Source organism: Emys orbicularis, chromosome 12 (assembly GCF_028017835.1).
Source record: "Emys orbicularis isolate rEmyOrb1 chromosome 12, rEmyOrb1.hap1, whole genome shotgun sequence".
Classification (NCBI taxonomy): Eukaryota; Metazoa; Chordata; order Testudines; family Emydidae; genus Emys; species Emys orbicularis.
This window is the reverse complement of record NC_088694.1, coordinates 33,848,549-34,124,960: the sequence shown is the minus strand read 5'-3', so window position 1 is coordinate 34,124,960 and position 276,412 is coordinate 33,848,549. Positions and strand designations below refer to the sequence as shown.

The following is a 276,412-nucleotide window of genomic DNA, read 5'->3' as shown; positions in this document are numbered from 1 at the left end:
CAGGGTGCCAGATTTCGGTAGCATGTAGACAATGATCAGGGTCCCATAGAAAAGAGCTACCACCATGAGGTGGGAGGAGCAGGTGGAAAAGGCCTTCTGCCTCCCGGTGGTGGAGGGGATTCTCAGGATGGTGCTGATGATACACACGTAGGATGTCAGGGTTAATAGAAATGGGCAAAGTGAATCAAGGGACACGAGTATAAAACTAAACTGTGTGATCAGGCTGGTGTCGCTGCAGGAGAGTGGAGGAAAGGCTCTGCTGAAGAAAACTAGCAGCTACAGGGCTAGGAACATGCACAGAACTTCCACCTTATGGGAAAATCCAGAGGGACATTTTTGGAAACAACTGAGGAAAGGACTGAGAATCCCTGGGAAAGAAGTGAGTTGTCAGGGAGACAGAAAGGCACGCAAGCCATGTCTAAAGGGCAGGGGTGGGGAGATAAAGGCTATGGGAATCGCTCTGGTACTGTTATGCTAACAGCATGCAAACAGTGAAGGTTGCAACGTAACACAACTTTATTGCTTAAAATCCAAAACCCTAATGCACAAGAACCAAAACCAGAGAGAGAAAAAGCACGCTGCTCCCTAAGGCAGCGAGACACAACTCACCCCACTTTGCTCTAGGCTGACTCCTTCCATACTTACTGCTGAAAAACAATGACCTCATGCTTCCCTACCGAGCCTCCTGGTCTTCAGGCAGGACCAGGAGAACCCTTGAGAATTTCAAGTGATAGTGTATTATTTTAACACAGTTTTCAATGCACCATAGATGCCATAGAAAGAGAGAGAAAGATATAGGCAAAGAGAGAGACAGACAGACAGGCACTGAGAAACACATGCAGACAGACAGAGAGACATCAGACAGATAGAGGAAGATGTGTGAAACTCCTCTATTTAACATTAGATCTGACTGGGATTTTTCTTCTTCCCAGAAATTTTTGACTTTTTGTGAAAAAAATTGGCAAATCAAAATGTTGTGGCCAAAAACTAAAAATTTTCCATGAAAATTACAGAGCAGCTGATTTGGCTTGCCACAGTCAAAAATTGGCTACACAGGAAACAATTCTCTTCCAGTCACTACATCTCATTCATAGCATAAAATGGTGCTTGGAAAAGCAAGTGCAAAATTTCACAGAGGAATCAAATGCAGGCAATCAAAGAAACTCTGAAACACCATGCCTGGGACAGGGATAGAATGGGGAATGCTCAGAAACCGAGAGAGACAGACAGACCGACACCTAGTAGAACACTGGAAGGCCTGCATTTCTTCATCAGCCTTCACTCAATGGAAATTTCCATCCCCCCCAGAACAATGGAAGTGTGTTGGTTACAGACTGAGTAAAAAGTGAATAAAGCCCCCAGAATTTTCTTCAATAATGATTGTAACGGTGTGGACTCACCCCTGCAGCGCCTCCTGCTGGTCTCTGTAAGGAATTAGCTCATTTTCCAGCCAGGAGCACCCTCTGCAGGCCTGTGATCCACCTTACTGATGGCCCCGTGTCCCTCCCAGGACCCCAGTGCCCCTTTCTCTGGGGTGCTGCGCCCTTGGCAGTAACCTCTCAGTCTCAGGGTCTCCCCACCCAGGGGAACCCCCAACCCTCTATCCCCACTTCACCTCAGTGTTAAGCTACTGCCAGTCCCCATCTACCCCCCCCCCCGCTCACTGGGGCAGACTGCAGTGTAAGCCACTCATCATAGGCAAAGGGGTTCAGACCTGCTGCCTCTGCCTACCCATAGGCTGCCCCCTGCAACCCTGCACCTATTTGGCCTTTCCAGGCCAGAGCTCTCAGCTCCTCTGGCCCTTCCCCAACCCTGCTCCAATCTAGGTTCCTTGCTTGGCACCTTGCAGACAGGCCCTTCTCCCTCTACAGGCAGAGGGAGACTGACTGGGCCCTGGCTCACAGCCTCTTATAAAGGCCAGCTGGGCCTGATTGGGGCAAGGCCACAGCTGAGCCTACTTTCCCCAATCAGCCCAGGCTTCTTGCCCCAGCCACAGCCCTCCCCTGGGCTGTTTTTAACCCTGTCAGGGCTGGAGCGGGTAACCACCCCGCTACAATGATATTTACTAGATCTGGCTGGAAGTCTTCCCCCACGCCCACATGCGAACAGTCAACTTTCCATCAAAAACCGAAAACTGAAAAATGTGGACTGAAAGTTACTGAAAACCAGAAGGATTCCACCACAAACCAAAATATGTTATGGTTTTCGGAAGATTTTTTTTTTGAAAAATGTAGGGAAACAGACACTTTCCATGAAAAACTAAATAAAAAGAAAAGTTCAAGTTGGTGGAAAATGTCCACCCAGCCCTAACACTTAACTTCAGTGGTGCGTGTGAAGGAATGACTAATGTAGTGGGGTGCGAGGAGTGACCAGTGTATCAATGGTGACTGGTTTGGGGACTCATGATGCAGGTTCCACCATCATTCACTCTCCTCTCTTCATTTTCTTTATGCCCTTTCACTCTCTTTGTAAAGACCCATCCGTTTTCTTGATGGGATGGACTGGTCCTGCTACCCTGCTTATTCCATTGTGCAAAACCTTCATTACCCTTTCTCTGGTGACTGTGGGCTTTATAGAAGAAAGCTGCCTCTCCTGCGTGCTGCTAGCACAGGAATCACCCTGGAGACTGCTTGTGTTGATCATATCTAAATTAATGTGATGGGGCAATTGTTCATATTTTGCATTTCCAAACAGGGCACTTAACCAGACCAAAGCAAACAACATTCTAACACAACTGAGCATTGCACACAGTGATTATTGCATCAAGACCACATCTTCAGGTTGAACTCACTTACTGGACTCACCCAACTATTCGAGATAGCTGACTGGTGTGGAGAATGTAAATAAGGAAGTGTTATTTACTCCTTCTCATAACACAAGAACTAGGGGTCACCAAATGAAATTAATAGGCAGCAGATTTAAAATGAATAAAAGGAAGTATTTTTTCACACAACGCACAGTCAACCTTTGGAACTCCTTGCCAGAGGATGTTGTGAAGGCCAACACTATAACAGGGTTTAAAAAAGAACTAGATAGATTCATGGAGGATAGCTCCACCAATGGCTATTAGCCAGGATGGGCAGGGATAGTGTCCCTAGCCTTTGTTTGCCAGAAGTTGGGAATGAGCAACAGGGGATGGATCACTTGAAGATTACCTGTTCTGTTCATTCCCTCTGGGGCACATGGCGTTGGCCACTCTTGGAAGACAGGATACTGGGCTAGATGGACCTTTGGTCAGACCCAGTATGGATGCTCTTATGTTCTTATGAGATCTAAGCTGGGATTTTCCGTGCATTTCAGTGAGAGTCAGACCTATGTCAGCATTGTGACGGGTTGGGTCACAGAGACCCCCTTGGGATTGCCATCTGATGTGCTGAGACTACCTCTGAGCCCGTTTTCCCTGCCAGCTTTGGACTTCAGTACCCTGTCTTGTTGAGCCAGACACTCTTGCATGCTGCAAACAGAGACCCAGGTCTGAACCACGTCCCCCAAAAGCTGCAAACTTAACTGAAAACCACTTAGCAGTGACTCCTGTCTCCAGCACCCAAACACCCAGTTCCCAATGGGATCCAAATCCCAAACAAATCCATTTTAATCTGCCTAAAGCTTATACAGGGTAAACTCATAAATTGTTCACCCTCTATAACACTGATAGAGAGATATGCACAGCTGTTTGCTCTCCCATGTACTGATTACTTACTCTGGGTTAATTAATAAGGAAAAAGTGATTTTATTAAGTATAAAAATTAGGATTTAACTGGTTTCAAGTAATAACAGACAGAACAAAGTAAATTACCAAGCAAAATAAAACAAAAACACGCAACTCTAAGCTTAATACAGTAGGAAACTAAATGCAGGTAAATCTCACCCTCAGAGGTGTTCCAATAAGCTTCTTTCCTAGTTAAAAAGTCTCCCTGGCTAGGTAAAAGAAAGGGAGTGGGCACCTGACCAAAAGACCCAATGGGACGGCTAGAAATTTTTAAAATTGGAAAAAAAAGCTTTCCCTTTGTGTGCTGTTGTTGTTCTCATAGACTCATAGACTTTAAGGTCAGAAGGGACCATTATGATTATCTAGTCCGACCTGCACAACGCAGGCCACAGAATCTCACCCACCCACTGCTGTAACAAACCCCTAACCTATGTCTGAGTTATTGAAGTCCTCAAATTATTGTTTAAAGACCTCAAGGTGCAGAGAATCCTCCAGCAAGTGACCCGTGCCCCACGCTGCAGAGGAAGGCGAAAAACCTCCAGGGCCTCTGCCAATCTGCCCTGGAGGAAAATTCCTTCCTAACCCCAAATATGGCGATCAGTTAAACCCTGAGCATGTGGGCAAGACTCACCAGCCAGCACCCAGGAAAGAATTCTCTGTAGTAACTCAGATCCCACCCCATCTAACATCCCATCACATACCATTGGGCATATTTACCTGCTAATAATCAAAAATCAATTAATTGTCAAAATTAGGCTATCCCGTCATATCATCCCCTCCATAAACTTATCAAGCTTAGTCTTGAAGCCAGATATGTCTTTTGCCCCCACTACTTCCCTTGGAAGGCTGTTCCAAAACTTCATCCTCTAATGGTTAGAAACCTTCGTCTAATTTCAAGTCTAAACTTCCTAATGTCCAGTTTATATCCATTTGTTCTTGTGTCCACATTGGTACTAAGCTTAAATAATTCCTCTCCCTCCCTGATATTTATCCCTCTGATATATTTATAGAGAGCAATCATATCTCCCCTCAGCCTTCTTTTGGTTAGGCTAAACAAGCCAAGCTCTTTCAGTCTCCTTTCATAAGACAGGTTTTCCATTCCTCGGATCATCCTAGTAGCCCTTCTCTGTACCTGTTCCAGTTTGAATTCATCCTTCTTAAACATGGGAGACCAGAACTGCACACAGTATTCCAGATGAGGTCTCACCAGTGCCTTGTATAACGGCACTAACACCTCCTTATCTTTACTAGAAATACTCGCCTGATGCATCCCAAGACCGCATTAGCTTTTTTAACAGCCATATCACATTGGCGGCTCATAGTCATCCTGTGATCAACCAATACTCCGAGGTCCTTCTCCTCCTCTCCGGAGAGCGGAGACACAGAGCAGCAATGCTGTAAGCAGCTTTTAAACCAGGTATGAAAAAGCATCAATTCATACCTTGAACCACTTATTTAACAACCCAGATATGTAAATAGATCAGGAATGTTTACAAAGATGTAATTAGGTTTATTTCTGTTTATTTCTTATTGGCTTGTGGACTCCTCTGTGCTAACCCCAAATGCTTTTTGTTTTGCTTGTAACCTTTAAGCTGGACCTGAAGACGGTTGTTCTTGATATTTAATTTTTGTAAGTGGGTTTTTTAAATCTAGCAAAAGCCTACGTTCTGGGTGTATTTTCTTTCTTTTTGTTTTTAATAAAATTTACCTTTTTTAAGAACAGGATTGGATTTTTGGTGTTCTAAGAGGTTTGTGCATATGATGTTTAATTCACTGGGGGCAACAGCTAATTTTCTTTGTTTTCTTTCTCAGCTCTTCCCCGGTGGGGGGGGGGTGATGAAAGGGCTTGAGGGTACCCCACAGGAAGGAATTCCCAAGTGCGCCTTCCCAAGGAGTTTTTTTGCACTTAGTGGTGGCAGCATCTCCCCATCCAAGGTCAGAGAGAAACTGTGACCTTGGGAGTTTAATACCAGCCTGGACTGGCCAGTATTAATTTTTAGAATCCTTGTGGGCCCCCACCTTCTGCACTCGAAGTGCCAGAGTGGGGAATCAGCCTTGACATGGTGACAGAGAAGTGGGATCATTTTGAACCAGAAGCACAGACCTCAGGATTTTAAAAGGACACATTTTTCCTTTTGGCTGCTTGAAAGCAAGGGGGGGGGTTCTCTTTTCTTTTCTTTGCTGCCTAAGAGGGAACAGGCATGCAAAGGGTTCAACCTGCAAAGCCAGGGAGTCGAACAGGCAGGGTTTTTTTTCTAGCTTTGTGGCAACGGAATAGCTAGGCTAGAGTAGGGCAGCCCTGTGCATGAGGTTGAGGTCAGGCACCAAAACCCTAGATAATCCAGTCTTCCCAAAGTGGCGTGCGATGGAGAAAACAGACCCAGATCAAGCCCAGACATCCAGCTCCATGACAGAAATGCAGGGAGGGGGTGGGGGACCAGGAACTTCCCAGGAGGGAAGAGTCAGCCCTCCCCAACCCGAGATCCAGATGCCAGAATGAAGGGATGCCTTTAACTCAGGCAGAGTTCAAACTGAGGCAGAAAGGAATTTCTTCCTAGAGATGAAGTGCTTGGAAGTGGAGGACAAGCATTTGGAGGCAGAAGCGGAGGAGAAGAGAGAGGCGAAGCACTTGGAAATGAAGCGCTTGAAGGCGGAAGTAGAGGCAAAGCACTTGGAAGAGGAGTTTAAGTGCTTAGAGCTGGAAAGGGCTAAGCTGGATCGATCCGGTAGCCCTAGCAATCCTTCTCCAGGTACCGCTCCTGTCACGTTATTGATTTGAACTGGGACCATATAGAACATGGTTGCAACCAAAGTCATTTAGTGGCACCAAATCTTGTATAAAGGGGGTCAAATAGGGTGTCTAAGACAAGGTTATGGTTTGCTGGTTATGATTACGCTATCTGTATGCATATATCATTTTTATATTTAAAGTTATAAGTATTGGCTCTATACTGTCTGTATTTCAAAATTATGCTATGCTTCTGGGTGACACCCCAGACAAGTTGGTGTCAGCTCTGCCTAGCCTGCTTGATGGCCCATTAAGGACCATCAGCTATACAATTGACCCATTGAGAGAAGGCAAATACGCCTTGTAACTCAGCAAAGTATGCAGGAACTTGCCCATGTGACTCCAGACTCCATTTTGCTGTAATTTTCCACAGTAAGAACAAAGAGGTGTTCTTACACCTGGAAAAGGCTGATGCCTCATCTCCATCTTGTCTTCAATCCTGCTTCTTACCTCTGGAGGAACTTTGCTACAAACTGAAGCTCTGAACAAAGGACTGATGACCCATCCCAGCTGTGGATGTACTCCAGAGACTTGATTTGAACCTGCAGTTTATTCTATCACTGCTACAAGCTAAACCAAGACTTTGCCATTACTGTATGTAATTGATTCCATTTAACCAATTCTAGCTCTCATCTATATCTTTTTCCTTTTATGAATAAAACTTTACATTTAAGATTCTAAAGGATTGGCAACAGCGTGATTTGTGGGTAAGATCTGATTTGTATATTGACCTGGGTCTGGGGTTTGGTCCTTTGGGATCAGGAGAACCTTTTTTCTTTTACTGGGGTATTGGTTTTCATAACGATTTGTCCCCACAACGAGTAGCACTGGTTATGAAACTGGAGTGTCTAAGGGAATTACTTGTGTGACTTGTGGTTAGCCAGTGGGGTGAGACCAAAGTCCTCCTTGTCTGGCTGGTTTGGTCTGCCTTAGAGGTGGAAAAACCTGAGCCTTGGGCTGAAACTGCCCTGTTTTAAGCAATTTGTCCTGAATTAGCACTCTCAGTTGGGTCCTGCCAGAACCAGCATAGTTACAGCTCCCCATTCCAAAAAATTCCCATATACAAGGTAGGCAATGATACAGAGGTCTTCATAGAACATTTTAAAAGGGCCTGCCTTGGGTACAACATCCCTCCAGACCAGTATATGGTGGAGCTAAGGCCACAACTCAGTGGACCCTTAGCAGAGGCGGCAACTGAAATGCCTAAAGAACACATGAACAAGTATGAACTTTTTAAACACAAGGCCAGAATTAGGATGGGACTAACCCCTGAGCATGCCCGTCAGCTGTTCAGAGCCCTAAGGTGGAAACCAGATGTGGCATTTTCCCGACACGCCTATCACATTGTAAAAAATTGGGATACCTGGATATCAGGAGCAAATTTTAAATTTCTGGAAGATCTGTCTCTCCTAATACAAATGGAGCAGTTCTTAGAGGGTGTTCCTGAGGACATAGAAAGGTATATCCTAGATGGGAAGCCCAAAACTGTAATCAAGGTGGGGGAGATCAGAGCCAAATGGGTGAGGTGGCAGAGAAGAACAAAGCTAGTAGCAGTTGGTGCGGGTACCAGAAGGGGCAACCCGAGATGACACCCCACCATCAGGGTCAGGCCAAAGCCCCACCTCGCAAGGAGGAGCGCTCCACACAGCCAGGGAGAACCCAGATGCCCTCTCTTGCCACCACCCTACTCTCCAACCACCCACCTCGCCCTAGCCCACAGTCAGCTGGGCGATGCTTCAAATATGATGAGCTGGGGCATGTGAAGGCAACTGCCCTAAGAGCACCAGCTGACTGCAATTTATCACCCCTGAGTCCCACTGAGAGCCTTCAGGCCCAGATGTCTCGCAAATACCCCCAGGACAAAGGGAAACTGTAAGTGTGGGCGGAAGGAAGATTACTGCATGGAGGGACACTGGAACACACATGTCAGCTATCCACCAATCCCTGGCGAACCCCAAATTCATTGACGCAGAGGCCCAAGTGATGGTACAACCCTTTACGGCCAACTCTTTTAACTTGCCTACAGGCAGGTTGCCTGTCCAGTACAAGGGCTGGTCAGGAATATGGACTTTTGCAGTCTATGATGATTATCCCATTCCCATGCGGCTGGGAGAAGACTTAGCCAATCATGTGAGGCTAACAAAAAGGTTGGGGATGGTCACCTACAGCCAGGCTAAACAGGCCTCCACACTTAACTCCATTCCTGAGACTCCTACTGGGACCCAGCCAGAGTTGGTGGAACCAGTCCCCAAACCAGAGTCTATGGCACTACTTATAGATCCAGTTCCTGGGACCCAGCCAGAACCAGCCCAAGGATCAGAACTGGTGGAGCAGTCAGCACCAGAGCCCGTGCTTGTAACCCCACCGGAGTCAAGGGAGCCAGCCGCAAAGGGCGCCACAGAGCCTACACCTGCAGAAACAGCTAAACTGGAGCAAGAAGCTCAACTGGAGCTGGAAATACAACCTGGTGCACCAGCGGAGAGTGGTTCACAACTCAGCGAGGATCTAATGTCTCCAGCATCAAGGGAGTAGTTCCAGGCAGAGCAGGAAGCAGATGAAAGCCTCAAGGGACCTTGGATGGTGGAACGGAATGTTCCACTGCCTCTCAGCTCTTCCAATAGATCTAGGTTTGTTGTAAAAGGAGGACTCTTAAACAAGGAAACCCTGTCTGGTGGGCACAAGGAGGACTGGCATCCTCAAAAACAGTTGGTAGTTCCAACTACGTATAGGGAAAATATCTTGAGCTTAGCCCATGATCACCCTAGTGGCCATGCTGGGGGGAACAGGATTAAGGATCATTTGGGGAAGTCATTCCACTGGGAGGGGTTGGGCAAGGACGTTTCTACCTATGTACGGTCTTGTGAGGTGTGCCAGAGGGTGGGAAAGCCCCAAGACCAGATCAAGGCCCCTCGCCAGCCACTCCCCATCATTGAAGTTCCATTTCAGCATGTAGCTGTGGATATTCTGGGTCCTTTCCCTAAGACGACACCCAGCGGAAATTGTACATACTGACTTTCATGGATTTTGCCACCCAATGGCCGGAAGCAGTAGCTCTAAACAAAACCAGGCCTAAAAGCATAAACCAGGCATTGGCAGACATATTTGCCAATGTAGGTTAGCCCTCCAACATCCTTACAGATTCGGGAACTAACTTCCTGGCAGGGACCATGAAACATCTTTGGGAAGCTGTCAGGGTTCCCTCCCCACTCTGAACTCTGGGGTACCACATGAAAGACCCCCTAAGCTTATTTCTACCAGCTTAGGTTAAAACTTCCCCAAGGAACAAATCCTTTCCTTGTCCTTGGATGGTATTGCTGCCAGCACCCAGTGATTTAGACAAAGATTCAGGAAAAGGACCACTTGGAGTTCCTATTTTCCCAAATATCCCCCCAAAGCCCTTCACCCCCTTTCCTGGGGAGGCTTGAGAATAATATACCCACCAATTGCCTTTAATAAAAGTACAGACCGGACCCTTTATTTCTAGGACACTAAAGTCAATCAGGTTCTTAAAAGAAGAACTTTATTATAAAGAAAAAAGTAAAAGAAGCACCTCTGTAAAATCAGGATGGAAGGTAATTTTATGGGGTGATAAAAAGATTTAAAACACAGAGGATTCCCCTCTAGGCTCAACTTCAAAGTTACAAAAATAGGAATAAACCTCCCTTTTAGCATAGGGAAAATTCACAAGCTAAAACAAAAGATAATCTAATACAATTTCTGTAATTTTAGATGGATCATTTCAAGGTATCTTTTCAAGAGATGGGTTACCTGCTTGGTCTCTCTCTTTTTATCCAGAGGGAACAAAAAAAGAGAGCACAAACAAAACTTGCTCCCCTCCCCAGATTTGAAAGTATCTTCCTGTCCCATTGGTACTTCTGGTCAGGTGCCAACTAGGTTAATTGAAGTGATTAACCCCTTACAGGTAAAATGATTCTGTACCTCTTTTTGTACCTCTGGCCAGGAGGGATTTTATGTTGCTGCATACATAAAGGTTGTTACCCTCCCCTTTATATTTATGACAGAAGCTCATGGGGTATACCACTTGGTTGACACCCCTTACCATCATTAAAACGAATGACCCAGTGGAGAAATTTAATGGGACTTTGGGGGCCACGATACGTAAATTCATGAATGAGCTCTCCAATGATTGGGACCTAGTGTTGCAGCAGTTGCTTTTGGTCTACAGAGCTGTACCACATCCCAGTTTGGGATTTTCACCCTTTGAACTCATTTATGGCCACAAAGTTAAGGGGCCATTATAGTTGGTGAAGCAGCAATGGGAGGGGGTTACATCTTCTCCAGGAACTAACATTTTGGTTTTTGTAACCAACCTGCAAAACACCCTCAAGGACTCTCTAGCCCTTGCTCAAGAAAACCTACAGAATGTTCAACAGGAGCAAACGGCCTTGTATGATAAACATGACAAAGAGCGTTCCTTGAGAGTAGGTGACCAAGACCTGAAAGCGCTCCAGGCCAATAAGATGGAAGCATCATGGGAGGGGCCATTTATGGTCCGAGAGCGCCTGGGAGCTGTTAATTACCTCATAGCGTTCCCAGACCTTACCCTAAAACCTAAAGTATACAGTGTTAATTCTCTAAAGCTCTTTTATTCCCAAGAAATCAAGGTTCTCCAGTTTACAGTCCAGGAGAGAGACAATGCTGAGTGGCCTGAAGGAGTCTACTATGAAGGAAAAAGTAATGATAGCATAAAAGAGGTGAGCCTTTCCATCACCCTTGGGTGTTAACAGCAACAGAAAATCCAGGAGCTGTGCTCCAGCTTTGCGCCCATATTTTCAGCAACCCCAGGATGGACAGAATGGGCATACCACTCCATTGAAACAGGCAATGCTCGCCCACTTTGAGCCCAACCCTACTGGATGACTCCTCAAGCCAAATCCGCAATAGAAAGGGAGATCAAGGACATGTTACAGATGGATGTAATCCACCCCTCTGAGAGTGCATGGGCCTCTCCAGTGGTTCTGGTTCCCAACCACATGGGGAAATCCGCTTTTGTGTGGACTACTGTAGGCTAAATGCCGTAAATTGCCCAGAAAACTATCCAATGCCATGCACAGATGAGCGATTGTAGAAACTGGGACATGCCCAGTTCATCTCCACCTTAGACTTAACTAAGGGGTACTGGCAAGTGCCGCTAGATGACCCCGCCAAGGAGAGGTCAGCCTTCATCACCCATGTAGGGTTGTATGAATTTAATGCACTCCCTTTTGGAATGCGGAATGCACCCGCCACCTTCCAAAGACTGGTACATAACCTTCTGGTTGGATTTGGGGAATTTGCAGTCGCCTACCTTGATGATGTGGTCATATTCTCAGTTTCATGGGCAGAACACTTGGAACACCTCCAAGCTCTCTTCCAGGGCATAAGGGAGGCAGGATTAACCGTTAAGGCCAAAAAATGTCAAATAGGCCTAAATAGGGTAACGTACCTTGGACACCAGGTAGATTAAGAAACTATCAGCCCCCTACAGGCTAAAGTAAATGCTATCCAAAATTGACCTTTCCCTAAGTCAAAGAAGCAGGTCCAATCCTTCTTGGGCTTGGCCAGGTATTACCAATGATTTGTACCACGTTAAATGTAGGTTCGAGGTATGAATTTTGATGCTTTTTCATACCTGGTTTTCAAGCTGCTTACAGCATTGCTGCTCTGTGTCTTCACTCTCCGGAGAACAACAACTACAAAGGAGAAGTTTTTTCCAATTTTAAAAAGTTCTAGCCGTCCCATTGGCTCTTTTGGTCAGGTGCCCACTCCCTTTCTCTTACCTAGCCAGGGAGACTTTTTAACCCTTTACAGGTAAAGCAAGCAGAGAACAGCCATCAAGAGGGACTTAATAGTTAATTGTCTGGCTGGGTGTCCATAAAAGGGAGTTCCTCCCCCCCCCCCTTCATTTATCACAGGGTCACAGAGAATTAATTTGGACAGCAAATACATGGATGGTCTCCAAACTAGAAATCAATTTACCCAACATACAGCTGTGGGATTTCTCCACAGCTCCCACCCGTCCCTCCGACACCCCTTCCAATTCCCCAGAGAGGCCCAAATCGCCTCCTCCTATAGCTCCCACCTCCTTCCCCACAGCCTCCCACCCAACCCCACTGTGCCCCTATTTAATCCCATCTAACCCCTGCAGCCCCACCCCCAAATAAACACGTTCAACCCAGAGAAACCCAACCCCACAAATCTCCTCCTGCAAACACCCCCCATCCATCCCACCAACCCCGTCTCCCCACATAAACCCACCCCTGGGGCACAACCCACCAGATAAATGCCCCCAGGAAACATCGCCCTTCCAGTTGCCTCCCGCCCAAACCTCCGCACCCAGACCTTCCCCTGCCACCTGTCACCACCTCCCCAGCCCTATTCCCTAATAAACCCACCTATGGAAACTGCCCCTACACCCCTATTCCCCACCGCCCGCAAACCACTTCCCTCTGCACAGACTCCCTCTATCTTCATCCCAACCCCCTACCACTACCCCTTATTCCCCCGAGGGCCCTTCTGCAGCCCCCAATACGCAGGTCCATCTACCCTGGCTGCACCAAACCCCCTCCCTTCTTACATTGCTCCCATCCACTGGGGCTCACCCGGAACCACTCCACACACACACAGGGCCCCTCATCCCTTTACCCTGGCACCAACATCCTGCCTTCACTGTATGTGGGGCTGGGGACCTTTCCCCTCCTTAACCCTCCATGTCCTTGTCCCCTTGGGGTGGTCAGACAGCTCAGCCCCCACTCACTGAGAAGAGCCCCCACAGCAAATCTGTGAGTGAGGAGAGCCAATGTACCGAAGCGGGGAGCCAAGCCCAGCCCCACTGGAGAGGCCCCACTGCTGTGGAGTGAGTGCGGGGTGAACTTGCTCCCCAATCCCCTATTCTTCCCTGGATGGGGCCTCACAGCCACACCAGGCAGGGGTAGAGACAGCGAGAGTTGGGCCTCGCAGTTTTACCGAGCTCCCCCAAATCTTCACCAGCCCCCAGTGCGCTGGGGCTGAGTGACCAATCCCTGGCTGGCCTGATCTGGCCTCTACTGGGCAGCAGCTGTGACTAAAAGGATCAGAATGGACTTTTTTCACCTTAAAAGCTACGAATCTCCGAGTTTCTACACACACACCCCCGCGGCCCTCTGCGGCCCCTCCCTCGCCCCGCCCTGGAAGAGTGGGTTAATGTGGAAGTGTGACTCTTGCACGGTGGAGAGAAGGTGTCTGCATGGGGCGGGGCAGGGTTGGGAGTCCAGGGCCCCCTCTTTCTCCTGTCCCTGCACATCTGAGTAGAAAGGGGCACTGTGTAAACCACGTTGATCTCCTTGGGGCACAGACCAGTCCTTCTCCCAAGCTGGGAGGGGTTGCAAGTGCTTTGGAGGATAGGAATAAAATTCAAAATGATCTGGACAAATGAGAAATGGTCTGAAGTAAATAGGATGAAATTTAATAAGAACAAATGCAAAGTACTCCACTTAGGAAGGAACAATCAGTTGCACACATACAAAATGGGAAATGGCTGCCTAGGAAGGAGTACTGTGGAAAGGGATCTGGGGGTCATAGTGGATCACACAAACTAAATATGAGTCAAAAGTGTAACACTGTAGCAAAAAAAGCACACCTCATTCTGGGATGTATTAGCAGGAGTCTTGTAAGTAAGACATGAGAAGTAATTCTTCCGCTCTACTCCACGCTGATAAGGCCTCAGCTGGAGTATTATGCCAGTACTGGGTGTCACATTTCAGGAAAGATGGGGACGACTGGAGAAAGCCCAAAGAAGAGCAACACAAGTGATGAAAGGTCTAGAAAACATGACCTGTGAGGGAAGATTGAAGAAATTGGGTTTGTTTAGTCTGGAGAAGAGAAGACTGAGAGGGGACATGATAACAGTTTTCAAGTACATAAAAGGTTGTTACAAGAACTGAACAAAGGAAGCCAATTTGTAGTGTGAAACAATAATTTTTATCGGTCCTACAAAAACAATGATACATATTCTTGAGCACCATCGACCAGCTCCTCATCCATTCACTTACTGTTTACTAGAGCTGGTGAAAACTTTTTAGTCAAAGCTTATTTCAACAAAAATAGGGATTTGACTAAACAAACTTTTTCATGAAAAATGTCTGCTTCCCTCAGAGAAACTGACTTTATTTTTTGACAGAAAATGGAAAACAAACAACATAACCATTTTTTTCAACTTCCAGATGAAAGTTTTCGGATTTCACCTGCCAAAAAACAAAGCTTTTTTCATTTTCATGATTTTCGGTTCTTTGATTAAACATAAAAAGTTTCTGCCAAAAATAACCCCCAAAAACAATTTCCAACCGTCTCTATAATTTTCAAATATATTTATGCACACGCTCATCTTTCATACAGCACTACGGTATCAGGGGCCACATGGACCCTGCCACTTTGACAATCGAAACCTGATTGACTGATCCTCATTTTAGTCTACTAATCTGAATTCTTTGTAAGGGTCACAGATCCCCCGATAGCATTTCTCAGGGCCTCCTTGACCTCTCTGTTTCTCAGGCTGTAGATGAGCGGATTGGCCAGGGGCGTCAGGACTGTGTAACAGACAGAGAACACTTTGTTCAGGGCTCTCAGGGTGCTGGATTTCGGTACCATGTAGACAATCATTATGGTCCCATAGAAGATGGTCACCACGATGAGGTGAGAAGAGCAGGTGGAAAAGGCCTTTTGCCTCCCAGTGGTGGAAGGGATTCTCAGGATGGTGCTGATGACACAAACATAGGACGTCAAGGTTAATACAAATGGGAGAACTAAATTAAGAAAGGAAAATGTATAAATAACTGGTGTGATCTGGCTGGTGTCACTGCATGAGAGTTTTAGCATTGAGGTGAGATCACAGAAGAAGTGGTCCATTTCATTGGGGCCACAGAAAATTGACTCTAACATGAGACACGCTAATATTGTACAAGATAGAAATCCATTTATCCAAGACCCAGCTTCTAGCTGGAGGCACAGCCGGCCATTCATAAGGGTTCCATAGTGCAGAGGTTTGCATATAGCTAAATACCGATCGTGAGACATCACCGCCAAGAGATAACATTCGGTAGTTGCTAAAAAACCAAATACAGCCAATTGCGTGATGCAGCCCTCCACAGAAATAGTTCTGTCCCCAGTCAGGAGACTGGCCAGCAGCCTGGGCAGGATGGTGGAGGTGTAGCAGGTCTCCAAGCAGGACAAGTTCCCCAGAAAGAAGTACATTGGCGTGTGAAGGTGCGGATCAGCCACAACTAGCGCAGCATGGCTGAGGAGATTCCCAGCCATGGTCACAACGTAGAACACTAGAAACAGCAGGAAGAGAAGAATCTGCAGCCCAGGTTGACTCCCGAATCCCAGGAGGATGAATTCTGTGACGGGCATTTGATTTCCACCTTCTGCTTTCTCCATGAGTTGTACTAGTAGGGGAAAAAGCACCAAACAGTGGAATAATTTCCTCTGCTATTAAACAATAGAAAGTTTCCTCCATCCAATTACATGAAAGTTCAAATAGGAAAATGAGAAGTCACATATTGTCTTCTAGGGCCACGTACCTTGGACCTGTGAGACTCAGTCAGGAACACAGGTATTGACACACCCGAGAAGAGCAGTGATCCCTCTAATTTGGAGTCCTGTCTTAAAGAGTGGCCAATACCAGATGCTCTAGAAAAGTATTCAGCTCCGTTAAAGGCCTTTGCACAATCTCATAGATGTGGGGAATGTTTTCCCCAGACAGTGGTATTGTAGCCATGTTGACAGCCGGATATTACAGAGACAAGCTAGGTGGGGTAACATCTTTTATTATTCCAATAAAAAAGTGGTCACCCACCTTGTTTCCCCAGACAGTTAATTCTTGGCCTATGTCATGAAACCTTCTAAGTTTTATACTTTGTTGGTGTAGCGAGACATCTTCATTCATTGTTAGGTGATTAATACGTCCTAATTACCGTAGTGTCTGAGCACCTCACAGTCCTTAATGTATTTATACCCCCAACGCCGCAATGAGATTGGAAATCCTTTTTGTGCCCAATGAAAACATGGAGAACTGAGGCCCTAAGTGATTCCCCCAAATCGCCCCAGGCCCCAACCCTAACCCTGATGGAGCTTCTCTGTCCCATTCATCAGTCCTTAACCTCTCACACATCCCCTTTTTCTTCATCTCCTCCTTAATTTAAACACCCCCCTGAGTCTTTTCTGAGGTTGGAATATTCAAAGGGACCTAAAGAAATTAGACAATATTGACAATCAGAGGGATTTGGTCACCGGACTCCCTTGAAATTCCCAGCCCCATTAAACTCTGCCCATGCAGGCACCTGCTTCTCTGCTCCATTCCCAGCCCCATTCAGCAGGTGGGAAAAGAAGAGACGCTCTCACACACACTCCCGCCCGCTCTGAGACACCAGGCACAGCACAGGAGCCTGCAGGTCAGCGCCAGCATAACAGGGTGTGAGCATGCTCGCCTCATGCTAGTGCCTGAGACACTGAACAGCATCACAGCAGGGAAACTGCCTCTGCCCAGCACCCTGTCCCGTGCACAGGGGGAAACCCCAGCAGCCATGCACAGACTCCTATCCCTCACCTCCCCTTCTTGGCCACCAGAGTCATGCTCTACCCCAGCTGCACTCTGCAGCCCAGCTGATGAGTGAGTGTGTCTGGGCCTGGATTCAGTGCAGCATCATGCTCCCAGCCACGCTCTGCAGTGCCACTGGGCAGGGAGTAGGAAGTGAGACGGAGCAGGAAATGCACAGCTCCGGTGTGCTCCAGCTGGTCTCCTTCCCACTACGGCACCGTTTCTTCCTCTGTGAGATCCCCAGGGTCTGACTAAGGGCTTAGTCTAAATGAAAAGCTGGGGTGTGATTCTCCAGAGCACCAGCCTGCCACGTACTAATGCTGCATGGACCCTGCTGCAGTGCATTCAATGTTCCCTAGTGTTAGAACAAGAGGGACAATTATGTATTCACCCCCCTTACTACCCGCACGCATCCAAGCTGTATTGGAGAAAGTTAGCATGAGTGACTCCATTTTGGTTTGGGCCCGCCATTAGTTAAAAGCGAGCACATCACGTACTGGAAAATGGGAAGGGGAGAGGGAGGAACATCTGGAAGCAATAAGGGAAGGAATGCAGACAGTATGGCCTTGAGAAGGGGGAAAGAGAGGGGGGCTTGTGCATGAGCTCGGGGGCCTGTAATGCTAGCCGGCACGAGGAGGATGCTTGGTCAGGATAGGTAAGAGGCAAGTAAGTGGCTTATTCATTGGCCAAAAGTTACGATGCACGAGGGTAGCATGCACTGCTAAAAGGTATATAATCTTTGTGTAACCAACAGTCGGTGTGTCTTCCCCTGGCATGAGTCGGGGAAGAGCACCCATTCAGCTGACTGATAAATAAAGGATTTGATGTCTGTCTTCTCGCTTTCCGTGCCTCCTTGGGGTAATTGAGTAAAGCTCCAGGGGGAACGAGCCCGTTTGGCTAACAAATGGCGACTCCGCCGGGACTTCTCTCCCTGTAGAGGGCACTGACCGACGGCCGAGGGCGATTCCGAGGAGTGGCCACCTCGAGCTGTTGGTTTGCTCGGGCCTCAGATCGTCACAATCGGCCAGGGCGGCTGCGTCCTCTCTGAAGAGAACTCTGAAGGACACGGAAGCAAGACGGCTTCAGAAGGAGGGGAAGTCTGACTGCCGGACGCGGCCACTTCGGGCGGTAAGTGCGTTTACCTCCTGGGTTTGAGGAATAATGCCCCCGAGGTGTGGGTTGGATGGTGGAAATCCCCTAGGCAGCCTGTATACAGGAAGGTATATTAACAACATTGTAGCTTTGTAAATGTCTTGTTGTTGTGTTTTTGGTTAAAGGGTAAGCAAATAACGGCCAATAAGTAACGTAACTAACTCCACAAGTCCATGGGCCGTTCTTAACAAGCATTGGGACTTGGAGCAACCTCAGGGATTACTCTTGTTTATAGGAGGGGTAATCTTGTTTCTCCTCTTAATGGTGTGTTGGAAACCGAGATTGTCACTGATTAAGGGATCTGTGTGAAAGATGAGTGAGTGCCGCTGACTGGGTCTGGGATTTAAGCTGACTCCAGCCGCCCCAAGACTCCTGCAAGGGGAAACCCGATGACCAGGATAGCTTGATTGCAAGGGGGGTCAGCCGAACCTCATGACCCAGTGGATACCCGAGTGAATGGTACTCCTCCTCTCTTTCCCTCTCCTCGATAAATTGGGTCAAAATATAATGGGGTCCTCTCAAAGCACTTTCTCTGGGACCCCCTTGGGATGCATGCTGGATAATTGGAAGGCGTTTAGACGCTAGGCTGATTATGGAATTGTATTATGTAAAGATAACCTTGTAAAATTCTGTACGCTTGAATGGGCAACATTCGGGGTGGAATGGCCTGAGTGGGGGGCACTTAAACCAGAAATTGTACAGGCCGTACATAGCATTGTGACACGGGAGGGGCATTGGGACCAATATCCCTATATAGATATTTGGCAGGACCTCGTGGCCAATCCTCCCCCCTGACTGCAAAAGTGCAGATCACGAACTATTAAAACCTTAATCACGGCCCATAACCCTACCTGGGGTGACATGAGGGTCGCTCTTAATACCCTACTAACCGCGGAAGAAAGGGGCTCATGTTTTAGCCGTGGCCCCGAGGGAAAGATATGAAGAAAGGGGGGACAAAGTTAAGGGACGGCCGGGGACACCGGGAAAGGGACAGGACCCTCGCCTGGGTCGGAATCAGTGTGCTATCTGTAGGGAGGAGGGACACTGGAAGAATGAATGCCCCCGGCGGCAGGCTATAAGAAAGGAGCACAAAGATAGAACCTTGCCCCCTCCCATTTTCTACAACAGCATGGGACTTTCGGGGGAGGGATCTTCCCCGTAGGGAGGCCGGGGGACCCAGCGGCCCCTCCTGGAGGCACAAGCCGCCAGCCTGGATCCCACGGTAAAAATTAAAGTGGAGGGCCGCCCAATTGAAGCCCTGATTGATACCGGGGCCACCCTTAGTTTACTCCCCCTTAATCAGGCTCCCCGAGGTAGAGCTCGGGGACGTGCCATGGTCCAAGGGATTGAGGGACAGACCACAGCCTTAGAGAAAACTCTTCCTCTCCTAGTAAAAATAGGGGATCATCAGATTTCCCATCAGTTTGTTTGCAGCCCCTCTTGCCCTATAGCACTGCTTGGACGAGATATCCTTACTAAATTGCAGGCGGAAATCTCGTTCGAGAAGGGGAACATGGAAGTTAGGCTTCCTAAACAGCAAAACTCTAATTACCAGATGGCCCTTATAAGCGCTAGAAATCTCTCCACGGAATGCCAGGGGAGTGATGGAAACCAGCTGTCAGGGGTTAACCTTGAGGTCTGGTCGGAGGAGGGAGGCGTCGCTCGGGCTCGGAATGCTTCGCCAGTGCACATCTCTCTTAAGGAGGGAAGCAGGCCGGCCCGAATTCGACAATACCCCCTTAAGCTAACCACTCGGGTCGGGTTAAAGCCTCTGATTCAAAAGTTTCTGCAGTGTGGGTGGCTCAGGGAAGGCACATCCCCATACAATACTCCGATAATGGGAGTGCCTAAGCCTAATGGACAGTATCGATTGTTTTAGGACCTGAGACAAATTAACAAATTAATAGAGGCCCCCAATCCAGTTGTCCCAAACCCTCACACTATCCTGGGTCAGGTTCCCAAGAGCCACAGCTAGTTCTCTGTGATAGATTTAAAAGATGCCTTCTTTTCTATACCCCTTGATCAGGAGTCTCAAAGGCTGTTTGCCTTTGAATGGAAGGACCCAGATACCCATTACAAGGCTCAGTATCTCTGGAACGTTGTCCCCCAGGGACTTACCTGTGCACCCGAGATTTTTGGCAGCCAGCTAAAAAGAGATCTTGCCCCATTTCTGGCTAAACACCCCTCATGCAACATAGTTCAGTATTGTGATGATCTGCTCTTAAGTACTAAGACAGAGGAATCCTGCAGAGAGCAAACTATAGAGCTCCTTAATTACCTTGGGGCCCAGAGGTATAAGGTTTCAAAGGAAAAAGTTCAACTGGTTAAGCAGCAGGTCACCTTTTTGGGATATCACCTCTGCCAAGGGAGTCGCAGCTTGGGTAAAGAAAGAATCCAGGTTATACTTGATAGCCCTCAGCCCCGGAACCCCCGAGAGCTAAGGGCCTTTCTGGGACTGACGGGCTTTTGTCGGCTCTGGACCCCCGACAATGGGGGAAAAGCCAGACCATTATATAAGTCCCTAACTAAGGAAGGTTTGCTCCACTGGACGTGGACAAGAGCAATGGAAAAAGCATTTCGAGAGCTTAAAGAAGTCTTGGTTCAACCTCCCGCTCTAGCCCTCCCCGATCCTCGGAAGCCATTCACTCTATACATCCATGAGAGAGGAGGGGTGGCAGCTGGAGTCCTGTGCCAGAGGTCAGGACCAACCTGGCGACTCACTGGATACTATTCAAAGGTCTTGGACCCTGTCGCCAAGGGGTGGCCTGCCTGTTTACGGGCCGTCGCAGCCACCGCCCTCCTCGTTCAGGAAGCTGAAAAGTTAACCCTGGGTGGGGATACTGAAGTTGTGGTCCCCCACGGGGTGCCTCAGCTACTGGGAACAGGTGCCGGGGAAAAGCATCTAAATCCCAGTCAGCATACTAGATACGAAGTAGGGCTCTTGTTGGCCCCCAATCTAATCTTTAAGACAGTTAGTTCCCTGAACCCGGCCACCCTACTGCCTGACCCCCAGGTCTCCTCTGAGGCCGGTCCTACTCATGACTGTATTAAAGTCTTGCAAAAGGAGACCAAACCCCGACCTGATCTTTCAGACTTGCCCTGGCCCCACCCCGATGTTGAAGGGTATGTTGACGGGTCTAGTTATGTGGTAGACAAACGGTTAACTGGGGCGGCAGTAGTGATTAAGAATAAAGGGGTACACAAGTTTAAACTTAGCCCTAATTTATCTGCCCAAGCGGCGGAGCTGGTGGCCCTTATTGAGGTTCTCTGATTGGGAACTGAACTGGGAAAACCCTTAACCTATATACTGACAGTCGTTATGCCTACATGGTGGTACATGCACACGGGACCCTGTGGAAAGAAAGAGGATTCATTACGGCCTCAGGTCAAAAGATTGCACATGGGAGCCTCATTAAAGCGCTGCTCGAGGCCCTGATGCTTCCTCTCCGGGTCGCCGTGAGACATGTGCGTGCCCACGGGAGGGCCCCTGAAGTCGAACAGCGAAGGTATAATCAACTGGCTGATCAGGCTGCGAAAGAGGCCGCCCAGAATGGGGCCTCACGGCTTCTTATGGTTCAAGACACTGAAGCCAAAATCCCTCCTCCCCAATATACAACCAAGGAAATAGGTCATGCCCAGGCTGCAGGAGGCCGGCAGGTTTCCTCTGGATGGTGGAAACTGCCTGGGGGAGAGATTTTTGTCCCCAGGCCAGTACTCCAGGAAATTCTCCGGCTCTTGCATAAAGAGGGGCATCTAGGGTCTGGGGCAATGGTTGATTTGGCCACCCGATCCCTTAAGGGGCTGGGCATGCACATGAAAGCCCAGAGAATTGTTAGTAATTGCCCTGTTTGTCAACGAACCAACCAAAAGGGGTGTGGCCCTCCCGCCCCAATGGGAGGCTGGCCCTGGGCCACATTCCCTTTCCAAAAGTGGCAAGTTGACTTTGCAGAAATGCCCCCTTGCAGGGGCTATAAATACTTACTTGTATTTGTGGACCAGCTTACGGTATACCAGGCACTCGGTATACAATGGAAGTTGCATACACCCTGGAGGCCGCAAAGCTCGGGTCAGGTAGAAAGAATGAATAGAACTCTCAAGAATACCCTCACTAAACTATGCACAGAGTCTAGTTTAAAGTGGCTTGATGCGCTGCCGCTCGCCCTTACCCACATTCGAAGGGCCCCGCGTAAGGGTCTTAAACTTTCGCCCTTTGAACTGGTCTTTGGGTTTCCTCCCCGAATACTTATCCCAGGATTCCGGGAGGATGTAACCTGGGAAGTGGGAAATGACTCTCTATGGAAACAGGTTTCCGGGTTGCAATTTGTTTTGTTACAGCTGCATCGCTATGCGGTGCCTTTTCAGGCCCTTCCCTTGGACCAGCCCGTGCATCCGTTCCGGATCGGTGACCAGGTCCTTGTCAAGAAGTGGAAGCGCGACCCCCTCACGCCAAGGTGGGACGGTACACACTGTTTCGCTCATCAGCTAGGCCGCAGTTAAAATTCCCGGGAGCGACAAATGGACACACCACATGTGGATAAAGCGGTTCCTGAACCCTAACCTAAAGATCCAGTCAACGGAAAAAGACACCAGCCCTCTGTCCGCCCCGGCCCCGGAAGCCCGGGGTGGTACAGGCGAAGACTCCATCTGGGAATATCAAGGACTCGACGAACTAAAAGGACTGTTTAAGAAAAAGACGATAATGAACTTATTATTGATACTTTTGCTTATGTACTCCCATCAATATTATGGTTGGGAAAATAGGTTTTTACAACTAGGGGAAACAATAGCAAATTCCTTTAATCTTAGTAATTGTTGGGTGTGTGGAGATCCAGGAAATTAAAATAAGTGGCCTTGGGTAGCCCAGCCGGTACAAGCCAAATGGTGGATCAGTAATTTAAGCATAGACGATAATGGAAAAATGGTAAAACAGGTAACAAAAGAAATGAGAAAGCTAGCCCATGTCCCGCTCCAAACATGGGGTGGGTAAAACACGGACTGGTTTACTTCCTGGTTACCGCAATTAGGTTGACTCCGAAAAGGTTTCCTCTTCTTTGCATTTTTTTATTGCAATCCTATTAACCCTAGCTTGCTTCGCTCCCTGTGTAGTTGCCTTAGTCCGACGAATGGCTAATCAAGTTATACACCAACAAATGATGGCCCTATACCAGCCGGTAAAGGCTGAAAACTGGGGACCGTAAGGCTCTCAAAATGCTTTTAAGGGGGGAAACTTGTTAGAACAAGAGGGACAATTATGTATTCACCCCCCTTACTACCCGCACACATCCAAGCTGTATTGGGGAAAGTTAGCATGAGTGACTCCATTTTGGTTTGGGCCCGCCATTAGTTAAAAGCGAGCACATCACGTACTGGAAAATGGGAAGGGGAGAGGGAGGAACATCTGGAAGCAATAAGGGAAGGAATGCAGACAGTATGGCCTTGAGAAGGGGGAAAGAGAGGGGGGCTTGTGCATGAGCTCGGGGGCCTGTAATGCTAGCCGGCACGAGGAGGATGCTTGGTCAGGATAGGTAAGAGGCAAGTAAGTGGCTTATTCATTGGCCAAAAGTTACGATGCACGAGGGTAGCATGCACTGCTAAAAGGTATATAATCTTTGTGTAACCAATAGTCGGTGTGTCTTCCCCTGGCATGAGTCGGGGAAGAGCACCCATTCAGCTGACTGATAAATAAAGGATTTGATGTCTGTCTTCTCGCTTTCCGTGCCTCCTTGGGGTAATTGAGTAAAGCTCCAGGGGGAACGAGCCCGTTTGGCTAACACTAGTGCACTTTGACCTCCCCCCGTTTCAAACAGCACTAGGGCAAGGTCCACTAGGGGACTTTTAGTGCACGATAGCAGGGCCCATGCGGATAGAGCACTGCAGATTTCCACCCCAGCCTGCCACGTAGTAACTCCCTGTGGGGACAAACTCCAGGAAGGATCAGATTTAAATTGAATCCACTGCAGGAAACGGCAATGCTGAGTGGCTGTGGGGATTGGGACCAGGTTTCCACTTCCAGGCTGCTCCCCCCAGTGTCTCCTGCTCTCAGAGCTTGTCTGCAGGGTGGGCGAGTGCACTCAAGAGCAATGGGATTTCTAAAGGGCACCAGCAAGTTGCACATGAACTGGCTCATATAGACTCTTCCTGGCGCCCACTGAAATTTCCTTTGTGCACGACGTTTGGTGCACTGTAGAGATGACACCCTGCAGTTGTGCACCACCACCCCACATGGACAAGCCCGCATTCACTCGGCAAAGACACCTACCTTCTACTGCTGCACTGGGCTGGCGCTTGCTTTCTTGCTTGATGCTCACACCTGTGTATATTACGAGGGATCTTCATGCCTCCTGCTCTGGAGCTTCCAGGGTTTATAGAGGAAAGCTGCCTCGCGCTGGCTCAGGCGGCTGTTGGGATCTCCACTGAGGCTGCTCATAATGATCCCATTGAAAGCGCCCTCGGCAGGGAATTCAGTTCTATGTTGCTTGTTAAAACAGTGTAAACTTCGAGGCCACTACAACTGAGTCATAGAGTTGATTAGTGGTTGGTTAATGCCCAATTTTGTCTGCTAGATTGAAGAGTCTTTTATTATTTTATTTCTGTTCCCCATGTTCATACTTATAGACTGTGATCCAGTCAATACTTAACCGTCTCTCTTTTAAGCTAAATAACTGATCTCCAGGAGTCTATCACTATCAGATATGTTTTCCAATCCTTTAATCATTCTCGTGACTCTTCTCTGGACCCTGTCCAATTTTTCAGCATAATGCTTCCTTCTGGCCTTAAACTCTCTGAAGCTATTCAAAATCATTACATCCAAAAAATAGGGGTTTTTTTTCTCATTTTCCTTTTAGTTTTTGAGCCTTCATTTTTTAAAATAAAAGTAGAAATATGTCATCAATATTTAACAGTGAGGGCAATTAGCCATTGGAACAATTTAACAAAGTTTATGGCAGGTTCTCCATCACTGACAATTTTTAAATCAACTCAGGATTTGTTCTAAGCCCTGGTCTACACTACGAGTTTAGGTCGAATTTAGCAGCGTTAGATCGATTTAACCCTGCACCCGTCCACATGATGAAGCCATTTTTGTCGACTTAAAGGGCTCTTAAATCAATTTCTGTACTCTTCCCCGATGAGGGGATTAGCGCTGAAATCGACCCTGCTGGGTCGAATTTGGGGTAGTGTGGACGCAATTCGACAGTATTGGCCTCTGGGAGCTATCCCAGAGTGCTCCATTGTGACCGCTCTGGACAGCACTCTCAACTCAGATGCACTGGCCAGGTAGACAGGAAAATCCCCGCAAATTTTTGAATTTCATTTCCTGTTTGGCCAGCATGGCAAGCTGATCAGCACAGGTGACCATGCAGAGCTCATCAGCAGAGGTGACCATGGAGTCCCAGAATCGCAAAAGAGTCCAAACGGGAGATACTGGATCTGATCGCTGTATGGGGAGACGAATTCATGCTATCAGAACTCTGTTCCAAAAGACGAAATGCCGGAATATTTGAAAAAATCTCCAAGGGCATGAAGGACAGAGGCTATAACGGAACCCGCAGCAGTGCTGCGTGAAACTTAAGGAGCTCAGGCAAGCCTACCAAAGAACCAGAGAGGCAAACGGCCGCTCTGGGTCAGAGCCCCAGACATGCCGCTTCTATGATGAGCTGCATGCCATTCTAGGGGGTGCCCCTACAACTACCCCACCCCTGTGCGTGGACTCCATCAATGGATTCTCACACAATAGGGATGCAGATTTGGGGGACAAGGAAGATGATGAGGAGAAGGAGGTTGAAGATAGCGCACAGCAAGCAAGCGGAGAAACCGTTTTCCCCAACAGCCAGGAACTGTTTTTCACCCTGGATCTAGTACACTCCCAACCCACCCACGGTGGGCTCCCGGACCTTGAAGGCTGAAAAGGGACCTCTGGTGAGTGTACCTTTGTAAATATAATACATGGTTTAAAAGCAAGCATGTTTAATGATTAATTTGCCCTGAAGACTTGGGATGCATTGGCGGCCAGTACAGCTACTGGAAAAGTCTGTTAACGTGTATGAGGATGGAGCGGAAATCCTCCAGGGACATCTCAGTGAAGCTCTCCTGGATGTACTCCCAGGGTCACCTGGTTGAAATAGGGGAATTTTATTAAGGGGACATTCAGAGGTGGCCGTTCCTGCTGGGCTGTTTGCCTGTGGCTGAACAGAAATCATCCCCGCTGTTAGCCACGCGGTGGGGGGAGGGATGAAGCGATCATCCCAGAGAATTGTGTGGGGGGGAGGGGGGGTTAGTTGGGTTTATCCTGCACATTAACCCGAAAACCGCAGCCCCTCCTTTTAAATGGCCAACCCATTTTTAATGGCCAACCCAACGGCCACTTGGTATGGGAAATGAGGGAGGGTGCTGCTGTTTGAAACATTTCCACACTGTAGTGGGGCGGCTGCCCCACTCCCCTAGAATTTAGGCTGCAGCAGGCCAGTGGGCCTGCGCAGACAGGCAGCCAATAAGTGAAGGGCTTATTGGGAGCCAATCAGGGCCGGATTGGAGGCAGCCAATCAGGGCCAGGCTCAGCCCTATAAGAAGGCTGCTCAGAGAGCGGAGCAGTCAGTCTGTCCCAGACCTTCAGGGAGGAAGGTCTGTCTCCTGAGCAGGAGACCAGCACCCAGGACAGGGCAGTGCTGGGCAGGCTTAGGGAAGCACAGTGGAGCTTCAGCCTGATACCTGCCAGACTGCTGGCCCTGAGTAGAAGGGCCTAGAGGGTGCAATGGGGACAGAGGGGAAGTGACCCAGGGAAGGCTGAAGGCAAGGGGAGAGAAGGAGGGCTGAGAGGCTGCCATTAGAGGGTCCCTGGGTCAGGACCCAGAGTAGCGGGCGGGCCTGGGTCCCCCCCTTTCCCCCTTGTACTGCACCGGGCCGTGGAGCAGTGGCCGAGTCAGGCTGCAACCTGCCTCTGATGTAATAGGGGCTAGACTTGGGGGTTGTGGCAGGCCAGTGTAAAGACTCCTGTTAACCCCCCCCTCCCGGAAGGGGGTGTGGATGGAGTAAGGGGCACTGCCGGAGGGCAGTGGTCCTGAAGAGGACGCCATGAGCTGGTGAGCGACGTGGGCTCAGACGCCAACCGAGGGCGAGACAATGGACGGGACACCACCAGGAGGGGGCGCTCCACTGGACAGAGCTAATTCCCAGAGACAACCAGGAGGAGGCACCAGGTGGTGAGTCCCAACCCCATCACACACACGTTATGAAGGTTAAAGAATCCAAAAGATTGTGGCTTACCATGGCTTCCTGCAAGCTGAATTCTGTTGCCCGCCGGTCCTGCGTGTGTGATCTCTCACACCAAACTGGCAGGACCTCAATATAAGAGGCAAAATGTGACCTTGTAAAGAAAGCACAGCTGCTATGTAATGTTAACAGCTTGGTTCACCATGAAAGAGTCTACCATTGATCTCTAAAATGTGTCTTTTTAAATACTACTCTCCCTTTTTTTCCTCCCACAGCTGCAAATGTTTCAATGCTCCCCGTATCATCTCTGTCCCAGAGGCTAGCGAAGATTAGAAGGTGAAAAAAATGCACTCGTGATGAAATGTTCTCTGGGCTCATGCAGTCCTCCCACACTGAAAGAGCCCAGCAGAATGCCTGGAGGCAGACAATGTCAGAGTGCAGGAAAGCACAAAATGAACATGAGGACAAGTGGCGGGAGCAAGAGGAGAGATGGTGGGATCAAGATGATCGGTGGCGTCAGCATGATGAGAGGAGGCAGGAAGCAATGCTTAGGCTACTGGAGGATCAAACTGATATTCTCCGGCGTATTGTTGAGGTGCAGGAAAGGCATCAGGAGCACAGACCGCCGCTGCAGCCCCTGTGTAACCAACCGCCCTCCTCCCCAAGTTCCATAGCCTCCTCACCCAGATGCCTGGGCTCACACTGAACTATTGGCTCAGCCCCTGCCTAAGGGCCCGAGCTCCTGACTGTTTGTTTACTGGCCAGCCCTGACCCAGGGCTTGGGCCCATAGCAAACTGTTGCAAGGCGGTGGGATGAGCCTCAGCCAAGCCCTTCTACACATGGTACCACAAGTAGGGACTCTTGCCCAGGATGTGGGCGCGAGCCCTTGACCCTTATGAGAAAGGTTCTGGGGGGGAACGGTCCCCCACCGAAGACATGAATTTGTCCAAACTTTTTACGCTCCTGGCGGAGAATCAGGAGTGACAGCAGGCAGCCCAGCTCCAGCAGCAGCAGCAAGCCGCCCAGCTCCAGCAGCAACAGCAGCTTGTCCAGCAGCTGGGGGCACAGCAGCAGCAGCTGATTCGGGACCTGACCGTGCAGAACCAAGAGTTCCAGCAGCAATGCTTGCAGCAGCTGGCGACGGCACTGCCTCACCCCACAGAGCCCCAGCCGGGAGACAGGGCCGGGTCACCCCGCCCCACGCTGCCCATGTGGCTTACCAAGATGGGACTGCAGGATGACCCCAAAGCCTTTTTGGTGACTTTTGAAAGGGTGGCACACATTACCGGGTGGACACCTGACCAGTGGGCGACCCTTCTGGCCCCGTATTTGATGGGGACGGCCCAAACTGTGTACTGGGGGCTATCCACGGAGGACGCCCGGGACTATGCCCGGGTAAAGATGGCGATTCTAGACATCTTAGACATCAGCCCGGGAAACCTTCCGGCAGCGGTTCTGGAGTCTGTCCTACACCCTGGGTGCCCGACCCCGGTTGGTGGCCCAGGAGCTGAGAGACCTGTGCAAGCGGTGGCTGCAGCCCGACAGGCGGAACCCCGAGGAGCTCACTGAGCAAGTCATCCTGGAACAGTTCATCCATATCCTCCCATCGCAGGGTAGGGCTTGGGTCCTTCGTCATCAGCCTCCAATGGTAGCCAACGCCGACGCCCTCATGGAAGACTTCCTTGGGGCGGAAGTCCCGGTCAGACCGGCTACTCGGGGCCACCCTCCACGGCTTGAGCACCCTAACCTTGAGAGGAAGGCGAGCGCCCAGATCGAACTGCAAAATCCTCCACGGAGTCAGGAGCCCCGTTATAGACGTCCCGCGGGACCCGCTCGACAAGCCCCCATGGGCCCAGAGACCGGGAGTGGCTGGGTCCCGCAAAGTCCCCCCAGGGGCCAGGGGGAAGGCTCGGCCCGGCCCGGACAACCAGAACTCGGGCCCTGCTTCTCCTGTGGGAAACATGGACACCGGCAACGGGACTGCACCGAGATGGATTTCAGCTTTGGGCACGTTTGCACAGGGGAAAACCGTGCCTGACCGCCGCAGGCCACCAAGGTCACCATGCCCGTAGTTGTCAGGGAATGCCTGATGCGGGCCCTGGTTGACTCGGGCTGTGGCCAGACCCTAGTCCGCCAAAGCCTAGGACTCCAGGCGGACCGCCACCTGGGAACCATCCAGTTGCAGTGCATCCATGGCGACGTCCGGCCTTACGCCAGTGCCCGAGTCCGACTAACCGTGGATGGGGTCACGCAGACGATGGTGGTTGGCCTGGCCCCACGACTCGCCTACCCCGTGATCCTGGAACGGGATTGGCCAGAGTTCCCTGGAGTCCTTTGTTCAAATGCCGAGGAGAGCCCCGATGTCACCCCAGCATTTTCCCAAAGCCGTCCCGCTCCGGAGCATCACCGCCAGGACCATTGCTGATGAGCTCGTCAAGGTCTTTGCCCACGTGGGCTTGCCCCAGAAGATCCTCACTGACCAGGGCACCAACTTCACCTCCAGGCTACTGTGGCAGGTGTGCAACCTCCTGGGGATTAAGCAACTACGCACCTCCATTTACCACACACAAACCGACGGCCTGGTGGAACGGTTCAACTGGACCCTGAAAGACATGCTGCGCAAGTTTTCCCCAGAGGACCTGCGCTGATGGGATCAGTTGCTCCCGCCTTTGCTCCTGGCCGTCCGCGAGGTACCCCAATCCTCCAAGAAATTTTCCCCCTTTGAGCTGTTATACGGCCGTCGTCCGAGGGGGCTGCTGGACCTCATGAGGGAGATGTGGGAGCAAGCCCCGTTACCAGCCCAGGGCCTTCTGCAGTATGCCCTCCAGCTTCAGGGGGGTCTCACACAAGCAGGAGCTCTAGCTCGCGAGAATTTGAAGGCAGCTCAGGAAGCGCAGGCCCAAACGTATAACCAGGAGGCCCGCATCCGTGAGTTGAAACCCGGCGACCGGGTTCTGCTCCTCCTGCACTCCAGCAAGTCAAAACTACTGTCCCGGTGGCAGGGGCCATATGAGGTGGTTTGGAAGGTCGGGCCGGTCACCTATAAGATTAACCAGCCGAACCGGTGAAGAAAAGCCCAGCAGTACCATATTAATCTCTTGAAGCCCTGGCGAGAACGAGTAGGCCTTCTAATTAATCCCTGTCCCCCGGAGCCCGAGTTAGGACCCCGTGTAACCCTGACCGAGGACTCCACAACACCTCAGCTCAGAGAATCCCTGACCGAGGAGCAACGAAAACAGACCAGATGCCTCCTGCAGGCATTCCCCAGAACGTTCACCGCCCAGCCAGGCTACACGACCCTCGTTCACCATACCATCCAGACGGAGCCGTGGGGGTGATCCGGGAATCAAATAGGCCCTTGCCACATTGTATGTGGCAGGTTGTCGAGGAGGAAGTCCGGGCGATGCTAGAGCTGGGGGTTATTGAACCGTCACAAAGCGAATGGTGCAGCCCGGTAGTCCTGGTTCCCAAACCGGATGGCATGCAGTGCTTCTGTATTGATTTCAGAAGAGTCAATTCCATTTCAAAATTGGACTCTTCACCAAAACCAGCCCCCGACGTGTGGAGTGGACCCCAGCATGTGACCGCACCTTCCAGGCCCTCAAAGACAATCTCTGCCGTGAGCCCGTCCTATACAGCCCCGACTTTAACCAAGAGTTCATCCTCCAGACGGATGCCTCGGAGGTAGGCCTGGGAGTGGTCCTGTCTCAGGAGGTGGATGGAGAGGAACACCCGGTCATGTACCTCAGTCGGAAACTGTTTCCATGAGAGAAACTACACGGTGATAGAGAAGGAGGCCCTGGCAGTAAAATGGGCCTGTGACGCCTTGTGGTACTACATCCTGGGGGCCCCGTTCATACTGGTCACCGACCATGCCGCGCTACAGTGATTGGCCAGAATGAAAAATAACAATATGAGGCTAACGCGTTGGTACCTGGCACTACAGCCCTATGCTTATACTAGCCGCAATAGGGCCGGTAAGGACCACGCAAATGCTGACTTCTTGTCCCACCTGGGAGAGTTGGATGGGTCTGGCCCCGATGGACAGGAGTCAGCCTTGGGGGGGGTATAGCGAGGCGGTGGGATACCCCACAGCCCCGCGGAGGGACGAGCCTCCCCTAGCACCAACGTGGGTGGAGCCAGTGGGTCCTGCGCCTGCCCCCCAGAGGTCATGGCGCAGGACAGGAAGTAGAAAATCCCTGCTGCAGAGCTCACATGAAAGCCAGCCACCAGAGAGGCCAGATGCCTGTGGCCTAGCTCCGGGTTGGGAAACGCCGGCAGGCTGCGGCCGACCCAAGGACTGGCTGTGCCAGCCATGCCTACCCCTCGCCAGCTACCCCAAGGAGCAGCCAAGCCTACCCCTCGCCAGCTACCCTGAGGAGCAGCCAAGCCTACCCTTCGCTAGTTACCCGAAGGAACCGATGGTGCTGGAAACCGCCAAGGACACCGGCCAGACCCAGGTACCTTACGAGGGGAAGTCCAGAAGTAGCCCAGGGGCAACCAACCCTGGCCTGGCCACAGCAGGGCCAGAACCAATGTCAGTGTGTTGTGGTCAGGATCCCCACTGACACAGCAGCGAGTCTTCTGCCACTGTTAGGGCCCCGGGCTGGAGCAGGTGGGCCTGCCTCCCCCCTGCCACCCCCCTCACGGGTGGCAGTCTCCCCCTCGCACCAGACGCTCAGAAGCCTGAGCTCCTGACTGTTCGTTTGCTGCCCCGCCCTGACCTAGGGCCTGGGCTCACACTGAACTATTGGCTCAGCCCCTGCTCAAGGGCCTGAGCTCCTGACTGTTTGTTTACTGGCCAGCCCTGACCCAGGGCTTGGACCCATAGTGAACTATTGTAAAGCGGTGGGATACCCCACAGCCCCGCGGAGGGATGAGCCTCGGCCGAGCCCTTCTACAGGAGCTGATAATCACCTCACAATGAATGAAGATGTCTAGTTACACCAACAAAGTATAAAACATAGACCAATTCATGACATAGGCCAAGAATTAACTGTCTGGGGAAACAAGGTGGGTGACCAATTTTATTGGAACAATAAAAAATGTTACCTCACCTAGCTTGTCTCTGTAATATCCGGCTACCAACATGGCTACAACACCACTGTCTTGGGAAAACATTTCCCACATATATGATGTTGTACAAAGGCCTTTAAGGGAGCTGAATATTTTTCTAGAGCATCTGGTATTGGCTGCTCTTTAAGACAGGACTCTAGATTAGAGGAATCACTGCTTTTCTTGGGTGTGTCAATACCTGTGTTCCTGACCGAGACTCACAGGGCCAAGTTACGTGGCCCTAGAAGACTTTCATGTAATTAGAAAGTATCCTCCATTCATTGTTTAATAGCAGAGGAAACTATTCCACTGTTTGGTGCTTTTCTTCCTACTAGTACAGCTCATGGAGAAAGCAGAAGGGGGAAATCAAATGCCCGTCACAGAATTCATCCTTCTGGGATTCGGGAATCAACCTGGGCTGCAGATTCTTCTCTTCCTGCTGTTTCTAGTGATCTACATTGTGACCATGGCTGGGAACCTCCTCATCGTTGCACTAGTTGTGGCTGATCAGCACCTTCACACCCCCATGTACTTCTTCCTAGGGAACTTAACCTGCTTGGAGACCTGCTACACCTCTACCATCCTGCCCAGGCTGCGGGCCAGTCTCCTGACTGGGGACAGAACCATTTCTGTGGAGGGCTGCATCACACAATTGGCTTTATTTGGTTTTCTAGCAACTACAGAATGTTATCTCTTGGCGGCGATGTCTTATGATCGCTATTTGGCCATATGCAAACCTCTGCACTATGGAGCCCTTATGAACAGCCAGCTGTGCCTCCAGCTAGCAGCTGGGTCTTGGATAAGTGGATTTCTATCTTGTGTAAAATTAATGTGTCTCATGTCAGAGTTAATTTTCTGTGGCCCCAATGAAATGGACCACTTCTTCTGTGATCTCACCCCAATGGTAAAACTCTCATGCAGTGACACCAGCCAGATCACACCGGTTATTTATACATTTTCCTTCCTAAATGCAGTTCCCCCATTTCTATTAACCTTAATGTCCTATGTTTGTGTCATCAGCACCATCCTGAGAATCCCTTCCACCGCCGGGAGGCAAAAGGCCTTTTCCACCTGCTCCTCTCACCTCATCGTGGTGACAATCTTCTATGGGACCGTAATGATTGTCTATATGCTACCGAAATCCAGCACCCCGAGAGCCCTGAACAAAGTGTTCTCTGTCTGCTACACAGTCCTGACGCCCCTGGCCAATCCACTCATCTACAGCCTGAGAAACAGAGAGGTCAAGGAGGCCCTGAGAAATGCTGTCAGGAGATCTGTGACCCTTACAAGGAATTCAGATTAGTTGACTGAAATGAGGATCAGTCAATCAGGTTTCTCTTGTCAAAGCAGCAGGGTCCAAGTGGTCCCTGATACCGAAGCGCTGTATGAAAGACGTGTATGTGCATAAATATATTTGAAAATTATAGAGATGGTTGGAAAATGATTTTGGGGGTTATTTTTGGCAGAATCTTTTGACTTTTCATCAAAGAACTGAAAACCATGAAAATGAAAAAAGTTTTGTTTGTTTTTCTGTTTTCTGTCCAAAAAAAAAGTCAGTATCTCTGAGGGAAGCAGCCATTTTTCATGAAAAAGTTTGTTTAGTCAAATCCCTATTTTTGTTGAAATAAGCTTTGACTAAAAAGTTTTCACCAGCTCTAGTAAACAGTAAGTGAATGGATGAGGAGCTGGTCGATGGTGCTCAAGAATATGTATCATTGTTTTTGTAGGACCAAAAAAAATTATTGTTTCACACTGCAAATTGGCTTCCTTCGTTCAGTTCTTTATTTGGAGTTTTTAACAATCCCCATCTCAGTCCCATTGGAGACTCCTGGCCAATCTGCATGGTTTATGATTTATTTCTTATTCTTAGTCGCATTGCTCCGTGCTTGCTTCTTTCCAGACAGCAGAGAATCCTAGATTCCTAGAAGTGTAGGACTAGAAAAGACCTTGAGTGGTCATCTGCACTCATGGCAGGACTAAGTATTATCTAGACCGTCCCTGACAGGTGTTTGTCTAACCTGTTCTTAAAACCCCCAATGATGAAGATTCCATAACTGCCCTAGGCAATTTGTTCCAGTGCTTAACCACCCGGATAGGAAGTTTTTCCTAATGTTCAACCTAAATCTCCCTTGCTGCAATTTAAGCCCATTGCTTCTTGTCCTTCTTCGGCATTTAAGGAGAACAATTTTTCTCCCTCCTCCTTGTAACAAGCTTTTATGTACTTGCAAACTGTTATCGTGTCCCCTCTCAGTCTTCTCTTCTCCAGACTAAACAAACCCAATTTCTTCAATCTTCCTTCATAGGTCATGTTTTCTAGACCTTTCATCATTTTTGTTGCTCTTCTCTGGGCTTTCTCCAGTTTGTCTCCATCTTTCCTGCAATGTGGCACCCAGCACTGGCACAATACTCCAGCTGAGGCCTTTTCAGGGCGGCATAGAGCGGAAGAATTACTTCTCATATCTTCCTTACAACACTCTTGCTAATACATCCCAGAATGATGTTTGGTTTTTTTGCATAGTGATCCACTATGACCCCCAGATTCCCTTCCGCAGTACTCCTTCCTAGGCAGTCATTTCCTATTTTGTTTGTGTGCAATTGATTGTTCCCGCCTAAGTGGATACTTTGCATTTGTCCTTATTGAATTTCATCCTATTTACTTCAGACCATTTCTCATTTGTCCAGATCATTTTGAATTTTATTCCTATCCTCCAAAGCACTTGCAACCCCTCCCAGCTTGGGAGAAGGAATGGTCTGTGCCCCAAGGAGATCAACGTGGTTTACACGGTGCCCCTTTCTACTCAGATGTGCAGGGACAGGAGAAAGAAACCCTGAACTCCCAACCCTGCCCCCTCCCCATGCAGACACCTTCTCTCCACCCTGCAAGAGTCACACTTCCCCATTAATCCACTCTTCCGGGGGATGTGGGGTGGAAACTCAGGGATTCATAGCTTTTAAGGTGAAAAAAGTCCATTCTGATCCTTTTAGTCACAGCTGCTGCCCAGCAGAGGGCAGATCAGGCCAGCCAGGGATTCTTGACTCAGCGCCAGCGCACTGGGGGCTGGTGAGGGTCTCCTTTGTGGGAGCTCGGTAAAACTGCCAGGCCCCACTCTCGATGTCTCTACGCCAGCCTGGTGTGGCTGTGAAGCCCCAGCAAGGGAAGAATGGGGGATTGGGGAGCGAGTTCACCCCGCACTCACCCCACAGCAGTGGGTCCTCTCCTGTGGGGCTGGGCTCAGCTCCCCACTCCTGTACATTGGCTCTCCTCTCTCACAGATTTGCTGTGGGGCTCCTCTCAGTGAGTGCGGCCAAGCCGTCCGACCACCCGAAGGGGACGGGGAGGAGGTTTAAGGAGGGGAAGGTTCCCAGCACAACATACAGTGAAGGCGGGATGCTGATGCCAGGGTAAAAGGGTGAGGGGCCCTGTGTTTTTGGGGGGGTTTCTGGGTGAGCCCCAGGGGACGGGAGCAATGGAAGAAGGGAGAGGGGTTTGGTGCAGCCAGGAGTTGGGGGTATTTGGGCTGACGTGTAGGGTAGATGGACCTGGGTATTGGGGGCTGCAGAAGGGCCCTGGGGGGAGTAAGAGGTGGTAGGGGCTGGGGTGAAGATAGAGGGAGGCTGTGCAGTGGTGGGTTTATTGGGGAATGGGGCTGGGGAGGGGATGACCAGCAGCAGGGGAAGGTCTGGGTGCGGGGGTTTGCGGGGAGGCGACTGGCAGGGCGATGTTTCCTGTGGGCATTTATCTGGGTGGTTGTGCCACGGGGGTGGGTTTATGTGGGGAGAGGGGGGTTGGTGGAGTGGGAAGATAGGATGGGTGGGGAGTGTTGCAGGAGGAGGTTTTGTGGGCTTTGGGTTTCTCTGGGGGGGTTGGAAGTGTTTATTTGGGCTTGGGGCAGGAGGGGGTTGGATGGGATTAAACAGGAGCACAGTGGGGGTTGGGTGGGAGGCTGAGAGGAAAGAGGTGGGGGGCTATAGGAGGGGGTTATTTGGGGATCTCTGTGGGAGGGAGCTGTGGACAAATCTCACGGCTGTATGTTGGGTAAATTAATTTCTAGTTTGGAGACCATCCATGTATTTTCTGTCCCAATTAATTCTCTAAAAAAACAGGAGTTTTTGCGGATACAGACTAACACGGCTACTACTCTGAAACCAATTAATTCTCTGTGACCCTGTGATAAATGAAGGGGGAGGGGACTCCCTTTTATGGACACCCAGCCAGCCAGTTAGCTATAAAGTCCCTCTTGGTGGCTGTTCTCTGCTAGCTTTACCAGTAAAGGGTTAAACAGTCTCCCTGTTTAGGTAAAAGAAAGGGAGTGGGCACCTGACCAAAAGAGGCAATGGGACGGCTAGAACTTTTTAAAATTGGAAAAAAATTCTTCTTTGTTGTTGTTGTTGTTGTTCTCTGGAGAGCGGAGACACAGAGCAGTAATGCTGTAAGCAGCTTTAAAACCAGGTATGAAAAAGCATCAATTCATACCTTGAACCTACATATAGTGTGGTACAAATCATCGGTAATTCCCAGCCAAGCCCAGGAAGGATTGAACCTGCTTCTTTGACTTCGGGACAGGCCAATTTTGGACAGCATTTACTTTAGCCTGTAGGGGGTTGATAGTTCCTTGACCCACCTGGTGTCCAAGGTACGTTACCCTGTTTAGGCCTATCTGACATATTTTGGCCTTAACGGTTAATTCTGCCTCCCTTATGCGCTGGAAGACAGCTTGGAGGTGCTCCAGGTGTTCTGCCCATGAATCTGAGAATATGGCCACATCATCAAGGTAGGCGACTGCAAATTCCCTAAATCCAGCCAGAAGGTTATCGACCAGTCTTTGGAAGGTGGTGGGTGCATTTTGCAGTCTGAAAGGGAGCACATTAAATTCATACAGCCCTACATGGGTGATGAAGGCTGACCTTTCCTTGGTGGGGTCATCTAGCGGCACTTGCCAGTACCCCTTAGTTAAGTCTAAGGTGGAGATGAACTGGGCACCTCCCAGTTTCTCCAATGGTTCATCCAATGTGTGGCATTGGATAGTTTTCTGGGCAAATTAAGGCATTTAGCTTATGGTAGTCCACACAAAAGCCGATTTTGCCATCTGGTTTGGGAACCAGAACCATTGGAGAGGTCCATGCACTCTCAGAGGGGCAGATTACACCCATCTGTAACGTCTTTGATCTCCCTTTTTATTGCGGTTTTGGCTTGAGGAGCCATGCGGTAGGGTTGGGCTCTAATTGAGCGAGCATCACCTGTGTCAATGGAGTGCTACGCCCTTTCCATCTGTCCTGGTGTGGCTGAAAACATGGGCACGAAGCTGGTGCACAGCTCCTGGATTTACTGTTGCTGCTTACGGTCAAGCGTGATGGAGAGGCTCACCTCTTCTACGTCACCATTGCTTTTTCCTTCATAGTAGACTCCTTCAGGCCACTCAGTGTCGACTCTCTCCTGGGTTGTAAACTGGAGAAACTTGATTTCTTGGGAATAAAAGGGCTTTAGAGAATTAACATGGTATACTTTAGGTTTTAGGGTAGGGTCTGGGAACGCTATGAGGTAATTAACAGCTCCCAGGAGCTCTCGGACCATAAATAGGCCCTTCCACAACGCTTCCATCTTATTGGCCTGGAGCGCTTTCAGGACCATGACTTGGTCACCTACTCTGAAGGAACGCTCTCTGGCATGTTTATCATACCAGGCCTTTTGCTCCTGTTGAGCATCTTGTAGGTCTTTTCGAGCAAGGGCTAGAGAGTCTTTAAGAGTGTTTTACAGGTTGGGGTTACAAAGTCCAAAATGTTAGTTCCTGGAGAAGATGTAACCCCCTTCCATTGCTGCTTCACCAACTGTAATGGCCCCTAACTTCGTGGCCATAAATGAGTTCAAAGGAGCCAAAGAGGCCCATGAGCTCATCAAGTATTTCTCGGAAGGTCAGGACATACTCCACCACTGATTCTCTATCGGGAGTGGCCTTCCCCTCCCATTAGTATCTCATCAGGTCTAGGGGCCCCCTTACCCTCCAGCCATATAACAGTTCAAAAGGCGAAAACCCAGTTGACTCCTGGGGTACTTCCCTGTACGCGAACAGCGGGTGAGGTAAGTACTTGTCCCAATCCTGCAGGTGCTGATTCATAAAGGTTTTCAGCATCATCTTTAATGTTCCATTGAACCTTTCCACCAGCCCGTTAGACTGGGGGTGATATGCTGAGGCCCAGTTGTGCCGGACCCCACACTTCTGCCACAAGCACCGGAGCAGGGCCGACATGAAGTTGGACCCTTGATCTGTCAAGACTTCCTTGGGAACCCCACTCGGCTGAAAATGGTTAGCAGCGCATCTGCCACAGTGTCTGCTTCAATGGAAGATAAGGGTACTGCCTCGGGGTAGCAGGTGGCGAAATCTATCACCACCAGAATGTATTTCTTCCCCGACTGGGTCGTCTTGCTGAGAGGTCCCACTATGTCCATGGCCACCTTCTGGAAAGGCTCCTCTATGATGGGCAAAGGTCTCAAAGCCGCTTTCCCCTTGTCCCGGGCCTTCCCCACCCTCTGACAGGGGTTACAGGATCGGCAGTACTGTTGGACGGTAGTAAAGACTCCAGGCCAGTAAAAGTTCTGTAGCAGCCTTTGCCTGGTGCGCCGGATTCACTGGTGCCCTGCGAGAGGGATGTCATGGGCCAGGTACAGTAGCTTGTGGTGATTCTTCTGGGGGACCACCAGCTGCCTCCTGCTCCCCCACGACTCCACTTCCCCTGGGGGGAGCCCATTCTCAGTACAGGAACCCCTTCTCCCACAGGAACCTCTCCTTAGCTTCCGCAAGGAGGGATCTTTCTGCTACTTGGCCTGGAACTCAGCGGCTGGGGAAGGGATGGGGACCTGCTCCCTCTCACCAGCTGGGTCTGAGGCCGCAGCCCCTCTGAGCCGTGTCCCTGGGTGCTCCCTCCCCTTCGGGGTGGGGTCCTGCACCTCAGGTAAGGTACCCTTCCCGAGGTCAGGGCGTAGTGCCCCTCACCAGCTCTGGCTCTGGGTCACAACCAGGGCACCTTGGCCAGTCCTCTAGGTTCCCCCCCCTCCTCAACACCTCAGTGGCCAAATGGTGGTGCACCCCCACATCCTTGGGGCCCTCCTTGGCCCCCCATTTCAGATGGACCCTCACCACAGGCACCTTGAATGGGGTCCTGCCCACCCCCATCAGGGTCAGGTAGGTGTTGGGCACCACCCGATCTGGGGCCACCACCTCAGGCCGAGCCAGCATCACCTCCGCTCCTGTATCCCAGTATCCATTGACCTTCCTCCCATCCACCTTCAGGGGAACAAGGCACTCACTCACTCCACAGGGACAGCCCCGCACCCACCCTGTAAACGGAGAACCTTGAGTCCGGAGCATCCAGCCCCCAGATGAGCTGGTCTGGGGCCCTCCTCCCTCCTGAGCAGTTGGAAAGCTGTCAGCCCCCCTTGCCTGGGAAGCCTGCCCCTCATCCAGCTGGGTCCCTACCCAGTTAACCCGGTGTGGGTTCGGTCTGCTTAGTCTGTCCTTGAGCTTGGAGCACTGGGTCCATATGTGGCCTCTCTGGCCACAGTGATAGCAGCTCATGTCCCGTTGGTCCCCTCGAGCTGGTTGGTTGGTCCTGACACCGGATGTTCCCCTTGGGAGGGGGTTCTCCATATTCCCCCTTTGGAAGGTCCCATGGTGGCTCTCTCTCTCCATCATGGCAGGCCTGTTCCTTTGGGACTCCTCCCTGCCACCCCTTGACTGGCTCTTCACAAACTCATCAGCCAGCTCCCCTGTGCATCGTGGGTTCTCTGGCTTTTTGTCCTCCAACCATAGCCTCAGGTTGGATGGGCACTGCTCATACAGTTGCTCCAGTACAATCAGTTTAACCAGGTCCTCCTTCATCTGGGCCCCATCTGCCCACTTGTGGGCATATCCCTCTATGCGGGTGGCCAGTTGCAGATATGAGACCTCAGGGGTTTTTATACTGACTCCAGAACCTTTCCCGGTACATCTCGTGAGTCTTTTTTTTTTTTTTTTTAATGGAGATATCCTATCTCCTAGAGCTGGAAGGGACCTTGAAAGGTCATTGAGTCCAGCCCCCTGCATTCATTAGCAGGACCAAGTACTGATTTTGCCCAGATCCCTAAGTGGCCCCCTCAAGGATTGAACTCACAACCCTGGGTTTAGCAGGCCAATGCTCAAACCACTGAGCTATCCCTCCACCCTGAAATTGTGTAGCAGGGTCTTTTTGAATAGTTCATAGTCCCCTCTCTCCGCCCCTTCCATTCGGCTGTACATCGCCACGGCTTTGGGGTCCAGTAAGGAGGTGAGAAACTGGAGCCTGTCTGCTGGGTCAACCTGGTGCAGCTCGCAGGCCATCTCAAAGGCAATCAGGAATTCATCTATGTCCTCCCCTTCCTTATGCTGGACCAGGAAGCGCTTATCAAAGCTCCATGATGTCGTGGGTCCCCCCTCACTCACCACAGTGGGGGGGGCTCTCTGCTCCTCAGCCTCACCAGCTCCAGTTCATGCTGACGCTGTTTCTCCTTCTCCTCCAGTTCATGCTGACGCTGCTTTTCCCATTCTTCACAATCCTCCTGCAGTTCCTGCTGCCTCAGCTCCAACTCTCTCATTTTTAGCTCCCTTTCCCATTCCAGCCGCCTCAGCTCCAGGGATGGGGAGCTCCACTGGGAGGATCCCCTGCTGGCTACAGGGGTCACGGTGCCCTCGGTATTCACTGGGCTCCTCCCAGCCCCTCCCCTAGGTATAGGAAGGAGGGGTCTCGGGATGCCCTCAGCAGCTGGCTGACCACTCCCAGCTGGGACAGACCCTGGTGCCCACCTAGCATCTGCCAGGCTGATTCCCCCATAGACAGGGATCGGTTCCTCTGAGCGATCTCTCTCCTCCAGCTGGGCAATCAGCTGTTCTTTGGTGAGCTTCCTAATGCGCAGCCCCCTCTGCCTGCACAGCTCCACCAGGTCGCTCTTAAGGCGCTTATTATACATCCTCCTGCTGGCCACTCGCAGGCCTGTTTGCTGCTTTCCAGGAGGAACCCCTGGTGTGCCAGCCCTTCTCCAGGTCACCACCTGTGACATTATGAGTGTAATATAATATTTCATTGGAAGGTGACAGGGCCAGAAAGAGTTAATTAACTCACAGACTGACATGACCCATGGCTGAACTTCAGAGACTGGTTAGGAAGATATGTAAATGAATAGAGCTTTGAAATGCAGGCCTGTATTGTTAGAGGTAGAAGGGTAGATGTTTGCTTAGGTCTTGTGATGTAAGCAAACAAGTCTTGTCTATTGCTATAGCTTTGATTCAAAGATCAAAAAAGGAATATTAACATTTAGGAAGACACTTGAGTAAATTAGTATTATTGTCGCTAGGTCTCTTTGAAGGTTGTGGTAACCTGTATCTGAACTGTTTAATGGATAAATTACCCTGTGCAAATTGCCAGGATGTTTGGGAGAAGGAGAGTTAAGCCTATTGTTTTCTCAGGCCAAAAGACTGCTGGAAATGTATAAGAACCTTGGGACATGATCCTACTTCATCTCAGATCTGATTTGGGTTTCAAGAGGGGGAAACCTTAAGCCACAAGGATTGAGATCCACAGTCACTGACTGGAGTCACCCTGAATATGAACATTGGACTATAACCTATGAACTATTTCTAAAAGGACTTTTGGCAACTACAAGGTCATCTCTACTATGTATCTGAACCTCAAGAATTGAATTCAAGTCTGTATGTATATTGATCTTTTAACCAACACTCTCTCTCTTTTCTTTTTAAATAAGTTTTAGCTTAGTTAATAAGAATTGTCTATAAGTGTGTATTTTGGGTAAGATCTAAGTTATAATTGGACCTGGGTGTTTGGCTGATCCTTGGGATTGGAAGAACCTTTTCGTTTGTATGATGAGATAAGATTTTCAGTAATCATCATCATATCTGACAGGTGTGTCTGGACGGAGGCCTGAGGCTGGGTACTTTAAGGGAACTGCGTTGTTTGGACTTCTGAGTAACCAGCGAGGTAATATAGAAGTTGTTCTGTGCTGGCTTGGTAAACTAAGTATTGGAATATCCACCAGCTTTTGGGGTTTGTCTGCCCCGTTTTGTTTGCAGTTCACCCTAATTGAGTGACCTCAGCTGGCTCCCACGGGCAGCACCGTCACACCACTTCTCTCCCAGAGTCGAGCCGCAGACGACTCCGCCCCTGAGACTGATTCTCGCTGACTCTTCAGCACATCTGGTCCCTGTCAATCCCCCTTCATTTACTGCTCCCTAGTCACTTACTGCAGGAAGCGCCGTCCACGGGGTGCAGTAGATCCCACCAGTTGTCACGGAGTTTGGGGGAGACAAGGCCCTGTACCCCCAGCTTCCTGCAATTCACCGTGACTCTCAGCCAGACAGTAGAACAGAAGGTTTATTAGATGACAGGAACACAGTCCAAACCAGAGTTTGTAGGCATAAACAGGACCCCTTAGTCAGGTCCTTCTGGGGGGTAGGGAGCTTAGACCCCAACCTTGGGGTTCCCTCCGATTGCCCAGCCAGCCCAAAATTGAAAAAAACCCTCCAGCAGTCTCCCTCCCCCTCCCCCCGGCTCCTCCTCCAGCCTTTGTCTAGTTTCCTGGGCAAAGGTGCCTCCTGGCTCAGGTTACAGGCTCAGGTATCGTCCCTCAAGTAAAGTCACCCCCAGCTATCCCATACCCAATGCAGACAGTCCCAGTAAAACTAGACGACATTCCCAGGTCAATCCACCCTGCTCCCTACAGCATCACACCCCCTCTTTCTCCTGTCCTTGCACATCTGAGTAGAAAGGGGTACCGTATATGGGGCATGCTGATCTCCTTGGAGCACAGACAATTCCTTCTCCCAAGCTGGGAGGGGTTGCAAGTGCTTTGGAGGATAGGAATAAAATTCAAAATGATCTGGACAAATGAGAAATGGTCTGAAGTAAATAGGATGAAATTTAATAAGGACAAATGCAAAGTACTCTATTTAGGAAGGAACAATCAGTTGCACACATACAGAATGAGAAATGACTGCCTAGGAAGGAGTACTGCGGAAAGGGATCTGGTGGTCATAGTGGATCACAGAAGCTAAATATGAGTCAACAGTGTAACACCGTAGCAAAAAAAGCAAACATCATTCTGGGATTTATTAGCAGGAGTGTTGTAAGCAAAACAAGAGAAGTAATTCTTCTGCTCTACTCCGTGCTGATAAGGCCTCAGCTAGAGTATTGTGCCAGTCCTGGGCACCACATTTCAGAAAAGATAGGGACAAACTGTAGAAAGCCCAGAGAAGAGCAACAAAAATGATGAAACGTCTATGAGGGAAGATTGAAGAAATGGGGATTGTTTAGTCTGGAGAAGAGAAGACTGAGAGGGGACACGATAACAGTTTTCAAGTCCATAAAAGCTTGTTACAAGGAGGAGGGAGAAAAATTGTTCTCCTTAAATGCCGAAGAAGGACAAGAAGCAATGGGCTTAAATTGCAGCAAGGGCGATTTAGGTTGAACATTAGGAAAAACTTCCTATCCGGGTGGTTAAACACTGGAACAAATTGCCTAGGGCGGTTATGGAATGTCCATCCCTGGGGGTTTTAAGAACAGGTAGGACAAACACCTGTCAGGGATGGTCTAGATAATACTTAGTCCTGCCATGAATGCAGATGACCTCTCAAGGTCCTTTCTAGTCCTACACTTCTAGGATTCTAGGATGCTATCTGGAAAGAGGCAAACACAGAGCAATGCGACTACGAACAAGAAATAAATCATAAACCTTACAGATTGGCCGGGAGTCTCCAATGGGACTGAGATGGGGATTGTTAAGAACTTCACATAAAGAACTGAACAAAAGAAGCCAATTTGCAGTGTGCAACAATAATTTTTATTGGTCCTACAAAAACAACGATACATATTCTTGTGCACCATCTACCAGCTCCTCATCCATTCACTTACTGTTTACTAGAGCTGGTGAAAACTTTTTAGTCAAAGCTTATTTCAACAAAAATAGGGATTTGACTAAACAAACTTTTTCATGAAAAATATCTGCTTCCCTCAGAGATACTGACTTTTTTTTGACATAAAATGGAAAACAAACAACAAAACCATTTTTTTCAACTTCCAGCTGAAAGTTTTCGGATTTCACCTGCCAAAAACCAAAACTTTTTTCATTTTCATGGTTTTCAATTCTTTGATGAAAAGTCAAAAGTTTCTGCCAAAAATAACCCCCAAAATCATTTTCCAACCATCTCTATAATTTACAAATATATTTATGCACATACACGTCTTTCATACAGCATTTCAGCATCAGGGGCCACTTGGACCCTGCTGCTTTGACAAGAGAAACCTGATTGACTGATCCTCATTTCAGTCAACTAATCTGAATTCCTTGTAAGGGTCACAGATCTCCTGACAGCATTTCTCAGGGCCTCCTTGACCTCTCTGTTTCTCAGGCTGTAGATGAGTGGATTGGCCAGGGGCGTCAGGACTGTGTAGCAGACAGAGAACACTTTGTTCAGGGCTCTCAGGGTGCTGGATTTCGGTAGCATGTACACAATCATTATGGACCCATAGAAGATTGTCACCATGATGAGGTGAGAAGAGCAGGTGGAAAAGGCCTTTTGCCTCCCGGTGGTGGAAGGGATACTCAGGATGGTGCTGATGACACAAACATAGGACATCAAGGTTAATAGAAATGTGAGAACTATATTTAGGAAGGAAAATATATAAATAAACAGTGTGATCTGGCTGGTGTCACTGCATGAGAGTTTTACTATTGGGGTGAGATCACAGAAGAAGTGGTCCATTTCATTGGGGCCACAGAAAATTAACTCTGACATGAGACACACTAATATTATACAAGATAGAAATCCACTTATCCAAGACCCAGCTGCTAGCTGGAGGCACAGCTGGCTGTTCATAAGGGCTCCATAGTGCAGCGGTTTGCATATGGCTAAATACCGATCATAAGACATCGCTGACAAGAGATAACACTCTGTAGTTACTAGAAAACCAAATAAAGCCAATTGTGTGATGCAGCCCTCCACAGAAATGGTTCTGTCCCCACTCAGGAGACTGGCCAGCATTCTTGGCAGGATGGTAGAGGTGTAGCAGGTCTCCAAGCAGGACAAGTTCCCCAGGAAAAAGTACATGGGGGTGTGAAGGTGCTGATCAGTCACAACTAGCACAACGATGAGGAGGTTCCCCACCATGGTCGCAATGTAGATCACTAGAAACAGCAGGAAGAGAAGACTCTGCAGCCCAGACTGATTCCCGAATCCCAGGAGGATGAATTCTGTGACGGGCGTTTGATTTCCCCCTTCTCCTTTCTCCATGAACTGTACTAGTAGGAAGAAAAGCAATAAACAGTGGAATAATTTCCTCTGCTATTAAACAATAGAAAGTTTCCTCCGTTCAATTACATGAAAGTTCAAAGAGGAAAATGAGAAAGTCACATATTGTCTTCTAGGGCCACGTACCTTGGATCTGTGAGTCTTGGTCAGGAACACAGGTATTGACACACCTGAAAAGAGTCCTGTCTTAAAGAGTGACCAATACCAGATGCTCTAGAAAAGTATTCAGCTCCCTTAAAGATCTTTGCACAATCTCATAGATGTGGGGAATGTTTTCCCCAGACAGTGGTGTTGTAGTCCTGTTGGTAGCCAGATATTACAGAGACAAGCTAGGTGGGGTAACATCTTTTATTGTTCCAATAATATTGGTCACCCACCTTGTTTCCCCAGACAGTTAATTCTTGGCCTATGTCATGAAACCTTCTATGTTTTATACTATGTTGGTGTAACTAGACATCTTCATTCATTGTCAGGTGATTATCAGGCCCCAATTACCGTAGTGTCTGAGCACCTCAGAGTTCTTAATGTATTTATCCCCACAATGCCGCAATGAGATTGGAAAACCTTTTTGTGCCCATTATACACATGGAGAACTGAGGCCCTAAGTGATTCCCCCAAATGGCCCCAGACCCTCACCCTAACCCTGATGGAGCTTCTCTGTCCCATTCATCAGTCCTTAACCTCTCGCACATCCCCTTTTTCTTCATCTTCTCCTTCAATTAAACTCCCCCTGAGTCTTTCCTGAGGTAGGAAAATTCAAAGGAATCTAAAGAAATTTGACACTATTGAAAATCAGGGGGATTTGGTCACTGGACTCCCTTGAAATTCCCAGCCCCATTAAACTCTGCCCATCCAGGCACCTGCTTCTCTGCTCCATTCCCAGCCCCATTCAGCAGGTGGAAAAAGAAGAGACCCTCTCACCCCCCCGCTCTGAGACACCAGGCGCAGCACAGGAGCCTGCAGGTCAGCGCCAGCAGAACAGGGCGTGAGCATGCTCACCTCATGCTAGTGCCTGAGACACTGACCAGCAGCACAGCAGGGAAACTGCCTCTGCCCAGTGCCCTGCCCCGTGCACAGAGGGAAACCCCAGCAGCCATGCACAGAGCCCCCTCCCTCTCCCACTCCTCCCCTTCTTGGGCACCAGAGACACGCTCTACCCCAGCTGACAAGTGAGTGTATCTGGGCCTGGATTCAGTGCAGCGTCATGCTCCCAGCCACGCTCTGCAGTGCCACAGGGGCAGGGAGTAGGAAGTGAGATGGAGCAGGAAATGCACAGCTCTGGGAAGGATCAGATTTAAATTGAATCCGCAGCAGGAAACGGCAGTGCTGAGTGGGTGTGGGGATTGGGACCTGCTTTCCACTTCCAGACTGCTCTCCCCAGTGTCTCCTGCTCTCAGAGCTTGTCTGCAGGGTGGGCGAGTGCACTCAAGAGCAATGGGATTTCTAAAGGGCACCAGCAAGTTGTACGCGAACTGGCTCGTTTACACTCTTCCTGGTGCCCACTGAAGTTTCCTTTGTGCACAACGTTTGGTGCACTGTAGAACTGACACCCTGCAGTTGTGCACCACCACCACCCCACCCCCGTGGACAAGACTGCATTCACTCGGCAAAGACACCTACCTTCTACTGCTGCACTGGGCTGGCGCTTGCTTTCTTGCTTGATGCACACACCTGTGTGTATTACGAGAGACCTTCATGCCTCCTGCTCTGGAGCTTCCAGGGTTTATAGAGGAAAGCTGCCTCGCGCTGGCTCAGGCGGCTGTTGGGATCTCCACTGAGGCTGTTGATAATGATCCCATTGAAAGTGCCCTCGGGAGGGAATTCAGTGCTATGTTGTTGTTAAAACAGTGTAAACATCAAGGCTACTGACTACTGAGGCCTGGTCTACACTACAGAGTTAGGTTGACGCAAGGCAGCTTATGTCAACCTAACTGTGGGAGTCTCTACACTTAAATTTCACTCCTGCCGACGTAACTGCCCCACTACGCCGACTTAATAATGCCACGAGCGGCGTAGCATCAAGGTCCATGTAGTTAGATTGATGCAGTGTCAACGTAGACACTGCGTTACTTACATCGACTGTTACTGGCTTTCAGGAGCCTTCCTCACAACAGCCTGCACTGGCAGTACAATCGATACCAGCGCTCCTGGTGAGGCCGCACACCGCCGACACAAGGAGCAAAGTGTAGACACACACAAGCGATGTAATTACTGTGGCAGCTGTATGCCAACATATGTTAGGTTGACTTAATTTTATAGTGTAGACATGGCCTGAGTATAGCAGAATGAGTTCCTTAGGATTTGGCCCATAGAAGTTATTCTTTGCTGACTCTCTGGGCTAGATTGCCCATTCTTGGATGAATTAACAGGAGTGATATATGTAAGACATGGGAGGGAATTGTTCTGCTCTACTCAGCACCGGTGCGGCCTCAGCTGGAGTGCTGTGTCCAGTTCTGGGTGCCGCACTTTTAGAGGGCTGGGGACAAATTAGATACAGTCCAGGGGAAAGCAACAAAAATGATAAAGAGTTTTAGAAAACCTGACCTATAAGCAATGGTTGAAAGAATTGGGCATGTTTAGACTAGAGAAGAGAAGGGTGGGGGGGATATGATCCCAGTCTTCACAGATGTACCAGGTCATTAGAAAGAGGATGATGATCAATTGTTCTCCATGTGTACCTAGGGTAGGACAAGAAGGAATCTATAACAAAATATGTAGGAGGTGGGAGGCACTGCGGAATCACAGAGCAACCTTGACCAATGGAGAGACCATTGGACTGGGACTATTCCCAGCTATGCTCCTGGCCTGCTGGTTGACTGTGGGCAAGTCACATTGCCGCTCTGTGCCTCAGTTTCCCATCTGTAAAATGGGAGTATTGCTGTAAAGCTCTGGGGGATCTGCTGATGAAAAGGACGATAGCAGAGATAGGTCTTTTGATTATTAGCGAGCCCCTGTAGCACGTCAACTGCAAATTTTTAAATGAGAACTACAGCTGTCTAAAAGGCATTACAGTACCTTTTATCAACAAACATTTCTCCTTCTGTTTAAAAAACTAGGAAATAAAATGTCAAAAAACTTTGTCAACGTAGAGTTAAAGTGCCTGGTGATAGCTCAGGCCCTTCCAGAATGCTGAGTTCAGCTAAACTCAAACTTCTGAAAACCAGGAAACACAGAGAGAAAATAAATGCCTACACAACCTTAACTCTGCCCTACTTGAGTGATGCCCCAGAACTCCCATAATGCACACACTTTCATTCTGCTTTTTCACTAGAATAGACAGGCACTACCTGCACTTGCCCTGCACTCAAACACTCATCCCGCTCCCCAAAAAGAACACTACCCATGTAAAATTTAGAAGCCCCTTCACCCCTTTTCACAACCCCTTCACACAGGGTACCACCTAAACCTAGACTTCTCCCTATCCAGATTTAAATCCACAGATTGTTCTCATGTCCCACCTCACTACAGACAATGCCCATTCCAATACAGAATTGTATCCACTGTGGCAGCAGCAGGGAACTGGGGTTTTCTTGCCAGGGGTACTGTCAGTGGGGAGGTGGGTCTGTGCATTCACAAAGGGATGGGCATTGAGTGTCACAACTCCTAACTTTTTGGTGCCTAGAAAAATCACAGGGCTGCACAAAGCCTGCGTGGTGCCCCTACAACGAAGGAGGAGAGATCGGCACCTAAGAACGGGATCCATAGAAAGACCGCACACTCAGCTGAGAGACACCCGAGCTAGCCAATGGGAGATGACGAGGAGACGGGGAGTGTCCTCAGTGCCATCCCTCTCAAGAAGTTCAGCACCTAAATCTGGGCTGGAGGGGGAAGCCTCGCTCTGCTTGGGACTCTCAGCCCCTCTCTGAGTTAGACACGGAAACCTCCTAGCTTTGAGTCCAATGTTTAGGCTACGCCGGGGTCACACCCTGGGTTCAAGTCCTCCAGCCCCAGAGTGGAGAAAGGATTTGCCATCCCTCAGGTAAGTGCATTAACCACTGGGGTTACTGGCAATATTAGTGGGAGAAGGACTCCCGCAGTCTCTCCCATTGAAACTGTTCCTCTTGGCACAAATAATAAAAGAGGCCTTGGCCCAGAGACAGTAAATACGAAAAGGGCTCCATAGCCTGGAAGACGAGTGCTCCCCGGGATGTGGGAGACCTGGAATCCAAATGACTCTTTCATCATTTAAAATCTAGGAATCAATTAATTCAGATCCCGAGCTCCAAATAACCCCCTCTCCCAACCCATGCCACACACTTCCCCTCAACTGCCCACCCAGCCCCCCAGCTCCTGCTTAAACCCATCTAACCTCTTGCTGCCCCATCTCCAAATTACCCCCAACAGAACCTCTTGCCAGGGCCCCCCACCCATCCCACCTCCCTGGCACACCAACCCCCATCTCGCCAAAAAAAACACCCCCTGCCACAAAGCTCCCTAATAACCCCCCCCAGAAAACATTACCCTGCCCATACCCTCTGTGATGGGTTCCCCCAGGGTGCCACCTGGAACTGGGGTACCACTGAGCCCTGCTGACCCACCAGCCTGGGCTCCCTCTTACACTGTACTGCTGTGACAAGCTGCAAAGCCCTCCACGCTCCAACCTGCACCTTCACCAGCAAACATACCAGTAGAGATAAACCCAGATGCAGTTACATGCAGGCAGGCTCTCTGACCAGCCCCTGCACAGGAAGGCTACAGCTAGGGCAACTACCAGCTCCTCAGGCACACACCCCCTCTGGAGTATAAACCCAAAATTATACCATCTTGTGCTGCATAGGGAACTGTACAGTGTAAACTCATAAAATTTGACCACTCCCTTAATGTAGAGAGTAATATGCAAATGCCTTTTACCCCTGAGGTATGATTCCCACAGACTGGTTCAGAATAGAGCAAAAATAAGTTTATTAACTACAAAAGATAGATTTTAAGTGATTATAAGGGATAGCAAACAGCTCAAAGCAGATTACCTAGCAAATAAACAAAAAACACAATCTAAGCTTAATATACAAAATAGATTGGATATGAATAGCAGATCTTCACCCTAAGAGATGACACAAGCAGGCTGCAGATTCTTAAGGGGCAAGCTGCACTTGCTTACACCTCAGAACTCCCAGGTGTTCCATTCACAGGCTAAAAATCCCTTTAGCCTGGATCCAGCACTTCCCCCAGTTCAGTCTTTGTTCCTCAGGTGTTTCCAGGTGTGTTGTTGTAGGGATAGTGGGTCCCAGCATGATGTCATTTCCCCATTTTATATCTTCTTCCCACTTGCTGGAAAGCTCTTTTGCTGTGACCTGGGTCAAATAGTTCCCATAGTGTAGTGCTATCTCTGAGAGGTTTCTATTGTACACAGTTCCTGGGGTAATCCTTGTGCTTGTGTGCATTTCCTCAATAAGCCATTAACATTGTTTGTCCTTTGTACTGTTGTACCTGAAATGCAGCTTTTGGGTGCTTTCAATCTCACGTTTTAGTAACACATACATATCCAAACTTCATAACTTCACATACAACGATAGCACATACAATCCAACAAGATATTACTGTCTAGCAGATCAAGACTTTTAGAATGATACCTCACAAGGGACACTTTGTACTAAACATATCCTGGGGAATATTGGGGTGCCAGGATGTCACACCCTGCATACCCCAAACCCCTTCCTCCACCACTACTCACCATCCCCCAGCCCCATTCCTCAATAAAACCACTTCTTAAAACCTCCTACACCTCCATCCCCCAGCATCCTCAAATCATTTCCACACCCCAAACCTCCCTCTGTCTTCATCCCAGCCCCCCCTCCCACTGTCCCACCACCCTTACTCCCCCCTGGGCCCTTCTGCAGCCCCCAATACCCAGATCCATCTACCCTACACATCAGCCAGAATGCCCCCAACTCCTGGCTGCAACAACCCCCCTCTCCCTTCTTCAGCCGCTCCTGTCCCCTGGGGCTCACCCCAGAATGCCCCACAGGCCTCCTCACCCCTTTACCCTGGCATCAGCATCCCACCTTCACTGTGTGTGGGGCTGGGGACCTTTCCCCTCCTTAGCCCGACCCTTGCTTGTCCCCTTCAGGTCATCGGACGGCTCAGCCCCCACTCACTTAGAGCAGCCCCCACAGCAAATCTCTGTGTGATGAGAGCCAATGGGCCAGAGCGGGGAGCTGGGCCGAGCTCCACAGGATGCTGCTGTGGGGTGAGCGGGGGGCAGCCTGGCTCTCCAACCCCCCTTTCCCCTCGCTGGTGCATCATCTCTGCATCAGGCCAGGATAGAGATTTGAGAGCGGGCCTGGCAGTTTTACTGAGCTCCTGCAAAGGAGATCTTCACCACCCCCCAGGGCACTGGCTCTAAGGGAGCAATCCCCGGCTGGCCTGCTCTGGCCTTTGCTGAGCAGGAGATCAGACTAAAATGACCAGAATGGACTGATTGCACCTTAAAAGCTATGACTCTCCGAGCTCCCCTCCCCTCAGGAAGAATGGGTTAACAGGGAAGCATGACTCTTGCAGGGTGGAGAGAAGGTGGGTGGGGAGGATTTTGAGTCCAAGGACCCCTCTCTCTCCTGTCCCCTGCTCAGATGAGTAGAAAAGAGCACAGTGAAAACCACAGTGATCTCCTTGGGGCACAGACCATTCCTCTCCCCTCTCTGGAAACAGCCCAGGACTGAGCAGTGCACCTACACGCTAGTAATAAACCATAAACCTTAAACATCGGCAAGGAGTCTACAGTGAGACAGAGATAGGGCTTGTTAAGAACCCCACATACAGAGCTGAACAAAGGAAGGCAGCCTGCAGTGTGCAACAGCAACTCATATTGGTCCTATAAAGCCCATGAAGAATGATACAGATTCTTGAGTACCAGCCCCCGGCGCCCGGTCCGTTCACTTACTATTTATTAGATAGTGACAACTTTTCAGTAACAGCAAATTCCAAGAGAACATTGAATTTTGATTAAACAATTTTTTCATGGAAAATTTCTCCTTCCCTCACAGATGTTGATTTTCTTTTCTTTTCTTTTTTTTTTTTTTTTTGCCAGAAAACTGAAAACACCGCAGCCAATTATTTTTCCAGTTTCCAGCTGAAAGTTTTTAAATTCCGCCTGCCAAAAAACAAGATGTTTTCATTTTCCAGGTTTTCGTGTCTTTGTTAAAAGTCAAAATTTCCTGCCAACCCCCCAAATATATTTTCAAACATCTCTATTCTTTATAAATATGTATATGCACAAGCATGTCATTCATACAGCACTTTTGTATCGGGGCCACTTGGCCCTGCTGCTTTGACAACAGAAACCTAATGGATTGATCCTCATTTCATTCAACTAATCTGGATTCTTTCTAAGGGTCACAGATCTCCTCACAGCATTTATCAAAGCCTCTTGAACTCTCTGTTTCTCAGGCTGTAGATGAGCGGATTGGCCAGGGGCGTCAGGACTGTTCAGGGCTCTCACGGTGCCGGATTTCGGTACCATGTAGACAATCATTATGGTCCCATAGAAAAGTGCCACCACAATGAAGTGAGAAGAGAAGGTGGAAAAGGCCTTTTGCCTCCCGCTGGTGGACGGGATTCGCAGGATGGTCACAATGATACACACGTAGGATGTCAGGGTTAATAGAAAAGGGGAAACTGCATCTAGGAAGGAAAATATATAAAAAACTGGTGTGATCTGGCTGGTGTCGCTGCAGGAGAGTTGAATCAGTAGGGTGAAATCACAAAAGAAATGGTCAATTTCATTAGGGCCGCAGAAAATTAACTGTGGCATAAGACACATGAATATTGTACAAGCTAGAAATCCACTTATCCAAGACCCAGCTGCTAGCTGGAGGCACAGCCGGCCATTCATAAGGGCTCCATAGTGCAGCGGTTTGCATATGGCTAAATACTGATTGTAAGACATCACTGTCAGGAGATAACACTCTGTAGTTACCAGAGAACCAAATAAAACCAATTGTGTGATGCAGCCCTCCACAGAAATGGTTCTGTCCCCAGTCAGGAGACTGACCAGCAGCCTGGGCAGGATGGTGGAGGTGTAGCAGGTCTCCAAGCAGGACAAGTTCCCCAGGAAGAAGTACATGGGGGTGTGAAGGTGCTGATCAGCCACAACTAGCACCATGATGAGGAGGTTCCCCACCATGGTCGCAATGTAGATCACTAGGAAAACCAGGAAGAGAAGGATCTGCAGCTCGGGGAGATCCCCAAACCCCAAGAGGATGAATTCCGTGACGAACGTTTGATTTTCCCCTTCTCCTTTCTCCATGAGATGCATCCTGTGACAGTGAAAAAGTAATTAGCATCAAAAGCTTTGCCTATACTAGGAAATTGGGTCGATTTCCATCATTTGATCCCCTAAGAGCTCCCACTGCAAATGGAGAGCTGGGTTTATATTCTCTCACACCAGAGCAACTGCTTCAGGAGCTGGAGACTCCACCACTTCCCTTGGTGGTTTGTTCCAATGGATAATCACCCACACTGGCAACAGACTGCGCCTTAATTCCCATTGACGTGTGTCTGGGTCTAGCACCCAGCCCTTGGCTCTAACTGTGCCTGTCCATGGGCGATGAAAGAGCCCTTTGGTAACCAGTTGTTTCTCCTCACGAAGGTGCTGAGACCTCTACTCAAGTCACTTCTCCTTGACACACCGAACAGACCCAGCTCTTTAAGTCTCCCACTGGAAGGTATTTCCTCCAGCCTGCAGATTGGTTTTGTGGCTCTATTCTGCACCCTCCCCAATCTCTCCACGTCCCTTTTATACCGTACTCCCAGCCCTGCACACGGTATTCCAGTATTGGTGTCACCAGGGATCTGTGCAGAGGTAAAATCCCCTCCCTGCTCCTGTTCTCTGCTCCCCTGTTTATACAGCCACGGACGGTGTCAGCCCGTGTCCCACCCCACCACACGGGGAGCTGATGTTGGGTTTCTCGCCCTCTGTAGCCCCTACCCGTGCTGTGATGGGGGCCAGGGTCACACACACGAGCTACTTCCCGGGAAGGGCAGTAGGGAGGTGGCGCCATGGCAGTGCCTGCAATGAGGGAGTGACGCTGACCCACAGCACAGATGGGAAAGTGACTCTGCCCCCGGCCATGACCAGAGTACAAATCAAACCACCCTCAGGGCAGGAACAGCGCCAGGGTTTTTGCCGCCCTAGGCGGGGGGGTCCTTACGCGCTTCCGGTTTTCGGCGGCAATTCTGCGGCGGGGCGTCCTTCCGCGCTCTCGGTCTTCGGGGCACTTCAGCGGTGGGTTCCAGAGCACGGAAGGACCCCCTGCTGCAGAATTGCTGCCAAGGGCGGCAAATACCGCCCCCCAAATCCTGGCACCCTAGGCGACCACCTAAGTCGCCTAAATGGAAGCGCCGGCCCTGCCCTTGGGGCAGACTCCTCTCATTCATAGCACCGTAGTGACTGGTCCAGACACACTGAAACTGCTGATAATGAATTTCCAGCTCTTACTGTTAACTATGAATTACTGGCTATCAATCACTGATTGTTGTGTTGTGGCAGTGCCGGGGAATCGGGTCCTTACTGCACTGTGTGCTGTGAAACCACCCAACAATTAGTAACAATTCCCACCGGCTATACGGCCCGAGGGTGCTGGGTGGAACTGCAGGCAGAGTCTGTGCTGTATCCCAGATGCCACAGGGACCCCCTAACTCAGCCCTACCCAATACTCTCTCACTGCAGTGGTACCAGGGCCTGGGGTGGGAGATACGGGGGGAGAATGGAAAGTCTGCCTGTGCCCAGAAAACAGCCACCCCCTTGGGCCTTGCCACTGCTGTTGGGATCTCCCTTGGGACTGCTGCCGGCGATGCTCTGGGTTCCCTGCAGAGCGGAATAGATGCTTTGGGGGTGAGGGATAGCTCAGTGGTTTGCACATTGGCCTGCTAAACCCAGGGTTGTGAGTTCAACCCTTCAGGGGCTCACTTAGGGATCTGGGCAAAATCAGTACTTGGTCTTGCTAGTGAAGGCAGGGGGCTGGACTCGTATGACCTTTCAAGGTTCCTTCCAGTTCTAGGAGATAGGATATCTCCATTAATTTAAAATGAGGGAAAGCCGACTGCTGCAGAGGAGCATGTGGATCAGACAGAGACCCCTCTTAGGGGAAAGTCTAATGATAGAGAATCTCCAGGTTATAGTCAGGAGGAGAGGATGGAAGAGGATAAAGTAGGGGCCAGATGAGATGAGAAACATTCACATAAAAAAGAATCTGACACATCAGAAAAGGGCAGACAAATAAACAGTGACAAGTTTTTAAAGTGCTTGTACACAAATGCTAGAAGTCTAAATAATAAGATGGGTGAACTAGAGTGCCTTGTGATAAAGGAGGATATTGATATAATAGGCATCACAAAAACCTGGTGGACTGAGAGCAATCAATGGGACACAATCATTCCGGGGTACAAAATATATCGGAAGGACAGAACAGGTCGTGCGGGAGGGGAGTGGCACTATATGTGAAAGAAAATGTACAATCAAATGAAGTAAAAAACTTAAGTGAATCCACATGTTCCATAGAATCTCTATGGATAGAAATTTCATGCTCTAATAAGAATATAACATTAGGGATCTATTATCGACCACCTGACCAGGACGGTGATAGTGATGATGAAATGCTAAGGGAAATTAGAGAGGCTATCAAAATTAAAAACTCAATAATAGTGGGGGATTTCAATTATCCCCATATTGACTGGGAACATTTCACTTCAGGACGAAATGCAGAGATAAAATTTCTCGATACTTTAAATGACTGCTTCATGGAGCAGCTGGTACGGGAACCCACAAGGAGAGAGGCAACTCTAGATTTAGTCCTGAGTGGAGTGCAGGAGCTGGTCCAAGAGGTAGCTATAACAGGACCACTTGGAAATAGTGACCATAATACAATAGCATTCAACATCCCTGTGGTGGGAAGAACATCTCAACAGCCCAACACTGTGGCATTTAATTTCAAAAGGGGGAACTATGCAAAAATGAGGGGGTTAGTTAAACAGAAGTTAAAAGGTACAGTGACTAAAGTGAAATCCCTGCAAGCTGCATGGGCGCTTTTTAAAGACACCATAATAGAGGCCCAACTTCAATGTATACCCCAAATTAAGAAACACAGTAAAAGAACTAAAAAAGAGCCACCGTGGCTTAACAACCATATAAAAGAAGCAGTGAGAGATAAAAAGACTTCCTTTAAAAAGTGGAAGTCAAATCCTAGTGAGGCAAATAGAAAGGAGCATAAACACTGCCAAATTAAGTGCAAGAATGTAATAAGAAAAGCCAAAGAGGAGTTTGAAGAACGGCTAGCCAAAAACTCCAAAGGTAATAACAAAATGTTTTTTAAGTACATCAGAAGCAGGAAGCCTGCTAAACAACCAGTGGGGCCCCTTGATGATCGAGATACAAAAGGAGCGCTTAAAAACGATAAAGTCATTGTGGAGAAACTAAATGGATTCTTTGCTTCAGTCTTCACGGCTGAGGATGTTAGGGAGATTCCCAAACCTGAGCCGGCTTTTGTAGGTGACAAATCTGAGGAACTGTCACAGATTGAAGTGTCACTAGAGGAGGTTTTGGAATTAATTGATAAACTTAACATTAACAAGTCACCAGGACCAGATGGCATTCACCCAAGAGTTCTGAAAGAACTCAAATGTGAAGTTGCAGAACTATTAACTAAGGTTTGTAACCTGTCCTTTAAATCGGCTTCTGTACCCAATGACTGGAAGTTAGCTAATGTAACACCAATATTTAAAAAGGGCTCTAGAGGTGATCCTGGCAATTACAGACTTAAAATAAGTCTAATGTCACTACTGGGCAAATTAGTCGAAACAATAATTAAGAATAAAATTGTCAGGAGGGCCGGCTCTGGCTTTTTGGCCACCCCAAGCAAACAAAAACAAACAAACAAAAAAAACCTGAAGCGCGGCCGGAGCGCGGGTGCAGGGGGACCGGCTGGGGGCGGGGGGAAGGGGAGGGAGCGGGCGGGAGAGAGAGAGAAGGGGGCGGCCAGGGCTACAGCGGGGGCGCTGCCACGTGGCCCCTCCTGCTGCGCCGCCTCCTGCTGCTAGGGCTCCGCTCCGGTCGGCGGGGAGGGAAGGAAGAGGACTGCCCTGCAGGGCGCTCCGGTCCTCCGCGCCCCCGCCCCATACAGGGCGGCCGGAGCGGAACAAAAAAAAACGTCTGAATGCCGCCTCGAACAATCTGCCGCCCCAAGCACCAGCTTGCTCAGCTGGTGCCTGGAGCCGGCCCTGATTGTCAGACACATAGACTCATACACTTTAAGGTCAGAAGGGACCATTACAATCATCTAGTCTGACCTCCTGCACAATGCAGGCCACAGAATCTCACCCACCCACTCCTGTAACAAACCCCTAACCTATGCCTGAGTTATTGAAGTCCTCAAATCGTGGTTTAAAGACCTCAAGGTGCAGAGAATCCTCCAGCAAGTGACCCGTGCCCCACTATGCAGAGGAACGCAAAAAACCTCCAGGGCCTCTGCCAATCTGCCCTGGAGGAAAATTCATTCCCGACCCAAATATGGTGATCAGTTAAACCCTGAGCATGTGGGCAAGACTCACCAGCCAGCACCCAGGAAAGAATTCTCTGTAGTAACTCAGATCCCATCCCATCTAACTAACATCCCATCACAGACCATTGGACATATTTACCTGCTAATAATCAAAGATCAATTAATTGCCAAAATTAGGCTATCCCATCATACAATCCCCTCCATAAACTTATCAAGCTTAGTCTTGAAGCCAGATATGTCTTTTGCCCCCACTACTCCCCTTGGAAGGCTGTTCCAGAATTTCACTCCTCTAATGGTTAGAAACCTTCGTCTAATTTCAAGTCTAAACTTCCTAATGTCCAGTTTATATCCATTTGTTCTTGTGTCCACATTGGTACTAAGCTTAAATAATTCCTCTCCCTCCCTGATATTTATCCCTCTGATATATTTATAAAGAGCAATCATATCTCCCCTCAGCCTTCTTTTGGTTAGGCTAAACAAGCCAAGCTCTTTGAGTCTCCTTTCATAAGACAGGTTTTCCATTCCTCGGATCATCCTAGTAGCCCTTCTCTGTACCTGTTCCAGTTTGAATTCATCCTTCTTAAACATGGGAGACCAGAACTGCACACAATATTCCAGATGAGGTCTCACCAGTGCCTTGTATAACGGTACTAACACCTCCTTTTCTTTACTGGAAATACCTCACCTGATGCATCCCAAGACCGCATTAGGTTTTTTAATGGCCATATCACATTGGCTGCTCATAGTCATCCTGTGATCAACCAATACTCTGAGGTCCTTCTCCTCCTCTGCTACTTCCAACTGATGTGTCCCCAATTTATAACCAAAACTCTTGTTATTAATCCCTAAATGCATGACCTTGCACTTTTCTCTATTAAATTTCATCCTATTACTATTACTCCAGTTTACAAGGTCATCCAGATCTTCCTGTATGATATCTCGATCCTTCTCTGTATTAGCAATACCTCCCAGCTTTGTGTCATCCACAAACTTTATTAGCACATTCCCACTTTTTGTGCCAAGGTCAGTAATAAAAAGATTAAATGAGATTGGTCCCAAAACCGATCCCTGAGGAACTCCACTAGTAACCTCCATCCAGCCTGACAGTTCACCTTTCAGTATGACCCGTTGTAGTCTCCCCTTTAACCAGTTCCTTATCCACCTTTCAATTTTCATATTGATCCCCATCTTTTCCAGTTTAGCTAATAATTCCCCATGTGGAACCGTATCAAATGCCTTACTGAAATCGAGGTAAATTAGATCCACTGCATTTCCTTTGTCTAAAAAATCTGTTACCTTCTCAAAGAAGGAGATCGGGTTGGTTTGGCACGATCTACCTTTTGTAAAACCATGTTGTATTTTGTCCCAATTACCATTGACCTCAATGTCCTTAACTACTTTCTCTTTCAAAAAATTTTCCAAGACCTTGCATACTACAGATGTCAAACTAACAGGCCTATAGTTACTCGGATCACTTTTTCCCCCTTTCTTAAAAATAGGAACTATGTTAGCAATTCTCCAGTCGTATGGTACAACCCCTGAGTTTACTGATTCATTAAAAATTCTTGCTAATGGGCTTGCAATTTCATGTGCCAGTTCCTTTAATATTCTTGGATGAAGATTATCTGGGCCCCCCGATTTAGTCCCATTAAGCTGTTCGAGTTTGGCTTCTACCTCGGATGTGGTAATATCTACCTCCATATCCTCATTTGTCATCCTACCATTATCCCTAAGCTCCTCATTAGCCTCATTAAAGACTGAGGCAAAGTATTTGTTTAGATATTGGGTCATGCCTAGATTATCCTTAACCTCCACTCCATCCTCAGTGTTTAGTGGTCCCACTTCTTCTTTCTTTGTTTTCTTCTTATTTATATGGCTATAGAACCTTTTCCTATTAGTTTTAATTCCCTTTGCAAGGTCCAACTCTACATGGCTTTTGGCCTTTCTCACTTTATCCCTACATGTTCTAACCTCAATCAGGTAGCTTTCCTTGCTAATCCCTCCCATCTTCCACTCCTTGTAGGCTTTCTGCTTTTTCTTAATCACCTCTCTGAGATGCTTGCTCATCCAGCTTGGTCTACAACTCCTGCCTATGAATTTTTTCCCCTTTCTTGGGATGCAGGCTTCTGATAGTTTCTGCAACTTTGACTTGAAGTAATTCCAGGCCTCCTCCGCCTTTAGATCCACAACTTCTTCAGTCCAATCCACTTCCCTAACTAATTTCCTTAATTCTTTAAAGTTAGCCCTTTTAAAATAAAAAACCCTAGTCCCAGATCTATTTTTGTTTATCCTTCCATCTAGTTTGAACTCAGTTAGCTCATGATCACTCGAACCAAGGTTGTCCCCTACAACCATTTCTTCTATGAGGTCCTCACTACTCACCAAAACCAAATCTAAAATGGCATCCCCTCTTGTTGGTTCTTCAACTACTTGGTGACGGAATCCATCAGCTATCGCATCCAGGAAAATCTGAGCCCTATTATTATTACTAGCACTTGTCCTCCAGTCTATATCTGGGAAGTTAAAGTCTCCCATGATCACACAATTCCCATTAGTGTTTACTTCATTAAAAAGATTAAAGAGGTCTCCATCCATATCCAAATCGGATCCCGGCGGTCTATAGCACACCCCAAGCAGTATCTCAGGGAAGGCTCTAGTAGCTTTCTTCCCCAATGTGATTTTTGCCCAGACAGACTCCGTCTTATCCATTCCATCACTTCTTATTTCTTTACAGTCTACCTCATCATTGATATACAATGCTACATAGAAAAATATAAACTGTTGAGCAATAGTCAACATGGTTTCTGTAAAGGGAAATCGTGTCTTACTAATCTATTAGAGTTCTTTGAAGGGGTCAACAAACATGTGGACAAGGGGGATCCAGTGGACATAGTGTACTTAGATTTCCAGAAAGCCTTTGACAAGGTCCCTCACCATAGGCTCTTACGTAAATTAAATTGTCATGGGATAAAAGGGAAGGTCCTTTCATGGATTGAGAACTGGTTAAAAGACAGGGAACAAAGGGTAGGAATTAATGGTAAATTCTCAGAATGGAGAGGGGTAACTAGTGGTGTTCCCCAAGGGTCAGTCCTCGGACCAATCCTATTCAACTTATTCATAAATGATCTGGAGAAAGGGGTAAACAGTGAGGTGGCAAAGTTTGCAGATGACACTAAACTGCTCAAGATAGTTAAGACCAAAGCAGACTGTGACGAACTTCAAAAAGATCTCACAAAACTAAGTCATTGGGCAACAAAATGGCAAATGAAATTTAATGTGGATAAATGTAAAGTAATGCACATTGGAAAAAATAACCCCAACTATACATACAATATGATGGGGGCTAATTTAGCTACAACAAATCAGGAAAAAGATCTTGGAGTCATCATGGATAGTTCTCTGAAGATGTCCACGCAGTGTGCAGAGGCAGTCAAAAAAGCAAACAGGATGTTAGGAATCATTAAAAAGGGGATAGAGAATAAGACTGAGAATATATTATTGCCCTTATATAAATCGATGGTACGCCCACATCTCGAATACTGCGGTCTCCTCATCTCAAAAAAGATATACTGGCACTAGAAAAGGTTCAGAAAAGGGCAACTAAAATGATTAGGGGTTTGGAACGGGTCCCATATGAGGAAAGAGGCAAGAGGCTAGGACTCTTCAGCTTGGAAAAGAGGAGACTAAGGGGGGATATGATAGAGGTATATAAAATCATGAGTGATGTGAAGAAAGTGGATAAGGAAAAGTTATTTACTTATTCCCATAATACAAGAACTACGGGTCACCAAATGAAATTAGTAGGCAGCAGGTTTAAAACAAATACAAGGAAGTTCTTCTTCACGCAGTGCACAGTCAACTTGTGGAACTCCTTACCTGAGGAGGTTGTGAAGGTTAGGACTATAACAGCGTTTAAAAGAGAATTGGATAAATTCATGGTGGTTAAGTCCATTAATGGCTATTAGCCAGGATGGGTAAGGAATGGTGTCCCTAGCCTCTGTTTGTGAGAGGATGGAGATGGATGGCAGGAGAGAGATCACTTGATCATTGCCTGTTAGGTTCACTCCCTCTGGGGCACCTGGCATTGGCCACTGTCGGTAGACAGGATACTGGGCTAGATGGACCTTTGGTCTGACCCGGTACGGCTGTTCTTATGTTATGTTACATGTTTTAACAGTGTAACATCATAAGAACAGCCATATGGGGTCAGACCAAAGCTCCATCTAGCTCAGTGTCCTGTCATCCAACAGTGGCTGGTGCCAGGTGCTTCAGAGGGAATGAATAGAACAGGGCAGTTGTTCCGTGAATCATCCCCTGTCATCCAGTCCCAGCTCCTGGCAGTCAGAAGTTCAGGGACACCCACAGCATGGGGTTGTGTCCCTGACCCTCTTGGCTAATAGCCATTAATGAATCTATCCTCCATGAACTTATCTAGTCCTTATTTCAACCCTGCTTTACTTTTGGCCTTCACAACATCCCCTGGCAACAAGTTCCACAGGTTGACTGTGAGTTGTTTGTCTGCCTGGGATCAGACTCTGGCTGGTCTCTGCAGTGTTACCCCAAGGGGGTAAAGTTCATGGGACCTGAAGGTTACAGGGGCTGCTCCTTCCTGGTTACCCAGAGGGGGGAGAACCACCACTCGCTCCATGGTTTTGTGGCTTTCTCTGCACCAGCGCACAGGCCAGGTGAGCTACAGAGGGTCCGATGCCGCAGTCTAGCCACAGTTCGGCAGCATCACATTGTCCCCAACATGGGCCCAGCTTGGCACCATCTGGCTGGGCCAGAATGAACTGAACAGGGCCCTGTCCCCTCTGAAACTGGCGCTGGGAAGTCAGATTAACAATTGTTCTAGTGACAATTTTCCAAGCAACTCTGCTTGCTGTACAGTCACTGGGGCCGGCCATCCGCCCCCAGTGTCCTTCTGAGGTCACCCCCATCACTTAGATTGACACTCGCTTTGGCTGGAGGGAGCTGGCCAGAGGAGGGTGGGGGGTGAGAGGCCCAGGCTGGAGGGAGCTGGCCAGTGTATATGTAACCCTTCTGCCCATCTAAGTTGGCAGCAACAAGGGCCGGGTTCTGTATCTAGGGGTTCTGTTTCAATAACACAATGCAAAACCGGCTCGAGCCCCCACCCAGTGACCTGGGACAATTACATGCCACCCCCCTGGGTACCTCTAAGAGGCAATACTTCCCCTCTCGCAAGCACGGAGTCTGAGTGTAGCAGAAAATGTTTAATAACATGAGGTAAACGACATCAGCATAAGATTGGAAAAAACACCACAAACAGGATTCATAACACAAACCATGAGCAAAACCCACCCCAGCAAATTGGGCTGTGTCCTTTCCCTTTGTCTCTTGAATCCAACAACCCCAAAAATCACCCAGAGTCCCCAAAGTCCAACACCCCCAAAGTCTCTTGGGTCCAGCAACCACCCAAAGTCCCAAAAGTCCAACAACCCCCAGTCTCTGTCCCTGGTCAGTGCAGCCCCAGAGCAAAAGGGGGGGGCACGCAGGGTGTTAAGGGGCACCTTACATGATCTGAGGCTGGCCTGGCCAGCCGTCTGTTTCTCCGTGGGGGTTCCGCCGCAGCCTTCACCACAAGCCAGTCCACTTTCCTGCCATCCCACGAACTGCTCCGCTCTACAAGCTGCTCCGCTCCACTCCGCTCACCGACCTGTGAGCCGTTCCAGCCGTCTCCGCAAACAGCTCCGCTTGCCGTTCCTTGGGCCACTCCAACCGGCCCCACAAGGCTCCACGCCGCTCGCTGCTCCTCCAGTCGTCCCCACAAATTGCTCCGCCAGCTGCTGAGCAATATAGCTTCAGGCTCCCCCACTTGTTAACACTTCACTCAGTGATCTCAGCTCTTAATAACTTTAGCTCTTTAGTAGGGGAGCCCTAGTGCTGGTGCACCATTGGCCCAAAGTGAATTCAGCTCAGCAGCCTGTAACTAGACTCCTAATGGAATCAAAGTTAGCTCTGACATTCAACAGTGGAGAGAGGAGGTGGTGCAATTGGTGTGTCAAACCCTCAGAGGGGGCCCATACCATCAGGTACAAATACCTGTCCCCATCCTCTCTCAATTCACTGGGTTTTGTAACCCATGCCCCTTGTCAAGCAAGTGCTACTTAGGTAATGGTGAAGGACTCACTCAGTCCTTCTGTCATACAACAGTTCCACTGGCCTTGATTCACAGAATCAGGGTAACAAAACTTTATTCTTCCTGCCCCAATAATAGAGAAACTGGGGATCCCACACCAGCCAAAGTAACCACTTTCAGTTGCTGTTGTTCCATGCCAGGCGAGTGGGTGTGCCTATGCAAACAAGATCAGCCCCTGGAGTTCTTTTCCACACTCGCCATAATTCACCACCAGATGTCAGGGTAGAGCTCATCCTGACACTGCTTACATATAAAATAAACATGAATTAAAAATCAATTAAAAGACTATAAAACAACATTTAAAAGCATAAAATAAAAAAAAACATAATGATATTTTTAAATTTAAAAAAACCTCAGAAACTGAACCCAAACATGCTGGGTGAGAGACAATGGGACATGTGCAGCTCTCATCACACTTCAGGGGTGTCTGAGCACCCCATGCCCAGCCCCTCAAGGTCAGGTATAGACAGCAGTCTCACCCAGGCCCTGCGGCCACCGCAGCCTGCATTATCAATGATCTGTGAGACCCTCCAGGCTAAGGGAGTTAGACACCCAAACCCCATTAAAATCCCAGCCCTATTGAAAGTTAATGGGAGACGTGGGGTCTCAAGGTATCTTGCGACCCCCTCCCATACAACCTTATTGTCTACACGTGGGTCTGTCCAGACAGGCTGGATTGGTTGGGCTGTGTTGAAATTTGACTTTAACGAAAGTGATGAGAGTGTCAATCCAAGTGATGACGGGGTGTCTGCAGAATGACACGGGAGTGGCTGGGTAGCTGTGCTCAGAATCTGGCCCCACTGTCTTCTACAGCAGAGCAGCTCAGATAATTGCTAGTGGAACCGTTTTCCATCTGACTTCATAGCACCAGTTTCAGAGGGGCTGAGGTTCTGCTTTGGGCTTTTAGTTCAGGCCATTCTGAGCCAGCCAGAGGGTGCCAATAAGGCCCATACCAGGGACAGGGTGGAGCTGCCGCAGGGTGGCTGGATAAAATTAAACTCCATCACTGTTACCATTAAGCATCCTCCAGCTCCAGATCACAAGCAGCTCATTATTAACCTGTGTGGACCGGACATTGAGCAGGGAGCAGCTGTCATCAGAGATGGGGCGGGAGGATGCTCGAAAGATGTGGACGCTCTCTCATACATCAGCAGCTGTTGCCATGTTCCAGGCGTCTCAGTGACATCCATGGGGACGTTATGACATCCAGCTTCTGGCGTAGCTCCAGATCTATAGAGCTGCGGTTACACCAACTCTGCTGTATGACCGTGAAACCTGGGCTCTGGGGCAGGCTGAAGGGTGGTGGAGTGATGGTTTTTGATTCTCGTTGTCTCCGTCAGCTGTTCCATATCAAGTGGCAGGACAAAATCAGCAATGAGGATGTTTGTAGCCAAACCCAGCAACTGCCTCCATCAGCAACGGTCCAGTTCTGGCAGCTTTCTTGGTACAGGCATATTGTTAGGATGGACAACCAACAAATGCCAAAGGGGGTTTACCAAGCAATGCCGCTGTATGGTCGGCAGTCACGTGGTCACCGAAAGCTTCGGTGGCATGATAAGCTCTCCAGTGATGGACATAGACTGAACCTCCAGCCAGATGTCAGAGCCTAGCTAGGGATGGATCCGGGCCACCAGAACACGTCAGGGCCTAGTTAGAGATGCATGCGGGCGGCCAGAGCACATCACGGCCTATCTAGAGATGCATCCAGGTGGACAGAGCACGTCAGGGCCTAGCTACAGATGGATTTGGGTGACCAGAGAACATCAGGGCCTAGCTAGAGATGCATCCAGGCGGCCAGAGCACGTCAGGGCCTATCTAGAGATGCATCCAGGCGGACAGAGCAAGTCAGGGCCTAGCTAGGGATGGATCCGGGCGACCAGAGAACATCAGGGCCTATCTAGAGATGCATCCGGGCGTCCAGAGCACGTCAGGGCCTAGCTAGGGTTGGATCCAGGCGGCCAGAGCACGTCAGGGCCTATCTAGAGATGCATCCGGGCGGCCAGAGCACGTCAGGGCCTAGCTAGGGATGGAGCCGGGTGGCACTCAATGCGCAAGGAATCTACATCCCCCCTATGGGATTGTTGCCCTGATGCTCAAGTTGGTGGCTGGCTGACAGTATTTCTAGCTATACCAAGGCTGGGTTACCTTTGGGAATTGCCTCCCTTCTCGGTGCCTCAGTTGTCTCGCCTGTGAAATGGGGATGAGGACACTTGCCACCCTTTGCCACGTGCTTTGAGATCCACAGCTGGAAAGTGGTATGTAGGAGTTCAATCTGATCATTAAAGGGATTGAAGCTAATTTCCCATTTGCTTGGGCTCTTCACACGCATACGGCACGTGGGAACACAGGAGCTTTCCGTGGGGATTAGGATGCCAACTGCACCCGCTTTGCTGTAACACTGTTTTAACAAATAACTCAGCATCAGCTCCCCTCTGCAGGGAACCCAGAGCATCGCCGGCAGCAATCCCAAGCGACATCCCACCGGCAGCGGCAAGGCCCAAGGGGGCGGCTGCTTTCACTGATAAACCCGGCAAGAAGCCAGAGCAGGAGGCACTAAGGGTCTGTGTGATGCCAGCAATCACCCTGGCCAGCGAGAGGCACCTGTCCCAGCAGCCACAGACAGGTGCCTGCCCAGGAACTGAGACATGAAGGCTGACTGACACCAGCCCCAGTGCCTGGCCATGGAGAGCACGCTGCTGCATGCTGAGGATTGGAGGTGAGTGTCACTAGCCTCGGGGCAGATCTTCAGGTCCTTACGCCTAAGCAGACCTTGGCCTGAGACACCCCCTCAGGCAGTGTCCTCACACGCTGGGAGCTCTGCCAGAGGAAGGACTTCAGAGTCGGTTGCTTTGCGGTTTGCAGCTAGAGACACTGATGGATCAGAAAGGAGACCCAGCTCTCTTCTCAGCCCTTACACATTCCTCTGTCTGTGCTCCCCACACCTTCTTGCCCTCTGGCTAGCTGTCCCACTCTGTCTCCCTGGCAGCTCATTATTTGCTCAGGGACCCTGCCCCACAGGTTCTCAGCTGCCCCTCCACCCTTTCCTGGGGTGTGGATTCCGATGCACCTTCCCAGCCCAGTGCTGAGATGTTTCGTGTCTGCTGCTGAGCGTCTCCTCCATGGTTTTCCGTGGGAGCAGAGAGGGTATCAGCATTTTGTGTGTGCTTATTGATCTCCCTCCAGGAAAGGGGTGTACGTTAGAAATGCACAGAATGGAGACTGGAATCCTTAGAGATCAGGAAGCAGCGACCCATGTCTGTGTCACAACCTTTGCCCGAGCACTGACAGCTCTACCTTCATTTTCTCCAGAGCGTGGGGCCCATGGCGGTTAGGGCCCCAGCCTGTGACAGGAGATCTGGAGTCTCTTCTCTGCTCAGCCACAGCCTTGCTGGGGGACTTTGGATAAGTCACTTTGGATCATATTTTGAAAGGTATTTAGGCACCTAATGGGATTTTCAAAAGCACCCAAGCTCCCAATGTTATGTCACAGGTTATGTGTGAAGATGAACAGATTAGAGATTGCGAGGAGCTTGGACACTGCAGTAACGGGGGCGGGTGAGTACCGGGCACAGGCAGACTTTCCATTCTCCCCTGTAACTCCCACCCCAGGCCCTGGTACCGCTCCAGTGACAGAGCGGCTGGCAGGGCTGAGTTAGGGGTCCCTGTGGCAGCTGGGATATGGCACGAACTCTGCCTGCAGTTCTACCCAGCGCCCTCGGGCCGTCTAGCCGGTAGGAATTGTTACTAATTCTTGCGTGTTTACACAGCACCCAGCGCAGTAAGGACCCGATCCCCCGGCACTACCACAACACAATCACTGATTGACAGCCAGTAATTTATAGTTAACAGTAAGAGCTGGTAATTCATTATCAGCAGTTTCAGTGTGTCTGCGCTATGAATGAGAGAAGTCTGCATGTGCGTCTTCCCCAAGGGTGGCTTGATTTGTGCCCTGGTCATGGCCGTGGGCAGAGTCACTTTCCCATCTGTGCTGTGGGTCAGCGTCCCTCCCTCATCGCAGGCACTGCCATGGTGCCACCTCCCTCCTGCCCTTCCCGGGGGGCAGTCCGTGTGTGTGACCCTGACCCCCATCACAGCACGGGTAGGGGCTACAGAGGGCAAGAAACCCAACATCAGCTCCCCGTGTGGTGGGGTGGGGCACGGGCTGACGCCGTCCTTGGCTGTATAAACAGGGGAGCAGAGAACGGGAGCAGGGAGGGGGTTTCACTTCTGCAGACAGCCCTGGTGACTCCGATGCTGGAATACCATGTGCAGGACTGGGGGCACGGTGTAAAACAGACATTGAAAGGTTTTGGAGGGTGCAGAAAAAAGCCACACAAATGATGTGAGGGCTGGAGGAAATACCTTCCGATGAGACACTTAACGAGCTGCGTCTGTTCAGTGTATGAAGGAGAAGTGACTTGATTACAGCATCTCAGTATCTTCATGGGAAGGAAACCCTGGTTACCAAAGGCTCTTTCATCACCCAAGCACAGGCCTAGCCAGAGCCAAGAGCTGGAAGCTAAAGGCAGGCACATTTCAATGGGAAATAAGGCACAGGTTTTGTTTATTTTCCCAGTGAAGGTGTCATAAACATAAAGGGAAGGGTAACAACCCTTATGTATGCAGTAATATAAAATCCCTCCTGGCCAGAGGTACAGAATCCCCTTACCTGTAAGGGGTTAATCAGTTCAATTAACCTAGTTGGCACCTGACCAGAAGGACCAATGGGAAAAGAAGATAGAAGGAGATACAGAACAAGGAGTAATGGTCTCAAGTTGCATTGGGGGAGGTTTAGGTTGGATATTAGGGGAAACTTTTTCACTAGGAGGGTGGTGAAGCACTGGAATGGGTTACCTAGGGAGGTGGTGGAATCTCCTTCCTTAGAGGTTTTTAAGGTCAGCCTTGACAAAGCCCTGGCTGGGATGATTTAGTTGGGGATTGGTCCTGCTTTGAGCAGGGGGTTGGACTAGATGACCTCCTGAGGACCCTTCCAACCCTGATATTCTATGATTCTATACTTTCAAATCTGGATGGGGAGAGGTTTTGTTTGTGCTCTCTTTGTTTGTTCCCTCTCGGAGAAAGAGAGAGACCAGGGCAGGAAAAAACATATCCTAAAAACATACCTGAAATGAGCATCTAAGATTACAAAAATTGTAAGTAAAGCAAGGAAATGCGTTAGATTATCTTTTGTTTTAGCTTGTGAATTTTCCCTATGCTAAGAGGTTATTTTATTCCTGTTTTGTAACTGGGAAGCAAAGTCAGAGGGGAATCCTCTGTGTTTTAAATCTTTTTATTTACCCTGTTAAAGTTATGTTCCATCCTGATTTTGTAGGTGTGATTCTTTTACCTTTTTTTTTTTAATAAAATTCTTCTTTTAAGAACCTGATCAATTTTCAGAGTCCTAAAAACCAGGGATTTGGTTTGTGCTCGCATTGTAACCAATTGGTTAGTATATTATTCTCAAGCCCCCCCAGGAAAGGGGGTGAAGGGACTTGGGGGGATATTTTGGGGGGATAGGGCTCCAAGTGACACCTCCCTGAATGTCTGTTTAAATCACTTGGTGGTGGCAGCAATACAGTCCAAGGACAAGGAAAGGAATTTGTGCCTTGGGGAAGTTTTTAACCTAAGCTGATGGAATATAAGCTTAGGGGGTCTTTCATGCCCACATCTGTAACCCAGAGTTCAGAGTGGGGAGGAAACCCTGACAGGGGGTGATATCCATTGGAAAAAAATAGCAAGAGAAGAGGGGGATTTTCATCTCCTGATATCTCCAGATCAGGACTGGCTGCCTTTCTGGAAGGCCTGTCTCAGCCAAACACAAGTTATTGAGCTCAGCGCAGGGTAAGTGAGGAAATTCTGTGGCTTTTGTTACATAGGGGCGCAGCCTGGATGATCCAATGGTCCCTTTTGGTCTTAAATCTAAGAATCTGTGAATGAAAAACATTGGGGTGTGAAGCAGAACAGTGGCAAATTAACTGGGTGGCAGCTCCTTGGGGTGGAAGTGAAGCAGTTGTTCTGGTGTGAGAGAATATAAACCCAGCTCTCCATTTGCAGTGGGAGCTCTTAGGGGATCAAATGATGGAAATCGACCCAATTTCCTGGTACAGGCAAATCTTTCGATGCTCATTACACTTTCACTATCACAGGATGCAGCTCATGGAGAAAGGAGAAGGGGAAAATCAAACGTCTGTCACGGAATTCATCCTCTTGGGGTTCGGGGATCTCCCTGAACTGCAGACCCTTCTCTTCCTGGTTTTCCTAGTGATCTACATTGCTACCATGGCTGGGAACATCCTCATCGTTGTGTTAGTTGTGACTGATCAGCACCTTCACAGCCCCATGTATTTCTTCCTGGGGAACTTGTCCTGCTTGGAGACCTGCTACACCTCCACCATCCTGCCCAGGGTGCTGGCCAGTCTCCTGACTGGGGACGGAACCATTTCTGTTCCCAGCTGCATCACACAGTTTCATTTCTTTGGTTCTCTGGTAACAACAGAGTGTTATCTCCTGGCAGCCATGTCTTATGATCGGTATTTAGCCATATGCAAACCGCTGCACTATGGAACCTGTATGAATGTCAGGCTGTGCATTCAGCTAGCAGCTGGGTCTTGGATTAGTGGATTTCTAATTTGTACAATAGTCACGTGTCTTATGTCACAGTTAATTTTCTGTGGTCCCAATGAAATTGACCATTTCTTTTGTGATTTTACCCCACTGATTCAACTCTCCTGCAATGACACAAGCCAGATCACACTGATTATTCATATATTTACCTTCCTAGATGCAGTTTCCCCTTTTCTACTAACCCTGACATCCTACATTTGTATCATTGTGACCATCCTGCGAATCCCATCCACCAGGAGGCAAAAGGCCTTTTCCACCTGCTCCTCTCACCTCATTGTGGTGGCACTTTTCTATGGGACCATAATGATTGTCTACATGCTACCGAAATCCGGCACCATGAGAGCTCTGAACAAAGTGTTCTCCCTCTTTTACACAGTCCTGAATCCCCTGGCCAATCCGCTCATCTACAGCCTGAGAAACAGAGAGGTCAAGGAGGCCCTGAGAAACGCTGTGAGGAGAGTTGTGACTCTTACAAAGAATCCAGACTAGTTGAATGAAATGAGGATCAGTCAGTCTGGGTTCTATTGTGAAAGAAGGAGGGTCTAAGTGAGCCCGGATACAGCAATGCAGTATACCAGAGATGTTTGTGCACACGCACACACACCCCTTTATCTCACACACCCACAAACACAAAAAAAGAGAGAGACAGATGGTTGGAATTTTGAAGTGGGGGGCAGAAGATTTTGACTTTTCATCAAAACAACTGAAACCTGAAAAATGGAAACGTTTTGCTTTTTGGCAACTGACATTTGAAAACCTTCAGATGGAAACTGTCAAAAAAATGCCATGCACTGTTGTTGTGATTGTGTTTATCCCCAGATGTTACAGAGACAAAATAGGTAAGGTAATATCTTTTAATGGACCATCTTCTACTGGTGAAAGACACAAACTTTCAAGCTTACTCAGAAGAGCTCTTCTTTAGGTCTGGGGAACATACTCAGAATGTCACAGCTAAATACAAGGTGGAACAGATTGTTTAGCATAAGTAGTTAGTACATATTGAAAGGGACTGATATCAAGTGAACACTTTATGAAAAACGTGTTCACATCAGGTGATTGGGTGTTTTTGTCTTTTATCATTTTTCAGTGAGTTCATTTGAGAGCGCAGTGATTGTCTGGTTTCACCCACATTATTGTTATTGGAACATTTAGTGCACGGGATGAAGTACACCATGTTATGATAGGCTTGTGTAGGATCCATAGATCTTGACAGGTGTGTTGTGGTGGGTGTTGATCACTGTAGCAGTGGAGAAATGGCTACTGCTTTTGCAGCTGTTGCTCTGGCCGAGTCTGGCGTTGCTTTGAGTTGGTGGGTTCCGGTCTGTGGAGAGCTGGCTCTGCTGATGAGGTTGGAGAAATGAGGGGGTTGCTTGAAAGCCAGAAGTGCGGATTCAGGAAATATTTCTTTCAGGTTGTGATCCCCATCGAGTGTAGATTGCAATTTTTTAAATGGCACTTGTCACAAAATGATTGCTCTACATCTGATTTCTCAGTCCTCAGCCGGAAAGGAAACTGTAGCAGGGTGGTCACCCCGCTCATGCCCTGACGGGCTTAAAACAGACCTGGGAGAGGGCAGGGGTGGGGGAAAAGCTAGGCTGATTGGGAGAAGCAACATCAGGTGGGGCCATGCCCCAATCAGGCCACGGATGGCCCTATAAGAGGGCTGAGGGCCAGAGACTGAAAACACACTCTCTCTCTAGTTTCTGAGAGAGGAGGGCCTGGCTGCCTGGGAGCTGAGCAGCGTACCTGAGGTGGAGCAGTGCTGGGGAAGGGCAGAGGAAGCTGAGGAGCTCCAGCCTAGCAAAACCTCAGGCTGCAGGCCTAGTTAAGGGCCCACAAAGGGCACTAGCAGGGTACCTGAAGTGGAGCAGTGCTGGGGAAGGGCAGAGGGAGCTGGGAAGCTCCAGCCTAGCAAAGCCCCAGGCTCAAGCCTTACTAAAGGCCAGGAAAGGTACTGGGGCTACAGAAGTGTAGCCTGGGAATAGGCAGCGGCAGCTGGTCCAACACCCCTTGCTGATGATGAGTGATTTACAGCCTGCAGTTTGCCCTAGTGAGCAGGGGCTAGATGATGACTGGCAGTAGCCACTGAGGCAAGATGGGGATAGAGGGTTGGGGGTTCCCCTGGGTGGGGAGACCCAAATTGTGGGGTATTGCTGGGGCGGAACCCCAGGATAAAGGGCACTGGGGTCCGGGAGGGACACGGGGCCAGCGGCAGGTGAGACACTGGCCTGCAGAGGGCGCTCCGGGCTGGAAAGAGTTAATTCCCTAGACAACCATCAGGAGGCACCGCAGCGGTGAGTCGTCACCCCGCCACAAGTGGTGGAGAATGCGGGCATAGGCAGTCCACCCCGATACAAGGGGCAGGGCAAGGACTGTGGGACTATTGCCCAAATCCAAGCGTTGAGGAACGGAAGGTGGAGATAATGACGGTGGACTTTTATTGGACGACCTGGATGGCCCAGCTTGCTGAGCAGCAGAGGGGGTTGTTCCAGCTGCTGCTGGGATGGACACCCGGACCATATGGGAGACCAGGCACCAAGGGTGGGAGGCCAGGGCCTGGATCTCAGAACTGTTTCACCTGTGGGCAACCGGGACACTACAAGAAGGAGTATCTCTACTGGGATGGAGCAAGGAGGCCCCACGCAGAAAATGCACCCCTGTGAGGGTAACAGGGGGGCCACTAACTTGTTGGGCCTGTAAGGATCCCAGGCACATAAGGAGGGAGTGCCCTCAGGGGACTTGCAGGGCCCTGACTAGCCCTGAAGTAAGGACTAAGCCACAAACAGACTGTGGGAGGGCCGTGGCAAAAGGAAGTCACAGGAGGTGCTTCCACTGCCACACCAAGGGCCATTTAAAAAGGAACTGCTCCCTTAGAAAAAGGGGGAGTGCCGACCAAGGGGCCCAGTCTGAGCCTGACCAGGCTGGAGGGACAGGGAAGGCTGGAGCCCCAAACAAGGACCGGTCAGGGGCAAAGAGGCCCCTGACAAACCAGGGAACCCACATGGGAGCCAGGAAGGCTACGGTGGGAACCCAAGTAGGGAGGGAAACGCACGTGGGAGTCAGCAGGCTACAGTGGGCACCCAAACCCTTCAAGAGGGAAGCAGGTTGCTCCAGACAGTGGAGAGCCTGTGACAGGAGAGGGATTCCCTGCGGGCCCAGCTGCAAGGGAAGCTGGGGTAATAGGGAGTCGTCCCCCACCCCCGTTAGCTTTCTTAAGGGGGAGGGTGTGTAGCGGGGTGATCATTCCACTCATGCCCTAAAGGGCTACAAACAGCCCTGGGAGAGGGCTGTGGAGGAGAAATGCTAGGCTGATTGGGGGAAGCAACCTCAAGTGGGGCCATGCTCCAATCAGGCCACGGAAGGCCCTATAAGAGGGCTGAGGGCCAGAAACTGAAACAGACACTCTCTCTCCAGCTTCTGAGAGAGGAGGACCTGGCTGCCTGGGTGCTGAGCAGGGTACCTGAGGTGGAGCAGTGCTGGGGAAGGGCAGAGGGAGCTGGGGAGCTCCAGCCTAGCAAAATCCCAGGCTCAGGCCTTGCTAAAGGCCAGGAAAGGTACTGGTGCTACAAAAGTGTAGCCTGGGAATAGGCAGCAGCAGCTGGTCCAACCCCCCTAGTGAGCAGGGGCTAGATGATGACTGGCAGTAGCCACTGAGGCAAGATGGGGATAGAGGGTTGGGGGTTCCCCTGGGTGGGAAGACCCAGATTGTGGGGTACTGCTGGGGCGGAACCCCAGGGTAAAGGGCACTGGGGTCCGGGAGGGACACGGGGCCAGCGGCAGGTGAGACACCGGCCTGCAGAGGGCACTCCGGGCTGGAAAGAACTAATTCCTGAGACAACCAGCAGGTGGTGCCGCAGCGGTTAGTTGTCGCCCCGCCACAGAAACCTGCACAACCCTGTCCAAAGGTGAGCCTGGGAACGTAAATTCATAACTCTGCTAGACACTAAAAGGCATGGACTGAACAGAGACACTAGCTTTATGGCTTATTACTACAAACTATAGCCAACAAACACACCCAAAAAACACAATCTAAGCTTAATATACTAAATAGATTGGATATGAATAGCAGATTCTCACCCTTAGGCCCTGTCTACACTGGAAAGTTTCTGTTCAGTAATGCAGCTTTCTGCGGTGTAACTCCCGAGGTGTACACACTGACAAGCCACTTAGTGCACAGAAACTGCGCAGTTGTAGCACTTTAAAAAAAACACCCCGATGAGAGGCGTAGAGCTTTCTGCACCGGGGCTACGGTGCTGTGGTGCCAGTGTAGACACCGTGACGATTACAGTGCTGTGATTGGCCTCCGGTAGGTGTCCCACAATACCAGTTCTCACCTCTCTGGTCATCCATTTGAACTCTACTGACCTGCCCTCAGGTGACCAACAGTCAGCCCCACCCCATAAATTCCTTTGGAAATTTGAAAGTTCCCTTCCTGTTTGCTCGGTGATCCGTTCAGTGGTCTCAGTGCATCTTTCCAGGTGACCATGCCTGCTCCAAGCACCAGGTGATCCTCCACTTGGAGCAATGCCAAGCTACTGGACCTCATCGGCATTTGGGGAGAGGAGGCTGTGCAGTCCCAGCTGCTCTCCAGCTGTAGGAATTATGATACCTACGGACAGATTTCTAGATGCATGATAGAAAAGGGCCATGACCGGGACACATTGCAATGCAGGGTCAAAGTGAAGGAGCTGCAGTATGCCTGCCACAAGGTGCGGGAGGCAAACCACCACTCTGGTGCTGCACCCACGAGCTGCTGGTTCTACCAAGAGCTAGATGTGATACTCGGTGGTGACCCCACCTCCACTGTGAAGGCCCCTGTGGATCCTTCATTGGCTCGTGTGCCAGTCAAGAGTGGACCAAGCCAGGAGGAGGAAATCTTGGACGAGGATGTGGAGGAGGAGGGGCAGGGGAACCCAGAGGCAGAGGATGAGTCGGAGGCCAGAGAAACATGCAGCCAGGAGCTCTTTTCTACCCCAGAGGAGCCTAGCCAGTCACAACTGTCGGAGCTTGGCGAAGCGCAAACAGGAGAGGAGGCCCCGGTAAGTGGATCTGATTTTGGGAATCGCTGAAGCGAGTTGTTGGGGGTAGGAGGGCAGTAGGGTTGCAGAAAGCAGGCTTGTCTCCCACCGCAAGCCTAGTCTGAGCCGCGGAACAGGCTGTTGATTGACTCCCTCACTTCACAGGAATCTCCCTCAGAGATCTCCAGGAAACTCTCGTGGAGATATTGGGCTATCCACTGCCACAGGTTCTTCGGCAGAGCTGCTTTGTTTCTTGCCCCATTAATGGTAACTTTCCCGCACCACTGTGCCATCATGGGGATGACCATTGCTGCACACAGGCGAGTCGCATAGGGGCCAGGGAGGAAGCCACAGGCTTGGAGAAGACCCTTCCTTGATTCCCTGCTCACCCTCAGCAGCGAGATATCTTCCATAATGATCACCTCCTGTGGAAAGTGTGGGGACAGGAATGATTATCAAGCCCCACCTACAGTGCTGGCTCTCGCCAAGAGCCACATACCCAGTGTAGAGCAGGGTCCAGGAAGAGTGATTTAACCTGTCCCTGCAGCTCACCATTTTGGGGGTCTTGTGGCTCATGTGTGCTTGCCTAGGGTCAGCCAGTTAGTGACAGGTGTGTGAGCACTGGCTATGTTTTAAAGCACTGAATCAGTCGGGGCGGGGGGGTGAGAGACCCTCCGGGCTCTGCCTGTGCGCCGGAGCGGAGGGCAAAATTACTTTTTTGTGCAGTGGGTAGTGGGACTCCACAGTGCTGGACTGTGAGGAGGGAGGAGTGTAGGGTGACCAGACGTCCCAAACAAGCAAATATCGGGACAGTCCCGATAAAATCGGGACGTCTGGTCACCCTACACTCCTCCCTCCTCACAGTCCAGCACTGTGGAGTCCCACTACCCACTGCACTCAACACCCATCCCTCTGCAGTTTGGTCCTGCTGAAGTACAGTACCCATTGCATTGTACTCCAAAGGAAAATGTTGGATGTGATCCCTGAACATACACAAATCTTTAGCCATCCTGGGACCCTTCCTCCTCCTGGGACCTTCCCTTACCCCCTCCCCCTCCCTGCTGATGTATTTTTTCGTTTGACTCTCTCCTCTGGTTGTTGTCTTTTAATAAAAGAATTGTGCTGGTTTTAAAGCAATCTTTATTCTAATAATTGAAAGCAAAAAGAGCACTGCAAAGCAACATACATTTATGTTAAACCCCCTTATTGCATCATGTGCACCAATCACCTCCTAGCATTACAAGCACTGCAATCCCGAGCATAGCAACAAATATTAGTGGCTTTCAGCTTTAAATTGCTGCCCAAAAGCATCCCTGATTCTTATGGCCCCACACTATGCCCCTCTAATAGCCCTGGTTTCTGGCTGTTCAAATTCAGCCTCCAGGTGCTGAGCCTCTGTGGTCCAGCCCTGAGTGAAGCTTTCACCCTTCCTTTACAAATATTATGAAGCATAGAGCACGCAGCTATAAGCATAGGAATGTTTCATTGAACGGGTCCAGCTTCCCATAGAGGCATCGCCAGTGGGCTTTTAAACGGCCAAAAGTACACTCAACAGTCATTCTGCACTTGCTCAGCCTGTTGTTGAGCTGCTCCTTGCTGCTGCCAAGTTGCCCCATGTATGGCTTCATAAGCCACGGCATTAAGGGGTAGGCGGGGTCTCCCAGGATCACAATGAGCATTTTGACCTCACCTACGGTGGTCTTCCGGTCCGGGAAGAAAGACCCAGCTTGCAGCTTCCTGAACAGGTCAGTGTTCCAAAAGATGCGTATGTCATGCACTTTTCCAGACCAACCTGCATTAATGTCTGTGAAATGCCCACAGTTATCCACAAGCACCTGGAGAACCATTGAGAATACCCCTTGTGATTAATGTACTCGGTGGCTAGGTGGTCTGGTGTCAGAATTGGAATATGTGTGCCATCTATTACCCCTCCGCAGTTAGGGAAGCCCATTTGTGCAAAGCCATCCACAATGTCACGCACGTTGCCCAGAGTCACGGTCTTTTGGAGCAGGATGCGATTAATGGCCCTGCACACTTCCATCAACACGAGACCCATGGTCGACTTTCCCACTCCAAACTGGTTAGCAACCAATCAGTAGCAGTTTGGAGTAGCCAGCTTCCACAGTGCAATCACCACCTGCTTCTCCAATGACAGAGCAGCTCTCATTCTCATGTCCTTGTGCAGGGCGAGCTCATCACACAGTCCCATGAATGCGGCTTTCCTCATCCAAAAGTTCTGCAGCCACTGCTCGTCATCCCATATGTGCACGACGATGTGATCCCACCACTCAGTGCTTGTTTCCCGAACCTAAAAGTGGCGTTCCACGGTGGTCAGCACCTCCGTGAATGCCACAAGCAATCATGTGTCGTAGCTACTACGTGTGGCGGGATCAATATTGCGCACCTTGTCATAAACATATAGCTAAGGGTAGCATAAAATCTCTCCTTTACCTGTAAAGGGTTAAGAAGCTCAGATAACCTAGTTGGCACCTGACCAAAAGGACCAATAAGGGGAGAAGATACTTTCAAATCTGTGGGGGAAGGTTGTTTTTTTGTCTCTTTGTGTGTTCTCTCCGGGTCAGCGAGGAACCAGGGCAGGGAAAATACATCTCCCTAAGCCATATCTGAACTAAGCATCCAATATTACAGAAATAGTAAGTAATAGCAAGGAAATGTGTTAGATTATCTTTTGTTTTAGCTTGTGGATTTTTCCTGTGCTAAGAGGGAGGTTTATCCCTGTTTTTGTAACTTTAAAGTTTTGCCTAGAAGGGAATGCTCTGTGTTTTGAATCTGATTACCCTGTAAATTACCTTCCATCCTGATTTTACAGAGCTGCTTCTTTTACTTTTTCTTTATAATAAAGTTCTGTTTTTTAAGAATCTGATTGGTTTTTAGTGTCCTAAAAACCCAAGGGTCTGGTCTGTGCTCACCTTAGTTACTCTCAAGCCTCCCCAGGAAAGGGGGTGAAGGGGCTTTGGGGGATATTTTGAGGAAACAGGAACTCCAAGTGGTTCTTTTCCTGAATCTTTGTCTAACTCACTTGATGGTGGCAGCAGTACTCATCCAAGAACAAGGAAGGACTTGTTCCTTGGGAAAGTTTTTAACCTAAGCTGGTAGAAATAAGCTTCAGGGGTCTTTCATGCGGGTCCCCATATCTGTTCCCTAGAGTTCAGAGTGGGGAGGGAACCCTGACGCACCTTTTGCCTTTGTAGTTTAAGGAATAATTCCACTGCCACTCGAGACGTGTTGGTCAGAGTGAGGAGCATACTGACCATACTGGTCAACAGTTCGGGATCCATCCAGGGATTTCTGGGATGCAAAGCAATGCATCAAAGGGCAATGGGACTGGACCCAGGATGCCCCACGACCCTCTCTGCCTTCCCACAAGTCTTAGCGGCAGAAGAGAAAGAGGTGTTCTGGGAGATAGCTGCCCAGAGTGCACCACTCCAAATACTGCTGCAAATGCCGCAAGTGTGAACACGCTATTGCGCAGGCAGTTGACAGTGTGAACACACAACTGTGGTTTCCCTTCAGTGCCAGTGTAGACGGGCCCTAAGAGATGATACAAGCAGGCTGCAGATTCTTAAGGGGCAAGCTGCACTTGCTTACAGTTTGGAATCCCTGGGTGTTCCATTCACAAGCTAAAAATCCCTTTTGCCTGGGTCCAGCACTTCCCCCAGTTCAGTCTTTGTTCCTCAGGTGTTTCCAGGTGTGTTGTTGTAGGGAGAGTGAGTCCCAGCATGATGTCATTTCCCCCATTTTATATCTTCTTCCCACTTGCTGGAAAGCTCTTTTGCTGTGACCTGGGTCAAACAGTTCCCATTGTGTAGTGATATTTATGAGAGGTTTCAATTGTACACAGTTCCTGGGGTAAGCCTTGTGCTTGTGTGCATTTCCTCAGTAAGCCATTAACACTGTTTGTCCTTTGTACTGTTGTACCTGAAATGCAGCTTTTGGGTGCTTTCAATCTCACGTTTTAGTAACACATACATAGCCAAACTTCATAACTTCACATACAACGATAGCACATACAATCCAACAAGATATTACTGTCTAGCAGATCAAGACTTTTAGAATGATACCTCACAAGGCACACTTTGTACAAAACATATCCTGGGGAATATTGGGGTGCCAGGATGTCACACCCTGCATACCCCAAACCCCTTCCTCCACAACTACTCACCATCCCCCAGGCCCATTCCTCAATAAAACCACTTCTTAAAACCTCCTACACCTCCATCCCCCAGCGTCCTCAAATCATTTCCGCCCCCCAAACCTCCCTCTGTCTTCACCCCAGCCCCCCCCCAATATCCCATCACCCTTACTCCCCCCTGGGCCCTTCTGCAGCCCCCAATACCCAGGTCCATCTACCCTACACATCAGCTAGAATGCCCCCAACTCCTGGCTGCAACAACCCCCCTCTCCCTTCTTCAGCTGCTCCTGTCCCCTGGGGCTCACCCCGGAATGCCACACAGGCCTCCTCACCCCTTTACCCTGGCACCAGCATCCCACCTTCACTGTGTGGGGGGCTGGGAACCTTTCCCCTCCTTAGCCCTACCATTGCTTGTCCCCTTGGGGTGGTCGGACGGCTCAGCCCCCACTCACTCAGAAGAGCCCCACAGCAAATCTATGGGTGATGAGAGCCAATGGGCCAGAGTGGGGAGCTGGGCCGAGCCCCACAGGACGCTGCTGTGGTGTGAGCCGGGGGCAGGCTGGCTCTCCAACCCCCCTTTTCCCTCGCTGGCGCATCATCTCTGCACCAGGCCGGGGTAGAGACTGCGAGAGCGGGGCCTGGCAGTTTTACTGAGCTCCCCCAAAGGAGATCTTCACCACCCCCCAGGGCACTGGCTCTAAGGGAGCAATCCCCGGCTGGCCTGCTCTGGCCTCTGCTGAGAAGGAGATCAGTCTAAAATGACCAGAATGGACTGATTGCACCTTAAAAGCTATGACTCTCCGAGCTCCCCTCCCCTCAGGAAGAATGGGTTAACAGGGAAGCATGACTCTTGCAGGGTGGAGAGAAGGTGGGTGGGGGGAATTGTGAGTCCAAGGATCCCTCTCTCTCCTGTCCCCTGCTCAGATGAGTAGAAAAGAGCACAGTGAAAACCACAGTGATCTCCTTGGGGCACAGACCATTCCTCTCCCCTCTCTGGAAACAGCCCAGGACTGAGCAGTACACCTACACGCTAGTAATAAACCATAAACCTTAAACATCGGCAAGAAGTCTACAGTGAGACAGAGATGGGGCTTGTTAAGAACCCCACATACAGAGCTGAACAAAGGAAGGCAGCCTGCAGTGTGCAACAGCAACTCGTATTGGTCCTACAAAGCCCATGAACAACGATACAGATTCTTGAGCACCAGCCCCCAGCTTCCGGTCCGTTCACTTACTATTTATCAGAGCTGGTGACAACTTTTCAGTAACAGCAAATTCCAAGAGAACATTGAATTTTGATTAAAGAATTTTTTCATGGAAAATGTCTCCTTCCCTCACAGATGTTGATTTTTTTTGCCAGAAAACTGAAAACACCGCAGCCAATTATTTTTCCAGTTTCCAGCTGAAAGTTTTTATATTCCGCCTGCCAAAAAACAAGACATTTTCATTTTCCAGGTTTTCGTGTCTTTCATAATAACTCAAAATTTAGTGCCAGACCCTACCCACCCAACATATTTTCAAACATTTCTATTCTTTATAAATATGTATATGCACAAGCATGTCGTTCATACAGCACTTTTGTATCGGGGCCACTTGGCCCTGCTGCTTTGACAACAGAAACCTAATGGATTGAGCATCATTTAATTCAACTAATCTGGATTCTTTGTAAGGGCCATATATCTCCTCACAGCATTTATCAAAGCCTCTTTGAACTCTCTGTTTCTCAGGCTGTAGATGAGTGGATTGGCCAGGGGAGTCAGGACTGTGTAGCAGACAGAGAACACTTTGTTCAGGGCTCTCAGGGTGCCGGATTTCGGTACCATGTAGACAATCATTATGGTCCCATAGAAAAGTGCCACCACAATGAGGTGAGAGGAGCAGGTGGAAAAGGCTTTTTGCCTCCCCCTGGTGGACGGGATTCGCAGGATGGTCACAATGATACACACGTAGGATGTCAGGGTTAATAGAAAAGGGGAAACTACATCTAGAAAGGAAAATATATAAATAACTGGTATGATCTGGCTGGTGTCGCTGCAGGAGAGTTGAATCAGTACGGTGAAATCACAAAAGAAATGGTCAATTTCATTAGGGCCGCAGAAAATTAACTGTGGCATAAGAGACATGAATAGTGTACAAGCTAGAAATCCACTTATCCAAGACCCAGCTGCTAGCTGGAGGCACAGCCGGCCATTCATAAGGGCTCCATAGTGCAGCGGTTTGCATATGGCTAAATACCGATCGTAGGACATCACTGTCAGGAGATAACACTCTGTAGTTGCCAGAGAACCAAATAAAACCAATTGTGTGATGCAGCCCTCCACAGAAATGGTTCTGTCCCCAGTCAGGAGACTGACCAGCAGCCTGGGCAGGATGGTGGAGGTGTAGCAGGTCTCCAAGCAGGACAAGTTCCCCAGGAAGAAGTACATGGGGGTGTGAAGGTGCTGATCAGTCACAACTAGCGCAACGATGAGGATGTTCCCAGCCATGGTCGCAATGTAGATCACTAGGAAAACCAGGAAGAGAAGCATCTGCAGCTCAGGGAGATCCCCAAACCCCAGGAGGATGAATTCCGTGATGAACGTTTGATTTTCCCCTTCTCCTTTCTCCATGAGCTGCATCCTGTGACAGTGAAAAAGTAATTAGCATCAAAAGCTTTGCCTGTACCAGGAAATTGGGTCGATGAAAGAGCCCTTTGGTAACCAGTTGTTTCTCCTCACGAAGGTGCTGAGACCTCTACTCAAGTCACTTCTCCCTGACACACCGAACAGACCCAGCTCTTTAAGCCTCCCACTGGAAGGTATTTCCTCCAGCCTGCAGATCGGTTTTGTGGCTTTTTTCTGCACCATCCAAAATCTTTCAATGTCTGTTTTACACCGTGTCCCCAGCCCTGCACATGGTATTCCAGTGTCGGAGTCACCAGGGCTGTCTGCAGAGGTCAAATCCCCTCCCTGCTCCCGTTCTCTGCTCCCCTGTTTATACAGCCAAGGACGGCGTCAGTCCGTGCCCCACCCCACCGCACTGGGAGCTGATGTTGGGTTTCTCGCCCTCTGTAGCCCCTACCCGTGCTGTGATGGGGGCCAGGGTCACAAACACGAGTTGACCCCCGGGAAGGGCAGGAGGGAGGTGGCGCCATGGCAGTGCCTGCTGACCCACAGCACAGACGGGAGTGGGGAGTGACGCTGACCCACAGCACAGACGGGAAAGTGACTCTGCCCCCGGCCGTGACCAGGGCACAAATCAAACCACCCTCAGGGCAGACGCACATGCAGACTCCTCTCGTTCATAGAGCAGTAGTGACTGGTCCAGACACACTGAAACTGCTGATAACGAATGACCAGCTCTTACTGTTAACTATGAATTACTGGCAGTCAATCACTGATTGTTGTGTTGTGGCAGTGCCAGGGGATCGGGTCCTTACTGCGCTGGGTGCTGTGTAAACACCCAACAATTCCCACCGGCTAGACGGCTCGAGGGCACTGGGTGGAACTGCAGGCAGAGTCTGTGCCATATCCCAGCTGCCACAGGGACCCCCTATCTCAGCCCTGCCCAATGCTCTCTCACTGCAGCGGTACCAGGGCCTGGGGTGGGAGATACAGGGGGAGAATGGAAAGTCTGCCTCTGCCCGGTACTCACCCGCCCCCGTTACTGCAGTGTCCAAGCTCCTCACAATCTTTAATGTGATCATCTTCACACCACTCCTGTGACATAACATTAGGAGCCTCGATGCTTCGGAAAATCCCACTAGGTGCCTAAATACCTTTCAAAATATGATCCAAAGTGACTTACCGAAGGTTGCCCAGAAAGGCTGCGGCTGAACAGAGAAGAGACCCCAGGTCTCCTGTCACAGCCTGGAGCCCTAATCGCCATGGGACCCGCGCTCTGGAGAAAATGAAGATAGAGCTGTCAGTGCTCGGGCAAAGGCTGTGACACAGACATGGGTTGCTGCTTCCTGATCTCTAAGGATTCCAGTCTCCATTCTGTGCATTTCTAACATACACCCCTTTCCTGGGGGGAGATCAGTAACACCCACAAAATGCTGACAGCCTCTCTGCTCCCACGGAAAGCCACGGAGGAGACACTCAGCAGGAGACACAAAACATCTCAGCACTGGGCTGGGAACGTGCATCAGAATCTGCCCCTCAGGAAAGGGTGGAGGGGCAGCTGAGAGGCATCTAAGAGAACCTGAGGAGCAGGGTCCCTGAGCAAACAGTGAGCTGTTGGGGTGGCAGAGGGGGACAGCCAGCCAGAGAGCAGGAGGGTGCGGGGAGCACAGACAGAGGGATGTGTAAGGGCAGAGATGAGAGCTGGGTTTCCTTTCTGATCCATCAGTTTCTCTAACTGCAAACCACAAAGCAACCAACTCTGAAGTCCTTCCTCCGGCAGAGCTCCCAGCATGTGAGGACACTGCCCGAGGGGGTGTCTCAGACCAAGGGCTGCATAGGCGTAAGGACCTGAAGATCTGTCCCAAGGCTAGTGACACTCACCTCCAATCCTCAGCATGCAGCAGCGTGCTCTCCATGGCCAGGGACTGGGGCTGGTGTCAGTCAGCCTTCGTGTCTCAGTTCCTGGGCAGGCCGCTGCCTGTGGTTGCTGAGACGGGCGCCTCCCGCTGCCCAGGGTGATTGCTGGCATCACACACACAGACCCTTAGCGCCTCCTGGTCTGGCTTCTTGCTGGGTTTATGAGCGAAAACAGCAACCCCCTTGGGCCTTCCCAGTGCTATTGGGATCTCGCTTGGGACTGCTGCCGGCGATGCTCTGGGTTCCCTCCAGAGGGGAGTTGTTGCTTTGTTACTTGTTTAAAAAGTGCAACATCATAAAAACGGCCATATGGGATCAGACCAAAGCTCCATCTAGCTCAGTGTCCTGTCATCCAACAGTGGCTGGTGCCAAGTGCTTCAGAGGGAATGAACAGAACAGGGCAGTTGTTCCGTGATCCATCACCTGTCATCCAGTCCCAGCTCCTGGCAGTCAGAAGTTCAGGGACACCCACAGCATGAAATAGGGGTCACCAAATGAAATTAATAGGCAGCAGGTTTAAAACAAATACAAGGAAGTTCTTCTTCACGCAGTGCACAGTCAACTTGTGGAACTCCTTACCTGAGGAGGTTGTGAAGGTTAGGACTATAACAGCGTTTAAAAGAGAATTGGATAAATTCATGGTGGTTAAGTCCATTAATGGCTATTAGCCAGGATGGGTAAGGAATGGTGTCCCTAGCCTCTGTTTGTGAGAGGATGGAGATGGATGGCAGGAGAGAGATCACTGGATCATTGCCTGTTAGGTTCTCTCCCTCTGGGGCACCTGGCATTGGCCACTCTTGGAAGACAGGATACTGGGCTAGATGGACCTTTGGTCTGACCTGGTATGGCCGTTCTTATGTTCTTATGTTATGTTACATATTTTAACAGTGTAACATCATAAGAACAGCCATATGGGGTCAGACCAAAGCTCCATCTAGCTCAGTGTCCTGTCATCCAACAGTGGCTGGTGCCAGGTGCTTCAGAGGGAATGAATAGAACAGGGCAGTTGTTCCGTGAATCATCCCCTGTCATCCAGTCCCAGCTCCTGGCAGTCAGAAGTTCAGGGACACCCACAGCATGGGGTTGTGTCCCTGACCCTCTTGGCTAATAGCCATTAATGAATCTATCCTCCATGAACTTATCTAGTCCTTATTTCAACCCTGCTTTACTTTTGGCCTTCACAACATCCCCTGGCAGGTTGACTGTGCGTTGTTTGTCTGCCTGGGGTCAGATGCCGGCTGGTCTCTGCAGCGTTACCCCAAGGAGGTAAAGTTCATGGGACCTGAAGGTTACAGGGGCTGCTCCTTGCTGGTTGCCCAGAGTGGGGAGAACCACCACTAGCTCCATGGTTTTGTGGCTTCCTCTGCACCAGCGGGTGGGCCAGGTGAGCTGTGGGATCCAATGCCGCAGTCTAGCCACAGTTCGGCAGCTTCACATTGTCCCCAATATGGGCCCTGCCTGGCTGGCCTAGAATGGACTGAACAGGGCCCCGTCCCCTCTGAAACTGGGGCTGGGAAGTCAGATGAACAATTGTTCTAGTGACAATTTTCCGAGCAACTCTGCTTGCTGTACAGTCACTGGGGCCAGCCAGCCGCCCCTGGTGTCCTTCTGAGGTCACCCCCATCACTTAGATTGACACTCGCTTCGGCTGGAGGGAGCTGGCCAGAGGAGGGTGGGGGGTGAGAGGCCCGGGCTGGAGGCAGCTGCCAGCGTATAAAATAAATATAAATTAAAAATCAATTAAAAGACTATAAAACAACATTTAAAAGCATAAAATAAAATAAAATAAAAACATAATGATATTTTTAAATTTTAAAAACCTCAGAAATTGAACACAAACAAAGGGACATGTGCAGCTCTCATCACACTTTAGGGGTGTCTGAGCACCCCATGCCCTGCCCCTCAAGGACACGTCTAGACAGCAGTCTCACCCAGGCCCTGCGGCCACCGCAGCCCGTATTATCAATGAACTGTGAGACCCTCCAGGCTAAGGGAGTTAGACACCGACATCCCATTAAAATCCCAGCCCTATTGAAAGTTAATGGAATACAGCCTTATTGTTTACGAGACAGGCTGGAAAGGTTGGGCTGTGTTGAAATTTGACTGGCTGATAGGATTTTTACCGGGGTTAACGAACGTGATGAGAGTGTCAATCCAAGTGATGACGGAGTGTCCGCAGAATGACACGGGGGAGGCTGGGTAGCTGAACTCAGAATCTCGCCCCACTGTCTTCTACAGCAGAATGGCTCAGATAATTGCCAGTGGAACCGTTTTCCATCTGACTTCATAGCACCAGTTTCAGAGGGGCTGAGGTTCTGCTTTGGGCTTTTAGTTCATTCTGAGCCAGCCAGAGGGTGCCAATAAGGCCCATACCAGGGACAGGGTGGAGCTGCCGCAGGGTGGCTGGATAAAAGTAAACTCCGAATCTCGCCCCACTGTCTTCTACAGCAGAATGGCTCAGATAATTGCCAGTGGAACCGTTTTCCATCTGACTTCATAGCACCAGTTTCAGAGGGGCTGAGGTTCTGCTTTGGGCTTTTAGTTCATTCTGAGCCAGCCAGAGGGTGCCAATAAGGCCCATACCAGGGACAGGGTGGAGCTGCCGCAGGGTGGCTGGATAAAAGTAAACTCCATCACTGTTACCATCTAGCAGCCTCCAGCTCCAGATCACAAGCAGCTCACTATTAACCTGTGTGGACCGGACATTAAGCAGGGAGCAGCTGTCATCAGAGATGGGGTGGGAGGATGCTCGATAGATGTGGACGCTCTCTCATACATCAGCAGCTGTTGCCATGTTCCGGGCGTCTCAGTGACATCTGTGGGGACGTTATGACATCCAGCTTCTGATGTAGCTCCAGATCTATAGAGCCGCGGTTACACCAACTCTGCTGTATGACCGTGAAACCTGGGCTCTGGGGCAGGCTGAGGAGTGACGGAGTGATGGTCTTTGATTCTCGTTGTCTCCGTCAGCTGCTCCATATCAAGTGGCAGGACAAAATCAGCAATGAGGATGTTTGTAGCCAAACCCAGCAACTGCCTCCATCAGCATCGGTTCAGTTCTGGCGGTTTTCTTGGTACAGACATATTGTAAGGATGGACGAACAACAAATGCCAAAGATCGGCAGTCACATGGTCACCGAAAGCTTCGGTGGCATGATAAACTCTCCAGTGGTGGACATAGGCTTGGTCTACACTTACCCCCCAAGTCGAAGTAAGGTACGCAAATTCAGCTACGTGAATAACGTAGCTGAATTCGACATACCTTACTTCGAACTTACCGCGGTTCAGACGCGGTCCACACGCGGCAGGCAGGCTCCCCGTCGACTCCGCGGTACTCTTCTCGTCTAGCTGGAGTACCGCAGTTGACGGCGAGCACTTCCTGGTTCGATTTATCGCGTCCACACCAGACGCGATAAATCGAACCCGGAACTTCGATCCCCAGCCGCCGAACTAGCGCGGCAGTGTAGACATACCCATAGACTAAACCTCCAGCCAGATGTCAGGGCCTAGCTAGGGATGGATCCGGGCCACCAGAACACGTCAGGGCCTAGCTAGGGATGGATCTAGACGGCCAGAGCACGTCAGGGCCTAGCTAGAGATGGATCTAGGCGGCCAGAGCACGTCAGGGCCTAGCTAGAGATGCATCTGGTTGGCCAGAGCACGTCAGGGCCTAGCTAAGGATGGAGCTAGGTGGCGCTCAATGCGCAAGGAATCTACATCCCCCCCTATGGGATTGTTGCCCTGATGCTCAAGTTGGTGGCTGGCTGACACTATTTCTAGCCACACCAAGGCTGGGTTACCTTGGGGAATTGCCTCCCTTCTCGGTGCCCAGTTGTCTCGCCTGTGAAATGGGGATGAGGACACTTGCCACCCTTTGCCACGTGCTTTGAGATCCACGGCTGGAAAGTGGTATGTAGGAGTTCAATCTGATCATTAAAGGGATTGAAGCTAATTTCCCATTTGCTTGGGCTCTTCACACGCATACGGCACGTGGGAACACAGGAGCTTTCCGTGGGGATTAGGATGCCAACTGCAACCGCTTTGCTGTAACACTGTTTTAACAAATAACTCAGCATCAGCTCCCCTCTGCAGGGAACCCAGAGCATCGCCGGCAGCAGTCCCCAGCGAGATCCCACCGGCAGCGGCAAGGCCCAAGGGGGTGGCTGCTTTCACTGATAAACCCGGCAAGAAGCCAGAGCAGGAGGCACTAAGGGTCTGTGTGATGCCAGCAATCACCCTGGCCAGCGAGAGGCGCCCGTCCCAGCTAGGGTGACCAGATGTCCCAATTTTATAGGGACAGTCTCGATTTTGGGGTCTTTTTCTTATATAGGCTCCTATTACCCCCCACCCCGTCCGGATTTTTCACATTTGCTGTCTGGACACTCTAGTCCCAGCAGCCACAGACATGGGCCTGCCCAGGAACTGAGACACGAAGGCTGACTGACACCAGCCCCATTGCCTGGCCATGGAGAGGACGCTGCTGCATGCTGAGGATTAGAGGTGAGTGTCACTAGCCTCGGGGCAGATCTTCAGGTCCTTACGCCTAACAGCCCTTGGTCTGAGACACCCCCTCGGCCAGTATCCTCATACCCTGGGAGCTCTGCCGGCGGAAGGACTTCAGAGTGGGTTGCTTTGAGGTTTGCAGCTAGAGACACTGATGGATCAGAAAGGAGACCCAGCTCTCATCTCAGCCCTTACACATCCCTCTGTCTGTGCTTCCCACTCCCTCCTGCTCTCTGGCTGGCTGTCCCCCTCTGTCTCCCTGACAGCTCATTGTTTGCTCAGGGACTCTGTCCCTCATGTTCTCAGCTGCCCCTCAACCTTTTCCTGGGGGGCAGATTCTGATACACCTTCCTGGCCCAGTGCTGAGATGCTTCATGAGCACCTCCTCCATGGCTTTCTGTGGGAGCGGAGAGACTATCAGCATTTCGTGGGTGGTACTGGGCTCCCCCCAGGAAAGGGGTGTATGTTAGAAATGCACTGCATGGAGACAAGAATCCTTACAGATCAGGAAGCAGCACTCCCTGTGTCTGTGTCACAACTTTTGCCTGAGCACTGACTGCTCTACCTTCATTTTCTCCAGAGCGTGGGGCTGATGCTGGTTAGGGCCCCAGCCTGTGACAGGAGACCTGGGGTTTCTTCTCTGCTCAGCTGCAGCCTTGCTGAGCGACCTTCGGTAAGTGACTTTGGATCATATTTTGAAAGGTATTTAGGCACCTAGTGGGATTTTCCGAAGCATCGAGGCTCCCAATATTAAGTCACAGGAGTGGTATGAAGAGCAACACATTAGAGATTGCGAGGAGCTTGGACACTGCAGTAACGGGGGCGGGTGAGTACCAGGCACAGGCAGACTTTCCATTCTCCCCCTGTATCTCCCACCCCAGGCCCTGATACCGCTGCAGTGAGAGAGCATCGGGCAGGGCTGAGATAGGGGGTCCCTGTGGCAGCTGGGATACAGCACAGACTCTGCCTGCAGTTCCACCCAGTGCCCTCGGGCCGTATAGCTGGTGGGAATTGTTACTAATTGTTGGGTGTTTACACAGCACCCAAAGCAGTAAGGACCCGATCCCCTGGCACTGCCACAACACAACAATCAGTGATTGACTGCCAGTAATTCATAGTTAACAGTAAGAGCTGGAAATTCATTATCAGCAGTTTCTGTGTGTCTGGACCAGTCACTACTGCACTATGAACGAGAGGAGTCTGCATGTGCGTCTGCCCTGAGGGTGGTTTGATTTGTGCCCTGGTCACGGCCGGGGGCAGAGTCACTTTCCCGTCTGTGCTGTGGGTCAGCGTCACTCCCTCATTGCAGGCATTGCCATGGCGCCACCTCCATCCTGCCCTGCCCGGGAGGCAGCTCGTGTGTGTGACCCTGGCCCCCATCACAGCACGGGTAGGGGCTACAGAGGGCGAGAAACCCAACATCAGCTCCCAGTGCGGTGGGCTGACGCCGTCCTTGGCTGTATAAACAGGGGAGCAGAGAACGGGAGCAGGGAGGGGATTTCACCTCTGCAGACAGCCCTGGCGACACCGACGCTGGAATACCATGTGCAGGGCTGGGGGCACGGTGTAAAACGGACATTGAAAGATTTTGGAGGGTGCAGAAAAAAGCCACACAAATGATGTGAGGGCTGGAGGAAATACCTTCCGGTGAGACACTTAAAGAGCTGAGTCTGTTCAGTGTATGAAGGAGAAGTGACTTAATTACAGCATCTCAGTATCTTCATGGGGAGAAAACCCTGGTTACCAAAGGGCTCTTTCATCACCCAGAGACAGGCCTAGCCAGAGCCAAGGGCTGGAAGCTGAAGCCAGGCACGTTTCATTGGGAAATAAAGTGCAGGTTTTGTTTATTTTTCCCAGTGAGGGTGATTATCCATTGGAAAAAACTGGCAAGAGAAGAGGGGGATTTGCATCTCCTGCTATCTCCAGATCAGGACTGGCTGCCTTTCTGGGAGGACTGTCTCAGCCAAACACAAGTTATTGAGCTCAGCACAGGGTAAGTGGGGAAATTCTGTGGCTTTTGTTACGTAGGGGCTCAGCCTGGATGATCCAATGGTCCCTTTTGGTCTTCAATCTAAGAATCTGTGAGTGAAAAACATTGGGGTGTGGGGCAGAGGAGTGGCAAATTAACTGGGTGGCAGTGCCCTGGAGTACAGCCAAATCTTTCGATGATCATTACACTTTCACTATCACAGGATGCAGCTCATGGAGAGAGGAAAAGAGGAAAATCAAACGGCCGTCATGGAATTCATCCTCTTGGCGTTTGGGGATCTCCCTGAACTGCAGACCCTTCTCTTCCTGGTTTTCCTAGTGATCTACATTGTGACCATGGCTGGGAACATCCTCATCGTTGTGCTAGTTGTGACTGATCAGCACCTTCACAGCCCCATGTATTTCTTCCTGGGGAACTTGTCCTGCTTGGAGACCTGCTACATCTCCACCATCCTGCCCAGGGTGCTCGCCAGTCTCCTGACTGGGGACAAGACCATTTCTGTTCCCAGCTGCATCACACAGTTTCATTTCTTTGGTTCTCTGGTAACAACAGAGTGTTATCTCCTGGCAGCCATGTCTTATGATCGGTATTTAGCCATATGCAAACCGCTGCACTATGGAACCTGTATGAATGTCAGGCTGTGCATTCAGCTAGCAGCTGGGTCTTGGATTAGTGGATTTCTAATTTGTACAATAGTTACATGTGTTATGTCACAGCTAATTTTCTGTGGCCCCAATGAAATTGACCATTTCTTTTGTGATTTTATCCCACTGATTCAACTCTCCTGCAGCAACACCAGCCAGATCACACCAGTTATTTATATATTTTCCTTCCTAGATGCAGTTTCCCCTTTTCTATTAACCCTGACATCCTACATTTGTATCATTGCGACCATCCTGCAAATCTCGTCCACCACCGGGAGGCAAAAGGCCTTTTCCACCTGCTCCTCTCACCTCATTGTGGTGGCACTTTTCTATGGGACCATAATGATTGTCTACATGGTACCGAAATCCGGCACCCTGAGAGCCCTGAACAAAGTGTTCTCCCTCTTTTACACAGTCCTGACGCCCCTGGCCAATCCGCTCATCTACAGCCTGAGAAACAGAGAGGTCAAGGAGGCTCTGATAAACACTGTGAGGAGAGCTGTGACTCTTACAAAGAATCCAAACTAGTTGAATGAAATGAGGATCAGTCAGTCTGGGTCCTATTGTGAAAGAAGGAGGGTCTAAGTGATCGTGAATACAGAAATGTAGTATACGAGAGATGTGTGTGCCCACCGACACCCCTTTTTCATACATATGTGGCCTGGCTGGTAAGGAACTCAGTTATGCATGGATATGTGACTTGCCCATGTGACTCCAAAACTCCATCTTGGAGCTGAATTCTGGATAGGAGAGAGGAGGGGGTCTCCACCCACAAGAGAAAGTCTATTTAAGCCCCTGGAAGACCCCTCCATTTTGTCTTCAGCTTGCTCAAGAGATAGCCTCTCCACCCCAAAGAATACCTGAAAGAAACTGGAACAAAGGATAGTAACCATAGGGGTGAGTGATTGCTGGACCCAAACTAGAAGGAGGCTAGTCTGTAAAAGAAGCTTACTGGAACATCTCTGAGGGTGAGATTTCATCTGTAATCACTTTCTTACTGTATTAGGCATAGATTTGTGTGTTTTATTTTATTTTGCTTGGTAATTCACTTTGTTCTGTCTGTTATTACTTGGAACCACTTAAATCCTACTTTTTTGTATTTAATAAAATCACTTTTTACTTATTAATTAACCTAGAGTATGTATTAATACCTGGGGGTGGGGGGGCAAACGGCTGTGCATATCTCTCTATCAGTGCTATAGAGGGCGAACAATTTATGAGTTTACCATGTATAAGCTTTATACAGAGTAAAACGGATTTATTTGTGGTTTGGACCCCATTGGGAGCTGGGTATGTGAGTGTTGGAGACAGGAACACTTCTTAGGGCTTGGCTACACTGGCACTTTACAGCACTGCAACTTTCTCACTCAGGGGTGTGAAAAAACACCCCCCTGAGTGCAGCAAGTTACAGCGCTGTAAAGGGCCAGTGTAAACAGTGCCCCAGCGCTGTAAGCTAATCCCCTCATGGAGGTGGAGTACCTGCAGCACTAGGAGAACTCTCTCCCAGCGCTGGCACGTGACCACACTCGCACTTCAAAGCACTGCCTGAAGTGTTTAGGGTACGTGGTTCAGAGCTAGGTCTGTGTTTGCAGCAGGCAAGCATGTCTGGCTCAAACAAGGCAAGATTCTGGAGTCCCAAGCTGTCAGGGGAAATGGGTTAGAAGTAGTCTCAGCACATCCTTTGGCAGTTCCCAAGGGGTTTTCTGTGATCCAACCCATCACAATATATATATATACACATACACACACGCACACGCACACACAATAAGAGAGAGACAGATTATTGGAATTTTGCAGGGGGCAGGGAGGGGAGAGAAGATTTTGACATTTTATCAAAACAACTGAAATCTTAAAAATCAAAACGTTTTGCTTTTTGGCAAGTGACAACTGAAAACCTTCAGATGGAAACTGTCAAAAAAATGCCATGCACTGTTGTTGTGATTGTGTTTATCCCCAGATGTTACAGAGACAAGACAGGTGAAGTAATATCTTTTATTGGACCATCTTCTACTGGTGAAAGACACAAGCTTTCAAACTTATACAGAAGCGCTCTTGTTCAGGTCTGGGAAACACTCAGAGTGTCACAGCTAAATACAAGGTGGAACAGATTGTTTAGATTAAGTAGTTAGAACATATTGAAAGGGCCTGATATCAAGTGATCACTTTGTGAATAAAGTGTTCACATCAGGTGATGGGGTGTTTTTGTCTTATCATTTTTCAGTGAGTTCATGCGAGAGCGCAGTGATTGTCTGGTTTCACCCACATAATTGTTATTGGGACATTTAGTGCACGGGATGAGGTACAGCACATGTTGTGATAAGCATGTGTAGGATCCCATAGATTTTGACAGGTGTGTTGTGTTGGGTGTTGATCATTGTAGCACTGGAGATATGGCTGCTGCTGTTGCAGCTGTTGTTCTGGCCGGGTCTGGTGTCGCTTTGAGTTGGGGGGTTCCGGTCTGTGGAGAGCTGGCTCTGCTGATGAGGTTGGAGAAGTGAGGGGATTGTTTGAAAGCCAGAAGTGGGGATTCAGGAAAGATTTCTTTCAGGTTGTGATTCCCCCTCAAGTGTACATTGCAATTTTTTAAATGGCACTTGTCACAAAATGATCACTCTACATCTGACCTCTCAGTCCTCAGCCGCAAAGGAAACCTGCACAACCCCGTCCAAAGATGTGCCTGGGAACATAAATTCATAACTCTGCTAGACACTAAAAGGCATGGACTGAACAGAGACGCTAGCTTTATGGCTTATTACCACAAACCATAGCCAACGAACAACCCCCACCAGCTGCCTTCTCCTCCCCTCCCCCCCCCCATCCCTCCCATGACTGGAAGGGTAGTAACGGGCCCCTTCATCTTGAATGGTCCCTTCAAATACGTGTTAATCGCTTATGATAAACCAGGAGTGCAAGTAGGGGAGTACCATCCAGTACATAGTACCTGCAAGAGATTTCTAGCCAGTATAGGGTACTGGAAAGACATGGGGCTAGCCCCCGTGACCCCTCTCCCCCTGGAGGTGGGGCGGGGCTGTGCTCAGCTCCTTAAAGGAGCAGACCACAGCAAGGGGGCATTCATTCTTTATATGGCTTTAACAGCACAATACATATGCTAACAAACTTAAACAAAGGCTTTGTTTAAGTTTGTTTGCATATGTATTGTGCTGTTTTACATTAGTTAGGACTGGAGTCCTCAAGAGGAGAGGGGTGGGGGGTACAGAAGGTGTTTTAAAACAGTGGTTTTTATTCTATTTCTTGCCATTGGTCTGAATTATCCATGACATTCATACTGCATCACATCAAGTCCAAACCATTAGACGAATGCCTCTGCTTGCACTGACCAGAGGATGTTTGGATTCTGATGTTAGCCAAGTTCCACAGCCTGACAGGAATCAGTGGTGTTGTCCTGAGTGTAAACATAGAATTCTTCTTTGCAGCCAAACTAGTCAAACATGCATTTTGTTAACTGGAACTGGAGCAGCAAAACAAAGAAAACAAATGCCTCATTTTCCAGCTCTGTGGGTGAGAGAACTATAAGTGAAGATTATAATGCCGGACACTGACGGACTTAAACTAGCTACCTCAGAATTGGAATCTGCCAAGAACTTTGCTGAAAATATGTTCCCCATCTTAGCAACGGAACTAAGACTTATCACACATCTGCCCACCTTTATTCAAATGAAGCTCCTTCTGATTTGAGAGCTCAGGCATTGTCAGTTTCATCCAGAACAATTTACAGACTTGGAACCCAATCCTGTAAACCCTTAATCATTTGATCAATCCCACTGAGGACTAGTTGCATGACTATGGACCACTTTTGTGGTAAGAGTTTCAGGAGTCTGTTCTGTTCCTATAAAGGAAGTTGAATCCCCTATTGAAATGCAATGTTTGGGTACAATACCATAATACAGTTTAGGATACAGTTCTACTTAAAATTTGTCTTTTAATAAATCATACATATGCTGAAATGGCTCCTCACCCAACTCTCATATTCCATATAAACAGACTGAAATACTACATATCGGGGGAAAGTGAGTAGTTAAGCATGTTGATGTATGTATATACAAACACCCATTTCATCACTGTACTGGAAGATATAGATGAACTCAATTTTCTATGGAATTTGAAGAAAGTTTAACAGCCCTAGTTGTTTTCTGTGTTAATCCGTGTGTACCTGAAAAAATTACATGCCTTCTAAGAGAAAAGAATCAGTCCACACTTACTGGGGAAAAAAAGATACTTCCAACTGGTGTTCAGAAGAGTGCTACAAAACACATACATAACCTCATGAGCAGAGGGCAGACAGGATACTCTCCCATATTATGACCAGCAAAAAATAAATAAAATCTCAGAGGCAGAGGTTCACAGATTTGCAAACCTAAAAACCTGTGTTATGCTTTAAACCACCTCAGCACATAACTTTTTAATGTTCATAAACCTGGTAACTGCAAAGGAACACTGAAGCCCATTAACCTGAATGTGTGCCAGTATCCCCTCACTGACTAAAGGTGCAGTCACACCTGCACAGCTAAAAATTAACCTTGCCCTTTTAGGCTAAACAAAGTCATGTCACTGGCTCCATCTCTGTTGTTACAGAACAGAACAAAACTCCAGTGGGGCACGGTGCTGGCACATAGGGTCTCAGGTACATGGTGTGCGATTTTTCAGAATCTCTTTTGGGAATAGTCATGTAGGTGAAATAGCTGATACTGGTACTGGCAAGAAATGATTTATACTTGCACCACTGTGATAAACTCAGTGAAAAAGTCCATTCTGATCAGGTTACTCCCATCTCCTGTCCTGCAGAGCACGCCAGTCAGGGATCACTCCCTCAGCACAGGCGCCCTGGGGCAGATCTCCTTTGGGGGAGATCAGTAAAACTGCCAGGCCCCCTTGACTGTCTACCCCAGCCTGGTGGGGCTGTGAGGCCCCAGCGAGGGGAAAGGCGGGTTGGAGAGCCAGCCTGCCCCCCGCTCACCCCACAGCAGCAGTGGGGGCTCCTCTGCGTGAGTGGGGACTGAGCCGTCTGACCATCCCAAGGGGACAAGGAAGGGGAGGGCTAAGGAAGGGAAAGGTCCCCAGCCCCACATACAGGGAAGCTGGGATGCTGGTGCCAGGGTAAAGGGGTGAGGGGCCCTGGGGAGGGGTTCCTGGGTGAGCCCCAGGGGCAGGAGTGACTGAAGAAGAGAACATAAGAATGGCCATACTGGGTGTAACCATGCCTTAGTGGGTCAGAACTGAGAATGCCAAATTCAGGACGAACTGCTGAGAAATAGGGCAAACAACCCAAAACTGGTGGTTATTCTTTTATAAGATATACAAAACCAGCCACAGAATTAAACTCCTCTTTTACCACACTGGCTAACAAGAAAACATAAAGGCAGTTTCCTCAGGCATTCCAGTTCTTATATCACCACCAAAAACACTGGATTCAGAGATGAGTGGTTATTTACAACCAGTCTTATCAAATAATAGGTTCTTCTGATCAGGGCCGGCTCTAGGTTTATTGTAGCCCCAAGCAAAAAAAAATTTGGCCGCCCCCCCACCCCACCCCTGGACTCTCACCCCCACCCCACCCATACCCCCTGCCGCCCCAGCCCTGGGCTCCCCCCCACCAGTGCTGACTCCACCCGCGCCCCTCTCACCTCCAGCCGGTCTGGCGCTGGCAGGGTCGGGTAAGCAACGGGCCTCCTGGGCCGTGCCTCAGCCCAGGGTCCCTCCAGCCAGGGCTCCCGCCTCCAGGAATGGCCGGGACCCTGGAGGGCAGAGCTGGGGGACAGCCCGGCAGGGGGCTGAGGAGCCAGGGCAGGGTAGCCCCAAACAGAGCGGAGCCCCGGAGAGCAGCGCCCTGCCCTCTATGGCCCCGCTGCTGCTTCTGGCCACCCTGCCGCAGTCCCTGGGCGGCTCGGGCCGCTTTGCCCAGCCCTGGCTGTGGTGCTGGGGGGGCGGCCGCCCTGCGGCATCTGCAGGCAGTTCCGTGTGCCCCGAGGGGCAGGCCCCAGCCCGAGTGTCCCCAGCTCGAAGCCTGCCCGGCCCAGCCACAAGGTGCGGGCGCTGCTCCCCCATGGCGCGAACCACAGTGGCCACAGGGCGACACGCTGCTGCTGCCAGGGCCGGCTCTAGGCTTTTGCTGCCCGAAGCAAAAAAAGACAGCCAGAATGCTGCCCTTTAAAATGTGCTGCCCCAAGCACGTGCTTGGTTTGCTGGTGCCTAGACCCGGCCCTGCTTCTGATCCCAAAGGATCAGCCACACACCCAGGTCAATATACAACTTAGATCTTACCCAGAAATCACGCTGATGTTAATCCCTTAGTATCTAAAATCTAAAGGTTTATTCATAAAAAGAAAGAAAGGTGAGAGTTAAAATTGGTTAAAGGAATCAATTACATACAGTAATGGCAAAGTTCTTTGTTCAGGCTTGTAGCAGTGATGGAATAAACTGCTGGCTTAAGTCAAGTCTCTGGAGTACATCCACAGCTTGGATGGGTCATTCAGTCCATTGTTTAGAGCTTCAGTTTGTAGCAAAGTTCCTCCAGAGGTAAGAAGTAGGATTGGAGACAAAATGGAGAAGATGCAGCTGCCTTGTATAGTCCTTTGCCATGCAGCCTGTGCTTCTTTGTTTCAAACACAAGCACTCAGCCATGGCTTGGAAGCTTTAGAGTTCTCTCCATAGGCATGTCCCTGCATGCCTTGCTGAGTCATAAGTTGTATCTGCCTTCTCTCAATGGGTCAATTGTATAGCTGATGGTCCTTACCCCATCCCCTGTCACCCATTCCTAGCCTCTGGCAAATAGAGGCTAGGGACACCATCCCTGCTCATCCTTCACAACATCTTCTGGCAAGGAGTTCCACATGGTTGACAGTGCATTGTGTGAAGAAATAGTTCCTTTTGTTTGTTTTAAACCTGCTGCCTGTTAATTTCATTTGGTGACCCCTAGTTCTTGTGTTAGGAGAGCGAGAGGGAGTTTAGGGAGCCTGAGTGCCTCTCTCAGATACTGTGAGCCCCAGTGATCTCCTAGCTGCTGACAAGCTAAGAGGTGCTACACTCTAAGTTCCTGTGTGAATCACAGAAACATAGGATGGGAAGGAACTTGAGAGGTTCTCACTACCCATGGCAAGATGTCCCCAGTGCCCTGCTACTGACACAACCTAAACCATGGTTTTCAACCTGGAGGTCCACAGACTGTATCTAAGGGGTCTGTGAAAGGTTGTCATTACCCTAGAACAGTGGTTTTCAACCAGTGGTCCACAGCCTATGTCTAAGATTTCCAAAGGGGTCCACACCTTCGTTCAAAAATGTGTAGGGTTCCGCAAATGAAAAAAGGTTGAAAACCACCGCCCTAACTGATTCTGTATTGGAATGGGTACTGACCGCAGTGAGCTGAGCTGGGAAAGCAGTCTGCGGCTTTAGCAATGGGCAGGGAAAGCGTAGGGTTCATTGGTATCCTGCGTGCAATGGTGAAGGGGTTGTCGTGACACAGGGGCCCACTGGTGCCAGCTGGCAAAGAGTTCCCTGTTTACAATTAATTCCTATCTCATACCTGACAAACTCACTACACCTAATACCCCACATTCTAGGTGTTTATCCATCAAGGACAGCGTCCAAGGTCACTACTGAAAGCTCATAACTTATCGATACTCATAATCATTACGAGATGCATATCTGGGTAATACTTAGGGAAGAATATAACTATACTACAAATTTTGCCTTTATGGTCTTGGAGTAAGAGTTGGGAATCCTATGTCTCGGTGATGGCCCATGTAAGCGGAAAAGAGTTGTCACCTCTCTCTGGCTTGCCTATTACATAGTGTATTGTTCTATTGTCTACCTTTGCGCCAACCTGGAATAGCCAACAGAAAGACAAAGAAACATCACAACCCCGTGGAAGTGAAAAGGATGATATGACAGCAAGAGGACAGCCCCATCTGGGAATAGAGACAAAAGACTGATTCCGGATATCACAGGAGAAAGACACTCAATACCCATTCACTGAGGAGGTACCTTGCTGAGCAGGGCTGCTTCATGAAAGATGGTGCTAGCTCCTTGGGGCCAGCAAGTGCTGCAACAGCCTGAACTTTGGGGTGAGAATCGACTTTATTAGCTAGGGAAGGTGACCATTAATGAACATAGGCCCTAGCTCACATTTTATGGTTTGTGTTGTATTTGTTTCCATCACTCACGCTTGTTTCTGTGTGAATCTCTTTTCTGATATTTCTTAAATAAATTCCCTTTTCTTTTACTGTAACTGAACGCAGGTGCTGTGTGATACAGGAGCAGTGGGTTAAGGTGAAACTGGTGAACATGGGTCTTTGGGAACATTGCTATCGGGGTGGAGGGCAGAAGGGGGCACTTTGAAGTGACTCCAGCTGGGATGCAGCAATTGGCCTGCAGGGCTGGTGGAGCCCAAAAGAGAGCAGCTGACGGGCTGGTTGTGTCAGGGAGCTGTCACCCAGCTGGCACAGACAGGACTCCCACATGCCAGAGATGGAAGGTAACAAGGCAGCTGCCAGCCCTGGGTGCCCCAAGCAGCATCACTATTGTAAGAGTGTTACATTTTACAGGTACGGGCTCAGCAGGGAGGGCCAGGCAGCTGCAGGTAGCGCCTGTCCATCGCCGTGACAGGGCAGAGAGGCAGTGTGTGTATTATGGGCATGGGGGGGGAGGGAAGCACGCACTAAGGGCAGAGTTAAGGTGAGACAGGCCTTTACCTTACCAGAAGTTTGAGTTTTGCTGAACTCGATGGTACAGAAGGGCACAAGCTCTACCCTAGGACACACAGTGGCGCTGTGATTCCTCAGTATTTCTCCTCCCATCCCATATGTTGGTTATAGGTCAGTGGTTTTCAACCTTTTCTCCTTTGCAAACCCCTAAAAATTTTCAAATGGAGGCACAGACCCCTTTGGAAATCTTTGACTTAGTCTGCAGCCCCCGCAGGGATCCACACACCACAGGTTGAAAACCACGGTTACAGTGCAATGTAGATAATGGCCATGCTGTGCAATGTTTGCTGTGTGCAGTTGCTAACAGGGCTTGGGAGAGAAACCTCGTCCATGGTCTAGATCCCCAAACCTCAGCAGCTTTATTACATGATGGTTACAGTAACTTTAAGTGTGTTATAGACAACCGGAATGTCTCTCTCCTTCTCCACCCCCTCCCCCTTAACATGTAATACCCCCCACCAACATTTCCAGTGCCCCTCCCCTTCCCATTAACATGTCAGGAGTTGCTCCTTGGGGGTCTCCTGTAATAATACCTGCACACATCACAGGCTACCGCTTCCTGGAGGGACACACACTACCTTGGTCATGTGGCTCGAGCCAGGACTCTGCCCCTGCTTCAGCCAGGCTCTCTCAGCCATGACCCAGGGCCACCCTGTCTGCCCTTCCTCAGAATGGGGCCCCTCCTTCACACTCCAGCCCCTTCCTTCAACCCACCCAGGGGTGACACCCATCATTTTCTGGATTTCATATGTTTATGTTTGTTACTTACACTCTCCCCACCCCAGCTGACCAGAAGGGGCAGGGAGAGGGCTCAGACACCCCAAGAGGAGTAGGGTCCCCCAGCTCCCAGCACACACAGTGGGTGGGGGAGGGGCTCACAGGGAAGGAGACAATTCAGGGCTCACAAGCCCCACCCCACCAGAACCGAGCTCACCTAGGGAGAGACTGGGGAGGTGGGTCAGACCCCCATGGAGGGGCAGGGGCCCCAAAATACTGCAGAGTGGTGTGGGGACCATAAATTGGAGTAAACAGGACATGGCTGTGAGTGCACGTTAGCAAGCCCTGACCGTAGTGCTGTCACGGACCGTCTTTCACTGCCACGTGGCTGGCTGTGGCCATCCTCCTCCACTCAGCCCTTTGGAAATCTCAGCTCATTGCCATTTACTGCCAGTGCGCTGCCACACAGCTAGGCCTGGAGATTAGCTCTCACCCCATTGGGTGTCCTCTTCCATCAGCTGACTCGGGATGCTCCCTCTTTGTGACAGCCTTCCAGCCAGGTCACTATATGGCCCCTGCCTCCACCAGGGTAACGATGTCCCAGCAGACAAGCCATCCATCTACCTTCTCAGGCAGCCTTCTGTCTCAGCACCAGCTCCTGGGCCACTCTGCCAGCGGCTGGTGGGGAAACTCAACTCCCCCCACTCCTCCAGCTCCCAGTCCAGGGACCCTTAGACTCCATGGCTGTCCCCCAGCTCTCTATCTCCTTGCCTACCTCTGCCTTTACCCCTGCAGCTTCACCCACTCTCTGTGGTGACTTCACCCCTCTTGTGAGACCCCCTAAATCCAGGGAAGAACCACTGGATCTCCTTCCCCCGAATCTCCTCCTTGTCCCAGGCCAACTCCTTGTCTCTCAAGGGAGCAGCTGCCAACATCCTGCCTCCCAGCAGCCCATGGCTGCTCAGGCTTCCTGGCTTTGTAACGCTGTGTCCGCTCCTCCCACAGCTGGGCTCCATCTGCCAGTAGGGCCCCGTCAAGCCCTGGGTTCCCTCCAGGGTAGCATCTAAAGGTAATTGGCCCCTCCCAGCCCACATTAACCCCCTCAGGGCTTGTGCAGGGAGGACACCCCATCACACACACACACCCAGTGCAATTTTCACTGGTGGGGGCAAAAAAACCAAACTGACTTCCAGCAAGAGTGTGGTAAGTGTCTGGAGGGACTGGGGGGGGGCTGAGATGATGGGGCTGCCTACAATAGCATGTAGCCGATCTGCACCTGCTAATCAGCAAATATCTCCCAACAGCTGGTGAGAGGGCACTACTGGGGAGGGCTCTGAGTTACTACCGAGATTCTTTCCGGGGGTCTGGCTAGTGGGTTTCACCCGCATACTCAGGGTCTACCTGATCGCCATATTTGGGGACGGGAAGGAATTTTTCCCCAGGTCAGATTTGCAGAGACCCTGGGGCATTTTCCCCTTTCTCTGCAGCATGGGGCATGGGTCACTTGCAGGTTTGAACTAGATAAATGGTGGATTCTCTGTAAACTGAAGTCTTTAAATCATGAGCTGAGGATGTCAGTAACTCAGCTGGAGGTTCGGGGTCTGTTACAGGAGTGGGCAGGTGAGGGTCTGTGACCTGCGATGTGCAGGAGCTCAGACTAGACAATCACGATGGTCCCTTCTGGTCTTAAAGTCTATGAGTCTAAGTGACCTCATTGTTCTCTGATTGAGGGGAGAAACTGAGGCAGCCCACAGCAGAGCCACACTTGGCTGCAATGGGGTGCTCCAGGAGACGATGGTGCCCTTCTACACACCCTGGATCAATTGCATTTGAAACCCGTTAATTTCAATAATGCTCTGGTTAGGACAAAAATAATCATTCATAAAGAACCCCAAAAAAGCCTTGCTTCAATCTGTGCTTGTTAAAACCATCCCTGTTAAGAGCAGGTTAGACACGCCTGCCAGGGATGGTCTAGATCAGGGATCGGCAACCTTTGGCATGCAGTTCGCCAGGGTAAGCACCCTGGCTGGCCTGGCCAGTTTGTTTACCTGCTGCATCCGCAGGTTTGGCCGATCGCGGCTCCCACTGGCCGCGGTTCGCCGCTCCAGGCCAATGGGGGCGGCGGGAAGCGGCGGCCTGCACATCCCTCGTCCCGCGCCGCTTCCCGCAGCCCCCATTGGCCTGGAGCAGCGAACCGTGGCCAATGGGAGCCGCAATCGGCCAAACCTGAGGACACAGCAGGTAAACAAACCGGCTGGGCCAGCCAGGATGCTTACCCTGGCGAACTGCGTGCCAAAATTGCCAGTCCTTGGTCTAGATAATACTTAGTCCTGCCTGATTGCAGGGGACTGGACTTGATCTCTCTCGATGTCCCTTCCAGTCTGACACTTTTATGCTTCTATTAGCCAAGCACCTTCTAAAAAGAACTCTCTCCAATTAGCCTTGCAGCACCTGTGGCCCTACAGAGACCTACAGGAGGAGCCACATAGGTCATTAGAGCTTCACATGGCTTAATGAGCGTTCAACGAGCGGTTCAGCCCAGCCCAGAGCTGGGCCCTGCCTCGAGAGCTCTCTAGGGCTTCCACCAAGATATGCATCGTTTTAATGGGTCCTGCCGAGGGCCATTAGCCTGGAGACCGTGCCGGGAAATGCTGGGCTCAGGGGCAGTCTCGTGGGGGCTGATTAGAAGAGAAAGTCAGAGGCACTAATCAAGTTAGACAGAGGACGGGACGGGACGGGTCTGTTTCTATGGCAAACAGACCTGATGTGTAAAGTGACAGGGGTCAAGCCGTTCACTCCCTGCGCCTGGGACAGGTGATGTGGCCCTTTGTACGTTCCAGCAGGCTCCCCCCCAGGGAGCGAGGGAATGTTAGCAGGGGTGGGGGGATGCAGTGAAACAGATACATGAACAAGCCTCAGTTTCCCATGCAGTCAGCAAAGGCAGCACAGTCCAGTGAGCAAAAGGCAAGTCCGGGTTTCCGGGCCACAGTGACTGATGGGCATTGCTGTCCTGCCCACAGCCCCCAGCTCTGCCCGTGTCCTCAGTCCTACCCCACAGCCCCCTTCCATCCCAGGGCTCACACACGCACACAGCTCCGCTGGTGCCCCTCAGTCCTGACCTAAGTTCCCTGTGAGCTGCGCGGCCGCCTATTTAGCCATGTCCAGCGACTGTTTTTTAAAGGGTTAGGTGGAGGTTCTCACCTCAGGGAACCTGCCCCACCTAGCCCGGCCCTCACTCCCCCGGCCCCAACTCAGCCTCCGGCCCGGACCTGCCACAGCCGGGGCGGCAAGGCCAGAGCAGCCCAGACCCAGGCGCAGCCCTCCCTTGGCCCAGACCCAGGCACGGCCAGGGCGGCCCTCCCTGGGCCAGGACCTGCTGGGGCGGGGGAGGGGTGCTTATCCTGTAGCCCTAGCCCCAGCCCCAGAGCACTTGTGGCAGGGAGAGGCTCCTCTCCCCACCAGCACAGGTGCTGCTGCAGGGAGAGAGCACTGAGGGGAGTCCTCTCTCACCGCCGCAGCCCCGGAGCACCCTTCTGCACCCAAACCCCTCATCCCCGGCTCACCCCACAGCCTGCACCCCCAGCCAGAGCCCTCACCCTCTGCCCCAGCCCTGAGCCCCTCATCCCCAGCCCCACCCCAGAGCGTCCTGGTATTTCTGCGGAGTTCTGTGCTCCAGCAGCCCCTGGCTGGCCAGTCCCAGGCCAGAACTGAGTTATCTCCATGCATCCCCCCCCCCCCCCAAAACACAGAGAACAGGCACCCTGCTTTTCAAAGGGTGCGCAGAAGGGAAATACACACACCCACACACATCGAGCAGCAGCCGAGGACACAAGGATGCACCCACACACTGAGCAGGTCTCGTTCCCTCCCGCAGGGGACTCCACACACACACACACACACACACACACACACACACACACACACACCAATAGCCTCCAGCAGGGGAACAGCCTCACATACTGTCCAGGATCAGTGCTGCGCCCCCAGCTTTGGAGCAGCCCCTTTCAGGACCCCCGTGGATGGGCTGAACCCCCAGGGAGTCCAACTCTCCCTTCAGGGGAGGCCACGCAGCCTCACTGCCTCTTGGACTGACCCTCAGGGGCTCCAACCCTCCTGCCTCACCCCGTGAGTTCCATGAGGCGAGGCCAGTGGAGCCAGACCCCAGGGAGAGCCGTGGCCATTCGGCAGGGACCGAAGCGCCTCCCCTGGGATTTGCAGCAACACTCAAGCAGCGCACACGAAACAGCCGGGTTTATTAGTCACTCAGACACAGTATTGGCACTTCGCACGTTGGCACAGAGAAATGAAAGTGAAGGCAGCGTGGGTTCGGGTCAGCCCAGGGCCCACCCCAGCTGGAGTAGCACCCTGGGTTCCGGCTGTGTCTGTCTGACCTCCGTAGAGAGATCCCAGCAGCCACCTCTTCCCCTCAGCTCCCAGCTCCCCAGTCCTTCCTTCTCCAGCTGGGGTCTTTGCTCTGCTTCCCTGCTGAGACAGCGGGGGAGATCCAGGCAGCACTGGCCCTGGCATCAGGTCGCTGGGCACCTTGTTCACATGGGTCGGTTCTAGCTGGTTCCTTAATGACTCCTCGTTCCCCCCAGGCAGGGAGGTGTCACCCATGTGGGTGTCTTTTAGCCTTTCCTGAAAACACAGAGTCCTTTGCCTCTGCTGGGCAACCACGCTGCATGTGGGGAAACTGAGGCACACAGCCGGGTCATAATAATAATACCCCCAAATCCCCCCTTCCTCCCATACACACACACAGTTATATAGCATCAAACACATTTACACTTCTATCTTCACAATGTAAATCAGACTAAACCGGGGCTGATGCTGCTATACATCAAGGCACATGAGACCGACTTTGTCTCCAGAGGTCAGTTTCTAACCTTGCTCTCGCTGGCGTAAGTTTGGCAAAGGAGAATTCATAATAACGACAGTTTGGAGCACGTGATGGGGATCCAGAGACCTTCGCTGTGATCCCGGAGCTGCCCGGGCTTCCTTTGCGCCCTCAGCCCAATTCCTTCGGCAAAAGTTTTCAAACTCAGGTGCCTCAAGGTAGCCAGGAAAAAATCCCTGGCCAGCCGTCTCAGGGCTGCCCAGCAAGCCTGAAAAAACTGGCTAAAACTGAGACATTAAGGCAAAGATTTCCAAATTGCCTAAGGGATTTAGATGCCCAGGTCCTATTCCTCTCTAGAGGAGTTAGGTGCCTAACTTGCTTAGGCACTGGTGAAAATCCACAAGGCCCCTGAATACCTTTAAAAAACAGTCCCTGGACATGGAATTAGGTGCTTCGGAAAGAGTGACCCATCACCGCTCTGTGCCTCAGTTTCCCCACATGGGGCTGAGGTCTATGGTTGGGCCAGATGAGAGCTATGGCTCACACTCGGAAAGCAGCTTTATAGGACCTCGGTATCCACATCCTGCTGAAATTCAACCGCATTTAGGTGCCTAAGTCCAGCCAAATTATTATTGTCAGGTCCCCACCCTTGAAAACAGCCACAAATCCATGGATAAAAGCACAGCATGTGTTAAACAATGCCTACTACTGGTCGGTTGGGGAATGTGGGGGCTACAGCTTTCCCAGAGGAGCAGGTCGCCCCCTGCTAAACAATCGCTTTGAACAGCCCTGCATCAGTTTCACTAGGAGAGTCACAGATTCCCAGCTGCTCTAAGGCCGGAAGGGAGCACTGCGATCTAGCCTTGTCTGTGCATGGCACACGCCCAGGGCCGGCGCTTCCACTAGGCGACCCTAGGCAGACGCCGAGGGCGGCAGGATTTGGGGGGTGGCATTTTGCCGCCCTCGGTGGAAATTCGGCGGCGGGGGGTCCTTCCACTAGGGGTCTTTGGCGGAAATTCGGCAGTGGGTCCTTCACTCGCTCCGGGACCCGCCGCCGAAGTGCCCCGAAGACGTGGAGCGGAAGGACCCCCACCGCCGAATGCTCAGAGGAGGAGCGCTGCCGCCTAGAGCGGCAAAAACCCTGGCGCCGCTCCTGCCCATGCCAGAGACCCCAGCAGGGAGATGATGTCTGAGCGTGTGTTTGAGGCATCAGATCGGCCCTTGGAACTCACAGCTCTGTTCCTGGCCTTGCTGCAGGCTCCCTGGGTGCCCCTGAGCGGGTCACTTAGGTTGAGGTTTTCAGACTAAATTTAATGGGAATTGTGTGTCCAAATCCCCTAGTCAGAACTGGAAAATCTCAACCTTAAGCTCTGTGGGACAGATCCTCAGCTGGTGTCCATCAGCTGTCGCGCCATTGGGGTCACTGGGCCAGATCCCCAGTTGGCGTGACTCAGTTGTAGCTCCATTGGAGTCACCTCATCCCTGCGTGTGCTCAACTCCTACAGTGATCAGAAGCATTTGCCTTCCTAGATAGACAGTGGGTGCAAAACCTGTCCCCACTGAGATCAAAGGCCAAACTCCCATGGGCTCCTGTCTCACCAGGACTGGCACTTACGTGCATTACCTGCTGGTGAATTAACAATACAAAGGCAAATCTGTGCGGGTGCCTGGCACCCTGCAAACCCATCCAACCAGCCCTTGGTGTGTAGCCGTTTGGACTGACAAATGGGAGGGAAGCATTTGGAAGCACACCGGTAATGAGCAAAGATGGAGAACAAGGCTGATGGTGGTGAAATTCTGGTTCCTCCATGTGATCGCCAGAGGGCAGCAATGGCTAAGGAATGAGACAGAAGCTGCATTATAGGTACTGGACAGGAGGAGGAGATGACTCACTGGTCTCTTCTGGCCTTGGTCAATGTGACCATCTCCTCTGCCCCTCCTGTGTAACACAGGCCCAGCACTAATCTCACTCTGGGCTGTATTCATAGATTCTAGGACTGGAAGGGACCTCGAGAGGTCATCGAGTCCAGTCCCCTGCCCTCATGGCAGGACCAAATACTGCCTAGACCATCCCTGACAGACATTTATCTAACCTACTCTTAAATATCTCCAGCGATGGAGATTCCACAACCTCCCTAGGCAATTTATTCCAGTGTTTAACCACCCTGACAGTTATTAACAGGAGGGTCGTATGTAGGACACAGGAGAGAATTGTCCCGCTCCACTCGGCGCTGGTGAGGCCCCAGCTGAAGTTCTGGGTGCCACATTTTAGGCAAGACGTGGATAAATCGGAGGAGTCTAGAGGAGAGCAGCAAAAGTGAGCAAAGGTTTAGAAAACCTGACCTAGGAAGAAAGATTTAAAAAAAAAAAACCAGGGCCTGTTTAGTCTTGAGAACAGAAGACTGAGGGGCGACCTGATGGTCTGCAAATATCTTATAGGCGGTTCTAAAGAGGACGGGAATCAATTGTTCCCCATGTCCCCTGAAGGCAGGACAAGCCGTAATGAGCTGAATCTGCAGCAAGGCAGATTGAGGTGAGATATCAGGAAACACTTTCTAACTCTCAGGGGAGTGAAGCTCTGCAACAGGCTGCCCAGGGAGGCTGTGGAGCCCCTGTCACTGGAGGGTTTTAAGAACAGGCTGGACAAATGCCTCTCAGGCTGGCCTAGGTTCCCCTTGCCTGACTCACAGATGAATGATCTATTGCAAGAGGAGACGCGAACTATCCATTTGATGTGTGACATTTCTTGTTCAGAACCATTTCTGGGTCAGTAATTGGCTCAGCGCAGCCAGCACTCAGGGCCTAGGCTGCTGCGAAGGGGGGATGGGGCAGAGCCCAAGTCCAGCTGAGATGTGGGTTCGAGCCCTGTTGTTTCCAGAGTCTGATCAGTGCAGTGTGGACGTATTAGCACAGCCATGAGAGCCAGGTCCAGCAAGCACAAACCCAGGCTTCCCATGCAGTGCAGACACACAAGCACTTGGAAACCCCTCGTCTCCAAGCCTGGGTTTCCGATGCCATCCAGACACGCTGCTGGAGACAGGGCTCCAGAGAAGTTCCATGCCCTTGAGGGCGGGTCGCACAGACTGGGCCAGGCTGACTTTCCAGAACCGAGGAACCAAAGAAAGGCCTTTGGCTCTGAAAGGAGGAGCAAGAACTCGCTCAGACCCATCACATGGCCAGGACCTTCTAGCCATGGAGTCTTCGCCCTGGCAGAAGGGTGGGAAAGACTCTGGCCCGCTAAGGCCCTGTAAGACTGAGGGTGACTCCTGCTCTGCTCAGTGTGTTTACATCTGTTTAGTGTCTGTGACACTTTTACCACAGGAGAAGCCAGGAGTCCTGAGTCCCAGAACCCCCCCCCGCTCGACCCACTAGGCCATCTCTGCCTCCAGGAACCAGAGCAGAACCTAGGAACGCCATGGGCCAGGCCCCTGCTCTAGTCCCTACCACCCAAAGCCAACCCAGGGCCAAGCAGAGCAGCTAGGAACCGGGGACCAGATGGGCACGGACAGGGTGTTACATGCTGGAGTGTTCAGACATTACTGGCTGTGCTACACTACGTGAGGCCACGTACGTGTGAGTACAGATGGTCGTACGACTTGATGGTGTTATTCTGCATGTGGATTTTCTCTCTCTCTATCTAAAGGCTCAGGTATACAGACAGGGCCTGCCTCGAAGGCCACTGAAGTCGGCTGGTAACGGGGCTTTCCAAAGGAGCCTACGGGGACTAGGCAACCAGCTTCTGCCGACGGAGTTTATCTGAAGGCCACTGAAAAGGCTCGGGCTGAAATTTGCACCTGCTGGAGTGGAAGGCAAAAGGCCATTTGGTTTCAGTGGGGCCAGGATGTCACCACTGGCATCTAAGTCCCACTGTTCATAGCGGGCCGTGAGAATTAGGATCTCCGAGTTCCATCTGCCCCTTGGGGGGAATCTCAGCCAAAGGGCTGCGTTCCTTCCCAGTGCTGGCTCAAGGCAATCGATCAAATACCTGGTCTCCTGATCCTTCCCCCCCGAGCCTCCGTGCAATGCAGGGCATGGGGCAGCAACGGGACCTGGGGGCTGTGCATTACATTGGCTGAGTTGCCTTCTCACTAGGGACACGACCCAGCACAGAGGCAGGTGGTGAGAGCAGTTTGAGGTTGGTCGACACTGGTTAACGCGAAGAGGGAAAACTGTTTGCTTCTTTGCTATTTTCGTGCAGTTCCTTGATAAACATAACGCTTTCTCCCTGGGGAATTAAAGAGCTGAGGTCTTCCAGTGTTTGCTTGAGCCCCAGGACGTCCTGAGAAGAGCCCAACGCTGCCCAAGGTGGGCAGTCAGGTTGGATGGCCAGGTTTTAAGCATTTCTTCCTTCGGTAGAGAATTCAGCAGCTGGTGAATGGGGACAGATTCACAACACACAGCACGTGGCAAGCGTCCTCTATCTGCTGCCCACTTCCACCTGTCAGCCTTCCCCACTGAATCCCAGCTGCCAACTGAACAGTGTTCAGCTGGAAAACGTGTGAGCAGCTCTAATAATGCGTGCAAAGCCCTGGGCTACGGTTCCCGTTCCGGACTGTCTATCGCAGAGATATCTGCCATTATGACCAAATGAAGTTGTGTTTGGACATGCAAAGATCCTGTCAGTCTGTCTGTCCAATAGCTGAACTCCGTGCAGATGGGCCTAGGTTTACACTCGATGGCTCATGCAGGGCGAGGTCAGTGCAGCCACCTATGGGGTGGGGCGCAGGGGCTGTTAATAGAGGGAAAAAGCGAATAAATGTGCGACATTGACACTGGCGATCCAGAGGACTCCCCCACACAATCCTGAGAGGAGGTGGCAGCTGTGAGCGGCGTGGGGGTTACTGAACACTGAGTCAGCGTGGGGTGGAGCAGAGGGGCAGCCATGGCGCCTCTTCAGCCAGCAGGAGCCGGATGCATCCAAATTGGTGGCAGAGGTGGGATCTCAGCGGGGGGTTAGCTCCAGGCTGGGCACAGGCCGGCCAGGTGGGTCTACACCCAGTGCCCCCTGCTGGCCCTTGGGGCTTCCCAGTTGGAGGCCCGGGGTAGCTTCGGGGGTGGGAATGGGGCTCAGAGCCCAAAGACGGCAGGGCCAACGATGCACCCCAGCAGAGTGTTGGCAGCTTCCAGGCATTCGCTCAGCCAGGGACCTGAAACAAGAGGGGGGCGTCAGGGGGGAGACATCAGCCAGGAAAACGGGTGGGGACACTAATCGAGGAATGGGGTAGCGAGGGCCGGGGGGGGGGAAAGACACCAGCCTGGGAAGTGGGGTAGTGAGGGCTGTGGGGGGAAGACACCAGCCAGAGGAACAGGGGCGGGCCTGGGGGCAAAGGCCAGAGAGCTCACAGAGCGTGGGGGACTGGCATGGGGGACAGGGGAGTAAAGGCACTGGGGGGCTGGGCACGGAGACCCCAGATGGGTGCTGAGATTGGGACAGGGAGACACTGCGGATAGGGGATCTCGAGGGCTGGGCTATGGGGCCCTGGGAGGCAGGGCTGGGGCTATGGGCTGTGGGGTTTCCATGGGGCCCAGGGTTCTCCGGTCGAGGCCCTGGGCCTGCCCCCAACCCCCTAGCCCCATCTCACCTGCTCGGCCTCGCACCCAGACCACAGCCTTGGCCTCCAGCAGCTCCCACTCGTCGCGCTGCCCTGCGGCCCGGCCGTGCAGCCAGACCACGGCCAGCACCGTGGCCCAGACGCCGGGGGCCACATCCTGGGGGGGGGGGGGAAGGAAGGAGAGCGAGAGCCTGAGACAGCACCTGCCCTGAGGACCCCTCCTGCCCCCACAAGCACTGCCCCCTCCCCCGCCCTGTGGACCCCCCCCATACTTCTGAGCACTTCCCCCCATCCCCCTGCCCTGGGAACCCCCCAATCCAGCGCTCCCTCCTCAGATTCAGAGAGTTCCCAGCTCTAGCACCGTGGACCCCCTACCCAGATGCCCAATGCCATGCCCGGGGGTAGGGAGACAGCCTCAGAGGGGGCCCAGCCTGGGCCTCCCCATGTCCCTCCCACCCCCAGTCCTAGAACCTCTTGATCCAATGCTCCGACCCCCTGTTTGGGGGTTCCCAGCCCCCCGCTCTGGGCCCATCTCACCCACTGGGCTCCAGGTTCAAGGGTCTTTTGATCCAGTTGCCCTCAGACCCGCCCCCAGCCTGGGTCACCCCCAGTCTCATCTGGGAGCAGAGAACAGGCTCAACTCATGGCACCTGAGCCCCATCTCTCCCCGCCTCTCCTCTGTCTCTGTCCCTGTCCCCTCCCGCACTCACCTCAATGGGCATCCTCCCTCTGGCATCGGTCTCGCTCACCCCCAGTGCGGCAGCCAGCCGGGGGTCCAGGTCCCACGAGCCATCAGCATTCTGAAGAGACACCAGCCTCAGCAAGGGAGACTCCTCCGGTGCCCGCTCTAGGGAGAGATGTGAGGAGATGGGGCTGGGACATCGTTACAGAACAGTGACATGGCCTGTCCAGGCTAAGGGACAGCCTACAACCTTAACTGTGCCCCCCCATGAGCATCCTTAACCCTGCCCCATCCATGGGTGTCCTTTACCTGCTTCTCAGCACCGTTAACCCCTCCGTGGGCACCCTGAACTATGCCCCTTCCTGCACCCATGGGATGACAATTAACTTTAGTTAGGCACCCAACCTCCTTGGGCCCCTGTGAATGTCCCAGCCCCCGCCATTAATCCCAAAACTCCAGGGTGTTTCTCAAATACAATCTGACCCCGGGACCATCCCACACCACAACCTGTGATACAAACCTATGTCTGGGGAAACACACAAGCATCTAAGGGTGTGGGGAAAATGGGATGTTACAGACGCTAAACAATATTATAGCTATGCCTGTTCCAGGGTTATGGGGCAGAGTTTTTGCCTGTGAGTTTCCTTATTTTTTATTTATTTTGTTGCAAGATAATTTGCATCACGACACTTAAAAAAAAAAACAGCTGCGGATTCCCCCTCCCCAAGCGTCACACCAGTGTTTTGCCCAGGAAGTTCCTTCACTTTCTATGTAGCTGTTAAACATTTGCCCAGCTCCGGTACCGTCAGGGCACGTCTGTCTCTGACCCGATGAAGCGTCATCCTGGTGTTTGCCGCCCGCCCCGAGTCCTGACTGCCAGCCCCTGCCCCCCTCACCTTCCTGGGGTGCGGTCTCCGGCGGGGCGCCGTGTATGCAGGACTTCTTGCCCTCGCGTCGGAGGCTCCCCCAGATGAACTCTGGGAGGCAGCAGAGCCAGAACAGGCACGTCCGAGGGAGGCGCCGCTTTACGCAGTGGTTCACGTGCTCCACAGCCACCACATTGCGCAAGGTGATGGAGCGTTGGTTGCCTTCGTCCAGGCAAGGGAAAATGTACGGCAAATGTCCTGCCATCAAATCGAACTCTAGGGAGCAGATGGTCAGAGAGAGAGACAGACAGATGGACATGCAGACAGACAGAGACAAGCTAAGGGAGGGAAGCGAAATCCTCCCCCACCCAGCACCCAGAGCCAACACGCCGGTAGGACCTCTCCTCCCTGCCCCCCAGCTGGGACCCACACACACACACAGCCCCATCCTCCCCTCCCCTTAGCTCCCTCAGAGTCAGGATCCCCTCCCAGGCTCTGGGCTGGGACCCCCCAGATCCAGCCCCTCCCCTGCAACTTCCCCCCAGCTGGGACACCTCTTCCAGCCCCAAGGGATGCAGGGGGGGGGGTGCTGCGCCCCATGGATGAGGGCAGGACACTGGGGGACGAGAGGCCCCCGCTAGCCAGGCCTGCTCATGCCAGCGATGCGCCCGCCCCTCTGGTCCCTGCCTCTGTCTGGGTCAGTCTGCCTGTCTCACAGGGTCTGTTTGTCTGTCTCCATCTCCCCATCTGGGTCCATCTATCTGATTCTCGGTCTCTGCCCCCATCTGTTTGGGTCTCCGGTTCCGGGTCTGTCCATATGCCCACCTGTCCACCCCAGAGGCCCCACTCTCCCAGCTTGGAATGGCCAGGCCCCGCAGGCTGCTCCCCCATCTCACCTGGCCAGCGCCGGGGAGACTGGGGTCACCCTGGGGGGCAGGGTGGGGCCAGCAGAGCCACATGATAGCTGGGGCAAGGAGAGGGGCAAAGGGACATTAGCCCATATCCATGATGCCTCCCCATGCATCCAGGTGCCCCTCCACCAACTGGGATTCACCCTGCTGGGATCCTTCCTGGAATTCCCCTGCCAGTGGCAGGTTCCACCACCCCCCTGCCCAGCCCCAGGTTCCCCCTCCCACCCGAGCCCCCCACCCACATGCTGCCCCCCCCGGCCCCAGGTTCCCCCTCCCACCCGAGCCCCCCACCCACATGCTGCCCCCCCCGGCCCCAGGTTCCCCCTCCCACCCGAGCCCCCCACCCACATGCTGCCCCCCCCGGCCCCAGGTTCTCCCTCCCACCCGAGGGCCCCCCCCAACCCCTCCAGGGTTACCTGTGAGCGGGATGCCCCATCTCACCAGCGGCCCCTGCACCGGCTGCGTCCGCTCTGTGTCCACCCCCACATAGGCCGTGAGGGAGCAGACGACCCCCGAGCTCAGGCTGGTCTCCAGCACCCGGCGCCGATCCCCCTCCGACCCGGTGTCCATGGCCCCCTCCAGCTCCAGCAGCAGCGACTTGGCTGCCAGCCGGTGAACGGGCAGCCTGTGCCGGGGACAGAGAGTCACGGGGTGAGCCCCGGACGCCTGGGTTCCAGCCATGCAGGAAGGGGAGCAGGGGCTAGTGGGATAGTGTATGGGTGGAGGGAGCCAGGACTCCTGGCTTCTAGTGAAAACAACAAGGAGTCTGGTGGCACCTTAAAGACTAACAGATTTATTTGGGCATAAGCTTCTAGTGGTTACAGCAGGGGGGCTGGGAGCCAGGACTTCTGTTTCCCTCTGTGAGCTGAGGCAGGTCCCCTCCCATTCCTGTTGGGGATGGGGATGGGGGGGAGGGGCAGGACCCAGATACCTGGGGGTAATGGGGGCCACAGGAGCGTTGCTGTCACCTGTCTCCATCCTGTGGCTGCAGGGGGAACTGCAGCGTCTCCTTGTAGGTCTGGTCCTGGATGCGGTACTGCAGGGTGACGCCCCCCATGGCAGTGTCTGGGGGCTGCAGGCAGAGAAAGGGGGTCAGAGGTGGAGTGCGAGGGGGGAGAAGATGCCCGGGGACCCCCCCAGACCCAGGTTACAGAACAAAGGGGGTAAATACGCCTGATTAACAGCAGTTGGGGGGGCTGCCTAGTCAGCCTAATGGCCATCAGTAGGGTCTGGAGTTAATGATCCTGACTGAGATCAACTCAGTTGGGGTAGCACAGAGACCCCCAGTCCAAAGGCCATCGTTAGGGGTCAGAGTTATCACCCAGGAGGGGGTGGGAGGTTCCAGGCTCAGTCACTGACCCTGAGCCCTGGGGGTGTCCGGGGGGGGGTTGCTCTCTCACCTGGGGCTGCCCGTGGAGCTGGGCGTAGATGAGGCACCGCTGCCCAGGGAAGATCACCTCAGGACCCCAGCCCAGCAGCGCCGCCTCCATCCCGGGTGGCAGATCCCAGCTCAGCGAGATCCCAGTCACGGCCGGCTGCAGGGCCCGCTTCAGAGACTGCAGGGCCTGGGGGAGAGACCGGCACTCTGGGACCAGGAGGCTTGGGTCCTATCCCTGGTCTAGGAGAGGAGTAGGGGCTGGTGGGTTAGAACAGGGTCGGGGAGGAGCCCAGACTGCTGGGTTCTCTCCCATCTCTGGGAGGGGAGTGGGGTCTGGAGGGTTAGCGCAGGAGAGGGATGGAGGAGCCCGGACTCCTGGGTTCTCACCTTGGGCTGCATGCGGTCCTGGCCTGTGATGAACTCGGCGCTGCCCCCTGCTGCCCAGGCGATGCCTTTGATCAGAGCTGTGGAGGCCCCTTCCCCGATGCCGAAGGAGAAGCACCTGCAGGAGGGCAGAGTCCGGGGGGTGAGAGCAGTTGAAGAGGGGGCAGAGTTGGGGTTCACTTGGGGGGCGCTGGGGGGCAGGGTTAGAAGAGCGCCCTGTTACCTGTGGGCCCCCTGGTGACGCTGCACCTCGGTGATGACGTCCTGGGTGTTCCCCACCTCCCCGTCTGTGAACACGAACAGCTGGAGGGGGAGAGACGCTGTCAGAGCCGGGGACCCCAAATCCCCCGCAGACACCCCCTACCCCTGGGAATGGGGGCAGCCCCCAGAGAGCCTGCCCCACTGACCCCCCTCCCAGAGACCCCCGGCCCCATGAGACCCCCCGCATAGCCCTCTTCCTCCTGTCCCAGAGCTCTCCCCTGGGGGGGGCTGACAGACGGGGACCCCTGACCTTCTCCCCATCTCTAACTGTGACCCCTAACATCCACCTGTCACCTCTTCCCCAGCCCCCGGAGACACTAACCCACCCAACTGCTGTGGGCACCTTTCTGGGAGCTCCCTCCTGACCCCCCCCCCCACTTGCCCTCCCTGCCCCCTGGCTGCAGGGCGCCCCCCAGAGCTGGGCGCAGCACCCAGAGCTGCCCCCAGCTCTATACAGAGGTGCCCCCCCAGCTCCTGCCCGACATGCCCCACTTACACCGCCAGGGGCATCAGCCCCCGTCCCACTCCGAGCCCCCCACGCCCCCAAAGCCCCCATCAGCTGCCCCCAGGGCTCCCAGCCCCTCTCCAAGTCCAGGAAGTTCATAAGCAGCCTCCCGAGGGGAGCAGGGGGCGTGAGCCATGGCAGGGAGGCCAGGCACGGAGGGGCCTGCGATGGTGCATGACCCATGGCAACAGCTGGGGGCAAACACCCCCCGGCTTGGGACAGGGCACTAGGTGGGGGGCGGGGGCTCAGAGTTACTGCAGAGAATCCTTCCCAAGGGCTGGCTAGGGGGTCTCAGCCCCACGCTCGGGGCTCACTGACCTCCACATGTGGGGTGGGGGGTGGGAAAGGGACTTTCCTGCATCAGATGGGCAGAGACGCTGGGGGGTTCGTCACCCTCAGCAGCCAGGGCCCTGGAGTAATTGGGGGGACTCTGTGACCCTACGTCTGTACCTCAGGGCTTAGGGGTTTGGTGACTCAGCCCCAGGGGCTGGGCCTGTCAAGGGGCTGTCACTGGGTGGGGTGAGGGGCTGGGGCCAGACAAGATGATCAGGATGGTCCCTTCTGGCCTGAAAGTCTCAGTTTATTCCCCACCCCAGCCCCATTTCCTTCGGACACCCCCCAACCCTCCTCGGCTCCCCCAGCCCCTTTCTGAACCCCGGGACACCCCACGGCTGCCCCCCTGGTCCCCAGCCCCTCTCCGAGCCCCCGGGATGCCCTGCGGCTGCCCCGATACCTGGCGCGGGTGCCCATCCAGGCAGGGGCTGTGGTAAATGGCTCGTAGCGGCGCCAAGATCTCTGTGCCCCCCAGGTCGGCCTGGAGCTGCTGGACGCGCTGCAGGGACTCGGCCATGGTCTGTTGGGTGTATCCCACGCTCTGCCTGTGGGGGGCGCCGAGGGGTCAGGGGCCGGGACAGCTGGAGCCGGGGACACCCCGTCCCTAGCCAGCCCTGCCCCCAACCCAAAAACATCCCGACCCCAGCCACCTCCACCGCCTGCCAGCCCTGCCCCCGACCCCAGCCTGCCCTGATCCCTAACCCAGCCAGCAACATGCCCCGTCCTGGACTCACGGGTAGAAGGACTCGAACCAAGACCCAAAGCCATAGATGTTGAAATAACAGCCCAGGGGCAAACTCTTCAACAGCAGGACCAGGGTCTCCTGGGGACAGACAAATGGAAGGAGTCAACGCCCATGTCCAGCCAGCCTGAGCTGCTCCCCTACTCGGCTCTGCCCCCCCAGGCCCAGCCAGCCTGAGCTGCTCCCCTCCACAGGCCCATCTAGTGTGGCCTCCCGCCTGGCCGTACCTTGGCGCAGTCGATGCGCTGGCGGGAGTGGTCTAGTCTGTCCATGGGGCACCCCATGCTGCTGGAGCGGTCCAGCAGGAAGATGAACTCCCCGGCCAAGCTCTGGCCTGGCACCACCTCGGGCAGGCTGGGCAGCAGGGTCACCATCACGGCTGGGTCGCCCATCAGGGAGCCTACGGGGAGATGGGGCCAGTCCCAAATGGGGGGGGCATGGGGACAAGCCCTGTGAGCCTGCGAGAGCTCCCAGGCCCCCCTGACTGCCCCAGAGCCCCACCCATGTCCCTTCCCCCTCCCCCATGCTGCCCTCCCCATAGATCCCCCACCGCCCCCAGCCCCAGCCCCCCACCGTCCCCCGACTATCCCAGAGCCCCACCCCCAACTCTGCCCTCCCCATAGATCCCCCACCATCCCCAGCCCCTCAGCGCCCCCCGACTGCCCCAGAGCCCCACCCCCACCCGTCCCTCCCCCCACACCACCCACTCCCCAGATCCCCAACCACCCCCAGCCCCCCACAACCCCATCTTCCCCTGAGTACCTCCCCCACTCCTCTGTCCTTCCCCTGCCCTCCCCTTACGTCCCTCACCACCCCCAGCCCCTGCCCTCCCAAACCTGCAGTGAGCCCCAGTGTCCACCTGTTGACACCCCACCTTCCCACCTCCAGCTCCGCTGAGACCCCCCCAATCCCATCCCCCAACCCTCGCTTGCCCTGATTCCCCCAGCACCGCTCTGAGAACCTAGCCCTAGCACCCCCCATTCCCCTACTATCCCCCTTATTGCCCCATGCCCCCCGATCCCACATCACAGCCCAGCACACTCCTACCCCACCCCATAGACACCCCCCTGCCCAGGGGCAGCAGGGTGCAGGGGCCCTCACCTGGCTCCACTCCGGGCATTCCAGCCTCCAGCACCGCGCTGGGTTTGTGCGGCTCCGCGTAATACACCAGCAGCTCCACGTCCCGGTCCCACGGGGGGGCCTCGGATAGTGACACCTGGGGGGCGACAGACACCATCACCTCCCCTTGGCTCCTAGGGGACTTGGCTCTTCCTGGAGCAAACACTGCAAATTTCTGACTTTTGTTTGGCTAAATCTTTCCAATTTGGGGGTCACATTTTCCCGCCCCGCCCCCCATTTTCTCCCACTGAAAATCAAGGAGCAGGAAACTCCCAGAAAGTGAAGAGAACCAAGGGCCCATCGAACGCCCGGGATTTCACCCCCACGGGCTGGTCTCAGCCCCGCAAGTTCTTCCCCAGAGAACTCGGGCAATTGACCCACACACACACCTTCTGGGACCAACCCCCCTGCCCCGCCCCAGAGCTCCCACCCCCCTGCATACCGCTCCCAGGAGCCACAGCCAGATGGTCTCCTGGAACCTGCCCCGGCCCAAATCCCCCAGCACCTCCCCCACACTGACCCTCCCAGCGGGGATGACTGAGACCCAGGTGTCCAGGTGAGCCCTTACCTGGGCGGTGGTCTGGTTCCCGGCCGTATAGCTCAGGGGGGTGAGGGGGCAGTTGGAGAGCACGTGGTCGATGCCGTGGGGCGACTGCAGCGTGACGCTCAGGTTCAGGGTGTAGGGCAGCTCCCCCTGGGGGACTCGCGGGACCCCCTGGGTGACGTCCTCCCCGTCCCACCCTGCAGAGAGACATGGGGTGTGGGCTGAGAGAGCGGGAGGGTCCTGGGGGCTGGCATAGCAGGGGAAGATGGGGGTATGGGATATTGGAAGGCATGGGGGGATATCGGGGAGCACCTGAGGGGCTGGCATAGTGGGGGATTTGGGGGTGGCTGGGGGGGTCACATACCCTGGAGCAGGGATTGTGGGGCTGGGGGGGCACTTACTGTGGGGCACATAGTAGTGGCCTAGGGGGTGTTATGGGGCTGAGGGTCCATGTGGGATACGTAGCAGGGGCTAGGGGGTCTCGGGGGGGCTACGGGCTGTGGGGTCACTGACTGTGGGGTATGTAATGGGGGAGCTGCGGACTATGGGTCCCACTGTGGGGCGCATGGGGAAGAGCAGGGGATATGTGGGTCTCACTGTGGGGCAAATGGGGGACACAGGGGGATCTGTGGATCTCACCATGGGGCGTGTAGCGGGGACGCAGCACGGCCGGCAGCACGTAGCGGGCGGCTCCATCGGGCTCCAGCGGCAGCTCGCAGACGTAGCGCAGGGTCAGCGCCGCCTCCTCCCCGGGGGGCAGGTTACCCAGGGAGCAGCTGAAAACGTCACCCCCGGTCCCCTCCTGCTGCAGCAGGAACGAGCTCTGGCCCCCGGCCAGCGCGTCCCCGTACAGCTCCTGCGCCTGCCAGAGAGACAGGGTCACCCTGAGATCCCACTATCCCCAACAGCCTCCTACCCCAGACAGTGCCCTGCCCTGCCCCCCGGCCAGCACGTTCCCATACAGCTCCTGGGCCTGCCAGATAGACAGGGTCACCCCAAGATCCCCCTGCCCCCTGACATCCCCCTGCCCTAACCCCCAGCCAGTGCATCCCTGTACAGGTTACTCCTGGGGGAATTCTGCACCACTGCTCAAGCGCAGCATTCATGTCTGGTGCAGAATTCTTTTCCGCCACAGAAAATACATTCTGGCCCAGAAGTGCTGCAGTTACCCGACTCCCCCAAGCCTTTGCACTGCTTCTCACAGGTTCAGGAAATACAGTTCTGTATTGAAATTTAAATGAATTATTACTCAAAGTTCTGTATGAATATGCCTAGTTACAGACACCATCGCTGACAGGTATTTTGAAATAAATTACCAAAATAATTGAAACTGACATGATTATATTGTGTTATTTTGACAAATAAAATATGCAGAATTTTGTAGAATTTTAAAATATTGTGCACTGAATTTTTTATTTTTTGGCACAGAATTCCCCCAGGACTAACAGGTCCTGCGCCTGCCGGAGAGACGGGGTCACCCCAAGATGCCCCTGCTCCCCAAAATCCCCTTTCCCCCAGCCCGCACGTCCCCATACAGCTCCTGCGCTTGCCAGGGGAGACGGGGTCACCTCAAGATCCCCCTGCTCCCCAAAATCCCCCTACCCTTCGAGATCCTCCTGCCCCCTGTGTCACTAACAGGCCAGCTCAGACCAGAGTCTCTGTAGAACTTGCTTGGGTGTGAATGTCAGAGAAGGAAGGTACTGGCTCACTCGTACAGGAGAACAGTTCACAGCAACCCAATGGTTTTGTTTTACCAATGTGTTTCCTGGGACTGCCCTCCCTGTTCTCAGCCTCAGATCTAAAGACTGTTTGGGTGCCAAGAAGAGGAGATGTCTGATGTGCAAACTGCACGGAATCGAAGAAACTAAACCCATCCTGTGTCACTGCCCAGTCCCTGGGCCTGGGCACTGCACACGAAGAAACATGCTCACATCACAGCATGGGTTGACCATGGAAAACCTCCAGAGCCAGGCTGTGATGGGCACACTTGCCGGACGGCCCTGCGGGCAATGAGCCCTAAGCTGGGCTCCGGGGAGCGATCCTGTATCTCTGCCCGGACGGCTTCTGCCAGGGGAATCCCGAGCAACGGGGCAGAAATCCCCAGAGCCCTTCTAGGGAACCCGGAGAGCCTTAGGGGACCACTGGCAAATCCCTCCGCCTCTGCTCTCGCTTGCTCTGCAAACCGTGACTCACCTGGCCCGTATTTTACCTGCTTGAACCTCTCCACAGCTCATTTCTTCCTCTTGGCTAACAAACCTTTAGTCGTTTGCTAGAGAACGTGGCTGCAACGCTGTCTTTGGGGAGAGCCAGAGCGCCCACAGACCGGTGGGGAGTGACCCACCTTTTGAGTTTGGAAGAAACCTGACGGGAGGTGATCTGGGCTTTTACTACCCTCCCGTCCCAACGTCCAGCCTGGCCTAGGGGTGGAGGGGCTGGAGAGGGGGCTGGCCGGGGCTCTGTGGGGAGCCAGGAGCTCACGTTGGGCGCTGGCCACATGAAACCCCAGGATAGAGACGTCCAGCAGTTAGGGGCGTCTGTCCTGTTTTCTGATACTCGGCCCTGAGACTGGCACTCTCACTTGTGAGCCGCTCCAGACAGCGGGACACCCCGACATCCCCCTCCCCTACCCCCGTACAGCTCCTGTGGGGAGAGACGGGGTCACCCCGTCATCCCCCTCCCCTGCCCCCCATACAGCTCCAGCAGGGAGAGATGGGGTCACACCAACATCCCCCACCTCCCGACAGCCCCCTGCCCGCGAATCCCCATACAGCTCCTGTGCCTGCTGGAGAGATGGGTCACCCCAAGATCCCCCCCAGTCCCACCCATAACCCGCCTCTCTCCCCCCGGGACCCATGCCCCCCGGTACCTGTTTCTTCTCGTGGAGCTGGGCCTGGATGCAGGTGCCCCCCAGGCGGGCCTGGAAGGAGTAGACGGCCGCCTCGGCATCCACAGGGAACATGAACACGGCCTCCACTGGCCCCGGCTCCTCGTTCCTGTAGAGCAGCTCGCAGCCCACGTCCGCAACAAAGCCTCGGATCAGCACCGTCACCGAACCGCTGCGCAGTGGCACTGGGGGGAACAGGGTCATCAGCCAGGGGGCCCCCCATGGGCGCTGGGAGAGGGGGGTGTCAGCTATGGGACCCCACAGACCCCCATCGGCGCCGGAGGAGGGGGGTGTAATCTACGGGGCCCCCACATAACCCATGGGCACTGGGGGAGGGGGACTTCAGCCACGGCCCCCCACAAACCCCCCATGGGCACCGGGGGAGGGGCCATGTCAGCCATGGGGCCACCCTCCCCCTTGCAGCCCCAATTCCCGACCCCCAGCCCTGACTCACCCGGCTTGTTGGAGCCGGTCAGGAGGCCGCACTGCGTCATCTCAGGTCCGGGATCGGGGGATCTGTGCAGGGGAAGGGGGGTGAGATACGGGGTTCCTATAAAAACTGACAGGCACAGGGTGCCCCACCCCCAGCAATGGCTCCGAGACTCCAGCCCCACCTCCCTGCTCAGCCAAGTCCTGCGGCAGGGAGTCCCACAGGCTTACGGGGCCTAGCTCAGAGATCACAGTGATGGCTCCTCTTGGGGCCCCCCTCCCCGCACACGGTGCCAGCCAGCGATGGAGGATGTGTGGAGAAATGTAGAGGGCGGTGTATAGGGATGTATGGACGGACGGACAGATGGAAGGAGGGAAGTGGGGATGGACAGAGCACGTGGGGGGCTGAGGATGGATGGACAGACAGAAGGAAGGGTGGGGGTTCGGACAGAGTGCAGGGAAGGAGCTGGCGGTTAGAGTGGGGGGAGGCTGAGAGCCAGGACTCCTGGGTTCTATCCCTGGCTCTGGGCAGGGAGTGGGGACTAGTGGGTTAAGCCGGGGGGGCATGGAGACAGGACTCCTGGGTTCTATCCCCAGCCCCGGTGGGGGGGCCCTGGAGCAGTGCCGAGCTGCAGGGAACCCAGGTGGGTCACTGGGGGGTTGTTCACCCAGCTAGGGTGTCACCCTGCAGAGAACAGAAGAGGTTTGCAGAGTGGCCGTTCCAAGTGGGGGGTGCTGCTATTTACCTTCACCTGGGGCCGCCATGAACCCCCCGCCCTGAGACTGCGAAGTCCAGCCCTGGCCACAGCTGGGGGCTCCTGCTCCCTGCCACGGAACCGGCCGGCCTGAGCCTGGTGGGAGTGAAAGGCCGGCAGAGGGCTGGGTTCTCCAGCAGCAGGAACCCGGCTCTGAGCCCATGGGGAGTCTCCATTGAGGAGCAGGGATCTAAGGGTGCCGGGCGGGGGTGAGGAACGCCAGAGCTGCCATGACCAAGAGGGGCTCCAGAGACCTAAGTTCCCTCTAAGCTGCACAGCCGTGCAGCTGGCTACCAAGGGCCGCGCAGGAGCTGCCACGGAGAGGTGCCTCTCCCTCGGCCCGGTCCCGAGCTGCTGCAGGGAGAGAGGGCTGGGGGGAGACCTCTCTCCCCAGGGCAGTCTTCACCCCAAACCCCTCATCCCCGGCCCCACCCCGGAACCCACACCCCCAGCCGGAGCCCTCATCTCATCCCACACCTCAACCCTCTGCCCCAACTCTGAGCCCCCTCCATCACCCAAACTCCTCTTCCCCGGCCCCACCCCAGAGCCTGCACCCCCAGCCAGAGCCCACACCTCAACTCTCTGCCCCAGCCCTGAGCCCCCTCCCTCAACCAAACTCATCCCCAGCCCCACCCCAGAGCCTGCACCCCCAGCCAGAGCCCACACCCCAACCCTCTGCCCCAGCCCTGAGCCCCCTCCCACACTCCGAACCCCTGGGCCCCACCCCCACCACACATCACCTCCATATTGCTGCACATAACAAAATTCATTCTGCACATACATGTAAAAAATTAGAGGTAACATTGCTCCAGACCCCGCTCTCGGGGCCCCATGTTACCTCGCCGCCGCTGGGCCAGCTGGAGAATTCCCAGATCCGAGGTCGGACGGGAATGTTGGGATCACCCAGGTAACCTGCATTCCCAGCAGCGCCTGGAATGAACTCCTGGGGAAACTGAAGCCCAACCCCCACCGTCTCGCATCAAACGCTGGCCGTAATGGAGGATCCACCACACAGCCCCGGGTGAGCTGTGCCAATGGCTAGTTACCCACACCCAGAAATATGCACCTTCCCTCCAGTGCAATCTCATCTGCCTGCCACCCCTAGCCCCGGGCCGGTGCCACAGCAGGGCCTGCTACCTGCCGCAACCCAACGGAGCAGGTATTCATAGCCGGGAGCCAGGCGCCTCTTCGCCTGCTCTGGGGTAAGCACCACAGACCAGGAAATGGCGGAGGCCCCGGGAAAGGCTCTGGCGGGGAAGGGAGGCTGGTTCTTTGTCCCTGGGATTTAACTCTGACACCTAGTTCCCAGGCCGGAGAAAGGGAGTCGGTGTGAAAGCTACAGCAATTCACCAACTGCGGCTCTCGCTGCTGCAGCTGCTTCTGGCAGAGCGCCCGAGGCTGAGTCACTCTGCCGGGGGGTGAGGTCTGAGCGGGGAACAGGACCCCAGCAGCCCCCCGAGCCCGTGGGGAGCAGGACAGACCTGGCCGGGTGCCACGGGGATGGGCACCGGGAGATCCATGCAGGGAGAAGTCCGTAAAGGAACAAAAAGGTGGGAGGATGGGTTGGAACCAGGAAGGTTTAGGGGTACCTCCCTCCAACCTCCCCCAACCTGCCCCAGCACACAGGGTCCCCACTTCCAGGGACGGGAAACTCTGCAGGGGCAAAGCCCCAAGTCCGGGGGCTGGGGGTGAGGGGGGACCCCGGGACACAGGAGGGAGGCAGTTCCCAGAGAAAGGGGAGCCCGTGGACCCAGAGAGGATGAAGGGGACCGTGGACCCATGGGGCAGGACCAGGGCGGTCCATGGACCTCAGGCGGGGGTGCTCTGGGGGGGCCGATCCGCACCTCTGGTACCTTCCCTCTCGGTCCCGGGTAGCGAAGCCTTGAGTCAGCTGGAAGGGAAACTAGCTCCGCCCCCCTCCGGGGAGCGTCTGCAAACTCCCCACCCTCAGCTACTGCAAACCAGGGGCCGTCTGCAAAGTCCCTCCTCCACCCCCCCGGCGGGAGCCAGAGACCATCTGCAAACCCTTCACCCCACACAGCCCGCCATGTGCCGGTGCAGTGGCGCTCAGCCTTTCCAGACCGCTGTACCCCCTTTCAGGAGTCTGGTGTGTCTGGCGTACCCCCAAATTTCACCTCACTTAAAAACCACTTACTTGCAAAATCAGACATTAAAATGCAAACGTGCCCCAGCACACTGTGACTCCCCAATGGCTGCCCTGTGCCCTTTTACCAGACAATTAGAAAATCAATCGATCGGAATATAAATCTCGTACGGACATTTCAGTGTACAGTGTACAGAGCAGTATAAACAAGGCATTGGCTGTATGAAATGTTCGTTTGTACCGACTTCGCTGGTGCTTTTTATGTCGCCTGTTGTAAAATTAGACAAATCTCTAGATGAGTTGAGGTAGCCCCTGGAAGATCTCTGTGTATCCCCAGTGGTAGATGTACCCCTGGTTGAGAACCACTGTGCTAGGGCGTGTCTGCAAACTGCCCCCCACACACACACACACACACCCACACACACTGAATTGGGGCTGAGGGTGTCACCAAACTGCCCCTCGCTCCTTCCTGACCCTTTGCTGCCCTCTGGGGGCCATTTCACTGGCAGGCCCACTGTCCATCCCAGCCGCGCTGCCTTCCCCGAGGAGGGTCCGACCTGCGTCATCTCAGCTCCAGGGTCGGGGGTTCTGTGCAGCAGAAGGGGGGTGAGATACAGGGTTCCTATAAAAACTGACAGGCACAGGGTGCCCCACCCCCAGCAATGGCTCCGAGACTCCAGCCCCACCCCCCTGCTCAGCCAAGTCCTGTGGCAGGGAGTCCCACAGGCTTACGGGGCCTAGCTCAGAGATCACAGTGATGGCTCCTTTTGGGGCCCCCCTCCCCGCACACGGTGCCAGCCAGCGATGGGGGATGGGTGGAGAAATGTAGAGGGCGGTGTATGGGGATGTATGGACGGACGGACAGATGGAAGGAGGGAAGTGGGGATGGACAGAGCATGTGGGGGGCTGAGGATGGATGGACAGACAGAAGGAAGGGTGGGGGTTCGGTCAGAGCGCAGGGGAGGAGCTAGCGGTTAGAGAGGGGGGAGGCTGGGAGCCAGGACTCCTGGGTTCTATCCCTGGCTCTGGGTGGGGAATGGGGACTAGTGGGTTAAGCCGGGGGGGCATGGAGACAGGACTCCTGGGTTCTATCCCCAGCCCCTGGTGGGGGGGCCCTGGAGCAGTGCCGAGCTGCAGGGAACCCAGGTGGGTCACTGGGGGGTTGTTCACCCAGCTAGGGTGTCACCCTGCAGAGAACAGAAGAGGTTTGCAGAGTGGCCGTTCCAAGTGGGGGGGTGCTGCTATTTACCTTCACCTGGGGCCGCCATGAACCCCCCGCCCTGAGACTGCGAAGTCCAGCCCTGGCCACAGCTGGGGGCTCCTGCTCCCTGCCACGGAACCGGCCGGCCTGAGCCTGGTGGGAGTGAAAGGCCGGCAGAGGGCTGGGTTCTCCAGCAGCAGGAACCCGGCTCTGAGCCCATGGGGAGTCTCCATTGAGGAGCAGGGATCTAAGGGTGCCGGGCGGGGGTGAGGAACGCCAGAGCTGCCATGACCAAGAGGGGCTCCAGAGACCTAAGTTCCCTCTAAGCTGCACGGCCGTGCAGCTGGCTACCAAGGGCCGCGCAGGAGCTGCCACGGAGAGGTGCCTCTCCCTCGGCCCGGTCCCGAGCTGCTGCAAGGAGAGAGGGCTGGGGGGAGACCTCTCTCCCCAGGGCAGTCTCCACCTAGGGTGACCAGATGAGGGAAAGAAAATATCGGGACACATAGGGGGGGATGCAAAAAAAACAAACAAAAAAAAGCCGAGTCAGCGCTGCAGGTGGATATCGGGAAAGTCCCACCCCCGGAACCCACACCCCCAGCCAGAGCTCTCATCTTATCCCACACCTCAACATTCTGCCACTACCACGAGCCCCCTACCTCACCCAAACTCATCCCCAGAGCCTGCACCCCCAGCCAGAGCCCACATCCCAACCCTCTGCCCCAGCCCTGAGCCCCCTCCCACACTCCGAACCCCTGGGCCCCACCCCCACCACACATCACTTCCATATTGCTGCACATAACAAAATTCATTCTGCACATACATGTAAAAAATTAGAGGAGGGTCCGACCTGCCAGACATGCAAGACCCCCGTCATGTGCACCCTAGGGGGCCCCAAAGCCAAGCCCTGGGTGGGCAGCAAACTCACCCAGAGTTTCCCCCCAGAAATCTGTTTGATGACACTAAAAATCTCAGTGTCGATCCCCAGGCTGCACTGGCCTCATTGCCTCTCAGCTGTCATTTGTCAGACAGAATGTGAAACAAAACCCTGGGGGATAAAACTGATTTGTATTGTTTATTTATTTATTTGTTGCTATTTCTGACACATTTCATTTCAGACTCATTGGCACATGCTCCCTTCCCTCCCACCTTCCTATCCCGAGTAAGACTCACCAAGCACATCCCTTTGGGACTCATGGCCCGCCTCTTGGAGCAATGGGCTCAGGCTCTCTGCAAACTCAGGAAGCGGCAGTCACACTCGGGGCAACTCCCCGCTCTCACAGCTCAGCTGGCTGGGAACAGCAGGGGCCCATGGAAAGCCCAGGAGCTGCGAGCAGACAAGGGCTGCAGGGACGTGTTCTGCAGTCACTCCCGGATCCAAGGGAGGCATGTTTGGGGCTATGGAGTGGAGTCTGTGGTTTCTACCTGCCTGGGAGGAGGGCATCTGAGCTGGCAAAGCCAGAGTGGGGACCCAGAAAGGCTGAGGGGAAAGCAGCGGGGGAATGAGCTGTGGGTGTCCCTCGGGAGCTTCCAAGAAGGAGAGCGCGCCGACCGCTGAGCTGCGGGTGTTGCCCCGGAAGTTGCCATAGGGAATGGCTAAGAGGAGCCGTTGGGCCAGAGAGTGAGCGAGTGACACTAGAGCCTGGTGCCTCAGAGCTCCCCGGGGGCGGGAGAGCAGGAACCCATCCCCTGACTAGTGAGTTATGATCCAGAGTGAAACAGCTCCGGCTGGAGCCTCCACGGGTTAGTCCGGAGCTCTGGGTTCGGGCGCTGCAGCCAGGTGAGAGGCCCACACTCCCGGTCTCTCTCCCCAGCCAGCAGGGCGGGGAGCTGAACTGGGGCGAGTGACCGAACCCCTGGGGTACAAGCCATAAGGAGACAGCCGGAGCTCAGAGCACAGCCACTGGATCCGGCATCGCGACAGCGGCTTGGAGCCTCCCCCGGGGCCGGATGTGGGGCCGAGAGCCTGGGCACCCGCCGGAGGTGCAGGTCCTGGGGCAGAAATGGAGGTGCTGTAGGGACCCTGACAGGGAGTTCACAGGGCTCGGCAGCAGCTGAGCGGGGTTTGGGGAACGCCAGTGGAGCCTGAACATGGGTCAGAGCTGGAAGTGGGATTTGGGCACCTCTGTCTGAATCGTAAGATCCTGTGCCGGCCCCGGGCAGAGTTAAGGGCATTCGGGGGCCATGCTCTGCGTTTCCTGGCTGAATGGGTTTGTGTTTCTTTTCAGTGTCATGGGGACGGGGAGTCTCTGGGGTCTGCACCACGTGCTGTGGGGATCCCAGCACCAGCCATGGGATATTTCTTACCCCGCAGGGACAGGCACCACCCCGAACCTTGAACTTCATCTTCATGGAGCTTTCTGCCTGGCGATCTACAAAGAGCCTAGATTCTGCCTGCCCCGACCCTGTTCCTGGGCTCAGAGGTGCGGGTTTGGCCCACCCCTAGGCCTGGGCTGGGCACCAGCTCCCCTGGGTTTATCGCTGTTACACATCAGGATAACAACCCCCGTCTCTCTAGACTATCTGGGGTAGCTGGGCACCCGGCTGCCATCTGATCTGAGCCTGGAAAATCTCCCCCAGTCTTTTCTCTCTAGAATTCTTCCTTCCAATTTCAATGCCCTGGGCTGGCAGCATCAAGGCCTGGCCCAACAGCCGCTGGGGCTCAGCACAGGAGACTTGGCTGCCGGAGCCCACACGGCTGTCGGCGTCAGCGCACAGACAGAAGCAGCCAGGCAAAGCGCTGGGGGGGGGGGGGGGGCTGTGTGAGCCGGGGGGGAGAGTGTTTGCTGCTTCCCTGTCACATTACAACGCCACTATGTCCTCGCTCCAGGCGGGGCCGGAGGTTCCCAAGCTGCTGGGGGGCTGGGCGTCTGGTTCCCAGGTATCTGAATGGGAATCATACATCCAAATGGCCAAGGTGCTTTGGAGATTCCCAAACCCACAGCATGTTTTAGTGACAACCATGCAACACAATCCTCATAACTTCATATGCATTAGTGATACACATATTTAGATGGAACAGTGGGTTTCAGCAGATCATAACCTTTCCCATGATACTTTACAAAGCCCGCTTTATATGCAATATCACAACTATATACAAATGATGAATATGAGGGTTACAGGGCACTCCCCCGGGGTGTAGAGTGTCACACTACTTTATTCCAGAGATGGTCCCCACCCCCAGCACCAAAGGCCTGTCTACACAATGACCTTCCTCCTGTTTGAGTTATGGCAGTGGCCTCAAACTTTTTTACTGGTGACCCCTTTCACATAGCAAGTCTTTGAGTGAGACCCCCCCCCTTATAAAATAAAAACACTTTTTTATATATTTAACACCATTATAAATGCTGGAGGCAAAGCGGGGAGCCCCAGGCCCTTTAAATTGCCCCCTGGGGAAGTCGGGCCACCCGGGTACGGCAAACTGGCTTACTTTCACCTCTGACTGTCCCTATAAAATCGGGACATTTGGTCACCCTACTCTTACATTCGTCTGTCCATCCTCACCCTCTGCTCTGTCCGACCCCCCTTCCATCCGACTGTCCATCCTCACCCCCCACTCTCTCCAACCCCCCTTCCGTCTCTGTCCTCACCCCGCCTTCTATCCATCTGTCCATCCTTACCCCCCCACACCTGTCAGACCCCCTTTCCATCCATCTGTCTGTCCATCCTCACACCCACGCCTGTCCAACCCCACTTCCGTCTGTCTGTGCAATCCCCACTTCCATCCATCTGTCTGTCCTCACTCCCCCCCCGTGCCTCTCCAATTCCCTCTTCCATCTGTGCATCCCCACCCACACATCTCCCTCCCTCCATCCCCACTCCCCTCCTTCCATCTGTCCATCCATCCCCCCTACATTTCCATCTCTCAGCCATACCCCAGTCCCTGCTGGGGGCTGGGGCCATGTGGGGGGGTCGGTAGTCCCTGATTGTGTTTGTCTGGCCTGGCTGAGAGCCCTGATGACGGGGTGTATCCATCCCACTCTGGGCAAGCGGGGGCATTCCCCCCCACACCACCTGCAGCAGACGCCCAAGGCCCCGTGACGCTCCCCTACATTTCTCCACCCCTCCCCAGGCCCCCAGCCATTCCCTCCATCCAAACATCCATCCCCACGCCCCTCCCGTCCGTCTGTCCATCCATCCCCATTACCCCCACACACACACACATTTCTCCATCCAGCTCCCAGCTGTGCCCAGGTCCCTGCCTGCCCCTACTTGTTGGGGGCTGGCCCCGTGTGCAGGGAGGGGGAGCCCGGGGGGGCCCGAGAGGAGACGTCACTCTGATCTCTAAGCTAGGCCTGAGAGCCTGTGGGATTCCCTGCCACAGGACTTGGCTGAGCAGGGAGTAGGGGATGGGGTCTCAGAGCCGTTGCTGGGGGACACACCCTGTGCCCATCAGTTTCCATGGGAACCCTGTATCTCACCGCACACCCTTTCCCCGCACAGATCTCCGACCCCGGAATAAGATGACGAGCTGCGGCCTCCTGAACAGTTCCAACGAGCCGGGTGAGTCAGGGCGGGGTGGGGGAGGCGGCGGTGCCATGGCTGACGTCCCCCTGCCCCGGAGCCCATGGTGGGGAGTCTGTGGGGGGCCCATTGCTGATGTCCCCCTCCCCCATCGCCCATGGGGGTCAGAGGGGCCTGTGGCTGACATCCCCTTTCCCCCAGTGCCCCTGCGCAGCGGCTCACTGACGGTGCTGATCCGAGGCTTCGTGGCGGACGTGGGCTGCGAGCTGCTCTACAGGAACGATGAGCCGGGGCCCGTGGAGGCCGTGTTCGTGTTCCCTGTGGATGCCGAGGCGGCCGTCTACGCCTTCCAGGCCCGCCTGGGGGGCGCCTGCATCGAGGCCCAGCTCCGCGAGAAGAAACAGGTACTGGGGGGCAGGGATCCCGTGGGGGAGAGATGGTACCAGGGGGGCAGGGCTGGGGGGGATCTCAGGGTGACCCCTTCTCTCCCGGCAGGCACAGGAGCTGTACGGGTACCCACAGGCTGGGAGGCAGGGGGACCTCGCAGTGACCCCATCTCTCCCAGCAGGCGCAGGAGCTATATACTGACACGCTGGCCAGGGGGCAGGGAAGGGGGATGTCGGGGGAAGGGGGATCTCGGTGTGACCCCTTTCCCGTCTCTCCTGGCATACGCAGGAGCTGTAGGGGGCTGTGTTGGCCAGGGTCAGGGGAATGTCGGGGGGCAGGGGTTCTCGGGGTGACCCCGTCTCTTCCAGCAGGTGCAGCAGCAGTACGGGGACACGCTGGCAGGGGGATCTCATGGGATAGGTAGATCTCGGGCTGATCCTGTCTCTCCAGGAGGTGCAGGAGTTGTTACCCCTGGGGGAATTAGGCACCAAAAAACTTAAAATTCTGTGCGCAATATTTTAAAATTCTGCATTTTTTTGTCAAAATAACACAGTGTAATCACGCCAGTTTCCATTATTTTGGTAATTCATTTCAAACTAGTGTCAGCAAGTACGTCTGTAACAACACAGACCAAAAAAAAGATTCTGGTAATTTTTTTCCAAGAATAGATTCCTTTCTAGACCTATTCATACAGAACTTTGTGTAAGAATTCATTTAAACTACAATATAGAACCGGATTTCCTGCCCCCCCTCAGAAGCAGCGCAAAGGTTTGGGGGAGTCAGGGGTAATGGAGGAGTTGAGGGAGCGGAAAGGAGTCTGGAGTGAACCTCGAGGATTGTTGGGTGTGGGTGGGAGAAGTATGGAACAGGTTTTTTGGGGGGGAGGGATTGTTAGGGAGTTAGGGAGCCTCCCCCATGCAGACCCTTTCCCATTCAGTCAGGCACATCTGCCCCTGTCTCCATATCCTCCATCAATCTCTGCAGCCTTCTCCCCCATCCCTGTGTGTCACTGCATCCTCCTTCCCCTGTTCCCGTCTGGCCCTGCAGCCCCCTTCCACTGTTCCCGTGTGGCCCTGCCAGGGCCGGATTTAGGCCAATTCCCCCCAATCGGGCCCCGCACCTAAGAGGGCCCCGCGCTGACTTAGGTGCCTTTTTAATTTTTACTCAACCAGTGGCTCCGGGTTTTCAGCGGCACTTCGGCGGTGGGTCCTTCAGTGCCGCCGAAGACTCGGAGCGAGTGAAGGACCTGCCGCCGAAGTGCTGCCAAAGACCCGGAGTGTCGCCAGGTGAGTCATCCCTGCCGGGGCCCCGTCGAAACTATTAGAATCGGGCCCCACACTTCCTAAAGCCGGCCCTGGGCTTTGCACCCTCCTACCCCCCTGTTCCCGTGTGGCCCTGCAGCCCCCCTCCCATTCAGTCCCTGGCTCAATGGTGTCACTCACCCCACTAGCTCCTGAGCCCACAGCCCAGTCTCTGCCCCCACCAGCCCTTCTGAACCCCTCTCTGTGCCTCCCCCCCCCCCCGCAGCCCTGTGTGCCCCACTCTGTCCTAACCTGGCTCTGCGGGCAGGGTGCTGTGATTAACGCAACCAATTCCTGACTGCTCTGGTGCCACAGCGGCCTCTGGAGGGTGAAAGGTGGAACTGCAGCACTTCTTGGGAGGGACGGGGGGGGGGGAATTCTGTGCCAGACATGAATTCTGCACCTACCCAGTGGTGCAGAATTCCCCCAGAAGTAACCTGTATGAGGATGTGCTGGCCGGGGGGTAGGGCAGGGGGATCTCAGGGGCCAGGGGGATCTTGGGATGACCCTGTCTCTCCAGCAGGCACAAGAGCTGTACGGGGACGCGCTGGCCGGGGGGCAGAGCTCGTTCTTGCTGCAGCAGGAGGGGACTGGGGGCGACGTTTTCAGCTGCTCCCTGGGTAACCTGCCCCCCGGGGAGGAGGCGGCGCTGACCCTGCGCTACGTCTGCGAGCTGCCGCTGGAGCCCGATGGAGCCGCCCGCTACGTTAGCCTGCCTGGTGAGACTCGTAGTCCCCAACACCCCCACTGCGCACCCTACAGTGAATGATCCCACAGCCTGTAACCCTCCGAAGTTCCCTAGCCCCTGCTACGTACCCCACAGGGAAAGACCCACATGGACCCTCATAGACCCATAGGCCAGTACTATGTGCCCCATGGTAAGCGCCACCCCAGCCCTGCAATCCCTGCCCCAGGGTAGGTGACCCCCCCCCCGGCCCTCTCCTGACCTCCCAGCATCCCCCCATGCCTCTCAATAGCATTCCCCCCATAGAATCATAGGACTGGAAGGGACCTCGCAAGGTCATCTAGTCCAGTCCCCTGCACTCGTGGCAGGATTAATTATCTAAACCATTCCTGACAGGTGTTTGTCTAATCTGCTCTTAGAAATCGCCAATGATGGAGATTCCACAACCTCTCTAGGCAATTTATTCCAGTGTTGAACCACCCAGATAGGAAGTTTTTCCTAATGTTCAACCTAAATCACCCTTGCTGCAATTTAAGTCCATTGCTTCTTGTCCTATCCTCAGAGGTTAAGAAAAACAATTTTTCTTCCTCCTCCTTGTAACAATCTTTTACATACTTGAAAACTGTTATCATGTCCCCTCTCAGTCTTCTCTTCTCCAGACTAAACAAACCCAGTGTTTTCAATCTTCCCTCATAAGTCATGTTTTCTAGAACTTTAATCATTTTTGTTGCTCTTCTCTGGACTCTCTCCAATTTGTCCACGTCCTTCCTGAAATGTGACACAATAGTCCAGTTGAGGCCTAATCAGAGCAAAGTAGAGAGGAAGAATTACTTCTCGTGTCTTGCTTACAACACTCCTGCTAATATAGCCCAGAATGATGTTCGCTTTTTTTGCAGCAGTGTTACATTGTTGACTCATATTTACCTTGTGATCCACTGTGACTCCCAGATCCCTTTCCGCAGTACTTCTTCCTAGGCAGTCATTTCCCATTCTGTATGTGTGCAACCCATTGTTCCTTCCTAAGTGGAGTACTTTGCATTTGTCCTTCAGACCATTTCTCCAGTTTGTCCAGATCATTTTGAATTTTAATCCTATCCTCCAAAGCACTTGCAACCCCTCGCGTCTTGGTGTCTTCCGCAAACTTTATAAGTGTACTCTCTATGCCATTATCTAAATCATTGATGAAGATATTGAACAGAACTGGACCCAGAACTGATCCATTTGGGACCCCACTCGTTATGCCCTTCCAGCATGACTGTGAACCACTGATAACTACTCTCTGGGAACAGTTTTCCACCCACCTTATAGTAGCTCCATCTAGGTTGCGTATCCCTAGTTTGTTTAAAAGAAGGTTATGGGAGACAGCATCAAAAGCTTTACTAAAGGCAAGATATACCACATCTACCCCTTCCCCCTATCCACAAGGCTTGTTTCCCTGTCAAAGAAAGCTATCACGTTGGTTTGACACAATTTGTTTTTGACAAATCCATGGTGACTGTTACTTATCACCTTATTATCTTCTAGGTGTTTGCAATTGATTGTGTAATTATTTGCTCCGTTATCTTTCCGGGTACAGAAGTTAAGCTGACTGGTCTGTAATTTCCCAGGTTGTCCTTATTTCTCTTTTTAAAGATAGGCACTAGATTTATCCTTTTCATCTCTCCCATCTTCCATGACTTTGCAAAGATAATTGCTAATGGCTCAGGTATCTCCTCAGTCAGCTCCTGGAGTATTCTAGGATGCATTTCATCAGGCCCTGGTGACTTGAAGACATCTAATTTGTCTAAGTAATTTTTAACTTGTTCTTTCCCTATTTTAGCCTCTTCTGATCCTACCTCATTTTCCCTGGTATTCACTATGTTAGACGTCCAATCACCACCAACCTTCTTGGTGAAAACCGAAACAAATAAGTCATTAAGAACCTCTGCCATTGCCACATTTTCTGTTATTCTTTTGCCCCCCTCACTGAGTAATGGGCCTACCTTGTCCTTCATTTTGTGCCTTGGCCTTTCTAATTTTGTCCCTACATACTTGTGTTATTTGTTTATATTCATCCTTTGTAATTAAACCTAGTTTCCACTTTTTGTAGGACTCTTTTGATTTTTAGATCACTGAAGATCTCCTGGTTACGCCAGGGTAGTCTCTTGCCATACTTCCTATCTTTCCTATGCAGTGGGATAGTTTCCTCTTGTGCCCTTAATACTGTCTCTTTGAAAAACTGCCAACTGACTCCAGTTGTTTTTCCCTTTAGACTCACTTCCCATGGGACCTTATCTGCCAACTCCCTGAGTTTCTTAAGTCTGCCTTCTTGAAATCCATTGTCTTTATTTTGCTGTTCTCCCTCCTACCATTCCTTAGAATCATGAACTCTACCATTTCATGATTACTTTCACCCAAGCTACCTTCCACTTTCAGATTCTCAACCAGTTCCTCCCTCTTTGTCAAAATCAAATATAGAACAGCCTCCCCACTAGTAGCTTTCTCCACTTTCTGAAATAAAAAATTGTCTCCAATACATTCCAATAACTTGTTGGATAATCTGTGCCCTGCTGTGTTAGTTTCCCAACAGAGAATGTCTGATGTCAAGTTGAAGTCACCCTCCACCACCAAGTCCTGTGCTTTTGATGATTTTGTTAGTTGTTAGCTGTTTAAAAAAAGCCTCATCCACCACTTCCTGGTTTGGTGGTCTGTAGTAGACCCCTACCCTGACATCACCCTTGTTTTTTACCCCTTTTATCCTTACCCAGAGACTTTCAACGAGTCTGTCTCCTATTTCCATCTCAATCTCAGTCCAGGTATGCACATTTTTAATATATAAGGCAACACCTCCGTTTTTTCCCTGCCTGTCCTTCCTGAGCAAGCTGTACCCTTCTATCCCAATATTCCAGTCATGCGTATTATCCCACCAAGTCTCTGTGATGCCAACTATGTCATAGTTGTGTTTATTTACTAGCATTACGAGTTCTTCCTGCTTATTCCCCATACTTCTCGCATTAGTATACAGACATCTGAAATACTGATTTGATTCTCTCCCCCCCCCCCCCATTCTGTCTTGTCTCTCCTTTATCTCTGCTGTAACAGCCCATTCTCCACCCAAATTCCGACCCTTCTCCCAGGTCTCCATGTTGTTGACTTACCTGTGGGCTTTGGTCACCTGCCCCCTTCAAACCTAGTTTAAAGCCCTCCTCACTAGGTTAGCCAGTCTGTAGCCAAATATGCTCTTCCCCTTCCTCCCTAGGTGGGCCCCATCTCTGCTTAGCAGTCCTTCTTCCTGGAACAGCATCCCATGCTCAAGGAAGCCAAAGCCCTCCTGGCGACACCATTTTCGCAGCCAGGCATTTGCCTCCAGGATGCATCTGTCTCTGCCTGGGCCCCATGCTCACCCTCTGTCTCTCTCTGCAGGGTGGGACGGGGAGGACGTCACCCAGGGGGTCCCGCGAGTCCCCCAGGGGGAGCTGCCCTACACCCTGAGCCTGAGCGTCACTCTGCAGTCGCCCCACGGCATCGACCACGTGCTCTCCAACTGCTCCCTCACCCCCCTGAGCTACACGGCTGGGAACCGGACCACCGCCCAGGTAAGGGCTCACCCGGACACCTGGGTCCCAGATATCCCCACTGGCAGGGCCAGTATGAGGGGGGCAGCTCTGAACAGGGGAGTGATGGGGCTCTGGGCTGAGGGGTGGATGCCAGGGGACGGGGCATGGGTCCTAGGTGGACATATACAGGGGTGGGAGCTCTGGGGCAGGGAAGGAGGTGGGTCCCAGAAGGCGCGGGGGCGGGGAAGAGGGTTGAGCGACACCAACGGATCTGGGGAATTGCCCATGTTCTCTGGGGAAAATCTCAAGGGGCTGAGACCAGCCCGTGGGGGTGAAATCCTGGACATTTGAGGGGTCCTGGTTCCCTTTGCTTTCTGGGAGTTTCCCTCTCCTTGATTTTGAATGGGAGAAAATGGGGGGGCCAGGAAAATATCACCCCCAAATTGGAAAGATTTGGCCAAACAAAGTCAGAATTTTCGCAGTGTTTTCTGCAAGAAGAGCCAAGTCCCTGTGTTGCCTTTGGGGTGTTTTTCCCTCTCTCCCTCCCTCCTAACCCGGAGTTGCTTCCTCCCCCCGGCTGCATGATGGGCACTGAGCTGGGCGCGAGAGCCAGCGGGACCCTGCCCCCCAGGAGCCATGGGGAAGTGACGGAGTCTGTCGCCCCACCAGGTGTCTCTGGCTGAGGCCCCCCCGTGGGACCGAGACGTGGAGCTGCTGGTGTATTACGCGGAGCCGCACAAACCCAGCGCGGTGCTGGAGGTCGGGTTGCCCGGAGCAGAGCCAGGTGAGGGGGGATCCTGCACCCTGCTGCCCCGGCTGGAGGGGTGGGAATGGGGGTCCATGGGCTGGGGATGTGGAGGAGGGGTGTTCTGGGTGGTGACTTGGGGTCGTGGGGCCTGGGGCAATGAGGGGGATGGTAGGGGAATGGGAGGTCCTAGGACTGATGGGGGTGCGTGCTCAGAGAGGTGCTGGGGGAATCTGGGGGCAGGGTTAAAAAGGTCGTAGAGCAGATTTTAAACTAAGAGCTGGGGGGAAGCCGACAGGTACTGAGGAGCACGTGGTTCGGACAGAGGGAGGATCTACTGATGGAGACTCTCTATGTCCTAGTATGGAGGAGAGGATGGATGATGATAAAATACAGGTAGGATCTGATGAGGAAGAGTCAAATGAAAGAAAGTCCCATTCGATTACATCACGTAATGGCAGACAGCTAAAAAGTGACAAGTTTTTAAAGTGCTTATATACCAGTGCTAGAATTCTAAATAATAAGATGGATGAACTTGGGTGACTTGTATTAAATGAGGGTATTGATATAAAAGGCATCACAGAAACTTGGTGGAATGAGGATAATCAATGGGACACAGTAATACCAGGGTACAAAATATATCAGACGGACAGAACAGGTCGTGCTGGTAGGGGAGTGGCACTATATGTGAAAGAAAGCGTTGAATCAAATGAAGTACAAATCTTAAATGAACAAAACTTTACCACAGAATCTCTATGGATAGTAATTCCATGCTTGAATAATAAGAATATAGTAGCAGAGATATACTACTGACCACCTGACCAGGATGGTGATAGTGACTGTGAAATGCTCAGGGAAAGTAGAGAAGCTATTAAAATAAAAAACTCATGTAACTTTAGCGCCCTCGTGGCCAAGATGGAGTCTGCTCTGCAGGCAGCTCTGGCCAAGAGAAGGCGCGTGCAGGAATGCTGCAGGAGAAATCCCTTCCACCCCAGGGGCACCTGTTCCAAACCCCCCAGAGTGAACGAACACACACACCCACAGGAAAAGTACAGTGGATATAAGAAAGGGAGATATTTATTTACAGAGGGATGAGAGGAGAAAAACAACAAGGGGAAATATAGGGGGAGCAGTAAAACGGGTTTGCATTCAAACCAAGGCCCCACGGACCCAGTGGTAGCACAGTCTGGAAGGGCAGACACGGAGCAATGTGTCTGCACACAGAGTTCAGGAGTCCTGAGCAAAGTTCCAGTCCAGGGGTGAGTCTTGGGTGCTCCTGGTCATCTTCGGCGCCAGTGAACTTTCCCCCAACAAACCCCTCCGGTGCCCTCTTCTGCCGCTCTCTGCAAAGCCACCCAGAGCGACCACCTCCCCACTTAACTAGCTACAGCCTCCCTCCTTGTTCCCAATGCAGAGTCACAAGCTCCAGTACTCACAGCCCCATGCAGCTCTGGGCAGCCGTGATACTGGGTCCAGCTCCGGCCTGTCCTTCTCGGGCGATTCCTCCCTGGCACAGTGCTCCTCCTGGCTCCTGTCCTGGGAGGTCCCCGATCAGCCCTGTCCTTCCCAGGCTTCAGGCAGGTTCTCTCTGCTTCACTTTTCCAGGGCCTCAGGCTGCCTCTCCCTCTCCCTGGAGCTCCAGCGCTGCCCCCTGGAGTTTCGCTCCTTTTTTCTCCCCCTCCCCCTTTGGAAAAAGATTTAAAGGGGCCATGCTCTCTAAACCCCAAAGGGGTTACACTCAGTAATAATAATGGGGGATTTCAACTATCCCCATATTGACTGGGTACATGTCGCCTCAGGACGGATTGCAGAGATAGTTTCTTTACACCTTAAATGACTAGTCCTGGTACCCACAAGAGGAGAGGCAATGCTTAGTCCTTAGTGGAGCACAAGATCTGGTCCAAGAGGTGAAAATACCTGGGCCGCTTGGTAATTTTTAGCATAATATAATTACATTTAACATCCCTGTGGCCGGGAAAACACCACAGCAGCCCACCACGGTAGCATTTAATTTCAGAAAGGGGAACTACACAAAGATGAGGAAGTTAAGCAGAAATGAAAAGGTACAGCGCCAGAAGTGAAATCCCTGCAAGCTGCATGGAAACTTTTTAAAGACACCATAAGAGAGGCTCAACTTATACGTATACCTCAAATTAAAAAACAGTGAGAACCAAAAAAGTGCCACCATGGCTAAACAACAAAGTAAAAGAAGCAGTGAGAGGCAAAAAGGCATCGTTTAAAAAGTGGAAGTTAAATCCTAGTGAGGAAAATAGAAAGGAGCATAAATTCTGGCAAGTGAAATGTAAAAATATAACTAGAAAGGCCAAAAAAGAATGTGAAGAACAGTTAGCCAAAGATTCAAAAAGTAACAGCAAAAATGTTTTTAAGTGCATCAGAACCAGGAAGCCTGTTAAACAACCAGTGGGGCCACTGGACGATTGAGGTGCTAAAGGAGCACTCAAGGAGGATAAGGACATTGTGGAGAAACTAAATGAATTTGCATTGGTCTTCACAGATGAGGATGTAAGGGAGATTCCCAAACCTGAGCCATTCTTATTAGGTGACTGATCTGAGGAATGGTCCCAGATTGAGGTGTCATTAGAGGAGGTTTTGGAACAAACTGATAAACTAAACAGTAAGAAGTGACCAGGACCAGATGGGATTCACCCAAGAGTTCTGAAGGAACTCAAATGTGAAATTGCAGGACTACTAACTATGGTCTGTAACCTATCATTTAAATCACCTTCTGTACCAGATGACTGGAGAATAGCTAATGTGACACCAATTTTTTAAAAGGGCTCCAGAGGTGAGCCCGGCAATTACAGGCCGGTAAGCCTGACTTCAGTATCGGGCAAACGGGTTGAAATGATAGTAAAGAACAGAATTGTCAGACATATAGATGAACATGATTTGTTGGGGAAGAGTCAACATGGTTTTGAGAGAGTCAACAAGCATGTGGACAAGGGTGATCGAGTGCATATAGTGTACTTGGCCTTTCAGAAAGCCTTTGACAAGGACCCTCACCAAAGGCTCTTAGGCAAGGTAAGTTGTCATGGTATAAGAGGGAAAGTCCTCTCATGGATTGGTAACTGGTTAAAAGATAGGAAACCAAGAGTAGGAATAAATGGTCAGTTTTCAGAATGGAAAGAGGTAAATAGTGGTGTCCCCCAGGGGTCTGTACTGGGACCAGTCCTATTCAACATATTCATAAATGGTCTGGAAAAAGGGGTAAACAGTGAGGTGGCAAAATTTGCAGAAAATACAAAACTACTCAAGATAGCTAAACCCAAAGCAAACTGTGAAGAGCTACAAAGGGACCTCACAAAACTGAGTGACTGGGCAACAAAGTAGCAGATGAAATTCAATGTTGATAAGTGCATAGTGATGCACACTGGTAAACGTAATCCCAACTGTACGTATAAAATGACGAGGTCTAAATTAGCTGTTGCCATTCAAGAAAGAGATCTTGGAGTCATTGTGGCTAGTTCTCTGAAAACATGACTCCTGCGGCATTCTGCACCAAAACATTACAAATTCCACGCACAGTGTTTTAAATTTCTGCAAATGTTATTTGTCAAATCAATGTGGCGGCTCCAGCATAGCATTGGGGAGCACGGGCCACTGGCTGCACAGAGGTGGGAGATCACTGTGCACCTCCCCCCAGGACACAGACTCAGCGGTGAGGCTGCACCCAACCCTGACACAGCGCAAGGACTGGGCCTGCCCCAGAAACACCCCAGGGCCCTGCCCCTCTGTGCCAGGTGCACCAGGTGTGGGGCGGGCAGGCTCAGGAAGGCAGGATCCAAGTGTGGAGGGGCTTAGTGTGGGGGGATGCAGGTGTGGGTTGAGAGGGTTCTGTGTGGGGCAGTCTGGGTGCGGGCGGCTCAGTGGGGGATCTGCAGGGGGAGGATCTGGATGCACAGGAGCTTGTTGGGAGGTTCTGGGTGCAAAGGTAATGGGACTGTGCTGGGGGGGCCAGGTGAAGGTGGTTGGGGCCCAGCAGGGCTCTGGGTGTGGGGGGTAGAGCTTGGCTCGGGGGCCTGGGTGTGGGGGGCTCAGTGGGGTGGGGATCCAGGTGCAGCTGGTTGGGGCTCAGTGGGGTTGGGATCCGAGTGCAGGTGGCTCGTTGGGGTAGCCCAGATGCAGCGGGAGTGGGGCTCACCAGGGTAGGTTCTGAGTGCGGGGGGGTGAGGCTCTGCAGGAGGGTCTGGGTATGAGGGTGTCTGGATGCATGGGGTTTGGATGGATGGGGGAGCAGCTGCCTGTACAGGGATCCCTCCCCCTGCAGCTGAGGAGCGATGGGTGCAGGAAGTGGGGGGGGGAGTTTGCAGAGCTTCCTGCAGCTGGGGGAGAAATCTGGGGGTGGGTCTGACCCGGCCCCAGTTGCCATGCCGGGGAAGAGGAAGTCCTGTCCTCCCCAGCCCAGCCGGGACTAGCAGCTGACCCCAGCCCAGGGTAGGAGCCAATAGCTGGGTCTTTCCCAGTCCCGCCCCCTGCCCCACAGTGATATACCTCTCTGCCGGCTGCCCTGGGCACCTGAAACATACGGCTGGGGAGGGTCACATGACCGCTCTTGTGGCTTCCCTTTGCTTACCTGTCAGAAAGTCATTTTTTTACAGGGAGCCAAAGAAATCTGCGCTGGACATAAATTCTGCGCATGCGCAGTGGTGCCGAATTCCCCCAGGAGTAAAACATCCACTGAAAGTGCAGCGGCAATCCAAAAAGCAAACAGAGTGTTAGGAATCATTAGGAAAGGGATAGATAATAAGACAAGAAATATTGTATCCCCTCTAGATTAGCAGTTCTCAAACTTTAGCCACCTGAGGACCCCCATTTTGATTTAAAAATTTTCGGGTAGTCCATGCCCTGCCCCTTCCTGGCCAATGGGAGCTGTGGAGCCAGCACTCGGGCGGGGGCGGTGAGCGGAGCCTCATTGGCTGCACAGGCCCCTAGGGGCCACAGGGAGCTGGCAGCCGCTTCCGGGTGGAGGAGTTGAGGGAGTGGGAAGAGTTGGTCAGCGGGACCCGCGGACACCATGGAGTTCCCTCGCAGACCCCCAGGGTCCGCGAACCCCAGTTTGAGAAACCCTGCTCTAGATGAATCCATGGTACACCCTCATATTGAATACTGTGTGCGGATGTGGTCGCCCCATCTCAAAAAAGATATATTGGAATTGGAAAAGGTTCAGAAAAGGGCAACAAAAATGATTAGAGGTATGGAACGGCTTCCGTTTGAGGAGAGATTAATAAAACTGGGACATTTCAGCTTGGAAAAGAGACGACTAAGGGGGGATATGATCGAGGTCTGTAAAATCATGACTGGTGTGGAGAAAGTAAATAAGGAAGTGTTATTTACTCCTCATAACACAAGAACCAGAGGTCACCAAATGAAACTAATAGGCAGCGGATTGAAAACAAAAGGGAGTATTTCTTCACACAGTGCCCAGTCAACCTGTGGAACTCCTTGCCAGAGGATGTTGTGGAGGCCAAGAGCTAGATAAGTTCATGGAGGATAGGTCCATCAACAGCTATTAACCAGGATGGGCAGGAGTGGTGTCCCTAGCTTCTGTTTGCCAGAAGCTGGGAATGGGCGACAGGGGATGGATCACTTGAGGATTACCTGTTCTGTTTATTCCCTCTGGGGCACCTGGCATTGGCCACTGTTGGCAGACAAGATACTGGGCTAGATGGACCTTTGGTTTGACCCAGTCTGGCTGTTCTTATGATTATGGGCGGGTGTTGAAGGAGCTGGGGATGAGGTATGTGTAGAGACTGGGGGGACCAGAGCAGAGTGTCTCGGCGGAGCTGGGGGTGGGAGGGCGGGGTGCCTGGGAGCAGGTAGACACTGGGGTGCACTGCAGGTTTGGGGACATGGGGGTGAACGGGGGATGGAAGGGCAGGCGCTGGTAATTGGGAGCAGTGTGGGATCTAGAGGAAAGAGAGGTGGGGGGAGAGACAGAGGGGTGGGGCTCTGGGGCAGATGGGGGGTGCTGAGGGCCTGGGGATGGTGGGGGATCTAGGGGGAAGGAGGGATGGGGAGAGAGATGGGGTGGGGCTCTGGGGCAGTCGGGAGGCACTGAGGGGTTGGGGATGGTGGGGATCTGTGGGGAGGGCAGAGTTGGGGGAGGGTCAGAGGAGTGGGGGTGGGGCTCTGGGGCAATCGGGGGCGGTGGGGGATGTATGGAGAGGGCAGAAGCGGGGAGGGACATGTGTGGGAGTCTGGGGCAGTCAGGGAGGCCTCGGGCTCTCGCAGACTCACAGGGCTCGACCCCATGCCGGCCCCATTTGAGGCTGGCCACATCTCCCCGCAGGCTCCCTGATGGGCGACCCGGCCGTAATGGTGACCCTGCTGCCCAGCCTGCCTGAGGCAGTGCCAGGCCACAGCTCGGCCGGGGAGTTCATCTTCCTGCTGGACCGCTCCGGCAGCATGGAGTGCTCCATGGACGGCCGAGACCGCTCCCCCCAGCGCATCGACAGCGCAAAGGTACGGCCAGGCGGGAGGCTGCACTAGATGGGCCTGTGGAGGGGAGCAGCTCAGGCTGGCTGGGCCTGAGGGGGCAGAGCCGGGTGCGGGAGCAGCCCAGGCTGGTTGTTCCCGTGGGGGTGACTCCATCTGTCTGTCCGTCCCCAGGAGACCCTGGTCCTGCTGTTGAAGAGTTTGCCCCTGGGCTGTTATTTCAACATCTACGGCTTTGGGTCTCGGTTCGAGTCCTTCTACCCGTGAGTCGGGGGGGGGGGTGTCAAGGCTGTATCCCCACTTTGAACTTTAGGGTACAAATGTAGGGGCCTGCATGAAAACTTCTAAGCTTATCTACCATCTTAGCTCTGGTCCGCTGCCACCATCTTAAGAATTCCCCCCCTGGGAAGCCTTGAGAAACCTTTCACCAATTCCCTGGTGAATACAGATCCAAACTCCTTGGATCTTAAACAAGGAGAAATTGACCCTTCCCCCCTCCTTCCTTTCACCAACTCCTGGTGAATACAGATCCAAACCCCCTTTGGATCTTAAAACAAGGAGAAATCAATCAGGTTTTTAAAAAGAAGGCTTTTAATTAAAGCAAAAGGTAAAAATCATCTCTGCAAAATCAGTATGGAAAATAACTTTACAGGGTAATCAAACTTAAAGAGCTCAGAGGAATCCCCTCTGTCTTAGGTTCAAAGTATAGCAAACAAGATAAGCACTTTAGTAAAAGGTACATTTACAAGTTGAGAAAACAAAGTAAATCTAAGACGCCTTGCCTGGCTTTTACTTACAATTTTGAAATAAGAGAGACTTGTTTAGAAAGATGGGGAGAACCTGGATTGATGTCTGGTCCCTCTCAGTCCCAAGAGCGAACAACCCCTTAAACAAAGGACACACACAAAAGCCTTTCCCCCCCCAAGATTTGAAAGTATCTTGTCCCCTTATTGGTCCTTGGGGTCAGGTGTCAGCCAGGTTACCCGAGCTTCTTAACCCTTTACAGGTAAAAGGATTTGGAGTCTCTGGCTAGGAGGGATTCCATAGCACTGTACACAGGAGAGCTGTCACCCTTCCCTTTATAGTTATGACACGCCCCCCAAATCACAGATAGTGTTGGACGTCCGGCTCCACACTGGCTGTGATTTCTTCCTGGAGCTTTAGGAGAAAACAGAGTTAATAAAACACATGTACCTTTAGACATACTACTGATTATATAAAAACTAACAATATGTTTTATTTCAAGAACAATTGTTAACCAGTTAACTCTGGGAAACTTTCCCGGGAGAGTGCATCAGCCACTTTGTTAGAAGCTCCCGAAATGTGTTGTATTTCAAAATCAAAATCTTGGAGAGCTAAACTCCACCGAAGAAGTTTTTTGTTATTTCCCTTGGCGGTATGAAGCCACTGTAGCGCAGCATGGTCTGTTTGTAGTTGGAAGCGCAGTCCCCAAACATATGGGCGTAGCTTTTCCAGCGCGTACACAATGGCGTAGCATTCCTTTTCGCTGATTGACCAGTGGCTTTCCCTCTCAGACAGTTTCTTGCTGAGAAACACGACAGGATGGAATTCTTGATCTGGTCCTTCCTGCATTAAAACTGCTCCCACGCCTCGCTCGGAAGCATCTGTGGTTACTAGGAACGGTTTGTCAAAGTCTGGGGCCCTTAGCACAGGGTCAGACATGAGTGTTGCCTTAAGCTGGTTAAAGGCCTTTTGACACTTATCAGTCCACTGAACTGCATTTGGCTGTTTCTTTCTGTTTAGGTCTGTCAGCGGGGCGGCGATTTGGCTGTAGTGTGGTACAAATCGCCTATAATATCCGGCCAAGCCTAAGAAGGATTGGACCTGTTTCTTTGACTTTGGAACCGGCCACTTTTGGCATCCACTTTGGCCTGTAGGGGATTTATAGTTCCTTGACCCACCTGGTGCCCCAGGTACGTCACTCTGTTTTGGCCTATTTGACACTTTTTAGCCTTAACAGTTAGTCCTGCGCTCGAAGACTTTTTTCAGGTGCTCCAGGTGTTCTGTCCATGAATCAGAAAAAATGGCCACATCATCGAGGTAGGCAACTGCAGATTCTCCCAATCCTGCTAGGAGACCATCTACAAGTCTTTGGAAGGTGGCGGGTGCATTTCGCAACCCGAAAGGAAGTACATTGAATTCATACACCCCTGCCTGGGTGACGAAGGCTGACCTTTCCTTAGCGGGTTCATCTAGTGGTACTTGCCAGTACCCTTTGGTTAAGTCTAAAGTAGAGATGAATTGGGCATGTCCCAATTTTTCCAATAGCTCATCTGTGCGTGGCATTGGATAGTTGTCAGGACGAGTTACAGCATTTAGCTTACGGTAGTCCACGCAAAAGCGTATTTCCCCATCTGGTTTGGGAACTAGAACCACTGGAGATACCCATGCACTGGTAGAGGGGCGGATTATACCCATCTGTAGCATGTCCTGGATCTCCCTTTGTATAGCCGCTTGGGCATGAGGTGACTCCCGGTAGGGTGGGGTTCTAATTGGGTGAGCATTACCTGTGTCAATGGAGTGGTATGCCTGTTCGGTCCGTCCTGGAGTGGCTGAGAAAATCGGTGCAAAGCTTGTGCACAGCTCCTTTATCTGCTGTCGCTGCAGACGTCCCAGGGTCGTGGAGAGGTTCACCTCTTCCACGCCACCATTCCTTTTTCCTTCATAGTAGACACCTGCAGGCCACTCCGCGTCATCAGTTTCCTGGGCTGTAAACTGGCAAACGTTTAATTCTCTAGAATAAAAGGGCTTAAGAGAATTAACATGGTATACCTTAGGCTTTATGTTGGAGGTGGGGGAGGCTATGAGATAGTTAACAGCTCCTAGGCGCTCCTGGACCGTGAATGGTCCTTCCCACGACGCTTCCATTTTATGGGCCTGGAGCGCCTTTAAGACCATGACTTGGTCTCCTACTTTGAAGGACCGTTCTCTGGAATGTTTATCATACCAGGCCTTTTGCTCTTCCTGAGCATCCTTTAGGTTTTCTTTAGCAAGGGCTAAAGAGTGTCGGAGGGTGTTTTGTAGGTTGCTTACAAAGTCTAGAATGTTAGTTCCTGGAGAAGGCGTAAACCCCTCCCATTGCTGCTTCACCAACTGTAATGGCCCCTTAACCTCGCGGCCATACACAAGTTCAAATGGTGAAAACCCTCAACTGGGATGTGGTACAGCCCTGTAGGCAAAAATCAACTGCTGCAACACTAGGTCCCAATCATTGGAGTGTTCATTTACGAATTTACATATCATGGGCCCCAAAGTTCCATTAAACCTCTCCACCAGACCATTGGTTTGATGGTGATGAGGGGTGGCAACCAAGTGATTCACCCCATGAGCTTCCCACAGGTTTTTCATGTTCCCTGCCAGGAAATTAGTTCCCGAATCTGTAAGGATGTCGGAGGGCCAACCTACCCTGGCAAAAATGTCTGCTAATGCCTGGCACACACTTTTAGCCTTGGTGTTGCTTAAGGGTACAGCTTCCGGCCATCGGGTAGCAAAATCCATGAAAGTCAGTACGTACTGCTTTCCTCTGGGTGTCTTCTTTGGGAAAGGACCCAGAATATCCACAGCTACTCGCTGAAATGGGACCTCAATTATGGGTAGTGGCTGGAGAGGGGCTTTAACCTGGTCTTGGGGCTTTCCCACTCGTTGGCACACCTTACAAGACCGGACATAATTAGCAACGTCCTTGCCCATTCCCTCCCAGTGGAAGGACTTCCCCAACCGGTCTTTGGTTCTGTTCACCCCAGAATGGCCACTGGGATGATCATGGGCTAAGCTCAAGAGTTTTACCCGATACTTAGTGGGAACTACCAGCTGTTTTTGAGGATGCCAGTCTTCCTGGTGCCCACCAGAAAGAGTCTCCTTGTATAAAAGTCCTTGTTCTACAACAAACCGGGATCGGTTAGAAGAGCTGAGAGGCGGTGGGGTGCTCCGTGCCGCCGCCCAAGCTTTTTGAAGGCTGTCATCTGCTTCCTGCTCGGCCTGGAACTGTTCCCTTGATGCTGGAGACATCAGTTCCTCCTTGGACTGTGGACTGGGGCTTGGTCCCTCTGGAAGCGATGCAGGTGCTGGGGCTTTTTCCATTGACTGTGAACCGCTGTCCGCTGGTGCACTATGTGGTATTTCAGGCTCTGGCTGAGCCTCTTGGGTAGGGTTATCTGCTGCTTCCGCCAGTTTAGGCTCGCTGGTGCCCTCTGGCATTGGAGTTGTAGACGGGGTTGCAAGCGCTGGACTCAGTGCTAGCAATGGTTCTGGTGCTGGTTGCGTTGCCAGTTCCGGTTCTGGGACTGGCTTTGGCTGGGTCTCTGGGATTGGATCCACTACGGCTGTTGCAGTCGTTGGCAGGGGATCCGGTTCCACCACCTGTGTTTGGGTCTCCGGTAACACAGACGGGGCCCTGGTGGACGGCTCAGGAACAGGGATGGGGGTGAAAGCTTGCTTAGCCTGGCTGCGGGTGACTATTCCCACCCTCTTGGCTAGCTTCACATGGTTGGCCAAGTCTTCCCCCAGCAGCATGGGAATGGGATAATTGTCATAGACTGCAAAAGTCCACATTCCTGACCAGCCCTTGTACTGGACATGCAACTGGGCTGTAGGCAAGGTTACAGACTGTGACACGAAGGGTTGAATTGTCACTGTAGCCTCAGGGTTGATGAGTTTGGGGTCCACTAGGGATTGGTGGATAGTTGACACTTGTGCCCCAGTGTCCCTCCAAGCGATAACCTTCTTTCCGCCCACTCTCAAGGTTTCCCTTCACTCCGAGGGTATGAGAGAGGCATCTGGGTCTGGGTTTCTTTGGTGTGATTGGGGTGTAATGAACTGTAATCGGTTGGGGTTCTTGGGGCAGTGAGCCTTTATATGCCCCAGTTCATTACATTTAAAACATCGCCCTGCTAAGGTATCACCGGGGCGATGTTGGTTGATGGAGACTGGTGTGGTGGGGTGAGAAGGCGTCTGGGGTTTCCCTTGGGATGTGGGTGGGGCCTTGGGTTGGCCCCGGTGATAAGGTTTTGTTTTGGCTTGCCCCTTCTGATATTCGCTCCAACTGCTACTAGCTTTTTTCTTTTCTGTCACCTCCACCCATTTGGCTCCAATCTCCCCTGCCTCGGTTACAGTTTTGGGCTTCCCATCTAGGATGTACCTTTCTATTTCCTCAGGAACACCCTCTAAAAACTGCTCCATTTTTACTAGGGAAAGCAGATCTTCCAGAGATTTACCATTTGCTCCTGATACCCAGGCATCACAATTTTTGTCAATGTGGTAGGCATGCCGGGTAAATGACACATCTGGTTTCCACCTTAGGGCTCTGAACCGCCGACGGGCATGCTCGGGTGTTAGCCCCATTCTGAGTCTGGCCTTGTTTTTAAAAAGTTCATAACTGTTCATGTGTTCCTTAGGCATTTCAGCCGCCACTTCTGCTAAGGGTCCACTGAGCTGCGGCCTCAGCTCTACCATGTACTGGGTTGGAGGGATGTCGTATCCAAGGCAGGCCCTTTCAAAATTTTCTAAGAAGGCCTCAGTATCATCGCCTGCCTTGTAGGTGGGGAATTTCCTGGGATGGGAAGTGGTACCTGGAGAGGAGTTGCTAGGATGGTCTGATGCATCCTGCTTAGCACTTGCTACTTCCAGTTCATGCTTCCTTTCTTTTTCTCTCGCCTCCTCTTTGGCTTTTTCCAGCTCCATCTCTCTCTTGTGGGCCTCCTCTTTGGCTTTCTCTTTGGCTTTCTCTTCTCTTTCATGGGCCTCCTCTTTGGCTTTTTCCAGCTCCATTTCTCTCTTGTGGGCCTCCTCTTTGGCTTCTTTCTCGAGTTTTTTAATTTGAAGCAGTCTCTGATGTTTTTTCTCATTTTCTTCTGCTTCTAGTCTGGCCAGTTCTAGTTTGTTAGCTGCTTCACTGGTAGTCATTTTCCTGCTTTCCTGTGCTGGGCCACACCCCTCTGCAGTTGACTGAAACTGGGATGTACTCAGCTCTGGCTGCTGCTGAGTTAACAGAGACTTTCTAACTAGCTACTCACGAGGATGTAAAAAGAAAAACAAAACAAAAACAATTCAGCTTGTAAATTCCTTTTACCAGTCGTTTGCTCATTAATTGAACCCTTCTCTTAACAAAGGACCTTGTTAAAAAAAACGTAACACCTCTGCCTTCAGGCAAGGAGAGATAAGATATGCATCTACCTTCAGCTCTGCTTTCCAAGCAGCTAGAAGGAAAAAAAAATCTTACTGGCTTTTGGGTTTAAAACGATCCCACCGCTGTGCCACCATGTCAAGGCTGTATCCCCACTTTGAACTTTAGGGTACAAATGTAGGGGCCTGCATGAAAACTTCTAAGCTTATCTACCAGCTTAGCTCTGGTCCGCTGCCACCATCTTAAGAATTCCCTCCCTGGGAAGCCTTGAGAAACCTTTCACCAATTCCCTGGTGAATACAGATCCAAACTCCTTGGATCTTAAACAAGGAGAAATTGACCCTTCCCCCCTCCTTCCTTTCACCAACTCCTGGTGAATACAGATCCAAACCCCCTTTGGATCTTAAAACAAGGAGAAATCAATCAGGTTTTTAAAAAGAAGGCTTTTAATTAAAGCAAAAGGTAAAAATCATCTCTGCAAAATCAGTATGGAAAATAACTTTACAGGGTAATCAAACTTAAAGAGCTCAGAGGAATCCCCTCTGTCTTAGGTTCAAAGTATAGCAAACAAGATAAGCACTTTAGTAAAAGGTACATTTACAAGTTGAGAAAACAAAGTAAATCTAAGACGCCTTGCCTGGCTTTTACTTACAATTTTGAAATAAGAGAGACTTGTTTAGAAAGATGGGGAGAACCTGGATTGATGTCTGGTCCCTCTCAGTCCCAAGAGCGAACAACCCCTTAAACAAAGGACACACACAAAAGCCTTTCCCCCCCCAAGATTTGAAAGTATCTTGTCCCCTTATTGGTCCTTGGGGTCAGGTGTCAGCCAGGTTACCCGAGCTTCTTAACCCTTTACAGGTAAAAGGATTTGGAGTCTCTGGCTAGGAGGGATTCCATAGCACTGTACACAGGAGAGCTGTCACCCTTCCCTTTATAGTTATGACAGGGGGGCATGTTGCTGGCTGGGTTAGGGATCAGGGCAGGCTGGGGTCGGGGTGTCTGTGGGTTGGGAGCAGGGCTAGCTGGGGTCGGGATGTCCCCTACAGGCAGAGCGTGGGATACACCCAACAGACCATGGCCGAGTCCCTGCAGCGCGTCCAGCAGCTCCAGGCTGACCTGGGGGGCACCGAGATCTTGGCGCCGCTACGAGTCATTTACCGCAGCCCCTGCCGGGACGGGCACCCGCGCCAGGTACCAGGGGCAGCCGCAGGGCGTCCCGGGGGCTCTGAGAGGGGCTGGGGCTGGGGGGAGCTGACAGGGGCTTAGGGTGGGGGCTCAGAGTAGGACTGGGGCTGACGGGGGCCAGTGCCCCTCGGGGTGGGAGCAGGTCATGGTAGGCAGGAGCTGGGGGGGTACCCCTGTGTAGAGCTGGGGGGCAGTGCTGGGTGCTGCACCCAGCTCTGGAGGGTGCCCTGCAGCCGGGGGGCAGGTAGAGCACGTCATGGAGAGCAGGAGGGAGCTCCCGGAAAGATGCCCACAGCAGTCGGGTGGGTTAGTGTCTCCAGGGGCCAGGGAAGAGGTGACAGTTGGGGTCACCGTTAGAGTCAGGGACCCTGCGGAGGCCTCTGGGAGGGAGGGAGGAGTGCCGGGGGGGTCTCATGGGGTGGGGGTCTCTGGGTTGGGGGTCAGTGGGGCAGGCTCTCTGGGGGCTGCCCCCATTCCCAGGGGGAGGGGGTGTCTCCAGGGGGATTTGGGGTCCCCGGCTCTGACAGCGTCTCTCCCCCGCCAGCTGTTCGTGTTCACAGACGGGGAAGTGGAGAACACCCAGGATGTCATTGCTGAGGTGCAGCGTCACCGGGGGGCCCACAGGTAACAGGTCTCCTACCCCCCCCAGCATCCCTCCCACCCTGCCCCCCAGCCCTGCCCCCCAGCGACTCCCCACCCTGCACCCTACCAGCCCCCCAACCCTGCTGTCACGGTGTGCAGAGTGGCTCCCAGCTGAGAGTGCCAACCTCAGGTCAGACTGTCGGAAGCCAGGGCAGACGCCCCAACCCCCAACCTGGGGGTGTTCCCTAGAATTCGGTTTCCCCAGCCAAGACCAGGCGTGCACGCCCGGATCACTGGGACAGTCTCACCACGGACAGTCCCCGTGGGCGCTCCAGCCAAACTGACCACCCGGACAGACTGGATGGAACGAGATTGGGCGCATAAACCCAAAGTCACCGGGTTCTCCGGGCGCTGAGCCCACGGACGGGACACTCCAGAGCTTGCCTGTGAACTAACCGCGGGTGTGTGAGCTCGGAGAAGGGAACAGCTAGTGAGAGGTTAGCGCAGTGAACCACAGAGCAGGTGAGTCCGTTTGTGGGTTCAGAGAATGGCAGAGACGTGGGATCTGCATTCTCGGGGTGCCCCAGAATGGCTTTGGGGACCTCGGGCTGCATGCGGTCTTGGCCCATGATGAACTCAGCGCTGCCCCCTGCCCCCCGAGCTCTGCCCCTTCCCATCCTGTCTCTGATTCCCCCTGGACTCTGTCCCCCTGCAGGTGCTTCTCCTTCGGCATCGGGGAAGGGGCCTCCACGGCTCTGGTCAAAGGCATTGCCCGGGCAGCAGGGGGCAGCGCTGAGTTCATCACGGGCCAAGACCGAATGCAGCCCAAGGTGAGAACCCAGGAGTCCGGGCTCCCCCACTCTAACTCACCAGACCTCACTCTCCTCCCAGAGCTGGGAGAGAACCCAGGCGTCTGGGCTCCCAGCCCCCTGCTCTAACCCACCAGTTCCCACTCCCCTTCCAGACCGGGGATAGGACCCTGGTGTCCTGGCCCCACTCGTGTCGGTCTCTCCCCCAGGCGCTACAGTCTCTGAAGCGGGCCCTGTAGCCGGCCGTGACCGGGATCTTGCTGAGCTGGGATCTGCCCCGTGGGATGGAGGCGGCGCTGCTGGGCCGGGGCCCTGAGGTGATCTTCCCTGGGCAGCGGTGCCTCATCTACGCCCAGCTCCGCGGGCAGCCCCAGGTGAGAGAGTGAGGCCCCCGCCCCAGGATGCCCCCAGGGCTTGGAGTCAGTGACTGATCCGGGAACCCCCCAGTCCCCTCCTGTATGGTAGCTCTGAAAGAAGCAGTTGTTACGTTGTGCAGTCTATATGGTTTTATAAAAACTTGATAATAAGTCAATATAATGTAACTGGGATAGTTTTAGAGAAAATACGGTAATAAGTAAATGTAACGTAACTGGGATATGCTTCATGCAAAAGGTCTCTTGTAAGGTATCATTACAAAGCTTATAATCTACTGAGTATGATCATCTGATTTGTATAAATGTACCACTCTTGTATCTAAAACTAGAAATATAAAATGTAACTCTGAGGGCCTATTGTAATTATGTAAAGTGTGGGCCATTAATGATGGTTTGGAATCTTGATGACTCCCATTAACCAGGACCATTGTCTGCCGATGGCTGTTTACCTGTGAGTCTCCCTGTATATGTGTGTGCTGGCAAGTGAGTAATGAAGTCTTGCAGTGACATGTGATCATGTCACCTGAACTGGAATCCATCTTTAACCTGGTGCTTTTCCAGTGAGGGGGGGTGGAAACCCAGAGGGACAAAGGGTTCCCGCCTTATGCAAAAGATATATAAAGGGGTGGAACAGAAGAGAGAGAGAGAGAGGAGCCATCATGGAGAATCCCCTAGCTAACACCTAAGCTGGAACAAGAGCTGTACCAGGGGAAAGAATTGTGCCCAGGCCTGGAAGGTGTCCAGTCTGAGAAAAACTTACTGAAGCATCTCTGAGGGTGAGATTATCTGTATTTAGTTTGATTAGACATAGATTTGCGCATTTTATTTTATTTTGCTTGGTGACTTACTTTGTTCTGTCTGTTACTACTTGGAACCACTTAAATCCTACTGTCTGTATTTAATAAAATCACTTTTTATTTAGTAATTTACTCAGAGTATGTATTAATACCTGGGGGAGCAAACAGCTGTGCATATCTCTCTATCAGTGTTATAGAGGGCGAACAATTTATGAGTTTGCCCTGCATAAACTTTATGCAGGGTAAAACGGATTTATCTAGGTTTAGACCCCATTGGGAGTTGGGCATCTGAGTGCTAAAGACAAGCACACTCCTGTGAGCTGTTTTTGGGTAAACTTGCAGCTTCAGGACAAGTGATTCAGACCCTTGGTCTGTGTTGGAGCCGGACAGGAGTGTCTGACTCAGCAAGACAGGGTGCTGGAGTCCTGAGCTGGCAGGGAAAACAGGAGCAGGGGTAGTCTTTGCACATTAGGTGGCAGCTCCCAAGGGGGTTTCTGTGATCCAACCCGTCACAGCAGTGAGAGGTAAAAAGACATCCTTTAAAAAGTAGAAGTTAAATCCTAGTGAGGAAAATATAAAGGAGCATAAACTTTGGCAAGTGAAATGTAAAAATATAATTAGAAAGGTCAGAAAAGAATTTGAAGAACAGCTAGCCAAAGACTCAAAAAGTGACAGCAAAAATGTTTTTAAGTGTATCAGAAGCAGGAAGCCTGTTAAACAACCAGTGGGGCCGCTCGACGGTCGAGATGCTAAAGGAGCACTCAAGGACAATAAGGCCATTGCGGAGAAACCAAACGAATTCTTTGCATTGGTCTTCACAGCTGAGGATGTGAGGGAGATTCCCAAACCTGAGCCGTTCTTTTTAGGTGACAGATCTGAGGAACTGTCCCAGATTGAGGTGTCATTAGAGGAACAAATTGATAAACTAAACAATAAGAAGTGACCAGAACCAGATGGGATTCACCCAAGAGTTCTGAAGGAACTCAAATGTGAAATTGCAGAACTACTAACTGTGGTATGTAACCTATCATTTAAATCAGCTTCTGTACCAAATGACTGGAGAATAGCTAATGTGACACCAATTTTTAAAAAGGGCTCCGAGGTGAGCCCGGCAGTTACAGGTGTGACCATGTCACATGATTCTGGAATCCATCATAAATCTGGTACTTTTCCATTTAGAAAGAGGGGTGGGGACCCAGAAAGACAAAAGATTCCCACCTTGTGCCAAAGCTATAAAAGGGGGTGGAGCAGAACAAAGGGGGCAGCCAGTCATGAGAAAGCCCCTGCTTAACACCTAAGATGCTGCTGGAACTAACAAAGACTGTACCAGGGGAAAAGATTGGGCCCAGACTAGGAAGGAGTCTAGTCTGTGAAAGAAGCTTATTGGAACATCTCTGAGGGTGAGATATTACCTGTAATCAGTTTCTTAATGTATTAGGCTTAGACTTGCATGTTTTTGCTTTATTTTGCTTGGCGACTTACTTTGTTCGGTCTGTTATTACTTGAAACCACTTAAATCCTACCTTTTACTCTTAATAAAATCACTTTTGTTTATTAATAAACCCAGAGTAAGTGATTAATACCTGGGGGAGCAAACAGCTGTGCATATCTCTCTATCAGTGCTATAGAGGGCAAACAATTTATGAATTTACCCTGTATAAGCTTTACACAGAGTAAAATTGATTTATTTGGGGTTTGGATCCCATTGGGAGCTGGGTGTCTGGGTGCTGGAGCTAGGAAACCTGCTGAGCAGTTTTTAATTAAAGTCTGCAGCTTTGGGGACGTGGTTCAGATCTGGGTCTGTGTTGCCGCAGGCTGGCTCAACAAGGCAGGGTTCTGGAGTCCCAAGCTGGCAGGGAAAACAGGCTCAAAGGCAACTTCAGCACGTCAGGTGACAGTCCCAAGGGGATCTCTGTGACCGAACCCCTCACAACTACGTCGCTCAGAGGTGTGAAAAATCCACACCCCTGAGCTCCAGCTCCCTGAGCGACATAGTTACACTGACCGTAGCCCCCCGTGTAGACAGCGCCATGTCGGCGGGAGAGCTTCTCCCCCTGGCTTAGAGCGTCTTCACCAGACGTGCTACAGTGGCGCAGCTGCACCAATGTAAATTCGTAGCGTAGACCTGCCCTGAGATCAAGGCAGCCAGGCTAGGTAATGAAGGTGGGTAATGAAGACCTCATTCTTCATTACCCATGGGCTGGCCCACACATACACAGGAAGGCTTGCCGGCAAATAATCCATCCACAACCAATTGTCCTCATCAATGGGAGCCATCAAGATCCTAAACCACCATTAATGGCCCACACTTTGCATAATTACAATAGGACCTCAGAGTTATACTTCATATTTCTAGCTTCAGATATAAGAATGATACATGCATACAAATAGGATGATCACACTCAGTAGATTATAAGCTTTGTAATGATACCTTACAAGAAACCTTTTGCATAAAGCATATTCCAGTTACATCATATTCACATTCATAAGCATATTTTCATACAGCATATGGAGTGCAACGTCACACCCTCCTCCTGAAGTTACTGCTAGAGACTTGGACACTGTCCATGGCGGAGGTAGTATATTTAAAATTCTGGTTCAGCTCTGGTCATACCCCCATACAGTGTTATTAAACACTATAATGCTATTCATAGGGGTTCTTGCAAGTCTCGGTTTCTGGTCCCCAGATGCCCGACAATGTGTTGGGGTGTAGTATGCTAACAGAATGCAGATAGCAATATCTGTTATAGTGAAGGTGTCTTGGCATTTAGCCACCAATGCCATGAGGCGGTGTGCCTCAGTTTCCCCTTCCACACAGTAGTGTAGGCCTCTTATGCTTTTGCTGCTGTGCCAAGCTTCCAGCCTCTTTACAGGTATACGCTGAAAAGCAACATGCTTGTGGGATTGTCTTGTCACCATCCATAGCATGTACAAAAGTCTTTTCCAAAAATCAGGTATGTTACACATTTTCACAGGGTTTGTCCATAGCAACAGATCCATTGTCTTGACCCATAGATGAAGTAGCAAAAGACACAAGATTAACAGCAAATCTATGGCGGACAGGCTCCGTTCACACAGTTTAGCTTGTTCATTGTCCATTGCATTTCCCAATCCCTTTGTTTACCATAGTAGGGGTTTAAACACGGAGTCTCTTGGTGAAGGCTCTCAATTCAGGTATCTCTTTGGGGTTTTGGCAAGGAAAGGGTGCACTGCCCTCGTTCAGTATGTAGTGTAGACAAGACCTCTGTGGGGATCGATAACTCTGTCCCCTACCAGTGACCACTGGGCTGGAGGTCTCTATGCTACCCCAGCCCCATTAATCTCAAAGGGGGTCGTTAACTCCGGACCCTACTTATTGCCATTGGGCCGACTAGGCAGCCCCCAACTGCTGTGAATTGATCGTATTTTCCCCCTTTCTTCTGTAAGCAGGGGTGAAAGTAACTTACAGGACTTACCGGTACTGCCGGAGTCCTGTGGGGGCGGGGCCTCATCCGGAAGAGGCGGGGCCTCAACCGGAAGAGGCGGGGCCTCTCAAGATTTAAAAGCCCTGGGGCACCAGCTGTGGCTGGGAGCCCGAGGGCCTTTAAATCAACCCAGGGCTCCCAGCTGCAGAGGTGGCTGGGAGCCCCCGGGGCTCAGGGGCAAATTAAAGGGCTCGGGGCTCCGGCCACTGTGGAGCTCCGGGCCCTTTAAATCCCAACCCCAGCGCGGCTGCCGGAGCTGCGAGCAGGATTTAAAGGGCTCTGGGCTCCCCACAGCGGCAGGGAGCTCCAAGCCCTTTAAATCCCGGCCCCAGCCCGGCCGCCGGAGCTGCGGGCAGGATTTAAAGGGCTCTGGAATCCCTGCCGCGGCGGGGAGCCCAGAGCCCTTTAAATCCCCGCCTCGGAAGCCGGTGCGGTCTGGCACGACGTACTGGCTCTTGCCGGTACGCCGGACCGGACCGGCTTACTTTCACCTCTGTCTGTAACCTGGGTCTGGGGGGTCCCCGGGCATCTTCTCCCCCCTTGCACTCCACCTCTGAACCCCTTTCTCTGTCCGCAGCCCCCAGACACTGCCGTGGGGGGCGTCACCCTGCAGTACCGCATCCAGGACCAGACCTACAAGGAGACGCTGCAGTTCCCCCTGCAGCCACAGGATGGAGACAGGTGACAGCAACGCTCCCTGGTCCCCATCCTCCCCAAGCCGCTGGGTCCTGCCCCCCAAATCCCCACCCCCAACAGGACAGAGATGCAATGGGACCTGCCCCAGGTCACAGAAGGAAGCAGGAGTCCTGGCTCCCAGCCTCCCTGCTGTGACCACTAGACCCCACTCCCCTCCTATAGCCAGAGATAGAACCCAGGAGTCCTGGCTCCCCCCTCCCCAATACACTATCCCACTAGCCCCTACTCCCCTCCCCATGGTGGCTGGAACCCAAGCGTCTGGGACTCACCCCATGACTCTCTGTCCCTGGCACAGGCTGCCCGTTCACCGGCTGGCAGCCAAGTCGCTGCTGCTGGAGCTGGAGGGGGCCGTGGACACCGGGTCGGAGGGGGACCGGCGACGGGCGCTGGAGACCAGCCTGAGCTTGGGGGTCATCTGCTCCCTCACGGCCTACGTGGGGGTGGACACGGAGCGGGGGCAGCCAGTGCAGGGGCCGCTGGTGAGACGGGACATCCCGCTGATAGGTAACCCCGGAGGGGGTCGGGGATCCCGGCACTCGGGGGGGATCAGCATGGGAGGGGCTCAGGTGGGAGGGAGACCCAACCTAGCACTGTGGGGGGAACCTGGCACTGGGGCGAGGGAAGGGGGAGTGAATTATGGGAAGGATCCCAGAATGGGGGAATCCCAGTGTGAGAGGAGGGACCCAGAAGCATGGAGCGGGGGGGCATCATGGTTATGGGCTAACGTCCCTTTGCTCTTCTCCCTGCCCCAGCTCCCGTGGGGCTGTGCTGCCCCCTCCCTGTCCCCCAGGGCGACCCCAGTGCCCCCATCCCCAGGGCACGGGGGAGAGCGGTGGGCACTGGCCGGGTGGGGCAGGGAGCAGCCTGTGGGGCCTGGTCCATCCCAGCCGGGAGAGTGGGGCCTGTGGGATGGACGGACGGACAGATGGACCGAGAACTGGAGACCCAAACAGATGGGGGCAGAGACCAAGAATCAGACAGTCGAACCCAGACAGAGAGAGACAGACTGAGGCAGGGACTGGAGGGGCGGGCGCATCGCTGTCATGAGCAGGCCTGGCTAGCGGGGGCCTCTTGCCCCTCCCCAGCATCCTGCCCTCATCCATGGGGTGCAGCACCCACCCCACGTGGGGCTGGTTGAAGGGTCCCAGCTGGGGATAAGCTGCAGGGGAGGGGCTGGATCCAAGAGGTCCCAACCTGGGGGGAATGGGCTGGGGGGATATCCTGACTCTGAGGGAGCTGAGGAGAAAGGAGGATAGGGCTGGGTGTGTGGGGGGGTCCCAGCTGGGGGGGGTATGGGGGAGGGGTCCCAATGCTGCGTTGGCTCTGGGTGCCGGGGGGGGGGGGATTTCCCTTCCCTTTCTTAGATTGTCTCTGCGTCTCTGTCTGTCCCTCTCTGTCCGTCCGTCTCCCCCTAGACTTCGGTGCCGCACCCTGCATGCAGGACGTTTTCTGCATCACCTCCCAGGTCCAGTCCCTCTGTTTCGACGGGTTCCAAGAGCTCTCCGATGTGGCCATGGACTGCGCCGCGGACTGCGACTTTGATGACAGCTTGGATGTGCCAGGTGAGAACCACCGCCCTCTCCTCCCCCGGCGGGGCACTCACCCCCAGAGCTCCCCATGGCCAGTACCGGCTATCTCCTCCCCCGGCGCCGCTCCTCCTGGCTCCCTCGCCATCCCAAAGCTCAGCCGGGGGAGCCCCCAACGTGAGGGCAGGAAGTCCTGCAGACATGGCGCCCCGCCGGAGACCGTGCCCCAGAAAGGTGAGGGGGGCAGGGGCTGGCAATCATGACTCGGGACGGGCGGCAAACACCAGGATGACGCTTCATCGGGTCAGAGACAGATGTGCCCTGACGGTCCCGGAGCTGGGCAAGTGTTTAACAGCTACATAGAAAGTGAAGGAACTTCCTGGGCAAAACACTGGTGTGACGCTGGGGGAGGGGGAATCCGCAGCTGGGTTTTTTAAGTGCCGTGACACAAATGATCTTGCAACAAAATGAAAAAAAATAAGGAAACTCCCAGGCAATAAACTTTGTGAAGCTGGAATTTGGGGTGTGAGTTTGTATCAATGAGCTAAGTCGGGGGGGGGGCAACTGGGCAGCGGAGGGGGTAATCAGTCGCTTTTTAGTAACAGAAATGTCGCTGAGCAGTTTTCTCTGAAATGGGCACACAGCTAAATTCCCAGACAAAAATACCTTGTGAAGCTGGGCCCAGCCTTGGATGTTTGTACAGGTGAGTTCAGGGGCACAGATCGTGGTTGGCCCGGTCTGATTTCTAAATGAAGAAGCCCACGAAAGGCAGAAATTTTAAAGTTAAGGCTCCCCTTAAAACCTGAATTTCGAGAGTCTGGAAATACAAAGGTTTCAGAGTAGCAGCGTGTTAGTCTGTATCCGCAAAAAGAACAGGAGTACTTGTGGCACCTTAGACACTAACAAATTTATTTGAGCATAAGCTTTCGTGGGCTACAGCCCACTTCATCAGATGCATAAATATCTTCTTGCTGTATGTTCCAGTCTATGCATCCGATGAAGTGGGCTGTAACCCACGAAAGCTTATGCTCAAATAAATTTGTTAGTCTCTAAGGTGCCACAAGTACTCCTGTTCTTTTTGTGGAAATACAAAGTTGCTGTAGCCCAGGTAACCTTAACTCTGCTCCTAACCCTGGCCCAAGCATGGTTATAATATCGTATAGACCAGGGGTAGGCAACTTATGGCACTGGTTCCGAAGGCAGCACGCGAGCTGATTTTCAGTGGCACTCACACTGCCCGGGTACTGGCCACCGGTCCGGGGGGCTCTGCATTTTAATTTAATTTTAAATGAAGCTTCTTAAACATTTTAAAAACCTTATTTACTTTACATACAACAATAGTTTAGTTATATATTATAGACTTATAGAAAGAGACCTTCTAAAAACATTAAAATGTATTACTGGCACGTGAAACCTTAAATTAGAGTGAATAAATGAAGACTCGGCACACCACTTCTGAAAGGTTGCTGACCCCTGGTATAGACTCTGTAACATCCCCTCTCCCCTATACCCTTAGACACTTCTGTCTCTCCCCGGACATAGGTCTGTATCGCAGGTTGTAGTGCGGGATGGTCCCGGGGTCAGATTGTGTTTGAGAAACACCCTGGGGTTGTGAGATTAATGACTGGGGCTGAGACATTCACGGGGCCCAAGGGATTTTGGTTCCCAACTCCAACTGCAAATTAATTGTCATCCCATGGGTGCAGGAAGGGGCAGGTTTAGGGGTGCCCACAGAGGGGTTAAGGGTGCAGAGGAGCAGATAAACGATGCCCATGGATGAGGCAGTGTTAAGGATGCCCATGGAGGGGCAGAGTTAAGGATGCACAGACGGTCACAGTTAAGGTTGTTGGCTGTCCCCCAGCCTGGACAGGCCACGTTGCTGTTCTGTACCCATAACCCTGTGCAAGTGCTATTTCCCCACGTCTCTCCCTAGAGTGGGCACTGGAGGAGTCTCCCCTACTGAGGCTGGTGTCTCTGCAGAATGCTGATGGCTCGTGGGACCTGGGACCCCCGGCTGGCTGCCTCGCTGGGGGTGAGCAAGACCGATGCCAGGGGGAGGATGCCCAGTAAGGTGAGTGCAGGGGGCAGAGGAGAGGGGAGAGACAGGGGGGACAGGTGCCATGAGTTGGGCCTGTTCTCTGGTCCTAGATGATACTGGGTGTGGCCTAGACTGGGGGGGACAGGATCTAAGAGTGACTGGATCAAATGACCCCTGAACCTGGAGCCCAGTGCGGGAGACGGGCCCACAGCGGGGAGCTAGAAACCCCCTTGCAGGGGATCAGAGCATTGGATCGAGGGGGGCCCAGGGCTTGGGGGGGGGGACATGGGGAGGCCCAAGCCGGGTCCTCTCTGAGACTGTCTCCATACCCCGGGTATCCCACTGGGCATCTGGGTAGGGGGTCCACGGTGCTAAAGCAGGAGGGCTGGGAACCCTCTGAGTCTGGGGAGGGGATGGGAGCACTGGTTTGGGGGGTCCCCAGGGCGGGGGATGGGGGCAGCACTCGGGGGGCAGGGGAGTCCCCAGGGCAGGGGGTTGGGGGCAGCACTGGGGCGGGTCAGGGGGGTCCCCTGGGTGCGGGGATGGGGCAGCGCTGGGGGGGTCCCTAGGGTGGGAGGATGGGCAGCATTGGGGGCAGGGGAGATGGGAGCAGCGCTGGGTGGTCAGAGGGTCCCCAGAGTGGGGGGATGGGGGCAGCGCTCGGGGGGACAGGGGTCCCCAGATTGGGTGCTGTCTCAGGCTGTGTCTCTTCCCCCTCCCCCCCCCCCCCCCGCAGGACGTAGCCCCAGGCGTCTGGGCCACGGTGCTGGCCATGGTCTGGCTGCACGGCTGGGCTGCGGGGCAGCGCAATGAGTGGGAGCTGCTGGAGGCCAAGGCTGTGGGCTGGGTGCGGGGCTGAGCAGGTGAGACGGGAGTGGGGGGTCGGGGGCAGGGCCCAGGGCCTTGACCACAGAGCCCCTGCCCCATAGCCCAGCCCCCCCGAGACTCCCCTGTCCCACAGCCCAGCCCCCCCCCCGAGATCCCCCAGGCCCCCAAGCCCACAGCACCAACCCTACTCCATGGGACCCCACAGTCCAGCCAACCACAGCCCTGAGATCCTGCGTCCTATGGGTCCCAGGGCCCCCTGCCCCCCAGCATCCTAACAGCCTCTGGCCCCCCAGCCAGACCCCCAGAGGCCTCCAGTCCCAGGACAGACAGGCTCCGAGCCCCCTGCTTCCCGTCCCATTCCCCCCATCTCCCCGATATCAGTCCCCCAGGCTGTGAGCTCTTTGCCCTTTGTTCCCCAGGCTGATGTCACCCCCAACCCTCTTCTCGTTGCAGGGCCCCAGCTGAGCGAATGCCTGGAAGCCGCCAACGCCCTGCTGGGCTGCAGCGTTGGACCTGCTATCTTCAGACTCTGAGCCCCTCCGGATCCCTCTACCCTCCCCCCCCTCGCAAGCTACCCTGGGCCTCCAACCCAGCTGAGCCCCCCCCCCCCCCCCCCCCATCTCCGTACCCCTCCCCCAGCTACCCTAGGCCTCCAACCCAGCTGAGCCCACCCGATCCCCATTCCCCCCCCCCAAAGCTATCCTGGGTTTCAAGCCGCGCTGAGGCACCCGCCCTACCAAGGATCCTAAATTAAGAGCAGCCAGTTGGTTTGCATAAGTTTAACGAAAACAGTTTAAATTGACCCTGTAATTTACAGCGGAGGAAGGTCGTTGTGCAGACAGACCCTTGGTGCTGCGGGCGGAGACTGTCTCTGCCAGCCCCTCGCTGGAATAAAGCAGTTCCCCAGGTTTGTCTGCCTGGCTTTGGCTGGGGTCCCGGGCTCCGAGCTCCCCACAACTGTCCAGGGCACTGGGTTCCCAGCAGGGTCAGGGACCGCCTGCCCTGAGCGGGTGGATTAGCGCTCCCAGCTCCGGCTTTCTGGTGGGGCAGAGCAGCAGGACCCAGACGCTGGGGTGGCTGGTGGGGGCCGGGAGGAGCCCCGGAGAGCGGGGAGCACGTGGGATGCAGGTGGCAGACACAGGGCATTCGTCCAGGGCGGGGTTTAGCAGGACGTTTTAGCTCTGGGTCTGTGCGGACCCCTGACACCCCCTCACTGGTCTCTGCTCCACCAGGAGAAGGAGCTGCCAGGCCTGGAAAATCTGTCCTTGCTCGGCCGCTGTTGGGACACGTGATTCCCATTCAGATACTGGGGAACCGGGCGTCCAGCCCCCCGGCAGCTCGGGAACCCCCGGTCCTGCCTAGAGCGAGGACACAGAGGCATTGTAATGGGACAGGGAAGCAGCAAACGCTCTCCCCCTGCTCACACAGCCCCCCCAGCGCTTTGCCTGGCTGCTTCCGCCTGTGCTCTGACACCAACGGCCTTGTGGGCTCCAGCAGCTGAGTCTCCTGTGCTGAGCCCCAGCGGCTGCGGGGCCAGGCCCTGATGCTGCCAGCCCAGGGCATTGACATTGGAAGGAAGAATTCTAGAGAGAAAAGACTGGGGGAGATTTTCCTGGCACAGATGGCAGCCGGGTGCCCAGCTCCCCCAGATAGTCTAGAGAGACGGGGGTTGTTATCCTGATGTGTAACAGCGATAAACCCAGGGGAGCTGGTGCTCAGCCTGGGCCTAGGGGTGGGCCAAACCCCCACCTCTGAGCCCAGGAGCTGGGTGGGGGCAGGCAAAATCCAGGCTCTTTATAGGTCACCAGGCAGAAAGCTCCGTGAAGATTAAGTTCAAGGTGAGGGGCGGTGCCTGTCCCTGCGGGGTAAGAAATATCCCATGGCCATTGCCGGGATCCCCACAGCACGTGTAGCAAATCCCAGAGACTCCCCATCCCCATGACACTGAAAAGAAATGCAAACCCATTCAGCCAGGAAACGCAGAGCATGGCCCCCAAATGCCCTTAACTCTGCCCGGGGCCGGCACAGAATCTTACGATTCAGACAGAGGTGCCCCACTCCCACTTCCAGCTCTGACGTCCCATGTTCAGGCTCCCCTGGCATTACCCAAACCCCGCTCAGCTGCTGCCGAGCCCTGTGAGCTCCCTGTCAGGGTGCCTACAGCACCTCCCTTTCTGCCCCAGGATCTGCACCTCCGGCGGGTGCCCAGGCTCTCGGCCCCACATCCAGCCCCGGGGAAGGCTCCAAGCCGCTGTCGCGATGCCGGATCCAGTGGCTGTGCTCTGAGCTCCGGCTGTCTCCTTATGGCTTGTACCCCAGGGGTTCGAGCACTCGCCCTGGTTCAGCTCCCCGCCCTGCCAGCTGGAGAGAGAGACTGGGAATGTGGGCCTCTCACCTGGCTGCAGTGCCCGAACCCAGAGCTCCGGGCTAACCCGGGGAGGCTCCAGCCAGAGCTGTTTCACTCTGGATCATAACTCACTAGTCAGGGGACGGGTTCCTGCTCTCCCGCCCCCGGGGAGCTCTGAGGCACCAGGCTCCAGTGTCAGTCGCTCGCTCTCTGGCCCAATGGCTCCTCTTAGCCATTCCCTATGGCAGCTTCCGGGGCAACACCCGCAGCTCAGCGGTCGGCGCGCTCTCCTGCTTGGAAGCTCCCAGGGGACACCCTCAGCTCATTCCCCCACTGCTTTCCCCTGGGCCTTTCTGGCTCCCCACTCTGGATTTGCCAGCTCAGACTCCCTCCTCCCAGGCAGGCAGTAACCACAGACTCCACTTCATAGTCCCAAACATGCCTCCCTTGGCCCCATGAGTGACTGCAGAACACGTCCCTGCAGCCCCTGTCTGCTCGCAGCTCCTGGGCTTTCCACGGGCCCCTGCTGTTCCCGGCCAGCTGAGCTGTGAGAGTGGGAAGTTGCCCCAAGTGTGACCGACGCTTCCTGAGTTTGCAGAGAGCCTGAGCCCATTGCTTCAAGAGGCGGGTCATGAGTACCAAAGGGATGGTGAGTCTTACTGGGGTAGGAAGAGAGGAGGGAAGGGAGCATGTGCCAATGAGTCTGAAATCAAATGTGTCAGAAATAGCAACAAACAAATAAATAAATAAACAATACAAATCTGTTTTATCCCCAAGGTTTTGTTTCACATTCTGTCTGACAAATGACAGTCAAGGCGCAATGAGGCCAGGGCGGCCTGGGGATTGACACTGTGATTTTTAGTGTCATCAAACAGATTTCTGGGTGTGCATTTGCTGCCCACCCAGGGCCGGGCTTTGGGGTCACCTGGGGTGCACGTGACGGAGGCCGTGTGTGTCTGGCAGGTCGAACCCTCCTCGGGGAAGGCAGCACGGCTGGGATGGACAGTGGGCCTGCCAGTGAAATGGCCCCCAGAGGGCAGCAAAGGGTCAGGAAGGAGCAAGGGGCAGTTTGGAGACACCTCCAGCCCAATTCAGTGTGGGGGGGCAGGGCCGGCTCTGGCTTTTTGGCCGCCCCAAACAAACAAACAAAAAAAAAACCTGCGGCGCGGCCGGAGCGCGGGTGCAGGGGGACCGGCTGGGGGGGGGGGGAAGGGAGCGGGCGGGAGAGAGAGAGAAGGGGGTGGCCAGGGCTACAGCAGGGGCGCTGCCACGCAGCCCCTCCCACTGCGCCGCCTCCTGCCGCGAGGGCTCCTCTCCGGTTGGCGGGGAGGGAAGGAAGAGGACTGCCCTGCAGGGCGCTCTGGTTCTCCGCGACGCCGCCCCCTACAGGGCGGCCAGAGCGGAACAACAACAGAAAGCGGCCGTGCCGCCCTAGGATTGGGCAGAATGCCGCCTTGAACAATCTGCTCCCCCCAGGGCCGCCTCGAACAATTTGCGGCCTGGAGCCGGCCCTGGGGGGGAGCAGTTTTCAGACATGCGCTAGCACAGTGGTTCTCAACCAGGGGTACATCTAGCACTGGGGATACACAGAGATCTTCCAGGGGCTACCTCAACTCATCTAGAGATTTGCCTAATTTTACAACAGGCGACATAAAAAGCACCAGCGAAGTCGGTACAAACGAACATTTCATACAGCCAATGCCTTGTTTATACTGCTCTGTACACTGTACACTGAAATGTCCGTACGAGATTTATATTCTGATCGATTGATTTTCTAATTGTCTGGGAAAAGGGCACAGGGCAGCCATTGGGGAGTCACAGTGTGCTGGGGCACGTTTGCATTTTTATGTCTGATTTTCCAAGGAAGTGGTTTTTAAGTGAGGTGAAATTTGGGGGTATGCCAGACACACCTATCTCATAGAGCTGGAAAGGAGCCCGAAAGGTCATAGAGTCCAGCCCCCTACCTTCACTAGCAGGACCAAGTACTGATTTTGCCCCAGATCCCTAAGTGGTCCCCTCAAGGATTGAACTCACAACCCTGGGTTTAGCAGGCCAATGCTCAAACCACTAAGCTATTCCTCCCCCCAGACTCCTGAAAGGGGGTACAGCAGTCTGGAAAGGCTGAGCACCACTGCACCCGCACATGGTGGGCTATGCGGAGCGAAGGGTTTGCAGACGGTCCCTGGCTCCCAGTGGGTGGGTGGAACTTTGCAGACGGACCCTGGTTTGCAGTAACTGAGGGTGGGGAGTTTGCAGATGCTCCCTGGCAGAGGGGCGGAGCTAGTTTCCCTTCCAGCTGATTCGGGGCTTCCTGTATCGGAAACAAGGGGGAAGGTACCCGGGGTGCGGATCGGGCCTGCGGGATCTGGCCCCCAGAGGCTGCTCCCCTGGGGTCCATGATCCCCTCCATCTTCTCTGGGTCCAAGGGCCCTTTCCAATCTTTGTGTGGGTCCTGCCCCCCCCCCCTGTGTCCAGGGGTCCCCCCTTCATCCCCAGCCCCCGGTCTGGGCCAATCCCCCTGATTCGGGGCTTCACCCCTGCAGAGTCTCCCCTCCCTGGAAGTGGGGGCCATGTGTGATGGGGCAGGTTGGGGGGGGGGGTTGGAGGGACGTGACTCCTAAACCTTCCTGGTTCCAACCCATCCTCCCACCTTTTTGTTCCTTTACGGACTTCTCCAGCCGGGTCTGTCCTGCTCCCCACGGGCTCTGGGGGCTGCTGGGGGTCTGTTCCCCGCTCGGACCTCCCCCCCCCCCCGCAGAGTGACTCAGCCTCGGGCACTCTGCCAGAAGTAGCTGCAGCAGCGAGAGCCACAGCCAGTGAATTGCTGTAGCTTTCACGCTGACTCACTTTCTCCGGCCTGGGAACTCGGCATCAGAGTTAAATCCCAGGGACAAACAACCAACCTCCCTTCCCCACCAGAGCTTTTCCCGGGGCCTCCGCCATTTCCCGGTCTGTGGTGCTTACCCTGGAGCAGGCGAAGAGGCTCCTGGCTGTGAATGCCTGCTCCGTTGGGACGCGGCAGCATCGCAGGCCCTGCTCTGGCACTGGCCCGGGACTGGGGGTGGCAGGCACATGAGGTTACACTGGAGGGAAGCCGCACATTTCTGGGTGTGGGTAGCTAGGCATTGGCACAGCTCACCCGGGGCTGTGGTGGATCCTCCATTACGGCCAGCGTTTGATGTGGGACAGGGGTGGGGGATGGGCCTCAGTTTCCCCAGGAGTTCATTCCGGGCCCTCCCGGGCATGCGGGTTACGCGGGTGATCCCAACGTTCCTGTCCGACCTCAGCGCTGGGAATTCTCCAGCTGGCCCAGCAGCAGCGAGGTAACATGGGGCCCCGAGAGCAGGGTCTGGAGCAATGTTCCCTCTAATTTTTTACATGTATGTGCAGAATGAATTTTGTTATGTGCAGCAATATGGAGGTGATGTGTGGTGGGGGTGGGGCCCAGGGGTTCAGAGTGTGGGAGGGGGCTCAGGGCTGGGTCAGAGGGCTGGGGTGTGGGCTCTGGCTGGGGATGCAGGCTCTGGGGTGGGACCCCAAATCCCCCTGGAGACCCCTCTCCACCTGGGAATGGGGGCAGCCCCCAGAGAACCTGCCCCACTGACTCCCAGCTCCCGTCCCTCCCCTCCCAGAAATTTCCCCTGGGGGGGCTGACAGACAGGAACCCCTGACCTTCTCCCCTGTCTCTAACTGTGACCCCAACCCCCACCTGTCACCTCTTCTCCAGCCCCTGGAGACACTAACCCGCCCAACTGCTGTGGGCACCTTTCTGGGAGCTCCCTGCTGACCCCCCACATACCCTCCCTGCTCCCCGGCTGCAGGGCGCCCCCCAGAGTTGAGCACAGCACCTAGCGCTGCCCCCCAGCTCTACACAGAGGTGCCCTGCCCCAGCTCCTGCCTGCCACGCCCTCCTCACACCCCCGGGGCACTGGCCCCTGGTTGGCCCCAGTTCTACTCTGAGACCCCCCCAAAGCCCCCATCAGCTTCCCCCCAGCTCTCAGCCCCTCTCCAAGCGCCCACCATGGCCCCCTGTCAGCTGCCCCCAAAGGCCCCTGCCCCTCTCTGAGGGTCTCCCCCCCGGGAAGTTCAGGAACAGCCTCCTCAAGCGAGCCGAGGGGCAGAGAATCCTTCCCAGGGGCTGGCTGGGGGGGTCTTGCCCCCATGCTTGGGGCTCACTGACCCCCATGTGTGGGGTGGGGAAGAGATTTTCCCCAGCGTCAGATTGGCAGAGACTCTGCGGGGTTCATCCCCCTCGGCAGCCGGGGCACTTGCTGGTTTGAACTGGAGTAACTAGGGGGGCTCTGGGACCTGACATCTGTAAGTCAGGGTTTGGGGGCGTCAGTGACTCAGCCCCAGGGGCTGGAGCTGTCACAGGGGGATGAGGGGCTGGGGCTGACTGTGGGGGTGGGGTAGGGGCAAGGGTCTGGGACCAGATGAGATGATCAGGATGGTTCCTTCTGGCCTGAAAGTCTCTGAGTTTATCCTCCCCGACCCCATTCCCTTCTGAAAGCCCCCCCGCCCAACCTCCCTTGGCTCCCCCAGCCCCTCTCTGAGCCCCCTGGGACACCCTGCTGCTGCCCCCGGTACTTGGCACAAGTGCCTGTCCCAACACGGGCTGCGTAAAATGTTGCTTTTTACAGATTCAGACTAACACGGCTACCCCTCTGATACTTGACTTGCCTACATTGTAACTTCTGTTCACTGTTCACCATTGTAATTCAAACCCCATTTTAAAACGCTTACTCCATTTTGTAAAAGCTGGCTCCAACCTTCATTTTTGCAAACCCTGCTGTAATCTTATTAGTTTAGGTTAGATGTGTGAATGAGGTATGTATGGATGATGGAATCAACCTCCAGCCCCAGCCTGTCCTGATGAAATAGAGTTCAAACACCAAGGGCTGAAGATGTAGACAAGAGCCCTAACAAAGTAAGAAGAGTCCACCCTAAAAAGAAAAGGTACAATAGAAGGAAGATCAAAGCCAGGTTCGAGGCTTAAAGTCACGTCTGCAATTGACGGGTGATCAATCACCAAACCCAGAGGCAGCGTGACACAGCAAGACCTATAGACTCTGGATTCAAACTAAAGCCTACAAAAAGGATGGGTGAGATGGAAGACTTTGGAGGGTAACATTCTGCTGCCAACATGGAAGGGCATTGGTGCATGCCCAACAGAGACCCAGCCCTTCCTTGTGCCCGGCTTTCCTGGCCAGTTAGCCGCCACGAGCTACGAACCCAAGCTGCAAAATCAAGCCACAAACTCAAGCTATGTTCAGGACTGGTAACTATGCAGCAGCTGCAGAACATCTGATGGATGTGTGGATGTGTGTGTGTATAGGTATTAGGTATGTGTGTGTATAAGGATTAAGATATTAGTTATTGGTCATAAATCAAATTATCATAATAAATGTGGCATCTTTGTCTTGCCCCCTGAAAAGATCCTGTGTAGTTTTGTCTGTATAACACACTCTAGGGGTCGCAGCGGTGCTCCCCCAGTACAGGTACTGCTAAGGAAAAAACTTCCGGCACTGGTGCACGTGGCGAGCACGCACACCTATAGTGGAATACACCTGAGCAACACATCTTGAAGAACGCCAGTTACGGAACAGGTAACTGTCCTTTCTCCCACCCACACCCAACAACTGTCCAGTTTTACTCCAGGCTCCTTCCCTCTCTCTCAGCTCCTCCGTTACCCCTAATTCCCCCAAGCCTTTGCACTGCTTCTGACAGGTGCAGGAAATACAGTTCAGTACTGTAATGTAGTGAATGACTCAAAGTTCTGTGTTAATATGCCTAGTAAGGAATCTATTTGTCACACACAAAAATGTTTTAGCAGAGTCTTTTTGTTGTCTGTATTGTTACAGATGTACTTGCTGACAGATATTTTGAAAAAAATCACCAAAATAATTGAAACTAGCATAATTATATTGTATTATTTTGACCAAAAAATGCAGAATTTTAAAACATTGTGTGCAGAATTTTTAATTTTTTGGTGCAGAATTCCCCCAGGAGTACTGGCCGTACCTTGGCGCTGTTGATGCGCTGGCGGGAGCGGTCTCGGCCGTCCATGGGGCACCCCATGCTACCGGAGCGGTACAGCAGGAAGATGAACTCCCCGGCCGGGCTCTGGCTCAGCACCGCCTTGGGCAGGCTGGGCAGCAGGGTCACCATCATGGCCGGGTCGCCTATCAGGGAGCCTGTGGGGAGATGGGGCCAGCCCCAAATGGGGCAGGCATGGGGTCGAGCCCTGTGAGAGCCCCCAGGCCCCCCTGACTTCTCCAGAGCCCCACCCATGTTCCTCCCCCCTCCCCATAGATCCCCCACTGCCTCATCTCCACCCCTCTGTCCCTCCCCCTACCTCTTTCCCCTAGATCCCACACTGCCCACAATTACCCATGCCCCCCAAATCTGCTGGGCACCCCACTGCCTGGCTCCTCCCAGACACCCCACCCTCCTACCCCCAGCCCTACCAAGAGCCCCTGCTCCCCACACCCCAATGCCCACCCCCTGATCCTGTCCCCAATCCCCTTCACACACTCTATCCCCAGCCCCTTCAATGCCCACCCCTAGTTCCCACCCCACAGACCTCACTGTTAGGGGGCTTATTTCTTTACCCTTTCACTTTCCTGGTCCTTTTTGCATGAACAGAGAGCAACAATACCCAAAGTCCAAAGGTGCAAACAATTTGATATTTATTGGGGTGAACTTCCAGCAAGCATGATTCCAGTTTCCTTTCTCAGTGTCCCCCTTCCCAGCTCTGACACCACAGAGCCATCCCTGTTCCCATGCCCTGTTCCCATTCCCCCCTTAGCAAAACATGATTCCAATTTCCCCATTCCCCTCTTTACTTCCTCATTGACTACAGACTAAATAGTAAAACTTGAGTTCTGCTTAGCTATACCCTAACCAATTATTTTACTGAAATTTAACTAACCAATCCTAACACATTGTAACATGGTTATTTAACCAATTATATCCCACCACCTTAATTGGTTTACACCCAACAAAATTAATTATACAGCAGAGAGAAACAATCACAGAACCAGACAGAGACCATGCAAATAAACATACAAAACAATACAGAAGCGAGGATTTTACATCCCAGCTATTGATAAGTGAGTTCTTGCCAGACAGGATGCTATCACACTAAGGGTATGTCTACACTATGAAATTAGGTCGAATTTATAGAAGCCGGTTTTATAGAAATCAGTTGTATACAGCCGATTGTGTGTGTCCCCACATAAAATGCTCTAAGTGCTCTAGTCGGTGGACCGCGTCCACAGTACCGAGGCTAGCGTCGACTTCCGGAGCATTGCACTATGGGTAGCTATCCCACAGTTCCCGCAGTCTCCGCCGCCCATTGGAATTCTGGGTTGAGATCCCAATGCCCGAATGATGCAAAACAGTGTCGCGGGGGGTTCTGGGTACATGTTGTCAGGCCCCTCCCCCTCCGTCAGAGCAACGGCAGACAATAGATTCGTGCCTTTTTACCTTGGTTACCTGTGCAGACAACATACCACGGCAAGCATGGAGCCCGCTCAGCTCAGCTCACCGTCACCATATGTCATCTGGGTGCCGGCAGACGTGGGACTGCATTGCTACACAGCAGCAGCAGCTAACTGCCTTTTGGCAGTAGACGGTGCAGCATGACTGGTAGCCTTCATCGGCGATCTGGGGGCTGGCAGCCGTGGGGCTGGCAGCCATAGGGCTGCATTGCACCAGCCTTTTGCCTTTTGGCAGTAGATGGTTTATTACGACTGGTATCCGTCATTGTCATACTGCAGTGGCTGTCGATCATGGGCACCTGGGCAGACATGCTCAGTCCTATCAAACTGTCTTGACGATGATGGCTATCAGTCGTAGTATGCTATTTTCTGCCAAGCGCCCAGTATTTTCTGCTAAGCACCCAGAAGAGGCCGAGGGCGATCTGGGTGCTGGCAGACGTGGGGCTGGCAGACGTGGGGCTGCATTGCTACACAGCAGCAGCCCCTTGCCTTCTGGCAGTAGATAGTATATTATGACTGGTATCCATCGTCGTCATACTGCAGTGGCTATCAGTCTTAGTACACTAACTGCCAAGCGCCCAGTATTTGCTGCCAAGCACCCAGAAGATGCCGAGGGCTATCAGTCATGCTGCACCGTCGTCTGCCAGCTTAAGATGTAAAAAATAGATTTGTTCTGTATTCATTTGCTTCCCCCTCCCTCTGTGAAATCAACGGCCTGCTAAACCCAGGGGTTTGAGTTCAATCTTTGGGGGGGGCCATTCTGTGTGACAGTTGTTTGTGTTTCTCCCTGATGCACAGCCACCTTTGTTGATTTTAATTCCCTGTACCTGTACGCCATGTCCTCACTCGCCCCTCCCTCCTTCCCCTGGTCCGTCAGATACTAGTTTCGCGCCTTTTTTCAGACCAGACGCCATAGCTAGCACTGGGATCATGGAGCCCGCTCAGATCACCGCGGCAATTATGAGCACTATGAACACCACGCGCATTGTCCTGGAGTATATGCAGAGCCAGAACATGCCAAAGCAAAACCAGGACCAGCCGAGGAGGCAATTGCAGCGCAGTGATGAGGAAATTGACATGGACATAGACCTCTCACAAGGCACAGGCCCCAGCAGTGTGCAAATCATGGTGTTACTGGGGCAGGTTCATGCTGTGGAACGCCGATTCTGGGCCCGGGAAACAAGCACAGACTGGTGGGACCGCATCGTGCTGCAGGTGTGGGACGATTCCCAGTGGCTGCAAAACTTTCGCATGTGTAAGGGCACTTTCATGGAACTTTGTGATTTGCTTTCCCCTGCCCTGAAGCGCCAGAATACCAGGATGAGAGCAGCCCTCACAGTTGAGAAGCGAGTGGCGATAGCCCTGTGGAAGCTTGCAACGCCAGACAGCTACTGGTCAGTCGGGAATCAATTTGGAGTGGGCAAATCTACTGTGGGGGCTGCTGTGATCCAAGTTGCCAGGGCAATGAAAGACCTGCTGATATCAAGGGTAGTGACTCTGGGAAACGTGCAGGACATAGTGGATGGCTTTGCTGCAATGGGATTCCCAAACTGTGGTGGGGCCATAGACGGAACCCATATCCCTATCTTGGCACCGGCGCACCAAGCCACCGAGTACATAAACCACAAGGGGTACTTTTCAATGCTGCTGCAAGCCCTGGTGGATCACAAGGGACGTTTCACCAACATCAACGTGGGCTGGCCGGGAAGGGTACATGATGCTCGCGTCTTCAGGCAGTCTGCTCTGTTTCGAAAGCTGGAGGAAGGGACTTTCTTCCCGGACCAGAAAATAACCATTGGGGATGTTGAAATGCCTATCGTGATCCTTGGGGACCCAGCCTACCCCTTAATGCCATGGCTCATGAAGCCGTACACAGGCAGCCTGGACAGGAGTCAGGACCTGTTCAACTACAGGCTGAGCAAGTGCCGAATGGTGGTGGAATGTGCATTTGGCGCAGCTGGCGCAGCTGGCGCAGCTTACTGACTCGCTGTGACCTCAGCGAAAAGAATATCCCCATTGTTATTGCTGCTTGCTGTGCGCTCCACAATATCTGTGAGAGTAAGGGGGAGACATTTATGGCGGGGTGGGAGGTAGAGGCAAATCGCCTGGCCGCTGATTACGCGCAGCCAGACACCAGGGCGGTTAGAGGAGCACAGCAGGGTGCGGTGCGCATCAGAGAAGCTTTGAAAACGAGTTTTGTGACTGGCCAGGCTACGGTGTGAAACTTCTGTTTGTTTCTCCTTGATGAACCCTCCGTCCACCTCCCCCCCACCCGGTTAACTCTACTTCCCTGTAAGCCAACCACCCCACCCTCCCCTTCCCCCTTCGAGCACCGCTTGCAGAGGCAATAAAGTCATTGTTACTTCACATTCATGCATTCTTTATTAATTCATCACACAACTAGGGGGATAATTGCCAAGGTAGCCCGGGATGGGTGGGGGAGGAGGGAAGGAAAAGGACACACTGCAGTTTAAAACTTTAACTCTTATTGAAGGCCAGCCTTCTGATGCTAGGGCAATCATCTGGGGTGGAGTGACTAGGTGGCCGGAGGCCCCCCCACCATGTTCTTGGGCGTCTGGGTGAGGAGGCTATGGAACTTGGGGAGGAGGGCTGTTGGTTACACAGGGGCTGTAGCGGCGGTCTCTGCTCCTGCTGCCTTTCCTGCAGCTCAACCATACGCTGGAGCATATCAGTTTGATGCTCCAGCAGCCGGAGCATCGACTCTTGCCTTCTGTCTGCAAGCTGACGCCACCTATCATCTTCAGCCTGCAACTTGCTCTGTTCATCCCGCGATTCAGCCCGCCACCTCTCCTCTCGTTCATATTGTGCTTTTCTGTAGTCTGACATTGACTGCCTCCACGCATTCTGCTGTGCTCTGTCAGCGTGGGAGGACATCTGGAGTTCCGTGAACATATCATCCCGCGTCCTCCGTTTTCTCTTTCTAATCTTCACTAGCCTCTGTGAAGGAGAAACATTTGCAGCTGGTGGAGGAGAAGGGAGAGGTGGTTAAAAAAGACACATTTTAGAGAACAATGGGTACACGCTTTCACGTTAAATTTTGCTGTTCACATTACACAGCACGTGCTTTCGTTACAAGGTCGCATGTTTCCTCTTATATTGAGGGCCTGCCGGTTTGGTGTGAGAGATCACTCACGCAGTGCCAGGCCACAGATTTCGGCTTGCAGGCAGCCATGGTAAGCCACAGTCTTTTGGCTTTTTTAACCTTGTTAACATGTGGGAATGGTTTCAAACAGTAGCGCTCTCATTTCCCATACCAAGCACCCATTTAAAATGGGTTTGCAATGTAAAAGGAGGGGCTGCGGTTTCCGGGTTAACATGCAGCACAAACCCAACTAACTCCCCTCCCCCCCCACACCCAATTCTCTGGGATGATCACTTCACCCCTCCCCCCCACCGCGTGGCTAACAGCGGGGAATATTTCTGTTCAGCAGAGCAGGAAGGGGCACCTCTGAATGTCCCCTTAATAAAATCGCCCCATTTCAACCAGGTGACCATGAATGATATCACTCTCCTGAGGATAACAAAGAGCGATAAGGAATGGATGTTGTCTGCATGCCAGCAAACACCAGGACCATACGCTGCCATGCTTTGTTATGCAATGATTCCAGACTACGTGCTACTGGCCTGGCGTGGTAAAGTGTCCTACCATGGCGGACAGGATAAGGCAGCCCTCCCCAGAAACCTTTTGCAAAGGCTTTGGGAGTACATCCAGGAGAGTTTTCTGGAGATGTCCCTGGAGGATTTCCGCTCCATCCCCATACACGTTAACAGACTTTTCCAGTAGCTGTACTGGCCGCGATTGCCAGGGCAAATTAATCATTAATCATTAAACACGCTTGCTTTTAAACCATGTGTAATATTTACAAAGGTACACTCACCAGAGGTCCTCTGTGCGCCCTCAGGGGATGGGAGCACGCCTTGGGTGAGTTCGGGGGCTACTGGTTCCAGGTCCAGGGTGATAAACATATCCTGGCTGTTGGGGAAACCGGTTTCTCCGCTTCCTTGCTGCTGTGAGCTATCTACATTATCTCCATCCTCATCTTCCTCGTACCCCAAACCCGCTTCCCTGTGTGTTTCTCCAGTGACGGAGTCATAGCACACGGTTGGGGTAGTGGTGGCTGCACCCCCTAGAATGGCATGCAGCTCCACGTAGAAGCGGCATGTTTGCGGCTCTGCCCCGGACCTTCCGTTTGCTTCTCTGGCTTTGTAGTAGGCTTGCCTTAGCTCCTTAATTTTCACGTGGCACTGCTGTGCATCCCTGTTATGGCCTCTGTCCTTCATGGCCTTGGAGACCTTTTCTAATATTTTGCCATTTCGTTTACTGCTACGGAGTTCAGCTAGCACTGATTCATCTCCCCATATGGCGAGCAGATCCCGTACCTCCCGTTCTGTCCATGCTGGAGCTCTTTTGCGATCCTGGGACTCCATCACGGTTACCTGTGCTGATGAGCTCTGCGTGGTCACCTGTGCTCTCCACGCTGAGCAAATAGGAAATGAAATTCAAACGTTCGCGGGGCTTTTCCTGTCTACCTGGCCAGTGCATCTGAGCTGAGAGTGCTGTCCAGAGCGGTCACAATGAAGCACTGTGGGATAGCTCCCGGAGGCCAATAACGTCGAATTCCGTCCACACTACCCCAATTCCGACCCGCTAAGGCCGATTTTATTGCTAATCCCCTCGTCGGAGGTGGAGTAAAGAAACCGGTTTAAAGGGCCCTTTAAGTCGAAAGAAAGGGCTTCGTCGTGTGAACGTGTCCAGGCTTAATTCGATTTAACGCTGCTAAAGTCGACCTAAACTCGTAGTGTAGACCAGGCCTAAGTTTCCTTTTACATCTTCTAGGCTCTTTCCTTTCTCTGGAGGTGATAGGAATATCAGGACAAAATTGTATTCCTAACAGCCCAATAGCACCTTATTTCCATGTAACTAGTTTGAAATGTGAGAATGTGACCGTTCACTTCTCAGTTTATGGCTGCCTCTGCTGCTTAGCCAAAGGCCTTACTTAGCCTAAGAACAGAGCCTCAAACTGTCCCTTATACATACAGAAAGTAATTTTAATTCTTTCTTTTATACCTCTATAACTAGCTAAGTAATAAAAATACACCTAAATTCTTAAAGACAGGCCTAAATATCTATAGCCTAACACTCACCCTACTCAGGGGAAGAAGGGTGCAGGACTCCCCACAGCTCTGCTTCAGGCAGCCTAGCCTCCAGCACCACGCTGGGTTTGTGCGGCTCCGTGTAATACCTATCTCATAGAGCTGGAAGGGACCCTGAAAGGTCATTGAGTCCAGCCCTCTGCCTTCACTAGCAGGACCAAATACTGATTTTGCCCCCGATCCCTAAGCAGTCCCCTCAAGGATTGAACTCATAACCCTGGGTTTAGGAGGCCAATGCTCAAACCACTGAGCTATCCCCAGCAGCTCCATGTCCTGCTCCCATGGGGGGGGCCTGGGCCCCTCTCTTCAGCTCCTGCAGGGCAGGGTCCCGCTGGCTCTCGAACTCGACTCAGTGCCCCTCCATGGAGCCAGGGGGGAGAGGGCAACCCAGGAACACGGGCTGCACCACCCCCTGGGAACTTGGGCTGGGCCCCCTGGCTTAGGTGGGAGGGAGAGAGGGAAAAACACCTGGGGAAAACACTGCCCCCTCTCCTTCCCAGCCCCAGCTTGGTAGCTGCTGCGGAGGGAGAGAGACAATTTTCCCCAAACCAGTGCTAAAGCTTAATGAAAATCGCTTGTCCAGACAAGTGATTTCCATTACGTTTGGGGAGAGGTCTGGAAACCATTAAGGCCAGATCTTTGTTATCTGGTGTCGTTCTGGCTCTGCAGAGTTCTCCCATTGACTCTTAAGCAGCACTAGGTTTGGTGGGGATGCTGCTAGGTGTTTTGTAGGATAAAGACTTTATTTGCAAGCTCTTTGAAGCAGGGATCTGTCTGCAAATTCCAAGCCATGTGTTCATGTTAGTGTGACCAGATGTCCTGATTTTATAGGGACAGTCCTGATTTTTGGAGCTTTTTCTTACATAGGCACCTATTACCCCCCACCCCCGTCATGATTTTTCACATTCGCTGTCTGGTCACCCTAGTTCAAGTGCTCCAGGGCTTCTAAAAACTCCATGAGTCCATTGTGAGTTTTTGAGTTGGTGACACACTCAATGTGAAACCAGGAGAACTTTGCCTGTTTCTACAAGGCTCTGTAGAAATACCCATAACCAACTACTTTATGTTTTATTTCCCTTTGTGTTTTCAGTGCTGTCACTTGTTTGTTTGTGGTTTCATTTTGCTGTTTGTGTTGCTTTATTATTTATTTTTACAGTTCTAGGTGTATGATGTGTTAATCAAATTGAAAGTGGACATCTCAGAGAAATTGCATACGCCTGAGTGAATGCCTTTTCCGCTCCTTTCCAGTATCAGAACATATTGTATTAATATTTGCAATCAGGGCCGGCTCCAGGGTTTTTGCTGCCCCAAGCAGCCAAAAAAAAAAAAAAACCCCGCGATCGCGATCTGCGGCGACAATTTGGCGGAAGGTCCTTCGCTCCGAGCGGGAGTGAGGGACCATCTGCTGAATTGCCGCCGAATAGCTGGACGTGCCGCCCCTCTCCGGAGTGGCCGCCCCAAGCACCTGCTTGCCAGGCTGGTGCCTGGAGCCGGCCCTGTTTGCAATGAGAGCATGGCTATTTCTAGTTGACTCATAGATTTGTTTAGCATCTTAAAGCTGCACTATGTGTGCAGATAATATGCATGCAAGAGAGATAGTTAATTATTATTAAGGGTTTTTTTATATTGTGCTTTTATCCAACAATAGTTAGCTAACAGTACAAAGAACATTAGGAAAGATCATTTAATTGGTGCTGGTCCTGCTTTGAGCAGGGGGTTGAACTAGAGACCTCCTGAGGTCTCTTCCAACCTTGATATTCTATGATTCTGTGATCCGCCAAGACCCTCAGCAATTTTCAAGTGGTCTGTAGGGGAAAAAAAGGTTGAGAACCACTGCCCTAGAAACTTGCCCATTTCCCCCTGGCTTTTGTTATCACTTGCTGTTAACTTGACTGTATCTGCTTTGAACTGTATGTAACGGCCAGCAGGGCAGGGAGGCATCAGGTGCGGGGAGAGCACCCCGGAGTGGGGACACCCAGCCCCTGTCCTGAGTGACCAGGCTCCTGGGCCCAGCCTTGTCGGGGTTTCAGGGACTCGGCCGAGCCGGATGGAGGAAGGGGAGCACTCGAGGGCACCCAGGTCTCCGGGCAAAGGGAGCTGGAGCGAGGACTCTGGTTTCACTAGCCGACTCCGCCGGGGCGGTCCAGACGCCAGGAAGGTTCCCCTGATAGCGGGACCATCCCAGGCCCCTGGGTGAGAGTAGCTGGGGGCGGGGAATTTGCAGACGCTCCCTGGCTGGACTGGGCGGGGCTAGCCTGGAAAAGTGACTTTCGGTTTTGCTTTTCCAGCCTCTGCGCCACAGCCCGGGCTAGTGAAGGTAACAGGGACCCCACAGCCCCCTCCCCTGTGGTCCAGGGCCCCCAGTCGGGGAGAGAACCCAGGAGTCCTAGTGCCCAGCCCCCCAGACCGGGGATAGGACCCACGAGTCCTGCCGGGCATACAAGTGTGTGTGCGCTGCCCACTGTAACACGGCCGGGGGGGTCTCTCCGCCCCCAGCACTGCGCAGGGTGGATGTAGGGAGTGGGGGGTTTGGAGTGACGGCCCGGTCCCACCCACGGAGCTCCCACCGCCCCCTTCCCACTGGCAGGTGTGACGACACGTATAGCAGCCCTCCCGTTTTGCAACTGAGTGTGGTTTCCGCCACGCAGCAGTAACAATCGGGGCTACTTGCTACCGCCTGGTCCATGGGGTTGCGAATCAGGAGGGATGGGATGGGGTTTGTGGTCAAAAACACTCACGATCTGCTTCCTCCTGGCTAATGTGACAAATTGATCTATTGGATGATTGAGGTGCGCTGTTTCACTTTTTTCTGTGTGAATACGTGAAAAGGGAGGTAAGGTTTGGGGGTACGGCGCATACCCCTGAGCCCAAGGTGATACCAGAGTGGCCCCTTTGATCGATCTGCTTCCTCCTGGCTAATGTGACAAATTGATCTATTGGATGATTGAGGCGCGCTGTTTCACTTTTTTCTGTGTGAATACGTGAAAAGGGAGGTAAGGTTTGGGGGTACGGCGCATACCCCTGAGCCCAAGGTGATACCAGAGTGGCCCCTTTGATCGATCTGCTTCCTCCTGGCTAATGTGACAAATTGATCTATTGGATGATTGAGGCGCGCTGTTTCACTTTTTTCTGTGTGAATACGTGAAAAGGGAGGTAAGGTTTGGGGGTACGGAGCATACCGCTGAGCCCAAGGTGATACCAGAATGGCCACTTTCATTTTTTTCACTGGCTTCCTCCTTGCTTATTTCCAATGACTTGGCTGCCCATGCACCTGTCACTGGTCCAGGGATACGGTTGCGAATCAGGAGGGATGGGTTTTGTGGTTGAAAACACTCATGATCTGCTTCCTCCTGGCTAATGTGCCAAATTGATCTGTCACATCTTTAATGCAGATGAGGATAGGGGAGTTGCCTGAAACTTGTCAACAGGGATCTAGGTGTGTCTCACACCGCCATTCACTGCTCTATGCAAGTTTTTTCTCTGATCAGTTTTGGTTCAAGCGGGGGGTGTCCTTTCATGAGTCAGACAGACTGGATACTGTGCCCTGGTTCCCCAAGAAGACAGGTATTATCTGTGACTGCAGAGATCTTAACACAGCATTGAGCATGAAATGATCTTTAACAATATGTTGTGACTACATACATTAAAGAAATCCATTTCACCTTGGTTTAGGAGAGAGACCACTGATTGACCAATAAGAATCTAGTGTTGGAGATCCCCATAGTGCAATTATTTTTTCTTCTCCATTGTCAGTGCAGCTTTTATTTTGGTGAGTTTTGCACACAGATGCAGAAATGTGGACTTGCGCATCCAAAAGTTCTGCAGCCACTGGTCATGAGCCCAAGCCTTCATTGTTGCAGAAGATTTTTGCCCTTGAGAAGGATGTAAGATGACACCATATAATACACTTACTGAATATTTCTGAATCAGCTTCTACACACCAGCAATGACGTGTGAACATGGGACTGTAAGGGCTGGATTCACAGGCAAGATAAATGCAGCAAAAGGCAATCCTAAAATTTGTGAACTGTTATGAGACTTCACATAGACAAATAGTTATGAGAGACTCTTTTAAATACTCAAAATGTGTGATGCCTTTTTTTTTAATCATATATGCTAGGGACAGTCTTGTCCTCTTCTCCTCCCTTATGTCAGTGTAGATGCAGGCAGTGCAAAATGTACTACAGTCATATAGTATCTCAAATGCACAGCTGCATTTCAATGTGGAACTAGCTATTCTTCTTTGAGTGATTGCTCCTGTGTATTCCGCAGTAGGTGTGCGTGCTCGCCACGTGCACCGGTGCCAGAAGTTTTTCCCTTAGCAGTACCCATAGTGGGGGAGCACCACTGCGACCCCTGGAGTGGCGCCTCTATAGCGCCCTATAAGGGGAGCTGCGCACTCCCCCCACCCTCGGTTCCTTCTTGCCGCCAGTGAAGGTAGTCGGAACTTTGTGCTCCAGCCTTGCTGTAGCCCTTCCAGTAGCCTTAGTAGTACTCATCTTCTCCTTAGTTGGATAACTTCTTTAGTTTGTTGCCTGGTGCGGGGCATGCCTCGTGCCCCAGGCTTCAAGTCGTGTGACTCCTGTCGCAGTTCTATGCCAAGAAGCGACCCGCACACTCAGTGTCTTCGCTGCTTGGGCGAGACTCACGTAACCGATCGCTGTAAGATCTGTCGGTCATTCAAGGCTCGAACGAAATGTGAGAGAGAGATCTGGCTCCGGGCCCTGCTGATGGTATCTGCATTGGCCCCGGCACCAGCACGCCGATCGGACTCGGCACCGAGTGCCTCATTGTCGGTGCAGAGCAAGGCGCCCTCCACCAGTCGGCACCGCTCACCTGCTAAGAAGCAAGGGAAGCGGTGCCGAGAAAAGGACAGGGGTGAGGCCGGACCCAAGTTGGGCAGCCCACGATCCCCCCCGGGACCCAGACCTCCGACTCGCGCCGAGTGGAGTAGTCCGGTCCCGTCCACGCGTGCCTCTCCCGCGGTGAGAATGCTGTTGACGCCGGAGGCTGCACTGGCCGCACATGACATCCTTTCCCTCCCGGTGCCGGGTGTGCCACCTGAGACAGGCTCCCGGTCCTGAGGGAAGCCGCCGTTGGGAGCACACCAGCCCTCCCCGGCAAGAGACAGCCCGTGCTCCGAGGACCGCGCGCCCCATTCGCCGAGGTCCTCACATAGCTCGTTTCAGTCCTCCACTCCGATCAGACTGGCTGACTCACCTGCGCAGGAGCCTCGAAGGTCCTCCACTCCCCATTGGGAGCGCAGGCACCGAGACAAGCGGCGTCGACGCTCCTCTTTGGATAGGAGCTACAGGAGCAGATCCCGACGCCATCGTTATGGACGCTCGGGCTCGAGTGCCCACTCCGCTAGACACCATAGACGGAGCTCTCCTCGGGCGTTACCGGCACCGAAGCGTTGAAGCTACGATCGCCGGGACGACTATGAGAGCAGCACTTCGGTCGAGTACCGCTCCTCATTGTCGTCGAGGTCCAGATCTCGAGGTCGGCACCGGCACGACCGTAGACGCTCCTGTTGCTCCTACGGCACCGTGTGGTCAACGGCGACCTCGGCCTCGGCACCCAGCCACCTGTCCCCGAACCGCTCCAGGCCCCAAGAGCAGCCTGCACCGCTCGGCACCCAAGCCAGTCAGTGGCAAGGGGTGCCGTGGCAGGGCCAATGGTGTCAATGGGCACTGTGTCCGCAATTGCCTGCCCAGGCGAGACCCCGCTCGGTAGCCAGGGCGTCGCAGACCCATTCGGTGTCCCCCCCTTGACAGAGTCAGAAGTCGACGGGCACCGAACCGGCGGCACCGGGCCCGGACTCGGTCTTGGGAGTCGAACTAGCGGCACCTCCCAATGCCCTGGTAGCCGGACCGGCCCCCTCAGCGGCACCGGAGGAGACCATAGCGGCACCTCCGTCCGTTGTACAAGAGGACTTTAAAGCTCACCAGGAGCTCCTCAAAAGGGTAGTCTCGAATCTCCAACTCCAGGCTGAGGCGATGGAGGAGCCGTCGGACACCCTTTTCAATGTTCTGTCCTCCTTGGCACCGGGCCGTGTGGCCTTACCCCTTCACCAAGGTGTGGCCAACATATCGACTGCCCTGTGGCAGACCCCAGCTTCCTTGGTGCCCATCTCCAAGAAAGCAGAAAAAAAGTACTTGGTTCTGGCTAAGGGACATGAGTACCTGTACTCCCACCCGGCACCTAACTCCCTGGTGGTGGAGTCAGTCAACCATCGGGAACGCCACGGCCAGCCTGCACCCACCCCCAAGGACAAAGACGTCAGGGACCGGGAACATGCCACCCTCCTAAACCAAGAGGTGGCGCGCCTTCTCAACCTGGGTGCGGTGGAGAGGGTAGGAGCTGGGGGGCACTGGGCAGTGAGAGGATCTGTGGGGGGGTTCTGAGTGGGTGGGGGAGTGGTCTGGGAGGGCACTGGGCATGTGGGTTTGTGGGGGTCTCTGGGTGGTGTAGCACTGGGCATAGGGAGTCAGAGGGGTGCTGGGCAGGGGGGTAGCATGGTGCAGCATGGGCCCACCCCCAAGGGGAAGAAGCACGATGGCAGTGCAGGGCCGGGCTGGACAGTGTGGGTCTGGCAGCTCCCGGTTTGTAAACAGTGCCCTAATACTGGGCTGGGTGGAGTGGGGCTGTCCCTGCCGTGCCATGACCCATCTCCCATTGCCCCGGCCAGCCCCTCATTCTGAGGACTCTGCCCCCCTGCCCCATGTCCCCATTTCCCCCATGGGGGCCCACAAATATGTTTAGCACCGGGCCCACAAAAGGTTAATCCAGCCCTTTTTGGGGTGCAGGCCCTGGGATGGAGTTGGGGTGCAGGAGGGTTGCAGGCTATGGGGAGTTTGAGTGAAGGGTGCAGGCTCTGCCCTGGGGCAGGGGATTGGGGTACAGGAGGGGGTGCAGACATGTGGGCTCTGGGAGGGAGTTAGCAACTCAGCACGTTGTATAAGAGAAAGGAGCTGCAGTGATTTCATATAGACATAGAAATTGATAAAAGAGTCTTTTACATATTCAAAATGTGAGATGCAGAGTTGGAGGGAGGGAGGGAGTACAATATTTCATCGCATTCAGTCTCCTGGCTGGAGCAGTAACGTAGGCCCGCAGCACTTGTATACGATAGAGAGGAGCTGCGGTGTCTAAGCTTTGACAGGCTAGGAATTGGAGGCCTGTGCCTTTAAGACCCCAGTCCCAGGAACCCGCCCTCTGCTTCGGGGCGGACATGCAGCGTCCTGTGAGCAGAATGAAAACAACCTCTGCACCCCCTACACCCCTAGATTAGCGAGCACAGCGGGTGGCTCATCCCACGGGGTCACTGTTCCCCCCCATCCCCTCCCTAAACGGGGGTTTTGTCCCCGCATGGGGTCTGGCAGCGTCTCCCCCCCCCCCCCAAGGATTAACCCCGGCTCCTACCCCCCACCCCGATTTTTCCCCTTCAGCCCCTCTTCTGCCACTACCTACAGTAGCTTGATCCCCCCAGGCCAGTAAATTTCTGCCCCCTGCTCAGACCCTGACAGCCCCCCGCTGCGATTTGCCCCCCTTAATCCTTTTAAACCCCTCCAAAGAGGAGGCAGCAAATCGTAAGTAGAAGTAAGGGCAGAGAGAGGGCAGTGGCAACAGCGAAGGTTACTGGGCATGCTCAGTTCGGGTGAGCATGCTCAGTACACCCAAAGTAGGGAATTGGGAGCAGGGGCTGTTTTCGCGGGGACTCGCCCTCAGCAGAGCGGGGTCTATGACCCGGGATGGGCAGGTCTGGCTCTGCCCAGCAGGGAGCAGGGCAGGTCTGGGAGCGGGGCCTGGGGGGAGGGGGGGTTCGGCTCAGAGCCAGAGCAGGAAATTCACCAACTTGCTGAGTCAGAGGCGCCCGCCCCATTCTGTCCATCCTCAAAACCCCCACGCACTGTGCAACCCCCCCCTTCCGTCCGTCTGTCCAACATCACCCCCCACACTGTCCAACTCCCCCTTCTGTCCGTCTGTCCATCCTCACCCATTCGCACTGTCCAACCCCCCCTTCCATCCGTCTGTCCGTCCTCACCCCCCCACCTGTCCAACTCCCTCTTCTGTCTGTGCGTCCCCACCCACATGCCTCCCTCCCTCCATCCCCACTCCCCTCCTTCCGTCTGTCCATCCATTCCCCCTACATTTCCTTCTCAGCCATATCCCAGGCCCTGCCGGGGGCTGGGGCCATGTGTGGGGGGGTTGGTAGTCCCGGATTGTGTTTGTCTGGCCTGGCTGAGAGCCGTGATGACGGGGTGTATCCATCCCACTCTGGGCAAGCGGGGGCGTTCTCCCCCCACCCCCAGCAGATGTGCAGGGCCCTGTGACACTCCCCTACATTTCTCCACCCCTCCCCCAGCTCCCAGCCATTTCCTCCATCCAAACATCCATCCCCACCCCCCTCCCGTCCGTCTGTCCATCCATCCCCATTACCCACACACACACATTTCTCCATCCAGCTCCCAGCTGTGCCCTGGTCCCTGCCTGCCCCTACTTGCTGGGAGCTGGCGCCATGTGCAGGAAGGGGGAGCCCGGGGGGGCCCGAGAGGAGCCATCTCTCTGATCTCTGAGCTAGGCCCGAGAGCCTGCGGGACTCCCTGCCACAGGACTTGGCTGAGCAGGGGGGTGGGGCTGGGGTCTCAGAGCTGTTGCTGGGGGACACACCCTGTGCCCATCAGTTTCCATGGGAACCCTGTATCTCACCGCACACCGTTCCCCCACACAGATCTCCGACCCCAGACCAAGATGACGAGCTGCGGCCTCCTGAACAGTTCCAACAAGCCGGGTGAGTCAGGGCGGTGGGGTCCCATGACTGATGCCCCCCTCCCCCAGAGCCCATGGAGGGGGTTGTGGGGGGCCCATGGCTGACATCCCCCTTCCCCGGCGCCCATGGGGGTCAGAGGGGCCCGCGACTGACGTCCCACTCCCCCGGTGCCCGTGGGGGTCAGAGGGGCCCGTGGCTGATGTCCCTCTCCCCCCCACCCAGTGCCCCTTCGCAGCGGCTCGGTGACGGTGCTGATCCGAGGCTTCGTGGCGGATGTCAGCTGCGAACTGCTCTACAGGAATGAGGAGCCGGGGCCCGTGGAGGCCGTGTTCGTGTTCCCCGTGGACGCCGAGGCGGCCGTCTACGCCTTCCAGGCCCGCCTGGGGGGCGCCTGCATCGAGGCCCAGCTCCGCGAGAAGAAAAAGGTACCCGGAGGCAAGGGTTCTGGGAAGGAGAGATGGTACCGGGGGGCAGGGTATGGGTACACGCTGGCTTCGGGGCAGGGCAGGGGGATCTCGGGGTGACCCCATCTCTCCTGGCAGGTGCAAGAGCTGTACAGGGACACACTAGCTGGGGGGCAGGGCAGGGGGATGTTGGGGGAATGGGGAATCTCGGGGTGACCCCTTCTCTCCTGACACACACACGAGCTGTATGGGGACACCCTGGCAAGGGGATCTCGGGGGATAAGGAGATCTCGGGCTGACCCTGTCTCTCCAGGAGGTGCAGGAGCTGTTACTTCTGGGGGAATTTGGCACCAAAAAAATTAAAATTCGGTGCACAATATTTTAAAATTCTGCATATTTTTTTGTCAAAATAACACAGTGTAATCACGGCAGTTTGCATTATTTTGGTAATTTATTTCAAAATAGTGTCAGCAAGTACGTCTGTAACAACACAGACCAAAAAAAAGATTCTGGTAAATTTTTCCATGAATAGATTCCTTTCTAAGCTTATTCATACAATTATATTAAACTACAATATAGAGCCATATTTCCCGCCCCCCTCAGAAGCAGCACAAAGGCTTGGGGGAGTCAGGGGTAACGGAGGAGCTGAGGGAGAGGGAAGGAGTCTGGAGTGAACCTCGAGGATTGTTGGGTGTGAGTGGGAGAAGTATGGAACAGGTTTTTTGGGGGGGAGGGATTCTTAGGGAATTGGGGAGCCTCCCCCATGCAGACCCTTGCTCAGCCCAAGCCTCTCCCATTCAGGCAGGCACATCTGACCCTGTCTCTACATACACCCCTCAGTCTCTGCAGCCTCTTCCCCCCATCCCTGTGTGTCCCTGCATCCCCTTTCTCCTGTTCCCGTGTAGCCCTGCAGCCCCCCTCCCATTCAGTCCTTGGTTCAATGGTGTCACCCCACTAGCTCCTGAGCCCACAGCCCAGTCTCTCCCCCCCACCCCCTGCCCCGGAGCCCCGTGTGCCCCACTCTGTCATAACCAGGCTCCGCGGGCAGGGTGCTGTGAAGAACGCAGCCAGCTCCTGGCTGCTCTAGTGCCACAGCAGCCTCTGGTGGGTGAAAGGTGGAACTGCAGCACTTCTTGGGCAGAATGCATTTTCTGCGGGGGGGGGGGGGGGGGGGGGGAATTCTGCACCAGACGTGAATTCTGTGCATATGCAGTGGTGCAGAATTCCCCCAGAAGTAACCTGTTCGACGATGTGCTGGTTGGGGTGCAGGGCAGGGGGATCTCAGGGGCCAGGGTAAACTTGGGGTGACCTTGTCTCTCCGGCAGGCACAAGAGCTGTACGGGGACGCGCTGGCCGGGGGGCAGAGCTCGTTCTTGCTGCAGCAGGAGGGGACTGGGGGCGACGTTTTCAGCTGCTCCCTGGGTAACCTGCCTCCCGGGGAGGAGGCGGCGCTGACCCTGCGCTACGTCTGCGAGCTGCCGCTGGAGCCCGATGGAGCCGCCCGCTACATGCTGCCAGCTGTGCTGCGCCCCCGCTACACGCCCCATGGTGAGACCCACAGATACCCCTGCCACGTTAGCCTGCCTGGTGAGACTCGTAGTCCCCAACACCCCCACTGCGCACCCTACAGTGAATGATCCCACAGCCTGTAACCCTCCGAAGTTCCCTAGCCCCTGCTACGTACCCCACAGGGAAAGACCCACATGGACCCTCATAGACCCATAGGCCACTACTATGTGCCCCATGGTAAGCGCCACCCCAGCCCTGCAATCCCTGCCCCAGGGTAGGTGACCCCCCCCCGGCCCTCTCCTGACCTCCCAGCATCCCCCCATGCCTCTCAATAGCATTCCCCCCATAGAATCATAGGACTGGAAGGGACCTCGCAAGGTCATCTAGTCCAGTCCCCTGCACTCGTGGCAGGATTAATTATCTAAACCATTCCTGACAGGTGTTTGTCTAATCTGCTCTTAGAAATCGCCAATGATGGAGATTCCACAACCTCTCTAGGCAATTTATTCCAGTGTTTAACCACACAGATAGGAAGTTTTTCCTAATGTTCAACCTAAATCACCCTTGCTGCAATTTAAGTCCATTGCTTCTTGTCCTATCCTCAGAGGTTAAGAAAAACAAGGAGGAGCAACCTTTTACATACTTGAAAACTGTTATCATGTCCCCTTTCAGTCTTCTCTTCTCCAGACTACATAAACCCAATGTTTTCAATCTTCCCTCATAGGTCATGTGTTCTAGAACTTTAATCATTTTTGTTGCTCTTCTCAGGACTCTCTCCAATTTGTCCACATCCTTCCTGAAATGTGACACCCAGAACTGGACACAATACTTCAGTTGAGGCTTAATCAGAGCAGAGTAGAGAGGAAGAATTACTTCTCGTGTCTTGCTTACAACACTCCTGCTAATATAGCCCAGAATGATGTTCGCTTTTTTTGCAGCAGTGTTACATTGTTGACTCATATTTACCTTGTGATCCACTATGACTCCCAGATCCCTTTCCGCAGTACTCCTTCCTAGGCAGTCATTTCCCATTCTGTATGTGTGCAACCCATTGTTCCTTCCTAAGTGGAGTACTTTGCATTTGTCCTTCAGACCATTTCTCCAGTTTGTCCAGATCATTTTGAATTTTAATCCTATCTTCCAAAGCACTTGCAGCCCCTCCCGGCTTGGTATCGTCCATAATCTTTATAAGTGTACTCTCTATGCCATTATCTAAATCATTGATGAAGATATTGAACAGAACCGGACCCAGAACTGATCCATTTGGGACCCCACTCGTTATGTCCTTCCAGCATGACTGTGAACCACTGAAAACTACTCTCTGGGAATGGTTTTCCAACCAGTTTTGCACCCACCTTATACTAGCTCCATCTAGGTTGCGTGTCCCTAGTTTGTTTAAGAGGAGGTCATGGGAGACAGTATCAAAAGCTTTACTAAAGTCAGGATATACCACATCTATCGCTTCCCCCCATCCACAAGGCTTGTTACCCTGTCAAAGAAAGCTATCAGGTGGGTTTGACACAATTCGTTTTTGACAAATCCATGGTGACTGTTACTTATCACCTTATTATCTTCTAGGTGTTTGCAATTGATTGTGTAATTATTTGCTCCGTTATCTTTCCGGGTACAGAAGTTAAATTGACTGGTCTGTAATTTCCCAGGTTGTCCTTATTTCCCTTTTTATAGATAGGCACTAGATTTGTGCTTTTCATCTCTCCCATCTTCCATGACTTTGCAAAGATAATTGCTAACGGCTCAGGTATCTCCTCAGTCAGCTCCTGGAGTATTCTAGGATGCATTTCATCAGGCCCTGGTGACTTGAAGACCTCTAATTTGTCTAAGTAATTTTTAACTTGTTCTTTCCCCATTTTAGCCTCTTCTGATCCTACCTCGTTTTCACTGGCATTCACTACATTAGACGTCCAATCAGCACCAACCTTCTTGGTGAAAACCAAAACAAAGAAGTCATTAAGCACCTCTGCCATTTCCACATTTTCTGTTATTCTTTTGCCCCCGTCACTGAGTAATGGGCCTACCCTGTCCTTGGTCTTCCTCTTGCTTCTAATGTATTTGTTTTCTTGTTACCCTTTATGTCTCTGGCTGGTTTGATCTCGTTTTGTGCCTTGGCCTTTCTAATTTTGTCCCTACATACTTGTGTTATTTGATTATATTCATCCTTTGTAATTATACCGAGTTTCCACTTTTTGTAGGACTCTTTTGATTTTTAGATCGCTGAAGATCTCCTGGTTACACCAGGGTGGTCTCTTGCCATACTTCCCATCTTTCCTATGCAGTGGGATAGTTTCCTCTTGTGCCCTTAATACTGTCTCCTTGAAAAACTGCCAACGGTCTCCAATTGTTTTTCCCTTTAGACTCACTTCCCATGGGACCTTATCTGCCAACTCCCTGAGTTTGCTAACGTCTGCCTTCTTGAAATCCATTGTCTTTATTTTGCTGTTCTCCCTCCTACCATTCCTTAGAATCATGAACTCTACCATTTCGTGATCACTTTCACCCAGGCTGCCTTCCACTTTCAGATTCTCAACCAGTTCCTCCCTATTTGTCAAAATCAAATCTAGAAGAGCCTCCCCGCTAGTAGCTTTCTCCACCTTCTGAAATAAAAGATTGTCTCCAATACATTCCAAGAACTTGTTGGATAATCTGTGCCCTGCTGTGTTATTTTCTCACAGATGTCTGAGTAGTTGAAGTCCCCCATCACCACACAGTCCTGTGCTTTGTATGATTTTATTAATTGTTAGCAGTTTAAAAAAAGCCTCATCCACCACTTCTTCCTGGTTAGATGGTCTGTAGTAGACCCCTACCCTGACATCGCCCTTGGTTTTTACCCCTTTTATCCTTACCCAGAGACTTTCGACGAGTCTGTCTCCTATTTCCAGCTCAACCTCAGTCCAGGTATACACATTTTTAATATATAAGGCAACACGTCCTCCCTTTTTTCCCTGCCTGTCCTTCCTGAGCAAGCTGTACCCTTCTATCCCAATATTCCAGTCATGCATATTATCCCACCAAGTCTCTGTGATGCCAACTATGTCATAGTTGTGTTTATTTACTAGCATTACGAGATCTTCCTGCTTATTCCCCCATACTTCTCGCCTTAGTATACAGACATCTAAGATACTGATTTGACCCCTCTCCCCCAGTTCTGTCGTGTCTCTCCCTTATCCCTCTTTAACAGCCCATGCTCCCCCCAAATTCCGACCCTTCTCCCAGGTCTCCGTGTTGCTGACTTACCTGTGGGCTTTGGTCACCTGCCCCCTTCAAACCTAGTTTAAAGCCCTCCTCACTAGGTTAGCCAATCTGTAGCCAGATATGCTCTTCCCCTTCCTCGCTAGCTGGACCCCATCTCTGCTTAGCAGTCCTTCTTCCTGGAACAGCATCTCGTGGTCAAGGAAGCCAAAGCCCTCCTGGCGACACCATTTTCGCAGCCAGGCATTTGCCTCCAGGATGCATCTGTCTCTGCCTGGCCCCATGCTCACCCCGTGTCTCTCTCTGCAGGGTGGGACGGGGAGGACGTCACCCAGGGGGTCCCACGAGTCCCCCAGGGGGAGCTGCCCTACACCCTGAGCCTGAGCGTCACGCTGCAGTCACCCCATGGCCTCGACCGCGTACTCTCCAACTGCTCCCTCACCCCCCTGAGCTACACGGCTGGGAACCGGACCACCGCCCAGGTAAGGGCTCACCCGGACACCTGGGTCCCAGCCATCCCCCTGGGAGAGCCAGTATGGGCGGGCAGCTCTGAGCAGGGGGGTGATGGGGGCTCTGGGCCGAGGGTTGGGTGCCAGGGTACTGGGCGTGGGTCCTAGGTGGGCATATACAGGGGTGGGAGCTCTGGGGCAGGGCAGGGGGTGGGTCCCAGAAGGCACGGGGGGGTGGCAGGGAAGAGGGTTGAGCGACACCAACGGATCTGGGGAATTGCCCATGTTCTCTGGGGAAAAACTCAAGGGGCTGAGACCAGCCTGTGGGGGTGAAATCCTGGACATTCGAGGGGTCCTGGTTCCCTTTGCTTTCTGGGAGTTCCCCTCTCCTTCATTTTGAATGGGAGAAAATGGGGGGGCCGGGAAAATATCACCCCCAAATTGGAAAGATTTAGCCCAACAAAGTCAGAATTTTCGCAGTGTTTTCTGCAAGAAGAGCCAAGTCCCCATGTTGCCTTTGGGGTGTTTTTCCCTCTCTCCCTCCCTCCTAACCCAGAGTTGCTCCCTCCCCCCGGCTACATGGGGGGCACTGAGCCTGGCGCGAGAGCCAGTGGGACCCTGCTCCCCAGGAGCCATGGGGCAGTGACGGAGTCTGTCGCCCCACCAGGTGTCTCTGGCTGAGGCCCCCCCGTGGGACCGAGACGTGGAGCTGCTGGTGTATTACGCGGAGCCGCACAAACCTAGCGCGGTGCTGGAGGTCGGGTTGCCCGGAGCAGAGCCAGGTGGGGGGGGGATCCTTCACCCTGCTGTCCCTGGCCGGGGGGGTGGGAATGGGGGTTCATGGGGTGGCGATGTGGGGGAGGGGTATTCTGGGTGGTGACGTGGGATCGGGGGGCCCGGGACAATGAGGGGGATGGTAGGGGAATGGGGGCTCCTAGGGCAAAGAGGTGCTGGGGGAATCTGGGGGCAGGGTTAAAAAGGTCGTAGAGCAGTTGTGACGATGCTGCTCGTGGGAGCCAGCTGAGGTCACTCAATTAGGGTGAACTGCAAACAAAACGGGGCAGACAAACCCCAAAAGCTGGTGGATATTCCAATACTTAGATTTACTAAGCCAGCCCAAAACAGCTTCTGTATTACCCCACTGGTTACTCAGAAGTCCAAACAACGCAGTTCCCTTAAAATGCCCAGCCTCAGGCCTCCGTCCAGACAAACATGTCAGATATGATGATGATTACTGAAAATCTTATCTCATCAGATAAAAGACAAGGTTCTTCCAATCCCAAAGGATCAGCCACACACCCAGGTCCAGTTATAACTTAGATCTTATCCAAAATACACGCTATTAGTCAATTCTTCTTAACTAAACTAAAATTTATTAAAAAAGGAAAGAGAGTGTTGGTTAAAAGATCAATGTACATACAGACTTGAAGTCAATTATTGAGGTTCAGGTACATAGCAGAGATGAGTTTGTAGTTGCCAAAAGTCCTTTTAGGAATAGTCCATAGGTTATAGTCCAATGTCCATATTCAGGGTGAGTCCAGTCAGTGACTGGGGATCTCAATCCTTATGGCTTAAGGTTTCCCCCTCTTGAAACCCAAAGCAGATCTGAGATGCAGAAGGCTCATGTCCCAGGGTTCTTACACATTTCCAGCAGCCTTTTGGCCTGAGAAAACAATAGGCTTAACTCTCCTTCTCCCAAACATCCTGGCAATTAGCACAGGGTAATTATCCATTAAACAGTTCAGATACAGGTTACCACAACCTTCAAAGAGACATATAGACAATAATACTATTTGTTAATATTCCTTTTTTGATCTTTGAATCAAAGCTATAGCAATAGACAAGACTTGTTTGCTTACATTACAAGACCTGAGCAAACATCTACCCTTCTACCTCTAACAACGCGGACTTCAAAGTCCTATTCATTTACTTATCTTCCTAACCAGTCTTTAAAGTTCGGCCATGGGTCAGTTCAGTCTGTGAGGTAATTAACTCTTTTTGACCCTGTCACCTTTCAATGAGATATATTACACTCATAACGTCACAGCAGTTTTTAAGCTAAGGACTGGGTGGAAGCCAACAGGTGCTGAGGAGCACGTGGTTCGGACAGAGGGAGGATCTATTGATGGAGACTCTCTATGTCCCAGTACGGAGGAAAGGATGGAAGATGATAAAATACAGGTAGGATCTGATGAGAAAGAGTCAAATAAATGAAAGTCCCATTTGATTACATCACGTAATGGCAGACAGCTAAAAAGTGACAAGTTTTGAAAGTGCTTATATACCAGTGCTAGAATTCTAAATAATAAGATGGGTCAACTTGGGTGCCTTGTATTAAATGAGGATATTGATAGAATAGGCATCACAGAAACTTGGTGGCATGAGGATAATCAATGGGACACAGAAATAGCAGGGTACAAAATATATCAGACGGACAGATCAGGTCGTGCTGGTGGGGGAGTGGCACTATATGTGAAAGAAAACATAGAATCAAATGAAGTAAAAATCTTAAATGAACCAAACTGTACCACAGAATCTCTATGGATAGTAATTCCATGCTCGAATAATAAGAATATAGCAGTAGGGATATACTACTGACTGCCTGACCAGGATGTGATAGTGACTGTGAAATGCTCAGGGAGATTAGAGAGGCTATTAAAATAAAAAACTCAATAATAATAATGGGGGATTCCAATTATCCCCATATTGACTGGGTACATGTCACCTCAGGACGGGAACCCACAAGAGGAGAGGCAATTCTTAATTAGTCCTTAGCTGAGCACAGGATCTGGTCCAAGAGGTGAATATAGCTGGGCCGCTTGGTAATAGTGACCATAATATAATTAAATTTAACATCCCTGTGGCCGAGAGCCAAAAAAGTGCCGCCATGGCTAAACAACAAAGTAAAAGAAGCAGTTAGAGGTTAAAAGGTATCCTTTAAAAAGTGGAAGTTAAATCCTAATTGAGGGGAAAAGAAAGGAGCATAAACTCTGGCAAATGAAGTGTAAAAATATAATTACGAAGGCCAAAAAAGAATTTGAAGAACATCTAACCAAAGACTCAAAAAGTAATAGCAAAAATGTTTTTAAGTGCATCAGAAGCATGAATCCTGTTAAACAACCAGTGGGGCGACTGGAAGATTGAGATGCTAAAGGAGCACTTGAGGATAAGGGCATTGTGGAGAAACTAAATGAATTTGCATTGGTCTTCACAGCTGAGGATGTGAGGGAGATTCCCAAACCTGAGCCATTCTTATTTGGTGACAAATTTGAGGAACTGTCCCAGATTGAGGTGTCATTAGAACAAATTGATAAACTAAACAGTAATAAGTCACCAGGACAAGATGGAATTCACCCAAGAGTTCTGAAGGAACTCAAATGTGAAATTGCAGAACTACTAACTGTGGTCTGTAACCTATCATTTAAATCAGCTTCTGTACCATATGACTGGAGGATAGCTAATGTGATGCCGATTTTTAAAAAGGGTCCAGAGGTGAGCCCGGCAATTACAGGCCGGTAAGCCTGACTTCAGTATCGGGCAAACAGGTTGAAACTATAGTAAAGAACAGAATTGTCAGACACATAGATGAACATGATTTGTTGGGGAAGAGTCAACATGCTTTTGAGGGGGGTCAACAAGCATGTGGACAAGGGTGATCCAGTGGATATAGTGTAGTTGGACTTCCAGAAAGCCTTTGACAAGGTCCCTCACCAAAGGCTCTTAAGCAAGGTAAGCTGTCATGGGATAAGGTGGAAGGTCCTCTCATGGATTGGTAACTGGTTAAAAGATAGGAAACAAAGGGTAGGAATAAATGGTCAGTTCTCAGAATGGAGAGGGGTAAATAGTGGTGTCCCCCAGGGGTCTGTACTGGGACCAGTCCTATTCAACATATTCATAAATGGTCTGGAAAAAGGGGTAAACAGTGAGGTGGCAAAATCTGCAGAAAACACAAAATTACTCAAGATAGCTAAACCCAAAGCAAACTGTGAAGAGTTTCAAAGGGACCTCACAAAACTGAGTGACTGGGCAACAAAGTGGCAGATGAAATTCAGTGTTGATAAGTGCATAGTGATGCACGCTGGTAAACGTAATCCCAACTATACGTATAAAATGATGAGGTCTAAATTAGCTGTTACCACTCAAGAAAGAGATCTTGGAGTCATTGTGGCTAGTTCTCTGAAAACATGACTCCTGCGGCATTCTGCACCAAAACATTACAAATTCCACGCACAGTGTTTTAAATTTCTGCAAATGTTATTTGTCAAATCAATGTGGCGGCTCCAGCATAGCATTGGGGAGCACGGGCCACTGGCTGCACAGAGGTGGGAGATCACTGTGCACCTCCCCCCAGGACACAGACTCAGCGGTGAGGCTGCACCCAACCCTGACACAGCGCAAGGACTGGGCCTGCCCCAGAAACACCCCAGGGCCCTGCCCCTCCGTGCCAGGTGCACCAGGGGTGGGGCAGGCAGGCTCAGGAAGGCAGGATCCAAGTGTGGAGGGGCTTAGTGTGGGGGGATGCAGGTGTGGGTTGAGAGGGTTCTGTGTGGGGCAGTTTGGGTGCGGGCAGCTCAGTGGGGGATCTGCAGGGGGAGGATCTGGATGCACAGGAGCTTGTTGGGAGGTTCTGGGTGCAACGGTAATGGGACTCTGCAGGGTGGGTCCAGGTGAAGGTGGTTGGGGCTCAGCAGGGTGGGCTCTGGTATGGGGGCGGATAGAGCTCGGGGGGGGTCTGGGTGTGGGGGGCTCAGTGGAGTGGGGATCTAGGTGCAGCTGGTTGGGGCTCAGTGGGGTGGGGATCTGAGTGCAGGTGGCTCGTTGGGGTGGTCCAGGTGCAGCGGGAGTGGTGCTCATCAGGTAGGTTCTGAGTGCAGGGGGGTGAGGCTCGGCAGGAGGGTCTGGGTATGAAGGGGTCTGGATGCACGGAGATTGGACGGATGGGGGAGCAGCTCCCTGTACAGGGATCCCTCCCCCTTCAGCTGAGGAGCGATGGGTGCAGGAAGTGGGGGCGGGGGGGGGGGGGAGTTTGCAGAGCTTCCTGCAGCTGGGGGAGAAATCTGGGGGTGGGTCTGACCCGGCCCCAATTGCCATGCCGGGGAAGAGGAAGTCCCGTCCTCCCCAGCCCAGCTGGGACTAGCAGCTGAACCCAGCACAGGGTAGGAGCCAATAGCTGGGTCTTTCCCAGTCCCGCCCCCTGTCCCACAGTGATTTACCTCTCTGCCGGCTGCCCTGAGCACCTGAAACATATGGCTGGGGAGGGTCACATGGCCGTTCTTGTGGCTTCCCGTTGCTTCCTCAGCAGAAAGTCATTTTTTTGCAGGGAAGCAAAGAAATCGGCACTGGACATAAATTCTGTGCATGTGCAGTGGTGCAGAGTTCCCCCAGGAGTAAAACATCCAGAGAGCAAACCGAATATTAGGAATCATTAGGAAAGGGATAGATAATAAGACAGGAAATATTGTATTTCCTCTAGATCAGCAGTTCTCAAACTTTAGCAACCCAAGGACCCCCATTTTTATTTAAAATTTTTCGGGGACCCCCTGCCCTGCCCCTTCCTGGCCAATGGGAGCTGCGGAGCCAGCACTCGGGCAGGGGCCGTGAGCGGAGCCTCACTGGCCGCCCAGGCACCTAGGGCCACAGGGAGCTGGCAGCCGCTTCCGGGTGGAGGAGTTGAGGGAGGGGGAAGAGTTGGTCAGCGTGACCCACGGACACCATGGAGTTCCCTCGCAGACCCCCAGGGGTCCGCGGACCCCAGTTTGAGAAACGCTGCTCTAGATGAATCCATGGTACGCCCTCATATTGAATACTGTGTGTGGATGTGGTCGTCCCATCTCAAAAAATATATATTGGAATTGGAAAAGGTTCAGAAAAGGGCAACAAAAATGGTGAGGGGTTGGAACGCCTTCCCTATGAGGAGAGATCAATAAGCCTGGGACTTTTCAGCTTGGAAAAGAGACGACTAAGGGGGGATATGATCGAGGTCTGTAAAATCATGACTCGTGTGGAGAAAGTGAATAAGGAAGTGTTATTTACTCCTCATGACACAAGAACCAGAGGTCACCAAATGAAACTAATAGGCAGTGGATTGAAAACAAACAAAAGGAAGTATTTCTTCACACACAGTCAACCTGTGGAACTCCTTGCCAGAGGATGTTGAGAAGGCCAAGACTGTAACAGGGTTCAAAAAAGAGCTAGATAAGTTCATGGAGGATAGGTTCATCAACAGCTATTAACCAGGATGGGCAGGGATGGTGTCCCTAGCCTCTGTTTGCCAGAAGCTGGGAATGGGCAACGGGATGGATCACTTGATGATTACCTGTTCCGTTCATTCCCTCTGAACAGGGCCGGCTCTAGGCACCAGCAAAAGAGGACGTGCTTGGGGCAGCACAGTACCAGGGGCTGTTGCGCTCTCGGAGCTTTTTTTTTTTTTTGCTCTCGGCGCTTGGGGTGACAAAAAACCTAGAGCCAGCCCTGCCTCTGAAGCACCTTGCATTGGTCTCTGTTGGCAGACAGGATACTGGGCTAGATGGACCTTTGGTCTGACCCAGTCTGGCTGTTCTTATGATTATGGGTGGGTGTGGAAGGAGCTGGGGATGAGGTGTGGGGGGGGGGCTGCGGGGACCAGAGCGGGGGGTTTCAGCAGAGCTGGGGGTGGGAGAGTGGGGTGCCTGGGAGCAGGTAGACACTGGGGTGCACTGCAGGTTTGGAAATACTGGGGAGAATGGGAAATGGAAGGGCAGGCGCTGGGGAGCTGGTAATTGGGGGCAGTGTGGAATCTAGGAGAAAGGTGGGGGGGCTCTGGGGCAGTCGGGGGATACTGAGGGGATGGCGGTGGTGGGGGATCTAGGGAGAGGGTGATATGGGGGAAGGGACGGAGGGGTGGGGCTTTAGGGCAGTTGGGTGGGGGCTGGGGGGCATCTATGGAGAGGGCAGGAGGGGGGAGGGACATGGGTGGGACTCTGGGGCAGGAGGGGGAGTCTGGGGGCTCTCGCAGGCTCACAGGGCTCGACCCCATCCCCCCCCCCCATTTGGGGCTGGCCCCATCTCCCTGCAGGCTCCCTGATGAGCGACCCGGCCGTGATGGTGACCCTGCTACCCAGCCTGCCCGAGGCTGTACCAGGCCAGAGCTCGGCTGGGGAGTTCATCTTCCTGCTGGACCGCTCCGGCAGCATGGAGTGCCCCATGGATGGCCGAGACCGCTCCCCCCAGCGCATCGACAGCGCCAAGGTACGGCCAGGCAGGAGGCCACACTACATGGGCCTGTGGAGGGGAGCAGTTCAGGCTGGCTGGGCCTGGGGGGGCAGAGCCGAGTGGGAGAGCAGCCCAGGCTGGCTGGGCCCGTGGGGGTGACACCATCTGTCTGTCCGTCCCCAGGAGACCCTGGTCCTGCTGTTGAAGAGTTTGCCCCTGGGCTGTTATTTCAACATCTACGGCTTTGGGTCTCGGTTCGAGTCCTTCTACCCGTGAGTCTGGGGCAGGGCGTGTTGCTGGCTGGGTTAGGGAGCAAGGCAGGCTGGGGTCGGGGTGTCCCTGGGCTGGGGTCGGGATGTCTGTGGGTTGGGGGCAGGGCTGGCTGGGGTTGGGGTGTCCCCGGCTCCAGCTGTCCCGGCCCCTGACCCCTCGGCGCCCCCCACAGGCAGAGTGTGGGATACACCCAACAGACCATGGCCGAGTCCCTGCAGCGCGTCCAGCAGCTCCAGGCTGACCTGGGGGGCACCGAGATCTTGGCGCCGCTACGAGCCATTTACAGGAGCCCCTGCCGGGACGGGCACCCACGCCAGGTACCGGGGGCAGCCTCAGGGCATCCTGGGGGCTCAGAGAGGGGCTGGGGCTGGGAGGGGGTAGCCGACGGGGGCTTTGGGGGGGGGGGCTCAGAGTAGGTCTGGGGATGACGGGGGGCCACTGCCCCTGGGGATGGGAGCAGGGCATGGTATGCAGGAGCTGGGGGCGGGGTACCTCTGTATAGATCTGGGGGGCAGCGCTTCATGCTGAGCCCAGCTCTGGGGGTGCCCTGCAGCTGGGGGGCAGTGAGGGCACATGATAGGGGGCAGGAGGGAGCTCCTGGAAAGGTGCCCACAGCAGTCGGGCAGGTTAGTGTCTCCACGGGCCAGGGAACAGGTGAGAGTTGGGGTCACAGTTAGAGTCAGGGGTCGCTGTCTGTCAGCCCCCCCAGGGGAGATGTCTGGGAAGGGAGGGAGGGCGGCTGGGGAGTTTTATGGGGCTGGGGGTCTCTGGGAGGGGTGTCAGTGGGGAAGATTCTCTGGGGGCTGCCCCCATTCCCAGGGGGAGGGGGTGTCTCCAGGGGGATTTGGGGTCCCCGGCTCTGACAGTGTCTCTCCCCCACCAGCTGTTCGTGTTCACGGACGGGGAGGTGGGGAACACCCAGGATGTCATAGCTGAGGTGCAGCGTCACCGGGGGGCCCACAGGTAACAGGGGCACCTGCCCCTCCAGCATCCCTCCCACCCTGCCCCCCAGCCCTGCCCCCCAGTGACTCCCCACCCTGCTACTTAAGATACCCCCAACCCTGCTGTCATGGTGTGCAGAGTGGCACCCAGCTGAGAGTGCCAACCTCAGCTCAGACTGTCAGAAGCCAAGGGAGATGCCCCAACCCCCTACCTGGGAGTGTTCCCTAGAATTCGGTTTCCCCAGCCAGGACCCAGTGTGCGCGCCCGGATCACTGGGCCAGTCTCACCACGGACGGTCCCCGTGGGCGCTCCAGCCAAACTGACCACCCGGACAGACTGGATGGAACGAGATTGGGCGCATAAACCCAAAGTCACACGGTTCTCCAGGCGCTGAGCCCATGGTCGGGACACTCCAGAGCTCGCCTGTGAACTAACCGCGGGTGTGTGAGCTCGGAGAAGGGAACAGCTAGCGAGAGGTTAGCGCAGTGAACCACGGAGCAGGTGAGTCAGTTTGTGGGTTCAGAGGATGGGAGAGACGTGGGATCTGCATTCTCGGGGTGCCCCAGAATGGCTTTGGGGACCTCAGGCTGGTGTCCAGAAGAGCTCAGACACACGATCCCTCCCAGGGTCCCTTTCCCTCGCTGAAAACCATCCAGCGAGTTTCCGTCACCGCCCGGGTCTCGCTGTGTGGCCTGAACGCAGACAGTTCGTGGAGCGTCCATTGGCCTGGTCGGGAGCCGTGCTTCAGAGTGACCGTGGTTCTGCATTTACATGGGCCAGGTGCAAATGGGGACTGTCTGCCCCACAGCACCCCTCAACCCTGCCCCCAGCCTTGTGGCCTGGGGACCCCAAGCAACCCCAAACACTGTCCCCCCTGCCCTACTGGCATGGGCACCCTCAGCAACCCCAAACTCTCTCCCCCCAGCCTGGGGACCCCCAGCGCCCACCAACCCTGCCTCCCATTATCTCACCAAAGCTGCCCCCTGCCCTCCCGACCTGGAGACCCCCCAGCAACCTCAAACTCTCTCCCTCCAGCCCTGCCAGCATGGAGAACCTTGGCCCTATCATCTCCCGAACCCTGACGCCCAGCCCTGCCAACAGAGAGACCCCAACCCCAACATCTGCCCATCCCTTCACCTCACCCTGCCCCCCAGCCCTACTGGCCCCTCTCCAACTGCCCCCCCAGCACTGAATGGGCCCCCCGAGCTCTGCCCCTGCCACTCCTGTCTCTGACACCCCCCCCCCCCCCCGGACTCTGCCCCCCTGCAGGTGCTTCTCCTTCGGCATCGGGGAAGGGGCCTCCACGGCTCTGGTCAAAGGCATAGCCCGGGCAGCAGGGGGCAGCGCCGAGTTCATCACAGGCCAGGACCGCATGCAGCCCAAGGTGAGAACCCAGGAGTCTGGGCTCCCCGGCTCTAACCCACCAGACCCCACTCCCCTCCCAGAGTTGGGAGAGAACCCAGGAGTCCTGGCTCCAAGCCCCCCCCTGCTCTAACCCACCAGTCCCTATGCTCTCCCCTACCCCCCAGGCCGGGGATAGGAGCCTGGTGTCCTGGCCCCACCCTGGGTGTGTTGGTCTCTCCCCCAGGCGCTGCAGTCTCTGAAGCGGGCCCTGCAGCCGGCCGTGACCGGGATCTTGCTGCGCTGGGATCTGCCCCCCGGGATGGAGGCGGCGCTGCTGGGCCGGGGCCCTGAGGTGATCTTCCCTGGGCAGCGGTGCCTCATCTACGCCCAGCTCCGCGGGCAGCCCCAGGTGAGAGAGCGAGGCCCCCCTCCCTCCCCCAGGACGCCCCCAGGGCTCGGGATCAGTGACTGCGCCAGGAACCCCCCACCCCTTCCTGGGCGATAACTCTGAAAGAAGCAGTGAGAGTTAAAAAGGCATCCTTTAAAAAGTGGAAGTTAAATCCTAGTGAGGAAAATAGAAAGGAGCATAAACTCTGGCAAGTGAAGTGTAAAAATATAATTAGGAAGGCCAAAAAAGAATGTGAAGAACAGCTAGCCAAAGACTCAAAAAGTGACAGCAAAAATGTTTTTAAGTGTATCAGAAGCAGGAAGCCTGTTAAAAAACCAGTGGTGCCACTGGACGATTGAGATACTAAAGGAGCACTCAAGGACGATAAGGCCATTGCGGAGAAACTAAATGAATTCTCTGCATCGGTCTTCATGGCTGAGGATGTGAGGGAGATTCCCAAACCTGAGCCATTCTTTTTAGATGACAAATCTGAGGAACTGTCCCAGATTGAGGTGTCATTAGAGGAGGTTTTGGAACAAATTGATAAACTAAACATGACTGGAGAATAGCTAATGTGACACCAGTTTTTAAAAAGAGCTCCAGAGGTGATCCCGGCAGTTACAGGCCAATAAGCCTGACTTCAGTACTGGGCAAACTGCTCGAAATAATAGTAAAGAACAGAATTGTCAGGTGCATAGATGAACAGAATTTGTTGGGGAAGAGTCAACATGGTTTTTGCAAAGGGAAATCATGCCTCACTAATCTACTAGAATTCTTTGAGGGGGTCAACAAGAATGTGGACAAGGGGGATCCAGCAGCTATAGTGTACTTGGACTTTCAGAAAACCTTTGACAAGATCCCTCTCCAAAGGCTCTTTAGCAAGGTAAGCTGTGATGGGATAAGAGGGTCGGTCGTCTCATGGATCAGTAACTGGTTAAAAGATAGGAAATAAAGGGTAGGAATAAAGGCTCAGTTTTCGGAATGGAGAGAGGTAAATAGTGGTGTCCCCCAGGGGGTCTGTACTGGGACCAGGGCTGTTCAACATATTCATAACTGATCTGGAAAACGGGATAAACAATGAGGTGGCAACATTTGCAGATACAAAATGACTCAAGATAGTTCAGTCCAAGGCAGACTGCGAAGAGCTACAAAAGGATCTCACAACATAGGCGGGGAGTTATATGGGCCTATGGTGCCCGTGCTCCACCAATATTCAGGAACGTGGGCCCGGCTCCACCAATGTTTGGGCTTATATTTAATCAGAACCGTCCCATCCATAGGACGGACCGGGGCAACCGCCCTAGGCCCCACGCTTCAGGGGGACGCGGGGTCCAGGGCAGCCTGGGCGGGTAGCAGGGGCCAGGCACCGGCAGCAGCAAGTGACCCAGCCCCAGCCTGCCCTGCTCTGCCCACCCCCACTCCACCTCTTTCCCCAAGTCCCCGCCCCCACCCTGCCTCTTTCCGGCTCCCTCCCCCTCCCCCGAGCGACGCTGGGAGCCGGCGGGGCAGAGCGCAGCGGGGCGGGCGGGGGCAGGGTTGCTTGCTGCTGCCGGCACCAGGCCCCCTGCTAATACCCCAGGCTGCCCTGGACCCTGCATCCCCCTGAAGCGCGGGGCCTGGGGCAGTTGCCCTGGTCCATCCTATGGACTGGACGGCTCTGCTTGGACCCGTTCTGGGCACCACCAAAAATTATACAAACCTGGGTGACTGGGCAAAAAAATGGCAGATGAAATTCAGTGTTGATAAATGCAAAGTAATGCACGTTGGAAAACATAATCCCAACTGTACATATAAAATGATGGGTCTAAATTAGCTTTAACCACTCAAGAAAGAGACCTTGGAGTCACTGTGGATAGTTCTCTGAAAACATCCACTCAATATGCAGCGACAGCAAAAAAGCAAACAGAATGTTGGGAATCATTAGGAAAGGGATAGATAATAAGACAGAAAATATCATATTGCCTCTATATAAATCCATGGTACGCCCACATATTGAATACTTTGTGCAGAGCTAGTCGCCCCAACTCAAAAAGGATATATTGGAATTGGAAAAGTTTCAGAAAAGGGCAAAAAAAATGATGAGGGGTGTGGAACGGCTGCCCTATGGGGAGAGATTAATAAGACTGGGACTTTTCAGCTTGGAAAAGAGACGACTAAGGGGGGATATGATTGAGGTCTATAAAATCATGACTGGTGTGGAGGAAGTAGATAAGGAAGTGTTATTTACTCCTCATAACACAAGAACTAGGGGTCACAAATGAAATTAATAGGCAGCAGGTTTAAACTGTTGGAGGGCAGGATACTGAGCTAGGTGGACTTTTGGTCTGACCCCGTATGGCCGCTCTTATGTTCTTAAAGATGGCCATTGGGCTGGGGGTCTCTGTGCTACTCCAGCTCCATCAATCTCAATGAGGATTGTTAACTCTGATCCCTAAATATGGCCATTGGGCTGCATGTCTCTTTGCTACCCCAACCTCGTTGATCTCAGTGGGGATTGTTGACTCTGAGCCCTAATGATGGCCATTTTGCTGGGGGTCTTTGTGCCACCCCAACCCCATTGATTTCCGTGAAGAATGTTAACTCTGACCCCTAATGATGGCAGTTGGGCTGGGGAGTTCTCTGCACTAGCCTGGCTGCATTGATCTCAGGGCAGGTCTATGCTATAAATTTACTTCGGCGCAGCTGCGCCACTGTAATATGTCTGGTAAAGACGCTCTAAGCCAACGGGAGAAGTTCTCCCGCCGACACGGCCCTGTCTACACAGGGGGGCTAAGGTCTGTGTAACTACGTCGCTCAGGGATGTGGATTTTTCACACCTCTGAGCGACGTAGTTATACTGCAGCATGTAGTGTAGACGAGACCTCCATGGCGATCGATAACTCTGTCCCCTACCAGTGACCACTGGGCTGGCGGTCTATGTGCTACCCCAGCCCCATTGATCTCAAAGGGGGTCGTTAACTCCTGACCCTACTGATGGCCATTGGGCTGACTAGTCAGCCCCCTAACTGCTGTGAATTGGGCGTATTTAACCCCTTTGTTCTGTAACCTGGGTCTGGGGGGTCCCTGGGCATCTTCTCCCCCCTCACACTCCACCTCTGACCCCCTTTCTCTGCCCGCAGCCCCCAGACACTGCCATGGGGGGCGTCACCCTGCAGTACCGCATCCAGGACCAGACCTACAAGGAGACCCTGCAGTTCCCCCTGCAGCCACAGGATGGAGACAGGTGACATCAACGCTCCTCTGGTCCCCATCCTCCCCAAGCCGCTGGGTCCTGCCCCCCACATCCCCACCCCCAACAGGACAGAGATGCGATGGGACCTGCCCCAAGTCACAGAAGGAAGCAGGAGTCCTGGCTCCCAGCCTCCCTGCTGTGTCCACTAGACCCCACTCCCCTCCTATAGCCAGAGATGGGGGAGCCAGGACTCCCCCATACAGTATCCCACTAGCCCCTACTCCCCTCCCCACGGTGGCAGGAACCCAGGCGTCCGGGGCTCACCCCGTGACTCTCTGTCACCGGCACAGGCTGCCCGTTCACCGGCTGGCAGCCAAGTCGCTGCTCCTGGAGCTGGAGGGGGCCATGGACACCGGGTCGGAGGGGGACCGGCGCCGGGCGCTGGAGACCAGCCTGAGCTCGGGGGTCGTCTGCTCCCTCACGGCCTACGTGGGGGTGGACACGGAGCGGAGGCAGCCAGTGCAAGGGCCGCTGGTGAGACGGGACATCCCACTGATAGGTAACCCCGGAGGGGGTCGGGGATCCTGGCATTGGGGGGGGGGACTCAGGTGGGAGGGGGACACAACCTAGCACTGTGGGGGGAACCTGGCACTGGGGCGAGGGAAGGGGGAGAGAATTATGGGAAGGATCCCAGAACAGGGGGATCCCAGTGTGAGAGGAGGGACCCAGAAGCATTGGAGTGGGGGCATCATGGTTATGGGCTAACGTCCCTTTGCTCTTCTCCCTGCCCCAGCTCCCGTGGGGCTGAGCTGCCCCCTCCCTGCCCCCCCCAGGGCAACCCCAGTGCCCCCGTCCCCAGGGCAAGAGAAGAGCGGTGGGTGCTGGCCGGGTGGGATGAGGAGCAGCCCATGGTGCCTGGCCCATCCCAGCCGGGAGAGTGGGGCCTGTGAGACGTACAGACAGACAGATGGACCCAGAATCGGAGACCCAAACAGATGGGGGCAGAGAATCAGACAGTCAGACCCAGCCGACCCCCACAGGCAGGGACCGGAGGGGCGGGCGCATTGCTGTCATGAGCAGGCCTGTCTAGCGGGAGCCTCTCGCCCCCCACCCAGCATCCTGCCCTCATCTATGGGGTGCAGCACCCGCACCCGCATCCCCTGGGGCTGGATGAGGGGGCCAAGCTGGGGGAAAGCTGTAGGGGAGGGGCTAGATGAAGGGGGTTCCAGCTTGGGGGGAAGGGGCTGGGGGGAAATCCTGACTCGGAGGGAGCTGGGGGGAGAGGAGGATGGGGCTGGGTATAGGGGGTCCCAGCTGGAGGGGTATGGGGGAGGGGTCCCAATGGTGCATTGGCTCTGGGTGCTGTGAGGGGGGGCGGGATTTCCCTTCCCTCTCTTAGCTTGTCTCTGCGTGTCTGTCCGTCCCTCTCTGTCCGTCCGTCTCCCCCCCAGGCTTCGGGGCCGCACCCCACATGCGGAAGATGCGGTGTTTTGTCACCGCGAACTCCAGCGCCCCCATGGCCATGTACTGTTCCGCCTCTGTGCCCATGGCCTGGACCCAAGGGTTCTCCGGTGTGTCCGTGGACTGCGCCATGGACTGCGACTTTGACGACAGCTCGGATGTGCCAGGTGAGAACCACCGCCCTCCCCCGGGGCACTCACCCCCAGAGCTCCCCGTGGCTAGTACCAGCTATCTCCTCCCCCGGCGCCGCTCCTCCTGTCTCCCTCGCCATCCCAAAGCTCAGCCGGGGGAGCCCCCGAGGTGAAGTCCTGCAGACACGGCGCCCCGCCGGAGACCGTGCCCTAGAAAGGTGAGGGGGGCAGGGGCTGGCAATCATGACTCGGGACGGGCGGCAAACACCAGGATGACGCTTCATCGGGTCCGAGACAGACGTGCCCTGACGGTCCCGGAGCTGGGCAAGTGTTTAACAGCTACATAGAAAGTGAAGGAACTTCCTGGGCAAAACACTGGTGTGACGCTGGGGGAGGGGGAATCCGCAGCTGGGTTTTTTAAGTGCCGTGACACAAATGATCTTGCAACAAAATGGAAAAAAAATAAGGATACTCCCAGGCAATAAATTTTGTGAAGCTGGAATTTGGGGTGTGAGTTTGTATCAATGAGCTAATTGGGGGGGGGGTAATCAGTTGCTTTTTAGTAACAGAAATGTCGCTGAGCAGTTTTCTCTGAAATGGGCACACGGCTAAATTCCCAGACAAAAATACCTTGTGAAGCTGGGCCCAGGCTTGGATGTTTGTACAGGTGAGTTCAGGGGCACAGAGCGTGGTTGGCCGGTCTGGTTTCTAAATGAAGAAGCCCACGAAAGGCAGAAATTTTAAAGTTAAGGTTCCCCTTAAAACCTGAATTTGAAGAGTCTGGAAATACAAACTTGCTGTAGCCCAGGTAACCTTAACTCTGCCTCATAACCCTGGCCCAGGCATGGTTATATCATATAGACTCTGTAACATGCCATCTCCCCTATGCCTTTAGACGCTTCTGTGTCTCCCCGGATGTAGGTCGGTATCACAGGTTGTAGTACAGGATGGTCCCGGAGTCAGATTGTATTTCAGAAACACCCCGGGGTTGTGAGATTAATGACTGTGACTGAGACATTCATGGGTGCAGAGGAGCAGATAAAGGATGCCAGTGGAGGGGCAGAGTTAAGGTTGTTGGTTGTCCCCTAGCCTGGACAGGCCATGTTGCTGTTCTGTACCCATAACCCCGTGCAAGAGCCATCTCACCATGTCTCTCCCTAGAGCGGGCACCGGAGGAGTCTTCCCTGCTGAGGCTGGTGTCTCTGCAGAATGCCGACGGCTCGTGGGACCTGGACCCCCGGCTGGCCGCTGCGTTGGGGGTGAGCGAGACGGATGCCAGGGGGAGGATGCCCAGTAAGGTGAGTGCAGGGTGCAGAGGAGAGGGGAGAGACGGGAGGCAGGTGCCATGAGTTGGGCCTATTCTCTGCTCCTAGATGAGACTGGGTGTGACCCAGACTGAGGGGTCAGGGTCTAAGAGCCACTGGATCAAATTACCCCTGAATCTGGAGCCCAGTGGGGGAGACAGGCCCACAGCAGGAAACTAGGCACCCCCTTAAAGGGGATCAGAGCATTGGATTGAGGGGTCCCAGGGCTGGGGGGGACATGGGGAGACCCAGTCTCGGTCCTCTCTGAGGCTGTCTCCCTACCCCCGGGCATCCCACCGGGCATCTGGGTAGGGAGTCCACGGTGCTAGAGTGTGGGGGGCTAGGAACCCTCTGAGTCTGGGGAAGGAGCGCTGGATTGGGGGGTCCCCAGAGCAGGGGAATGGGGGCAGCACTGGGGGGCCACAGGGGTCCCTCGGGCGGGGGGGGATGGGAGCAGCGCTGGGAGGGGAGCAGGGGGCTCCCCGGGGTGGGGGGATTGGCAGCATTAGGGGGTAGGGAGATGGGGGCAGCGCCCCGGGGAACAGGGGCTGGGCGCTGTCTCAGGTTGTCTCTCTCTCCCCTGCACAGGACGTGGCCCCCGGTGTCTGGGCCACGGTGCTGGCTGTGGTCTGGCTGCACGGCCGGGCCGCGGGGCAGCGCGACGAGTGGGAGCTGCTGGAGGCCAAGGCTGTGGGCTGGGTGCGGGGACAAGCAGGTGAGACGGGAGTTGGGGGTCGGGGGCAGGGCCCAGGTCCTCTACCGGAGAGCCCCTGCCCCATAGCCCAGCCCCCCCCCCCCCAGACCCTCTGTCGCACAGCCCCCCCCGAGATCCCCCAGACCCCCAAGCCCACAGCACCAACCCTACTCCATGGGACCCCACAGTCCAGTCTACCCCAGGGCCCCCTGCCCCCCTGGCATCCTAACAGCCTCTGGCCCCCCAGCCAGCCCCCTAGAGGCCTCCAGTCCCAGGACAGACAGGCTCCCAGCCCCCTGCTCCCCGTCCCATTCCCCCCAGCTCCCCGACGTCAGTCCCCCGGGCTGTGAGCTCTCTGCCCTTTGTTCCTCAGGCTAATGTCTCCCCCGACCCTCTTCTCGTTGCAGGGCCCCGGCTGAGCGAATGCCTGGAAGCCGCCAACACCCTGCTGGGCTGCAGCGTTGGCCCAGCTGTCTTCGGGCTCTGAGCCCCCCCAGCCCCCCCCGGATCCTGTACCCCCCCCCCTCGCAAGCTACCCTGGGCCTCCAACCCAGCTGAGCCCCCCCGATCCCCATACTTCCCCCACAAGCCATCCTGGGCTTCCAACCCCGCTGAGCCCCCGCCCCCCCCCCCCCAGGGATCCCAAATTAAGAGCAGCCAGTTGGTTTGCATAAGTTTAACGAAAACAGTTTAAATTGACCCTGTAACTTACAGCGGAGGAAGGTCATTGTGCAGACAGGCCCTTGGTGCTGCAGGTGGAGACTGTCTCTGCCAGCCCATCGCTGGAATAAAGCAGTTCCCCGGGTTTGTCTGCCTGGCTTTGGCTGGGGTCCCGGGGCACCGCGCTTCCCTTGGCTGCCCAGGGCACTGGGTTCCCAGCAGGGTCAGGGACCACCTGCCCTGAGCGGGTGGATTAGTGCTCCCAGCTCCGGCTTTCTGGTGGGGCAGAGCAGCTGGGCCCAGACGCCAGGGCGGCTGGCAGGGGCCAGGAGGAGCCCCGGAGGGCGGGGAGCACGTGGGGTGCAGGGGGCAGACATGGGGCATTGCCCCAGGGCGGTGTTTAGCAGGACGTTTTAGCTCTGGGTCTGTGCGGATCCCTGACACCGCCTCACTGGTCTCTGCTCCACCAGGAGAAGGAGCTGCCAAGCCTGGAAAATCTGTCCTTGCTCGGCCGCTGTTGGGACACGTGATTCCCATTCAGATACTGGGGAACCGGGCGTCCAGCCTCCCCAGCAGCTCGGGAACCCCCAACTCTGCCTGGAGCGAGGACCCAGCAGCATTGTAATGGGACAGGGAAGCAGCAAACGCTCTCCCCTCTGCTCACACAGCCCCCCCAAGGCTGCTCCCATCTGTGAGCTGACGCCGACAGTCGTGTGGACTCTGGCAGCCGAATGTCTTGTGCTGAGCCCCAGCGGCTGCGGTGCCAGGCCCTGCGGCTGCCAGCCCAGGGCATTGAAATTGGCAGGAAGAATTCTAGAGAGAAAAGACTGAGGGAGATTTTCCAGGCCCAGATGGCAGCCGGGTGCCCAGCTACCCCGGACGCTCTAGAGAGACGCGGGTTTTATCCTGATGTGTAACAGCGATAAACCCAGGGGAATTGGCGCCCAGCCCAGGCCTAGGGGTGGGCCAAACCCCCACCTCCGAGCCTAGGAGCTGGTTGGGGGCAGACGGAATCCAGGCTCTTCGTAGGTCGCCAGGTAGAAAGCTCCATGAAGGTGAAGTTCAAGGTGAGGGGCGGTGCCTGTCCCTGTGAGGTAAGCAATATCCCATGGCTGGTGCCGGGATCCCCACAGCACGTGTTGCAGACCCCAGAGACTCCCTGTCTCCGTGACCCTGAAAAGAAATACAAACCCATTCAGCCAGGAAACGCAGAGCATGGTCCCCAAATGCCCTTAACTCTGCCCACAGCCAGCAAAGGATCTTACAATTCTAACAGAGGTGCCCAACTCCCACTTCTGGCTCTGCCGGCCATCGTTCGGGCTTCCACGGCATTTCCCAACCCTGCTCAGCTGCTACTGAGCCCTGCGAGCTCCTGCTGAACCTGACTTCGCTGCCAGGGTCCCTACAGCCTGCCCATGACCCCCGGCCCTGCACCTCCGACAGGTGCCCAGGCTCTCGGCCCCAGGGGAGGCTCCAAGCAGCTGTCACAAGGCCAGATCCAGTGGCTTGCTCTGAGCTCCAGCTGGCTCCTTATGGCTTTTACCCCAGGGCTTAGAGCAGTTGCCCCGGTTCAGGTCCCCACCCTGCCGGATGGGGAGAGAGGCCAGGAGCGTGGGTCTCTCACTGGGCTGCAGCACCCGAACCCAGAGCTCAGGGGGAGGCTCCAGCCGGAGCTGTTCTTCTCTGGATCAATAACTCACTAGCCGGGGGAGCCGGGGATCCTGCTCTTTGCCCCCCGGGGGAGCTCTGCAGGCTCCAGAGTCGCTCGCTCACTCGCTCTCTGGCCCAGCAGCTCCCCTTACCCGCTCCTCAGGGCAGCTCCAGGGGCGACACTCGCAGTGTGGTCAGCGCGCTCTCCTGCAGGGGGAGCCCAGGTTCAAATCCCGTCTCCCTGGCAGGCGGAGGGGGATCGACCCGGGTCTCCCACAGCCAGGTGGGCAAGGAATCATACGGATCTACCCCCTCCTCCCCTGGCTTTCCCAGCATGGCGCCGAACTCCAGGACGGTGTTCCGGCTTCGGTGCCTGAGCAGCGAGGTGTCTAAATCCCAGTGTTACCAGATTTGCCTGTTACTTTGGGGTACGCTCATTTATTAGGGTTACATTTTGGGGGGCTGGGGGGATGTTTCTGTAATTCTATCAAAGGTCTGCTTGTGTCACTTGTGTTTTCATATGGAGCTCTACTCCTCCCTTCTGCAAGTCCCCTGCAGGACCTAGGTTCCCCAGGGCTGGGGTCCTCCAGCCCCAGAACCAGATGAACGAACACACCCACATTAACAGAGCAAGTCTGAGTGGACTGGGTCAAGCAGCACTTCCAAGCTGCCCCCCCCTTACGTGCCACAGGTACCGCACCAGAATAGAGTAAGCCTGAGCAGGCTCAGTCGAGCAGCACTTCCAGGCTGCCACCCTCGTATGTCACAGGTTCAGCACGTCCCTATCCCCACTTTCACGTCACACTTGTACTGGTAGTAACCCACTTGATGAGCAACCCCCACAGTATTTTGGGGCGCTGCAGGGATCTTTAGCTTAGGTACGAGGAGCGTTGCTGCAGAGAGAGAGAGGGAGGGTTCTCACCACTCCATGAAGCTTGAACTGGTCGGGGTTCCCAGGTGATGGTGGTAACTCAGGGTCCTGAGTGCTGGAGACAGGCAGAGCCCCCAGCACGATCAGCCAGGAGAAGATGAAATCCCAGTGGGACTGATGCAGAGTTTGGATCCAGGCATCGGAACACACTTGAGCGTGGGGAGGGGTTTCTTGTAGGGAAACAACAATGGTTCACGGGAGAACACTAGATTTGTTTATGGGTTAACGGATGACTTGGGCTGGGGATTGAGCAGGCCAGGCTCGCTGGGCCCGTGGGGCAGAGCCGGGGGCAGGAGGGAAGCAGGGGGCAGAGCTGGGAGGGAGCAGCCTAGGCTGGCTGGGCCTGTGGTGCAAAGCCAGCAGGGGGGAGCAGAACAGGCTGACTGGGCCCATGGGGCAGATCTGGGGGAGGAAGGGGGCAGACCCCGGGGGGGGGGGGGCAGGCTGGCTGGACCAAGGGGGTGACTCCATCCACCTGTCCATTCCCAGGAGACCCTGGTCCTGCTGTTGAAGAGTTTGCCCCTGGGCTGTTATTTCAACATCTACGGCTTTGGGTCTCAGTTCGAGTCCTTCTACCTGTGAGTCAGAGGGGCAGCGCAGGGAGGGGGCTGGTTGGGGGCAGGGCAGGCTGGGGTCGGGGTGTCCCTGGGTTGGGGGCAGGGCAGACTGGGGTCGGGGTGTCCCTGGGTTGGGGGCAGGGCTGGCTGGGGTCGGGGTGTCCCTCACTCCTGCTGTCCCAGCCCCTGACCCCTCGGCGCCCCCCACAGGCAGGGCATGGGATACACCCAACAGACCATGGCCGAGTCCCTGCAGCGCGTCCAGCAGCTCCAGGCTGACCTGGGGGGCACCGAGATCTTGGCGCCGCTACGAGCCATTTACAGCAGCCCCTGCCGAGACGGGCACCCACGCCAGGTATCAGAGGCAGCTGCAGGGCGTCCCGGGGGCTCGGTGGGGGGCTGTGGGGAGCTGATGGGGGTCGCTTGGAGAGGGGCTGGGGGGGTAGCTGATTGGGGCTTGAGGGGGGGATGCTCAGAGTAGGACTGGGGCTACCCTGGTGGTGTTAGCAGGCCATGGTAGACAGGAGCTTGGGGGGTACCTCTATATAGAGCTGGGGGGCAGCACTGGCTGCTGAGCCCAGCTCTGGGGGGGCGCCTTGCAGCCAGAGGTGACATGCGGGGGGTCAGGAAGGAGCTCCCAGAAAGGTGCCCACAGCAGTTGGGCAGGTTAGTGTCTCCGAGGGCTGGGGAAGAGGTGACAGGTGGGGGTTGGGGGTCACAGAGACAGGGGAGAAGGTCAGGGGTCCCTGTCTGTCACACACACACACACACACACAGGGAAATGTCTGGGAGAGGAGCTGGGGGGGGGGGGGTCTCATGGGGCTGGGAGTCTCTGGGGTGGGGGTCAGTGGGGGATGTGCTCTGGGGGCTGCCCCCATTCCCAGGCGGAGAGGGGTTTCCAGGGGGATTTGGAGTTCCTCTCCAGAGCCTGCACCCCCAGCCAGAGCCTGCACCCCAACCCTCTGCCCCAGCCGTGAGCCCCCTCCCACACTACGAACCCCTGGGCCCCACACCTACCACACGTCACCTCCATATTGCTGCACATAACAAAATTCATTCCATACATGCATGTAACATTGCTCCATACATCGCTCTCCGGGGCCCCGTGTCACCGCGCCGCCGCTGGGCCAGTTCGAGAATTGACATCCAGGGAGGGGAGACTCTGCAGGGATGAAGCCCCGAATCAGGGGGATGGGCCCAGACCGGGGGTGGGTGCGGGGGGCGGACCCCGGACACAGGGGGGCAGGACCCAAAGATGATGGAAGGAGCCCCTGGACCTCTGGGGGGCCAGATCCGCAGCCACTGTACCTTCCCCCTTGTTCCCGGTGTAGCGAAGCCCCGAATCAGCTGGAAGGGAAACTAGCTCCCCCCCTCCGCCAGGGAGAGGCTGCAAACTCCCCACCCTCAGGTACTGCAAACCAGGGGCCGTCTGCAAAGTTCCATCCACCCACTGGGAGTCAGGGACCGTCTGCAAACCCTTCGCTCCACACAGCCCGCCTTGTGCCGGTGCAGTGGCGCTCAGCCTTTCCAGACCGCTGTACCCCCTTTCAGGAGTCTGGTGTGTCTGGCGTACCCCCAAATTTCATCTCACTTAAAAAACACTTGCTTGCAAAATCAGACATAAAAATGCAAACGTAAAGTGTGCAGTGTATAGAGCAGTATAAACAAGGCATTGGCTGTATGAAATGTTCATTTGTACTGACTTCGCTGGTGCTTTTTATGTCACCTGTTGTAAAATTAGGCAAATCTCTAGATGAGTTGAGGTACCCCCTGGAAGATCTCTGTGTATCCCCAGTGGTAGATGTACCCCTGGTTGAGAACCACTGTGCTAGGGCATGTCTGCAAACTGCCCCCCCACCCACACACACTGAATTGGGGCTGGGGGTGTTTCCAAACTGCCCCTCGCTCCTTCCTGACCCTTTGCTGCCCTCTGGGGGCCATTTCACTGGCAGGCCCGCTGTCCATCCCAGCCGCGCTGCCTTCCCCAAGGAGGGTCCAACCTGCCAGACACGCATGACCTCTATCGTGTGCACCCCAGGGGACCCCGAAGCCCAGCTCTGGGTGAGCAGGAGGTTTCCCCCCAGAAATCTGTTTGATGACACTAAAAATCACAGTGTCGATCCCCAGGCCGCCCTGGCCTCATCACCCATCAGCTGTCATTTGTCAGACACAAAGCCCTGGGGGATTAAACGGATTTGTATTTTTTTATTTATTGCTATTTCTGACACATTTCATTTCAGACTCATTGGCACATGCTCCTTTCCCTACCCTCTTCCTACCCCCCAGTAAGACTCACCATCCTTTTGGGACTCATGACCCGCCTCTTGAAGCAATGGGCTCAGGCTCTCTGCAAACTCAGGCAGCGTTGGTCACACTCAGGGCAATTCCCTGCTCTCACAGCTCAGCTGGCTGGGAACAGCAGGGGCCCGTGGAAAGCCCAGGAGCTGCGAGCAGACAAGGGCTGCAGGGATGTGTTCTGCAGTCACTCACGGGGCCAAGGGAGGCATGTTTGGGGCTATGGAGTGGAGTCTGTGGTTACTACCTGCCTGGGAGGAGGGCGTCTGAGCTGGCAAATCCAGAGTGGGGAGCCAGAAAGGCCCAGGGGAAAGCAGTGGGGGAATGAGCTGCGGGTGTCCCCTGGGAGCTGCCGTGCAGGAGAGCACACCGACGGCTGAGCTGCGGGTGTCGCCCCGGAAGCTGCCGTAGGGAGTGGCTAAGAGGAGCCATTGGGCCAGAGAGCAAGCGAGTGACACTGGAGCCTGGTGCCTCAGAGCTCCCCGGGGGTGGGAGAGCAGGAACCCGTCCCCTGACTAGTGAGTTATGATCCAGAGTGAAACAGTCAGGCATCTGAGGGGAGAGATCAAACAGCTGGTTTATGTACCTCCAGAGTGAAGTTCAGCGTGACAGCTAGATCCCACGTGCATCGACCCTGTCCTCTAAGCGAACGTGGACTGGAACATGGCAAGGCTAACACAGAGTTCAGGATATTTCACACTCGTGTGTCTGGATCGAGAGAGATTCCAGACCGGGCGCTCCTAGGGAAACCCAGGGGGACCTGTCCGTAAAAATAGGCAGTGTACACAGAGGGTCAGGCTGATGTAGCCAACCCCATTTCCGCCCCACCATCACCGCTGAGCCCAATTCCCCCAATCGCTCTGTATGGCTGCAGCAGGCTGCCCTAGGCAAAGGCGCCTGATCTGACAGAGCAGTGTCAAAAGAAGACATGACTCTAAAGAAACAAGGAATGGTCAGAGGGTCGGGGCGTAAGGACACTTTTCCGGGAAAGGCAATCTCCTCTCTCGCTGCGGCTCTGTATTTCTGCAGTACCTCGTTGCAAAAGAGATTCTTCTTTAATAAGACAAGTTGCCCCCAATAAGCCAAGTAACGAATACAAGCCCCATCTTTCTTTTGAATCTAAGAGATGCCCTTGGAATGAGGTTAAAAAGCCATCATCAGCCATTGCTGAGCAGCGTGGAAAACAACGCAAATCAGGGGCTGTGCAAACATAAGGAAAAGCCAAAAAAAGGGGGGGGGGGATTTTTTGCTTGGGGCAGCAAAAAACCTAGATCAGGGCCTGGCCACAGTGATGGGCCCCATATGGGTTATAATGAACTAATCACCTTCTGCTGCATTAATGCGATAAACATCCCAGTTTGCTGAATGGGTCAGAGCCTCCCTGGTGTAAATCCAGAGTAACTCGAGTCTAGTGAAAGCAGTTACGGTGACTTTACACTGGTGGAGGATTTGGCCCCAGGAGCAATTCGCTCCATCCTTTGGGTCTGATGCAAACCCCAATGTGCTTGTCCCCTTTACACTGACAGACACTGTCCTGTGAGTCTGACACAGAGATGGGCCAATGTGCCAGGTCTCCGAGGGGAAAGCGACTCAGAACAGGACTCACTCCGGATTGGAGTTCACAGATGAAGCGAGGGATCTCTGCACCGCAGGCCCAGCAGGGCTCTGGGCAGGATGCAGAGACATTGCCAGGGAACGGAAGGGTTAAAACTGCCGGGAGGTTTGTGTTACATTCACCCGGTTGCCAGGTCTCCTGTCTGAGCGGGAAGCGGTGTGTGTGTCACTGTTGCCCCCGTGCAGCTGCCGGGAGAAGGGCGATTCCGCAGCCTGGGTTTTTGCATGATCACAAATTGGTTTTGTTGTAGGAGCAGCAGTGATCTGTATGCTATGTATAACTATGCTATGTATAACCTGTATATTCAAAAGGTCTGTTATACTTCCCCCCCTCCTCCCCCTCTTGTCTCCTCTCCCTCTTTGAATGCCTGTGAAGTGGCTTTCCCCCTCCCCCTCCCCCCTGGAATGCTTGTGGGATGAATGGGCTGGTTGAACAGCTGCAAGATCAGAAGAGCTCCAGATAGACAAGATGTCTGGGACTCTAATTAGGCAGCGATCACACACCCAATGCATGGACACTGTCCAAGGTGGAGTGTGACCAACCAGACGCAGCCAAGTCATCTCTAGTCGCAGGCCATGAGGAGCAGGTCCTTAAAAGGGGAAGGGGCCATGTCCTCAGCAGTGCACTCACAAGCTTGTACCTCCCGTGAAGGCCCTTTGCCTGGACCGCCTGGCCAGTGGTTCGCTGTGTTGCATTCCATCGTGCCTCAGGAAGACTTACCTTCATCACACCATCCATCAGTGCGCTGTGGGACACTTACCTTCAAGGATCCTAACATCTCCAGTGCCGTGCCTGTCCTGGGAGCGTGAGTATGTGAGTGTGAGTGCGACCCCCCCCCCTTCTTTTCAGCTTAGCTATCAGTATAATAAACGTGCTGCTTTCTGCCAAACTCTGGTGGGTCATTAGTCCTCCCTAAGCTTACTAGCTGGCCCAATTTTGGGTAACAGTTTCATTTCACTGTGTCTCACACAGTAATAGCGGGCGGTGTCCTCTGCAGGACTGTCTTTAGACACCAGCAAACCAAGCACGTGCTTGGGGCGGCACATTTTCAGGGGCGGTATTCCGGCCATTTTTTTTTTTTTTTTGCTTTGGGTGGCAAAAGCCTAGAGCCGGTGTAGCCCTAAGGATTAATCTGCTTGTCTGTATAAATATATCTTTCTTATAAAATGAGTATTTGATTTATTAGATTTTTAGATTTTACATTAAAAGTAAGTTTAGCTGTAATGCAAGAGACCTACCTACAGGCTAAAACTCTGTATGTTAAGCTAATGCGTAGTTCACACCTTTTTTAGACCCTTCCCAGGAAAAGTAAAATTAGACAAAACACCCAGGCAGATGTTTAGAGACCTTTACCTAAACCAATAGTAAAATGGGGTGGAAAATGAGGGGTTTTGCCCACATTTTAATGTATTTGCCACAAGTGCGTACATACCTGTCATCCATACGCACATACATGCTAGCCTATGGGGTAAGTACCCTAACATTTCCGTGGGGGAAGAATGAAATATGGGCATAAGAGGGAGGATTTCCAATTAAATACCTTACAAAAAGGCAGGCAGCTTGCCATTAAAGAGGCAACCTATCCACCTTATCTGCTCCTGTCTACTCTTTATTGCCTCCACCTTTCAACTACGTATCAATACTACTCATCTTCTATACGGCTATTAACTATTAATAGGTCGTTCTTCATTCTTTTCAAGACTGTAAATTAAAATCTCATTTATATTTTATTTAGCTAATAACACATAAAGTTAAGTTAAAAAACAAATAACCCTGCTGTAGCTTCCTTTACTAAAGGTGTAAAAGACGCCTAAGGTGTTGCCAACACCAGATTATTATCAAAACAGGGTGTAAGTATTAATCAATTTTTGCAGTTTATAGTCTTATATTCTCTTTAAAAACTGTAATACAAGTGTAACTCTGTAATTCTAACTGTTTTACCATTTACTTACTATCTTCATTAATTTTAATAAAAAGTCTTTATAACTACATCTGTCTCTGTGTAAACTTCCCATCACAACCCCAAATTTCCTTTTATAAACTCTGTAAAGTCTAATTCAGGACGAATTCTATCTTCTGATTAAACAAATTGGTGAGCCGAAACCCATACTAATTAATATTCACAATAATAATAATTATTATTAAAATATTAAAATTAATAAATTTAATTTAATTAAATTTAGTAGATAAATTAAATCAACACAACTAACACATCCCAAATCAGGCTACAAGTTGGTGAGCCAGGCAGGAGATTCGAGGAGTGTGTGACAGGAATTTTTAGGGATTCCAGGCATCCTTAGACCATTAGGAAAATCTCACCTGAGGCGCTAAGTAAATGGTTAAAATTTCAGAGATTTATAAAAGCTTGTCTCTGGTAAGAGAAGCCACCGGCTTAAACTTCCTGTGACTGCGGCTTGGCTGTCGTCCCAGTATTTCCGGTTGTTTATTGTGGTTTTGACTTGGAAATTTAATTTTAAATAAAGTTTGTGATTAAAGTAATATTGTTTAAAGTGATACACGTGTTTAAGGGGTTTTGTAAAGGTTAAAGTTATAACGTATGGTACCGATAAGATATTAGCAGTAGCATTGGATCCGATGACCTACACTAGTGGTGGTGGGTGAGTTGACAAAGCAAGGTATTAATTGCCGCCAAAAAGGCCGCAATCAGTCAGAACTTGAACAGTTCAAAGATACCTTATCTCAGTCCCCTTGACTTCCCCGGACTGCACCTCTGATCCGTCTGCCTCAGTATTCCCCCAGTATTTGGCAGGGGGCGCCAGCCCACGGGCCCCCGGCCTGGCCGGCAGGAGCCTGCAGAGCGCAGCCCTGCCCCTGCCCCGGCACACAAAGAGGCAGCGAGGAGGTCTCGCTCCCTTGCGTGCTGCAGCAGGGCGGGGCTTGTAGACTCCGGCAGCAGGCAGCAGTCGCCGGGCAGAGAGCCCCCCCCGCCCCTGCCCCCCTCCCCTCAACCCGACCTGACCCTAGGAAGGGGCCAGAGGGACTGGGAGGGACCTGCCTGCTGGATGCTTCCTGGGAGCTGCTCCAGGTAAGCACTGCTGGGCTCACCTGGCCCCCTGGCAGGTCCCTCTGGGGGGGCTCCCCTCAGACCCACTGCCCTCAGCCCCCACCCTGACCCTGTTCCCTCAGCCTCCCCCGCAATCCCCCCTGTGGCCCCCAACCTCAATCCACTGCCCTCAGCCCCCACCCTGACCCTGTTCCCTCTGCCTCCCCCACAGTCCCTCCCCTCCTCCCGATCATCTCACCCAACCCACTGCCCTCAGCCCCCACCCTGACCCTGTTCCCTCAGCCTCCCCTGCAGTGTCCCCCCTGTGCCCCCCACCCTCAATCCACTGCCCTCAGTCCCCCTGACCCTGTTCCCTCTGCCTCCCCCCTGTGCCCCCACCCTCAATCCACTGCCCTCAGCCCCCACCCTGACCCTGTTCCCTCAGCCTCCCCCGCAGTGTCCCCCTTGTGCCCCCCCACCCTCAATCCACTGCCCTCAGTCCCTGCCTCTGTTCCAACAGCCTCCCCCACAGTCCCTCCCCCCCCCCCCCATCATCTCACCCTGCATGGATGTGGAAATCTGTCCCGGATTCCAGGCTGTCGTTAGCCCCTGGGGCAAAAGATCAGCAGATGTTTCCAAAGGGAAGTTTGCAGCCTTTGCTCAGACCCAAACATTTTCACTTAAAAAAATAAATAAATAAATACCCAAACCCATCCTGACACCCATCTGCTCTGTCCAGATTTGCTGTTATCCCTGTTGAGGCCAAAGTGGTTTGAAAAATTAAAAATCCTTGACACCATTGTGTTGCTTCCCCCGTGTTGCTCGTTAATCTGATGGACCTGCCGATAATGAATAAAGATGAATGCCCTGGGAGCAATGTGTCAGGCAGACAGTTTGTGAAGTAGGAATGTGAATGCTGAAGCCCTCACAAAATGCAGAGGCTTTTCTTACCTGAGAACTGAAAAAGAGCCAGATACCCTGCATGGGTTTGAAAGTGACAAGAGCCTAGCGACTGACCAGAGCAGCATCAGGTTTGAAGTGACGAGGAGGGTCTGTGTCATGAAGTCTGCATTTCCACTGAGGACTCTTCTATTGCCAAGGTAGCACTGGCGCAGGTCTGCCGCCCGGCACAGCAATGCTGAGAGGTGCCAGTGTAGACCCGACCCACTGCCCTTAGTCCCCACCCTGACCCTGTTCCCTCAGCCTCCCCCGCAGTTTCCCCTGTACCTCCCACCCCGAACCCACTGCCCTCAGTCCCTGCCCTACCCCAAATCTCTTCTTCAGCCTCTCCCGTCATCCCATCCCCATCACTCCCCCTGCTGTCCCACCCCCTCAACTTCCCCCCATTCCAGTCCTGCTCCCCTCTGTCTCATCCCCTCCAGACCCTGTCCCTCTCCCCAACCCCCTGACCCTCCCCAGCCCAGACCCATTGTCTCCCCCACCCCTCCCCACTCTACACAGCTCTCTACCCTGTCCCATTCATGCTCCCCTCAGCCCCTACCCTACTCCCCCCATCCCAGTCCTGTCCCATCCCCCTCAGCCCCTCCGACTCCCCCAGTCCCAGTCCTGTCCCCCTCAGTTCCTCCACCCTGCTTCCCCCGGTCCATCTCCACACACCCACTGACTTCCTCGACCTCCCTCCCCCCAATCCCACTGCCTGGACTCACCCCCGTCCCACTCAGGACATGCAGGAAAAAGAAGCAATGGGCTTAAATTGTAACAAGGGAGATTTAGGTTAGACATTAGGAAAAACTTCCTAACTGTAAAGGTAGTTAAGCACTGGACAAATTACCTAGAGAGGTTATGGAATAGCAGTCACTGGAGTTTTTTAAGAGGTTAGACAAACACCTGTCAAGGATGGTCTAGTGTTGTTATTACTCAGTCCTGCCTCAGTGCAGGGGTTTGACTAGATGACCTGTTGATGTCCCTTCCAGTCCTACATTTCTGTGATTCACACTGAATTGCCTTGTGCCACTGTCTAGTAGTAGTGGCACACAGTTCTCTGACATGCAGGTTTATAAAATTGTAGTTAATATACAGTTTAGAGCATAGCAGTTTTAAAGCTCTGCATGTTCAGACCAACTGAGCTGAAAATTGTGATCTATAGTTGTCAAGGCTGCTTCCCCACTCTGAACTTTAGGGTACAGATGTGGGGGCCTGCATGAAAACTTCTAAGCTTAACTACCAGCTTAGATCTGGTAAACTGCCACCACTCCCAATGTGGTAATTCCCTTCCCTGGGTAGCCTTGAGAGACTCTTCACCAATTCCCTGGTGAATACAGATCCAAACCCCTTGGATCTTAAAACGAGGAGAAATTAGCCACCCCCCTCCTTTCTCCCACCAACTCCTGGTGGATCAAGATCCAAACCCCCTTGGATCTAAAACAAGGAAAAATCAATCAGGTTCTTAAAAAGAAGGCTTTTAATTAAAGAAAAAGGTAAAAATCATCTCTGTAAAATCAGGATGGAAAATAACTTTACAGGGTAATCAAACTTAAAGAGCCCAGAGGAATCCCCCTCTAGCCTTAGGTTCAAAGTTACAGCAAACAGAGGTAAACACCCTAGTAAAAGGTACATTTACAAGTTGAGAAAACAAAGATAAAACTAACACGCCTTGCCTGGCTGTTTACTTACAAGTTTGAAATATGAGAGAGTTGTTCAGAAAGATTTGGAGAGCCTGGATTGATGTCTGGTCCCTCTTAGTCCCAAGAGCGAACTATCACCAAAACAAAGAGCACAAACAAAAGCCTTCCCGCCCCCACCAAGATTTGAAAGTATCTTGTCCCCCTATTGGTCCTTTGGGTCAGGTGTCAGCCAGGTTACCTGAGCTTCTTAACCCTTTACAGGTAAAAGGATTTTGGAGTCTCTGGTCAGGAGGGATTTTATAGTATTGTACACAGGAGGGCTGTTACCCTTCCCTTTATAGTTATGACAATAGTATTCAAAACTATTAAGATGTGGGCTGAAATAAAATCAGCATGAATTGCTCAACAATATCAATGGAATCAGCATTGCGCTGCTATATATTGTAAAACATTACAGTGAAATCTTGCAAGTATTACATAGCACGCCACCTTGCCCAAGTGGTAACTAAGCATAACATCTTCCTGTTTCAACATTCTTAACTTGTATCCCATAGCTCCTAAAAGTTGTTTTTTTTCAAACACTGAATACTGCTAAATTATGAGTTTTAACGGTTTTTTTTCTTTTAAACCACAGCACTGAATGTTATTCTAAAATTGTTTTCCAAATATTCTTAAACTCCCAGTTTATCCCCCGCTGATGTTCATTGTGAAAAGTATTGCAGGTCTAATAATAATATTTGGCACTTTTGTAATTCACTGTCCAACATGTGTTTTGTGCCCTCCTCTGGTGGATTTTTAGAGGATAACTGTATAGCTACCAGCTAAGGGAGTTATAGCTTGAACTCAAGTAGTAGAAGCTCATGCTTTTAAGTCTGGATGGCTCGGGTTCAATCTTTGGTGACTAGCTATGATGGAGGTTGCTACACTTATAATCCCCTTAATCAGAGGTTCTGAATATGCTTTGTTGTAGGCAGAACTAGCCTATAGTTAAGCAACCGAAAATTTAGAATGGGAAGTGTTGAAATGTTGGGAAGCCTTATAATTTTGCCAGTCTGGAACGAACATCCCATCTGAGGGATGGGGGCGGGGAGAGAGGAGAGTGAGACAGGACCAGGAAACTGGGACAAGGAATCCAGAGCGGTAGTGGGGGGCAGTTGAAATCAGATGAGTAGCTGGGGCGGGTTAGACAGCAATAGGATAGACATAGACTGGAGGGGATGGGGAAGAAGGGTCTTTGACTACTAGAGACCACTCCGTTCAGGAGCCTGGAATAGACCCAGGATTCCTGAGTTTCACAGTTCCTCTTCTGTCAGCAGATATCTGTGAAACCCAGTGGCAAAAAAAGTGTCTCATCCCCCTATAGAGCTGATCTATCACATATAGGATGACAAACTACTGCCTCTGCCATCACTTACTCCATTAGCTCAAGTGGCAGAAGTCTGTGCAGTGGATCTAAAGGTTCATCGGCAGGGTTGGAGCCATGCGAGTTTCACGATGATTCCACATGCCAGAATTTCTGGGGCAGTTCAGTTTTGATTTTTACAAAAAAAACCTGGGGAAATGCATACAGAAATAGGGTGACCAGATGCCTAAATAGGGGAATCTCAAGCAGGAGTGGAGAGGTTATTTTATCTCTGTATTTGGCACTGGTGCAACCACTGCTGGAATACTGTGTCCAGTTCTGGTGTGCACAATTTAAGAAGGATATTGATAAATTGGAGAGTGTTCAGAGAAGAGTCACAAGACTGATTAAAGGATTATAAAACATGCCTTATAGTGATCGACTCAAGGACCTCAATCTATTTAGCTTAACAAAAAGAAGGTTAAGAAGTGACTTGGTTATAGACTGTAAGTATCTACATGGGGAACAAATAGTTAATAACGGGCACTTCAGTCTAGCAGAGAAAGGTAGAGCATGAGCCAACGGTTGGAAGTTGCAGCTAGACAAATTCAGACTGGATATAAGGCATACCTTTTCAATGATGAGAGTAATTAACGATTAACAATATACTAAGGGTCATGGTGTTTTTCTAAAAGCTTGTTCTAAAAGCTATCCTCTAAGAATTATTTTGGGAAAGTTCCATGTCTGTGCTATACAGGCGGTGAGACCAGGTGATCACCGGATCCCTTCTGGCTTTATAATCTCAGAACTAGGTACATCAATTCACATGCAAAATTCTCATTGAATTCAATAGGTGTCCTTGCCCTGTGGCTTGTGGTGCGGGCTGCAGCAGGGGCCGTACAACCCCTCTCGCAGCTTCCTAGGGCCCCCTCTCACAGCTTCCTAGGGCCCCCTCTCATGGCTCTGTGCACCTGTGTCTGTCATTGTCGTCCTCTCCCCTCCCCCCTCCCCGCTCGCCCAATGTGTCCTGATATTTCACTCTTGCGATCTGGTCACCCTACACGGAAGCAGTATCCCAGCTAAAACAGGCCATTGTCAAGGCTCCGGTGCTGATCACTCCAAATCCTGAAATACCCTATCATCTGGAGGTAGTGGTGAGTGTTAATGCATTAGTGGCTGTGGCCTCACAAGAAAGGCATGGGAAAATCAGACCAGTGGCCTATGCCTCACGATTAATGTCATCAATTGAGCTTAAATATAACAATTGTGAAAAGTATCTATTGGCAACCAGTTGGGCCATACAACACTTTTCTTTTCTAATTGGCCTCAGCCCAATCATATTACACTCATCGCACACTCCCCTTCAGTTTTTACTGTCCAATAGGGTAAAAGATGGGCAAGTCTGAAATGCTCACCTAGCCCACTGGGCATTACTACTGCAAGGGGAAAATATCGCAGTCAAACCTATTAGGGCACCATCCTTGTTACCAACTGCTCTATTGTATCAAGGAGAGCCACACATGTGTCCCAATTTTAATCAATTGGATCTAAGGGGGAAGAAAAAACAAAAGCTCTTCCAACCTTGAATCCAGGAGACAGATTCCATTAATGGGTATAATTTCTTTGTTGATGGTTCTAGTTATTACCATCAAGGCAAACCCTGTACCGGGTTCGGAATCTATGCAGTTCCTCCCGAGGGAAAAGGAGAGCCTTGGGAGAAGGCATATTCAATATGCACTCCACATTCGGCCCAATATGCTAAATTAGCTGCAGTGGCTTGTGTGCTGGAGTACTGTGTGCAGTTCTCCATCACCACCACATGCCAAAATATCTGTCTGTTTTCAGACTCTGCGTGGGTATGCAATTCTCTCACAGAGTTTCTACCATGCTGGGAAACAAATGGGTTTACATCTTCTGATGGCACACCTATTAGGTATGCACCATTGATAAAATATATCCATTGGTTAGCAGTAATAATTACTATTCCAGGACAGCCGATTAAAGTAAAAAAAGTGAAAGCTCACTGGAAATTAAACCCTTATGCTATAAAAAATGAGAAAGCTGATAAATTGGCCTGAGAAGGAGCCCGATCAGGGAAATTTTGGGAAGGAAAAGATCAGGAGTATTCAGTTACTACTCCTAGTCCTAAATGTCCTATAGCTGCAACTAAATTGGTACAACCCGATATACCAGATTTAAAAGATGTGCAAAAATTGGATAAGGACATAGTGAGAGTAATCCTGGAGCTTTCCAAAATGGAAAAAGAAGGGTCATTAACAATAGACCCTTTGTACAAAAGACATAAGCAGCAGTTACAAATAGTAGATGGAGTTCTCATGTATACAGGAGGTCCTTTCCCTGTGTGGGTAGTTCCAGCTCACCTACGGAGGGAAATGATGTACATGGTCCATGACACTCCTACAGGAGGACATCAGGGAGTGGACAAAACTGTCCAACGTCTTGCATCTGTAGGGTGGTGGCCACTTCTTAGGATGGATGTGCAACAATATTGTGAAAATTGTCTGGCATGTGCCCAAGCTAATCCTACTCCATCCAAAAAAAATGCGCCACTAAAATCCCAGGTGTAAGAAGGTCCTTGGATGGCTTTGCAGATTGACTTTGTAGGTCCTTTGCCAAGGACTCAAAGAGGTAACCAATATTTATTGGTGATTATGATCCTTTCTCAAAATGGGTCGAGGCATTTCCTCTTAAAGCCAATACTGCAAAAGCCACTGCCAGAGTCCTAGTAGAACAAGTCTTCTCTCGCTGGGGAATCCCTGCAAAGGTAGAATCAGACCAGGGATCACATTTTACGGGACAGTTCTTTAGGGACTGTCTTAAATTAATGGGAGTCCCGCAAAGACTGCACATCCCATACAGACCACAGTCGTCTGGGATGCTGGAATGAACCAATCGGACTATAAAAGTGATGTTGAGGAAACTGGTTGCTGCCAATGGACGTAACTGGGACACTCTCATGCCTTTAATTTTAATGGCATTGAGGGCAACTCCGGCTGCATCTACTGATAAAACACCTTTTAAAGTGATGACAGGCCAAACAATGCGATTACCAAAACATTTAATTTGGCACACTAGTGGCACTCAATTAGAGAAAATAAAAATGGATACCTACCTGCAAAATCTGCAAAAACATCTAAATCAAATCCACTTGCAGGTAGCTGCCAAATTGGAAAAATCCAAACGTAAGGCAAAAGCTTACTTTGACAAAAACCAAAGAGAGAATACTTGGGAGGTAGGAGACCAAGTAATGTTGTTATCATATAAGCCACCAGAACGTGGGTTGTGTAACCGATGGATCGAACCTTTCCAAATCATGAATAAACTCAGTTCAGCAGTATATAAGATTAAAGTAACAGAAGAAAAGTATAATAAAAATAAAATTTACCATGCTAACCAGTTAAAGCTGTATCGATCGTCCAGGTCGCAGGAGCAACTTCCTCCCCAGGACTTAAGTGAACAGCATCAGACAAAATTGCGACAACTGGAGCCCAGCAGATTGCAACCATAAAATTAACATTAATATTTCTGACTTATTACACCCTTATTGTTGCTATAAGGGTCGGACTGAGCCAAAATTCTAAGTCTGGGACTAAACTATTGCAACCCCAGGAAACCAGACAACCCAATCGTGCTCAATTGCCTGAGCACAAGCAACAAAACATACCAACAAAGAAGGAACGGACTATTTCACTCAACCCGGAAATTATCAACAACCCGATTCAACAGGTTAAGGGAATTAGAGGGGAGAATGTTACTTTTAAATATCAATTGATGGGAGTAACTTCATTGCCCTCTAGTGGTTGAAAAAAATGTGGGCCTTAAATAAAAATTCAAAGGGAGAAGGGTGCAAGACATCCACAACAAATTCAACGTCCCTAAAACATGGTATATCTTATAAAACTTGAAAAAACAAAGCTAGCTGTAATAATTTGATCACAGGGGAAAGTTTAACCTTATATAAGCTTGAATATGAGGATCAAGGGCAATATGAGGTACTCATTATAGCTACCTTTCAAACCAAAACAAAAAGCAAAAGATATGTACAAAATATAACATTTGAACTTAAGGTTGAGAAGCCAGTTATTAACTATGATTATGATCATTCAATATCAAATAATGTAAATTGTCCAGTGTTAAGCCCAGGACCCGCTAGTGGTCTTACCACAACACCCTTAATAGGGAAACTGATTAATCAAGTTCAATTTATGCATATTCCTGTAGTGCTGAATTTGTCCAATTGGTACTTAGGAAAATGTAGCTACTGTCAGCATACTAACGTGGCTTCCATTTTCTCACTACAACTTGTGGATAAAATTGTAGCCTATCAGCAACAAGTGCAAAATATTGTTCTGTTAAAGAATAAAAAAACCCCTAAGTCAAAAACTCCTAAGAGAAAGCATAGCTTAAATCTCCTTGGAGGTTTAGGATCCCTAACAGGACTATTTGGTACAGAAATGTCAATTTGAAACCAGGTGGATATTTGAAAAATCCGCAAGCATATAAATTATGTGTTAAAAGAGGAAGCCAACCAAGTGGTCAATCCAATGTTAAAACAAATTAAAAAATTGGCACAGAAAAAACAATTTACTGTCTATAATATGCATAATATAACCCAATTGTTTAATGAAACTCAACAAAAAATTAATCAGTTAATTAATTCAAACAAAATCAGCAAAGGGATCAACATTTGGGAAAAAAATTATATGCTCTGCATATGGGGAATATGTTGTAAGTACTATTGCTGATGCATTACGATCCTTAAGACTAGAAGAAGTTCCTGACTTAATTAAGGATGAGCAACTGTTAAATTGGTACTGCCCTAAATGTTTTCAAAAGCTAAAAAAGGAAAAATCCACTTGTTTGGATTCATGCCAGCATTTGTCAGTGGGTGCTATAAGAAAGATAGGATCTGTGACACCTCACCCCAACTGAGACAGTTGTTCTCTTTCAAAAAATTGTGTAATGGCACAATCTTTGTATGTCTCATTCACGGTCTCGTTACCAGTGTTTAACCCAGACAAGGATGTGTACAGGCAATTGGCTACTATCCATTCTATAGGGCACCTCGAAAATGACATCTACAGGGAACGCATTAATGCACCTCCCCTGGTAGTCTATCACACTCCAACTCAGACCTGGAAAGTGCCACAGATGGCCTGTTGTTCTAAGAAAGGGCCTCAGTATATCTGTAGGTGTAATGTGTTTAAAACAGACACTGTTTTGTGTGAACTACAGGGAAAGAAATTACAGAATTCATCATCGTCATGCCTGGTGAGGCTGACCAAGTGGAAAACACCAATGGAGAGGGTGACCTATGCAGGAAGTAACCAATTTTGCGTGGTTACCAACCAAAAAAGGTACCAATATGGTCCCTTGGAGTGTCCTGTCACAGAGCCAAATTTCTGTTTTACCCCAAAGCAGCCCACGGTAATAGGAAATCAAGCTATTTCCCCTATTCCCACTTTTGAGAACATTACCATTATTCAGTCCAACCCCGCTTATCAGGATTTAATTGTCCAAAGCACACCCACTTTTCTGGCCTATATTTCCCCACTAAACTTACAGCTAAAATCATTAATGGCTCGTAAAAAAACTCACCTCATCCAAATTACTAATAATATGAACCAAGCTCAACAAGTTATTACCCAGTTAATGAACGAAGGTAATAAACCTACAACAACTCCCAAAGAAAATTTTGAATTAAAAAAATGGGTAATTGTCCAAGAAATTGCAATTAAAATTAATTTCCTTATTTTAGGTTACTTAGAGTATAAATTCAACAAACCTAAGCCTAAACCTAAACAAATGCCTAGGCAGACACCTAGACAGAGGCATAAACAAACATCACAGAGTGACGAATATATATACATAATGCCTATCCCAAATACCTACCAAAATATGCCCAGGTATAAAAGTGGTGTTAAAAAGCGCCCCAAGGGTTTCTTTGTGCAAACCACCCCGTCAAAGGGGTGTGTGTAGCCCTAAGGATTAATCTGCTTGTCTGTATAAATATATCTTTCTTATAAAATGAGTATTTGATTTATTAGATTTATAGATTTTATATTAAAAGTAAGTTTAGCTGTAATGCAAGAGACCTACCTACAGGCTAAAACTCTGTATGTTAAGCTAATGCGTAGTTCACACCTTTTTGAGACCCTTCCCAGGAGAAGTAAAATTAGACAAAACACCCACGCAGATGTTTAGAGACCTTTACCTAAACCAATAGTAAAATGGGGTGGAAAATGAGGGGTTTTGCCCACATTTTAACGTATTTACCACAAGTGCGTACATACCTGTCATCCATACGCACATACATGCTAGCCTATGGTGTAAGTACCCTAACATTTCCGTGGGGGAAGAATGAAATATGGGCATAAGAGGGAGAATTTCCGATTAAATACCTTATAAAAAGGCAGGCAGCTTGCCATTAAAGAGGCAACCTATCCACCTTATCTGCTCCTGTCTACTCTTCATTGCCTCCACCTTTCAACTACGTATCAGTACTACTCATCTTCTATACGGCTATTGACTATTAATAGGTCGTTCTTCATTCTTTTCAAGACTGTAAGTTAAAATCTCATTTATATTTTATTTAGCTAATAACACATAAAGTTAAGTTAAAAAACAAATAACCCTGCTGTAGCTTCCTTTACTAAAGGTGTAAAAGACGCCTAAGGTGTTGCCAACACCAGATTATTATCAAAACAGGGTGTAAGTATTAATCAATTTTTGCAGTTTATAGTCTTATATTCTCTTAAAAAACTGTAATACAAGTGTAACTCTGTAATTCTAACTGTTTTACCATTTACTTACTATCTTCATTAATTTTAATAAAAACTCTTTATAACTACATCTGTCTCCGAATGCATATATGCATCCGAAGAAGTGGGCTGTAGCCCACGAAAGCTTATGCTCTAATAAATTTGTTAGTCTCTAAGGTCCCACAAGTACTCCTGTTCTTTTATCTGTCTCTGTGTAAACTTCCCGTCACAACCCCAAATTTCCTTTTATAAACTCTGTAAAGCCTAATTCAGGACAAACTCTATCTTCTAATTAAACAAATTGGCGAGCCAAAACCCATACTAATTAATATTCACAATAATAATAATTATTATTAAAATATTAAAATTAACAAAATTATTAATTAATTAATTAAATTTAGTAGATAAATTAAATCAACACAACTAACACATAATAAATCAGGCTACACCGGCCTTGGCAGCAGCAGCACGTTGGGGGGGGGGAGGCTGGGGCCGCTGCGGTTCGCGCCGCAGGGGAGCAGCACCCGCACCTTGTGGCTGGGCCAGGCAGGCTCTGAGTGGGGGACACTCGACTGGGGGCCGCTCCTCGGGGCACACGGAGCCGCCTGCAGGTGCCGCAGGGCAGCCGTCCCCCAGCGCCGCAGCCGGGGCTGGGCGAAGCGGCCCGAGCTGCCCAGGGACTGCGGCAGGGCGGCCAGAAGCAGCAGGAGCAGTGGGGCCATAGAGGGCGGAGCACTGCCGTGCGGGGCCTGCATCCCGCTCTCCGGGGCTCAGGGCCGGCTCCAGGCACCAGCCTGGCAAGCAGGTGCTTGGGGCGGCCACTCCGGAGAGGGGCGGCACATCCAGCTATTCGGCGGCCGGTCCCTCACTCCTGCTCGGAGCGAAGGACCTCCCACTGAATTGTCGCCGCAGATCAAGATCGCGGCTTTTTTTTTTTTTTTTTTTTTTGTCTGCTTGGGGCGGCCAAAACCCTGGAGCCGGCCCTGCCGGGGCTCCGCTCCCTCTGGGGCTATCCTGCCCTGTCTCCTCAGCCCCCTGCCAGGGCGGTCCCCCAGCTCTGCCCTCCCATGTCCCGGCTGGTCCTAGAAGTAGGAGCCCTGGCTGGAGGGACCCTGGGCTGAGGCACGCCCAGGAGCCCCGCTGCTTACCTGACCCTGCCAGCTGCTTACCCAACCCTGCCAGCGCAGACTGGCTGGAGGCGAGGGGGGAGCGGGCGGAGTCAGCACTGGTGGGGGGGAGCCCAGGCCTGGGGCTGTAGGGGGTGGGGTGGGGTGGAGAGCCCAGGGCTGGGGCAGCAGAGGGTGCAGGTGAGGGAGGGCATTAGTGGGGGTGGGGGCAGCCACAAATTTTTTTGCTTGGGGCAGCAAAACACCTAGAGCCGGCCCTGGTCCCTTCCAGTTCTATGAGATAAGTATATCTCCATATATTTGGAGCCCCAGCCCCAACTTGGTAGCTGCTGTAGAGGAGGAGAGACAGTTCTCCCCAAACTAGTGCTAAAACGTAATGAAAATTGTTTGTCCAGACAAAATTTCCATTACGTTTGGGGAGAGGTCTGGAAACCTTTAAGGCCAGATCTTTGTTATCTGGTGTAGTTCTGGCTCTGCAGAGTTCTCCCATTGACTCTTAAGCAGCACTAGGTTTGGTGGGGATGCTGCTAGGTGTTCTGTAGGATAAAGACCTTATTTGCAAGCTCTTTGAAGCAGGGATCTGTCTGCAAATTCCAAGCCCTCTGTTCATGTTTCTCCAGGGCTTCTAAAAACTCCGAGTCCACTGTGAGTTTTTGAGTTGGTGACACACACAATGTGAAACCAGGAGAACTTTGCTTGTTTCTACAGGGAGCGAGGACTCTGGTTTCACTAGCCGACTCCGCCGGGGCGGTGCAGACGCCAGGAAGGTTCCCCTGATAGCGGGACCATCCCAGGCCCCTGGGTGAGAGTAGCTGCGGGCGGGGAGTTTGCAGACGCTCCCTGGCTGGACTGGGCGGGGCTAGCCTGGAAAAGTGACTTTCGGTTTTCCAGCCTGTGCGCCGCAGCCCGGGCTAGTGAAGGTAACGGGGGCCCCACAGCCTCCCGCTGCGGTCCAGGACCCCCAGTTGGGTAGAGAACCCAGGCGTCCTGGCGCCCAGCCCCCCCCCCCCCCCCCAACCGGGGATAGGACCCAAGAGTCCTGCCAGGTATACAAGTGTGTGTGCGCTGCCCCCTGTAACACGGCCGGGGGGTCTCTCCGCCCCCAGCACTGCGCAGGGTGGATGTAGGGCGTGGGGGGGGGGGGGGGGGGTTGGAGTCACGGCCTGGGCCGGCCGTGCCCACGTAGCTCCCCCCGCCACCTTCCCACTGGCCGGCCCCGGGAGTCGCGGGGACTCGCCCTCAGCAGAACGGGGTCTATGACCCGGGACGGGCAGATCCGGCTGTGCCCAGCAGGGGGCAGCGCGGCTCTGGGAGCGGGGCCGGGGAGGGGGGTTCGGATCGGAGCCAGAGCCGGAAATTCAGCAACTTGCTGGGTCAGAGGCGCCCCCCCCCCCCCCCCCGCTCACATTCTGCCCATCCTCAAACACCCCCCACACACTGCAACCCCCCTTCCGTCCATCTGCCCATCGTCAACCCCCCTTCCATCTGTCTGTCCGTCCTCACCCCCTCCACGCCTGTCCAACTCGCTTTTCTGTCTGTGCGTCCCCACCCACACATCTCCCTCCTTCCCTCCCTCCCTCCATCCCCGCCTTCCGTCTGTCCATCCATCCCCCCTACATTTCCATCTCTCAGCCATACCCCAGTCCCTGCTGGGGGCTGGGGCCATGTGGGGGGGTCGGTAGTCCCTGATTGTGTTTGTCTGGCCCGGCTGAGAGCCCTGATGACAGGGTGTATCCATCCCACTGTGGGCAAGTGGGGGCGTTTCCTCGCCTCCCCCAGCAGATGTGCAGGGCCCTGTGATGCTCCCCTACATTTCTCCATCCCTCCCCCGGCTCCCAGCCATTCCCTCCATCCAAACGTCCATCCCCACCCCCCTCCCGTCCATCTGTCCATCCATCCCCATTACCCCCCTCCACACACACATTTCTCCATCCAGCTCCCAGCTGTACCCTAGTCCCTGCCTGCCCCTACTTGTTGGGAGCTGGCCCCATGTGCAGGAAGGGGGAGCCCGGGGGGGCCCGAGAGGAGCTGTCTCTCTGATTTCTGAGCTAGGCCCGAGAGCCTGCAGGACTCCCTGCCACAGGACTTGGCTGAGCAGGGGGGTGGGGATGGGGTCTCAGAGCCGTTGCTGGAGGACACACCCTGTGCCCATCAGTTTCCATGGGAACCCTGTATCTCACCACACACCTTTCCCCCCCGCACAGATCTCCGACCCCGGACCAAGATGACGAGCTGCGGCCTCCTGAACAGTTCCAACAAGCCGGGTGAGGCAGGGCGGGGGGGTCCCATGACTGATGCCCCCTTCCCCCGGAGCCCATGGGGGGGCCATGGCTGACATCCCCCTTTCCTGGCACCCATGGGGATCAGAGGGGCCTGTGGCTGATGTCCCTCTCCCCACAGTACCCCTGCGCAGCGGCTCGGTGACGGTGCTGATCCGAGGTTTCGTGGCGGACGTGGGCTGTGAGCTGCTCTACAGGAACGAGGAGCCGGGGCCAGTGGAGGCCGTGTTCGTGTTCCCCGTGGACGCCGAGGTGGCCATCTTCCAGGCCCGCCTGGGGGGCACCTGCATCGAGGCCCAGCTCCACGAGAAGAAAGAGGTACCAGGGGGAGAGACGGTACCAAGGGGGCAGGGTATGGGTACACGCTGGCTCGGGGGCAGGGCAGGGGGATCTCGGGGTGACCCCCATCTCTCCCGGCAGGTGCAAGAGCTGTACAGGGACACACGAGCCGGGGGGCAGGGTAGGGGGATGTTGGGGGAATGGGGAATCTTGGGGTGACCTGGTCTCTCCCGGCACACACAGGAGCTGTATGGGGATACGCTGGCAAGAGGATCTCATGGGATAAGGAGATCTCAGGCTGACCCTGTCTCTCCAGGAGGTACAGGAGCTGTTACTCCTGAGGGAATTAGGGACCAAAACAAATTAGGGACCAGCCGGCTCCTGGTTGCTCTAGTGCCACAGCAGCCTCTGGTGGGTGAAGGTGGAACTGCAGCACTTCTTGGACAGAATGTATTTTTTGTAGGGGATAGCTCAGTGGTTTGAGCATTGGCCTGCTAAATCCAGGGTTTTGAGTTCAATCCTTGAGGGGGCCACTTAGAGATCTGGGGCAAAATCAGTACGTGGTCCTGCTAGTGAAGGCAGGGGGCTGGACTCGATGACCTTTCAAGGTCCCTTCCAGTTCTAGGAGATAGGATATCTCCATTTATAATAAAAATAAAAAAAACCTGTATGAGGATGTGCTGGCTGGGGGTAGGGCAGGGGGATCTCAGGGGCCAGGGGGATCTCAGGGTGACCCTGTCTCTCTGGCAGGCACAAGAGCTGTACGGGGACGCGCTTGCCGGGGGACAGAGCTCGTTCTTACTGCAGCAGGAGGGGGCCGGGGGTGACGTTTTCAGCTGCTCCCTGGGTAACCTGCCCCCCGGGGAGGAGGCGGCGCTGACCCTGCGCTACGTCTGCGAGCTGCCGCTGGAGCCCAATGGAGCCGCCCGCTACATGCTGCCGGCCGTGCTGCGCCCCCGCTACACGCCCCTGGGTGAGACCCACAGATCCCCCTGCTCCCGCCCACGTGCCCCATGGTGAGATCCACAGATCCTCCTGCCACTTTAGCCTGCCTGGTGGTCCCCCAAACCCCCACTGCGCACCCTACAGTGAGTGACCCACAGCCTGTAACCCCCAAGATCCCCTAGCCCCTGCTACGTACCCCACAGGGAAAGACTCACATGGACCCTCATAGACCCATAGGCCACTACTGTGTGCCCCATGGCAAGCACTTCCCCAGCCCTGCAATCCCTGCCTCAGGGTATGTTACCCTCAGCCCCTCCCCCAATATCCCAGTGTCCCCCCATGCCCCTCAATAGCCCATACCCCCCATAGAATCATAGGACTGGAAGGGACCTTGACAGGTCACCTAGTCCAGTCCCCTGCACTTGTGGCAGGATTAATTATCTAGACCATTCCTGACAGGTGTTTGTCTAACCTGCTCTTAGAAATCGCCAATGATGGAGATTGCACAAGCGCCCTAGGCAATTTATTCCACTGCTTAACCACCCGGCTAGGAAGTTCTTCCTAATGTTCAACCTAAATCACCCTTGCTGCAATTTAAGCCCATTGCTTCTTGTCCTGTCCTCAGAGGTTAAGAAAAACAATGTTTCTTTCCCCTCCTTGTAACAACCTTTTCCATACTTGAAAACTGTTATCATGTCCCCTCTCAGTCTTCTCTTCTCCAGACTACACAAACCCAGTGTTTTCAATCTTCCCTCATAGGTCATGTTTTCTAGAAGTTTAATAATTTTTGTTGCTCTTCTCTGGACTCTCTCCAGTTTGTCCACATCCTTCGTGAAATGTGGCACCCAGAACTGGACACAGTACTTCAGTTGAGGCTTAATCAGAGCAGAGTAGAGCGGAAGAATTACTTCTCATGTCTTGCTTACAACACTCTTGCTAATATAGCCCAGAATGATGTTCGCTTTTTTTGCAGCAGTGTTACACTGTTGACTCATATTTACCTTGTCATCCACTATGACTCCCGGATCCCTTTCCACAGTACTCCTTCCTAGTTTTGTATGTGTGCAACCCGTTGTTCCTTCCTAATGAAGTACTTTGCATTTGTCCTTCAGACCATTTCTCCAGTTTGTCCAGATCATTTTGAATTTTAATCCTATTCTCCAAAGCACTTGCAACCCCTCCCAGCTTGGTATCGTCCGCAAACTTTATAAGTGTACTCTCTATGCCATTATCTAAATCATTGATGAAGATATTGAACAGAACCGCACCCAGAACTTATCCCTGCAGGACCCCACTCATTATGCCCTTCCAGCATGACTGTGAACCACTGATAACAGTTTTCCACCCACTGTATAATAGCTCCATCTAGGTTGCTAACCCTAGTTTGTTTAAGAGGTGGCCATGGGAGACAGTATCAAAATCTTTACTAAAGTCAAGATATAACACGTCTACCACTTCCCCCCATCCACAAGGCTCGTTACCCTGTCAAAGAAAGCTATCAGGTTTGTTTGACATGATTTGTGTTTGACAAATCCATGGTGACTGTTTCTTAGCACCTTATTATCTTCTAGCTGTTTGCAAATTGACTAATTATTTGCTCCCTTATCTTTCCGGGTACAGAAGTTAAGTTGACTGGTCTGTAATTTCCCAGGTTGTCCTTATTTCCCTTTTTATAGATCGGCACTAGATTTGCCCTTTTCATCTCTCCCATCTTCCATGACTTTGCAAAGATAATTGCTAATGGCTCAGGTATCTCCTTGTCAACTCCTGGAGTATTCTAGGATGCATTTCATCAGGCCCTGGTGACTTGAAGAGAACTAATTTGTCTAAGTAATTTTTAACTTGTTCTTTCCCTATTTTAGCATCTTCTGATCCTACCTTGTTTTCACAGGCATTCACTACATTAGACGTCCAATCAGTACCAACCTTGGTGAAAACCGAAACAAATAAGTCATTAAGCACCTCTGCCATTTCCACATTTTCTGTTATTCTTTTGCCACCGTCAATGAGTAATGGGCCTACCCTGTCCTTCATCTTCCTCTTGCTTCTAATGCATTTGTAGAATGTTTTCTTGCTACCCTTTATGTTTCTGGCTAGATTGATCTCATTTTGTGCCTTGGCCTTGTTAATTTTGTCCCTACATACTTGTGTTATGTGTTTATATTCATCCTTTGTAATTATACCTAGTTTCCACTTTTTGTAGGACTCTTGATTTTTAGATCACTGAAGAGCTCCTGGTTACGCCAGGGTGGTCTCTTGCCATACTTCCCATCTTTCCTACGCAGTGGGATAGTTTCCTCTTCTGCCCTTAATACTGTCTCCTTGAAAAACTGCCAACTGTCTCCAGTTGCTTTTCCTGTTAGACTTGCTTCCCATGGGTCCTTACCTGCCAACTCCCTGAGTTTGCTAAAGTCTGCCTTCTTGAAATCTATTGTCTTTATTTTGCTGTTCTCCCTCCTACCATTCCTTAGAATCATGAACTCTACCATTTCATGATCTTTCACCCAAGTTGCCTTCTGCTTTCAAATTCTCAACCAGTTCCTCCCTATTTGTCAAAATCAAATCTAGAACAGCCTCTCCCCTGGTAGCTTTCTCCTCCTTCTGAAATAAAAAAATTGTCTCCAATACATTCCAAGAACTTGGATAATCTGTGCCCTGCTGTGTTATTTTCCCAACAGATGTCGGAGTAGTTGAAGTCCCCTATCACCACACAGTCCTGTGCTTTGGATGATTTTGTTAGTTGTTTAAAAAAAGCCTCATCCAACTCTTCTTCCTGGTTAGATGGTCTGTAGTAGACCCCGACCCTGACATCACCCTTGTTTTTTACCCCTTTTATCCTTACCCAGAGACTTTCGACGAGTCTGTCTCCTATTTCCAGCTCAGTCTCAGTCCATGTAAACACATTTTTAATATATAAGGCAACACCTGTTTTTTCCCTGCCTGTCCTTCCTGAGCAAGCTGTACCCTCCTAGACCAATATTCCAGTCATGCCTATTATCCCACCAAGTCTCTGTGATGCCAACTATGTCATAGTTGTGTTTAGTTACTAGCATTATGAGTTCTTCCTGCTTATTCCCTGTAGAGGAGCAGACTCACCCCTGCGGCGCCTCCTGCTGGTGACTTCTGGGAATTAGCTCTTCCAGCATTCTGGAGCGCCCCCTGCAGGCCGGTGATCTGCTTGTCCTCTAGCCCCCATGTCCCTCCTGGACCCCGGTGCCCTTGTATCTGGGGTGCTGCCCCCTGGCAGTACACCCCTCAGTACTAGGGTCTCCCCTCCCAGGGGAACCCCCACCCACTATCCCTACCTCACCTCAGGATAAGGCCACTGCCAGTCTCCAACTAGCCCCCACTCCCTGGGGCAGACTGCAGTATAGGCCACTCATCATCGGCAAGGTTGGGTTTGGACCTGCTGCCTTGGCCTAGCCCTGGGCTGCCCTCTACAACCCCCAGTACCCCTTGGCCTTCTACTAGGCCGCAGTCTGGGGCTTTCTCGGCTGGAGCGCCCCAGCCTGTTCTCAGGTACCCTGTCTCTAGCTCCCTACAGCCAGGCCCTTCTCTCTCTCTGAACACAGAGAGAGACTCTTTGCCTTTGGCGCACAGCCTTTTTATATAGGGCCAGCTGAGGCCTGATTGGGGTGTGGCCCAGCTGCAGCTGCTTCCCAATCAGCCCAGCTTAGCAGCTCCCAGTCACAACCTTCCCCCAGGACTGTTTTAAGCCCTTCAGGGCAGGAGCAGGGTAACCACCCCGCTACATTCCCCATAGTTCTCGCATTAGTATACAGACATCTAAGATACTGATTTGATGCCCACCCCAGTTCTGTCTTGTCTCTCCTTTATCTCTGCTATAACAGCCCATTCTCCACCCAAATTCCGACACTTCTCCCAGGTCTCCACGTTCTTGACTTACTGTGGGCTTTGGTCACCTGCCCCCTTCAAACCTAGTTTAAAGCCCTCCTCACTAGGTTAGCCAGTCTGTAGCCAAATATGCTCTTCCCTTCCTCGCTAGGTGGACCTCATCTCTGCTTAGCAGTCCTTCTTCCTGGAACAGCATCCCATGGTCAAGGAAGCCAAAGCCCTCCTGGCGACACCATCTTCGCAGCCAGGCATTCGCCTCCAGGATGCATCTGTCTCTGCCTGGGCCACATGCTCACCCCGTGTCTCTCTCTGCAGGGTGGGACGGGGAGGACGTCACCCAGGGGGTCCCGCGAGTCCCCCAGGGGGAGCTGCCCTACACCCTGAGCCTGAGCGTCACTCTGCAGTCGCCCCACGGCATCGACCGCATGCTCTCCAACTGCTCCCTCACACCCCTGAGCTACATGGCTGGGAACCGGACCACCGCCCAGGTAAGGGCTCACCCGGACACCTGGGTCTCGGCTATCCCCAGTGGGAGGGTCAGTGTGGGGGGGCAGCTCTGAGCAGGGAGGTGATGGGGGCTCTGGGCTGAGGGGTTGGTGCCAGGGGACTGGGCGTGGGTCCTAGGTGGGCATATACAGGGGTGGGAGCTCTGGGGCAGGGCAGGGGGTGGGTCCCAGAAGGCGGGTGGCGGGGAAGAGGGTTGAGCAACACCAACGGATCTGGGGAGCTGCCCGCATTCTCTGGGGGAAATCTCAAGGGGCTGAGACCAGCCTGTGGGGGTGAAATCCTGGACATTCGAGGGGTCCTGGTTCCCTTTGCTTTCTGGGAGTTTCCCTCTCCTTCATTTTGAATGAAAGAAAATGGGGGGGCTGGGAAAATATCACCCCCAAATTGGAAAGATTTAGCCAAACAAAGTCAGAATTTTCGCAATGTTTTCTGCAAGAAGAGCCAAGTCCCCGTGTTGCCTTTGGGGTGTTTTTCCCTCTCTCCCTCCCTCCTAACCCGGAGTTGCTCCCTCCCCCGGCTGCATGATGGGCACTGAGCTGGGCGCGAGAGCCAACGGGACCCTGCCCCCCAGGAGCCATGGGGAAGTGACTGTGTCTGTCACCCCACCAGGTGTCACTGGCTGAGGCCCCCCCGTGGGACCAAGACGTGGAGCTGCTGGTGTATTACACGGAGCCTCACAAACCCAGCGCGGTGCTGGAGGTCGGGTTGCCCGGAGCAGAGCCAGGTGCGGGGGGGGATCCTTCACCCTGCTGCCCCTGGCCGGAGGAGTGGGAATGGGGGGGTCCATGGGCTGGGGATGGGGGGGGGGGTGTTCTGGGCGGTGACTTGGGGTCGTGGGGGCTAGGACAATGAGAGGGATGGTAGGGGAATGGGAGGTCCTAGGGCTGATGGGGGTGCGTGCTCAGAGAGGTGCTGGGGGAATCTGGGGGCAGCGTTAAAAAAGTTGTAGAGCAGATTTTAAATTAAGGGCTGGGGGGAAGCTGACAGGTACTGAGGAACACATGGTTCGGACAGAGAGAGGATCTAAGGAAGAGAGGATGGAAGATGATAAAATACAGGTAGGATCTGATGAGAGAGAGTCAAATGAAAGAAAGTCCCATTCAATTACATCACATAATGGCAGACAGCTAAAAAGTGACAAGTTTTTAAAGTGCTTATATACCAGTGCTAGAATTCTAAATAATAAGATGGATGAACCTGGGTGCCTTGTATTAAATGAGGGTATTGATATAAAAGGCATCACAGAAACTTGGTGGAATGAGGATAATCAATGGGACACAGAAATAGAAGGGTACAAAATATGTCAGACGGACAGAACAGGTCGTGCTGGTGGGGGAGTGGCACTATATGTGAAAGAAAACATAGAATCAAATGAAGTAAAAATCTTAAATGAACCAAACTGTACCACAGAATCTCTATGGATAGTAATTCCATGCTCGAATAATAAGTAATTCCATGCTCTATGGATAGTAATTCCATGCAGTAGGGATATACTACTGACCACCTGACCAGGATGGTGATAGTGACTGTGAAATGCTCAGGGTGGATAGAGAGGCTATTAAAATAAAAAACTCAGTAATAATAATGGGGGATTTCAGTTATCCCCATATTGACTGGGTACATGTCGCCTCAGGACGGGATGCAGAGATAGTTTCTTGACACCTTAAATGACTAGTCCTGGAACCCACAAGAGGAGAGGCAATTCTTGATTAGTCCTTAGTGGAGCACAGGATCTGGTCCAAGAGGTGAAAATACCTGGGCCACTTGGTAATAGTGAGCATAATATAATTAAATTTAACATCCCGGTGGTCGGGAAAACACCATAGCAGCCCACCACGGTAGCATTTAATTTCAGAAAGGGGAACTACACAAAGATGAGGAAGTTAAGCAGAAATGAAAACGTACAGCACCAAAAGTGAAATCCCTGCAAGCTGCATGGAAACTTTTTAAAGACACCATAAGGGAGGCTCAACTTATACATATACTTCAAATTAAAAAACAGTGAGAACCAAAAAAAAATGCCACCATGGCTAAACAACAAAGTAAAAGAAGCAGTTAGAGGCAAAAAGGCATCCTTTAAAAAGTGGAAGTTAAATCCTAGTGAGGAAAATAGAAAGGAGCATAAATTCTGGCAAGTGAAATGTAAAAATATAATTAGAAAGGCCAAAAAAGAATGTGAAGAACAGTTAGCCAAAGATTCAAAAAGTAATAGCAAAAATGTTTTTAAGTTCATCAGAAGCAGGAAGCCTGTTACAATCAGTGGGGCCACTGGACGATCGAGATGCTAAAGGAGCACTCAAGGAGGATAAGGGCATTGTAGAGAAACTAAATGAATTTGCATTGGTCTTCACAGCTGAGGATGTGAGGGAGATTCCCAAACCTGAGCCATTCTTATTAGATGACAAATCTGAGGAATGGTCCCAGATTGAGGTGACATTAGAGGAGGTTTTGGAACAAATTGATAAACTAAACAGCAATAAGTCACCAGGACCAGATGGGATTCACCCAAGAGTTCTGAAAGAACTCAAATGTGAAATTGCAGAACTACTAACTGTGGTCTGTAACCTATCATTTAAATCAGCTTGTGTACCAAATGACTGGAGAATAGCTAATGTGACACCAATTTTTAAAAAGGGCTCCAGCGGTGAGCCCGGCAATTACAGGCCGGTAAGCCTGACTTCAGTACCAGGCAAACGGGTTGAAACGATAGTAAAGAACAGAATTGTCAGACACATAGATGAACATGATTTGTTGGGGAAGAATCAACATGGTTTTGAGGGGGTCAACAAGCATGTGGACAAGGGTGATCCAGTGCATATAGTGTACTTGGCCTTTCACAAAGCCTTTGACAAGGTCCCTCACCAAAGGCTGTTAAGCAAAGTAAACTGTCATGAGATGAGAGGGAAGGTCCTCACATGGATTGGTAGCTGGTTAAAAGATAGGAAACAAAGGGTAGGAATAAATGGAGAGAGGTAAATAGTGGTGTCCCCCAGGTGTCTGTACTGGAACCAGGGCTGTTCAACATATTCATAAATGGTCTGGAAAAAGGGGTAAACAGTGAAAAACATTACAAATTCTGCTCCAAAAATATAAAAATTCCACGCACAGCGTTTTAAATTTCTGCAAATGTTATTTGTCAAATCAATGTGGCAGCTCCAGCATAGCATTGGGGAGCACGGGCCACTGGCTGCACAGAGGTGGGAGATCACTGTGCACCTCCCCCCAGGACACAGACTCAGCGGTGAGGCTGCACCCAACCCTGACACAGCGCAAGGACTGGGCCTGCCCCAGAAACACCCCAGGGCCCTGCCCCTCCGTGCCAGGTGCACCAGGGGTGGGGCGGGCAGGCTCAGGAAGGCAGGATCCAAGTGTGGAGGGGCTTAGTGTGGGGGGATGCAGGTGTGGGTTGAGAGGGTTCTGTGTGGGGCAGTCTGGGTGCGGGCGGCTCAGTGGGGGATCTGCAGGGGGGGATCTGGATGCACAGGAGCTTGTTGGGAGGTTCTGGGTGCAAAGGTAATGGGACTCTGCAGGGGGTCCAGGTGAAGGTGGTTGGGGCCCAGCAGGGCTCTGGGTGTGGGGGCTAGAGCTCAGCTCGGGGGCCTGGGTGTGGGGGGCTCAGTGGGGTGGGGATCCATGTGCAGCTGGTTGGGGCTCAGTGGGGTTGGGATCCGAGTACAGGTGGCTTGTTGGGGTGGTCCAGGTGCAGCGGGAGTGGGGCTCATCAGGGTAGGTTCTGAGTGCAGGGGGGTGAGGCTCGGCCGAAGGGTCTGGGTATGAGGGTGTCTGGATGCACGTGGGTTGGACGGATGGGGAAGCAGCTCCCTGTACAGGGATTCCTCCCCCTTCAGCTGAAGAGCGATGGGTGCAGGAAGTGGTGGGAGGGGGGGGGAGTTTGCAGAGCTTCCTGCAGCTGGGGGAGAAATCTGGGGATGGGTCTGACCCGGCCCCAATTGCCATGCAGGGGAAGAGGAAGTCCCGTCCTCCCCAGCTCAGCTGGGACTAGCAGCTGAGCCCAGCACAGGGTAGGAGCCAATAGCTGGGTCTTTCCCAGTCCCGCCCCCTGCCCCACAGTGATATACCTCTCTGCCGGCTGCCCTGGGCACCTGAAACATACGGCTGGGGAGGGTCACATGGCCGCTCTTGTGGCTTCCCGTTGCTTCCTCAGCAGAAAGTCATTTTTTTGCAGGGAAGCAAAGAAATCGGCACTGGACATAAATTCTGTGCATGTTCAGTGGTGCAGAGTTCCCCCAGGAGTAAAACATCCACTGAAAGTGCAGCGGCAATCCAAAAAGCAAACCGAATATTAGGAATCATTAGGAAAGGGATAGATAACACAGCTCTACAGCCAAAATGCTTCTGAAATAAATGTAGTCAAACTTTACTAATTCTGGGTCACTGAGAACGAAAATTATGCTTAAAATTGTTGATTGGCTCTAGTTTTCAAGATATGCTATTGGGTCAGTATATATGACCCTTGACTTGGGAATGGTGGAGGATAAGTGAGTTATAAAGGGAAGGGATCTCAATTTAAACCAGAAATGACTAAAATACATCTTTGACTGGATCTATGAATAAACCTATGACTGGGTTTGGACAGTACTTGCTTTTTAGGCAAAACAATGAATGATGCAATCTGAAGCTGGTATTGCGTCATACATGATATGAATTGCATCATGTTATTCCTAGAAGTCATGGATGATGCAATCATAACAAAGCTTACATCACTCTGCTGAACAAATTGCCCTATATCAGCTCTAGAAATCATACAGTGTCATGCTCTCTTATTTGTCAGTGTTTGATTTTGCAAAGGGACACATTTCTGTTTAGCCAAAGTGAGCAGAGATGCCTCGTACTTGTGTGAACAGTGCAGATAACTTCTGCTATGTTTGTGGTGAAGTGACTTTTGCATCACAAAAGTGCAGTATAAGCACTATGGTTAAGAAAGCCTATCACCTTTATTTTGGCTGCAAAATTGGAGATCAGGACAAGAGGTGGGCCCCACACATATGCTGCAACACTTGTGCAACAAATCTTTGCCAGTGGTTGAACAGGAAAAGGAAATCTATGCCTTTTGCAGTGCCAATGATTTGGAGAGAGCCAACAGATCATACCAGCAATTGTTACTTCTGCATGGTGCCTCCAGTTGGGAAAGGTGTGTCAAAGAAGAAAAAGTGGACTGTGCATTATCCAAACATTCCATCAGCTATACGCCCAGTACCCCACGGAGAAGGACTGCCGGTTCCTGATGCACCAGAATCATTCTCACTTGAGTCAGACGAGGAAGAGGAAGAGGATGAAACTTCTGGTCCTGAACCATCAATGTCACAGGACCCACATTTTCTCCCATCCTCCTCCTCTGAACCACACCTCATAACACAAGGTGAACTGAATGACCTTGTCAGGGATTTGGAACTACCCAAGAGTAAGGCAGAGCTGTTGGGCTCCAGACTACAGCAGTGGAATCTCCTGGCAGGTGATGTTAGGGTTTCCATGTTCCGTGACCGTCAAAAGGATCTTGTCCCATTCTTCTTCATGGAAGGTGATCTTGTAGCCTGCAACAACATCGATGGTGTGATGGCAGCCCTCAACATCGTTCATGATCCAGATGAGTGGAGACTGTTCATTGATTCATCGAAGACGAGTCTTAAAGCTGTTTTACTGCATAATGGCAATGTTTTGCCATCAATTCCAGTTGGTCATGCAGTCCATATGAAGGAAACCTATGACAACATGAAACAACTTTTGAGGTGCATAAACTATGACCAACATCAGTGGCAGCTTTGTGGAGATTTGAAGGTTGTTGCTCTCTTGCTTGGTCTGCAGACTGGATACACAAAGTACTGGTGTTTTCTCTGCGAATGGGATAGTCGTGCAAGAGATTCCCACTACATCAAGAAAGATTGGCCACTCCGACAGTCATTGGAGCCTGGGAGGAAAAGTGTTCAGCATCCACCACTTGTTGAATCAAGGAAGATTTTGTTACCACCCTTACACATCAAGCTGGGTCTGATGAAGAACTTTGTCAAGGCCATTGACAAAACACAAGCAGCTTTCAAGTACCTCCGTGGAAAATTTCCAAGGTTAAGTGAAGCTAAGAGAAAGGAAGGTGTCTTTGTTGGTCCTCAGATTCGTAAACTTCTTCGAGATGATGCATTTGACCATGCACTGCGTGGCAAGGAAAAGACGGCATGGAAAGCCTTCCAGTTAGTGGCAATAAATTTTCTCGGAAACAACAAGGCAGACAACTACAGGTTGTTGGTGGAAAACCTCCTCAAGGCATACAAAAGCCTTGGTTGCAACATGTCACTAAAGATACATTTTTTACACTCTCATCTAGATTTTTTTCCACCGAACTGCGGAGCAGTGAGCGACGAGCATGGCGAGCGATTTCACCAGGACATTGCAACAATGGAGAAACGCTATCAGGGCAAATGGAGCCCATCAATGCTTGCAGACTATTGCTGGACAGTGACAAGAGATGCTCCATTTAATGAATACAAGAGACAAGCCAAGAAGCGCCGAGTAGACACTGAATAGGACTAAACTATGTACATCATAGTTTTTTGCCTTTTGTTTCATAATACATTTTATTTATATAACCCTTTTGCTGATTTTTAAAGTGTTACATAAACAGGACAGGTGAAATCTTATCATGTAAAGCAACCATAAACACATGAAAAGACCTAGGTTTACAATTTATGATTAAAACTCTACTATCTACACAATATACATAGACATAAAATGTAAAAACTTAAATATCTTAGAAACAGTAGCCAATCAGTTGTTTTAATTGTCATATTTGAATTCAGCACATCAAAATACATAATAAATAGCACATTTTATCTCTGAAGCAGACGACTTCTCAAAAATTGTAGACCAGTGTAATAAGACAGAAAATATTGTATTGCCTCTAGATCAGCAGTTCTCAAACTTTAGCAACCTGAGGTCCCCCATTTTGATTTAAATTTTTTTGGGACCCTCTGCCCCTTCCTGGCGAGGACAGTGAATGGAGCCTCACTGGCCGCCCAGGCACCTAGGGCCACAGGGAGCTGGCCTCCGCTTCCGGGTGGAGGAGTTGAGGGAGGGGGAAGAGTTGGTCAGCGTGACCCACGGACACCATGGAGTTCCCTCGCAGACCCCCAGGGGTCCGCGGACCCCAGTTTGAGAAACGCTGCTCTAGATGAATCCATGGTACGCCCTCATATTGAATACTGTGTGTGGATGTGGTCGTCCCATCTCAAAAAATATATATTGGAATTGGAAAAGGTTCAGAAAAGGGCGACAAAAATGATTAGGGGTATGGAACGGTTTCCATATGAGGAGAGATTAATAAGACTGGGACATTTCAGCTTGGAAAAGAGATGACTAGGGGGATATGATTGAGGTCTATAAAATCATGACTGGTGTGGGGAGAAAGTAAATAAGGAAGTGTTATTTACTCCTCATAACACAAGAACCAGAGGTCACCAAATGAAACTAATAGGCAGCGGATTGAAAACAAACACAACGAAGTATTTCTTCACACAACACACAGTCAACCGTTGGAACTCCTTGCCAGAGGATGTTGAGAAGGCCAAGACTGTAACGGGTCAAAGAAGAGCTAGACAAGTTCATGAATGATAGGTCCATCAACAGCTATTAGCCAGGATGGGCAGGGGTGGTGTCTGTAGCCTCTGTTTGCCAGAAGCTGGGAATGGGCAACGGGATGGATCACTTGATGATAACCTGTTCTGTTCATTCCCTCTGAAGCACGTGGCACTGGCCACTGTTGGCAGACAGGATACTGGGCTAGATGGACCTTTGGTCTGACCCAGTCTGGTCGTTCTTATGATTATGGATGGGTGTTGAAGGAGCTGAGGATGAGGTGTGTGGGGGGGCTCAGGGGACCAGAGCGGGGGGTTTCGGCTGAGCTGGGGGTGGGAGAGTGGGGTGCCTGGGAGCAGGTAGACACTGGGGTGCACTGCAGGTTTGGGAATATGGGGGAGAATGGGAAATGGAAGGGCAGGCGCTGGGGGGCTGGTAATTGGGGGCAGTGTGGAATCTAGGGGAAAGAGGTATGGGGGGAGGGATGGAGGTGGGGCTCTGGGGCAGCCGGGGGATACTGAGGGGATGCAGGTGGTGTGGGAGCTAAGGAGAGGATGATATGGGGGGAGGGACAGAGGGGTGGGGCTCTGGGGCAGTTGGGGGGCTGGGGGCAGTGGGGGATCGATGGGAAGGGCCGGAGGGGGAGGGACATGGGTGGGACTCTGGGGCAGGAGGGGGGGCCTGGGGGCTCTCACAGGCTCACAGGGCTCGACCCCATGCCCCTCCACCCCCCCATTTGGGGCTGGCCCCATCTCCCTGCAGGCTCCCTGATGGGTGACCCGGCTGTGATGGTGACCCTGCTGCCCAGCCTGCCCGAGGCTGTACCAGGCCAGAGCTCGGCCGGGGAGTTCATCTTCCTACTGGACCGCTCCGGCAGCATGGGGTGCCCCATGGACGGCCGAGACCGCTCCCCCCAGCGCATCGACAGCGCCAAGGTACGGCCAGGCGGGAGACCACACTAGATGGGTCTGTGGAGGGGAGCAGTTCAGGCTGGCTGGGCCTGGGGGGGCAGAGCTGAGTTGGGAAGCAGCCCAGGCTGGTTGGGCCCGTGGGGGTGACACCAGCTGTCTGTCCGTCCCCAGAAGACCCTGGTCCTGCTGTTGAAGAGTTTGCCCCTGGGCTGTTATTTCAACATCTACGGCTTTGGGTCTCGGTTCGAGTCCTTCTACCGGTGAGTCGGTGTGGGTGGGAGGGCGTGCTGCTGGCTGGGTTGGGGGCAGGGCTGGCTGAGGTCGGGGGCAGGGCTGGCAGGTGGTGGGGGTGGCTGGGGTCGGGGTGTCTGTGGGTTGGGGGCAGGGCTGGCTGGGGTCGGGATGTCCCTGGCTCCAGCTGTCCCGGCCCCTGACCCCTCGGCACCCCCCGCAGGCAGAGCGTGGGATACACCCAACAGACCATGGCCAAGTCCCTGCAGCGCGTCAGGCAGCTCCAGGCCGACCTGGGGGGCACCGAGATCTTGGCACCGCTACGATCCATTTACCGCAGCCCCTGCCGAGACGGGCACCCACGCCAGGTATCAGAGGCAGCTGCAGGGCATCCCCGGGGGCTCGGTGGGGGGGCTGGGGCTGGTGGGAGCTGATGGGGGTCGCTTGCCGAGGGGCTGGGGGGGTAGCTGATGGGGGCTTGGCGGGGGAGGCTCAGAGTAGGACTGGGGCCGACGGGGGGGCCAGTGCCCCTGGGGGTGGTAGCAGGCCATGGTAGGCAGGAACTGTGGGGGTACCTCTATATAGAGCTGGGGGGAAGCGCTGGCTGCTGAGCCCAGCTCTGGGGGTGCCCTGCAGCCGGGGGGCAGGTAGAGCATGTTGTGGGGGGCAGGAGGGAGCTCCCGGAAAGGTGCCCACAGCAGTCGGGCGGGTTAGTGTCTCCAGGGGCCAGGGAACAGGTGAGAGTCGGGGGTCACAGTTAGAGTAAGGGGTCGCTGTCTGTCAGCCCCCCAGGGGAGATGTCTGGGAAGGGAGGGAGGGGGGCTGGGGGGTTTTATGGGGCTGGGGGTCTCTGGGAGGGGGGTCAGTGGGGAAGATTCTCTGGGGGCTGCCCCCATTCCCAGGGGGAGGGGGTGTCTCCAGGGGGATTTGGGGTCCCCGGCTCTGACAGCATCTCTCCCCCGCCAGCTGTTCGTTTTCACGGACGGGGAGGTGGGGAACACCCAGGACGTCATCGCTGAGGTGCAGCGTCACCGGGGGGCCCAAAGGTAACAGGGGAACCTGCCCCCCAGCATCCCTCCCACCCTGCCCCCCAGCCCTGCCTCCCAGTGACTTCCCACCCTGCCACCTACCGCCCCCCCAACCCTGCTATCACGTGTACCGGCCCGAGCGCGCGGCGGCCCTGTAGGAGGTCTGTGATATGAATATCGGCGAATTGCCCCACTGTGCTAATCAATAGTAACCTGTCACACAGCGTCATGCCTGTCCCCCAGCCCTGCCGGCCTGGGGACCGTCTGCCCCACAGCACCCCTCAACCCTGCCCCCAGCCCTACCGCCTGGGAACCCTCTGCCCCACAGCACCCCTCAACCCTGCCACCAGCCCTGCTGGCCTGGAGACCCCCCAGCAACCCCAAACACTGTCCTCCCAGCCCTGCTGGCATGAGCACCTTCAGCAACCCCAAACTCTCTCCCCCCAGCCTGGGGACCCCCAGCACCTCCCATCCCTGCCTCCCATTATCTCCCCAAAGTTGATCCTGCCCTGCCCACCTGGAGACCCCCCCAGCAACCCCAAACTCTCTTCCTCCAGCCCTCCCAGCATGGAGAACCTCTGCCCCTATCATCTCCCACCAGCCCTGCCAACAGAGAGACCCCAACCCCAGCATCTACCCATCCCTTCACCTCACCCTTCCCCCCAGCCCTACTGGCCCTTCTCCAACTGCCCCCCAGCACTGAATGCCCCCCCCCCCATCTCTGCCCCTCCCACTCCTGTCTCTGAACCGCCCCCCCCCCCCGGACTCTGCCCCCCCTGCAGGTGCTTCTCCTTCGGCATCGGGGAAGGGGCCTCCACGGCTCTGGTCAAAGGCATCGCCCGGGCAGCAGGGGGCAGCGCTGAGTTCATCACAGGCCAGGACCGCATGCAGCCCAAGGTGAGAACCCAGGAGTCCGGGCTCCCCCTCCTGCCCTAACCCTGCAGACACCCACTCCCGTCCCAGAGCTGGGAGAGAACCCAGGAGTCCTGGCTCCAAGCCCCCCACCAGTCCCCACCCCCACCCCCAGGCTGGGGATAGGACCCTGGTGTCCTGGACCCATCCTGGGTTTGTCGGTCCCTCCCCCAGGCGCTGCAGTCTCTGAAGCGGGCCCTGCAGCCAGCCGTAACTGGGATCTCGCTGAGCTGGGATCTGCCACCCGGGATGGAGGCGGCGCTGCTGGGCCGGGGCCCTGAGGTGATCTTCCCTGGGCAGCGGTGCCTCATCTACGCCCAGCTCCGCGGGCAGCCCCAGGTGAGAGAGCAAGGCCCCCCTCCCTCCCCCAGGACGCCCCCAGGGCTCGGGATCAGTGACTGCGCCAGGAACCCCCCACCCCTTCCTGGGCGATAACTCTGAAAGAAGCAATGAGAGGCAAAAAGGCATCCTTTAAAAAGTGGAAGTTAAATCCTAGTGAGGAAAATAGAAAGAAGCATAAACTCTGGCCAGTGAAATGTAAAAATATAATTAGGAAGGCCAAAAAAGAATGTGAAGAACAGTTAGCCAAAGATTCAAAAAGTAACAGCAAAAATGTTTTTAAGTTCATCAGAAGCAGGAAGCCTGTTAAACAACCAGTGGGGCCACTGGACGATCGAGATGCTAAAGGAGCACTCAAGGAGGATAAGGGCATTGTAGAGAAACTAAATGAATTTGCATTGGTCTTCACAGCGGAGGATGTGAGGGAGATTCCCAAACCTGAGTCATTCTTATTAGGTGACTGATCTGAGGAACTGTCCCAGATTGAGGTGTCATTAGAGGAGTTTTGGAACAAATTGATAAACTAAACATGACGAGAATAGCTAATGTGACACCAGTTTTTAAAAGTGTCTCCAGAGGTGATAAACTAAACAGTAATGAGTCACCAGGACCAGATGGGATTCACCCAAGAGTTCTGAAGGAACTCGAATGTGAAATTGCAGAACTACTAACTGTGGTCTGTAATCTGTCATTTAAATCAGTTTCTGTATCAAATGACTGGAGAATAGCTAATGTGACACCAATTTTTAAAAAGGGCTCCAAAGGTGAGCCCGGCAATTACAGGCCGGTAAGCCTGACTTCAGTACCAGGCAAACGGGTTGAAACGATAGTAAAGAACAGAATTGTCAGACACATAGATGAACATGATTTGTTGGGGAAGAGTCAACATGGTTTTGAGGGGGTCAACAAGCATGTGGACAAGGGTGATCCAGTGCATATAGTGTACTTGGCCTTTCACAAAGCCTTTGACAAGGTCCCTCACCAAAGGCTGTTAAGCAAAGTAAACTGTCATGAGATGAGAGGGAAGGTCCTCACATGGATTGGTAGCTGGTTAAAAGATAGGAAACAAAGGGTAGGAATAAATGGAGAGGGGTAAATAGTGGTGTCCCCCAGGAGTCTGTGCTAGGACCAGGGCTGTTCAACATGTTCATAAATGGTCTGGAAAAAGGGGTAAACAGTGAGGTGACAAAATTTGCAGGAGATACAAAACTACTCAAGATAGCTAAGCCCAAAGCAGACTGAAGAGCTACAAAGGGACCTCACAAAACTGAGTGACTGGGCAACAAAGTGGCAGATGAAATTCAATGTTGATAAGTGCATAGTGATGCACACTGGTAAACGTAATCCCAACTATACGTATAAAATGACAAGGTCTAAATTAGTTGTTACCACTCAAGAAAGAGATCTTGGAGTCATTGTGGATAGTTCTCTGAAAACATGACTCCTGCAGCATTCTGCACCAAAACATTACAAATTCCACGCACAGTGTTTTAAATTTCTGCAAATGTTATTTGTCAGATCAATGTGGCGGCTCCAGCATAGCATTGGGGAGCACGGGCCACTGGCTGCACAGAGGTGGGAGATCACTGTGCACCTCCCCCCAGGACACAGACTCAGCGGTGAGGCTGCACCCAACCCTGACTCAGCGCAAGGACTGGGCCTGCCCCAGAAACACCCCAGGGTCCTGCCCCTCCGTGCCAGGTGCACCAGGGGTGGGGCGGGCAGGCTCAGGAAGGCAGGATCCAAGTGTGGAGGGGCTTAGTGTGGGGGGATGCAGGTGTGGGTTGAGAGGGTTCTGTGTGGGGCAGTCTGGGTGCGGGTGGCTCAGTGGGGGATCTGCAGGCGGGCGGGGGTCGATGCACGGGAGCTTGTTGGGAGGTTCTGGGTGCAAAGGTAATAGGACTCTGCAGGGGATTAGGGTGAATGTGGTTGGGGCTCAGCAGGGTGGGCTCTGGGGTGGGGATCTAGGTGCAGCTGGTTGGGGCTCAGTGGGGTTGGGATCCGAGTGCAGGTGGCTCGTTGGGGTAGCCCAGGTGCAGCGGGAGTGGGGCTCATCAGGGTAGGTTCTGAGTGCGGGGGGGTGAGGCTCTGCAGGAGGGTCTGGGTATGAGGGTGTCTGGATGCACATGGGTTGGACGGATGGGGGAGCAGCTCCCGTACAGGGATCCCTCCCCCTTCTGCTGAGGAATGATGGGTGCAGGAAGGGGGGGGGAGTTTGCAGAGCTTCCTGCAGCTGGGGGAGAAATCTGGGGGTGGGTCTGACCCGGCCCCAATTGCTCTGCCGGGGAAGAGGAAGTCCCGTCCTCCCCAGCTCAGCTGGGACTAGCAGCTGAGCCCAGCACAGGGTAGGAGCCACTAGCTGGGTCTTTCCCAGTCCCGCCCCCTGCCCCACAGTGATTTACCTCTCCACTAGCTGCCCTGGGCACCTGAAACATACGGCTGGGGAGGGTCACATGACCGCTCTTCTGGCTTCCCTTTGCTTCCCTGTCAGAAAGTCATTTTTTGCAGGGAAGCAAAGAAATCGGCACTGGACATAAATTCTGTGCATGTGCAGTGGTGCCAAATCCCCCCAGGAGAAAAACATCCACTCAATGTGCAGCGGCAATCCAAAAAGCAAACCGAATATTAGGAATCATTAGGAAAGGGATAGATAATAAGACAGGAAATATTGTATTGCCTTTAGATCAGCAGTTCTCAAACTTTAGCAACCTGAGGTCCCCCATTTTGATTTAAATTTTTTTGGGACCCCCTGCCCCTTCCTGGCGAGGACAGTGAATGGAGCCTCACTGGCTGCCCAGGCACCTAGGGCCACAGGGAGCTGGCAGCCGCTTCCGGGTGGAGGAGTTGAGCGAGGGGGAAGAGTTGGTCAGCGGGACCCACGGACACCATGGAGTTCCCTCACAGACCCCCAGGGGTCCGCGGACCCCAGTTTGAGAAACGCTGCTCTAGATGAATCCATGGTATGCCCTCATATTGAATACTGTGTGTGGATGTGGTCGTCCCATCTCCAAAAAGCTATATTGGAATTGGAAAAGGTTCAGAAAAGGGCGACAAAAATGATTAGGGGTATGGAACGGCTTCCATGTGAGCAGAGATTAATAAGACTGGGACATTTCAGCTTGGAAAAGAGACGACTAAGGGAGGATATGATTGAGGTCTATAAAATCATGACTGGTGTGGAGAAAGTAAATAAGGAAGTGTTACTTACTCATAACACAAGAACCAGAGGTCACCAAATGAAACTAATAGGCAGCGGATTGAAAACAAACACAAGGAAGTATTTCTTCACACAATGCACAGTCAACCTGTGGAACTCCTTGCCAGAGGATGTTGAGAAGGCCAAGACTGTAACGGGTCAAAAAAGAGCTAGACAAGTTCATGAATGATAGGTCCATCAACAGCTATTAGCCAGGATGGGGAGGGATGGTGTCTGTAGCCTCTGTTTGCCAGAAGCTGGGAATGGGCAACGGGATGGATCACTTTTGCTGATAACCTGTTCTGTTCATTCCCTCTGAAGCACGTGGCATTGGCCACTGTTGACAGACAGGATACTGGGCTAGATGGACCTTTGGTCTGACCCAGTCTGGTTGTTCTTATGATTATGGGTGGGTGTGGAAGGAGCTGGGGATGAGTGTGTGGGGGCTGCGGGGGGTTTCAGCGGAGCTGGGGGTGGGAGGGTGGGGTGCCTGGGAGCAGGTAGACACTGGGGTGCACTGCAGGTTTGGAAATACTGGGGAGAATGGGAAATGGAAGGGCAGGCGCTGGGGAGCTGGTAATTGGGGGCAGTGTGGAATCTAGGGGAAAGGTGGGGAGGAGGGGGGGCTCTGGGGCAGTCGGAGGATACTGAGGGGATGTGGGTGGTGGGGGATCTAGGGAGAGGGTGATATGGGGGGAGGGACATAGGGGTGGTGCTCTAGGGCAGTTGGGGGGCTGGGAGGGATCTATGGGGAGGGCAGGAGGGGGGAGGGACATGGGTGGGACTCTGGGGCAGGAGGGGGGGCCTGGGGGCTCTCGCAGGCTCACAGGGCTCAACCCCATGCCCCCCCCCATTTGGGGCTGGACCCATCTCCCTGCAGGCTCCCTGATGGGCAACCCGGCCGTGATGGTGACCCTGCTGCCCAGCCTGCCCGAGGCTGTACCAGGCCAGAGCTCGGCAGGGGAGTTCATCTTCCTGCTGGACCGCTCCGGCAGCGTGGGGTGCCCCATGGTCGGCCGAGACCGCTCCCGCCAGCGCATCGACAGCGCCAAGGTATGGCCGGGCGGGAAGCTACACTACATGGGCCTCTGGAGGGGAGCAGTTCAGGCTGGCTGGGCCTGGCGGGGCAGAGCCGAGTGGGGGAGCAGCCCAGGCTGGTTGGGCCCGTGGGGTTGACTGCATCTGTCTGTCCGTCCCCAGGAGACCCTGGTCCTGCTGTTGAAGAGTTTGCCCCTGGGCTGTTATTTCAACATCTACGGCTTTGGGTCTCGGTTCGAGTCCTTCTACCCGTGAGTCCGGAGGCGGAGGGGAAGGGGGGCGTGTTGCTGGCTGGGTTAGGGAGCAGGGTCGGGGTGTCTGTGGGTTGGGGGCAGGGCTGGCTGGGGTCGGGGTGTCCCTGGCTCCAGCTGTCCCGGCCCCTGACCCCTCGGCGCCCCCCGCAGGCAGAGCGTGGGATACACCCAACAGACCATGGCCGAGTCCCTGCAGCGTGTCCAGCAGCTCCAGGCTGACCTGGGGGGCACCGAGATCTTGGCGCCGCTACGAGCCATTTACAGCAGCCCCTGCCGAGACGGGCACCCACGCCAGGTATCAGAGGCAGCTGCAGGGCGTCCCGGGGGCTCGGTGGGGGGCTGTGGGGAGCTGATGGGGGTCGCTTGTAGAGGGGCTGGGGGGGTAGCTGATGGGGACTTGAGGGGGGGATGCTCAGAGTAGGACTGGGGCTACCCTGGTGGTGTTAGCAGGCCATGGTAGACAGGAGCTTGGGGGGTACCTCTATAAAGAGCTGGGGGGCAGCACTGGCTGCTGAGCCCAGCTCTGGGGGTGCCCTGCAGCCGGGGGGCAGGGAGGGCACATGGTGGGGGGCAGGAGGGAGCTCCCGGAAAGGTGCCCACAGTAGTCGGGCGGGTTAGTGTCTCCAGGGGCCAGGGAAGAGGTGACAGTTGGGGTCACAGTTAGAATCAGGGGTCCCTGTCTCTCAGCCCCCCCGGGGAGGCCTCTGGGAGGGAGGGAGGAGTGCCGGGGCGGTCTCATGGGGCTGGGGGACAGTGGGGCAGGCTCTGGGGGCTGCCCCCATTCCCAGGGGGAGGGGGTGTCTGTGGGGGGATTTGGGGTCCCCGGCTCTGACAGCGTCTCTCCCCTCCAGCTGTTTGTGTTCACGGACGGGGAGGTGGGGAACACCCAGGACGTCATCGCTGAGGTGCAGCGTCACCGGGGGGCCCACAGGTAACAGGGTGCCTGCCCCCCCAGCATCCCTCCCACCCTGCCCCCCAGCGACTCCCCACCCTGTCACCTACCGCCCCCCCCCCAACCTTACTTGCTGTCACGTGTACCAGTCTGAGCGCGCAGCGGTCCTGCAGTGGGTCTGTGATATGCTCACTGGCGAATTGCCCCACTGTGCTAATCAATAGGAACCTGTCACATAACGTCATGCCTGTCCCCCAGCCCTGCCGCCTGGGGACCGTCTGCCCCACAGCACCCCTCAACCCTGCCCCCAGCCCTACCGCCTGGGGACCGTCTGCCCCACAGCACCCCTCGACCCTGCCCCCAGCCCTGCCAGCCTGGGGACCCTCTGCCCCACAGCACCCTTCGACCCTGCCCCCAGCCCTGCCAGCCTGGGGACTGTCTGCCCCACAGCACCCCTCAACCCTACCCCCAGCCCTGCCGACCTGGGGACTGTCTGCCCCACAGCACCCCTCAACCCTGCCCCCTAGCCCTGCCGGCCTGGAGACCCCCCAGCAACCCCAAACACTGTCCTCCCAGCCCTGCTGGCATGGGCACCTTCAGCAACCCCCAAACTCTCTCCCCCCAGCCTGGGGACCCCCAGCACCTCCCATCCCTGCCTCCCATTATCTCCCCAAAGCTGACCCTGCCCTGCCCACCTGGAGACCCCCCTGGCAACCCCAAACTATCTCCCTCCAGCCCTGCCAGCATGGAGAACCTCTGCCCCTATCATCTCCCCCCAGCCCTCCCAACAGAGAGACCCCAACCCCAGCATCTGCCCATCCCTTCACCTCACCCTGCCCCCCAGCCCTACTGGCCCCTCGCCAACTGCCCCCCAGCACTGAATTGACCACCCAGCTCTTCCCCTCCCACTCCTGTCTCTGACCCCCCACCCCGGACTCTGCCCCCCCTGCAAGTGCTTCTCCTTCGGCATCGGGGAAGGGGCCTCCATGGCTCTGGTCAAAGGCATCGCCCGGGCAGCAGGGGGCAGCGCCGAGTTCATAACAAGCCAGGACCGAATGCAGCCCAAGGTGAGAACCCAGGAGTCCAGGCTCCCCGCTCCCCCTCCTGCCCTAACCCTGCAGACACCCACTCCCGTCCCAGAGCTGGAAGAGAACCCAGGAGTCCTGGCTCCAAGCCCCCCACCAGTTCCACACCCACCCCCAGGCCGGGAATAGGACCCTGGTGTCCTGGCCCCACCCTGTGTGTGCTGGTCTCTCCCCCAGGCACTGCAGTCTCTGAAGCGGGCCCTGCAGCCGGCCGTGACTGGGATCTCGCTGCGCTGGGATCTGCCACCCGGGATGGAGGCGGCGCTGCTGGGCCGGGGCCCTGAGGTGATCTTCCCTGGGCAGCGGTGCCTCATCTACGCCCAGCTCCGCGGGCAGCCCCAGGTGAGAGAGCAACCCCCACCCCCGGACACCCCCAGGGCTCGGGGTCAGTGACTGAGCCGGGAACCTCCCACCCTCTCCTGGGTGCTAACTCTGAAAGAAGCAGTGAGAGGCAAAAAGGCATCCTTTTAAAAGTGGAAGTTAAATCCTAGTGAGGAAAATAGAAAGACGCATAAACTCTGGCAAGTGAAATGTAAAAATATAATTAGGAAGGCCAAAAAAGAATTTGAAGAACAGCTAGCCAAAGACTCAAAAAGTAACAGCAAAAATGGTTTTGAGTGTATTAGAAGCAGGAAGCCTGTTAAACAACCAGTGGGACAATCGAGATGCTAAAGGAGCACTCAAGGACGATAAGGCCATTGCAGAGAAACTAAATGAATTCTCTGCATCGGTCTTCACAGCTGAGGATGTGAGGGAGATTCCCAAACCTGAGCCATTCTTTTTAGATGACAAATCTGAGGAACTGTCCCAGATTGAGGTGTCATTAGAGGAGGTTTTGGAACAAATTGATAAACTAAACATGACTGGAGAATAGCTAATGTGACACCAGTTTTTAAAAATGGCTCCAGAGGTGATCCCGGCAGTTACAGGCCAATAAGCCTGATTTCAGTACCGGGCAAACTGCTTGAAATTATGGTAAAAAACAGAATTGTCAGGTGCATAGATGAACAGAATTTGCTGGGCAAGAGTCAACATGGTGTTTGTAAAGGGAAATCATGCCTCACCAATCTACTCGAATTCTTTGAGGGGGTCAACAAGCATGCGGACAAGGGGGATCCAGTGGCTATAGTGTACTTGGACTTTCAGAAAACCTTTGACAAGATCCCTCACCAAAGGCTCTTAAGCAAAGTAAGCTGACAGGGATAAGAGGGAAGGTTCTCTCATGGATCAGTAACTTGTTAAAAGGTAGGAAATAAAGGGTAGGAATAAATGGTGAGTTTTCGGAATGGAGAGAGGTAAATAGTGGTGTCCCCCCAGGGGGTCTGTATTGGGACCAGGGCTGTTCAACATATTCATAACTGATCTGGAAAAAGGGGTAAACAGTGAGGTGGCAAAATTTGCAGATGATACAAAACGGCTCAAGATAGTTCAGTCCCAGGCAGACTGCGAAGAGCTTCGAAAGGATCTCACAACATAGGCGGGGAGTTATATGGGCCTGTGGTGCCCGTGCTCCACCAATATTCAGGAACGTGGGCCCAGCTCCACCAATGTTTGGGCTTATATTTAATCAGAACCGTCCCGTCCATAGGGGGGGACACGGGGTCCAGGGCAGCCTGGGCGGGTAGCAGGGGGCCTGGCACCGGCAGCAGCGGGGGGTCTGGCGCCAGCAGCAGCAAATGACCCAGCTCCAACCTGCCTGCTCTGCCCACCCCCACTCCACCACTTTCCCCAAGCCCGCACCCTGCCTCTTTCCGGCTTCCTCCCCCGAGCGACACTGGGAGCTGGTGGAGCAGAGCACAGCGGGGCGGGCTGGGGCTGGGTCGCTTACAGCTATCGGCGCCAGGCCCCCTGCTAATCCCCCAGGCCGCCCTGGACCCTGCATCCCCCTGAAGCGCGGGGCCTGGGGCAGTTGCCCTGGTCCGTCCTATGGACTGGATGGCTCTGCTTGGACCCGTTCTGGGCACCACCAAAAATTATACAAGCCTGGGTGACTGGGCAAAAAAATGGCAGATGAAATTCAATGTTGATAAATGCAAAGTAATGCACATTGGCAAACATAATCCCAACTGTACATACAAAATGATGGGGTCTAAATTAGCTTTAACCACTCAAGAAAGAGACCTTGGAGTCATCGTGGATAGTTCTCTGAAAACATTCACTCAATGTGCAGCGACAGTCAAAAAAGCAGACAGAATGTTGGGAATTATTAAGAAAGGGATAGATAATAAGACAGAAAATGTCACATTGCCTCTATATAAATCCATGGTACACCCACATCTTGAATACTTCGTGCAGAGCTAGTCGCCCCAACTCAAAACAGTTATATTGGAATTGGAGAAGTTTCAGAAAAGGGCAACAAAAATTATGAGGGGTTTGGAACGGCTGCCCTATGGGGAGAGATTAAGAAGACTGGGACTTTTCAGCTTGGAAGAGAAACGGCTAAGGGGGGATATGATAGAGTTCTATAAAATCATGACTAGTGCGGAGAAAGTAAATAAGGAAGTGTTATTTACTCCTTCTCAAAACACATGAACTAGGGGTCACCAAATGAAATTAATAGGCAGCAGGTTTAAACTGTTGGAAGGCAGGATACTGAGCTAGGTGGACCTTTGGTCTGACCCCATATGGCCCCTCTTATGTTCTTAATGATGGCCATTGGGCTGGGGGTCTCTGTGCTACTCCAGCCCCATCGATCTCAGTGGGAATTGTTAACTCTGATCCCTAATGATGATCATTGGGCTGCAGGTCTCTTTGCTACCCCAACCTCATTGATCTCAGTGGGGATTGTTGACTCTGAGCCCTAATGATGGCCATTTTGCTGGGGGTCTCTGTGGCACCCCAGCCCCATTGATTTCAGTGAGGAATGTTAACTCTGACCCCTAATGATGGCAGTTGGGCTGGGAGGGTCTCTGCACTAACCTGGCTGCATTGATCTCAGGGCAGGTCTACGCTATAAATTTACATCAGCGCAACTGCACCACTGTAGCACGTCTGGTGAAGACGCTCTAAGCTAAAGGGAGAAGTTCTCCTGCCGGCACAGCCCTGTCTAAGGGGCTACGGTCTGTGTAACTACGTTGCTCAGGGAGCTGGAGCTCAGGGGTGTGGATTTTTCATACCTCTGAGCGACATAGTTATACTGCAGCATGTAGTGTAGACGAGACCTCTGTGGGGATCAGTAACTCTGTCCCCTACCTGTGACCACTGGGCTGGAGGTCTCTGTGCTACCCCAGCCCCATGGATCTCAAAGGGGGTCGTTATCTCCTGACCCTACTGATGGCCATTGCGCTGACTAGGCAACCCCCAACTGCTGTGAATTGCGCGTATTTACCCCCTTTGTTCTGTAACCTGGGTCTGGGGGGTCCCTGGGCATTTTCTCCCCCCTTGTACTCCACCTCTGACCCCCTTCCTTGCCCACAGCCCCCAGACACTGCCGTGTGGGGTGTCACCCTGCAGTACTGCATCCAGGACCAGACCTACAAGGAGACCCTGCAGTTCCCCCTGCAGCCACAGGATGGAGACAGGTGACAGCAATGCTCCCCTGGTCCCCATCCTCCCCACGCCGCTGGGTCCTGCCCCCACATCCCCACCCCCAACAGAATAGAGATGGGAGGGGACCAGCCCCAGGTCACAGAAGGAAGCAGGAGTCCTGGCTCCCAGCCTCCCTGCTGTGACCACTAGACCCCACTCCCCTCCTATAGCCAGAGATAGAACCCAGGAGTCCTGGCTTCCCCCCCCCCCCCCCAATACACTATCCCACTAGCCACTACTACCCTCCCCACAGTGGCTGGAACCCAGGCATCTGGGACTCACCCCGTGACTCTCTGTCCCTGGCACAGGCTGCCTGTTCACCGGCTGGCAGCCAAGTCGCTGCTGCTGGAGCTGGAGGGGGCCATGGACACTGGGTCGGAGGGGGACCGGCGCCGAGCGCTGGAGACCAGCCTGAGCTCGGGGGTCATCTGCTCCCTCACGGCCTACGTGGGGGTGGACACAGAGCGGGGGCAGCCAGTGCAGGGGCCGCTGGTGAGACCGGACATCCTGCTGAGAGGTAACCCCGGAGGGGTCAGGGATCCCGGCACTGGGGGGGGATCAGCATGGGAGGGGCTCAGGTGGGAGGGGGACCCAACCTGGCACTGTGGGGGGAACCTGGCACCGGGGCGAGGGAAGGGGGAGGGAATTATGGGAAGGATCCCAGAACAGGGGGATCCCAGTGTGAGAGGAGGGACCCAGAAGCATTGGAGTGGGGGCATCATGGTTATGGGCTAACGTCCCTTTGCTCTTCTCCCTGCCCCAGCTCCCGTGGGGCTGAGCTGCCCCCTCCTGACTCTGAGGGAGCTGGGGGGAGAGGAGGATGGGGCTGGGTGTCGGGGGTAGCCAGCTGGGGGGCTGGGTGTTGGCTCTGGGTGCCGTGGGGGGGGGATTTCCCTTCCCTCTCTTAGCTTGTCTCTGTCCGCGTGTCTGCCTGTCCCTCTCTGTCCGTCCGTCTACCCCCCAGGCTTCGGAGCCACACCACGCATGGCCATGTGCTATTCCGCCTCTATGCCCATGGACAATTTCGTAAAGCCCTCCTCCAGTGGCTTCACCATGGACTGCGACTCTGACGACAGCTCGGATGTGCCAGGTGAGAACCGCCACCCCCACCCCTCCCCCACTGGGGCACTCACCCCCAGAGCTCCCCATGGCCAATACCGGCTATCTCCTCCCCCGGCACCGCTCCTCCTGGCTCCCTCGCCATCCCAAAGCTCAGCCGGGGGAGCCCCCGAGGCGAAGTCCTGCAGACACGGCGCCCTGCCGGAGACCGTGCCCTAGAAAGGTGAGGGGGGCAGGGGCTGGCAGTCAGGACTCGGGGCGGGCGGCAAACACCAGGATGACGCTTCATCGGGTCAGAGACAGACGTGCCCTGACGGTCCCGGAGCTGGGCAAGTGTTTAACAGCTACATAGAAAGTGAAGGAACTTTCTGGGCAAAACACTGGTGTGACACTGGGGGAGGGGCAATCCGCAGCTGGGTTTTTTAAGTGTCGGGACGCAAATGATCTTGCAACAAAATGAAAAAAATAAGGATACTCCCAGGCGATAAACTTTGTGAAGCTGGAGTTTGGAGGGTGAGTTTGTATCAATGAGCTAAGTGTGGGGACGGCCCAACTGGGCAGCAGAGGGGGTAATCAGTCGCTTTTTAGTAACAGAAATGTCCCTGAGCAGTTTTCTCTGAAATAGACGCAGCTAAATTCCCAGACAAAAATACCTTGTGAAGCTGGGCCAAAGCTTAGATGTTTGTACAGGTGAGTTCAGGGGCACAGATCGTGGTTGGCACGGTCTGGTTTCTAAACAAAGAAGCCCACGAAAGGCAGAATTTTTAAAGTTAAGGCTAATCTTAAAACCTGAATTTCAAGAGTCTGCTGTAGCCCAGCTAACCTTAACTCTGCCTCATAACCCTGGCCCAGGCATGGCTATAATATCATATAGACTGTGTAACATCCCGTCTCCCCTATGCCTTTAGACGCTTCTGTGTCTCCCCGGACGTAGGTCTGTATCACAGGTTGTAGTACAGGATGGTCCCGGGGTCAGATTGTGTTTGAGAAACACCCTGGGGTTGTGAGATTAATGACTGGGGCTGAGACATTCATGGGGCCCAAGGGACTTTGGTTCCCAACTCCAACTGCAAATTACTTGTCATCCCATGGGTGCAGGAAGGGGCAGAATTAAGGGTGCCCACGGAGAGGTTAAGGGTGCAGAGGAGCAGATAAAGGATGCCCATGGAGGGGCAGAGTTAAGGATGCACGAAGGGTCACAGTTAAGGTTGTTGCTGTTCTGTACCTATAACCCTGTGCAAGAGCCATCTCCCCACGTCTCTCCCTAGAGCGGGCACCGGAGGAGTCTCCCCTGCTGAGGCTGGTGTCTTTGCAGAATGCTGACGGCTCGTGGGACCTGGACCCCCTGCTGGCCGCTGCGCTGGGGGTGAGCGAGACCGACGCCAGGGGGAGGATGCCCAGTAAGGTGAGTGCAGGGGACGGAGGAGAGGGGAGAGATGGGGGGTGGGGGGGAAGGTGCCATGAGTTGGGCCTGTTCTCTGCTACTAGATGAGACTGGGCATGACCCAGTCTGAAGGGTCGAGGTCTGAGAGCAACTGGATCAAATGACTCCTAAATCTGGAGCCCAGTGGGGGAGACGGGCCCACAGCGGGGAGCTAGGAACCCCCTTGAAGGGGATCGGAGCATTGGATCTAGGGGGCCCAGGGCTGGGGGGGGACATGGGGAGGCCCAGGCTGGGTCCTCTCTGAGGCTGTCTCCCTACCCCCGGGCATTCCACCGGGCATCTGGGTAGGGGGTCCACAATGCTAGAGTTGGGGGGCTGGGAACCCTCTGAGTCTGGGGAAGGGGTGGGAGCGCTGAATTGGGGGGTCCCCAGAGCAGGGGAATGGGGGTAGCATTGGGGGGGCAGAAGGGTCCCTAGGGCAGGGGGATGCGGGCAATGCTGGGAGGGGTGCCGGAGGGCCCCAGGGGGATGGGGGCAGCTCTCGGGAGGACAGGGGCTGGGCGCTATCTCAGGCTGTCTCTCTCTTCCCCGCACAGGACGTGGCCCCTGGCGTCTGGGCCACAGTGCTGGCCGTGGTCTGGCTGCACGGCCGGGCCGCGGGGCAGCGTGACGAGTGGGAGCTGCTGGAGGCCAAGGCTGTGGGCTGGGTATGGGGCCAAGCAGGTGAGAGGGGAGTGGGGGGTTGGGGACAGGGCCCAGGTCCTTGACCATAAAACCCCTGCCCCATAGCTCAGGCCCTTCCCCCCTCCCCCGAGATCCCACAAACCCACAGTACCAACCCTACCCCATAGGAACCCACAGTCCAGCCAACCACAGCCCTGAGATCCTGCGCCCCATGGGTCCCAGGGCCCCCTGCCCCCCGGCTTCCTAACAGCCTCTGGCGCCCCAGCCAGATCCCCAGAGGTCTCCAGTCCCAGGACAGACAGGCTCCGAGCCCCCTGCTCCCCAACGTCAGTCCCCTGGGCTGTGAGCTCTCTGCCCTTTGTCCCCCAGTCCCTTGGCTGGTGTCTTCTTCCACCTCCCTCCCACCCCCCAGTTCCCCAGACTGATGTCTCCCCTGACCCTCTTCTCGGTGCAGGGCCCCGGCTGAGCGAATGCCTGGAAGCCGCCAACACCCTGCTGGGCTGCAGCGTTGGCCCTGCTGTCTTCAAGCTCTGAACCCCCCCGGATCCCTGTACCCCCCCCCCTCGCAAGCTACCCTGGGCCTCCAACCCAGCTGAGGCCCCCTGATACCCATACCTCCCCCCCCAAGCTATCCTGGGCTTCCAGCCCCGGAGCCCCCCCACAGGGATCCTAAATTAAGAGCAGCCAATTGGTTTGCATAAGTTTAACGAAAACAGTTTAAATTGACTAATTTACAGCGGAGGAAGGTCGTTGTGCAGACAGGCCCTTGGTGCTGCGGGCGGAGACTGTCTCTGCCAGCCCCTCGCTGGAATAAAGCAGTTCCCCGGGTTTGTCGGCCTGGCTTTGGCTGGGGTCCCGGGGCACTGCGCTCCCCACAACTGCCCAGGGCACTGGGTTCCCAGCAGGGTCAGGGACCGCCTGCCCTGAGCGGGTGGATTAGCGCTCCCAGCTCCGGCTTTCTGGTGGGGCAGAGCAGCTGGACCCAGACGCCGGGGCGGCTGGCAGGGGCCAGGAGGAGCCCCGGAGAGCGGGGAGCACGTGGGGTGCAGGGGGCAGACACGGGGCATGGGCCCAGGGCAGGGTTTAGCAGGACGTTTTAGCTCTGGGTCTGTGTGGGTCCCTGACACCTCCTCACTGCTCCACCAGGAGAAGGAGCTGCCAAGCCCAGAAAAGCTTTCCCTTCTCGGCCGCTGTTGGGACATGTGATTCCCATTAAGATACCTGGGAACTGGGTGTCCAGCCCCCCAGCAGCTCAGGAACCTCCGGCCCTGCCTGGAGCGAGGACCCAGAGGCGTTGTAATGGGACAGGGAAGCAGCAAACGCTCTCCCCTCTGCTCACACAGCCCCCCCAAGGCTGCACCCGTCTGTGAGCTGACGCCGACAGTCGTGTGGACTCTGGCAGCCGAATGTCTTGTGCTGAGCCCCAGCGGCTGCGGTGCCAGGCCCTGCTGCTGCCAGCCCAGGGCATTGAAATTGGCAGGAAGAATTCTAGAGAGAAAAGACTGAGGGAGATTTTCAAGGCCCAGATGGTAGCCGGGTGTCCAGCTCCCCCAGACAGCCTAGAGAGATGCGGGTTGTTATCCTGATGTGTAACAGCGATAAACCCAGGGGAGTTGGCGCCCAGCCCGGACCTAGGGGTGGGCCAAACCCCCACCTCCGAGCCTAGGAGCTGGTTGGGGGCAGACGGAATCTAGGCTCTTCGTAGGTCGCCAGGCAGAAAGCTCCATGAAGGTGAAGTTCAAGGTGAGGGGCGGTGCCTGTCCCTGTGAGGTAAGCAATATCCCATGGCTGGTGCCGGGATCCCCACAGCACATGTTGCAGACCCCAGAGACTCCCTGTCTCCGTGACCCTGAAAAGAAATACAAACCCATTCAGCCAGGAAACGCAGAGCATGGTCCCCAAATGCCCTTAACTCTGCCCACAGCCAGCAAAGGATCTTACAATTCTAACAGAGGTGCCCAACTCCCACTTCTGGCTCTGCCGGCCATCGTTCGGGCTTCCACGGCATTTCCCAACCCTGCTCAGCTGCTACTGAGCCCTGCGAGCTCCTGCTGAACCTGACTTCGCTGCCAGGGTCCCTACAGCCTGCCCATGACCCCGGCCCTGCACCTCCGACAGGTGCCCAGGCTCTCGGCCCCAGGGGAGGCTCCAAGCAGCTGTCACAAGGCCGGATCCAGTGGCTTGCTCTGAGCTCCAGCTGGCTCCTTATGGCTTTTACCCCAGGGCTTTGAGCAGTCGCCCCGGTTCAGGTCCCCACCCTGCCGGATGGGGAGAGAGGCCAGGAGCGTGGGTCTCTCACTGGGCTGCAGCACCCGAACCCAGAGATCAGGGGGAGGCTCCAGCTGGAGCTGTTCTTCTCTGGATCAATAACTCACTAGCCGGGGGAGCCGGGGATCCTGCTCTTTGCCCCCCGGGGAGCTCTGCAGGCTCCAGAGTCGCTCGCTCACTCGCTCTCTGGCCCAGCAGCTCCCCTTACCCGCTCCTCAGGGCAGCTCCAGGGGCGACACTCGCAGTGCGGTCAGCGCGCTCTCCTGCAGGGGGAGCCCAGGTTCAAATCCCGTCTCCCTGGTAGGCGGAGGGGGATCGACCCGGGTCTCCCACAGCCAGGTGGGCGAGGAATCATACGGATCTACCCCCTCCTCCCCTGGCTTTCCCGGCATGGCGCCGAACTCCAGGATGGTGTTCCAGCTTCGGTGCCTGAGCAGCGAGGTGTCTAAATCCCAGTGTTACCAGATTTGCCTGTTACTTTGGGGTACGCTCATTTATTAGGGTTACATTTTGGGTGGGGGGGTTCTGTAATTCTATCAAAGGTCTGCTTGTGTCACTTGTGTTTTCATATGGAGCTCTACTTCTCCCTTCTGCAAGTCCCCTGCAGAACCTAGGTTCCCCAGGGCTGGGGTCCTCCAGCCCCAGAACCAGATGAACGAACACACACCCACATTAACAGAGCAAGTCTGAGTGGACTGGGTCAAGCAGCACTTCCAAGCTGCCACCCTCCTATGTCACAGGTTCAGCACGTCCCTATCCCCACTTTCACGTCACACTTGTACTGGTAGTAACCCACTTGATGAGCAAACCCCACAGTATTTTGGGGTGCTGCAGGGATCTTTAGCTGAGGTACGAGGAGCGTTGCTGCAGAGTAAATAGGGAAGCTAAAAACACAAAAGAGTAAAGTTCAGAGAGAGAAGCAACCAGCTTAACCATAAAAGTTATTTATTGAATAATAGTGATAACTGCACAAGGAGCCTAAACCAACTTAACAGTTACATTATTAAAGGTTACAAAAGTCATATATAGAAAACTAGACCTGATTAAACAAATCAGGGTTAGAAAGTTACACCTGAGAGAGAGAGGGAGGGATCTCACCGCTCCATGAAGCTTGAACTGGTCGGGGTTCCCAGGTGATGGTGGTAACTCAGGGACCTGAGTGCTGGAGACAGGCAGAGCCCCCAGCACAATCAGTCAGGAGAAGATGAAATCCCAGTGGGACTGATGCAGAGTTTGGATCCAGGCATCAGAACACAGTTGAGCGTGGGGAGGGGTTTCTTGTAGGGAAACAACAATGGTTCACGGGAGAAGACTAGATTTGTTTATGGGTTAACGGATGGCTGGGGATTGAGCAGCCCAGACTGGCTGGGCCTGTGGGGCAGAGCTGGGGGAAGCAGGGGACAGAGCTGGGGGGGAGCAGCCTAGGCTGGCTGGGCCCGTGGTGCAAAGCCGGCAGGGGGGAGCAGAACAGGCTGGCTGGGCCTATGGGGCAGAGCCGGGGGAGGGGGGGCAGGCTGGCTGATGATTCCGTCCACCTGTCCAGCCCCAGGAGCCCCTGGTCCTGCTGTTGAAGAGTTTGTCTCTGGGCTGTTATTTCAACATCTATGGCTTTGGGTCTCAGTTCAAGTCCTTCTACCTGTGAGTCAGAGGGGCAGCGCAGGGAGGGGGATGGTTGGGGGCAGGGCAGGCTGGGGTCGGGGTGTCCCTGGGTTGGGGGCAGGGCTGGCTGGGATCGGGGTGTCCCTCGCTTCTGCTGTCCCGGTCCCTGACCCCTCGGCGCCTCCCGCAGGCAGAGCGTGGGATACACCCAACAGACCATGGCCGAGTCCCTGCAGCGCGTCCAGCAGCTCCAGGCTGACCTGGGGGGCACCGAGATCTTGGCGCCGCTATGAGCCATTTACTGCAGCTCCTGCTGGGGCGGGCACCCGCGCCAGGTACCGGGGGCAGCAGCAGGGTGTCCCGGGGGCTTGGAGAAGGGCTGGGGGAGCCAAGGGAGGTTGCAGGGGCCACTCAGAAGGGAATGGGGCCAGGGAGGATAAACTCTGAGACTTTCAGGCCAGAAGGAATCATCCTGATCATCTCATCTGGCCCCAGCCCCCCACCCCCCTGTGACAGCTCCAGCCCCTGGGGCTGAGTCACCGACACCCCCAAACCCTGAGTTACAGACGTCAGGTCCCAGAGCCCCCCTAGTTACTCCTGTTCAAAACAGCAAGTGTCCCGGCTGCCGAGGGGGATGAACCCCCCAGAGTCTCTGCCAATCTGACACTGGGGAAATCTCTTCCCCACCCCACATGTGGGGGGTCTGTGAGCCCCGAGCATGGGGGCAAGACCCCCCCAGCCAGCCCCTGGGAAGGATTCTCTGCCCCTCGGCTCGCTTGAGGAGGCTGTTCCTGAACTTCCCGGGGGGAGACCCTCAGAGAGGGGCAGGGGGCTCTGGGGGCAGCTGACAGGGGGCCAAGGGGGGTGCTTGGAGAGGGGCTGGGAGCTGGGGGGCTGGTGATGGGGGCTTTGGGGGGGCTCAGAATAGGACTGGGCCAAAAAGAAGCCAGTGTCCCTGGGGGTATGAGCAGGGCGTGGCAGGCAGGAGCTGGGGGGCACCTCTGTAGAGCTGGGGGGCAGTGCTAGGTGCTGCGCTCAGCTCTGGGGGGCGCCCTGCAGCCAGAGGCGACATGGGGGGTGTCAGGAGGGAGCTCCCAGAAAGGTGCCCACAGCAGTTGGGCGGGTTAGTGTCTCCGGGGGCTGGGGAAGAGGTGACAGGTGGGGCTTGGGGTCACAGTTAGAGACAGGGGAGAAGGTCAGGGGTCCCTGTCTGTCACCCCCCACCCCAGGGAAATGTCTGGGGGGGGGAGTTGGGGGGGTCTCATGGGGCTGGGGTTCAGTGGGGCAGGTTCTCTGGGAGCTGCCCCCATTCCCAGGGGAGAGGGGTCTCCAGGGGGATTTGGAGTTCCTCCCAGAGCTTGCACCCCCAGCCAGAGCCTGCACCCCAACCCTCTGCCCCAGCCCTGAGCCCCCTCCCACACTATGAACCCCTGGGCCCCACACCCACCACACGTCACCTCCATATTGCTGCCCATAACAAAATTGATTCCACACATGCATGTAAAAAATTAGAGGGAACATTGCTCCAGACACTGCTCTCGGGGCCCCATGTCACCTCGCCGCCGCTGGGCCAGCTGGAGAATTGACGTCCAGGGAGGGGAGACTCTGCAGGGATGAAGCCCCAAATCAAGGGGATGGGCCCAGACCGGGTGCGGGGGGGACCCCTGGACACAGGGACGGCAGGACCCAAAGAGGATGGAAGGGGCCCCTGGACCCAGAGAAGATGGAGGGGACCATGGCCCCCAGGGGGCTCGAACCCCTGGGGTACAAGCCATAAGGAGACAGACGGAGCTCAGAGCACAGCCACTGGATCCAGCATCGGGACAGCGGCTTGGAGCCTCCCCCCGGGGCCGGATGTGGGGCTGAGAGCCTGGAGGATGTGAAGTTGCACTCCATATGATTTGATGAAAATATGCTAATGAGTGTGAATATAATGGAACTGGATTATGCTTCATGCAAAAAGTCTCTTGTAAGGTATTATTACAAAGCTTATAATCTACTGAGTGTTGTCATCCTATTTGTATAAATGTATCATTCTTGTATCTGAAACTAGAAATATGAAATAAAACTCTGAGGTCCTACTGTAGTCATGCAAAGTGTGGGCCGTTAATGGTGGTTTGGAATCTTGATGGCTCCCATTAACCAGAACAATTGACTGTAGATGGCTCTGTTTACTTGCAAACCTTCCTGTGAGTCAGGCTGGGAAGAATGAAGGCTTGGGGTCTCACAGGACATGTGACCATGGAATCCATCTTAAGCCTGGTGCTTTTCCATTTAGAAAGAGGGGTGGGGACCCAGAGAGACAAAAGATTCCCGCCTTGTGCCAAAGCTATATAAGGGGGTGGAACAGAACAAAGGAGAGTCCAGTCATGAGAAATCCCCTAGTTACCACCTGAGCTGACACTAACAAGGACTGTACCGGGGAAAGGATTGGGCCCAGTTTCTTAATGTATTAGGCTTAGACTTGTGTGTTTTGTTTTATTTTGCTTGGTAACTTACTTTGTTCTGTTTGTTATTACTTGGAACCACTTAAATCCTACTTTTTATGCTTAATAAAATCACTTTTGTTTATTAATTAACCCAGAGTAAGTAATTAATACCTGGGGGAGCAAACAGCTGTGCATACCTCTCTATCAGTGTTATAGAGGGCAGACAACTTATGAGTTTACCCTGTATACGCTTTATACAGAGTAAAACAGATTTATTTGGGGTTTAGGCTTGAATTGGGTATCTGGATACTGGAGACAGGAGTACCTGCTAAGTCGTTTTCAGTTAAAGCCCGCAGCTTTGGGGGACGTGGTTCAGATCTGGGTCTGTCTTGCAGTCGGCTGGCGTGTCTGGCTCAACAAGGCAGGGTTCTGAAGTCCCAAGCTGGCAGGGAAAACGGGCTCAGAGGTCGTTTCAGCACATCAGGTGACAGTCCTCAGGGGGTCTCTGTGACCCAGCCTGTCACCCAGGGCCTGGGGCAGAAATGGAGGTGCTGTAGGGACCCTGACAGGGAACTCACAGGGCTCAGCAACAGCTGAGCGGGGTTTGGGGAACGCCAGGGGAGCCTGAACATGGGACGTTAGAACTGGAAGTGGGAGTGGGGCACCTCTGTCTGAATGGTAAGATCCTGTGCCAGCCCCAGGCCGAGTTAAGGGCATTTGGGGACCATGCTCTGCGTTTCCTGGCTGAATGGGTTTGCATTTATTTTCAGTGTCATGGGGATGGGAAGTCTCTGGGGTCTGCAACACGTGCTGTGGGGATCCTGGCAATGGCCATGGGATATTTCTTACCCCGCAGGGACAGGCACCTCCCCTCACCTTGAACTTCATCTTCACGGAGCTTTTTGCCTGGCGACCTACAAAGAGTCTGGATTCACACCCAGCTCCTGGGCTCAGAGGTGGGGGTTTGGCCCACCCCTAGGCCTGAGCTGGGCACCAACTCCCTTGGGTTTATTGCTGTTACATATCAGGATAACAACCTGCGTCTCTCTAGACTGTCTGGGGGAGCTGGGCACCCGGCTGCCATTTGGGCCTGGAAAATCTTCCCCAGTCTTTTCTCTCTAGAATTTTTCCTTCCAATTTCAATGCCCTGGGCTGACAACATCAGGGCCTGGCCCCGCAGCCGCTGGGCCTCAGCACAGGAGACTCAGCTACCGGAGCCCACATGGCTGTCGGCGTCAGCGCACAGGCAGAAGCAGCCAGACAAAGCGCTGTGGGGGCTGTGTGAGCAGGGGGAGAGTGTTTGCTGCTTCCCTGTCCCATTACAACCCCGCTGTGTCCTCGCTCCAGGCAGGGCCGGAGGTTCCCGAGCTGCCGGGGGGCTGGACGCCTGGTTCCCAGGTATCTGAATGGGAATCATACGTCCAAATGGCCAAGGTGCTTTGGAGATCTCAGCCAGGGATTGTTTTCCACCTATCATGTTACCCCACGCTGCCCCTCGGCCGAGCAGGGGCAGATTTTCTGGCCCTGGCAGTTCATTCTTCAGAGACCAGTGAAGGGGTGTCAGGGATCCACACAGACCCAGAGCTAAAACGACCCACTAAAAACCCTGCCCTGGGCCCATGCCCTGCATCTGCCACCTGCACCACACGTGCTCCCCGCACTCCGGGGCTCCTCCCGGCCCCGGCCAGCCACCCTGGTGTCTGGGTCCAGCTGCTCTGCCCCACCAGAAAGCCAGAGCTGGGAGCACTAATCCACCTGCTCAGGGCAGGTGGTCCCTGACCCTGCTGGGAACCCAGTGCCATGGGCAGCCGTGGGGAGCGCGGAGCCTCGGGATCCCAGCCAAAGCCAGGCAGACAGACGCACCACTGAAGACAAACTCAGGGAAGCTGCTTGTGACTGGATCCCCGGGGTGCACCCTGGGACTGTGCGACCTCTGTGCTGCCTTCACTCACTAATCTGGATTGTTTCTCACAATGTTTTACTGGTGACAAGCAGCAAAGCCCTCCAGGTGCTGTTGTCACTCAGTACAACTGCATGTGGAGCCCCACGCCTAGCTAGATTGCATGAATGCTCCCAGAGCCACTCACGAATCATACAGAGAAAGGCACCAGCCAGATTCCTTCAGCTCCCAGCCTAGTACCTCAGGAATATACCGCCTTGCAATGCTCGAGACCCTCTCTTGGGCAATGCAAATTTATTAATTGGTTCACCACTTCATCAATGGAAAGTGGATATACACCAGGCTTTGTAACCGGACCAGATTTACCAAACACTTCAGGCAAACTCCCTGGTAAGGATAAACATTAGAATAAGTTTACTGATTACAAAAGATGGAATTTAAGTGATAAGCAAAAAGTTAGAGTAGCTTTCAAACTAAAATAAAATGTAAGCACACAGTCAAAACTCTCAACCCTATTAGACTGGGCAACATCTAGATTAAGCAGTTTTTCTCACCCCACTGGATATTGCAGGTTGGTTACAGTCTTTTACACACAGGCTTTTCCTTGGTAGTCTGGGGACCAGTCTCTTCAGCTCCAGCATTCTCGTTGCCTTCAGAGTAGGTGGAGAAGAAGAGAAAGGACAAAGCATGGGACCACTATGTTCTGTTTTATACCCTTAGTCCATGTGCTTGGAGAGCACAAGTCCAGACACGTCTGGTGGGCACTGCTAAGTCACCAGGCAAGGTTGAGCAATTCCCCTGGTGTGGCCTTATGCAAGTGAGTCATTGCATTGTAGGTCCCTTATTGGACAATGGCTGTTGATGATTGTTTGACACCCGCCCGCCCAGGTGTTGATTATCCCCCTGGTTATTGTCTTTGGGGAGCTAGTATCTGGGCGCTTCCCAAACCCACAGTATGTTTTAGTGACAACCATGCAACACAATTCTCATAACTTCATATGCATTAATGATACACATATTTAGATGGAACAGTGGGTTTCAGCAGATCATAAACTTTCCCATGATACTTTACAAGGCCCGCTTTATATGCAATATCACAACTATAGACAAATGATGAATATGAGGGTTACAGGGCACTCCCCCGGGGTGTAGAGTGTCACACTACTTTATTCCAGTGAGGAACTCGCAGAGACGGTCCACATCCCCAGCACCAAGGGCCTGCCTACACAATGACCTTCCTGCTATATGAGTTACGGTGTCAATTCAAAGTGATTTGGTTACACTTATACAAACCAAGTGGATGCTCTAAATTTGGTTGAAGAGCAGCTTGTATTGGTTGAGCTTAAATCATTTGGGAAAAGGTTTAAGCTAAACTGAAATGAGGCATTGTCATAAATATAAAGGGAAGGGTAACAACCTTTATGTATGCAGTAATATAAAATCCCTCTTGGCCAGAGGTACAGAATCACTTACCTGTCAGGGGTTAATCAGTTCAATTAACCTAGTTGACACCTGACCAGAAGGACCAATGGGGAAAGAAGATACTTTCAAATGGGGGGGGGGGGGTTGTTTGTGCTCTCTGTGTGTTCCCTCTTGAGACAATGAGAGAGACCAAGCAGGTAATCCAGCTCCTACTGAAATGATACATCTAAAGTTACAGAAATTGTAAGTAATAGCAAGGAAATGCGTTAGATTATCTTTTGTTTTAGCTTGTGAATTTTCCCTATGCCAAGAGGGAAGTTTATTCCTGTTTTGTAACTTTGAAGTTGAGCCTAGATGGGAATCCTCTGTGTTTTAAATGTTTTTATTACCCTGTAAACTTACCTTCCATCCTGATTTTACAGAGGTGCTTCTTTTATTTTATTTTTTTATAATAAATTTCTTCTTTTCAGAACCTGATTGTTTTTTAGTGTCCTAAAAACCCAAGGGTCTGGTCTGTGCTCACCTTGTTTACTTATTTGGTTGGTATATATTCTCAAGCCTCCCCAGGAAAGGGGATGAAGGGGCTTGGGGGGATATTTTTGGGGGGATAGGGGCTCCAAGTGGCCCCTCCCTGACTGTTTGTTTAAATCACTTGGTGGTGGCAGCAATACCATCCAAGGACAAGGAAAGGAATTTGTGCCTTGGGGAAGTTTTTAACCTAAGCTGGTGGAATATAAGCTTAGGGAGTCTTTCATGCAGGTCCCCACATCTATACCCCAGAGTTCAGAGTGGGGAGGGAACCCTGACAGGCATCCTTAACCCAAAATAAAGGTGACCACGTGGGTTTGCATCAGCTCAATTAGATGGATTTACAAACCGATTTGAGTTAAACCGGTGCAACTCTTCCACATAGAAACTCAGGGTGAGGAATCCAGGCTCCTGGCAAAGAGCGTCTTGCTTGCAATTCTCTGCAGAGCCTGCTTTATCTCCTTGTTTTGCAGGCTGTAGATGACAGGGTTCATGACTGGCGGCAGCACAGAATACAACACGGTGGCCAGCAGGTCCTGCTGTGGGGAAGACATGGACCATGGACACATGTAAGAGAGCATGGCGGTGCAGGTAAATAAAGAAAACACAGCCAGGTGCAGCAGGCAGAGGTCCAGTAGAAAGGTATTACCGGTTTCCAGCACTGAATGCAACACGCTGCTGAGACAGGAAGCAGCTGCTATCTGCATGCACACACCTCTGTTCATGGTTGGGACGTAGCGTGGGGGGAGGGTAGCAGATTGCCATGTAGCGCTCATAGGCCATGACCATGAGCAAGGCCAGCTCTGCGCTTGCAAAGGTGACCACCAAGAGGACTTGGACGATGCGGCTCGTGTTGGTTAGGGGGTTGGCCCTGGACTTGGGGACGGTGATGGAGAGGACAAGTTGCTCAGGAAGAAGAACATGGGGGTGTGAAGGTGGTGATCGAGGGCTACGGCTGTGAGGATGAGAAGATTCCCCACCAGGGCAGCCAGGTAAATGACTAGAAACACCATGCAGTGCAGAATCTGCAGCTCCCGGAGGTCGGAGAATCCCAGGAGAAGGAATTCGGTCAGGGCGGTTCAACTGGGCATTTGTTGCCTTGGCTGCCCAGTGCTGAGGGGAGGACACAGAGAGTGATCAGAGAAAGAGGAGTCAAAGGCATAAAACAGAGCAGAGAAGATACTGGGTGTTTACAAAGTGAGAATGAGAGCTCACGTTTACCTCCGTGCCCAGTGCCCAGTGTGTGCATGTGTCTGTTCCTAGATCACTTGTCTGGCTGTCTCTAGCAAACACCCATGTGGACATGGTGGAGCAGTAGAGGACACACTCGGCCATTCCGTCGGATTTTGCATTTCACTTGCAGTTCCGTGGAAAGTCCAATGTCCGGGCAGCTTTGGTGACACTTACAACATTTGGGAGGGAACTGATCTCCTGGCGTCATAACACACCGGTGAGACTGGTCTCCTCTGCCCCGGCCCGCTACCTCACTGTGCTGGGGGTTCGACTTCCTGCAGCTTACATGGGGCTTCCCCCTCCCTCAGAGCACCCCTGGTCCCATCCAGAGCTTTGTCGCAGATTCACTCCGGTCTCGGGCTGGTACGCACTGCCAAACTGGGAGAACTTCATGCCCTGTGCCCTGGGAGGAAGCTGAGCTCTACCCTGTCAGGGACCCTGCTAGGGCAAGGGATGAACTCTCCTGTCAACCTCGCTGTGGCCTCCGAGAGCCGGTTTCTGGCAGTGCTAGGCACTGGAGTGGCATCTACACTGCAGCTGTGCCGCCGGCATGTCTTGTGCAGACAGTTCACTCTCTCGAACGCTGGCATCGTGGTAGCAGTTCAAGGCCAAAGGCAGAGCAACCTGAGAGCTCCTCTGTGTCTCACACTCCTCCAGCCTGGACAGAAACAGACTCCGACATATCGCTCTGCGCAGACGAGCTCTCTGGCAGTCACTGCCTGGCTCCGTGGGAAGGGGTTTTATCCGGTTCTGTTCTCCAGGGGCTCTTGGCAGCTGGCTCTCCGGCGCCCTGCACAGAGGCGCAGAGGCAGAAGTTAACATCTCTCCACCGGGAGCTTTCTGCACGTTCCCCAGGGTTGAGCGACAGCAGTGCCTAGTGGGGAGAGCTGCGGGCTGGAGCCCAGGAACTGCTGAGTCCTAGGCCCGGCCCGTGGAGAGAACAGGTGTGCGAGCCATTCCGTGTGACCCGAAGCTTTCTGTCTCCATGCTGCACACTGCAGCCGGCAGCACAGCTCCCGGCCTGGGGCCACAGACTTGTGCCAGCAGGGCTTGGCCCAGCCCCATAGCTGTGCGGACAGCTCAGGCCGGGGCTCAGTCTCTGACTCCCCGCCCCTCCCCAGGCTTCAGCACCTGAGACACAGCGGTCAGCACTGGGCCGCGAAGCTGGGTTGGGAGGCCTGCTGGGGCCATGTGCCGGCTGGCACGACCTGTGTGGGGAGGCCCAGGGGGCGCGAGCCCCACTTTCCCAGTGAGCCCGGTTGGGCAGCCCTTGGTCTCGCTGGGGGCGTCTGGGTGGAGGGGGCGTTCGGCAAGTGCTGTCATTGAGCGCCCCAGGACAGAGGTGAGAAGGGGCACCGCTGGGCCACTGCTCCCTGGGGC

At 53.0% G+C, this 276,412-nt stretch overlaps 9 protein-coding genes and 4 pseudogenes across 9 annotated transcripts; 8 read left to right on the top strand and 5 right to left on the bottom strand.

The window, feature by feature from the left end:
• Positions 1-14,948: 14,948 nt before the first annotated feature.
• LOC135886003 (olfactory receptor 2G3-like) lies at positions 14,949-15,914 on the bottom strand. The gene has a single exon (XM_065413896.1). It carries the CDS (start codon positions 15,909-15,911, stop codon positions 14,949-14,951), a length of 963 nt encoding a protein of 320 aa, XP_065269968.1. The 5' UTR covers positions 15,912-15,914.
• A 16,911-nt stretch (positions 15,915-32,825) lies between these two features.
• On the top strand, positions 32,826-33,788 carry LOC135886004 (olfactory receptor 6C4-like). Its single transcript, XM_065413897.1, has one exon. It carries the CDS (start codon positions 32,829-32,831, stop codon positions 33,786-33,788), a length of 960 nt encoding a protein of 319 aa, XP_065269969.1. The 5' UTR covers positions 32,826-32,828.
• Positions 33,789-44,835: 11,047 nt separating this feature from the next.
• On the bottom strand, positions 44,836-45,798 carry LOC135887152 (olfactory receptor 6N1-like). The gene has a single exon (XM_065414933.1). The coding sequence runs from the start codon at positions 45,793-45,795 to the stop codon at positions 44,836-44,838; it is 960 nt and encodes a 319-aa protein (XP_065271005.1). The 5' UTR covers positions 45,796-45,798.
• Positions 45,799-53,119: 7,321 nt separating this feature from the next.
• On the bottom strand, positions 53,120-54,073 carry LOC135886716 (olfactory receptor 11A1-like; annotated as a pseudogene).
• Positions 54,074-70,608: 16,535 nt separating this feature from the next.
• On the top strand, positions 70,609-92,441 carry LOC135886040 (uncharacterized). The gene is made up of 6 exons (XM_065413931.1): positions 70,609-71,544; positions 74,500-74,639; positions 75,758-76,124; positions 87,747-87,987; positions 89,928-89,952; positions 91,472-92,441. Exons 1-6 carry the CDS (start codon positions 70,609-70,611, stop codon positions 92,439-92,441), a joined length of 2,679 nt encoding a protein of 892 aa, XP_065270003.1.
• On the bottom strand, positions 81,906-82,917 carry LOC135886715 (olfactory receptor 11A1-like). The gene has a single exon (XM_065414497.1). It carries the CDS (start codon positions 82,872-82,874, stop codon positions 81,906-81,908), a length of 969 nt encoding a protein of 322 aa, XP_065270569.1. The 5' UTR covers positions 82,875-82,917.
• An 18,810-nt stretch (positions 92,442-111,251) lies between the features above and the next one.
• LOC135886817 (von Willebrand factor A domain-containing protein 5A-like) lies at positions 111,252-122,839 on the bottom strand. The gene is made up of 17 exons (XM_065414605.1): positions 122,800-122,839; positions 122,328-122,530; positions 120,101-120,323; positions 119,486-119,658; positions 118,900-119,014; positions 118,026-118,198; positions 117,791-117,879; positions 117,457-117,601; positions 116,181-116,260; positions 115,961-116,075; positions 115,596-115,760; positions 115,164-115,267; positions 114,612-114,820; positions 113,315-113,560; positions 112,447-112,583; positions 111,767-111,893; positions 111,252-111,331 (listed from the first exon to the last, which is right to left on the bottom strand). The coding sequence occupies exons 1-17, from the start codon at positions 122,837-122,839 to the stop codon at positions 111,252-111,254; spliced, it is 2,424 nt and encodes an 807-aa protein (XP_065270677.1).
• Positions 122,840-131,291: 8,452 nt separating this feature from the next.
• LOC135886760 (von Willebrand factor A domain-containing protein 5A-like) lies at positions 131,292-160,346 on the top strand. Its single transcript, XM_065414542.1, is given in 16 exon segments — positions 131,292-131,334; positions 131,497-131,699; positions 133,507-133,711; positions 133,841-133,861; positions 137,071-137,243; positions 137,874-137,988; positions 144,260-144,432; positions 144,580-144,668; positions 151,597-151,741; positions 152,280-152,359; positions 153,033-153,147; positions 153,336-153,500; positions 158,339-158,442; positions 158,753-158,961; positions 159,873-159,922; positions 159,954-160,346. Coding segments are annotated over 16 exon segments (2,280 nt in total). The 5' UTR covers positions 131,292-131,294.
• A 1,403-nt stretch (positions 160,347-161,749) lies between these two features.
• On the top strand, positions 161,750-164,350 carry LOC135886039 (von Willebrand factor A domain-containing protein 5A-like; annotated as a pseudogene).
• Positions 164,351-180,144: 15,794 nt separating this feature from the next.
• LOC135886695 (von Willebrand factor A domain-containing protein 5A-like) lies at positions 180,145-200,646 on the top strand. The gene is made up of 10 exons (XM_065414482.1): positions 180,145-180,190; positions 186,608-186,667; positions 186,869-187,071; positions 188,376-188,637; positions 192,076-192,248; positions 192,883-192,997; positions 199,270-199,442; positions 199,590-199,678; positions 199,852-199,996; positions 200,563-200,646. Exons 2-10 carry the CDS (start codon positions 186,628-186,630, stop codon positions 200,644-200,646), a joined length of 1,284 nt encoding a protein of 427 aa, XP_065270554.1. The 5' UTR covers positions 180,145-180,190; positions 186,608-186,627.
• A 501-nt stretch (positions 200,647-201,147) lies between these two features.
• LOC135886973 (von Willebrand factor A domain-containing protein 5A-like) lies at positions 201,148-209,602 on the top strand (annotated as a pseudogene).
• A 24,285-nt stretch (positions 209,603-233,887) lies between these two features.
• LOC135886709 (von Willebrand factor A domain-containing protein 5A-like) lies at positions 233,888-264,259 on the top strand (annotated as a pseudogene).
• LOC135886860 (von Willebrand factor A domain-containing protein 5A-like) lies at positions 254,135-258,888 on the top strand. Its single transcript, XM_065414651.1, is given in 8 exon segments — positions 254,135-254,138; positions 254,610-254,782; positions 254,930-255,018; positions 255,172-255,316; positions 255,873-255,962; positions 256,867-256,980; positions 257,176-257,340; positions 258,862-258,888. Coding segments are annotated over 8 exon segments (807 nt in total).
• Positions 264,260-276,412: the final 12,153 nt, after the last annotated feature.

What these genes read in the sequence shown, in the direction of transcription:
- LOC135886695 (XM_065414482.1), top strand. Translation starts at nt 186,628, where the DNA reads ATGACGAGCTGCGGCCTCCTGAACAGTTCCAACAAGCCGG. An exon ending in GAACAGTTCCAACAAGCCGG is followed by an intron (nt 186,668 to 186,868) that starts GTGAGTCAGGGC and finishes CCCCCCACCCAG; the next exon opens with TGCCCCTTCGCAGCGGCTCG. An exon ending in CTGCCACGTTAGCCTGCCTG is followed by an intron (nt 188,638 to 192,075) that starts GTGAGACTCGTA and finishes CTCTCTCTGCAG; the next exon opens with GGTGGGACGGGGAGGACGTC.
- LOC135886817 (XM_065414605.1), bottom strand. Translation starts at nt 122,839, where the DNA reads ATGACGCAGTGCGGCCTCCTGACCGGCTCCAACAAGCCGG. An exon ending in ATGGGGCATCCCGCTCACAG is followed by an intron (nt 113,561 to 114,611) that starts GTAACCCTGGAG and finishes TCTGCTCCCTAG; the next exon opens with AGTTCGATTTGATGGCAGGA. An exon ending in GAGGGAGGATGCCCATTGAG is followed by an intron (nt 111,894 to 112,446) that starts GTGAGTGCGGGA and finishes CCCCCCCCCCAG; the next exon opens with GATGTGGCCCCCGGCGTCTG.
- LOC135887152 (XM_065414933.1), bottom strand. Translation starts at nt 45,795, where the DNA reads ATGGAGAAAGGAGAAGGGGGAAATCAAACGCCCGTCACAGAATTCATC.
- LOC135886040 (XM_065413931.1), top strand. Translation starts at nt 70,609, where the DNA reads ATGCAGCTCATGGAGAAAGGAGAAGGGGAAAATCAAACGTCTGTCACG. An exon ending in CACTTACCCCCCAAGTCGAA is followed by an intron (nt 87,988 to 89,927) that starts GTAAGGTACGCA and finishes TTCTCTGCTCAG; the next exon opens with CTGCAGCCTTGCTGAGCGAC. An exon ending in GCCTTGCTGAGCGACCTTCG is followed by an intron (nt 89,953 to 91,471) that starts GTAAGTGACTTT and finishes TCACTATCACAG; the next exon opens with GATGCAGCTCATGGAGAGAG.
- LOC135886004 (XM_065413897.1), top strand. Translation starts at nt 32,829, where the DNA reads ATGGAGAAAGCAGAAGGGGGAAATCAAATGCCCGTCACAGAATTCATC.
- LOC135886003 (XM_065413896.1), bottom strand. Translation starts at nt 15,911, where the DNA reads ATGGAGAAAGCAGAAGGTGGAAATCAAATGCCCGTCACAGAATTCATC.
- LOC135886715 (XM_065414497.1), bottom strand. Translation starts at nt 82,874, where the DNA reads ATGCAGCTCATGGAGAAAGGAGAAGGGGAAAATCAAACGTTCATCACG.